At 39.7% G+C, this 215,854-nt stretch overlaps 4 protein-coding genes and 1 pseudogene across 16 annotated transcripts; 3 read left to right on the top strand and 2 right to left on the bottom strand.

The window, feature by feature from the left end:
• The first annotated feature begins 6,167 nt into the window (after nt 1–6,167).
• On the top strand, nt 6,168–55,677 carry LOC110546312 (cytochrome P450 2C70-like). 3 transcript variants are annotated; one of them, XR_009593647.1, is made up of 11 exons: nt 6,168–6,338; nt 8,974–9,136; nt 11,311–11,460; nt 15,184–15,341; nt 17,770–17,943; nt 26,192–26,333; nt 29,567–29,754; nt 37,147–37,288; nt 42,139–42,258; nt 52,514–52,600; nt 54,880–55,677. XR_009593647.1 is itself a non-coding variant. In XM_060389034.1 (9 exons), exons 1-9 carry the CDS (start codon nt 6,171–6,173, stop codon nt 42,159–42,161), a joined length of 1,308 nt encoding a protein of 435 aa, XP_060245017.1. In that variant the 5' UTR covers nt 6,168–6,170; the 3' UTR covers nt 42,162–43,253. The 3 variants fall into 3 exon arrangements, 2 of the variants coding, with proteins under 2 accessions (XP_060245017.1, XP_021488741.1); XM_060389034.1 differs by lacking the exons at nt 52,514–52,600; nt 54,880–55,677 and having other exon boundaries at nt 42,139–43,253; XM_021633066.2 differs by lacking the exons at nt 52,514–52,600; nt 54,880–55,677 and having other exon boundaries at nt 37,147–37,292; nt 42,139–43,253.
• On the bottom strand, nt 43,430–44,094 carry LOC110546319 (HMG domain-containing protein 4-like; annotated as a pseudogene).
• Nucleotides 55,678–56,031: 354 nt separating the features above from the next.
• Nucleotides 56,032–72,290, top strand: LOC132648734 (cytochrome P450 2C70-like). Its single transcript, XM_060371148.1, has 3 exons — nt 56,032–56,331; nt 58,564–58,727; nt 72,149–72,290. Exons 1-3 carry the CDS (start codon nt 56,164–56,166, stop codon nt 72,288–72,290), a joined length of 474 nt encoding a protein of 157 aa, XP_060227131.1. The 5' UTR covers nt 56,032–56,163.
• LOC110554760 (cytochrome P450 2C70-like) lies at nt 71,025–132,343 on the top strand. Of its 8 annotated transcripts, XM_060389221.1 has the most exons (10): nt 71,025–71,131; nt 72,149–73,101; nt 110,284–110,446; nt 113,639–113,788; nt 115,778–115,938; nt 119,142–119,315; nt 121,059–121,200; nt 122,985–123,172; nt 129,539–129,680; nt 131,925–132,343. In XM_060389221.1, exons 3-10 carry the CDS (start codon nt 110,326–110,328, stop codon nt 132,104–132,106), a joined length of 1,260 nt encoding a protein of 419 aa, XP_060245204.1. In that variant the 5' UTR covers nt 71,025–71,131; nt 72,149–73,101; nt 110,284–110,325; the 3' UTR covers nt 132,107–132,343. The 8 variants fall into 8 exon arrangements, 7 of the variants coding, with proteins under 7 accessions (XP_060245204.1, XP_060245225.1, XP_060245216.1 ...); XR_009593681.1 differs by lacking the exons at nt 71,025–71,131; nt 72,149–73,101; nt 131,925–132,343 and adding exons at nt 98,084–98,320; nt 129,125–129,307 and having other exon boundaries at nt 129,539–129,675; XM_060389215.1 differs by lacking the exons at nt 71,025–71,131; nt 72,149–73,101 and adding an exon at nt 98,085–98,320 and having other exon boundaries at nt 129,539–129,684; nt 131,929–132,343.
• On the bottom strand, nt 107,003–181,475 carry LOC110540723 (cytochrome P450 2C26-like). 4 transcript variants are annotated; one of them, XM_060389201.1, is made up of 9 exons: nt 181,252–181,475; nt 179,984–180,146; nt 179,659–179,808; nt 178,905–179,065; nt 177,599–177,775; nt 164,034–164,175; nt 162,691–162,878; nt 151,503–151,644; nt 107,003–107,567 (listed from the first exon to the last, which is right to left on the bottom strand). In XM_060389201.1, the coding sequence occupies exons 1-9, from the start codon at nt 181,426–181,428 to the stop codon at nt 107,515–107,517; spliced, it is 1,353 nt and encodes a 450-aa protein (XP_060245184.1). In that variant the 5' UTR covers nt 181,429–181,475; the 3' UTR covers nt 107,003–107,514. The 4 variants fall into 4 exon arrangements, with proteins under 4 accessions (XP_060245184.1, XP_021483149.1, XP_060245190.1 ...); XM_021627474.2 differs by lacking the exon at nt 107,003–107,567 and adding an exon at nt 146,565–147,023; XM_060389207.1 differs by lacking the exons at nt 107,003–107,567; nt 151,503–151,644 and adding an exon at nt 146,565–147,023.
• Nucleotides 181,476–215,854: the final 34,379 nt, after the last annotated feature.

Here is a 215,854-nt window from a genome sequence, read left to right as displayed (position 1 = left end):
AGTGGACTTGGAAAGGGGCAAAGAGGAGATGAGGGAGGGAAGGTGGGATTGGGGAGGGAATGAGGGAGTGGGATACAGCTGGGATAGAGAATTAACAAAATGTAACTAATAAGAAAAATAAATTTAAAAAAATGAGTTACAAAAAAAATTAAAATATATGTTTAATTTTTATTCAGTTTTGGTAATCAATATACTCTTTCAAATATCACGTTGTCTTAACTTTTGGGCCTATAGTTAGTTATTTAAACATTTCAGTATATTCAATATCATCATCCTTAGCAAGGCAGCCCAGACTTAAAAATGCAAGCATGATATGTACTCACTTATAAGCTGATATTAGTTGTTAATATCCAGAACATGGTGATGTGGAGGGGTAGAAGAAGTGGGGATGGGCTGTGTGGGCACCAAGTATAGACAGTGCTGGGGCAGGTTGACTCCCTGTGGTTCTGGGGCCCAGCTTGTCCTCTGTCCAGCATGGTGCCTCTCCTGAAGTTTGGGTCCAGTATATGGTGATGAGGGTGGGCTAGGCAAGCACTAAGAAAGTGGGCACAGTCCACTGATAATGAGTCTATCTGGGTGTGATTGCTGGTGTGGCAGGTGGTTTCCACCAGGGTTGTGGTTCTGGATATGGTGACAAAGAAAGTAGAGGTGGTTGGCTACAGGCTGGCAGGCACTGAGGGAGTGCTAGTGGTCTGCAAGTGTGTGTGTGTGTGTGTGTGTGTGTGTGTGTGTGTGTGTGTAGGTCTTACCTGGGGTTGATGGCGTGGCCTCTAGAGGAGCAGGGAGCTTCCATTGTGTAGATGCTTTCATCAGATTGTCAGACAGATGAGGCTCTGGGTCATTTGATCAATGATTAATGATAAAGGACTAAACCACCATCGGGTTTGTTGTTTGTTGCTGGGGGCATGCCTTCCTGACTGGGTGGAAAGGTGTCCAAAGAACTTAAAATTCCAAGGGTTGGGACAATATGTCAGCTTTGAGGTAGGACAATGTCCCAAGGGTATTCTGAGACATGGGAGCCCAAGAACCTCATAGGTCTGGGTAGGACAGTATCCCAAGTGTATCCTGAAGTGTGGCAGTCCAGTAACCACAATGGAGTGGAACAGGGTCGTCTTAAGATTGTCTAAGTAAGGGAGCCCAGGAATCACTCAGCTCTGATAGTAGGCCTCCTCCAACAGAGACATTACAGCTCGCAGGGGAAGCTCATCCCTGATGAGCTGGGGAGCTATGAATCCTGAGCTCCACTCCTCTCTCTAGCTGATATAGCTCTCAGGTGAGGGTTACTTCAACTCCTGAGGAGCTGAGTATCTTAGTAGCCTGAGCTCACTTCCTTCTCCAGCTGATGCAGGTCCCAGGGGAAGGTTACCCAACCCTGAAGAACTGAGGAACTATGGAGCTTGAGCTCTGCTTCTTCTCCAGCTGTTGCAGCTTCCAGAGGAGAAATACTCCAACCCCTGATGACCTGAGGGGCTTTGAAGGCTCAGCTCTGCTCCTTCTCTAGCTGTTGCAGCTCCCAGGGGAGGGTAACCCCAACCTCTGAGCTGAGGAGGTATGGAGCCTGAGCTCCACTGCTTCTCCAGCTAATATAGCTCCCAGGGGAGGATTAATCCAACCCCTAATAAGCTGAGCGTTTTGGAGCCTGAGCTCTGATTATTTTTTGCTTCTTTATTCTTTTCTTTGTTGCTTCTTCCAAGGAGAGAGTCACAGCAGGTTGTAAATCCTTTAAAAGAGATTTTATTGGAGGACAAATAAAAGAGAGGAATCCAGGAGTAACTGCCTCTGCTCCCAAAAGGGGATAGTAGGGAACTGGGCAGAAACAGCTTTTATATAGAATTTTTTAGGTTGTGGAGTTTTCTAGGGCAGGGTTTTCCAGAGTGTGGATTGGTGGGATTTCATTGCCAGAGCTTGGGGAGTTCAGGGGTTGGTGGGCTTTCCAGTTCAGAGATTGGTAGGTTCTCTTGCTCAGGGATGGGTCTCTTTTTTTCTTCTCAAGGATTGATGGGCTTTTCACCTCAAGTCAGCATAATCTGGGATGAATCTTATTGAAGGGCTGGAGATGGCAGTCACATAGCGCTGGGGAGAGGCGCTGGGCTGCTGGAGCTTCCTCAGGCAGAGGTCTGGCCATTTTTCTGCCTTTACAGGTTATAAAGTAGACAAAGAGTCCAAAATTTACAGAGTCCACTGTGAAGGCACTAGGCTGAAGTGGGGAAGGTTGTCATTATTATGGACAGTGGAAGTAGGCATCCTGAGGCAGAAAAGGTACCAGTTCCCCTACCGGTAGGCTGAGGCAGGAACACTCACCATGGACAGTTCCCACTGAGCAGCGGCCAAGAACCACCATTTTGTCTCCTGTTTCCACAACCCCAGGTCATGAAGAAGAAACTGACTGCCCTGAGGCGGGAAGGAGAGTCTGGCAGTGTGCCACTTTAAGTGTTAGTGATCCGCTGTCAAGGGTTAGACAAAGATCTTGAGGTGTGTGTGTGTGTGTGTGTGTGTGTGTGTGTGTTTGTGTGTGTGTGGTGTATCTACACAGCTGGGAGCAGCAGCAGTGGGTCACCACAGGATGGGGGCATTGGGACTGTTTGGGAAGCCTGCTGTAGTTTGGGGGAAGTATCTCCAACATGGTATGGCCACTGCTGTGGGCCACGACTGAGGCAATGGGCTGCCAGGACAGATCAAGGCTCCCTTGTAGCAGTGGCCAATCTGTCAAGGTGACAGTTTTTCTGCTGTGGCAGTGGGCTGCCAGGACAGATCATGTGTCTGTTGTAGCAGTGGCCAGTCTGTCACAGTCACTGGCCACCTCTCTCTGGCTCTTTCTGCTGTGGCAGTGCTGCTGGCCACTGCAGCAATGAAAGCCCTACAATGGGTGTTCTGGATTATTTAAATTCTTATTTAAAGCCCTACAACGGGTGTTCTAAGAATTAGAAGGATTTATATTTAGCATGTTAACAATGAGTGCCCAATTTAGAGATAGACTGAAATGCACAAAACCCCATCAAAGACTGATGATAACATGTCATTGCACATATACTATCCTCACGGATGGAAGTCATGGCAGATGAGGTAACACATTACAAGAGCTGAAAAGGCTGGGCATTGAAGAGATACTATGCAGCTCCAAAGTTGAGGTAAGCTTTAAGGAAGTTCCTAGCTTTGATGAACAGGACATGGTAATTGTAGTGATCAAGTGTATACAAACTTGGGGGAGATTATGTTGCATTCTTCCTTTGGGGGATTTATCCATTTCTTTTTTTTCAGTTTTTAGTTTCTGTTTTCCTGGATTACTTTTCTTTTAAACTTTTTATAAATCTTTGTGAATTTCACATTGTGCACCACAATCCCACTCATTTCCTCATCACCCCAAATTGTCCTTGCAACCTCACCCCACAATGAAAACAATAACAAAAACAAAATATTGCGGTAGAAACTGTGGTGTGTTACAGTGTCAGACACCATACACTTTTGCCCAAACAGCTTTACTTGTGAATGTTTATTGCAATGTTATTGGTTTCATTCAAGACCTCTGGGTTTTGTTATACTCTCAGTACTAGATCCTTAACCAGGACTTCCCTTAGATATCCTGTTGCAGCCGTGTGTTAGAAAGATCCTGTATCTTTGGTTCTACAAGAAATGACCCCTTCAAGTGCTCCAGCAGTTCATATATGGGGAATACATTGGGGTGGGCCAACTCAAACTCCAGGATCTTGGTAGCTGAACCGGTCAGCCCACTAGCTCTTTTGTACCTACAGAACCAGGGCCAACTCTATTGTGCTGCCCAGGCAAGACATGTGCTGCGTTCACATGGGCTGCTGATGTAGGTGAGGGACAGGGTCAGCTTTCTTGCTCTCCTGTCCTGGGTGCAACTCTCTCATGCTGCCTTGGAAGGGTATGGCCAGCTTTCTGTAGTGCCATATATAACAGGTGATGGGTGGGGCCATCTCTGAACAGCTGTTGGGGGCAGCTGAGACCAGGAACATCCATATGGCCTTTGATGATACCTTGAAACATCAACAGCTACAGAGAACCCCACTACAGCAGGACCAAGGATCCATATATGGACTGGGTGGCAGCATGAGCCTTACTGTGGCCTAACCTAAGTGTACAGCACAGGCTACTCACATCAAACTGTTCCTCACTACCCTTGCCTCTCCAGTATTGCTTTCCTTCATTGTGCAAACACAGTTCAGCTTCTCTTTCTCTTCCATCTCTCTACGACTTACTTGATGATCTTAGTCGTGCCAGGGCCTCTGGGCATATTTTGCCTCATTCACACATTTCCTGAATTTCTTTAAGGGGTTTATTTTCTCCAATTGTTAGCTTGTGTTTTTCTGAGTTTCTTTAAAGGATTTATTCATCCCCCCACCCCCAATGTTTTGTGTTTTCCTACATTTCTTTAAGAGATTTATGCATTTCATCTTTACAGACTTGTATCATCTATATTTAGTTGGTTTTTAGGTCTTTTCCTTGTGCTTTGCTGTATTGAAATATTCAGGGCCTGATATGGTAGACTGACTGGGCTCTGGGGAAGACATATTGACTTGGCTGTTATTGATTGCAATCTTTTTTTTCATAATGTTTTTATTGAATATTTGGGGAATCCCATATCATGAACCCTGAGCACCCTCACTTTACAGTCCTCCCAGGTCTGTCCCCATACACTTGGAGCCTCCAACCCTAAAACAGAAGAAGAAGGAACAGGAGATGGAGGAGGAGAAGGAGAAAGAGGATGAAAAGAAGGAGGACAAAAAGAGTTGAAGGAGGACAAGAAGAAAAAGAAGAAGAAGGAAAGAAAGAAAGAGAGAAAGAAAGATAAAGAAAGAAAGAGAAGAAGTTAAGTTTAGTTTGTGTTGCCCATATATTACTCACTGAAGCATAGTTCTGGTGGCCAGTGCATTAAAGAAAACAGAGTCCTTCTCCACATGCACCCCTCCTAGAAATCATCAATTCTGGAAAGCTACACTTCAGCATTCTTACCACATTTTAAAAGAGTTCTCTTCATTGGCTTCCTGTCTTAACTGTTATTTTTGGGGTGCTGGGGTTGGGGGTAGGGATAGTCACAGAAGCCTTCTATGTCTCTCTTTCTCAACTGTGAGTCTGCAGTCATCAATACCATGGCAAAAGTATCCTCGTTGCCCTTTACAGTCAGCAGGAACCTGGGTCATGAACATCCACATGATTGTTGTTGGCAACAGCATGGGCCAAAGACATCCACATGGTTCCTGGTGTCAGCCTGTGACCCTGATCTCAGCATGGTCTCTTGTGGCAGTACAGACCATGAATATCAACCTAACTTCTGCTGCTGCATGTGCCATGGACACCCTCCTCACCATCACCAGGAATGTGAACCCTTGCCTGAAACTGCCCGAATGTCCAGGAACTGGATGCTGGATGGCCCAGAGACCCAGGGTAGAACCAAACACAACTTGCCAAAAAAAAAAAAAAAAAATCAATGACTGGATTCCTAATGATATTCTGCTATACTCATAGATCAGTGCCTAGCCTAGTCATCATCAAAGAAGCTTCCTCTGGCTGTTGATCTGAGTAGATGCAAAGACTCAGAGACAAACATTAGGCAGAGCTCAGGAAACTCTGAGAAAGACAAGGAGAAAATACAGAGGAGCCAGAGGGGTCAGGGATACCAGGAGAACAAGGTCCCCCCCCAAAAAAAATCAAGTAAACTCAGATCATAGGGGTTCACAGGGACTGAACAGTAATTCCTGCTTTAGGGACCCTTTTCCTCCTACTTGGTTGACCCACCCAGCCTTGATAAGAGGGTTTGTGCCTAGTCTTGTTGCATCTTGTTATACCATATTTGGTCGATATCATTGGAAGGCCTGTTCTTTTCTGAAGGGAAATGGATGAACAGTGGAGCTGGAGGAAAGCTGATGGGGGAAGGGCTGGGAGGCATGGAAAGAAGGGAGGCTGTGGTCAGGATGTATTACATGAAAGATGACTGAATAAAAAGACACTCTAAAAAAAAGGGAATGTCGTGTCGAAATGTCAAACACATAAAAAAGGAATGTTAGGAAACTGGCAGTTTAGTTTAAACAGATCAAAGTGTACTAAAGATAAAGAGGTCACACTCAAAGTCCAAATACTGTGTACTTTTTGGAGCTATATTTATAGACCCTTAGAGTTTAAGCTCTTTAATGCACTTGTTCAGTGGGCAAATGGCTCTCTTCATCTTCCTTGGCATTTGCCTTTCTTGTTTGATTTTTCTTTTCCTATGGAATCAACACCATGGTAAAGGGAAGCTCCCACCTGGACCCATTCCCCTACCAATTGTTGGAAATATTTTGCAAGTGGATTTAAAAAATATCAGTAAATCTCTTAGCTTGGTAAGTGTGCTTAGATTCTTTTCAGTGGTTTTTAATGAGTAAAGTATGCAGCCTCAGTATAAATAAAATGCAGTTCTAGACTGCTTGCAGCTGTTACCAGGGCCAAGAAGACAATCCTGGTACTTGGGATCCTAACGAACTAATATAGCCACTTGTAGGTATGCACATTAATAGTACAGCAAGGAAAGGTATTTTAATATCATGGTGGTCAATTTAATATATAGAGAGATTCACAGGTTTACTTTGGTTTGACACTGTTGAGTTTTTTTTAATAATTTATTTAATTTTATTTTTTATGCACATTGGTGAGAGGGTATCAGATCTCCTGGAACTGGAGTTACAGACAGGTGTGAGCTGCCATGTGGGTGTTGGGAATTGAATCTTGGTCCTCTGGAAGAGCAGCCAGTGCTCTTAACGACTAAACCATCTCTCCAGACCCAATGTTCAGGTTTTTTACAGGTGAAAAAAGAAAGCCAAGGTTTGAGGTATTTGCACAGCACAGTCTTATCAACGTTGAGAAAGTTCTGAAGGATAGAGGACAATGCTCATTTGGTGCCAAGGAAACTGATTTTATTTTGTGCCCTGAAAGTTGTTCAACTGCTCAGGGTCAATCTCCTGGGATTCTCCATGTATGTGTTTCTGATGACCTCCTGGGTTAGGGGGAACTTTTTCATAGAATGAGTTTCCTGCAGAGCTCTGCTGTTCTTGGTGGTTTAGGATAATTATTGAAGGCTTTGAGGTGCCACTGTGGAGGCTCTAAAACAGAACCTTTAAGCTTTAAAGGACCTCAGTTAAGCTGATGGCTTCAGCCTTTAAACAGGAGGGTTAGCATCTTAGGACAAACACTTGAATGTTTACCTAGCCTACACTCAGAGTCCAACAGGAATTGAACCACACTTTAAGGTCAAGGAGAGAGGCATGAACTGAAGGAAGAGATGTTAAGATTTATCCTGTTTTTAATTACTCGGGTATCTGCAGGCCCAAGTCAAGAGTGACTATATGTGTGTGTCTGATGTGTATATGTGTGCATAAGTCTTTTTGAATGTTGGCCCACATGTACTCCAGTAAGCATGTGGCAGCCAGAGCTCAACTTTGGGTATCTGTCTTGCTTGCCACCTTATTTGAGACAGTGTCATTTGCCAGGCACTGCTGTGCATCTCGGGCTTGCTGGCTATGAGCTACTGCTTGTCTTTATTCTTACTGTGGGACCCCTAAGATTGCAATCATGCATGACTGTGCCTGATTTTATGTGAGCAGAGCAGGTGATTTACATATAGAACCATCTCCCCAGCCCAAGAATTAAAACAATTTTTGTACTGAAACCCAAGCCAGCCCCTAAATCTGTGCTAAACATAGAGATAGAAGGGGTACAGGAGGTGGTTTGCAACACTGTCAGGAGCAGAACAGTTGGTGTTTACATCCTGTCCCAGGGCCCTTTTCAGTACAGCAATTATTTCCTTATGAACCATAGTTCAGATGTGTAATTGTGTTCAGTTACCAAAAATTCATGTTTCTCAAATCTATTTTCTCGAGAATACAATGATTTAAAGACAAAGACATAGCCAAGGATTCAGTAATTCTGAGCGTATTGTCAGATCTTTTGGAAAATGAGTCAATGACTTCTCTACCATTGATTTACATGGATGTCATTCTGTGAAACCTGAAGGAATGTCCAGAAATCCATCTTTTTCTTTCTTTCTTTCTTTCTTTCTTTCTTTCTTTCTTTCTTTCTTTCTTTCTTTCTTTCTTCTTCTTCTTCTTCTTCTTTTTTTTTTTTTTCTTTGAGAGAGCCAGTCACCAGAGCACTCACTGCCCCAACAGTTCCTTCTTCCTGGGCTGGGAATTTGGAATTAACTCAAAGAAAGTTTTATAATCTTTTTGAGCTTTACTACCCATTTCTTTAACTTGCAGTGGTTCCTCACAGGTTAGTTGGCTGTGTTTGCATTGAACAGCAATGAATGGTTCTTTGGCATCAGGCACCATGCTCTGTGAATGCAGCTGGTTTTAATGGGGATTGGAACACATAAAATCTTATAGAAGGGCTGGAGAGATGGCTCAGAGGTTAAGAACAATGGCTGTTCTTCCAAAGATCCTGAGTTCAATTCCCAGCAACCACATGGTGGCTGATAGCCACCTAAAGTGAGATCTGGTGCCCTCTTCTGGTACACAAGCACACATGCAGGTAGAATGCTGCACAAATAATAAACCTAAAAAACATATAGAAGGTACAGTATGGAGAGTAGGCATAATATTCATCCTGTGTGTTCTCAGTACTGTTAAAACTCAGAGACCTTAGCATATGGAGAATGAAGGGCAGGAGATGATTATTGGTGTACAGTGGGGTGACTGGGAGAAATGCAGTGTCCTCAAGAAGAGAAACAGACTGTTTACTGTAAGAACAGGCTGGAAGAGAAATGTGATGGAAATGCAGGTTGACAGGAAAAAGATAAAAGTAAAATTTGAGCAAGGAAGAATATTAATAGCAATGTTGGTAAGAGCATAAAGATAATGGCTGTTTACATGTCCTTTCTTATTGAACTACAGGGTTTAAAGTCAATGAGTGGGTGAATATTAAAACGTTTCATTGGTACAAATAAAAATATTCCCACCCCTGTTCACCCTGCTCCTTTTTCAGCTAGCGAAAGAGTATGGCCCTGTGTTCACCGTGTACCTGGGCATGAAGCCCACTGTGGTGCTGTATGGATACGAAGCACTGAAGGAAGCTCTGCTTGACCGTGGAGATGAGTTTTCTGGCAAAATGCAATCAGCTATCCTCAGTAAAGTCAGCCAAGGGTTAGGTATGGCTCTTTGTTGAGGCACATCCAGGACTGTACAAATGGCAACAAAGCTATTACCAGCAATAAATTTGAGAAACTGCAAGTACTTATGAGTCCATGAATTATTTTGTAAAAATTCAAAACAATTTATAGATAGCATTGGCAAAGTGTTTCCCTATGTCATTTTTTTTTTGCCATCTTTGCTGTTGTCATATTTCTACCATCTTCTCCTGTTCCTGTCCCTCTTACTGATTCCCTTCTCCTCCCTAGTGGCCCCATCTCTGCTTTCACATATTATCCTCTCTTTTTAATCCCTCCTCTTAGATCTCTTCTTCCTCTCTCCTGGGCTTTACTTTTTAATTGTACACATACACACACACACACACACACACAGAGAGAGAGAGAGAGAGAGCGAGAGAGAGAGAGAGCAAGGGAAGCAGATGCACACACACATGCTCACATACATATCACACCTAAACACATGCTGTGCACATGCACACACACATACACACACATACAACCAAACACACGCACACATACACACTTCTAGGTTCTCTATAACAGAGAACAGTGTGGCATTTGCTTTTCTTTTACTGGAAATAATAATTTACACTTTCATTCATTTTCCTGTAAATGTGACTTCATTCTCTTTGTGTTTGTGTAAATTTTTATTAATGTGAATCAGTAGATTTCAGTGGCAACTGCTGTGCTAATCGTGATGTGATGTAGACATCTACAAAGTATTCCAGCATCTAAGGCTGAGGGATCATTGTGTAGCGTGGGTGGAAACATTGTAGAACCACAGGATCAGGGAGCTTGCTGTAAGAATGTGTTTCCTAAACGCATTAGAAGCTATATCTCTAATCCCCACCAACCCAGCTTCCACCACATGAGGGGGAAAAGGTTGGCACCAATAGACATGCCGAAGTAGATGAGGAAAAGCCCATTAAGCCAACACTACACAAAGAACTGCAGGCAAGTGAGAAACGTTGAGAATGGAAGAAATAGTTTTCCCTAGGAAACCAATTAGAAATGCTTTTAAAATTTAAGTGCAGGCGTTTTTCTAGTCACAATGAGATGACATCCCAGCAAACCCAGGTAAGGTAAAACTAGTCTGAGTTGAAAATGTAGTTGATAGTCAACCTACAAAACAACATGACCGTACATTTCGGAGTATGGGTGATTTTCTGCCGTGGTTGCATGGCTAATTAGGAGATCTGTGCTGCCCAAGATTAGGTGGGCATATTATAGCACATGTCAATAACCTAAGAGAAGAAGGCCATTTAATATTCATGTTATGGTTCATACTATATTGTAGCTATTTTCCACCTGTTCATAGCACAAAAAAGTTGAAACAGTGATAGCTGGAAACCAAATGTATATCAGTTAATTGGGAGCATCTATGTAGAAGATGTCCAATCTTCTGATGGAGAACTAAATGCTGGCATAAGTGACAAGGGATCTTCTGCTCCACTGTATTGTTCTCTAAGACTTCCTTGAAAAGTTTATTTTTTTTGGGGGGGGTTATCTTTGACCTTGACCATATTTAGAATTTAGAGAACTTACGTTGAACTTTCTAAATGCAAAGATCACAGAGTACATGTAAGAGTTTAAGCAAGCAGAGAGTGATTTGTAATCCACAGGGAGCTAAGTGTCATTAATATACATATCCCTTACCTGAGGAACATAATTTGTGAGATCCTTTCCAAAGCTGAAGTTTCTGCACCTACCCCCAGTCTCCACTCAATACCTTGAAGATAGTAAGCAACCATTTAACCACTCATTCGTGTTCCAGTATTCATTTTTCTCTGGAATTACCACTTGACAATATTTCTAAAATTCATAAGTAGAAAAGCTAGCACTGACCTTGCCTCGCACAGTTTATTATCTTTGTGATCATAAAGGAAACATTTTGCTGACAACCTCCTTGTCTAAAAAACTGGAGGAGACCAAAGATTTACAGAGTTACTCTGAGGTTTTGAGAAGTTAATGGAAGACATAAGCTCTTTAGTGTGTGAAATCTAGAGTCTTGGTGGTGAAATACTAGGTGGCATTAAGAGAGGTGTCAGGCAGGGTGTGGCTGACACAGCTGTGTTGTGTGTACCACAGTAGGAGTCAGAATTATTTCCTGAGATGAACAGTCTCAGCTAGAGACCATTGTAATGGAATTTTTTTTTTTTTTTTGGTCTGAACAGGCATTGCCTTTAGCAATGGGGAAACCTGGAAGCAAACACGGCGTTTCTCCTTCATGGTCTTAAGGTCTATGAGAATGGGAAAGAAAACTATTGAAGACCGAATTCAGGAAGAAGTTCTTTGTCTGGTAGAAGCATTGAGAAAAACCAATGGTGTGTATCTCTTTCTATAATTAACAGAAAGGGAAAATAAATTTTTATTACAAATATTTTTTTATAAACAGTCATGGAGTCAGAGTCTAACTGAAAGTAGACTTATGCAGTAGCTATAATGACAGCCTTTCCAAGACCCAAGCTGACTAGTTTTTGCCCAAGTACCTTTCAGTATTATTTATGGTTCTTGTTTCCTTGTGATTGTGAAAAGAGAAAAAGGTACGGAAAAAGAGAATGCTCTTTAACTTAGGTATAGAAGTACAGAAAAACCAGCCTTACATTGGTAGGCTCTGTTTAGCAACAGTACCACATCTAACTGCAGGAGGAGTGTGCAAAGGGACTAAGTATGTTTACTGGAAGGAAAATATACTTCTTGGTTGTATTAACTCTGAAAAGTAAGAAAGTTTTTTCAGGTAGCTTTTTAAGAAATGTTACAGGGTGACCAAATTATCTAATGTGTCAGGTACAATTTTTCACATGGCAAAATATGAAATGATGGAGCTGCCTCAGTACAAAGCCCAGTGCATGAATGCATGTGCACATGCATGTGTGGGGCATGGAGGAGGAGAAAGAGTGGGCAGGAGAGCAGATGGGGGGGACAAGGTCAAGGTCACAAAATATGTGGGGCTCTAGAACTTCAGTATCTAAATGTTTTTAAAGAACATCATTAGCACAATATTATCTCATTTTCTGTCATGTATTACTGTGTTTTTAAACAAAATATTCTAGATTTTTTAAAAATGAATATTTACCAATTTTCTGAGATTACATAAAATGCAATTATTTCACATGGCATTTGTATAAACAGGTTAACCTGAAGATAATTTATGAAAATGAAGTGAGTGTGTCAATGAAGTTTATCTGGTCAATTCATTACCAACTTATGCACCAGACATGTGCAGAAATGGAAAAGAACATATTGCATGCATTGTGTATGTTTTTTAGTTCATTTTCAACGTACTGTGTTGATTATCCTGATGTGTTTAATATTTGATGCCTTCCAGAATATCAGTAGCTTAGTAATACAGTATTCTGTTGACTTAGATGCAGTGTAGTTTATTCAATCACTGTACTTCTAGCTGATTAATTTATTGCAGTCTTTGACGTTAGTACATACAAGAGCAGTGTCTGAAAGTCATTGCAGATCTTTGAGATCTCTCTAAACTTATTAGAATAGTATTTTGTGGCTGACTGAGGTTCCTACTTAATATAGCACAGTAGATCTGGCTGCTAGATTCTCCTAGCATCCTTCAATACCTACCTGTTACTGGGTATAGTTAACATATCCTGTCCCCTTCCCCAAATTTTTCCAGCACAGGGGATGGAATGCCCTTCTCCTAGCTGCCCTTCTCTAAATAATCCAGCCGTTTTTTGCTTTCCTGTCCTTTGTTTGTCTGCCCTTTACTTTCCTATCTTTTCCCTCATGTACTCGTTTGGGCCAGCTGAAGGTCACGTCCATTCCTGAGTCTCCCAGATACCTCTTCTTCTGTCTATGGTATCCATTTTATCTACAATAAACCATCTTCTCCACCACACCTAGGAAGAGTCATGACTTCCCTTTTTATTTCTTTGTTTCATCCACCTGGTGCTAAAACCTGGGGTTGGCATATGTGAGTTCCCTTTCGAGGAATGAGCCTCTCTGGCCCAAGCTGTTGGTCTGATTATCCTAAATAAACTCCAAATTCTAGAGTCTACCTTCTCAGGTACTTTTCCTGTCCACGTTCTCTACCCATTCCTTGTCTATGCCATAAGTGTTTCCCCAGCTGCTAGAGCCACCATCTGGGCACACTTTTCTCATCTCTCATTTCTGGCCTGCCACACTTTTCTGGGTATCTCTACTAAAGATGTTATCTTTTTTCCCCCTGCTCTCATCTATCTCTTCTGGATAAATGTCACCCCAAGTTGCTTGCTTTCTCTACTCTTACTACAAAAGCCACCCTGTTGTCTCAGGAAGTTCCTCTTGCCCTACTTGTCTCTGACAAGTTTCCCATTCTGCTTGGGGTGCCATGGATAGAAATTCTCATCACAAGGACACTTCATCCACCTCAGCTATTTTCTCTTGCCTCTGCCAGGACTCTGCGGTTCTAGTATGCTCTCTCAGCTTCCACTTGCCGTCCTGAAGATTCTGCTCTCAGGTCCTTCAAAAGTTTCCTCTCCCCCTTGGAGCTGCCTGCTCTGTCTCTTCCTAGAGGCCTCCTAGGTCTCTCCTCCCTGGGACTGGAGGGACTTTTCCTGCAGCTTCTCTAAGCCCAAGCCTGTCTATTTACCACCCCCCACCTCAATTACTGATGTTTCTGTTTCATGCTGGATTATGTAGAAAATAGCACTTGAGAATTTGTGCCTTCGAAGTTATAAGTATGTAGGACTTAAAATATATTGTTTGAGAACTAATTGCATGAGTCCTAGTCTATATCAGTTCAAATCCCAACCATAATTCAGGATCCTTTCTTTCTTATTGTTGTTGTTACATGTATACACACATACATGCATTGCTTGTGTGTCCATGTGTCCAGAGCTCACTACCTGGGATTGGGCAGCCTCTGTGGGAGGTGATCCTTAGAGGAATGAATCTCCCTTTCTCAAAAGCCATTGAATACTTGTAGACTGAGTCAACCGAGGGACTTCTCTCCCTAGACCCACCTCTAAATCAATACGGAAATTCAAGTTCATCCAGAGATCAGAATATATGCAATTTCTTTTGTCCTGGTTGCCATGTCAACCGGTGTCATCAAACTGTTCTCATTCAGGCAACCACATTGTTGAGAGTTCATGGGTGCATTTTCCCTGTCATGTCTAGAAGATGTTTTCTAGCAGCAGGTGTACTTGTTCTCGGGCTCTTATACTCTCTCCTCTTCCTTTTTCTGTGATCTCCCTGAGCCTTAGATACACAAGGTACATTGCAGGTGTACCGGTTAGGGTCTGTCACCCTGTAGTCACCTATTGTTTGCATTTTGATCAGCTGCTGAAAAAAGAAGCTTCCTCTGTGACATGTAAGGATACACATTCGTGATACAGTTAGAGGTCAATGTTAAAGAACTGAGATTTGTATTTAGAGGACAATTAGAAATTTGTTTTTTCCATTTCTCTAATACCAGAAGGCTCTGACTTGCTATCACAGAATTCCCACAAAAAGAAGAGGTTTTATTTCCTTTCTCTTAGCAGATCTCAGCCTCTGTGCTGTGCATTCTGCTTTGTGGCAAATCCCACTTTTTGCACTCCAATGATTCCCTGGGAAACTGAGGAGCCCTCATTCTCATGGAATGGCCCAGGGCACTATAAAAGTAGATAAGCTGTGAATGTAACATGTACCATGGGATTGCTAGAATGGGAAAATCTCATTCAAAAGTTTAAACTACTTAACACACATTGGCTGTTTGGGATTTAATAAAACACATTATTAAGATTTGTATAGACAGTGAGGAACTGTCCAATACTTAGATTAAAATTGTACACATTTTAAAATATTCTTAAATGATCTATCTTCATGCTTTTTCTTCTTTATAATGAGGACTTTAGGAGCCTGGTGAAAAATAAGAGAACATTTGTAGACTACAAATGAGATGAATCACAGTACATAATTTATTTGGGGGACACCAAATAAGGTGTCTCTCAGGCCTGTGGAGGTTACAGTGATGATTCTTCCTTAGGTAGCTCACACTCTTGTTTTAATTTGAAAATGTAAGGTGAGGATTGTATATTAACTTCAAAATTCCTTTGTTCTAGGGTGTCCTTGTGACCCTAGCTTTCTTCTCTCCTGTGTTCCCTGCAATGTGATCTCTGCTGTCATTTTCCAGCATTGTTTTGACTACAATGATGTGCTATTCAAAGACTTCATGGAACGTTTTGGGAGTACTAAACTTTTAGCATCTCCTTGGACCCAGGTGAGGTCCAGTTCTATTTATATGTGAAAACACTCTTTGACCCTAGTCTATACTCCCACTGTTCAAAAGTAATTACTCAGTTATGAGCTCTGTGGGTCAGATAGCAGGTTTATTGAAGAGCTGCCATTCTGAGAAGATGTGGGTAGTTTTCAACTTCAATGATGGGCCCTCATTTGGGTGAATTTGGGAATATAAAAGGATGGTTATAGGGTGGCAAGTGCAATGAGAAGGCCATCTGCTGACTTGTGCATTCTGTTCTCTAACTGTCCCCATTTCTGGAAGAATCCTTTCTTTTTCTCTTTGATTCCCCTCCCCCACCTTGTCCCTTCTTCCTTCTCTCCATTCTTCCTAGCTTTTTTTTCTTTCTGTTAGAATATACTTGGATGAAACTTATTTCCATCTTCTTGGTGATTTTTGTATGTAGTTAACCTAACATATTTGCACCTGTTAGTTCTACATTTAAAGACCAGTATTAGTAAATATTTGGTTTTCTGACCAAAGAATTTTATAACAAAGCCAGTGGGAGATTAATATTTTAGTATGCTTTGTAACCTGCAACATTTCTTTGTATTGTTATTTTTACTATATAGCCCAGGCTAGCCTTGAACCTGTGGTCTTTCTTGTCTAGCTCCTTGAGCTGCTGACATTACAGATGTGTCTGTTTACTATTAGTACCTTATAAAAAGATTTTATTATATTTCAAATTATGTGCACCCATGTGTCTGTCTGTGAGTATTCGGACATGTGAGCGCATGTGCCCTTCAAGACCAGAAAAATGTGCTGGGTTTCCTGGAACTGGATTTACAGATCCTTGTGGGCTGCATGACATGAGTCCTGTGAATTGAGTTTGGGGTGTCTGTATCAGCAGCACATGTTCTAAACTTCTGAACCACCTCTCCAGGTTGAACATTAGTTTAGTGTTTTTTAGAGAGCAGTAAATTTCTGCGGAAAGTGATGTAGTCTGGGTTACACAGTAAGCTTGGGGCTAACCTGGGCTGCTTATCGATACCCTGTCACAAACAACATTTACAAACAAACAAGAAGAAAGCTGCAAAGAAAAAGCCCACCAAAAGTATGTGAAGACGGCTTAAATGATTTTAAGTTTCCTGTTTACAAAATTTCTAGTTTAATTGCTTATTCTTATTATTCCTAACCAACTTGTGAACTTTCAGATCCATTTAAAACTTATGAGAAAAGGATGATATGAAGTAGAATAGGAAGCAATATATAGTATCAGAGCGCTTCAAATTTATCAAAGCATTTCTTTTGGAAAGCAACAAATCCCCTTTTCTGACTTTGCCCAATATTTGGGCACAGAACTTCAGGTTACAGAATGCATGTCTTACTATGGTACAAGGGCAGAAAATGTTTCTAAGCCATGCTGTACCACCATGAACAAGACATGTTTCTATACATTCTAAGGGCAATATGTGTTCCACAAAACAAGGGCAGTGGAGAGCGAATAGTTTATCCCATTCAGTATTGGAGCAATAAATTGGATCTTAGCCATATGAGCACCTTCTCCAAAGCAGTCCTTCCTTGCTTTATGTCATCAGAAGAGTTTCATTAATATTTTACTCTCATTTATACTAAGATAGAAGTTGAATATATAATATCTTTAGTTCATAACTTTTTTCCAAATTAAAGGAAAACTACAGATTTTAAATGGCTGGCCACTGGGTATACTTTAAAAATTATGTGTACACACACACACAAACACACACTAACACGAGATTATAATCACATCCTTTTCTTTTTCCGGTTTCCATCCAGTTCCTCTCACAAAATTCAAATTCAAGGTGTCTTTTTCTTTACATGTTGTTACATATGAATGAACACTTCAGTGTATTAATAAAGCCTGTTTAGTCTGTTTAGTGTTGGTTTTATGTACATGATTTCAGGGCTAATCACTTGGTACTAGGAAACCAATCAGAGAATCTCCAGAGAAAACTTATTCTCCCTCTCTGTGTAGTCCTTACTTACCCAGGAGTGGGATCTCATGAGATTTCCCTCTTCCACTTTAGCATGTCTATTAGTGTTACCATTTTTTTTAATCTGCTGAATTATGTGCAGGGTCAACTGGGATAAAGACTGCTTCTACCCCTGTTATCACTAGTGTGTTGTCTCAGAATTTTTGAGTAGTCTTCTGCATCTCAGTGTTCTCAATAGGACAGAGGGAATGGTGGGATTAGCCCACACATTGCTTTAAAGATCTGTTGTCAGGAACTGAACATGATCTGGGGTTGCTGCACGAGCTTTGAAGGTGGCAGTTCTGATCAGTTGATCCATGCTGTGCCTGCTTCTCTGAATGCCAGGCATGCAGGAGTACAGGAAGCACATGAAGCTCACCTTCATGAAGTGCTGTACGGTCAAGTATGGCCTGGAAGGTTTGCTGACTGCACTAATGCAAGTTTGTTTTTTCCTCTAGCTGTGCAGTGCCTACCCTGTTTTATATTATCTCCCAGGAAGCCATAATGAATACTTTAAGATTTACTCTGAACAGAAAAATTTCTTTTTGATGGAAATAAAAAGGCATCAAGAATCTCTGAACCTCAGTAGCCCTCAGGACTTTATTGACCATTTCCTGATTAAAATGGAAAAGGTACAGGTAACCCTGACTTACTACTTCATGTGGGTGCTTTGACTCAGCTTTCTTTTTTGGTTTGGTGAAAGTGGGATTTTCAAACTAGTGTTCCTTCTATACATATTCATTGGTGTGGAACCAATTTCTTAGGCAAATCATACATAGAATATCTTGGGATTGTTAGACTTAGAAAATTTATGTTTACCATGTTCTAGTACTTTGAGGCAAATAAAAACACATAGCCACTTAAGATTGATGTAACATGTCATTACATGTAAATGAACCTTCAGGAATACAGGTGTGACAACTTAGGGAACACAGGCTTTTCTTTAAAAAGACTCTACAAATTCTTTGCAGTTGAGCTAGGCATTGAGGAAACACCAGTTTAGAATAACAAGAGGATACGTTAGAGGATGGTAGTCATAGTAGTCATCAAATGAGATAACGTTGAGACAGTGACATGGAATTGAATTCTGATGGTGGAAGTGAGGACTGGAGGGTTAAAAAAAAGCAGTGGGGTTTGTATGTGTGTAGTCCCCGAAACTTTAAATATTGTAAAGATTCAATGGGTGCTTGTTACAGTTATTATTACATGTGTTTCCTTCTTAATCTGGCTATCGGATAAATAATTGGGACTCTTATATTTATTTACTAATAAGCTTCATAACACAATAACTGAGTAGATATTACTCTATTCTTAACCCTCTAAGCTAATTTGGCTTCCACAGGGGAATGGTGCCTAGTGACAGAGGACTTATGGACATCCCAGATTTGGTGTTCCACTTGAAAGTCTTGTAATGGAAGGGACATGTTACAACTAGTAGGTAGGGTAGCCAGGAGAAGGAGGAGAGAGAACGCTGGTGAGCTTGAGGTCAGGTGAATGGGTGGAGTAAAGAGATAGAGGCTTCCACTTTGGCTAAAAATCCTTTCCCAGTAAGGGAAACTGGATAGGTTGGCATTACTGAAAGAATGAGTCAAGGGAACACCCCTGAAAATACAATTAAGTGGTGGAGTCGGACAAGGCTGTCCCCTACCCTGACAATAAGGGAACTACAAGGAGAGGTTGGTCCCCTATACTCCATCAGGACTGAGTAAGTGGCTCCGGTGTCCACAAGGAAGGAGATAGTCTACCCCGATACCATAATAATTACCCATGGCTCCCTGCTAGTGATGGCAGTGGTTGGGTCAAGGGAACCCGGGCACCTTCAGCTATCTGTAGCCAGGCCTAGGATATTGGCTGGAGGGTGATCTGGAAGTAATGCCCCATATAATGGGAGAAACGGTTACAGTTAACACCCCAATGTCCTTCTTGGTGGCATTTTGGACATGGCCCCAGTGCCTTACGGGGGTTAGTACAAAACCGGCCCCAGTGGCCTTCTTCACCACATTTGAAACAGGGATCCCATGGTCCTTGTGCCTTAGAAGGCAAGGGAGCCTGGGTAGTTGTGCCTTAGAAGGCAAGGGAGCCTAGGTAGTGGCTGAGGCCGGTTGGATGGCCTTGGCCAGCATTTGGTAGTTTTGCTTGCGGGCTTTCTCATCTCTCCCATGGTACACCTTAAAGGCCAGAGTTAAGACTTCTGCCTGTGGAGTCAGAGGCCCTTTCTCTAAGCATTTAGGCTTAGCCCTGATGTCGGGGTAACTCTGGGAGAAAAAATAGGTCATCAGAAGTTACCTATCCCTCTGTACTTTCAGGGTCTAGATTAGTTTGTTGTATAATGCTCTAGGAATTGAAATGGGCTTTCATTCTTGTGCTGAATGACCTCCTGGAGCTTTTCATAATTAACTGGCTTAAGGGCAGTCTTGCAGAGACCAGCCAGGAGGCAAGTCATGAACTGATCTGTGGCTAAAATGCCTTCCCAGGTATTATAATCCCAATGTGGATCCTGGTTGGGCACCAGTATCAGCCCCAACCAGGTGTGCTGCGTTTGTTTGGTGAATCTCATCTGCATGCATTCTAGCCTGTTCCCAAACTTGCCTGTATTTCTCAGGAAATTGGTTATTGGTAAGAATCATGTGTGTGTGTGTGTGTGTGTGTTTGTGTGTATCTGTGTGTGTATCATGGAAGGTAAGTCTGTAAGACTGAGTGAGATATTGAAATTATCTGATGAAAGTAGAAGTATTAGAGGTGTAAGATCCTAGTCTCTTTTCTACTTTAGAAAGTCCAGTTAATGAGAAGGGAACATGCACCCTAACTAAGCCATCCATACTGGCCACCTCCCACAAGGGAAAATTTGAGGATGGTTTATGCTGAGTAGAAGAAGAAGGGGTCTTTGCTATACAGTGAGAATGGGTTGCAGGAGGGCTAATAGCTGTTCGTGGGGTGAAAGTGGGTGCCAAAGTAGGACAACTAGAACAATTTGTTACTGAGGAAGGGGGTGAGGGTTCTGGAGAAGCCAAAAAGGAAGAGGAGGAAGCAGAGGAGGCTGAGAATGGCATGGTGGAGGTTCATCCGTGGGGCCCAAGGTAGAGAACTTTTGAGGTTGAGACTTTATATCTAGAAGAAGTTTGTGGCTGCCCCCACGGACACTTAGATACCACCTGAGAGAGTGTTGGGAGAGAGAGAGAGAGAGAGAGAGAGAGAGAGAGAGAGAGAGAGAAAGAGAGAGAACAAGGAGACATGAAGGACACCAAACCTTTGATCAAGGTGCCAATTTATTGAAGGGAGAGCCAGCTATATAAAAGCAGGAGAGAACAAGGAGCTTTCTCACTGTAACATCCATCTGTGTCAGCTGGCAGCTCTCCTGAGGATTTACTCAAGGTTGCACGGAACCTGCTATCTGGCTCCCAGGGTTGTACTGAGCTTGCTTATCTTGTTCCTAGGAATTGCACAGAGCTTGTCTATCTTGTTGCTCCCTAATGCAAAGGACAGAGTTCCCTAATGCAAAGCTTGCCAAGGTCAGTCTTTCAGAAGCTGACTGACTGCCAAAGTCAGAAGGCCAAAATTTATTTACCAGATACCACTACTCAAACTCAGCACCAAACAGCAAATACACACTCCATTTTGGCTAATCAAATCCACTCTGGCTGCCACAATTCTTCCCTTTCAAATTAAAACAAAAGGACCATGCCTGTCTTAGGTGGGGAGATTCCAAATAAACACCGAGCCAGTCAGGGGAGAATCCTGCTTATAGGGGGACTTCCTGTCTTAGGTGAGTACTTATTGATCACCTATTACCGTCATTGACTAACTGGCCCATGCACAGGAAAGGAGAGGTTAAAGCTGATGTTTGAGCTGGGCAAGCCAAACCCCTGCCTGGGACGAGGGAGTTACAGTATGCCACTGTTCAATGGCCAAAAGGACTTTGTGTGTGGTATCATTAAATCTAACCTGGTGCTGTCAAGCTAAGTAGACACATATGGCAGTTATAAAGATGAATAGTACCAAAGCAGCCAAACATACATAAATGAAAATCCAGGATGGATCAAGAAGCTTCTTTAAATGTTTCCAGACGCATGTCAGAAAGGGTCTATATCCAGTGGCTCCTCAACAATTTCCTGTAACTTAGTAAAATCATTAGCAAGTTAAGCAGATAACTGTACATACTTTGAATCCCATTGGCCCTTAATAAGAATAGAAAGCTGTTGTCTAGCTAAAGACATGTTAGTAACAGGGAAAGGGGTAAGACAGGATTTACCATAATTAGGATCACAGGAATATTTAGACATACTTTTTACTACTTTAATTTTTTTAGACAACAAATCTATTTGTTGTTGCAAAACCAAAGTGGCCTGATAAAAATGATTATCAAGAAGCAATTGAGTTTGATAAGCATTAGCTGTGGTATTAACTAATTATTTACTGCTGCTCTTTCTGAGAAAGATCAATTGCAGCCGTAACTCCTCCTGCGAGGGCTGCTAGAATAGCTGCTGTAACAGCCATAGTAATGCCAAAATCTCTTTTAAATCTAGTAACAGTCATAAGTCCAACTTTATGATAATGATCTGGGGAAACATCTGTTACCCACAAGCTAGCAGGTGTTCTAACAACTCCTGCAAAAGGGAAAGTAATATTCCAACAGGAGGAAATTTTGCAAGAGGCTATAGAACAATTAATTTTTGCAAATACCAATGGACTATTAACTAGTAAAAAGAAAAAGGTGGTTTTAAACAAACCTTAGCAGGAGAAAGAGTAAGACTGACTTTTAGAGTTGCTAATAAATGTTTGCCTGTAATAGCACTAAAACACATAGTACCATTTTCTACAATGGTTGTATTAAAAAAGTAGAGAGATCTAATATCCATGCAACTCAACTTTCCACATAAGTAATATGGTACTTCATATGTATGCCGTTAGCATCAGCCGCAGTGTGCCATCTGACTCATTATATTGGGGTTTATTCAATGCCTGCAAGGGATGATGAGGAGATAAACAATAAACCCAGGGTAAAGAAAGACCTACAGAGGTAGAATAAATACTTTCTTCAGGGCAACTAGATAACTCTACCAAAGCACGCTGATCAGTTAAATTAGAATAGCCAATGGCAACTCGAAGGTCAGTCAATATTAATTCATTTCCTAAATCTGGCTTTAGCCAATAAGTATTGGCATGTATTCTATAGTAATGTTGAATACAAGGGAGATAAAGCTTAACATAAGAACTTCCAATAAATGAACCAGCAAGTTTAAAACAAACTGAATCAGTAAAATTGTAAAACCCAGAAATATCTGTAGAAGTAGCTACAGAAGAAAAAAGCAAACCTGAGCTATCATTACTAGAATATAAGGCAGGAAACAAAGGTCCACTAACATGCACAGGGAGAACAAGAGGAGGGTTGGGCACTAAAGCCCAAAGGTTTAACTCAGTCTTCATTGGATGAACCAGTTGCAATAGGATCAGCAATATCGTCACTCAGGATTTGGTCTTGTTCTTTGATGTAATGCAGTTGTCGCACCAGTCTCTATGGCAGCCATTGAGAAGCATGCTCATCCTGTGGAAAAACACAAACATATCCTCGTTCCCAAGTCAAAACCGGGTTGGGTCCATGCCATGAATTATTTAAAGGATCCTTCCATTTAACCATGGCATAATGGCATGTCATTTCAGAGTGCCAAAAATGTTCAGCCAAAGATTTGCCATGTTTGTCCAAGGTTAAAAAATTCAATATAAAAAGTACATGGTTTAATTGAGCTCTGGATGAACGAAGAGGCCAGAAATTTGATAGGAGAATAGGAAGAACAGAGATAAGATTTAGAGCAGAGAAGAGAGAAAACTTGAACATAAGATACCACCTTTCATTTACCAGATCGCTGCTAGTAATTAAAAAGATCCTGTAAAATATTGGATCTAATGTGCCAATTTGAGCCATTATCTAAAGACTATGTAGGCCAAGTTTTATTACAGAGGCGTACAAGGTTAGAGGCCTGTAAGTCAGGCTGCATGCATAGGCTTTTAAAATTCTCCAGAAGATATCCCAGTGGGGATGCTAGAGGAACTGACAAATGGGCAGTTCCCATTGGGAGGGTAGGAGTCAGTGACCTGCTGGAGGCATCCCAAAGGAAAGGCTTAACTCAGTAGAGTATGGCCCTACCTCATCCAACAACTCATCAGCATTGGCCAGAGACCAAGGGCGCAGCTGCCTGTAGGAGACACAGTTTACCTAGTGCTAGGGTTTTCATAGGTGAGCATGAGAGGGAGAAACTGTGCACATAGAAGGGAAAAAAAATCTCACCCAAGGAAAAGAGGAAGCCCTAAAAGGAGGTCAGCAAAAAGGGTCAACCGTAGCCAGTGAAGACCGTGGTTGGGGATTCTTCTGTTTCAAAGGTTAGTAGGAAGTTGCCGAATACTCAATGGTCAATTTTCCCATACTAAGAGAGGCATTTATACTGACCAATGAGGGGAACTCACCAACCCAGCTGGTGTTGCATGCAGCAGATAGCAATCTGGTTGCTGGAAAGTGGATTGTGGGCAGATTTGGAATGAAATAGGTTCCCAGCAGCTCCAGTGGTGTGCTGGCGCCAAAAAGCAACCACCATGTGGCATGGCCACTGGAGCCACCTATGCCCAGCCAATGCACCAATGTTAGGATTGTGCAGCAAAGTTACAAGGTGGGTTCGCAAATCACGCCATGAAACTGGTTCCACATGGGAGATTTAATAAGGGAAAGGGTCACAGAGACTGTCTCTCAGCAGGGTGAGAGAGAGAGAGAGAGAGAGAGAGAGAGAGAGAGAGAGAGAGTGGAGGTGGTGCAAGTTCTCTTACGAGGAGACCCAGAGCATGCATAGATGGTTTCAGGTGGTCCATAGGTGGCTTTACAGATGCCTGATATCTGGTTTGTCAGGTCCCTTGGGACTGGCCATAGAGATGCCTTCTTATAGATCTCAACACTCATCCCCTCCCAACACACCCTACTTCCCTCTTTTCTTCTCATGCCAGGTCCCCTAAGGGGCATGGGAGAAGAGGGAGGGAGGGTGTGATCTCTCTGGGTTTTTAATCAGTGTTTTGTTCGTTTCTCTGCAGCTAAGGCCTTGCTGCTCTGCAGGGGGTCTGTCTAATAAGGAAGTTGTGGGTTCCTGGTTTAGAAACTGAAGTTTCCCTCTTTTTAAACAGAACTAAGAAACTTCTCTGTAGTTTTATTTTCTTGCAAGATTACTGTAAAGTCTGACCAATGTTGGCCAGTTGTTACAGTTATTTTTACATGTATTTGTTCTCTTCTTTTTCTTTATTATTATTAATTATTAAAATTTATTCACTTTGTATCCTGGCTGTAGTCTCCTCCTTCATCTTCCTCTAGTCCCACCCTTGTTACTGATTCCACCCCCTCCCCCCCATGTCCTTCCCCTAGTTTCCTGATTGGGAGGGTCCTCCTTCCCAACAGTGTGACCCTTGCCTATCAGGTCTCATTAGGCATATTTGGATCCTCTTTTTTTTGTTTCTTAGTAAGGCATTCTCACCAGGGGGTGGTGATCAAAGAGCAGGCAACCAAGTTCATGCCAATGACTGCCCCTGCTCTCCTTACTAGGGAACACACATGGAGACTGAGCTGCCCATTGGCTTCATTTGAGCAGGTGGTCTAGGTCCTCTCCATGTATGGTCCATGGTTGATTCATTAGTCTCTGCAGGACACCCTCGGGTAGATTTTTTGGCTCTGTTGGTCTTATTTTGGAGCTCCCTTCCCCTTCAGGTCTTCCTAACTTCTCCTTCTTCCATAAGATTCCCTGTACTCTGCCCAAAATTTGACTATGAGTCTCGGCATTGCTTTGAAACCCTCTGGGGTAGAGCCTTTCAAAAGTCCCCTGTTAAATGTTCCTGTCCTGTTCCCTGTCTTCTCCTACTTCTAGTGTCCATCCTGTTTGCCCTTCTGAATGAGGTTTCAGACTCTTCCCTAGCTTCTTTAGGACTATAGATTTTAGTATGTTTATCCTATATTATATGGCTAATATGAGTGCTTCTGGGTTACCTCACTCAGGATGATCTTTTCTAGTTCCATCCATTTACCTGTAAATTTCATGATTTCCTTGCTTTTATTGCTGAGTAGTATTCCATTGTGTAAATGTACCACAATTTCTTTATCCATTCCACGGTTGAGGAATTCAGCTATCATATAAATAATTGAGACTTTTATATTTGTTTAACAACAAGCTTCACAACACAATAACTGCGTAGATATTACTCTATTCTTAACCCTCTAAGCTAATTTGGCTTCCTTCCAGGATGCATCCCAGTGATACCTGCACTTTGTAGGTTTCCTTGGCTCCAGCACTTTCCTCCTGATGTTTTTTTTGGACCTCTGCCATTGGCTCAATTCTTTGGCTGAATCCTTCCTGGCCAGCAGGAAGTCCAGCCCTATTATCTGCCCCTCTCAGTGATTGGCTGTAAGCTGTTTTATTGACATATGAGGGAATCATTGGGGAGCCGAGTTTACATTAAGACAGGAGGTTCTCAGAACAAGGCTTGTAATCAGATATGGGGATACAGAAATCAGCATTTGAATTACATAATAACCTTATGGCTACAGTGCTAGAACCGATAGTATTTCTAAGTGCTTTGATATACATTACATTTGAAAGGGATCACAGGAGAAATGATTTCCTCAGTGGGTGAGAAGTGAAAAAAAATCGAAAATTTTACCTTCGAGTCAGTTTTAACCCTGTGAAGGAATATTGAAGGTCTCTGAACACATGCCCTCATCTTCAGCTAGAACCTTCTACTGTCTAGCTTATCTATAAAACGATTGTGTCATATTGAATTACTTTATTACCTGTAAGCAAGCCTTTAAATCAAACAAACATAGAAACAAAACTAATTCCTCTCACCTATAATTGTTAGGAAAAACACAATAAAAAGTCTGAATTTACTGTGGACAACCTGATCATCACCATAGCTGATCTTTTTGGTGCGGGAACAGAGACCACGAGTTCCACAATGAAATACGGACTTTTGCTCCTACTGAAGCACCCAGAGGTCACAGGTATGTTTTAGACAGGCAGATGAATGTCCAGGCACAAATGGGTAGATAACACTAGAACCTGCCCCATTCTTCCTTGAATAAACACTGCACTAGAAACATATGCATGATTAACACACTTACCCCCAATGGGTGAATTCAACTGAAAGTAGATCACAGTAAAGAAAAATACTGACATAGTTAAGATAGAGCAGGAAATGGAAGGGCAGTGGAAATTACTCTCCTTTCTATGATTTGGAATCCTAGATTTGGGTTAGGACAAACACATAACAGTTTTCTTAGGGTCCAAACAGAAGTAGACTCCCTCCCACATTTTTTTTTAATCTACATCTTCACAAATACTTGTTTGCTTTCCAGAAAGTATTTATTATTTATACTTTGGTTAGCATCTATTATTTATAGATAATGATGTGTTTCAGCCCAATATTTCCTTACATGCATAGTAATAATATTTTGATTATACCCCACTGCTCTCTGCCCCTCGGTCCCAGCAACCCTTTCCTTTTCCCAATTGCTCCCCTTTTTACTTTCATCTCATTTTTTTTTTCAGTAACCCAATAGCTTTAGAGAGCCTGATGTAGATGTCCCATTTTATGGCTGAGCATTCGAAAGAGTTAAAGTCACTTATTTTATCCTGTTTAGTCTCTGCAAGAGCTGCTACTACCCACCCCCTACAACAAGAATCTTCTCTGACCAAAATTTGGAGTAGATATAACCTAGGGATATAACCATAAATCTGTAGAAGGTGATTGTATGGGCATGCCATATTTATTTTGCAAATTAACAGCAATACTTCCTCTAGAGGGCCTGTACCATTCTCAACGAGTTTACAGTACCAGACTTGAATGCTCTCCTTCCAAAGGTGATTGAAATGTAATGAGATTTACTTTATGACAGAATATATGGCATGTGTCTTTTCTGGGACTGAATTTTCTCATTCAATATCATATACTGTAGTTCTATCTACTTACCTGCAATTTTATAATTTTTTTTGTCCACAGCTGAATAAAATACCACTGTGTATGTATCTGCCCATCATCTTATCCATTTATCAATTAATGGGCATCTCAGTTCCATGTTCTAGCTATTTTAATAGAGCATCCATGAACATGTATGAGCAAGTATATGTGTAGTAAGCTACAGAGGCTTTTGGAAAAGCACCCAGTAGTAGTATATTGAGTCATTAGTAATTCTATTCCTAGATTTTTGAGAAAATTTTACACTTACTTCCACAATGGCTGTATTAGTTTGCACTACCACCAACAGCAAATAATTTTTATTTCTGACCATTCCCACAGTGGCATTTGATGTTAGATTTCTTCATGATAGCCATTCTCACTGAAATGAGATGTATTCTCAAAGTAGTTTTAATTTGTATTTTCCTGATGGCTAATGATAATGAATATTTAAAAAAATGTTTACAGGTCACATATGCTTGATTTTTAAGAACTCTGTTGAGAATTATAGTCCATGTTTGATTGGATTGTTTGTTTTGTATTTAGAGTTTTGTTTTCATTGTAAATTCTAGATATCAATCTTGCATCAGGTGTGTAGTTGAAAATGATTTTCTTCTGTCTTGTTGGAGTAGGGTCAGTTGTCTCTTCACTTCACTTACCACTTCCTTTGCTCTAAAAGGCTTTTTTAATTTTATGATGATTTCATCCATTATTGACTTTATTTCATGAGTGACCCAAGTTCTATTTATTATTTGTTCCCCTTTTTTGGCCTTACACAAGCCTCTTTTCCTCCTTTATACCACGTGTTGTTTATACGTATATCTCATCTATTCCTATCACCTAAAGCTACTTTCCCTTGGTCTCCACTCTTATAGCTGTTTACATAAATATACATAATAAGTTAGGATCCACATAACCTAGCATGAGGGAGAACATGAAATTTTTACCTTCCTGAGTTTGGTTCACCTCGATCTTATATTTTTCTTATCCAATCCTTTTATGGAACAATTTTCTGTTGTAATTTCCTTCATACCTTAAAACTCTTTGATTCTATATATGTACTACAATTTTTATCATCTATTCATTTGTTGATTGACATCTCAGCTGGTTCCATTTTTTTTTTTTTTGCTGTCAATAAACAAGGGTGTATAAATGTGTCTACTATAGACTATCTGATTCTTGGTTGTATGTCCAGGAGTAATATGGTAGGGTTATGTGATAGATCACTCTTGAACTTATTGAGGAACCTCCAAACCAATTTCTATAATGGCTGTACTAATTTATACTCCCATCAACAGTGATTAAAGCTTCCCTCCCCACATCCACAGCAGCATCTGTTGTCAGGATTCTTAACAATAGCCATTTCTGTGAGATGGTATCTCAAAGTAGTGCTAATTTGCATTTTCCTGAAGACTAAGGTTGTTGAACATCTCAACAAATATTATTTAGCCAGTTTCTTCTGAAGAGAACTTTTATGTTTCATCTGTCCTCTTGCATAATGACAACATTTTTTTGTGTGTTTAATTGTTACAGCTGTTTGTAATTTCTGAATATTAGTCCTTTCTCTGAAATATAGCTGGCAAACATTATCCCATTATGGGGCTTTCCTGTTAATGCTGCTCTTGTGGTATATATAATTTTGCTATGCAGAAACTTTTAATTTGTTCCCATCTGTGGTTTCTTGGGCCAGTGCCCTACTATAAAACTCTGCTCAGAAAGTTCCTGCCTAGAGCTGCTTTCAGACATATATTTTTTGATGTTTTCTCTAGAAGCATCAGCATTTCAGGCTTTATCAATAGTATTTGATGTACTTTGAATTGACTTTTGCATAGAGTGAAAGACGTGAATATAATTTTGTTCTTCTGCAATCAGATATACAGTTTTGCCAATAGCATTTACTGAATGGGCTGTCCTTTTCCCTCTGCATGCATGTGTGTGTGTGTGTGTGTGTGTGTGTGTGTGTGTGTGGCACTACTGTCAATGTATTTGTTTTGCTACTTTTCTCACTGATTGTTATTGTATATGGGAAAGGTATTGACTGGGCATGTTAACATTCTATCCTGCCACTTTGCTGAAAGTGTTTATATCATCTAGGAGTTTTATGGGAGATCCACCATATAGAATCTTGACGTTCATGTATTAGGTTTTCTCCCCTTGTGGAAATGAAGGGATTTAGTCTTCCCAACTTTCTACTTCCTACTACAGCATGAAAATGATAAAGAATTATATAAAAGATAATTCTTTCTTTATTTATAAAAATCTTTCTTTCTTCCCTGGAAGCTAAAATTCAGGAAGAAATTGCACGTGTGATTGGCAGCCATCGGAGGCCCTGCATGCAGGACAGGAATCACATGCCCTACACAGATGCTGTGCTGCATGAGATCCAGAGATACATTGATTTTGTTCCCATTCCCGCTCCACGTACAACAACACAGGATGTACAGTTCAGAGGATACCACATTCCCAAGGTGAGATTGTGCTCCTTACCAAGGATCTTTTTGTGTCAATAATTAAGTAATGTGATCACAGATGTCTGTACCTTCTGCAAGGGTTCCAGAATCCTACCTCAGGCATCTCAGCCCCTTCACCCTGTGCTTCCTTTGCCTGTCATTTGTTGTTATAATTTCGTAATACGATTTGGTTCTCACAAACTTTTCAGTACATTGACATATCCATACCTTACCCATTAATGCAACCTGCAGTCCATGGCCTTGCTTTCCAGTGGGTTTTACGACTGTTGTCAATTAAGCACACTTCTCTATTTTCCCCTGTCTTCCTATTTTCTGTTTGACTTACTTAGGAGAAATACAATCTATTAATACCTTTCTTCCTTCTTGCTTTGGGGAAACTCATCTATGCAGCTCAGTAATTTGGGATTATACCAAACACATTGATATTGTATTCATATACATAGCAGTATATATTTGGAGACTTGGTCTTATTTTGGAATTAAAAATAACATCTTAGCCTCACTCTTCTGAGCGCTGGAGTTTATAGGCTTGTGTCACCATTTTCTACTTAGTTTTAACTAATATTTAGTATTTTGTTTATCAATAAATAAAATCAATTTATTTCAGTTAACTCACAAAGTAAAAACATTATTATAGTGGTCCTATTGGACCCATCAGTGATATAAATAATGACAGTGAGGCTTATCAATATTTTTAAAGCTTAGATCTTTTGCTGACCAGTCTCTAGCTTACTCTAACCTGCCTAATCCTGGCACTAGGTCCCTCAGTCCAGGTTTACCTCTCTGTTCTGCTCTGGTCCATCTGTTTATCCCCCGAGTCTGCTAGTGAATCTCTCATCTCTGATTACTTCTCCAGGGGTCCCACTCTCTGCCCATAAGATCCACCTTCCACTTCCTGCCCAGATGTTAGCCATCAGATATTTATTAAAACCAATCAGATACAATTTTGGTTTGCCTTATGCAGGTGAGAAGGGAACAAATATTTATAAAATATGAGACCAGTGATGGGCTGTAGAAGTACCAATACCAAGATCTGGCTAGTAATTAGCTCTTTGTGCCAGCACAGAATTAACATGAATACACGGAGACATTCCTTCACACCGTGCACCTCAATATCTCCCCCTTTTAAGTCCAATAAATGGCTTTTTCTCTAACATCAATAAAATATCTACAATGAGACAATTACTGGAACTCTCAGGAAAGAATTATATTTACAGTGTCCAGTCCATTTGTATCAGGCAAACTTGGAGAAAGTACTGTACAATCTATCCTATCTTGCTGAATTCAAAGTTCTGTGCCTAAATCACTTTCTTACCTAAAAACATTTTCAACCTAAAAACATCATTTTGAACCTTAAAACATTTTCTTTGATCCTATACAATGTAAGCCTTTATGTCTTTTAAACTTTAATATAGAAAACTGTAAGACTATAACTCTCTAGTCTTCAACTCCATCAGTGACCTGAGAAGGAGAAATATTCTCTGAGTAATCTGAAAGTGCAGAGCAAGCAGCTCTTAGAGCTACCAAAATGACAGAGATTGCTGGCTTCCTGGATAGTTACCCAAGGTTCACTTGTGGGGCTTTTATCTTCAGCTGTCAGGCACAGAAGTTCTGACAGACTAATCGGTGAAGCTGGAATTTTGAAGGACTGTCCCACCTTGTTTCTGCAAAGTGGGTCAGTTGACCTCTCAGAATCCTGCTTGTGCATGGTTTGGACAGCGTGCTCTTAGTAGCCAAGGTAAGGGATTGTTGTTTGCCCAGTGTCTAGCTTCAGCACAATTGAAGCAAACTCCTAGTGGAGTTTCTTCTAGGAGTTTCCACTAGGAGTTGAAGAACTCGGTCATCTTTGGAGGAGGAGAATGAGGGTGCTGCCCAGAGCTGATGTGTCTCTCTACCATAAAAGCCTTTTATTATCAAAACATCTTAAATGCCATATTATGAAGTTTTCTGAAGTGTTTGAGGACCATATATCTATTTAAATATATCTAAATAGACAAACATTACTTGTTTCTAGCTATTTACTTTCTTCTTAACTTTGCAGACATATAGAGGAGGCTGAATAAATCTTATTCAGTAATTAACTAAACTAGTAGCTAACAAGAATACAAGTTTGACTTTTTATAGGTGACCAATTGCTAATTTGTATTTCTAAATTATCCTAAACAGTTTGCAATAGTAGCTTTCAAGGACTACAATTTTGTATTACATTTTAAATGAGTTACATATGCACAATACCTTACAGAAGAGGTGAAATGTATATACAGTATGTTGTAGCAAATATAACCTTAAATTTCCATCAATATACAATAATCCACACCAATGTAAAAAGTTTGAGACTTCTTGTTGCCTTCTTAGTTTAATTGAAGATGTAATGAGCCACTTTTTTTTCTTTTTCAAGGAGATACAATAATCTATCCTTCTTGTCCTTATATCCCTATATCCTGCCCGTTTCTTTCATCCTTTCTTGCCACCTTCCATCAATATACAATAATCCACACCAATGTAAAAAGTTTGAGACTTCTTGTTGCCTTCTTAGTTTAATTGAAGATGTAATGAGCCACTTTTTTTTCTTTTTCAAGGAGATACAATAATCTATCCTTCTTGTCCTTATATCCCTATATCCTGCCCGTTTCTTTCATCCTTTCTTGCCACCTTCCATCAATATACAATAATCCACACCAGGTTGGAGAGAAAGAAGGGTAAAGAGGAGAAAGAGATCCCTGCATATAACTGCCTTTACATTTTTCCTCCCTGACCGTGGCCACTAACAACTTGTAACCAACCCCTTTAAACGAGGACATATATACATTGTTCCCTGCTGTCTGGGGTCATAGACATCTTTGGGGACACCAAGAAGATTGGGATATTGTCCAAGAGCTAGCTGTTTCACTTACTGTCCTATCTCTGTGTATTAGGAAAGTGTAGGGCTCAATTGAAGTCCTTCCTGAAGCAGTCTTCGAGGCTGATTTGAGGTAGCCTCTTTGAAGTTGTCCTGGATGCAATTTTTTGAGGAAGCATCAGCTGAAGCATATTGTGAGGCTGTGTCACCTGGGCTACTTGCTTTGTCTTCTTTGGTATCTTGTCCTTTTGTGCTGAACACACACAAACATTTAAAGATAACATACAATTCTGCATTAACAAATATAGAATTGTGGAGTCCACAAATCAGCTAATGATGTCTCTCTGCTTTATGCTTGAGCAGGTGAAAGGCATCTGCTAACTTTATAAGTCCATTCACAGTGCATAAATAACCTGTAATAGAGTGTTACAAACCTCCATTTATTCCATATGTAATATGGCATGAATAATAAAAATCGTAATGACTAGGTAGCCAACAAGATTTATTGGCTTCTGCAGAGATATTCATGTCTCAGCTAGTCTCCTGAGCATTTGTGTTTCTTGTTTTGTTGTTCCTCTGGGTCTCTTCTTCATGTCTGGAGCCAAGATTTTCAGGAAGTCTACCCTGGTCAAATCTGATCTTAATTAAATTTGAAGGAACCCACAGCTTTTTGGTTTCCTGTTTCTAAAAAGGCATATCCTCTTCCCCAGTGCAGTGTATTCCCCGACTTCCATGCTGATGTTATCACATCCTTATAGTATATAGGTTTATTTAATTCACCATCATCAAAACAAAACGACTGCCTACATATTGGGAAAGAATCTTCACTAACCCTTTATCTGACAAAGAACTAATATCCAGTATATACAAAGAACTAAAGAAGCTGAAAAACAGCAAACCAAGTAATCCAATTAAAAAATGGGGAACAGAGCTAAACAGAGAATTCTCGACAGAGGAATATCGAATGGCAGAGAAACACTTAAAGAAATGCTCATCCTCATTAGCCATCAGGGAAATGCAAATCAAAACGACCCTGAGATATCACCTTACACCCATCAGAATGGCCAAGATGAAAAACTCAAGTGACAACACATGCTGGAGAGGTTGTGGAGAAAGGGGAACCCTTCTCCACTGCTGGTGGGAATGTAAACTGGTACAACCACTCTGGAAAGCTATCTGGCGCTTTCTAAGACAATTAGGAATAGTGCTTCCTCCAGACCCAGCTATACCACTGCTAGGTATATACCCAAAGTTTGCTCAAGTACACAAAAGGGATACTTGCTCAACCATGTTTATAGCAGCTTTATTTGTAATAGCCAGAACCTGGAAACAACCCAGATGTCCATCAACGGAAGAATGGGTACAGAAATTGTGGTATTTCTACACAATGGACTATTACTCAGCAATCTAAAAGGAGGAAATCATGAAATTTGCAGGCAAATGGTGGGATCTAGAAAAGATCATTCTGAGTGAAATATCCCAGAAGGAGAAAGACAAACACTGTATATACTCACTTATATAGACCTATAAGATATGATAAACATAAGGAAATCTATACACCTAAAAAAGATAATCAAGAGAGCAGACATGGCGTAAGATGATCAATCCTCGTTTAGAAAGACAGATGGGATGTGCATTGAACATATGACAGGAGTCTACTGAGCACATCTGAAAGACTCTAACTAGCAGTGTTTTCAAAGCAAAGACTCATGACCAAACCTTTGGCAGAGTACAGGAAATCATAAGAAAGAAGGGGAGTTAGTCTGATGGGGAAAGGATAGGAGCTCCACAAGGACCAAATATATCTGGGCACAGGGTCTTCTCTGAGACTGACATTCAACCAAGGACCATGTATGGATATAACCTAGAACTTCTGCTCAGATGTAGCCTGTGGTAGCTCAGTAACCAATTGGTTTCCCAAAGTGAGGGGAACAAGGACTATTTCTAACAGGAACTCAATGACTGGCTCTTTGGCCTCCCCACCCCCCAAGGAAGGAGCAGTCCTGTTAGGCTGCAGAGGAGGGCTTTGCAGCCAGTCCTGAAGATAACTGATAAAATAGGATCAGATGAATGGGGAGGACGTCCCCCCTATCAGTGGACTTGGAAAGGGGCACGGTGGAGTTGAGGGAGGGAGGGAGGGACTGAGAGGGAATGAGGGATGGGGACACGGCTGGGATACAGAGTTAATAAAATGTAACTGATAAGAAAAAATAAAATAAAATAAAAAAATTTTAAGTTAGTAAAGCATTATGTAATCTATCTCTGGAAGATCCCATATACCCCTTCTGTTTTATGAGCATATCCTTTAAAGTGCAGTTAGATCTTTCCTCAATTGCTTGACCTATAGGATTGTTAGGTAACATGCTTCATGTTATAATATTTAAAGAATTGTTGCATTTTACTAGATACATATGTTAGAGCATTATAAGTTTTAATCTGTAAAGTTATCCCTAAGACAACCATCACTTCCAATAATTGTGTAATTACAGAATCAGCCTTTTCAGAACTCAAAGCAGAATCCCATTGAAATCCTAAATAGGTATCAGACATACAGTGCACATATTTTAAATTTCTAAATTCTGCAATATTACACACATCCATCTGCCAAGGTTCATTTTTTTGGGTACCTATAAGGTTACTTCTAGTAGGTAATGGAACTTGATAATATAAAGAACAAATAGGACAATTTTTTAAAAATGATTTCCTTTGTTTGTCATCAGGTTATAGAAAAATTTAAGGGCCATTGATCTACTCAAACAGGCTTGTAAGTTAGCTATTTCTATTGCCTTTAATATAGCATTGCATTTTTAGTCTCCTTATCTAAATCTGCTTTTCTCTGATCTTTCTTAAACAGGACAGAGAAAGTTGTAATCATTCACAAATGTAAGATTATTTTTTTGGTGATAATTGAATCAAAATTATATTGGATCCAAGTGTCCTCTGCCACTGTTTTCCATATTTTAACACAGAAAATATTTCTTTTTTAAACTGTATAACTCTCTCATGTCTTCAGAGACTTACTTTAGTATTTCACATTAAATATTTCTCTTTAGGGCTGTTTATGTTCAGTTTCTTTTTTTTTTTTTGTCTATTTTTTCTTTCTGGATCATCATTAGAATCCAGTCTGGTGCCCATGGTGTCACTGTATGATAATATTGCAGGATACTAATCTAGGCCAATTAGAAAACCCACAATGATTTTTCCAATTATAGTGGAAAGAGTAGCTCCAGATGAGAAAAACCCACAAGGGCTTGAAGATTTTGGATGGCAGCCCGAAGAAATGCTAGACTTAAAAGGATTTGAAGAAGTAGTAATATCTTACGACATTCATTCATTCATCTTATGTAAAACTGATAATTAATGACTGGTCCATGCAAAATCATGTAATTCCAAAAGATTGGAGAGATTTGATGTAAGACATCTTACAACCTGGCTCTTAACTGTAATGCCTAACATAGTGAAAATATGAGGCTTCAAACTTGAAACTATGAAATAGGACTAGAGGAATTAATATCATCAAGGGTCACTTGCTGAATAAAGCTCAGTATTTCTCTCTTTTTCATTAGATAATAAACAGGCTACCATAAACAAAACAAAACAAAACAAAATAAGAAGAAACCAGTAAGAATAAAAACAAACCAGAATAGAACAAAATAAATAGAAAAAAAATCCAAAGTAAAAGCACATGAAAGTTTTACAAATGAAGATGTACACAAATGTTTACATACAAAAACCCAATGAAAACACAAAATGAGAAACTGTAATATGTAAACCAAAGACTTGATGGTATAAAAAAACAAATGCCCAGAGAAGGCATTGTGAGACACCCTCTACCCCAAAAAATATCCTTTAAAAATATCATTGATTTTGTGTGTGTTTGTTTGTATGTTTGTATGTGTGTTGACCATCATTGCTAGGTGCTGGGCCTTCCATAAGTGTCTTTTTTCCTAAGTCAGATCCTGTAGGAAAGCACTAATTTTTATCTTGTGGGTGGTTTTAATTTTAATTAGTTTCAGGGTTAGGGTTGGGGCTTGTGTCAACTTTTCCTCTCAGTACTGAGAACTCTATCTGGCTTAGACCTTGTGTAAGCCATGAAGGTCTCTGAGAGTTCATATGGCATGTCAGTCCTCTTCTGTCTAGAAGGCTTTGTTTCCTTGGTGTCCTCCATCTCCACTGGCTCTTGCAGTCTTCCCACCTCCACATGTATCAAACGAAGATGAATTTTCAACTGCACTGTCTTGTGAGATAACACTGTTGAATGTGTATTGAGACTGATGCACTCCAGGGAGCAGTTTAATTCGACAAGCTGCTGGCGTCAGACCAAATTAGTGCAGGTGGCTATGACATTAATGTACAGAGACCTGGAATGAGCATTATAGGACTTAAGACCTGATAGACCTGGTATTGATGGTTTCTTTGACGTGGAAGAAAATGTTTCATTTTTGTACCTCAACCTTATCATCCACCGATCAAAGAGCTTAAATAAAAGATATCTAAATCATTTTCAGGTTCCATGACCTTCATAAATGGCTTTTGTTTTCTTTCTTTCAGGGCACAGGTGTAATGACATGTCTGACTTCTGTCCTGCATGATGACAAAGAGTTTCCCCACCAAGAGAAGTTTGATCCTGGCCACTTTCTGGATGAGAGAGGCAACTTAAAGAACAGTGACTATTTCATGGCTTTCTCAGTAGGCAAGTAAGCTTTGCTCTCAAGTGTGTTAGGGACCCTGTGAGTCGAGAAGAGCAGTGCATGAAGGTCCCAGGGGCCAGAGGCAGCACTCCTAAGCTTCTCATTCGGTCAGAGGTTGCACCCACTAATTCTGCTTTCTGACCTGGGGCTGAACTTCTCAAGACCTACCTCTGAACCACATCCTATTCTACTGAGGTTTTTCTTTCCACACAGAGGAACCAGTTCATTGTAAACCCAAGGAACACCTTACATGTAGTAACTCTGTCCCCAGATCCAAGGGTACAGTGTGTGGAAGAAACAAACAGGAAAAATGAATGGGAAGAGGTGGTAGTCTGTGAAAATGTGCCGTGCTCATTTTCTCTGGGGGAGCCAAGAAGAGAATAGCTTGCAACTCGGGTCTTTTTTTTATTTATTTGTTTTTGTTTGTTTGTTTGTTTGTTTTTGGTTTAATTTTGAGAAACATTTTTTGCTTTTATTTTACTTATTTACATTTTTAGCTTTTGAGGTTATAGGATAATTGCAATACTTTTCTCTTCCCTTTCGCCTTATATACCCTCCTATATACATCTCTTTGCTTGCTTGCAAATCCATGTCTTTTGTTTTCTTCACTGTATTCTAGTGATTTTGGAAGATACTAGGCTGAGTAGTCAGACTGTAAGACCAATTGCTTGGAGGAAGCATCAATTATGTCTTGAAAGGGTCTCAGAAAAGAAAAATTATTCAGCTCTAAAGGATGATTAAAAGGTTTAAGGAAGAGGCTGTTCCAGAAGGAACAGGAAAACATGACAGAGTATGCAAAGGTCCTTGAGACTGACACAAGCAAAAGGACTGTAATGGGCCAAGAACAGGGACTGGAACCTCTCTTGCTGAGGCAGAGTTTTTTCCACTAGAAAGTCATGTAATGTGGAGGATCAAAGCCACCAGTCGTTACCAGGGCCTGGCAGTGTTAAACTAAAAGAAACAAACAACATGGACACTGTTTGGCATAAGAAGCAATAATCAATCATCATTGTGGCAAGCAGAAACTGTTAATTTTGTATCTGAGCATCTTGAAGAAATTGGCACAGTGCACATGATATTTGAGCTGAATCTCAAGGAATGCGTACAGACAGGAGGCAGAGAGCAGTGGCATGCCATTCTACTCAGGGAAGTGACTGTAATGTGACTTTGCCACTCTTGACATTGCCACTCTGCTTTTGGGATGGAAAAACAGTGATGCCTCTAGTATGGAAAAGCAGAAAGACAAGAAAATGTTACATTCTAATAATCACTTGTACACATATTGTAGCACTTGTTTTTATACCCGCCAATTTCCTACATTAGATTTTTTTCTTTTAGCAGATTTACAGCATGTTTGAGTTGCAGAGACAGGTGTATCTCTGTGAGTTCAAGGCCACCCTGGTATCCAAAGAGAGTTCCAGGACTGTGAGGATTTTAATGTAAAGAAACTCTGTCTGAGAAAAAAAAAGGACAAATTAAAATAGCTATAAATTTGAGAGTGTGTGTGGTTGGGCACAGAAAAACTTAGAGAAGAGGGTGTGTTAAAATGACTTTATACCATTTTTTAAATTCATTTATTTTAGGCTGTGTCCACAAATTCCCCTGCCTACTCTCCTCTCAGTCTTTCTTCTCACCTCTCACTCCATCCACTTCTCTGTTTCTCAAGCCTCTGTAGATATCACCCACCCATGGCATATCAAATTTTAGTAAGACTTGGCACTTCCCCTTGTATTAAGACTAGACAAGATAACCCAGTAGGGAGAAAAGGTCCCAAAGGCAAGCAACAGAGTCAGAGCTATCTCCTGCTCCCACTATGAGGAATCCCACAGAAAGATCAAGCTGCAGAACTGTAATGTACATGTAGAGGAGCTAGGTCAGTCCCATGCAGGCTCCTAGGTTGGTGTTTCAGTCTCTGTGAGTGCTTATGAGCCTGACTGGTTGTCTCTGTGGGTTTTCTTGTGTCCTTGACCCTTCTGGCTCATGCAGTCCTTCCACCCCCTCTTCAGTGGGATTCTCCATGCCTAAAGTTTAGCTGTGGGTCTCTGTGTGTTTCCATCAATTGTTGTGTGAAGCCTCTCTGATGACAGTTCACCCACAATGTATATTCTGTTTCCCCTTTTCAGTGAGATTCATGTGTTCCCACACTGAATCCTCCTTGTTATTCAGCTTTGTTGGATCTGTGGACTGTAACATGGTTATTCTTTACTTTACGGTTAATGTCGACTTGTAATTACACAGCATGCTTGTCTTTCTGGGTTTGGGTTACCTCACTCAGGATGATCTTTTCAACTTCAATCCATTTGACAACAAATTTCATGATGTTCTTCATCTTTTTTTCAGTTGAAGGACATCTCAGCTGGTTCTATTTTCTGCCTACTATGAATAAAGCTGTTAGGAATATAGTTAAGGAAGTTTCCGTGTGGTATCATGGAATGCTCTTTGGGTATATGGCCAGGAGTGGTGTACTGGGTCTTAAGTTAGAGCGATTTCCAATATTCTGAGAAATCATTATATAGGATTCCAAAGTGCCTATTGTAAGTTTGTGCTCCCATCAGCAATGGAGGGGTGTTTCTCTTGCTTTAAATACTTGTCAGCATGAGCTTGTGTCTTTGACTTTAACTATTCTGACAGTGTTAGATAGGATCCCAGAGTCATTTTGATTTGTATTTGCCTGATGGCTAAGGATGTTGAACATTACTTTAAATGCTTCTCAGCCATTAGAGATTTCTCAGTTCTTTGTTTAGGTCTGTACCTCATTTTCAAATTATTATTTGGTTTGTTAATGTCTCGTTTCTTGAGTTCTTTTTAAAAATATTTTTTAATTTTAATTTTTATTAATTACACTTTATTCACTTTGTATCCCCCCATAAGCCCCTCCTTCCTCCCCTCCCAATCCCACCTTCCTTCTCCTTCTTCACACATGCCCCTCCCCAAGTCCACTGATAGGGAAGGTCTTCCTCTCCTTCCTTCTGATCCTAGTCTGTCAGATCTCATCAGGAGTGGCTGCATTGTCTTCTGCTCCCCTATCAGGGTGAGGTGACCAAAGAGCAGGCCAATCAGTTCATGTCAGATGTAGTCCCTGTTCCCATTACTATGGAACCCACTTGGACACTGAACTGCCATGGGCTACATCTGTGCAGTTGTTCTAGGTTATCTCCATGCCTGGTACTTGTTGGAGTATGATTCTCAGGAAAGACTCCTGTGCTCAGACTTTTTGGTTCTGTTGCTCTCCTTATGGAGCTCCTGTTCTCTCCAGATCTTACTATTTCCCACTTCTTTCATAAGCAGATTCAATACAATTCCCATCAAATCTTGAGTTCTTTATATATTTTGGATATCAGCCCTAAGTCAGATGTGGGGTTGGTGAAGATCTTTTCCCATTCTGTAGGCTGCTGTTTCTTTTTTCTTTTCTTTCTCCCACTTTCCTCTTTCTTTCTTTTCTTCCTCTCTTTCTCTCTTTCTCTCTTTCTCTCTTTCTCTCTTTCTCTCTTTCTCTCTTTCTCTCTCTTTCTCTCTTTCTCTCTCTCTCTCTCTCTCTCTTTCTTTCTTTCTTTCTTTCTTTCTTTCTTTCTTTCTTTCTTTCTTTCTTTCTTTCTTTCTTGACAGTGTCCTTTTTCTTGTAGAATCTTTCCAGTTTCATGAGTCCCCATTTGTTAGCTGTGGATCTTAGTGTCTGCACTACTTGTGTTCTGTTGAGGAAGTTGGCTCCTGTGTCAATGCGTTCAAGTTTATTCCTCACTTTCTCTTCTGTCAGATTTACTGTATCTGGTTTTATGTTGAGGCATTTGATCTACTTGGACTTGAGTTTGTGGAGGTTCATAGATAGAATCTATTTGCATTTTTCTACATGCTGTCATCCAGTTAGACCGGCACTATTTGTTGAAGTTGCTTTCTTTTTCTGTTGTGTATGTCTGTCTTCTTTATCAAAAATTAGGTGTTCTGTGCTGGGGAGATGGTTTAGTGTTTATGAGCACTGGCTGCTCTTCCAGAGGACCCAGGTTCAATTCCCAGCACTCACAGAGCAGCTCACAAATGTCTGTAACTCCAATTCTAGAGGATCTGACACTCTCACACAGACATACAAACAGGCAAACACCAACACACATGAAATGAAAATAAAACAAAAACTAATAAATAACACAGGTGTCCACAGAACACCTGGATTTTCAATTAGATTAAGTTGATCAATCTGTTGTTGTTGTTGTTGTTTTTCTTGCAAATACCATGCAGTTTTTAAAAACTTCCTGTTACTCAGTTTGAAATTAGGCATATCCCCAGAAATTCTTTTATTATACACAATTGTTTTAGCTATCCTGGGCTTTTCTTTTCCCATATGAAGGTGAGGATTGTTTTTTCAAAGTCTGTAAAATATTGTGTTGATTTTTTTTACAAATAGTAAAAAGGAGATTTTTAATATAAGTACAAAATTTTGTTTCTTTATACAACTGTAATAGGATTTGAATCAAACCACTAGGAATTAGAAAAAAAATAAAACAGTTATATAAAACGGCAAGAATTCAAAGTTTTTGTTCTAATAATACCAAATACCACAAGGTACAAATTATTATACAAACGTGTACAAATATTAAATACAGATACAAAGGGGCTAGGCTTTAGAGGAGAACAAACATGAAAAAGCTGGTTCTCATCAGGAGTTTACAACTGTCTGTAGAAATGACAATGGAGGACTGGCTGCTTCCTGTACCATACATGTTTTCCTGGTCTCTCCCTGATACCTGTTTCTGGAACTTCCACGAATTCAAATGAGTTCTGACATGTTAGCTCAAATTTAAATTTCTACTCTTCTTGGGTCAAGTTCTCACATATTCCTGTTTCTTTCTTCATTTTCCAGATGACATCTCAAAGCTACTCTGAGCTGAGAAAAGGATTTTGCTTCCAGAACACCCATGAGAAGCTCAGCCGTGGCAGCATTGTGAAGCTATGGGAGGGAATTAAATAGGATGCCAATGAGGTACATGGTCCCCAAAGGTTTACTGTGATGCTGCCCTGTTCCATCTAGGCCAGAGGAAGAAAGCATGGTCACCTCTGCTTGGTTTTGGCAGGGAAGGGAATCTTACACCAAGTTTACAAACAACCCTGGAGTGCTCAACTATCTTCTCTCTAATGGGAAATCAGGTCTGGTTCTTTGGAAATAAGGGCAGCTGGGAAGGGTGACATTCCTTTGTATTTCACTTTTCTAACACTTTTGAGGGCCATGAAGCACCTTTCTGAGTCATAGCACCTTAGCTTTTAGACAGATGTGAAGAAATGATAGATCCGTATGCTCCACGTGCTAATGCCGGTGGAGGCTTGTTGTTAAATTATATATACAGAAATTTACAGGATAAATTAAAATCCAAGGCTTTCTAAAGAGTTAAATACACGTAATTAGAATATACTCTCTGATGCACATATTGATAACCCTACCGAGAATGGAGGACTTGTTTGTGATCTGCAGAGCACAATCTGTCCACCAGGCCAACCAGAGCTGAATGAAAAACCACCCAGCAGTTAGGCAGATCTCTCATGATCTGGGGTCCCGCCAATGTTGCCAAAGAAAGATACCAACTCTCGTTTCTACAGGCCAAATCTTCTTGGCTAGCTAACGGAGGTGGCACCAACAGCTTTGGTCTCTCCAAAGTATCTTTCTACTACCAAGAATCATGTAACTTAGGCGATAGTGCCAGTGACTCTATGGTACCAATGGTTACAGTAAAATTGGAGACCCGTTTAGTAGGAATTGGAATGAGTCCCTTATTCAGTCCACCTGAGCCACCTCCCCCCAGGTCATTTCAAGCTGAAAAGTTTGTAGTCACATGGCCTCCTCCCATGATCTTTCTTATATCTCTGATTATAAGGCAGGTAAAGCAAATGGAGGTACAAACAGGCTTGGGGAGGGGATCAAATTTTTTGCTGTATATCAGGCAATAAACATGGCACCCAGAATAAACCCTACTCTCCAAATTACACTGATTTTTAAGGCAGATTTTTTTTGCACACACAAAAAACAAAATCCTAAGCCCACTTTCATGCCAAAATTTCTTTTTAGCTATACCTTTGCTATTTCAAAAAATATTAAGAGCAAAGTAGTTATCATCCTCTGTACACACTATAATTACATATGTGTATATAGATATAAAAATTTAAAACCTACATCCAGAGGTCAGTGGAAGATCTGGAACAGTCATATATACACGAACTAGTAAAGGGGTAGACAGGCTTCTTGGCATGATGTACATAATGTTGTCCAGCCTGTGACAAGACCTGTTTGGGACTGCCATACAGTTCAGGTAGTTCCATGGTCAGGTATGACAAAGGGCCAAGAGCACAGATAATGGAATCCAGGATACCAATAAGCTGCCAGACACTGCTACCATGCCCTAAGTCTCCTGTACGTGGTATCCAGTGAGACTAAGGGACTTTCTTAACAACTATAGATGAGCAGCTACTTCAATGGTCTCTGTTTCAGGGGCTTTGGCCATTGAGGCTGGCAAGAGTATTGTGGTGTGTGGAGGCTTCATTTGTGGTGACAGTATTCCCACAGAAGGAGCTCTGACTTCCATGGAACCTTCTGCATTGGGTGATTTTCTTTTCACTGTTGTTGCTTCAGCTTTGTTCTCTTTGTGCTGCAGATACTGAGCCTTTGGCTTCCAGATCAGTTTTGTCTATTTCTGGCAACTACTTCCATACTTCCGCCATTTTTTTTACTAAGTTCCCACAAATCTATACCTGGATGGTCAGCCACAATGGTTACCTGATACTCTTTACAAAACACCTGGTAGACAGACATGTTCTTATTCCTTGGCATATATGCGGCTCTGATTTGGAACGACAGTAGCTCTTTTTAGGTTTGGTAGATGTGCTGAGACACTTTCCTTAGCTGAATCTGAATCTCTATCACCCATTTTTGAGATCCTGGACATTTTTAATCTTCATATAGACTACTCTAGACTCCAGAGACAGGTGAGCCCATTCTGTAGTACAGGTTCCAGGAACACACAGTCATGGCTACAAACAACCAGATGGCTAGAGGCCAGTACAAGAATACAATCAACGAAAACCAGGACATCATGGTTTCACCAGAATCCCCCCAAATTAGTGGACATTCTAATGCATCTGAATAAAAGGAAAATGATATTAAATCCAGGTTTATGAAATTATTAGAGGTACATAAAGAGGAAATGAACAAACAAACAGAAACCATCATGGACAGACTGAAATCCACAATCAAGCAGGTAAAGGAAATGAATACAATTGTTCAAACCTGAAAATGGAATTAGAATCAATAAAGAAAACAAACCAAGGAAACCCTGGAGATAAAGAGCTTGGGGAAGAGAGCAGGAAGCCCAGAGGTAAGTATCACCAATAGAATACAAGAGATGGAGGAGAGAATCTCAGATGCTGAAGATACTATTGCAGAAATGGATAAATCTTTGAAAGAACACATAAAAATAGAAAAGTTCATGACACAAACACCCAAGAAATCAAGGACATCATGAAAAGACACAACTTAAGAATAATAGGAAGAGATGGAAAGAAAATTCCAGGCTCCAAGGTCTAGCTGGTTCTCTGAGTGTTCTGACCATCCTGTGCTTACTCAGTGATCATCAGCAAACATTGAATTCTCCCTGTGCTGACTGACTCCCATTAGCATTGTGATCCTGCTTTTATATTACTGGAGGCTGGATTTAGCCCTCACCCCCTTATCAACATTACCATGCAACAAATTCACCTAAGGTCTTCTCTTCTGCAATCAAGCATTGGTCACAGTTGAAACTAAGCCAAATGTAGTATCTCTGATATTATTTGGTTTTACTTAATATTTTTAGTCTGTTAAGCAGTGAGTTGCCAATTAGTTGACCATACTTGTGTTCTGCGTCTTGCTGCCAGGGGTCCTACCCTGGCTTCCACAGAATACTGTTGAGCTAACACAGCCCAGCCTAGGTACCTTCGGCCTTTCTTTCATTGGGGTCAGCCAGAACTGGTGACTGACATTTTTCTCTTGCTTTTGGTCAGCCTGTGACTGATGTCTCTTTCTTATGTTCTATACCTAGATTCAAAACCCTTTTAAATTCTAAAACTGCAAGAAGCAGCCAGTAAGGATAGTTGATTAAAGGACAGAGAAGAGGTTTCTTCTCTTTGGCATAGGATAGGTTGTTCTGCTACTGATAAAGAAAAGTTAAACTAAACACTTTTTTGTTCTCTGCAATGAGGTTTGTAAGAAGCTGCTTCTATTTGAGAGATATAGGTGTGTGTGTGTGTGTGTGTGTGTGACCCTTTGATCAGTTTGAGAATAGAGGGGTCTCCTTTGGAGATCCCTTTAGATAAAATATGTCTACTTATCTGAGGGTGGTGATGTCTGAGTCCTGAGTCTGTTAACTTATTTATGAATCTACATGGGAATAAGGAACAAGAGAGAGGGATACTAAGGTTGTTTCCAGTTTCTGGGTATTATAAAAAAAGCTGCTATGAACATAGTTGAGCAAATGTCCTTGCAGTGTGGTACAACATCTTTTGTGTATATGCCTAGGAGTGCATATCTGGGTCTTGAGGTAGAACCATTCCTACCACACTGCAATGGGAGTGATATTAGTGATTACATGTTTTGGTACTGAGCTAAACATTTCTATATCTCACATGCTAAGTAGATTTTAAACAGCAGTATTCTATGTTTTAAACTGATGAGATATAAGGAATTACAGCAAAACAGTTTGTAGTTTTTGACAGTAAAGTACTTCATTTAGAAATTTCTTAGTAGTCCTATTATTTTCTGGGTTCATGGGAAGTTCAAACCAACATCTATACACTCAAGGGACATACCAGGATTTGTGAAAACATGTGAAGCCACAAATCTGTCTCAAGCCTGTCTTCTAGAGAAGCATCTGGAGGGTCACAGAGCGTTTATTGCAACTATAAACTTTCTATCAACTATTTACCTTTTTAATTTCTAAAATAGCTTGAATCAAATCAGGGTTACTATGAAATCATTACAAGGAATTATGAAATCATCAATTCATCTGTATAGCAGTGCATCTTCATAAAGATCACATAGGCGGTTTGTTATATCTGAGTGGCTAAATACTCAGAAAGTGAGGGTTCACACCATGTCAGATTTTTTAATGAAACAGCAGCACAGAAAAGAAGGGGTGTCTGAGGCTGGAAGCAATTCTGGGTTACATCACAGTACAGACCTTGCAAAAATAACTGCATTACCTTCCAGAGAGCCAGCATGCCTACTGAACCTCTTTTTTTTTTTCTGAATGGTTTCTGCCAATGCATTGATATATTTGGTTCCTGACAGCTTCTGATGTCTTGCATCATGATATTCCAAGTCTACCTTTTGGTTTTATTTTCTTATGAGAATTGAAGAAGGCTTTTTCTTCAGTTATGAGAAGACTACCATGAACAAGTCATGTTCCTTTACATCTATGAGGCTTGCTTTGCATCATTGTATGAAGCAAACTTTCTTAGTTACATTTTCTGTTGCTGTGATTAAATGTGATGAAGGCAACTTATAGAAGAATGAGTTTATTTGGGCTTACAGTCTTGGCAGGTAGGAGTGGTAGCAAATGGTATGAGAGCTGGGGTAGAAAGCTGATAGCTCATATCCTTCACTACAATCAGAGAGACTGAAGTGGAAATGGTGTGGTGTCATTAAACTCTCAAAATCTCCCTCCAGTCACATTTCTTCAACAATTTCATGCCTTCTAAATCTCCCCAAACAGCAGCAGCTTCTGGGGATCTAGTGTTTAGTTCCTATGGTGGTCATTCTCATTCAGATCACCACACAAACTGCAATGCCTGATTCTGTTTTAGTGAAATTTTTCTGGAGTTTGAGGGAATAATACTTCCTGTGTTAGTAACTTTTCTAATGCTTTGATAAAACTCCATTGCCAAGGAAATTTGTAGAAGAAAACATTTAATTTCACTTAAGTTTTCAGGGGGTTAGAAATCATGATGGCAGAGCAGAGGAACAAGTAAGAGCGTGCATCTTAGTCTACAAAGCCAAAGCAGAAAGACACACTGGAGATGATGTGAGCTTTGTGAGATTGCAAAGCTCCCTATCAGTGAAAAACCTTCTCCAGCAATACAATACCTTTTAATTCTTCCCCAAACACTCTCAACCATTGGGGCTTAGGAAGTCAAACATATAAGTCTGTGGGGGTATTTGGATTCAAATCACCATACTTACCAAATAACAGGAGGATAGCTTCACCAGTTGGACATAAGTATGCACAATAATCCATTTCCAGACTTTGTGAAGGTATGATAACTCAGGAGTGTGACCTCCAGCACACTCCAGCACACAGTGAGCTCAGAGGTTGGTAACAGTTGGATGGTATGTTCTTCAGCTTTTCTCCTCAGTGTGCTGTTGTTGGTGATTAATATTTACTATTAGTGTATCATTTAGTTAAACAGTGGTTATTCCTAAACCAGCTGTATAGCCAAATCACCACACAGAGACTAGGATTTATTTAATTAACCTAGAGCAGAACGCTGGGCAATAGTTACTCCACCCTAAAACTCCAAGCCCTCATAGTTTCCTCCCATTCAGATTTCCCACATTATACTTGTTTTTTTTTTAAGGATTATAAAAGTTATATTTGTTCACGATGCTACATTTATTGCATTCCCTTAGAAAAATGGAGAACTGCATATGTACCCAATTTGCACATATAAAACTTTATACAAATGACGTGTAGCACATAAAGGCCTCTGGGTATTCCTGCTTCAGGGTATCCAGTTTACCAAGTCTATTCCATAGAAAATAAAAACTGGAATTACACTCCATCTTGCTACTAAGACTTAGAAGATATTTTAAAATATAATAAAATAAAATTTTCATTTACTCTAAAAACTCAAAAATACTATAAACTGAGAGGGTACATTCTATTAGTATTGTAACAGTATGACAAATTCACACCTCATTTTGGCTGGGTCATTCAAATTAAAAAAAAGAAAAATCACCTTATTTCTGACATTATCTTTCTAAGTTGTGGCTGCTGCAGGCCATTTGTCAAAAATATTTACCAAATACTTAAAAAAATCCCTTTTACAAAATAATACATCACCTTAAAGAACCAGAAAATACTAAATGTCTTTGGCTATACAACTAAAAAAGGCCATTCTCCCAACAGAATAGGGCACATTCACCTCAGAACCATAGAAACAGAAAGTGTTAACAAAAATATGCATAGAAATCATAGTCTTGCCTTCCCCCATTCTGTAATAAGCAAGAATGCAGTTTACACAATTTTTCCAGATGAGACTCAATAGTACTACAAAAAATTTTTCCAACAAAGGCAAAGAATGCAAAATAAAATAATTTATTAATTACACTTTATTAATTTTGTATCCCCCCATAAGCCTCTCCCTCCTCCCCTCCCGATCCCACCCTCCCTCCCGTTTCTGCATGCATGCCCCTCCCCAAGTCCACTGATAGGGGAGGTTCTCCTCTCCTTTCTGATCTTAGTCTATCAGTTCTCGTCAAAAGTGACTGCATTGTTCTCTTCTGTGGCCTGGTAGGGCTGCTCCCCCCTCAGGGGGAAGTGATCAAAGAGCAGGCCAATCAGATTATGTCAGAGGCAGTCCCTCTTCCCATTACTAGGTAACCCACCTGGACACCGACCTGCCATGGGCTACATCTGCGCAGGGTTTCCAGGTCATCTCCATGAATAGTCCTTGGTTGGAGTATGAGTCTTTGGGAAGTTCCCTGTGTTCAAATTTTCTTGTTCTGTTGCTCTCCTTGTGGAGACCCCGTCCTCTCCAGCTCCCACTATTTCCCACTTCCTACACAAAATTCCATTCACTCTGCCTGAGAGTTGGCCATCAGGCTCAGCATCTGCTTTGATAGTCTGCAGGGCAGAGGCTTTCAGAGGCCTTCTGTGGTATGTTCCTAGTTTGTTTCCTGATTTCTTCTTCTGGCTTTCAGAGGCCCTCTGTAGCAGGTTTCTAGGTTGTTTCCTATTTTCTTCTTCCTCTGATGTCCAACCTCCATGCCCCTCAGGATGGGGATCGAAAACTCTAGCCAGGGTCCTCTCTCGTGCTCGGCCTCTCTAGATGCACAGATTCCGGTGGGCCCGTCCTACGTTGCATGTCTATATGAGTAAGCATATACCGTGTGTGTCTTTTTGCTTCTGGGACAACTCACTCAGGATGATCCTTTCCAGGTCAAAAAGTGGGGAATACCCTAGAATTCATTGGTACAGGAGAAAACTTCCTGAACAGAACACAAACAGCACAGGCTCTAAGAACAACAATCAATAAATGGGACCTCATGAAACTGAAAAGCTTCTGTAAAGCAAAGGATACCATCATCAAAACAAAACGACTGCCTACAGACTGGGAAAGAATCTTCACCAACCCTATATCTGACAGAGGGCTAATATCCAGTATATATAAAGAACTAAAGAAGCTGAAAAGCAGCAAATCAGGTAATTCAATTAAAAAATGGGGAACAGAGCTAAACAGAGAACTCTGTGTAGAGGAATATTGAATGGCAGAGAAACACTTAAAGAAATGCTCAACCTTATTAGCCATTGGGGAAATGCAAATCAAAACGACCCTGAGATTACACCTTACACCCATCAGAATGGCCAAGATGAAAAACTCGAGTGACAATACATACTGGAGAGGCTGTGGAGAAAGGGGAACCCTTCTCCATTGCTGCTGGGAATGTAAACTTGTACACCACTCTGGAAAGCAATCTGGCACTTTCTCAGACAACTTCCTCAACATCCAGCCATACCACTCCTAGGTATATATCCAAAAAAGGCTCAAGTACACAAAAAGGATATTTGCTCAATCATGTTTGTAGCAGCTTTATTTGTAGTAGCCAGAAGCTGGAAACAGCCCAGATGCCCCTCAACTGAAGAATGGATGCAGAAATTGTGGTACATCTACACAATGGAATATTACCCAGCAATAAAACAAACAAACAAAAAAAAAAAACAAAAAAAAAAACAAGGAAATAATGAAATTTTCAGGTAAATGGTGGGACCTGGAAAGGATCATCCTGAGTGACCTGTCCCAGAAGCAGAAAGACACTCAGGGTATATATACTCACTCATATAGACATACAATATAGGATAAACCTACTAAAATCTGTACATCTAAAGAAACAAGAGAGAGGACTCTGACTATAATGCTCAATCCACATCGTGAAAGGCCAAGAGGAAGGACATCAGAAGAAGAAGAAAACAGGAAACAAGCTAGAAATCTGCCATGGAGTGCCTCTGAAAGGCTCTGCCCTGCAGACTATCAAAGCAGATGCTGAGACTTATGGCCAACTTGTGCAATGTGCATGGAATCTTATGTAAGAAGTGGGAAATAGTAAGATCTGGAGAGGACAGGAACTCCACAAGGAGAGCAACAGAACCAGAAATTTGAACACAGGGGTCTTCCCAGAGACTCATGTTCTAACCAAGTACCATGCATGGAGATAACCTAGAACCCCTGCACAGATATAGCCCATGGCAGTTTAGTGTCCAAATGAGTTAAATAGTAATGGGAAGAGGGACTGCCTCTGACATAACCTGATTGGCCTGCTCTTTGATCACCTCCCCCTCAGTGGGGAGCAGCTTTACCAGGCCACAGAAGATGACAATGCAATGCAGCCACTCCTGATGAGATCTGATAGATTAAGATCAGAAGAAGGAGAGGAGGACCTCCTCTATCAGTGGACTTGGGGAGGGGCATGCGTGAAGAAGGAGGTGGGAGGGTGGAATCGGGAGGGGAGGAGGGAGAGGCTTATGGGGGGGATACAAAGTGAATAAAGTGTAATTGATAATAATAATAAAAAAGAAAGCTGTTCTGCTTTGTCTTTCACCGGAGGAAGGAAACAAAACCTTTTCCCCTGTGTTTTTCACCCATGTTTGCTGTTTTCGGGTAAAAATCTTATTTTACTTTCTTCTCATTCAAAAAAATGAAGCAAAAAAAAAAAATCCAACTTCCTTTTAGCAACTTCTACTACTCTTCTAAACTAGTTATTCTCTGGGGCAACATAGACATACCCCCCTTTTTTTTTAAACAATTAACTTACAAAATTAAAATGTAAGTTTAATTTTTATTCAGTTTTGGCAATCAATATAATCTTTCAAATATCATATTTTTGTCAATAGTTAGTTATGTAAAAATTTCAGTATATTCAGTATCATCATCCTTAGCAAGGCAACCCAGACTCAGAAAGGCAAACATGATATGTACTCATTTTTTTTTTTTCAATGCAGTTTATTCAGGAACCTTGAACAATCATCGGACCCTGGGGAAAGCCAGCCCACAGCTTAAATAGCCTCTGGGTAGCCAACCCCAGCGTGCCACGTGGGCAATGCAGAGAGGTCCACATACATGGAAGCAAGCCAGATCCTCAACCTTAGCCAAATGTGGAGTTGTTTGTGAGAGAGAGCACTCACCATCGGGAAGGTGGAAGGCGGAAACCAGCTCCATCTTTAAGGCGCAGCATTACGCAGCTCTCTACAGTTCCCCCTTTTTGTTTTAGACGCATCAGGCAAGAGTAGAGGTCTGATCTGTTAATATTCATACTATGGTGATGAGGAAGGGTTGAAGAATTAGGGGTAGGCTGGGTGGGTACTGAGTATAGACAGTGCAAGAGCAGGTCGGCTACCTGTGGTTCTGGGTCCCAGCTTGTCCTCTGTCCAGCAGGGTGCCTCTCCTGAAGCTTGGGTCCAGGATTTGATGAGAATTGGGCCAGATGCAGGTTGGCTGGACAAACACTTAGATGTGTGTGTGTGTGGGGGTAATCCACTGATAATTAATCTACTTGTTCTGCACTGGGTATGATCTCAGGTGGCTCACAGGCCTTCCACCAGAGTTGTATTCCTGGACATGATCACAAGGGAGAAAGGGCAGTTGGCTATCTGTTGGTGGGCACTGAGGCTGTATTATTGCTCTCTGGCATGGGGGAAGTTTTACCTCAGCTTCTGGTTGATGGCTTGTCCTCCAGCGGAACAGGGTTTTTCTTTGTGTAGATGCCTCCCTCAGATTTCCATGTAGGTGAGGCTCTGGGGCATTTAGTTGAGTAATGATTATTGGTTAAGAATAACCCACAATGGATGTCCTTGAATATTTAAATTATTAGAGGACTGAGAATTAGAAGGATTATATTTAGCATATTAATAATGAGTGCTTAATTTAGAGATAGACCAAAACACACCCAAGACATCAAAAACTCATGATAACATGTCCTTGTACATAAAATACCCTTCTAGATGGAAGACACAGCAGATGAGGTAGCAGAGGACAGCAGTGTGGAAAGGATGGCCATTGGAGAGATACTGTGCAGTTCCAAAGTTGAGGTAAGATTTAAGGAAGTTCCTGGCTTTGATGAACAGGGAATGGTAATTGTAGTGATCAAGTGTACACAAACTCTGAGGAGATTATGTTGCCTTCTTCCTTTTTGGCATTTATTAATTTCCTTCAGTTGTTAGTTTGTTTTATCCTAGATTTTTAAAAAAATCTTTTTATTGATCTTTGTGAATTTCACATCATGCACTACAACCCCACTCATTTCCTCATCATTCCATATTGTCCTTGCAATATCCCCTTGCCCCAAGAAAACAATTATAACAGCAACAATAATTTTGCCGTGGAAGCTGTGGTGTGTCAAAATGTGTCAGACAGTATATTCTTTTACCCAAACAGGTTTACTTGCAAATGTTCATTGCAACCAGTCTTCGGTTTCATTCAAGGCCTTTGGATTCTGCTATACTATTAGTACTGGGACTATTCTTGGATATCCTGTTGTTGATCTGTGTCATGGAGATCCTGCAGCTTTGGTCCTGTAGGACTGGTCCCTTATGGTGCTCCAGGATTTCACAGGGGTAGATGTTAGGGTGGGCCAACTCAAAGCCCTGGATCTGGGCCTGGGTAGCAGCTGAGTTGCTCAGACCAGCAACTCTCCTGTGCCTCTCTTACCAGGGCCCGCTCTATTGTGCTGCCCAGGAAAGATGTGGGGTTGCCTTGCCAGATGCTGAAACCAGCAAGAGATGGGGCCAACTCTCCCATGCTGCCCTGGCAAGGGGTGGGGCCAGCTCTCTGCAATGCCACAGCAGGTGAAGGGTGGGGCCAGCTCTGAACAGCTCTCAGACATCTATATGCTCTTGGGGAGGGGACAGCTCAGGCCAGGGACATTTGCAAGGCCTGTGATGATAACATGAAACATGGACATCTACAGAGACTCCTGCTCCAGGGCCAAGAACCTAGACATCATGAGCTAGGACCTCACCATGTCCTCAGACGGCAGTGCAGGCTCTTCATATCAAACTGTTCCTCACTACCCTGGCATCTCCAGTATTGCTTCCCTTCATTTTGCACACACAATTCAGCTTCTCTTTCTCTCCAATCTCTCCACCACTTACTTGCTAATTTTAGTTGTGCCTGGACCTCTGGGTGTATTCTTCCCCAACCACACCTTTACTGAAAAATTTTAAAGGGATTTATTTATTTCACCCAATTGTTTTTTTTTTTTCTGGATTTCTTTAAGGGACTTATGCATTTTATCCTTAAAGGCTTCTATCATCTACACTGAATTGTATTTAAGGCCTTTTCCTTGTGCTTCAGCTATGTTGGAATATTCAGGGCCTGATGTGGTAGGTTAACTGGGCTCTGGGGTAGACATTTCCCTAGCTGATATTTCCATAATATCTTTATTGATTATTGGGGAATTTCAAGTCATGAACCCACACTTTACGGTCCTTCCAGGCCTGTACCCATACTCTTGAAACCTTCCACCCTAAAAAAGAAAAAAGGAGAAGAAGGAGGAGGAGAAGAAAGAGAATAAGAATAAGAAGAGGAGAAGGAAGAAGAATAATTTTAAGTTTAGTTTGTGTTACCCATACACTCACTGGAGCATGATCAAATTCCCAGTGGCCAGCCCTTAAAGAACACAGAGCCCAGAGCCAACAAATATGGGCCCATGGGTGCCTGCACAGACTGATGCAGCAACCAAGGACTATGCATGGAGAGGACCTAAAAACCTTTCTCAGAGGTGGCTCAATCTCCATGTTGGTCCCCTATTAAGGGGAGTAGGGGCTGTCTCTTTGTCATGGACTCTGTTGGTCTCTCTGTGGTCACCACCCTGGTGGGGTTCCCTTTCCAGGCCACAAGGAAAGAGGATGCAGGCAGTCCTAATGAGACTTGTTAGGATGAGGTCAGAAAGTAGGGGAGGAGGGCTACTTCTTTCTGAAGGCTAGAGGTGTGGGATTGGGGAGAAGAAGGAAGGAGCATGGGACTGGGAGTGGATGAAAGGAGGTTATAATTGAGATGCAAAATGAGTAAGTTATAAAAATAAATTTACATTAAAAAAAGAAAATAGAGTCTTTCCAACTGAACATCTGCCAGAAGCCATCAATTATGGAAAGCTATACTTCAGCATCATTGTTACATTTTTTTCTTTTTTTTCATTATTACATTTTAATTGTTCTCTTCAGAAGCTTTCTGTCTATGCTGTTACACTTAGGGGGCAGGTCTGGGAGTAGGGATTGTCACAGACTTCTTTTATGTCCCTTTTTTTCAACTGTGAGTCTGCAGTCATCAATACTATGGCAAAAGTAGCATATTTGCCCTTTACATTCAGCAGGAACCTGGATCCTGAACTTACACATGGTTGCTGGCAACAGCATGGACCACAGACATCCACATGGTTCCTGGTGTCAGCCTGTGTGACTGATCTCAGTATGGTCTCCATGGATATCAACCCGACTTTTGCTGCTGCATGAGCCATGGACACTCTCACCAGGAATGGGAGCCCTTGCCTGACACTGCTCATGGCCAGGAACTGGAAGCTGGAAGGCCCAGTGATCTAGGGTAGAACCAAGCACAAATGGCCAAAAAAATAAAAAAATAAAAAAGGCAACAAAATGATTCCTAGTGATATTCTGCTGTACTCATAGATCAATGCCCAGCCCAATCACCATCAGAGTGGCTTCCTCTGGCTGCCGATATGAATTTATCCATATACCCATAGACAAATATCAGGGAAATCTGAGGAAGACAGGGAGGAAGGATTGTGGAAGCCAGAGGTTTAAAGACACCAGAGGAACACATCCATAGTATCAAATAAGCAGGGCTCATATGGGCTCACAGAAACTGAACAATGATTCTTTTGCTTGTTCTTGGGATCCTTTCTGTCCTACTTGGTTGGCCTATCCAGCCTTGATATGAGCGTTTGTGCTCAGTCTTATCTTGTTATACAATATTTGAGTGTTAACCTTGGGAGACCTGTTCCTTTCTGAAGTGATATGGAAGAACAGTAGATCTGGAGGAGTGATAATGTCAGGGGACCATGCATGGAGATAACCTAGAACCCTTGCACAAATGTAGCTCATGTCAGTTCAGTGACCAAGTGGGTTCCCTAGTAAGGGGACAGGGGCTGACTCTGACATGAACTCAGTGGCTGGACCTTTGATCACCTCCCCCTGATGAGAGGATGGGGTGGGTGCCTTACCAGGTCACAGAGGAAGACAATGCAGACAATCCTGATGAGATCTGATAGGCTAGGGTCAGATGGATAGGGAGCAGGGCCTCCCCTATCAATGGACTAGGGGAGGAGTATGGTAGGAGAAGAGGGAGGGAGGGTGGGATTGGCAGGGGCCCAGGGAGAGGCTACAGCTGGGATACAAAGTGAATAAACTGTAATTAATAAAGAATAAATAAAATTTAAAAATAAATAAAAAGAAGGGAGAGTTGATGGCAAACACATAGAAAAACAATGTTAGGAAATCAGCAGTTTTGTTTAAGCAGACCAAAGTATACTGATATTAAAGAGGTCATACTCAAAGTCCAAACACAATGTACTTTTAGAGCTACAATTATTGACCCTTAGAGTTTAAGCTCTCTAGTGTATTTGTTTAGTGTGCCAATGGCTCTCTTCATCATCTTGGGGGTTTGTCTTTCTTGTTTGGGTTTTCTTTTCCTATGGAGTCAGCACCAACGTAAAGGGAAGCTCCCACCTGGACCCCCTCCTCTACCAATTGTTGGAAATATTGTGCACGTGGATATGAAAAATATCAGCAAATCTTTGAGTGTGGTAAGTATGACTAGCTTCTTCTCAGTGATTTTCAGTGAGCAAAACATATATCCTCAGTTCAAATAATATGTGGTCCGAGACTGCATGCAGATGTTAGCAGGGGCCAAGAAGAAAATCCTGATACTTGAGATTGCAACTGACTAATTTAGCCACTTGTAGGTGTACAAGTTAACAGTACAGCAAGGAAAGGTATTTTAATATCATGGTGGCCAGTTTGATATATATATAGAGAGAGATTCAGAGGTTTTCTTTGGGTTGACAGTGTTGAGGTTTTCTACAGGTGGAAAAACAAAAACAAGGTTTGAGGGGTTTGCACGGCACAGTCTTATCAATGTTGGAAAGATCTTGAGGAAGTTTCTAGTTCTTATGGGTAGGGGGAATGCCCATTTGGTGCTGAGGAAACTGATTTCCTTTTGTATCCTGGAAGTTGTTGAATTGCTCAGAGACAATCTCCTGGGATTCTGGATGGGGTATTTTGTTTCCCAGGAGATGACTACTCTTTTTTATGGAGTGTCTCCTTCCTAGAGCAAGCTGCCAGCAGAGTTCTGTTGTTTTTAGTAGTTGAGGATAATTATTAAAGGCCAGCAGGTGCCACTGTGGTAGTTCTGAAACAGGACTGGTGAGCTTTAAAGGACCTCAGTCAGGTTGATGGCTTCAACCTTTAAGCAAGAGGATTAGCCTTTTAGGATAATGATAACCTAGCCTAGTCCAAGATGAATTGAACCACACTCCTGGTGAAGCAGAGAGGTATGACCTGAAGGCAGAAATGTTAAGATTTAACCTGTTTTTAGTTACTCAGGCATCTGCAGGCCCAAGTCAAGAGTAAATGTGTGTGTGTATGATCCGTATATGTGTGCATATGTATGTTTAAGTATTGCTCTACACGCAAGCATGTGGCAGCCGGAGGAAAAGCTTGGGTATCTGTCCTGTTTGTCATCTTATTAGAGACAGTGTCTTTGTCAGACACTGCCGTGTAACTCAGGCTTGCAGGCTATGATTTTCTGGGGATTCTCCTGACTGTCTCACTTTTTGTTGTGGGATCCCTAGGATTGTGTGTGTGCCTGACTGTGTCAGGTTTTATGTGAGCCCAACAAGTACTTTGTATATGGAACCATCTCCTTAATCCAAGAATGAAAATGATTTTTTTTAACCCTAACCCAGCCCTAAATCTGTGCTCTACATAAATCTAGAAGGAAACGGGATACAGGAGATAATTTGTGGCAATGTCAGAAGCAGAACAGTTGGCGTTCACGTCCTGTTTTTGGTCCCTTTTCAGTACAGCAATTGTTCTTTCATTAACTCCAGTGCAGATGCAACTGTGTACGGTTACAAAAATGTCATATGTTCTTAAGTCTATATTATTGAGAGGATACAATGATTTGAAGTCAAGGACATAACCAGAATTTAGGAATTCTGAGCACTATTGTCAAATCTGGATAATGAGTCAATGACTTTTCTAACATTGATCCAGATGGCAGTCATTCTGTGAAGCATGAAGGGATGAGCAGAAATCTATGTGTTTTTTTCTGAGACTGCCAGTCACCAGACCATTTACTGCCCCCACGGTTCCTTCTTCCTGGATTGGAAGTTCAAAATTAACTCAAAGTCTGGGGCAAGTTTTAAAATCTCTCTGAGTTTTACTGTCTATTTCTTTTTTATGCAATGATTCCTCACAGGTTAGTTGGCTGTGTTTGCATTGAATAGTGATGAATGGCTCTTGGGCATCAGATCCCATGCTCTGTGCAAGTAGCGGGTTTTAAGGGTGATCGGAACACACAAAACGTTATAGAAGATACAGTCTGGAGAGCAGGCATGTCTATCCTGCTATGTCCTCAGTACTGGTAAAACCCAGAGACTTCAGCATAAAGATGACATGGAGAATGGAGGGCAGGAGCTGATTATTAGTGAACAGTGGGGTGACTGGGAGAAATGCCCTGTCCTCAGGAAGAAAAACACACTGTTTACTGTAAGAACAGGCTGGAAGAGAATTGTGATGGAAACGCAGGTTGACAGGAAAAGGTAAAAGTAAAATGTGAGCAAGTATGTATCACTGTCTCCATTGTTAGAAGAAGAATAGTAGCAGCAATGTAGGCAGTAGAATAATTCCTGTTTTCATGTCCTTTTTTTATTAAGCTACTGGATTCTAAGTCACTGATTGAATAAACATTAAAATATCTCTTAAGCAAGTGTGAAAATTTTACTCTCACTGTTCACCCCTGCTCTGTTTTTCAGCTAGCAAATGAGTATGGCCCCGTGTTCACCGTGTACCTGGGCATGAAGCCCACTGTGGTTCTGCATGGATATGAAGCACTGAAGGAAGCTCTGATTGACCGTGGAGATGAGTTTTCTGGCAGAATACAATCAATTTTACTCAATAAAAAAAAGGCAAGGGTTAGGTAAGGTTTTTTTTTTTTTTTTTCTTGGAGCACATCCAAGAGTGTACAAATGGCAGTGAAGCTATATAGGCAGGAAAACTGAGAAATTGTAAGTACTTATAAGTCCATGAATGTAAAAATCAAAACAATTTAAAGACAGCATACACAAAGTGTTTTCTTATGTCATTTTTTTGCAACCTTTGCTGCTGTCATCTTCCCACTGTCCTCTCTCATTTTTGTGCCTCATACTGATTCCCTTATTCTCCCCAGTGGCCCCATCTCTGCCTTCACCTATTATACTATGTTTTTTTTGTAGATATTTATTATTATTTTTTAATATTAGTTACAGTTTGTCAATTTTGTATTCCTACTGTATCCTGCTCCCTCATTCCTTCCCAATCCCACCCTTGCTCCCTCATATTCTCCCTGCCCCTTTCCAAGTCCACTGATAGGGGAGGACCTCTTCCCCTTTCATCTGACCCTGGTTTATCAGGTATCTTCAGGACTGGCTGCACAGTCCTCCTCTGTGGCATAGCAGGGATGCTCCTCCTTTGGGGTGGGGGTGGAGGAGAGGAGGTCAAAGAGTTCATGTCAGAAACAGTCCATGTTCCCCTTATTACGGTACCCACTTGGATACTGAGCTACCATGGGCTACTTCCAAGCAGAGGTTGTAGGTTATATCCATACTTGGTCCTGGGTTGAAGATACAGTCTCATAAAAGACCCCTGTGGCCAGATATATTTGGTCCTTGTGGAGCTCCTGTCCTCTCCACGTCATACTAACTCCCCCTTTCTTCATATGATTCCCTGCACTCTGCCAAAGGTTTGGTTATGAGTCTTAGTATCTGCTTTGATACACTGCTAGGTAGAGTCTTTCACAGGCCATCTGTGGTAGGCTCCTGTCCTGTTACTTGTTTTCTCCTACATCCACTGCCCATCCCATTTGTCTTTCTAAGTGAAGATTGATCAACTTACCCCAGGTCCTCTTTCTTGTTTATCTTATTTAGGTGTATAGATTTCAGTATGCTTATCCTATCTTATAGGTCTATATAACTGAGTATATACTGTGTGTGTCTTTCTCCTTCTGGGATACCTCACTCAGGATGATTGTTTCTAGGTCCCACCATTTGCCTGCAAATTTCATGGTTTCTTCGTTTTTAATTGCTGAGTAGTATTCCATTGTGTAAAAGTACCACAATTTCTGTATCCATTCCTCCGTTGATGGACAACTGGGTTGTTTTCAGGTTCTGGCTATTACAAATAAAGCTGCTACAAACATGGTTGAGATTTCACCTGACACCCATCAGAATGGCTAAGATAAAAAACTCAAGCAACAACACATGCTGGAGAGGTGGTGGAGAAAGGGAACCCTCTTCCATTGCTGGTGGGAATGTAAACTCATACAACCACTTTGGAAATCAATCTGGACCTTTCTCAGACAATTAGGAATAGTGCTTCCTCAAGATCCAGCTATAACACTCCTAGGCATATATCCAAAAGGTGCTCAAGTACACAACAAGGAAATTTGCTCAACCATGTTTGTAGCAGCGTTATTTGTTATACTATCTTTTAATCTCTCCTCTTAAATCTCTTATTCCTCTCTCCTGGGCTTTCTTCTTTCATTCCTTGCCACACACACACACACACACACACACACACACACACACACACACACCTCTAGGTTTTCTATAACAGAAAACACTGTGGTATTTATTTTTTTAAGAGTCTGGCTCCTTTCGCTTGAAATAATAATTCAGATTTTTATTCATTTCAGATTTCATTTTATGTTTGTGTAAATTTTGATTAATGTGCCTTAGTTGACTCAGTGGCATTTGGTGTGAACATAGATATAGCATACATTGACCAATTTGTTTTCTTTCCTTCACCTTTTCCCAACCCCTGTTCACCTCTTGCGATCAGTAACGAAATGTGCTGTAATTAAGGGATCATTACCCAATTTTCAATATTTTACACAGATTGTCCCAATGACGCATGAAGCTTTAGCTTGTGACTATGATGTACTCATTTTATACTATAGCCGGTAAGTGTAATGATAAAGATAGTAAGACAAAAGCAGAAAAAAAAGTACCAAACTATTTTAGTCTCTATATTTTGTTTCATGGTCTGAGTATGGATCTAGATGATTTTAAAAGTGTGTATAATGTGGGAACCGACATAGATATGAATATTTAATGATTTGCATCTACTATTTATCTCTAGAAATTGTAAGACATGTGTGAATACAGCAGAATAGGAGAAAAAACACAGCCATGCTGTCTCCAAAAGAGGGCCACAGGCCACTCAGTGTGTACATAGTGGCCTGATATTAGAAATAGCTTTTTCCTTTTATTTTTGAGAATATAATAATATAATTACAACATTTTCCCTTCTCTTTACTTCTTTTAATCCCTTATATATCCCTCCTTATTGCTTTTCAAATTCATGACCTTTCCCCCCCAGTGACTGTTATTATATATATATTTGTTTGTAGATATATATTCCTGAATATAAGCTGCTAATTTTGTATGATGATACTTGTACACATGTTTTCAGGGCTGACCATTTGTATTGAATAACCAATTAACATACAGAGTTGTGGAGCCCAGTCCCAGTGGAAACATCTATCAAGTATTCCTGCACCTGAGGCTGAGGCATCATTGTGAAGAGTGGGCAGAAAGATAGTAAAAACCACAGGAATGGGGGAGTTTGCTGTAGTCTCCCATTAATGTCAGGAGCTAGATCTATGATTCTCACTGACATGGTTTCCCAGATATTAGGAAAAATGGTTGGCACCAATAGACATGCTGAAGTGGATGGGGAAAAGCCCATTAAGCCTCAACACCACACAAAGAACTACAGGCATGTGAGAAATGTTGAGAATGGAAGACCTAGTTTTCCTCAGGAAACTGTCAACCAATTAGGAATGCTTCTAAAGTGTAAGTGTAGCTGTTTTTCAATTCACAACGAGATTACATCCCTTTAAACCCATCTAAGCCAAAACTAGCCTAAGTTGAAAATACAGTTATGGTAGTCTACCTACCAAACACCATGGCCTCGCATAGCACATTGCAGAGTATGGGTTGTTGTCGTCCATGGTTTCATGGCTAATTAGGAGGTCTGTCATGTTACCAAAGATTAGGAGGGCATATTAGAACGCATGTCAATAACCTAGAAAAATAGGAACATTCAATATACATATTATGGTTTACACTGATAATGTAGCTATTTTCCAATTTTTCATAGGCTAATAGCCACAAGTTGAAACTGTGATATCTTGAAACCTGTATATTAGCCATTGATTTTTGCAGCTGGTAAGAAGCTGTCAAGTCTTCTGATGGAAAACTTAATGCTACCACAAGTGACAAAGGGTCTTTTGTTCCTCTGCATTGTTCTCTAAGACTTTTTTGACAAGTTTATTTTTTATGGACTTACCTTCTGCCGTGGTCATGTTTCAAATTTAGAGAATTCATGTTGAACCTTCTGGATGCAAAGATCACACCATACATGCCAGATATTAAGCAAGAAGAGACTATATTTTAACCCATAAAGAGTAAATTGTCAATTATATACATATCCCTTATCTGAGGAACATTATTTGTGAGATCCTTTCCAAAGCTGGAGTTTCTGCACCTACCCTCAGTCTCCACTCAAGGCCTTGAACATAATAAGCAAACATTTAACCACTCAGTCATCTTCCAGTATTCATTTTTCTCTAAAATTACCACTTGACAATATTTCTAAAATTCATAAGTAGAAAAGCTAGCACCGACCTTGCCTCGACACAGTTTATTATCTTTGTGATCATAAAGGAAACATTTTGCTGACAACCTCCTTGTCTAAAAAATGTAGGAGTCCAAAGATTCACAAAGTTACTCTGAGGTTTTGAGAAGTTAATAGAAGAAACAAGCTCTGTAGTGTGTGAAATCTAGAGTTCTGGTGGTAAAATACTAGGTGGCATTAAGAGAGGTGTCAGGCAGGGTATGGCTGACACAGCTGTGTTGTCTGTACCTCAGTAGGAGTCAGAATTATTTCCTGAGATGAACAATCTCAACTAGAGTCCACGGTAATAGATTTTTTTGTCTGAACAGGCATCATCTGCAGCAGTGGGGAAACCTGGAAGCAAACATGGCGTTTCTCCCTCATGGTCTTAAGGTCTATGGGAATGGGAAAGAAAACTATTGAAGACTGAATTCAGGAAGAAGTTCTTTGTCTGGTAGAAGCATTGAGAAAAACCAATGGTGTGTATCTCTTTCTATAATTAACAGAGAGGGAAGATGAATTTTTATTACAAATATTTTTTTTATAAACACTCATGGAGTCAGAAGTCTAACTGAAAGTTACTTGGCTCTCACAACAGTACGGAATGCAGTAGCTATAATGACAGCCTTTCCAAGACCCAAGCTGACTAGTTTTTGCCCAAGTACCTGTCAGTATTATTTATGGTTCTTGTTTCCGTGTGATTGAAAAAAGAGAAAAATGTATAGAAAAAGGAAATGCTCTTTAACTTACATATATAGAAGTAGTACAGAAAAATCAGCCTTACATTGGTAGGCTCTGTTTAGCAACAGGACCGCACCTAACTGCAGGAGGAGGGTGCAAAGGTACTAAGTAGGTATACTGGAAGGAAAATATACATATTGGTTGCATTAACTTTGAAAAATAGGAAAGTTTTCAGGTAACTATTTGAGAAACATTACCGGGTGACCAAATTGTCTAATGTGTCAGGTACAGTTTTTCACATGGGAAAATATGAAATGATGGAGCTGCCTCAGTACAAAGCCCAGTGCATGAATGCATGCGCACATGCATGTGTGGGGCATGGAGGAGGAGAAAGAGTGGGCAGGAGAGCAGACAGGAGGGGACAAGGTCAAGGTCACAAAATATGTGGAGCTCTAGAACTTCGGTATCTTGAAGCTTTTTTAAGAACATCATTAGCACAATATTACTTTATTTTCTGTCTTGAATTATTATGTTTTAAGCCAACATTCTATAGTGTTTAAATGAATATTTACCAATTTTCTGGTATTACATAAAATGCAGTTTTTACAGACAGCATTTGTATAATCTGGTTGAACTAGGCAGTCTTTTCATATCTGTTGTCTCCCGGCTGAAACCCTTTTCTGGGTATCTCTACTTAAAGGTACTGTCTCCCATTTGCCTTGCTCTCTCACCTCTTTTCTGGATACTTGTCACCCAAAGCTGCCTGCTTCGTCTATACCGGTGTGCCAGGAAGCCCTCTTGCCCTACTTGTCCTTGGTCACATGAATAGTAATGCCTCCCCTATGTGATTTGGAGCACTTTTCTTTCTGATAGGTTTCCCATTCTTCCTGGGGTTGCAATGGATGGAAATTCTCATCACAAAGACATTTTATCCACTTTCACTGCTTTCTCTTGCCTCCCCAGAATCTGTGGTCCCAGTATGCTCTCTCTCAGCTCTCACATGCAGCCCTACAGATTCTGCTCTGGTCCCTCTGAAGTTTCCTCTCCCCACTTGGAGCTGCCTGTGCTGTCTCTTCCTAAAGTCCTTCTAGGTCTCTCCTTTCTGAGGGATGTAGGGGACTCCTCCTGTATCTTCTCTAAGTCCAAGCTTGTTTGGGCCAGCAAGCACTCTCTCAGCACCCTCTTAGAAATTTCTTCTAGCAGAGTTTTGTTTTTCAAGCTTCTGTCTTCCATTTTGGGACCACAAACTATTGGCCTCAATACAGATCAATGGCCAAAGATTGACAGGCTAAAAAAAATTCTGGGCTCAGAGACTGATGAATCAAACAAGGACCATACATGGAGAGGACCTAGACCCCCTGCTCAGATGCAGCCCATGATCAGATCAGTTTCCAGAGAGGTACCCTAGTAAGGGGATCAGGGTCTGTCTCTGATATGGACTCAAGCTCTTTCATCATCTCCCCCTGGCAAGGTGGCTTAACTAAGCCACTGAGAAAGAGGATCCAGATAGTCATGATGAGACTTGATAGGCTATAGTGAGATAGTAGGGGAGGAGGACCTTTCCTAGCAGTAGACTAGGGGAGGGACATGGGGGAAGATAGAGGGTTTGTGGGACTGGAAGGAGATGAGAGAGGAGGCTATAGTGGGATACAAAACAAATAAATTGTAATAAATAGTAATAAAAAATTTTTAAAGTTTGATTGGTTCCATTTTCAAATTCTCTTATATGGTGACAACTTCTGCCATTATATTAAACAAATGATCACAAAATCTCTTATTTAAAATGACATATACACTTCCTGGAACTTGTTTTATAGGCCAGGCTGGCTTTGAATACACAGAAATTTACCTTCTTCTACCTCCCAAGTGCTTGCACTAAACATGTGTGCCATCACCATCCAGCTTATCTCAGGATTTGTAACTTAACAGTGTACAGTTAAAAAGTTAATAAGATATGTAACAAAATTAGACTAAAACTTATAAAAAACACCTTATAATTAAAAATCTACATATAGATAATATTTACTACAACTTACTACATATGTGGTTCAATTCTTGTTTAAAATATACTATATATATATATATATAACTTGGATTATACTCTTGTTTAAAAATATCTAAAAATAGATATTTTAAATAATAGCCACATAGTTAAGATGGACACATGGCATAAACCAATTAGGGCAACACTCACAACACTGTTCAGTCCTACTGAGCCCTTAAAATATCACCGTATCTCTTTTCAGACTAAAGAAGCAACAAGTCTCCCAAACTACTTTGTATTAGGATGGATTTCTGTATAATAAAACGTCCCTAAAGTTATAATACTATACTCACATTAGAACCTAACTTAGAAGTGTCTGTCGAATGACTTATGTCTTTGCTATCTGCTTAATATTAGGGTTCTAGATACAGTTGATAAATAGAATTTGTAAACTCCTAAGGTCTACTCATGTTCACAGTAATATTTGCTTAGCCTCTTTGTCTTTGCTACTTGTTAAGCTTTAGCTTTTAGGATGAGCTAAGTCATAGAAAAACTGTAATATTCTATAATGGTACATGATTAAAAAAACCCCAAGATCTGGCTTTTTTTCATGTATGTGGACCTATCTGCATTGCCCACATGGCACGCTGGGGTTGTCTACCCAGAGGCTATTTAAGCTGTGGGCTGGCTTTCCCCAGGGTCCGATGATTGTTCAAGGTTCCTGAATAAACTGCATTGAAAACAAAAACAAACAACAACAAAAAAAAAAACAAAAAACAAAAAACAAAAAACCTAAAACGAAACAAAACAAAAAAGCCCAGCAAAGTTCCCAGTCTCCATGGACTGCATTTATGGTTTTTATGGTTTCAAGTTTACTATATTTATGGTTTAAAGTTTTATTTTGTTTTTTTTCCTGTTTTTTTATTTTTTATTTTTTTTATCAGTTACATTTTATTAACTCTGTATCCCAGCCGCGTCCCGATCCCTCATTCCCTCCTAGTCCCTCCCTCCCTCCCTCATCTCCACCGTGCCCCTTTCCAAGTCCACTGATAGGGGGGACCTCCTCCCCATTCATCTGATGATAAAGGATCTTCAATTAAATCTTCAATTCAAAATTAACTCAAACTTAACAGGGATAAATCTGTAATCTTAATCTTATATTAATTAGTAATTTATTTCAAGCTGTTAAGCATAATTAAGACATACACGTTAATGAGTTTCCAAGTTAAACCTAAAACAAACAAACAAACAAACAAACAAACAAGTATACCTAATACTTGAGCTCTTCTAAGATCTGTTGAATATAACATTTAAAATGTTTAGTAAGCTTCCCATGGCAGACAGATATGCAGGCTCCTACTGGGAACCCTGGGGTCTCACGGAAGACAGATGGGACAAAAGGACTCTACTTTATGCTCTTGATGCTGGCCAAGGGGCAAAGCTGTGACTTGCCTGAAGCTGTGGAGACTTTTCGGGTTGATTGCCCTACTGTGCCTAGTCAAGGTGGGGTCTGTCTCAGGGTCCTTCTCTACAGAAAAATCTCTTAGATCTGGGTTGGACAGCCTAGGATCAATGTTGCTCTCTATAGCAGCTACAACCCCAGGGAGGTCATCAGGACCACAAGAATTTGGCAGACTTCTGGGTGGTGGGTAGGTGTGGCAGCCTTTTTGGAGTTAATGGCATCTGAGCAGTGGAATTTGGCCTCTTGGCTTTGGCTATTTTCCAAAATCCAGTTTCTCATAAACTGACCTTGGTGGTCCTATAGCGGACTATGATCCTGAGAAACTCTGTGCAACCATAGTAACCAGACAGCGGGCTCTGTGTAACCTTGAGTGAGCTCTCCTATGTTGTGACCAAGAAAAGCTCCTACGTGAGAAACTGCTTGTACTTTTTTGCCTACTTAAGTGTTAACCTGACGTCCATTAAATCGACACCTGGATCAGCATGTAGACTTGGTGTCCTTCTCTGTGTCACCCTGTCTCTCTCTCTCTCTCCCAGCCCTCTCTCAGGTGGTATTCATGTGTCACTGCTGGTCGGTGACAGATGGAGCCGAAACCCTTGGAACCTGAGATGGAGGACCAGCTGAGGCAAGTTATACGGACCACAGGAGAGCACGCAAAGCAACTGACTAAGGTAAAGTCTGGTGGCCGTCAGGGGCAGGGAACTAGTAAGATGGGATCTATCAGATCCCTTAAATAGGTTTTTAAGACACAGAGAATTAGAATAAAACTCCCTAATCCCTTTACTTTGTAAAACTAAAGAGTTGCTTGGAAAAATTAAAGCAGCCAAACAGGCAGAAAAAAGTACTTCTAAGGTTATTTCAAAGGTTCATAAAGGAGCTCAAACAGATTTGTGTAATTTGAGAGCAGAAAATAATTTAGGAGCTAGATGAAATGGAGTCAAAGAAAAAAGCTGCCAAGTCTCATAATTCAGACTGGCCTCCTGTGCTTTCCCCTCTACCTCCATGGTTGCGGGTGGCACAGGATCACTGCAGGAAGATATAACTGTTCTCTGAGAGAAAATTCAGTTAAAAAGAGAATAGGTTCAATTATTAAATATTTATAATAATAATAATAGTAATGAATAATAACAATTTTAATGTAACACAAAAGGAGTATTCACTCAGAGTGGACTTCCTTTTGTGCAACAGTTGGCTTTTGAGAATGTTAATTCAGCCTGTAAAACAGCTATCAGGCCCTATCAAACTAAAGCAAACTTAAATGGTTATATTATACTTTGTGCTGATATTGGGCCGCTCTTGACTATCATACTTAAAATTATGGCTAAATCCAATAAAAAGAGTTTTATTTGTCTGTTTAAATATGTGGTCATCTTAAACGGTTAATATATATCTAGGTTATAGATAAAAAGTAATTAAATATATTTTAAAGTTATATTCAAACTGTTGTTTAGAATATATATATATGCATATATGTTTATAAGGTCTGTAAACACATGCTTAAAAGGCAACCATATGATATGATTCTGTCATCTTTGCTATATGATATGGGTTAAAAAATTATTATAAAACCTCTTAGTTAACATAAATTTTGTTTCCTTTTAGACTGAAAAGACAAGTCTCACTTTAAATTGGTGTTGGTTTTAAAAATTGGATTGTTTGCACTGGTAAATTTTGAAGTTTGGTTTTGACTTTTAAAATTATTAACATGCTTTATGATTTCACTCCTAAAGAGGATGCTTTGTTTTAATATTGCAAAAACAGGTTTTAAAAAATATTTAAATGTTTAAAAAGCAGGTACCACTTTGTTTCTTTGTTTTTTTTTGTTTTTTGTTTTTTTGTTTGTTTGTTTGTTTTTGTCTGCCGGCTGTGTGTTTTGGTTTCTGGTTTAGATTTGCTCGTGACGTCTGGGGAAGCTCAGAGAGTTTCCAATTTGGTCCAGGGAATCTGGAGGACACTCCAGTTCCCAGGGAGGGGGCCCATGAGGGGGTCCACTCCTTCTGGAATCTGTGGGACTTGTGTCCGGTAGGGGCTGGTCAAGTCCTGGTATTTGGGCATTCTGGTTACTCCAAGGTGGCAATGTTGGATTTCTATGTTCCTTATGTATGTGTATGTGTGTATGTTTATCTGTGTACGTATGTTTATCTGTAAACTTGGACTAACAATACTAATATTTTTGGACATGAGACAGTTTAAATCAGCACCTCTGAGTTTGGTCCTGGACCACTGGAGTTAAATTCTATAAAACATTTTAAAATTTATCAGGTATTTTAAAATAATAATCATTGGGCAGTCTAACAAAGAACTTGAAACAGTTTCTCAACCCTTTGGGGGAGGTCAAAAGACCTTGGTATTTATTTTATTAATTTTGCAAAGTAAAATCAAGCCATGCTGTTTGAGCTAATTAAAAAAAAACTGTAGTTATTACAATGTATCATGTCAAAAAAACTATAAAATATGTTGCTCTTCATTTTAAAAAGCTGGAGATTCTTCAATGCAAAATGTTTGCTTATGCTCTTTTAAAGAAAAAAAAAAAAAAGACTGCAGCTCCATATTAGTCCAGGATTGTACAGGGTTATATTCAGATCATTGTTAACCATTATAGGGCATATAGTTCCCTCTAACTCACCATGGAACACGCCCATATTTATAATTAAAAAAATCTAACAAATTTAAATTATTACAAGATTTTTGATGCCCCAGGTCCCGCCTCTGAGAAAAAGGTATCAGACGGGTCTGATGCTCTTTGGGTAGATGACACCTAAATGAACATCAGTAGAAAGTCCCAATTTATTTCTAATATCAGAGATCAGACCTCTACTCTTGCCTGATGCGTCTAAAACAAAAAGGGAGAACTGTAGAGAGCTGCGAAATGCCGCGCCTTAAAGATGGAGCTGGTTTCTGCCTTCCACCTTCCCGATGGTGAGTGCTCTCTGTCACAAACAACTCCACATTTGGCTAAGGCTGAGGATCTGGCTTGCTTCCATGTATGTGGACGTATCTGCATTGCCCACATGGCACGCTGGGGTTGGCTACCCAGAGGCTATATAAGCTGTGGGCTGGCTTTCCCCAGGGTCCGATGATTGTTCAAGGTTCCTGAATAAACTGCATTGAAAAAAAAATGAGACTATAATAATTATAAAACAGTGGGATTTCTCAAAACACTTACAAGATTATTTTAGATTTAAAAGACTTTTTTTTTTTTCCATTCCTTTGCATCCTGAGGATTGCCATATATTTGCTTTTAGTCTCCCTTCTATTATTTTAAGGAACCTATGAAATGTTATCATTGGAGTATGCTGCTACAGGGCATGGCAAATAGTTCTACAGATCTATTTAAGGCTTTGTCCCAAGCAGGATTAAAAATTACTCCAAAAAAGGTACAAACTAGAGATCCTTATAGTTGTTTAGATTTTAATTTATTTCCTCTGGCTATTAAACATAAAAAAGTAAAAATTTAAAAAAAATTTAAAGACTCTTAATGATTTTTAAAAATTATTGGGAGATATAAATTGGCTTAGGCCATATCTAAAATTAACCACTGGTCAACTTATGCCATTGTTTAATGTTCTTAATGGGGATTTAGCTCCTACCTCCTCCCAAAAATTGACTTCGGAGGCTCAAGATACATTATTATTAATAATAAGGGCTTTAAGAAATCAATTTGTAACACATTGGGATCCAGATAGTCCTCTCCTATTACTTGTATTTCAAACACAGTCAACTCCTACTGGATTGTTATGGCAATCTAATCCTCTGTTGTGGATCCACTTGTCAGCTTGTCCCAATAAAGTTATTTTACCTTATTATGAGGCTATTGCCCAAGTCATTGTGTTGGGATGCACTCAGGCAAGGGCTTACTTTGTAATTGAGCCTTCCAAGATTATTATATCATATAGTAAAGCTCAGACTAATTGACTTTATGCCAATTCAGATAAATGGTTACTTTCTTTGGCTACAATTAGATGATCATTACCCTTCCAATAAGATTATTCAATTTTTTACTTTATATGGGTTGTTTTTCCTATCATAGTTAAAAATAAACCTTTAAAATGCTTGTTCTATTTTTTTCTAATGGTAATGCTAAAAAAAAAAGCTGGCTATACTGTTAATAGACAAAAAGTTATTTTTCAAGTTCCAGGGTTATCTGCTCAACTTGCAAAATTGATGGCTATCCATGCAGTTTTTTTTTTTTTTTCAATGCAGTTTATTCAGGAACCTTGAACAATCCTCGGACCCCGGGGAAAGCCAGCCCACAGCTTAAATAGCCTCTGGGTAGCCAACCCAGGCGTGCCACATGTGCAATGCAGATAGGTCCACATACATGGAAGCAAGCCAGATCCTCAGCCTTAGCCGTCTGATGCTCTTTGGGTGGATGACACCTAAATGAACATCAGTACAAAGTCCCAATTTATTTCTAATATCAGAGATCAGACCTCTACTCTTGCCTGATGCGTCTAAAACAAAAAGGGGGAACTGTAGAGAGCTGCAGAATGCTATGCCTTAAAGATGGAGCTGGTTTCCGCCTTCCACCTTCATGATGGTGAGTGCTCTCTGTCACGAACAATATCCATGCAGTTTTACAACATTTTTCTGAGCCTTTTAATTTGTTTACTGATAGTGCTTATATTGCTCAAGCTATTCCTAAGCTAAAACAGCAAGCCACATTCTTTCTACCACTTGGGCTAGTCAAATGTTTGCTCAGATTCAAGGACTTGTTCAGGCTCGTCATAATCCTTTTGCTATTATTCATGTTAGAGCCCATTCTGGTCATCCTGGACCTCTTGCTTTAAGTAACCAGACTATTGATAAAGCCTTAATAACCTTAGCTCAAAAAACACCTATACAAAAAGCTCAATTGGCTCATAAGTTACATCATCTTAATCGTCACTCCTTACATTTAACCTATGGCCTTACTAAAAAACAAGCCAAAAAAAATTGTTAAAAAATTATAACAATTGTAATGTTTTCTGTCCAGTACCTCATCTTGGGGTTAACACCTGAGAGCTGACCCCAGGTCAGCTATAGCAAATAGATGTGACTCATTTTATAAAATTTAAAAAATTAAAATTTATTCATGTAACAATTAATACCTGTACAAGATTTATTTTTGCTACCTTACATTCTAGAAAAGCTGCATGCCACAATATAGATCATTGTTTGGCTGCATTCGCTGTTCTTGGCATGCCACACCAAATTAAGACTGATAATGGAACAGCTTATACCAATAAGCCCTTTCAATTTTTTTTTGTAAAAAAAATATATATTAAGCATGTAACAGGTATTCCTTATAATCCTATGGACCAAGACATGGTTAAACATGCCCATGCCACCATTAAGATATATTTACAAAAAACAAAAAAGGGGGAATTATGTCCTCCTTGTTCATGTAGAGCTCAATTAAAAATTTTTTAACTTTGGACAAACATGGTAAATCTGCAGCTAAACATTTTTGGCACCCTAAAACCTCCATGGTTAAATGGAGGGACCCCTTGAATAATACATGGACCCAACCCCATTTTAATTTGGAGACGAGGATATGTTTGTGGTTTTTTTGCAGGTTAAAGATGCTGCTTGGTGGCTGCCAGAGAGACTGGTGTAACAAGTGGATTACTTCAAGGAACAAGATCATTCTCCAAGTGACAATATTGCTGATCCTGCTGCAGCTTATTTATCCAGTAAAGGCTAAATTACACTTTTAGGCCTTAGTACCCAATCCCCCTCTTGTTCTCCCTGTACATGCTAGCACACCTTTGTTTAGCTGGTCTGGTACTATTCATCTTTGTCATTGCCAGATGTGTCCACTTAGCTCAACAGCGCCAAGCTAAATTTAATGCCATTAAAACAGCAGCATGCTGTGACTCCCTCACCCCAGGTAGGGGCTTGGCTTGCCCAGCTCAAATGTCAGCTTTAATATCTCCTTTTCTGTGTGATGGGTCGGTTAGTCAATGACGGGTTCTGGGTGATTGGATATTTATCAACCGAAGACACGGAAATCTCCCTATAAGCGGGATTCTCCCATGATGGGTAAGATATTTATCGGGAATCACCCCCACCTAAGACAGGCACGGTCCCTTTGTTTTAATCCGAAAGGGAGGAATTGTGGCAGCCTTTTTGGAGTTAATGGCAAATTTGGAGTTAATGGCATCTGAGCAGTGGAATTCGGCCTCTTGGCTTTGGCTATTTTCCAAAATCCAGTTTCTCATAAACTGACCTTGGTGGCCTTACATCGGACTGCTCTGATCCTGAGAAACTCTGTGCAATCATAGTAACCAGACAGCGGGCTCTGTGTAACCTTGAGTGAGCTCTCCTATGTTGTGACCAAGAAAAGCTCCTACGTGAGAAACTGCTTGTACTTTTTTGCCTACTTAAGTGTTAACCTGACGTCCATTAAATTGACACCTGGATCAGCATGTAGACTTGGTGTCCTTCTCTGTGTCGCCCTGTCTCTCTCTCTCTCTCTCCCAGCCCTCTCTCAGGTGGTATTCATGTGTCACTGCTGGTCGGTAACAGGTAGGTCTCTGTCATTTTAACTGATACATAGGCATTTGGCTTATCTCTTCTGCTGTGGCTCAACGTTGTCAGATTAATAACGGTATTGACCGATTAACTGTAGCTTTTGAAGCAGCAAGCTCTCTAGCTCTTCCCATAATTCTACAGCTTCTTTCTCTTCTTATGTGAAAAATCAGGCCTCAGGCTTCATATTCTTGGAAGTTACTTGGTTTCCAGCAGAGAAAGACAAAAACTTTCCCTTGCTAACCGAAGCGGAAAAGAGAGAAATTCACAAAACAAGTTTTAAAGTAACTTTTTACTATTTCTTTATTTAAAAGAACTGGTTTTGCAATGAATGCTTTCAGTAATCAACCACCTGTGTCTCCTGGTAAATGACTGAATCAAAAATTTAAAGTCTACGTAAGTTCTGAGGGTTGAAATGGGTGCTCTACGGCAAATAAATGCAGATTATCAAGGTCTAAGAATACAATTTAAGATATGTAGAGGTCTAAGAATATGAAAGCTTAAGCACACAAGTTATAAAGCCTTATCACATTTTAAAGAAATATTTGAAGCAGTCTTCTTTCAAAAATCTCCCCTCTCCTATTGTTGTACTAAAACTTCTAAATTTCAAAATTTCATCATCAATCAATGGAGTTGTAATAAGCTAGGAAAGTCCTGACTACTATTATCAGTCACAAGCTCAAGATTTTATATTTCCTTTGGTTGTCTTCTAAGAAGAGACTTAAAAATGCTTCTTGATGTGCTAAAAACATCTCTGGTCAATCTATGTATCCAGCCCTCTGGAAAGAGTGTTAATGCTTTTAACCCAGGATCAATTTTGGGTCCCCAAACTTTTACCATGACTCAAAAGCATGAGTCTACTGCCTTTTGTGAAATGTGAATTGCAGTAAAGATTACAAGAAGTGGTAATGCTAACATATCTAAAACTTTTATCTCTTTGTGAAAACTTAAAAGATTCTTATGAGCATCAGGGAATTAATTTTCTTTGATTCACCTCTGACAGGTCAAATGAACTACAGATAAGCACTCCTAAGTTTCCCCACATGTCTGTTCCTGAGTGTGGGATCTCTCCCAATTTCTCATGTTGGGATTTCCTACCCCCAACTACCAGGACCTTAGGCCTGAAAGTTTCAGATAAACCTTATGTCCCTAGTCTGTCTGTCCCAGAAGATTTCAAATCAAAGGCAGACTGCTCTAAGAAATCACCAGCCCTATGTGTTCCCTAGAAATCTACATCTTAGACCACTTGAATATAGCTATCTCAAGATGGTACAGCCTCACAAACTGTTCTAAAGCAGCCCACACTTCCCTAGCCCCAGAGGGTCCAGCAGAAGCTGGAGAAAAAGTAAAACAGCCTGTACTCCTCTCTTTTTCTTTCTGGTCTTGGCCAGGATCCCAGTTTTCTTGGATCTCCAACAAGGAAGCCCCAATGTCATCAGAAAGTGGTCATAGAAAATAGTACATTGCCCTTTATTAGCTATCATCAACAAAAAGGTTGGGGTGTTAGGAATCAAATCCTGGGGCAAATGGCTAAGTGACTAATCCTACTTGACATATCAAAATACCTGGCTACCAGGTTCTCCCAGCATCTCTCAGCTCCTGTCTGGTACAGGGTATGGCTAGCATACCCTGCTCCCCTACTACAAACTTTTCCAGCCCAGGGGCTGGGCTGCTTTCCCCCAGTTGCCCTTCCCTATATAATTGGGACATTTTGTTTACTTGCATCTTTATTTGTTATGTTTTGTTTTTGTTTACCCTTTGCTCTCTCCTTCCTCTTCCCCTCAGATGCCTGGCTCAGGGTCATGTTCACTTTAGACTCTCCCAAATGTCCCTGTCTCTGGTGTCCCCTATGCTCTCACTGTATCTACAGTAAATCTTTTCCTCCACCATAAAAAGAATAATATTTTAAAATTTGAGTAATTAAAACAATGTTTTTGGGTTAAACATATGGGAAGTGATTTTGATAGGATGATATGATATAATATAATACATAATGAAATACAATACAAATCTTGTCTGAAAGTGGTGTGAAAGAGCAGGGAGACTTATACTGGGTTATGACTTTGCTTCATCTCCTGACCCACAGTCACTCACACTTGTCATCCAATGTCTCCATTGCACTTCACACTTTTTGTGATGCCGTTTTTTCATTGTGTAACTCAAAACACTGCGAATTTCTTCACAGGTTACATAGACCTGTAATTTTTTGTCTTTGTAATTCTTAATTTTAGGTCCAGCTGTCTTTGTAATTTTTATTTCTAGATCCAGCTGCTTGCTTCTTTCTGAGACTGTAGTATGATGGCTGACACAGGGGCACTGTGCAGGTGACAGGTACTTGTGAACACAAAAATGGTTTCATTAGTCACAGAATTTGAAGTTCTATGTTGGTTAAGAGGTGGGTCTAGGATAAGGAAGCCTTTATTGACCAAGGTTAGCATGGGTTGAACTTTTTGCCTGTGCTGAAGCAAGGCGCACTGGGCCTTCTAGTCCATATGTCCAGAGGTAAGTGCAAGAGGATGAGGAAGGGATGAACCAAAGATCTGGTAATATGTGCATTAATATTGTACTATATTCCTTAAACTACCTTGTATACTTTTAAACATCTGACTATATTTACATTGTCACCCTTATGCAAGAAAAGCCCATTTGAAACTATCACCCTTATACAAGAAAAGCCCATTTGAACTATCTTAAGTATGTTTTGTTAAATGCAGTTGCATGTTTACTATGTATGTTAATCTCCCCCCCCACGCCAATTACTGATGTCCTTTTTTCATGTTGGATTATGTGGAAAATAGCACTTGAGAATTTGTGCTTTGGAAGTTGAGAAAGTATAACAGGCTTAAAACATATTGTTTGAGAACTTGATACATGAGTGCTGGCCTATATCACTCAACTCTCATCCACAATTCATGATCTCTTTTTTCTTATTGTTGTTATCGCTACATGTATGAGCACACATATATGCGCACATACATATACACCCTAGTGAATTCATTTAGCATTGCTTGTGTGTCCATGTGTCCAGAGCTCACTACCTGGGATTGGCGAACCTCTGTGGAAGGTTATCCTTGGAGGAAGAGTTCTCCCTCTCTCAGCAGCAATTGATTGCTCAACCCAGGTTCATCAACCTCAGACCTACCTCTTAATCAATATGGAAATTCAAATTCCTCTAGAGATAGGAATATGTGGAATTTCCCCTGTCCTGGTTGCCATGTCAACTGGTGTCATTAAGCTTTTCTCATTTAGGCAACCATGTTGTTGGGAGTTCATGGGTGCATTTTCCCTGTCACGTCTAGAAGATACCTTCTAGCAGCAGGTGTATTTGTTTTCTGGCTCTTACAGTCTCTCCTTTCCTTTTCTGTGATCTTCTCTGAACCTTAGCTGTACAGGATAAATTGCAGATGTACCAGTTAGGGTCAGGTAACCCGCAGTCACCTATTCTCTGCATTTTGACCAGCTGTGAATCTCTGTAATAGTCTTTGTCTGCTGAAAAAAGAAGCTCGTCTCTAGCACATAAGGATACACATTCATGATATAGTTAGAAGTTAATTTTAAAGAACTGTGATTTGCATTTAGAGGACAATTAGAAATTGATTTTTTTCACATGTCTAGTCCTGGAAGGCTCTGACTTGCTATCACAGAATTCCCACAAAAAGAAGAGGCTTTGTTTCCTTTCTCTTAGCAGATCTCAGCCTATGTGCTGTGCATTCTGCTTGTGTCAAACCCCAATTTCTGTATTCCAGTCTTCCCTAGGAAACTGAGGATCCCACATTCTCATGGAGCTGCCCAGGGCACTATAAAAGTAGATAAGCTGTGAATGTAACAGGTACCATGGGATTACTAGAATGTGAATGTCTCATTAACAGGCTTAAAATACTTAACACACATTGGCTGTTTGGGATTTAATAAAACACATTGCATACCTTTTTAGAAGAAACTAAATTGATTTAAAAATTAAGTTATTAAGGTTTGTATAGACAGTAAGGAACTGTCCACACTTAGATTTAAATTGTGCACATTTATAAATATTTTTTAATGAGCTATGCTCATGTTTTTTTTTTTTTTTTTCCTCTTCATAATGAAGACTTTAGGAACCTGGTGAAAATAAGAGAATATTTGTAGACTACAAATGAGACGAAGCACATTAGATAGTTTACTTGGGGGATACAGAATAAAGTGTCTCTCAGGCCTGTGGAGGAAAAAGTGATGAATTTTCTATAGGTAGCTCACACTCTTAACTGTATTAATTTGAACATTTAAGGTCTTTGATTATGTTGTAGCTATGGGCGGTAATCCTAAGAGTCACTGAACATCTGCCTTTATCTTCAGCTAGAACAGTCTAATGTCTATCTTATCTACAAAATTCTTGTTTCATACTGAATTATTTTGTTTCCTGTAAGCCTTCAAGCAAGCATCAAACAAACAAAACTGATTTTTTTCACCTATAATTATAAGGAAATACACATTAAAAATTAGAATTTACCATAGACAACCTGATTGTCACCATTTCCGATCATCTTGGTCCTGGAACAGAGACAACAAGTTCCACAATACAATATGGGATTTATTTATTTATTTATTTATTTATTTATTTATTTATTTGCCTGCTGAAGCACCCAGAGGTCACATGCATGATTGTAGATTGGCAAATGAATGTCCAAGTAAAAATGGGCAGATGGCACTAGAAACCGCCCTGCAATTTTCTTGAATGGACCCTGTGCTAGCAATATTTGCATGATTAATGCACTTACCTTCATTGGTTGAATTAAATTACAGTTAGACCCCAGTAAAGAGAAATTGAAATAATTAAGATCAGCAGGGAATGGAAGAACAGTAAACATGTGGAATTCTTGGTTTAGGTTGGGACAAACAGAACTTTTCTTAGGGGCAAAGAGAAATATCCCTTCTCTTATATTTTTTCTACATCTTAATAAATGCTTATTTGTTTTACAGAAAGTATTATTTGAAATTTGTTAGCATATATTAATTATAGGCAATGATTTGTTTTATTACCTTTTCTTCATGTATAATTATTTTGATTATACCTCATTGCTCTTTCTCTTCCTCCTTCCCAGTAATACCCTTCTTCTTCCCAACTTGCCCTTTTTAACTTTCATGTCATTTTTTTTCTTTTTTCAAGAAATCAATAGTCTCACAACAGCGTAATGCAGCCATGACCATTCAGGCCTTTATAGCCATTGAAGTAGGACAGTCTCCCCAAGCATGGGAGCTAAAATGTTATGCTCAGGATGCGAGGCTAAGCACTGCACTCAGGGTCAGCTGCTTTCGACCCAGAGAAGAACATGTCTGATTGCATGCGGGTTGATGCCCCAGGTCCCGCCTCTGAGAAAAAGGTATTGGATGGGTCTGATGCTCTTTGGGTGGATGACACCTAAATGAACATTGGTACAAAGTCCCAATTTATTTCTAATATCAGAGATCAGACCTCTACTCTTGCCTGATGCGTCTAAAACAAAAAGGGGGAACTGTACAGAGCTGCGTAATGCCGTGCCTTAAAGATGGAGCTGGCTTTGGGTGGATGACACCTAAATGAACATCTGTACAAAGTCCCAATTTATTTCTAATATCAGAGATCAGACCTCTACTCTTGCCTGATGCATCTAAAACAAAAAGGGGGAACTGTAGAGAGCTGTGGAATGCTATGCCTTAAAGATGGAGCTGGTTTCCGCCTTCCACCTTCCCGATGGTGAGTGCTCTCTGTCACGAACAACTCCACATTTGGCTAAGGCCGAGGATCTGGCTTGCTTCCATGTATGTGGACCTATCTGCATTGCCCCCGTGGCACGCCTGGGTTGGCTACCCAGAGGCTATTTAAGCTGTGGGCTGGCTTTCCCCGGGGTCCGAGGATTGTTCAATGTTCCTGAATAAACTGCATTGAAAAAAAAAAAAAAGATGGAGCTGGTTTCCGCCTTCCACCTTCCCGATGGTGAGTGCTGTCTGTCACAAACAACTCCATATTTGGCTAAGGCTGAGGATCTGGCTTGCTTCTGTGTATGTGGACCTATCTGCATTGCCCACGTGGCATTCTGGGGTTGGCTACCCAGAGGCTATTTAAGTTGTGGGCTGGCTTTCCCCAGGGTCAGATGATTGTTCAAGGTTCCTGAATAAACTGCATTGAAAAAAAAAGAAATCAATAGTTTTGGAGGGGCTGATATAGATGGCTGAGAATTTGTAAATTCTCTTCTTTTTAGCCTCTCTGTCTAGTATCTTCAATAACCAGAATTCACTGCAAAAAGAAGTGTCTCTGACCAAAATTTGGAGTAGCACCAGCCTACAGACATAACCATTAATCTTTAGAAGGCTATTGGATTGACACAGGATATTAATTTTGCAAAGCAAAAGCAATAGCTTCCCCTTGAGAGCCTGTGACATTCTCAACCATTTGTCCAGCTTTTCAGTACCAGACATGAATGCTCTCCTCCCACGAGTGATTGAAATCTAATCAAATTTAATTTATGACAAAATATATGGCATTTGTCTATTCTGGGCCTTCATTGTGTCATTTAATATAATACAGTCTAGTTCTGTCTACTTACCTATAATTTTATAATTTCATTTTTTGTCCTCAGCTGAACAAAATACCACTGTATATGTACAGCGTCTTACTTATCCATTTCTCAATTAATAGGCACCTGACTGATTCCATTACCTAGAATAGAGAGCAACAATGAACTCATATTTAAAAAAAAAAAATCTCTGTAGTAAGAAATGGAGACTTTTGGAAAAATACTCAGTAGTGGTATATTTGGGTCATAGTAGTTCTATTTCTATCTTTTTGAGAATTCTCTACACCAATTAGCTATTGTGAATAGTGCAGGCATGAGCATGTATGAACAAGTGTCTCTGTGGTAGGATATAGAGGCTTTGGGAAAAGTACCTGGGAATTGTATATTTGGGTCATTAGTAATCCTATCCCTAGCCTTTTGAGAAATTTCTACATTTATTTCCACAATGGCTGGATTAGTTTTCACTACCCTCAACAGTATTTGATGTTAGAGTTCTTCATGATGGTCATTTTCACTAGAAAGTGATGTATTCTCAAAGTAGTTTTTAATTTGTATTTTCCTGATGGTTAATGATGTTGAATACTTTTAAAAATGTTTACCAGCCAAATGCTTCATTTTTAAAGAACTCTCTTCAGAACTACAGCTCATGTTTTGATTGGATTATTTGTTTTATAATCAGAGTTTTGTGTTCATTGCAAATTTAGATATCAATACTGTATCAGGTATATAGTTGAAAATTATTTCCTCCTGCCCTGTTGGAGTAGAGTAAGCTGCCTCTTCACTTTACTTACCATTTTAATTTTATAGTGATATTATCCATTGCTGACTGTATTTCTTGAGTGACTCAAGTGATTTATTTATTAAGTCTTTTGTTCCCTACTTGTGGCCTTATCCAAGCCCATTTTCCTCCTTTATACTCATTTTTTTAACCTATGTTCCATTTTCCCCTATCACCTAATACCACCCTTCCTTAGTCTCCACATTTATAACTGTTTATATAGATATACATATCAGATTAGGATCCACCTATGAGGGAGAACATATTTTTTTTTCTTTTTGAGATTGGTTAGCCTCAATGTTGTTGAGACCTGCTTTAGCCTTTAATAACTATAGCCAGTTTGTCTTTGGTCTCCATCTTGATCATAAGGTGAAAATAAATTCAACTTTGGCACTGTCTGTCAAATGTTATTAACAATGTTGACTACAAATAATTCTTTTAAAAGGTCAGATTAACCTCATATCTTACTGTGGCTCTATGGTTTCATTACTTACGTTCTTTTATCTCCACACTTGGTTGCATGCTGTTTGCACTCTAAGAGCTCACATACCTTACTTGGCACCAATTAGCTTAAAGGTTATCAGATAATACTTTATCTGGTTAACTAAAATGTAACACTGCCCACCTCTTGCCTTCTGCACTTGCTGTAGGCATCACAGTTTAGCTCCTGAGTCTAATCTAATCTGATTCCCAATTGTGATCAGTCTTATGTGTGCATTCAATAAACCATCAATATCTGAATGAGATTGGTGTCTGAGTGGTGTGTGCAGCTATTCTTGGACTATAACATTTGGAGGTTTCTCTGAGATATCCCCCTGCCATCAACTACTGCCTAGTTATTGATAGTGAGCACCATCATACCAGCCAGTTTCTCCATGAGGAGGTACACTGAGAGGAAACAAAGTTAGCTTAGAGAGTTAAGAATACATTAATAACTGCTCAGTTAGTGTGTTGTGAAGCTTATTATTAAACAAATTTATAAAACAAAATTTTATAAAAGTAACCATAACATTTTGGCATACCAAGTGGGGTTGGAGTTATATAAAAAGTAAAACTACTGAGTATTTTCTTAGCTCTCTTCATTAAGAGAGCAACCACAGTTTCTGAGGAAGGAGTTCCCAGCCTCCAGCCAGTCCCCCAGCAGAACAGCACAGCTGCAGAAAAACAAAAACTGATACAAACCCCAGAAAGGCAGTTCTTTTAGCTCTTGTTAAGGAAAAAAAAAGTGACTCTTTAACACAGCAAGCTTCTGAAAGTCATTTTTTCTTAGCCAAGGCAGGAAGTTAAAGCCTTTTGAAAAGGGACTCTCACAGGTCAGAGGAGCAAACACTTGGTTGGACTCAATAACTTCCCCAAATGTGGGAGGGTCCGGATTCCTAGAGGGAGGCAGAAAAAAACAAACAAACAAAACAAAAAAACCCTCTCCTTAAAAAAAGGAGCCAGAGACCAAGAAGCCAGAAGCATCTAAGCTTCTAAGCTCTAGAAGGGAAGCTGGAGCTAAGAAAGTAAAGCCCTTAGATTATTTTCTATTTTGAGAAAGATGGAAGACACAGTGCCACAGTGCATCTGGATTCCATTTGAGTTTCTTTCTTTTAGCATGCAAATGCCTTTTTCAGTGACCAATACAGTTTTGTTTATCTTCTCTGGGATAGATCAAAATAAGACAAAGAAAAAAAAGACACTGAAAAGTTACATTCTAAATAATAGGCTATAGAAGAGAGGTTAGAGGAATCTTTGAATCAAAAGAGGGAACCTTCAGAGAAATCAAATCTGGAACTTAAAATAACACCAAAAGAGGTAGTTCCAGATGAGAAAAATCCACAAAAGGTTTAAGAAATTGCAGAATCACAGCCCAATGAGTTGCTGACTAGAAAGGATTTGGCTATAGGCCAACATGGTCAGACTGGATATTTTATGTATATTGTCAGGGGACAATTACTGGATGAAGGTCTATATGATAAAGTGAAAATACAGATTTTGTTTGATGTTGCCTTGGAACAAGGTCATACAGTGGCTTGTCAGCTCCATTTTTCAGAGTTTGGAGAACTGAAATATATATTCACCATACCATAAAATACCAATTGGCTTTTGCCTTAAATTCTGGAAAGCATGACTCTAAGATTACACATGTATTAGATATGCTGACTGTCTTATAGGTGCCTTTTCAAATTAGGGATTGATGGTGCTTCAGCATAGATATGTATTGGAATACAATAATTTTTTAGACATTATGACATGAAACCTGCTACAGATATACAATTATGAAAAGATCTAACAATAATATTAAAAAGGTGGACCTAAAACAGAAAGGGAATATACTATCTCCTCAAAATAGGGTAAATAATGATTTATTGATTTTAAAATTTTTAAATGGGACAGGTAGCCTATCTGCTAAGATGCACTGGGTTTTAGAAATCAAAAAATATTATAGTGGGACTATTGGACCCATCAGCAGTGATATAAATAATGACACAGAGGCTTATTAATATTTTAAAGCTTAGGCCTTTTGTTGGTCAGTCTCCTGACTACCCAATCAATTCTGGTGCTAGGTCCTTCCAAGTGTCCAGATTTCCCTCTCAGTTTTGCTCTGGTCTGTCTGTTCACCCACATGTCCATTGGTGGATCCCCCACCTCTGATTCTTCTTCCAGATTCCTTCTCTGCTTCAGAAGCTTTACCTTCCACTTTCTCACTAGATGTTGGACCTCAGACAAAGCCCTTAGGGAAGATTATAGGCCATATCCTTTCCTGATAAGAAAACCAGTCCAGCAAGCATCTGGGAGTTCCTAGAAATACCCCACCCTGCTAAGGAGATCTTACTTTTCAGCAGTGACCTTCAAATGTACTTGGAGTGTCCCCCACAGATAGTACTGTCTTCTTGTGATGGGACCATGCTACTACATGGAAAACGAGGCACAGTACCACTACATGTAAATCAGATATCCCTAGCCCCCTGACCCTGGCAAATCAATCACATTCATCCTCTAATCTCTCTTTTTTAAATTTTTTATTTAACTTTTATTAATTATACTTTATTCATTTTGTATTCCCCCATAAGCCCCTCCCTCCTCCCCTCCCGATCCCACCCTCCCTCACCTTTCTGCATGCATGCCCCTCCCCAAGTCCACTGATAGGGAGGTCCTCCTCTCCTTCTTTCTGATCTTAGTCTATCAGTTCTCATCAGAAGTGGCTGCATTATCATCTTCTGTGGCCTGGTAAGGCTGCTCCCCCCTCAGGGGGAGGTGATCAAAGAGCAGGCCAATCAGATTATGTCAGAGGCAGTCCCTCTTCCCATTATTATGTAACCCACTTGGACACTGAACTGCCATGAGCTAGAGCTACATCTGTGCAGGGGTTCTAGCTTATCTCCATGAATAGTCCTTGGTTGGAGTATGAGTCTCCGAACCTCTCTTTTTGCTCAAGGTTTATATTGATTTTGTAAGACCTGGGGTCTCACAGCTCAGGAGTTCAAGATCGCGCCATTCCCAGAAACTCCCCCAGACCAAGACTCGCTGCAAAAGCAAGAGGTTTATTAACTATTGCACAATGGGGTCACCCCTGCCGGTCAGCAAAGAATGGCACCCGGAGACAAAGGCCTTTAGGTTTTTAAAAGAAAAATTGTGGGAGATTTGAAGTTGCAGTCTTGGCAATTTAGGGTTGGATGAGGAAGCTATAAAGTAAGATAATTGGTTAGTCTTAGGTTGGTCAAGCTTGGCCAGTCCTGCCAAGTGTGGATGCAGCTGCAATTGAAGGTGGGGGTGATTAGCTCATCCTTTGGCTGAAGGTCAGGAGCTACTCAGAAGGAGTCTGGGTTTGTTGCTAAGAAACACTATCTCAAAAACAAGGGTCTGGTTGTTCTTTTTGCTGAGTGAAGGTCATTGCTTCCTTGCCCCCTTTTTTTTTCCTGTCCTCACAGATAGGGTCACATTTTTCTATTCTCTGGAAAGGTACTAAAAGGTTTTAGCTTAACCTGAACCTAAAACTCAAAACTATAGGCTTAGAAGACATACAGGTTACAAAGTTAGTCTAACCCTTTCAATTTCACACAAATAAAGGCAAGAGCTTTGTCACTTCAAGACTGTTTGAGACTCATTTACTGGCGGAAGGGTTGTCTCTAGACACCCAGAGTTTCTGCCAATTAGGCAGCTCTTGCCGGTGTGGCTGCCTCTCTGCTGTTTACCTGCTGTGTCAGCTTCAGGCAACCCTGAACCCTGCCCCATCACCCCTAGATCACCTGCCAGTCTTGCATTAGGCCCAGTCGATTACAGGAAATTTTTTTTCACATTTCAGCCTAGGACACTCTTGCCTCACCTTAAAGTGCTCTAGCTGATCCTGAGAGAAATGGAACCCCTATTCTCAGTCCCGAGGCTGAGTTGCAGGTTCCTGCCAAAATCCAGCCCCCCTCCACTCCTGAATGGAGAACAACAGTAAAACTTCCCCACCTAAGCACCACCTGGGCCTCACCCTAAAGCCTTCTAGCTGCTCCTGAGAGAGAGGGGAAGCCACTGTTCTTCCAGAAGCCAATTTCCATGCTTCCATCATAATCCAGGCCACCACCGAACAGAGAATGACAATATGTTATAGCTGTTTTTTTTTTTTTTTCATAAACTCATAAACATTACTCAAGATATCTTACTGTCCGGCCCTTCCATAACTTTCAGTCTTATTTTTTTTTTACTTCAATATAGATATCACTACTTAATGATATTTAGATAACTTTTGAAATATTACCTTTATATGTTCTTATACCCACATATCTTTTATGACTTTTATTTTTCATTTAAAAAAACATATTTTACCTTGTGACCACAGATTCTCCTGCCTGCTCTCCTCTTGGTACTTGTCACCACCTCTCACCACATCCTCTACTCTTTTTATTCAGCCTCCACAGATGTCATTCAGCCATAGCATATCAAGTTTCAGTAAAATCAATTACTTCCTCTTCTATTAAGACTAGACAATTTACCTGCAAATTTCATGATTTCCTTGCTTTTCATTGCTGAGTAATATTCCATTGTATAGATGTACCACAATTTCTGCATCCATTCTTCAGTTAAGAGGCATCTGGGCTGTTTCCAGATTCTGGCTATAAAGCTGCTACAAACATGGTTGAGCAAATGTCCTTATTGTGTACTCGAACATCTTTTGGATATATGCCTAGGAGTGGTATGGCTGGATCTTGAGGAAGTGCTCTTCCTAGTTGTCTGAGAAAGTGCCAGATTGCTTTCCAGAGTGGTTGTACAAGTTTACATTCCCACCAGCAGTGGAGGAGGAGTCCCCTTTCTCCACAACCTCTCCAGCATGTGTTATCACTTGAGTTTTTGAAATTTGCAGGTAAATGGTGGGAACTGGAAAGGATCATCCTGAGTGAGCTGTCCCAGAAGCAGAAAGACACATACTATATACTCACTCATATAGACAAATAATATGGGATAAACCTACTAAAATCTGTACACCTAAAGAAACTAATCAAGACGGAGGACTCTTGCTAAAATGCTCAATCCTTATCCAGAAAGGCGAAGAGGATGGACATCAGAAAAAGAAGAAAACAGAAAACAAGTTAGGAACCTGCCACAGAGGGTCTCTGAAAGCCTCTGCCCTGCACACTATCAAAGCAGATGCTGAGACTTATGGCCAACTGTTGGGCAGAGTACATGGACTCTTATAAAGAAGTGGGAAATAGTAAGATCTGGAGAGGACAGGAGCTCCACAATGAGAACAACAGAACCAAAAATTTGAACACAGGGGTCTTCCCAGAGACTCATACTCCAACCAAGTACCAGACATGGAGATAAGCTAGAACCCCTGCACAGATGTAGCCCATGGCAGTTCAGTGTCCAAGTGGGTTCCATATTAATGGGAAGAGGGACTACCTCTGACATAACCTGATTGGCCTGCTCTTTGATCACCTCCCCCTGAGGGGGGAGTAGCCTTACCAGGCCATAGGAGATGACAATGCAGCCACTTCTCATGAGAACTGATAGACTAAGATCAGAAAGAAGGAGAGGAGGACCTCCCTATCAGTGGACTTGGGGAGGGGCATGCATTAAGAAGGGGGAAGGAAGGTGGGGCTAGGAGGGGAGGAGGGAAGGGTTTATGGGCAATACGAAGTGAAAAACATTTAATAAAAAAAATTTAAAAAAATTAGACAAGACAACCTAGTAGGGAAAAAGATCCCCAAGGCAGGCAATAGAGTCAGAGATAGCTACTGCTCCCATTGTTAGGAGTCCCACAAGAAGACCAAACTACACAACTGTAGCATATGTACAGAGGGCCTAGGCCAAGGTTAGTCTCATGCAGGCTCTCTGGTTGATGATTCAGGCTATGTGAGCACTTATGAGCTGAGATTGGTTGATTTTTATGGGCTTTCTTATGGTGTCTTTGAACCCTCTGGCTCATACAATCCTTCCACTCACCTTTTTATGGGTCTTTGGGTGTTTCTATGAGTTGTTGGGTGAAACTCTTTGATGACAATTGGGCTAGATGCAAATCTATGAGTATAGACGAATACCTTTAGGAATCATTTTATTGACTTTTATTTTTGTCATTTGTGTGGTATCGTGGTATGTTCTTTAGGTATATATATGCTCAGAAGTGATATAGCTGGGACTTGAGGTTGAGTGATTTCGAATTTTTTGAGAAATCACCACTTTGGATTCCAAAGTGGTCCTTACAAGTTTATACTCCCGCCAGTAAAGAAGGTGTGTTTCCTTTGCTCCACATAATGCCAGCATGAGATTGTGTATTTGATCTTAGCTATTCTGACAGTGTAAGATGGAATCCCAGAATCATTTTGATTTGCATTTCCCTGATGGCTAAGGTTGTTGAACATTTCTTTAAATGCTTCTCAGCCATTAGAGATTTTTCTGTTGAGAATTCTCTGTTTAGGTCCGTACCTTTTTTTTTTCTAGATTATTTGGTTTGTTAGTGTCTACTTTCTTGAGTTCTTTATCTATTTTGGATATTAGCCCTCTGTTGGATGTTGTGTTGGTGTAGATCTTTTCCCATTGTGTAGGCTGCTGTTGTTGCTTTTATTTTGATAGTGTCCTTTGCCTTACAGAAGAAACTTTTCAGTTTCATGATGTCTCATTTGTTAATTGTTGATATTAGTGCCTGTACAATTGGTGTTTTGTTCAAGAAGTTGTCTCCTGTGCCAATGCACTCAAGACTATTCCCTACTTTCTCTTCTTTCAGGTTCAGTGTATTTGGTTTTATGTTGAGCTCTTTGATCCACTTGGACTTGAGTTTTTCACAGGTTAATACATATGGATTTATTTGCATTTTTCTACACGCTGACATCCAGTTAGATAAGCACTATTTGTTGAAGATGCTTTCTTTTTTCCATTTTATATTTCTGGCTTCTTTCTCAAAATTCAGGTGTCCAGGTCTGGAGAGATGGCTTAGTGTTTAAGAGCACTGGGTAATCTTCCAGAAGACCCAGGTTCAAGTTCCGGCACCCACATGGTGACTAACAACTATCTGTAGAACTCTAGAACTTGAGTTCTAAAGGATCCAAAACCCTCACACAAACATACATGCAGACAAAATACAAACATACTTGAAATGAAAATAAATAAAAAAAATATAAAAAAATCATCAGGTCCACAGGTGTGTGGATTTACTTCTGAGTAAGCCCTTGAACTTTGGTTGGATTAATTTTTCACCCTCTGATGTGCATATTTGTTACCAATAAGTTCCAAGTGGTTGCTACTGTCAATCACACCAAATGAGAATTAAAACCATTACCCAAATCTTTTGCCAAATTATGCAAGTTTTATTTTCTGCCAGATAAGATTACCTCCCTAATACAGGGTTTGACCCAATAATAGCAGCAGTGGGATTTGAATTGCTCATCCCCTCCCCCAAACCCTACAAGATTAGGGGCTTTTAAAAGGTTGAGGGATTTTCAGAGGAATTTTGGTTATGTAACAATTTGACTCTATGTTTCAAAAGTATTTGGCAGAACATCTTATGTTATCAGGGTGGAGGTCAGGGTACAGGTTGTGGAATATGTCAAATCCCAGAAAATGGACCAAGAACTGGTCAAATCCAATTTTTGTAGAAAACAAAATTCTTTTGCTTTGACCTTATAATAAGATGGCTTCTAATCTTAAAATGGAGTAAGGCTGGTCCATCACTACCCCTACTCACTTGGTCCAATCAGCATAATGTCATTTATATAATGCACCAATATGAGATTTTGTCAAAGAGGCAAACAATCAAGATTCCCTTCTAGGTAGGCTATGACATGGAGCTGGAAAGTTATCCATCAGGTAAAACTGTAAAAGCATGTTGTTGGCCTTGTCAACTAAAAGCAATTGCTTCTGATGATTCTTTTGGATGGGTACCTAGAAAATGTCTTTTGGTAGACAATGGCAGGCTCTTTGATCTTCCCACCCCCCAAGGGAGGAGCAGTCCTGCTAGGCCACAGAGGAGGACTTTGCAGCCAGTCCTGAAGATACCTGATAAAACAGGGCCAGATGAAAGGGGAGGAAGTCCTCCCCAATCCGTGGACTTGGAAAGGGGCAGGGAGAAGTTGAGGGAGGGAGGGTGGGATTGGGAGGGAATAAGGGATCATGATACAGCTGGGATACAGAGTTAATAAAATGTAACTAATTATAATAAACAATAATAAAAAAAATCTGAAGAAAAAAACAAAACAATGGGTGCATACCATATACCAGGAAATGTGTTAATCGGATAAAGTAAGCATACCACATCTGGTACAGCAGCTGCAATTGGAGTCACTACCTAATTGAATTTTTGATAGTCATCTGTCATTCTCTATGGTCAGTCTGTCTTCTGGGCTGGCAAGATAGGGAAGTTTAAGGGAAAGAGGGTAGAAACTACCACTGCCTGCATCTTTCAAGTCCTTGGTGATAGCACTATTTTCTGTATTTTTCCAGGTTTGTGATACTTATTTATTTATTTATTTATTTATTTATTTTCATGTCACTATTTTTTCTTGGCAGAGGCAATTCTAAAGGCTTCCATTTAGCCTTTCCACCCATTATAGCCCCTACTCCACCGGTCAGGAAACCAATGTGAGAATTCTGCTAACTTCTAAGTATAACTGTCCCAATTACACATTCTGGGACTTAGGATGGGTTCATGGACCCAAGGGATTCTACTGTGAGTCAGTCTTCAGTCAAAGCTGCATTAATCACCTGACCCCAATAAACCTCAACTTTAAGTGGAGGGCCAGAAAATTTCATAGGATCTCCTGGAATCAGCACAAAGTCTGAACTAGTATTTATTAGGCCCTGGAAAGTTTTATTGTTTCTTTTCCCTCAGTATACAGTTACCCTTCTAAAAGACTATATAGTTTCCTCTGTGGAAGAACCTGAGAAAGACTAACAGTAAAACATTCAGGTATTTTCCTCAAGGGAACCTGACTACAACTTCATTCAAGGGGCTTGGAGGTCTGGAAACTATCTCAAGTCTGAAATTTGACTCACAGGCCAAGATTCCCTTTTGCCATGATCCAATGTAGCCTTTCATTTGTTTGAGAATATTTCCACTTACTCGGATAAACAAATATTCCAGTAAGCTTATCTATTCCATGTTTCCATGACTAGAAATATGATTGATTAAGCAGTACCGAAAGGCCATTCTGTTTTCTATTTCTAGGCAGTGTTTTAACAAAGGTCAAGTTGCTTCATATCATGTCAATATTTAATGTTGTCAGTTGCTGTAATTTTACTTCTTCTACTGACTAAATGTTTATAGAGGTTTAAAATTAAAATTTTCTGATGACTAATAATAAGTACCTTTCACATATGAATCAGACATTTCCTTTTGATAGTAATCATTTTTAATTTTAAATTAATTAGCTTATTTATTTGCTTTACATCTTGATCATAGCCCCTTCCCTCCTCTTCTCCCAATCTCAACTTCTCTTCCTCTTTCCCCATTTCCTTTCCCATATTCCTCCCATAAGGGAAGTTCCCCCAACTACCCAGCCCAGCTCATTATGTTGCATCAGGACTGAGTACATCTTCTTCCTCTGTGGCCTGTCGAGGCAGAGCCAACAAGGGTTAGTGATCAGAAAGCAGACAACAGAGACAGATTCCACTCCCCTTATTAGGGACCCACATGAAACTAGAGCTGCCCATTTGCTCCTCCCGTGGGGGGTGGGGAGGTCAAAGAGCCTGCCATTGAGTTCATGTCAGAAATAGTCCCTGTTCCCCTTACTAGGGAAAACCAATTGGTTACTGAACTACCATGGGCTACATACGAGCAGAGGTTCTAGGTTATATCCATACTTGGTTCTTGGTTGGAGTATTGGCTCAGAAAAGACCCCTATGCCCAGGTATATTTGGTCCTTGTGGAGCTCCTATACTCTCCAGGTCACACTAACTCCCCTTTATTTCATATGATTCCCTGCACTCTGCCCAAGGTTTGGTTATGAGTCTTGGTATCTGCTTTGATATACTGCTAGGCAGAGTCTTTCAGAGGCCCTCTGTGGTAGGTTCCTGTCCTGTTACTTGTTTTCTCCTATGTCCAATGCACATCCCATTTGTCTTTCTAAGTGAGGATTGATCATCTAACCCCGGGTCCTCCTTCCTGCTTATCTTCTTTAGGTGTATAGATTTTCATTATGTTTATCATATCTTACAGGTCTATATAAGTGAGTATATACCATGTATGTCTTTCTCCTTCTGGGATAACTCACTCAGAATGATCTTTGGGTTATTTTGTTTATTGGTGCTTGATTTCTTGAGTTCATTATATATTTTGAATAGTAACCCTTTGTCTGATGAAAATCTTTTCCCAGTCTGTAGACTGTTGTTTTGTTCTATTGGCAGTGTCCTTTGCCTTACAGAAGCTTTTCGGTTGCAAGAGGTCCCATGTACTAATTGTTGATTTTAGAGCCTGAGCCGTTGGTGTTCTATTTAGAAAGTTGTTTCCTGTGCCAATCACTTTGAGGATCTTACCCACTTTCTCTTCAAATATATTTTGTGTATCTGGAGCTATATTGAGGTCTTTTGATCTACTTGGACTTGAGTTTTGTGCAGAGAAATAAATACAGATTTATTTGCATTTTTCTACGTGTAGATATCCAGTTAGATCAGCACCATTTGTTGAAAATTCTTTTTTCCATTGTATAGTTTTGGTTCTTTTGTCAAAAACCAATTGACCGTAGGTTTGTGGTTTTATTTCTGGGTCTTTGATTCAATTCCATTGATCAAGCAGTCTATTTCTATGAAAGTACGATACAGTTTTTATTACTATTGCTTTGTAGTATAGCTTGAAGTCAGGGATGGATATACCTCCAGAAGTTCTTTTACTGTATAGGATTGCTTTAGCTAGTCTGTTTTTTTTTTCTTTCATATGAAGTTTAGAATTGTTCTTTCTGTAAAGATCTGTGTTGGTAGTTTGATGGGAATTGTATTGAATCTGTTAATTACTTTTGGTAAGATGGTCATTTTTACTACATTATTCCTTCTTATCCACTAGTATGGGATATTTCCAGTTTTGGAGAGTGCCAACTCAACACTATAAACAATACTGTGCTACGGTTGCCAACAGGAGCAGATAGACTTGTCCTCTGAGCAGGGCTACCCAGAATTACCTCAAAACAAATGTCAAGACTCACATCCAAACATTGGGTGAGGTGTAGGGAGTCTTATGGAAGAGTGAGAGGAAATAGGAAAGGCCCTGGGGTGACAGGAGCTCCACAAGAAGACCAACAGTGCCAACTAACCAGGGCTGAGAGGGCCTTGCTGAGACTAAGCATCAACCAACGACCATGTAGGAACTGAACCCAAGCCCCCTACAAAGATTTAATATATGGACAGCTTAAGCTTCCTGTGGGTCCTCTAGTAAGGGAAATGGGGACTGCATCAGACATGGAGTGACTTTCCAGCTTTGTAATCATTTTTCTCTGGTGGAACTGCCTTCCCAGGCCACAGTGGAAGAAGACAGCCTCATTCTTGAATCAACTTGATGAGCTGGGCTGGATGGGAAAGGGAGCTCCTTTTTCTTAGCAAAAGGGGAGAGGGGAATGTGAGACAGGGAGAGAGGGACTGGAAGGGAGAAAAAGATGGGATTATAACAAGGATGTAAAGTGAATAAAAATAAAATAAAATAAAATCAGTAGCCCTCCTCTATAAATCTATAAAGGACTAAGAAATTGGGGGAAAACACCCTTCACAGTAGCCACATATAATATAAAATATCTTGATGTAACTATAACCAGGCAAGTGAAAGATTGTTATGACAAGAACTTCAAGTCTTTGAAGAAATTGAAGACCCTATCAGAAGATGAAAAGACCTCCTATACTCATGGATCAGAAGAATTAACTTAATAAAAATGGCCATTTTACATATAGCAATCTACAGATTCAATGCAATTTCTGTAAAAATTTCAACATAATTCTTTACAAATATTAAAAGAGTAATCTTTAACTTCATATAAAAAAAACCCAGGATAGTAAAAAAACCTCTGGAGGTATCATCAGCCCTGATTTCAAGCTGTACTACAGAACAATAGTAATAAAAACCTCATGGTATTGCATAAAAACAAACAGGTTGATCAATAGAATCAAACTGAAGACCTAGAAATGAGCCCACACATCCAAGCACACCAGACTTTTGACAAAGAAACCAAAACAATACAATGGAATAAAGAAAGCATCTTCAAAAATTGGTGGTAGTGTAACTGGTTGTCTGTATGTAGAAGAATGCAAATAGATCCATATATGTCATCCTGCACAAAGTAAAGTTCCAGTGGACTGAAGACCTCAACATAAAACTGGATTCACTAAATCTAACAGAAGATAAAGTGGAGAATAGCCTTGAATGCATTGGTACAGGAGACAACTTTCTGAACAGAATACCAGCAGCCCAGGCAGTAAGATCAGCAATTAATAAATGGGACCTCATGAAATTGAAAAGCTTCTGTAAGGCAAAGGGCACTGTCAAAAGGACAAAATGACAGCTTACAGAATGAAAAAAGATCTTCACCAATCCTATATCTGACAGAGGGATAGTATACAAAATACATAAAGAACTCAAGAAATTAGACACCAACAAATCAAATAACCCAATTAAAAATGGCATACAGAGCTAAACAGAGAATTCTCAACAGAGAAATCTCTAATAGCCAAGAAACACTTAAAGCAATGTTCAGTGTTCTTAGTCATTCATGGAAATTCAAATCAAAATGACTCTGAGATTCCATCTTACACCCCTCAGAATGGCTAAGATAAAAAATTGAAGTGACAACACATGCTGGCAAGGATGTGGATCATGGGGAACATTACTCCATTGCTGGTGGAAGTGCAAACCTGTACAACCACAGTAGAAATCAATATGGATAAAAAATATTGTGAATAGATCTATCTCAAAACCCAGTTATACTACTCCTGGGCATATACCCAAAATATGTTCCACCATACTACAAGGACACTTGTTCATCTATGTTCATAGCAGCAGCTTTATTCATAACAGGCAGGAACTGGAAACATCCTAGTTGTTCCTCAACCAATGAACAAATAATAAAAAAAAAGTGGTACATTTACCCAATGGAATTCTACTCAGCTATTAAAAACAAAAACATTGTGCAATTTGCAGGGAAATGGATGGAACTAGAAAATATCATCCTGAGTCAGGTAACTGAAACCCAGAAAAGACATGCATGGTCTATTTTCACTAATAAGTGAATATTAGTTATAAAGTACAGGATAATCATGCTACACTCCACAGATCTAAAGAAGCCAAGGATGGTCTAAGGGAGGATGTTTGAATCTCACTTAGAAGAGGAAATAAAATAGAAACCTGAAATAGATGAAGGGAGAGAGCTGGGGGAAAGGGTGGGAAAGGTGATGAGGTGTGGATCGGGGTGGGACCAGGTGGGGAGGAGGACCAGGAGAGAGAATGGAAATCAGTGTAGGAGGGGCCTCTCCTACTTCTTTTTAATTGGCCAGTTTTGTCAAATGCTTCAGCCAACAATTCTAACAAACTTTTGACACTTTTTTTTTAACTGTGAAAGTTTCCATATTAAGCATAGAATCTACACTTAGAGGAGCCATATCAATCAACTCAGCCTGATCCAGTTTTCTATTCTTTTCTCCCATCACCCCACACCCTTAAAATCCATTCTCACACATATTCACTAGACTTCTTGAATGAATTAACAAACTTATTAAACTCTTTAGTTGTGTAGCACACCTCCTTGTGGACTACACTTTCTACCTCTCATCTAGGAACCTGGTTTGGTTTAAGTTGGTTTTAGGTCTAGAAGCAAATACTGGTGGGTCCTGAGAGCTATTAGTATTGTCTTTACTGGCATTTCCTTCAGAGGTCCCTTCTGGTTTAACAAACAATGAAGGATTAATTTCCTCAGTGAAAGATGAAAAGAGCAATCTTGCAGGGGTTTGAGTTGTAAGCACATTTCTATTGGGGGTAGAGAGACTGATTCCTCAGGTGAGATAATCAGTTGAGAATCTGAGGATTCAAGTTTTCAGCTTTATTAGGGTCTTCCTACACATTCCCAACCCAAGTTAGAGAATCCCATTCTTGACAAATTAATGACCTTACTTTAACTACTGACTCATTCCAAGAGAGGAGTTAAAAATAAAGCAAAATAAGGTAAAATATATTCAGATAAAATAAAAACCAGGATAACAAGAGCCCCAAGAGAAGGAACAAAAAATCAGGGACCCCCTCATTCAGATTCTCTTGGGTCCCATAAATATACTACAACATATACACAGAGGACCTTGTGCAGACCTCTCTATGCCCTGTGCTTGCTGCTTTAGTTTCTGTGAATTCAGATGAGCTTTGCTTAATTGATTTAGAAAGACTTGTCTCCTGTTATCTTCCATCCCCTTTGGCTCTTACACTATTTTCTCCTTCTCTTCCTTGAGGTTTCCTGAGATCTAAGGAGAGAAATTTGAGATGACATTCCATTTACATCAATGTGTTCTTAGGGTTTTCTCTCTTTGAGTAATATCTGCTTGTGTATCTCTATATTCATTCTGATCTGCTGCAGGAGAAAGCTTCGTAGTGGTAGCTGAATTAGAGAATATAACAGAATATAATTTGAGATCATTTTATCACTACTTTTTTTTCAAGACCATTATTTGGTTGTACCCCAGGTCTCTGGGATATCTAGTCTCTAGTTCTCAGTCACCAAGGTAACTTAGAGTATAGGTTCCATCTTGTGGAGTGGGTATTAAGTCAAATCAATTATTGGTTAGTTACTCCCAGATGCTTTGTGCCACTATTGCACCTGTATGTTTTGCAGGCAGGAGAGCACTGTAGATCACAGTATTTAGGGCTGGGTTAGTATCTAAATTTATTTTTTTGTGGCCTGCCAAGTACCGTTCTGTACCAAAAAACTAGAATGTAGAAGGCGAAGGTCCCATATAGGCACCAGCTCAAACGCTTCATCTTCAATGAGTTGTGTGAATGTTGTCTTCAGCAATGGGGCCTTGCTGTGAGTTTGTGAAGAGCAACTCTTTCTTTTAGCAAAACTGTGGGTTGTTTGAGTATTTCCATGGGACCTCTTTATCCATTAAAACAGTTGAATGCAATAAAGGCCAGGTATTAGTAACTTCATTTGGTGACAAGAGATGGTCAGTTGGGATTCTGTCTACCCTATTATGTGGAGACTTCATTAAAATTGTCTTCATATAGTATAGGAGGATTCAACTCTACTGTTTTCATGCCCCTCAGTTCTGTTTCTCACCACATTACTTCCCTTAACCTTATCTCCCCTCCCCCACCCCACAACATGATCCTCCTATTCAGTCTCTACTCCATGGCCCAGTCCTTGGGTTCCTATGAGAAGAGGAGGCCATGATTGGTACTTCATTTACATACTGTCAATATCTGTGCTCAGACCAGATGAAACCATTGTTCTTCCATGGTTCATAAAGCTAATAATTGAATTAATTGGTATAAGTCAGCAATTTATGTTCATGTCATATGTTCATATGTCAGTAGGGTAATCTGAATTTTTTTTTTTAGCAAATGCTAGAGATTCCTTATGAGGATCAGGGAATCCTAGAATCATGTATTTCAGCTCTTTTTTTTTTTGTTTGTTTGTTTAGGCTGTTTAACAGAACGTAGGCCCATCTCCTCCTAGGAATCACGAGAATATTTTTTTCATATATCTATAATTTTATTTCCTTTGGGAATTGTAACAAAAAACATTAGAGAAGGTAGGTGAAGGAGAGGAAAGCTGAAGTTCTAATGACTGAGGAAACAGGGTTAGAGCAGGATAGCACATACAGAGAAAAGCTAAATTCTGTAGACTACCTTTAGTTTTCACATAATCGCTAAGATTTTTATACTGTTCTCTCCTTCAATATATCACTTTAATTCTGATTCTAACTAAAAACTCATTCAGTTTTTGTGGGTTAGTGACTTTATAATTTTTTTCTGTTATATTTTTTAAAATTCCAGTTAAAGTAGGCTGGCCATTTATTATCATTTGTTTTATTATATAGGACTTCTAGGCTTGCATGCAATGTCGGTAGCCATGCAGAGAGAATTATAAAAAGCAAGTTAAGCTTTTTGGAGACAGTCTTCTAGTCAGCATGGCTATGTTGGATTTTCCCCGAGATTGGCACAGTCCCTCAGGCCTTTGTCTCAAGATTGCTTCTTGCCATTATACTTTCCCATGCTTGTCTCATATGTTTGACATAATGCAACTGAGCATGAAAAAATCCTCACTGTCTCTGCTATTGTGTATTTTCTTTATTGTGCAGTGAAAGGCTTTGTGAACCTCTGGAGATCAAGTACATAAATCTCACTAGAAAGAAGGACAGGTCTGAGACAGACATATGGTTTAAGATAAACAATTCACCCTGGGTTCAGTCCAAAGACTGTTCCATGAGTCCTAGTATGCACCACAAAGATAATTATTAGTGCTTTAAGTTGTTAATGAACCCAGAAATAATGAGCACCCAAGGAATGCCTAATTAAATACAAATTTTGATGACAAAAATATGCACATCACAAGTTTCCCCTCTTTTCACCACGCCTTTGTACTGGTTCCTCTTATGTTGAGCATGTTTCTGATCAGATGCTTAAGAAATTCTTAAGCTAAAAAGATCAAGATTGAACAAGAAGCCCTGGGAAGGAATGCAGAAACAGATATTATGGGAGTGTCAGGGAACAAAGGGTAATGAGCAAGTCAAACACTATAAACATATGAAACCAAGACAAACCAAACACTCACTTGTATATCCTCCATTTTTGAATTTTGGTTAATTCCAGATTTAGTCAAGTTGACAACCAAGAATAGTCATAACCCTCCCTCCCCCCATTGAGGGAGGAACATTCTTGCTAGGCCATAGAGAAGGACATGTCAGCCAGTTTTGAAGATACCTGATAAGTTAGGGTCAGATGGAAGGGGAGGAGGACCTCTCCTAGCAGTGGACTTGGAAAGGGGCAGGGAGGAGATGAGGGAGGGAGGGTGAGATTAGGAGGGAATGAGAGAGGGGGCTACTGCTGGAATACAAAGTAAATAACCTGTGATTAATATAAAAATAAAAATTAATAAAAATATAGCTATTCATGTTTCACTCTGAAGAATAAATGGTTATGTTGAAATGACAAACACATAGAAAAGTAATATTAGGAAACAGTCACTTTTGTTTATTCAGAGCAAAGTGTACTGAAGATAAAGGAGTCTCACTCAAAAGTACAAATACTGTGTATTTCTTTAGAGCTGCACTTGTAGACTCCTGGAGTGTAGGCTTTGCAGTGCATTTGTTTAGTGCACCAATGGCGCTCTTCATCTTCCTGGGGATTTGCCTTTTTTGTTTGATTTTTCTTTTTCTGTGGAATCAGCACCACGTCAAAAAGAAGCTTCCACCTGGACCCACTCCTTTACCAATTGTTGGAAATATTTTGCAAGTGGATATTAAAAATATCATCAAGTCTCTGAACCTAGTAAGTGTGATTAGCTTTCTTTTCTGTGGTTTTCAGTGTGTGAATGATACATCTTCAGGATTATGTAGTTTGTGACCCCTGGGGAAAGACCATAGATTCACTCCAATTATAAGTAAAAGACTTATTCTATCAGATCACATAGACTAAGATCAGAAGGAGGGAGAAGAGGACCTCCCCTATCAGTGGACTTGGGGAGAGGCATGTGTGAAGAAGGGGAAGGGAGGGTGGGACCGGGAGGGGAGGAGGGAGGGGCTTGTTGGGAGATACAAAGAGAATAAAGTGTAATTAATAATAAAAAAATAAAATATATATAAATTGAATTTAAAAAAATAAGTAAAAGACTTACTGATCAGTGGCTAGTAGGATGACAACCTTAAAGCTGAATCCTGGGTATGTCATAAAGTAGGCCTATGGGAAAGAGTTTATTAACAGCAAAACCCCCAAAAGACCTTCACTACCTATGCAAGCAAGCAAAAACTGGTCTGCTCTGCCCAGGTGTGAAGGGTTAAGAAGACTCAAAACAGCGTTTAAGTATCTGCATAAGAAAGTTACAGAAGTGAAAAAGCAGTTAATAATTTCATAACAAGTAGATGGTCATAACTGCACACTTTTGGGGCGGTCACTCAGTTAAAGTTACTGGCAATTTGTCTTTGAGGGACTGGAGGCAGACAAAGCTAGTGGGTACCAAGAAGCATACCTAGCATAAAATGAAGTTTCTTTAGCCATTAAATTCCACAGTGGTTCTAGATCATACGAATCATATCACTGATTCACATTTATGTAGGGCTAAAGGTTAACATTTTAATTGTGTTGACTTTTTTATATATGTGCATAGCCAGTTTGTGACATTAAAACCTATAGTAACATTCAGAAGTAACACAAGGAGGGGATTTTAGTCCATTACATTCTCCATTGGCTCTAGGAGAATGAGTTGGGGAATTTAATTTTAGAGCTCCTTGTATCTACAGTGTTTGACACTGACATTTACAAATAATGAATAAAGCAGTAGGACAGAGAAAACAAACATTTTTTTAACTTTTATTAATTACACTTTATTCATTTTGTATCCCCCCATAAGCCCCTCCCTCTTCCCCTCCCAGTCCCACTCTCCGTCCCCCCTTTCTGCATGCATGCCCCTCCCCAAGTCCACTGATAGGGGAGGTCCTCCTCTCCTTCTTTCTGATCTTAGTCTATCAGTTCTCATCAGAAGTGGCTGCATTGTCAGGGTTCTAGGTTATTTCCATGAAGAGTCCTTAGTTGGAGTATGAGTCTCTGGGAAGTTCCCTGTGTTCAAATTTTCTTGTTCTGTTGCTCTCCTTGTGGAGTTCTTGTCCTCTCCAGCTCTTACTATTTCCCACTTCTTACATAAAGCTGCTACAAACATGGTTGAGCAAATGTCCTTTTTGTGTACTTGAGCCTCTTTTGGATATATGCCCAGGAGTGGTATGGCTGGATCTTGGGGAAGCACTATTCCTAGTTGTCTGAGAAAGCGCCAGATTGATTTCCAGAGTGGTTGTACAAGGTTACATTCCCACCAGCAGGGCAGAAGGGTTCCCCTTTCTCCACAACCTCTCCACCATGTGTTGTCACTTGAGTTTTTTATCTTGGCCATTCTCATGGGTGTAAGGTGAATTCTCAGGGTTGTTTTGATTTGCATTTCCCTAATGGCTAATGAGGTTGAGCATTTCCTTATGTGCTTCTCTGCCATTCAATATTCCTCTCCAGAGAATTTTTTAAGTTCCCCATTTTTTAATTGGATTACTTGGTTTGCTGCTTTTCAGCTTCTTTAGTTTTTTATTTATACTGGATATGAGTCCTCTATCAGATAAAGGGTTGGTGAAGATTCTTTCCCAAAATCTGTAGGTAGTCGCTTTGTTTTGATGACGGTGTCCTTTGCTTTGCAGAAGCTTTTCAGTTTCATGAGGTCCCATTTATTGATTGTTGCTCTTAGAGCCTGTGCTATTGGTGTTCTGTTCAGGAAGTATTCTCCTGTACCAATGAGTTCTAGGGTATTCCCCATTTTTTTTTTCTAGCCGATTTAATGTGTCTGGTTTTATGTTGAGGTCTTTGATCCACTTGGACTTCAGTTTTGTGCAGGGTGATAAGTATGGATCTATTTTCATTTTTCTACATGTACACATCCAGTTGGACCAGCACCATTTGTTGAAGATGCTATCTTTTTTCCATTGTATGGTTTTGGTGTCTTTGTCAAAGATCAGGTGTCCATAAGTGTGTGGGTTGATTTCTGGGTCCTCTGTTCAGTTCCATTGATCTACCATTCTGTTTCTATACCAGTACCATGCAGTTTTTTATTACTGTTGCTCTATAGTACAGCTTAAGATCAGGGATGGAGATACCTCCAGAAGATCTTTTATTGTAGAGGATTGTTTTAGCAATTCTGGGTTTCTTGTTGTTCCATATGAAGTTGAGAATTTTTCTTTCCAGGTCTGCAAAGAATTGTGTTGGCAATTTGATGGGAATTGCATTAAATCTGTAGATTGCTTTTGGTAAGATGGCCATTTTTACTATGTTAATCCTGCCAAGCCATGAGCATGGAAGATCTTTCCATCTTCTGATATCTTCTTCTAATTCTTTCTTCAGAGACTTGAAATTTTTTTCATACAAGTCTTTGACTTCCTTGGTTAGGGTTACTCCGAGGTACCTTATGTCATTTGTGGCTATTGTGAAGGCTGTTGTTTCCCTAATTTCTTTCTCAGCCCTTTTGTCTTTTGTATACAGGAGGGCTACTGATTTTTTTTTAGCTAATTTTGTATCCAGCCACTTTGCTGAAGGTGTTTATCAGCTGTAGGAGTTCCCTGGTAGAGTTTTTGGGGTCACTCACGTATACTATCATATCATTTGCAAATAGTGATAATTTGACTTCTTCCTTTCCAATTTGTATCCCCTTGATCTCCTTCAACTGTCTTATTGCTCTAGCAAGGACATCCAGAACTATGTTGAAGAGATATGGAGAGAGTGGGCAGCCTTGTCTTGTCTCTGTTTTCAGTGGGATTGCTTTAAGTTTCTCTCTGTTCAATTTGATGTTTGCTATAGGTTTGCTGTATATCGCCTTTACTATGTTTAGATATGTGCCTGTATCCCTGATCTCTCCAATAGTTTAAACATGAATTGATGTTGGATTTTGTCAAATGCTTTTTCAGCATCTAGGGAGATTATCATGTGGTTTTTTCTTTCAGTTTGTTAATATGGTGGATCACATTGATGGATTTCTGTATAATGAATCACCCCTGCATACCTGGGATGAAGCCTATTTGGTCATGGTGGATGATATCTTTGATGTGTTCTTGTATTCGGTTTGGGAGTATTTTGTTGAGTATTTTTGCATCAATGTTCATAAGGGAGATTGGCCTGAAGTTCTCTTTTTCTGTTGGGTCTTTGTGAGGTTTAAGTACCTAGGTGACTGTGGCTTCATAGAATGAGTTTGGTAATGTTCCTTCTGTTTCTATTTTGTGGAATAGTTTGAAGAGAATTGGTGTTAGTTCTTCTTTGAAGGTCTGGTAGAATTGTGCGCTGAAAGCGTCAGGTCCTGGGCTTTTTTTGGATGGGAGACTTTCGATGAATGCTTCTATTTCCTTGGGGGATATAGGACTATTTAGTTGATTTACCTGGTCCTGATTTAGCTATGGTAAGTGGAATCGATCAAGAAAATTGCCCATTTCATTTAAATTTTCAAATTTTGTTGCGTATAGACTTTTGAAGTAAGTCCTAATTATGTTTTGAATTTCCTCAGTGTCTGTAGTTGTGTCCCCCTTTTCATTTCTGATTTTGTTGATTTGGATGGTGTCTCTCTGCCTTTTAGTTAGCTTGGCTAAGGGTTTGTCTATCTTGTTGATTTTCTCAAAGAACCAGCTCTTGGTTTCATTGATTCTTTGAATTGTTTTGTTTGTTTCTAATTGATTGAATTCAGCCCTGATTTTGATTATTTCCAGCCGTCTACTCCTTTTTGATGTTTCTGCTTCTTCTTTTTCTAGGGTTTTTAAGTGAGCCATTAAGTTGCTTGAATGACCTGTCTCAAATTTCTTGTTGAAGGCACTTAGTGCTATGAACTTTCCTCTTAGCACTGCCTTCTTTGTGTCCCACAAGTTTGGGTATGTTTTGTCTTCATTATCACTGAGTTCTAGGAAGATTTTAATTTCTTTCTTTGTTTCTTCCCTGACCCAGCTGTCTTTTAGCAGCAAGTTGTTCAGTTTCCATGTATGTGTAGGCTTTTTGCTATTTCTGTTGTTATTGAGGTCCAGCTTTATTCCATGGTGATCAGACAGGTTACAAGGGATTATTTCAATCTTCTTGTATCTGTTGAGGCTTGCTTTGTGAGCAACTATGTGGTCTATTTTGGAGAAGGTTCCATGAGGTGCTGAGAAGAAGGTAAATTCTTTTGTGTTTGGGTGTAAGGTTCTGTAAATGTCTGTTAGGTCCATTTGATTCATGACCTCTGTTAGAGATATTGTTTCTTTGTTTAATTTCTGTTTAGTTGATCTGTCCTTTGTTGAGAGTGGGGTGTTGAATTCTCCCACTATTAGTGTGTGGGGATCTATGTGTGGTTTAAGTTTTATCAATGTTTCTTTCATAAATGTGGGTGCCTTTGTATTTGGGGCATAGATGTTCAGGATTGTGATGTCTTCTTGGTGGAATTTTCCCTTGATGAGTATGAAGTGTCCTTCCCCATCTCTTTTGATTAATTTTGGTTGAAAGTCTATTTTATCAGATATTAGAATGGCTACTCCTGCTTTCTTCTTGCATCCATTTGCTCGGAAAGCCATCTTCCATCCCTTTACCCTCAGGTAATGTCTATCTTTGTGACTTAGGTGTGTTTCTTGTATAAAACAGATTGCTGGGTTTTGTTTATGCATCCATTCTGTTACTCTGTGTCTTTTTATTGGAGAATTAAGTCCATTGATATTGATAGAGATTAATGACCAGTGGCTGTTAAATCCTTTGAATTTGATGTTGGCTGTGGTCATATGGTTGTGTGCTTGGTTGCTTTTTGTTTTACTGTAGTGGGGTTATTTATTTCCTGTGTTTTCTTGGATGTAGCTAGTTTTCTTGGATTGTATTTTCCCTTCTAGTGTCTTCTGTAATGCTGGATTTGTTTGTAGGTATTGTTGAAATTTGTTTTTGTCATTGAATATCTTGTTTTCTCCATCTATGAGGACTGAGAGTTTTGCTGGGTATAGTAGCCTGGGCTGACATCTGTGTTCTCTTAGGGTCTGCATGATATCCGTCCAGGCCCTTCTGGCTTTCATAGTCTCTGTTGAAATGTCAGGTGTGATTCTAATGGGTTTGCCATTATATGTTACTTGGCCTTTTCCTCTTGCAGCTTTTAGTATTTTTTCTTTGTTCTGTATACTTACAGTTTTGATTATTATGTGGCAGGAGGATTTTCTTTTCTGGTCTAATTTATTGGGTGTTCTATAGGCCTCTTGTATTCTTATTGTCCTCTCCTTTAAGTTGGGGAAATTTTCTTCAATGATTTTGTTGAAGATATTTTCTGGGCCTTGGTGCAGGGAATCTTCTTTTTCCTCTATTCCTATTATTCTTAGGTTTTGTCTTTTTATGTTGTCTTGAATTTCTTGGATGGTCTGTGTCAGGAATTTTTTAGATTTAACATTTTCTTTGACAGATACATCGATTTCTTCCATTGTATCTTCCACACCTGAGATTCTTTCTTCCATTTCTAGTAGCCTATTCGTTATGGTAACCTTTGTAGTTCCTGCTTTCTTCCTTAAGTTCTTTCTCTCCACCATTTCTTCCATTTGTGTGTTGTTTATTTTTTTTTTAATTTTTCCAATTCTATATCAGGTCTTGAGCTATTTTGTTAGTTTCCTTCACCTGTCTGACTGTATTTTCATGTTTTTCTGTCAATTCCTTCAGCTGTTTGTTTGAACAATCCACTGTTTCTTTTATTTCATTCAGTGATTTAAGCATTTCCTCTCTAAAGGCCACAGACTGTTTGGCTGCAGATTCCTCTATTTCTTTTCGTATTTTATTTGTTTCCTCTGTTATCTTCTTCATGAGCATAGATGTTAGGTCATCTCCTTGAATTTCAATTATGCTGGGGTGTCTAGGGCTATTTGCCCCTGGATAACTGGGTTCTGGAGATGCCATATTGCTCTGGCTTTTGTTGGTAGATCTTTTATGCTGTCCTCTACCCATTGGGCTATCTTAGTTGTTCGAACTTAGTTTCTGGTTGTTCCTGGACTCTTGTAGTGGAGAGAATCCCTTTGGCAGGAAGATGTTTTTTCCCGAAGGAAGCCGTCTCAGCTTTTTGGGTATAGTCACTGGATGGCCGGTTTTTTTCAGGAGTTGCTACAGCTCACCTCAGGCATAGAGACCTGGGTGGTAACTATGGTCCTGATTAGTCAAGAGGGCTCTCCTCTCACGGGAGAAGTACTGGAGACAGCTGCCCTCCTTCTGGGTTTCTTGCTGTAAATTTAGTGATCAGCTGCTGTAACCTGTGTGTCCCGTGGTTTGGTCGGTTTTGTTAGGGATAAGTGGTTGCCCCAGTATCTGGGGCTTGATCTCAGGATTCCCGGTCTTTTGTAGGTCTGAGGTTGGGGCTCTGTGTCCCAGAACCCAAGAGGTAATCTGTGGCGGGTGAGTACTGCTCTCCTGGTAACAGCAGGGTATCTGGCCAGTCTGTGGGACCTTTTCTGGGGATATACTGGGTTGCCTAAGTCTGTCCCCTTTGCTTCGTTCCTTGTTCCTTGTGAGGGTTTCTCCAGACAGTGACTCTAAGACTCTGGTGTCTTGGGGCACACAGTTCTGTCTGTAAGGAGTAGTTGGTACAAAGCAGGCCTCTGGGCTGGTGAAGCATGCGCCCACCTGCTAGTCTGCGGGGGCTGGGTTCCCAATATCTCTGTGCTCCCTGCTTGGGCCTGGATCTGTGATGGCTGGGCGTACTTGCCTGTTTGCGATCTGCAGTCTGCTTCTCAGACACAGTGCTCTCCTGGAGCCACCATCTTGGCTCTCTCCAGATATTTTATATTATTTGATTTATTTCTCAGCCCATTTATCATTTGTATAAAGGAGAACTACTGACTTTTTGAGTTAATTTGTATTTAGCCACTTTGCCAAATGTATTTATCAGCTGCAGGAGTTTCCCAGTAAAATTTTTGGGGACAGTTATGTATAATATCTTGCCATGTGCAAATAGTGATACTTTGACTTCTTCCTTTCCAATTTGTATCCCGTCGGTTTTCTTTAATTGTCTCATTGCTCTAGATAAATCTTTAAGTACTATATTGAATAGATATGGAGAGAATATTCAGCCTTCTCTTGTTCCTGATTTTAGTGGAATTGCTTTACTTTTTCTCTACATTAAATTTGATGGTGACTATTGCTTACTGTATGTTGTCTTTATTATGTCTATGTATGTAGCTTGTATCCCTGACCTCAGAAAGACCTTTATCCTGAAGTTAGCTCATTTTAATGAGGTGGCTGGTACCAGCAGCAGTAGAAACTTGGAGTTTTGAAGCCAAGGTGGCAATGATACTGCATTTACAACCTGTTGATCAAACTGACCACGTAATGGCAGAGGGTGAGGCAAAATGCCCACAACTGATCTTCTGATCACTAGAATGCTGGTTCTGGGGTTGAGCCAAGCAATGGAGCTCAGGCCTCCAAGAAGTCTAAGCTGACTCAGGTGAATCAAGCAACTGCCTTGCTGCTGGATGAGCTCCAGCAGACTCACAAACTGAAGTAGTTCTGCTATGGCTGTGTGGCCAGTAGTCAAGCTTGGAGGCCCACCAGACAAATTCTTCAGAGAAGAGGGGAGTCCTAATTTCCCAGAATAAACAAGCCTTAGATGATCTTTGATTAAACAGATGGCGTGTTTTAGTTTGTGAACAGGGAAATTATAAACCTTGGGCAGTGGTGAGGGGCTTTGAGGATGAATGCATCTGATTGGCTGGACTGGTACTAGATGCCCTATTTACACGGGGAAGGATAACAGGTGACAACATACATGACTGACCACCTGTGACCACTTGGAGGTTGTGTCGTGTGCTCCTGATACAGGCACTGGAAACAGGGAGGGAGCTTCATTCCACATCTTTGGTTCTCAGGATAATATTTTAAGTCTCAAATTTGAGATTTCCGGGATTTGAACATGTTCCATCTGTGTGCCATGCCATTTCCTCTGGAGACATGGTCCACAAGCCCAACAACTACTTCTTTTTGCTTTATACAGGAGAGGTGTCATTGCAGTCATTGTCTCCTATACTGGGAATGGCTTGGTACCGAACCAAGAACCTGACTAGCAGTGACCTTAACCTTATTGCTCATCTGCTGATTTCAAAATTGAATGAGGCAGAGTGCAAGCATCAAACTAAAACACAGCATTATCAGATAGCTAATAAAGGTCAGGGGTCAGGAACACAAGGGTTTACTGAACCAACTTAACTGCTTAGTGGGTTGACATCTCAAGGGCAGGTTTATACAATTTATTTATTTATTATTATCATTATTATTATTATTATTATTTACATTTTATTAACTCTGTATCTCAGCTGTATCCTGCTCCCTCATTCCCTCCCAATCCCACCCTCCCTCCCTTTTCTCCTCCCTGCCCCTTTCCAAGTCCATTAATTGGGGAGGACCTCCTCCCCTTTCATCTGGCCCTGTTTTATCAGGTATCTTCAGGACTGGCTGCAAAGTCCTCCTCTGTGGCCTAGCAGGACTGCTCCTCCCTTGGGGGGTGGGGAGTTCAAAGAGCCTGCCATTGAGTTCATGTCAGAAATAGTACCTGTTCCCCTTACTAGGGAAACCCACTTGGTTACTGAGTTACCACGGGCTACATCCAAGCAGAGGTTCTAGGTTATATCCATACATGGTCCTTGGTGGAGTATCAGGCTCAGAAAAGACCCCTGTGCAGAGTTTCTTGAGGGTATTAACAATGATTTCAAATAACATTTAATACATTTACATAGACAAAGCATTTCTTCAATACTATCCAAGTCCCCCCATGTGTGGTAGTCATTAGGTCTAGTTTTCCTGTTTTGGATCAGGACCTAGCAAAAGAGTTCATATATTGCTGGAGGAATTGAAGGCTTGTCAGCAGTGGATATCATGGCCTGATCAAGCTCCTCTTGGAAGTCTTCAGCCAGGTGTGTGTGGACAATAGCTGCTATTGTGGTCCAAGCAGATCCAAGGGAGATGGCAGGTGTGGAGAGGAATCATTCCTCTCTGCTTGGAGTGTAGTAGTTTCCTCTTCCACATAGAGATAGACCTGTGAAATAATCAAAAAGGGTCAAAGTTCTCTGGCAGCACGGGGTATCTATGCAGAAGGATATTTTTACACCATAGCAAGAAACCAGAGAGAACAAAGGAGGCTTAGAAAAAAAAAATCTTAGTATAAGCCAGCTACAAAGTACAGAGAGCAGCAGAAACCCTCTAGGGTTACATGTTCAGGGTACCTTCATTGCCCCAGCCTGGTAGCATTGGGAGTAGCAGCAGCCAGAGCTCCATGGTCACAGACAGGAGCCATGTTGGAGATAGAGCAAACAGGGCATAGGTATTGCCAGATGCACAGTTAGGACTTAAACAGCAGGCTGCAGCAAGTCAATGAGAGAGACACATACAGATACTCACTACACACACACACACACACACACACACAAACACAAATACACGCACATACACACACAGAGAACAGAAAAAGAGAGGGAGGGGCAGAGAGATATGGAAGAGGATGGAAAAGGAGATGGAGGGGGGTCTACAGAGAGAGATAGCATGAAGGCATCCAAGAACAGTCTGCCACATGGAAATCTTGAAAATGTTGTAGTGTACAGCTCAGGGGTGATTTGGCTGTATTTAGTCTGACTGTCATCTATGTAAAATACTTGAAAACATAAGTCCAACAGACAAAAGATAACAACATGAAAATACAATAAAACAACACAATAGGAGAAGACCAAATGAACTCAAACATGTGGTAGGCAACTTCCTTCATGTATCCAAGTCAGAAGAATAGGAGGGCATCTCTCTGCCCTGGAGACTGTGTCTATGATTTTGTCTAATCTCTCATTTTTCTCTCCAAATGTCTGGACTCCAAGAGTCACTTATCTGTCATAGCTTCAGAAGCATGTTGGTTGGCAATTCTTACTTCTGTTTTGCATATTTGAGGCAGTGGCAGTGTGGGATCCCTGGGACTTACCAAGCCCACCTTGGAGTTGCTCCCTCTGGGATCTATCCCCTATTAGTGACATTTAATTTGTGGCAGCCTTGTAGTCTGAACTCCCTGGACATCCAAGTCCACTGAGTCCTATCCCAAACCATGGGCATGAGTCTAGGGTCTCCTAAGTATCTTGCTGGGTCTTCAAATATTATGGAATTCTTGACCCCTGAAAAAAAGGCTATCAACTCAATCAACTTATAATTAAAAGATTTATTGATTGGCCACTATTAGGGCAATAGCCTTAAAGCTGAGTCTCAGGAATATTGTGAAGAAAGGTATGAGGAAGAGTTTGTTTGTTTATTTGTTTGTTTTTAAGATGAACCCACAATGAGACTTTTAATATGTATGCAAGGAAGCAAAAACTGGTCTGTTCTAACAAGTTAAGAGGTTGAGGTTACTCAAAACAGTCTTTGGGTATCAGAGTAAGCAGGTTACAAAACTCTAAAAATAAGTTAGTCCTATCATAAGAAATGGGTGGCTATGGCTGCATATTTCTGGGTGGTGGTAGCTGACTCATGGTTACTGGAAACTTGATTCAGGGGCTGGAGTGAGACACAAATGGCTAGTGGATACCAAGATGGATGGCTAGCATGCAGTGGACTTTCTTTAGATGTTACACTTATTACTAAATAATATGTGGTCTTAGATTATATGCAGATGTTACCAGGGGAGAAGAAGAAAAACCTAGCACTTGGAGTCCCAACTGACTAGTTTCAGTCACTTGTCTTAAAAGAAGTGTTTGAATAGAAGTTAAAAGTACAGGAAGGAAAAGTATTTTAACATCATTGTGGCCACTTGATAAAGAAAGATCCAGAGACTTTCTTTGGGTTGACACCTGTATAAAGCCACTCAGAAATATAATAATAAATAATAAATAAAGAGGATGGACATCAGAAGAAGGAGAAAACAGTAAACAAGTTAGAAGCCTGCCACAGAGGGCCTCTGAAAGGCTCTGCCCTGCACACTATCAAAGCAGATGTTGAGACTTATGGCCAGCTGTTGGCAGAGTGCATGGAACTTTTTGAAAGAAGTGGGAAATAGTAAGATCTGGAGAAATGATTTTTGGCACTTATGAGAATTGTCTCTATTCATGTCTTGTTCTCAGTCCCTTTTCAGTACAGCAATTGTTCTCTGATGAATTGCAGTGAAGATAGAATTGTGTTCAGTTACTAAAATATCTATTGCCTTATAAGTTTTCAAGTCTACATTTTACTAGATAATATATTAATTTGAACTTAAGGACATAACTAAGAATTCAGAAATTCTGAGAGTTATTATACCATTTTCTGGACAATGAGTCAATGACTTCTCTTCATTGATTCACACGGCAGCCATTTCCCAAAGGCTGAAGGGATGGCTAGAAATCTATCTTTTCCCTGACACAGCCTCAACCCAAAGATGATATGGAGAATGAATGGCAGGAGATGATTGTTAGTGTACAGTGAGGTGACTGGAAGAAATGTCCTGTATTCATGAAGCTAATTACATTGTTTAAACAATGTAGTAGACTGGAAGAGAAATCTGATGCAAATATGGGTTTATCAGGAAAATGTGAAAGTGAAATTTGAATACATATGTATCACATTCTATGTTGTTGTGTAGAAGAAGAATAACAGCAATGTTGTCAAGGTCATAATTATAATGACTGTTTAAATGTCATTACTTATTATACTGATGGGTTTAAAGTCAAAGAGTGGGTGAATATTAAAATATCTTTTTGGTATTAATGAAAATATTCCCCTCACTGTTCACCTGGCTCCATTTTCAGCTAGCGAAAGAGTATGGCCCTGTGTTCACCGTGTACCTGGGCATGAAGCCCACTGTGGTGCTGTATGGATACGAAGCACTGAAGGAAGCTCTGATTGACCGTGGAGATGAGTTTTCTGGCAAAATGCAATCATCATTACTCAGTAAAGACAGTCAAGAGTTAGGTATGATCCTTTGTGGGGCACATGCAGGATTAAACAAGAGATAACAAAGCTAAATAGGGAAGAAAACTAAGAAAGTAGTACTTATGAGTCCATGAATAATTTTGTAAAACATTTGTAAAAATTGAAAATAATTTAATGACCACATACAAAACACAATTTTAATTCATGTTAGTGCAACCTTAAGTCAAAATTTTAATATCCCCTACCTCTCTTTCCTGTCCTGTTCATCTTACCACTTCCCCTACCCTTCCAATAGCCCCATCTCTTCTTTCATATATTATCCTTTCTTTTTAATCTCTCCTTTTTGATATCTTCTTCCTCTTTCATGGTCTTTCTTCTTTTATTCCCTGTAGATATAAACACATGTGCACACACACAACACACCACACACACACACACACACACACACACACACACACACACTGTGAGGTTCTCCATAACAGAGAGAAATGTGGCATTTGTCTTTAAGGTTCTGGATTCTTTTACTTGTAATAATAATTTACTGTTTCTTTCATTTGCCTGTAAAAATGATTCGTTTTTTAAATGTTTGGATAATTTTTTATCAAAATGTATTAGATTTTAATGGCATTTTGTGTTGTTTTTGATTACACAGACACAGTGTCCACCGCCCACTGAATAATCAGGCTCCTTTTCCTTACTTTTTAACATTTTCTCATTATCTCTAGTGGTCACTAAGAGAGTGTATTGCTTATAAGGGATCTTTAACCCATTTTTCTGAATGGGTTAATTTTCCAACATTACATCACAGTGTCCTCATCAAACATTAAGTTTGAACTTTTGACTAAGGAATACTCATATTTTATCCAGTAAATATATCAAGAAAGATACTGAGACAAAAGAATAGAAAAGCAAAGTGACAAAATATCTGAGTCACTAAGTATTAGGCTTCATGGACTGTGGTATGGCTGTAGATGACATTAAAAGTGTGCACAGTGTGGAAACCAGCAGGATAGGAGTATTTCATGGCCTGAGGTATGATGGATCAATATCAGTGGTTTTCAACCTTTGGTGGTCGAATATCAGATATCCTGCTTATCAAATATTTACATTACAATTCAGAACAGTAGCAAAATTGCAGTTATGAAGTAGCAATGAAATAATTTTATGGTTGGGGGCCACTGCTACATGAGGAACAGTACTAAAGGGTTTCAGCATTAGGAAGGTTGAGAACCATTTGTCTATTATTTTAAGAGTGCATAGAGTATGGGAACCAGTGTAGAAATGAATATTTACAGACTTTTATTCATTCTTTTATTTTTAAAAGAAATATTTTAGTATAGTGGAAACTGGATAAAACACAGCAATACTTGTCTAAGAAAAAGCCATAGGAATACTTGGTGTTTATGTAGTGCATTGATATTGGAAACATTTTTATTTCTTTAAATTGTTTTATTTTTTATTTAAATTGTTTTTGAGATTACAATAATATAATTATATTTCTCCTTTCCCTTTCCTCCTTCCAAACCCTCTCATGTACCCCTTTGATTTTTTAAATTTATGACATCTTTTTCATTAATTGTTATTGTATGCATATATGTATATGCATGTTTGTTCTTAAATATAACATGTTCAGTATGTATAATGCTACTTGTATGTATGGGATGACTATGTGGTATTGGATAACCAATTAGTGCAAGGTTGTGGAGCCCAGTCCTAAGGGATACATCTACAACAGACTCTTGCACTTACAGCTTAGGCAACATTGAGGAACAGGTGTGGCAGAAAGACTGTAACAGACAGAAGACTGGGCATTTGCTGTGAGAGTGTGTCTCTTAATACGGTCAGAAGCTATACCCATGAAGTCTCATCAATTGAATTCCCAAATGTGAGGTGAACAAGAATGACACCTATATACATGCCAAAATGGATGGAGAAAATCCTATGAGGCCTCAACCCTGTTACACATAGAACTACAGTCAACTGAGGAATTCTGGGAGTGAGAGAAATAGTTTCTCCCTGAGGAAATTATTGCCCCTAATTGGAAATGCTTTTAAAAATTAAGTGTAGATGTCTCTCAAGTCATGATTAGATCACATCCTTGCAAACCCATCAAAGCAAAAACTAGTCTAAGGTGAAAATGTAATTACCATAGTTAATCTACCAAACACTATCACCTCACATGGGGTTTTAGAATATGGGTTACTGTCTTCCATGGTTGCATGCATGACTGGGAGATTTAACTTACTGTTCAATATTAGGAGGGTATATTATAATATGTCAATAACCTAAGAAAAGAGAAATATTCAATGTTCATATTATGGTTTACACTGATCATTTAACTGTTTTTCAGTAATTCATAGGAAAGAAGTCATAAGCTGAACACTCATATAAAAAACCAATTGTATGTTAATCATTGCTTTTTCAAACTGATGTAAAACTGTTCTGTTGTCTGATGGAGCAATGTATGATGGTAAATCTAATAATGGACCTTTTGTTCCTCTGTATTTTTCTCTAAGACTCCTCCTTGACAAGCTTTTTTTTTTTTATGGGCTTATCTTTTACCTTGGTCATCTTTAAAGTTTTTTTTTTTTTAATGTATTGTGTGATCCTTGCATTTAGAAAGCAAGGAGTAAATGAATGTTAAAATGCAAAGTGTAACACCTCAATACCTCAATTACTATACACCTTTTCTGAGGAATATGGTGATGCGAAGTTCCTTCTAAAGCAGAATTCTCTGCATCCATATCCAGTCTCCACTCCATGCTAGGCAATCACGTCACCACCCAATCATATTTCAGTATTCACTTCTCTGAAGAATTGCCTCTTGAGTTTTCTAAAATTTATACACAATCAGAAAATCTAGCACTGATTTGGTCTCACCACAATTTTTAGTTTGTGTGATCGTAAAGGAAGTATTTTGCTTTCATGGTCTTCAACATTGCTGTCGGCAAATGGAGGAGACCAAAGATACACTGAATTACTCTGAGGTTTTGAGAAGTTAAAGGAAACAAGCTCATCAGTATGTGAAATCTGGTGTCAGATTTACATTTTGGTTGCATTAAATACTAGGTTGCATTAAGGTTGCATTAAATACTAGGTTGCATTCAGAGAGGTGTCAGATAAGGCGTGGTTGATACAACCATGTTTTTTATGCCTGCGTAGGACTGAGTATTATTTCCTGAGCTGAATACTGTCAACTAGAATTCATGAATTACTTTTTTGCTTTAACAGGAATCATTTTCAGCAATGGAGAAACATGGAAGCAAACACGGCGTTTCTCCCTCATGGTCTTAAGGTCTATGGGAATGGGAAAGAAGTCTATTGAACATCGAATTCAGGAGGAAGCACTTTGTCTGGTGGAAGAATTGAGAAAAACCAATGGTGTATATTTATTTCTATATTTAACAGATAGGGAAGATGAATTTTTATTACAAATAGGTTTTTTAAATAAAAAGTCATGACTTCAGAAGTATAACTAGAAGTTACTTGGCTCTTATGACAACAGTAAGAAATGAAGTAACTATAATGTCAGCCTTATCAAGACCCAAGCTGACTAACTTTTGCCCAGTTAACTTTCAGTATTCTCTATGGTTCTTGTGTTCATGTGATTATGGAAGGAGATATAACTATAGAAAACAAGAAACGCTTTTAAAATTAGATATGGAAGTAGTATAGAAAACCAACCTGATATTGGTAGGCTTTATCTAGCAACAGGACTACACCTAACGGCAGGAGGAGGTTAGAAAAATGACTAGTTATGCCTAAAGGAAGGAAGATATGCAGTTTGGTTGCTTTAGTTTTGAAAAATAAGAAAATTGTCCAGTAACTTCTTGAGAAATATTACAAGGTGACAAAATTATCTAATGTGTCAGGTAAATTGTTCACATAAAAGTACAGGAAATTATGGACCTCCCTCAGTATAAATCTCCATGCATGGGTGTGTGTGCCCTGCAGGTATGGTACACAGCAGAGGAGAAAGAGTGGGCATGAGCACAGGAAGAGCATGGTGAGGGTCACAAAATACGTGATGTTCTAGAACACCAATATTTAAATGTTTTTAAGAACATAATTAGCATAATTTTATTTTATTTTCTATGTTGAATCATTGTGTTTTAAACCAATATCATATGAAGTTTGAAAACATTATTTTTAACAGTTTCTTTGTATTTTATAAAACGTAATTATTACAGATAATATTTGCATAATCTTGTTGATCTGAGGATAAATTAGTCGGAATGAAGTGTGTAAATTGGCATTAAATGTGTGATATATAGTACCAACATATGTATCAGTTATTTGCAGAAACAGAAAAGAGCATGCTACATGCATTATGTGTGTGACTGTTGGGAGTATATTTTTAAATGTAAAGTGTTGATATTGTCATGTGTTTAACTTCTGATGGATTCTAGAATGTTAAGGTGTGAGTAATAGTATTCTATTGATTTAGGTGCAGTGTAGTGCATTCAATCTCTCTACTTCTGCCTGGTAGACTTATCTCAGACTTTGAAGTTAGTAACATAAAAGCATACAGTGTCTGAAAGTCATTGCAGACCTTTGAGATCTCTGTCAACTTTGTAGAATAATATTTTGAAGTTTGAATAGGTAAAACAATGTGTTCAGGTTTATACATATATGGGAAGTGATTTTTGCATATATAATATAATAAATATAATATAATAATGTAATGTAATGAAAAACAATACAAACCTTGTCTGAAAATGTTGTGAAAGGCCAGGGATATTTACACTTGATCATGACTTTCCCTTGTTTCCTGACCCATGTTTATTCACAATTATCTTCATCCAACCTCTCCATTGAACCTCTTAGTGAGGTTCACTCTTTCTTTATTGCATAACTCAAAACACTGAAAGTTCCTTTTTAGGTGAGTAGGCCTGTTGTCCTTGTAACTTTCATCTTTAGATCAAGCTGTCTTTTTTCTTCTGAGGTTGTGGTATGATGGTTGACAGTGCCAGAGGCAGTGTGCAGATGCCACACATGTGACAGCAAATGGATACTTTTATTAGTACATAATGATATTTTCTGGAAAGCAAGGTAATGCCCCTTTTGGCCTGAAAATGGTGTGAAAGATCAAGGAAGGGCTAGCGCTTTAAAGAGTTCAAATTGATTAAGAGAGGTAAGCGTAGGACTTAAGGAGCCTGTTTAAAAAAAAAAAGAACATCTGTAGACTACAGATTAGATGGAGCACACAGGATAGTTTATTTGGAAGACACAGAATACAGTGTCTTCCAGGACTGTGGAGATTATAGTGATGATTCCTCTTTAGGAAGCACACACTCCCAACTCTTTAAATTTGAAAATTTAAGATCTGTATAAGAATTGTATATCAACTTCTAACTTCCTTTGTTCTAGAGTCTCCCTGTGACCCTAACTTTCTGTTAGCCTGTGTTCCCTGCAATGTGATCTCTGCTGTCATTTTCCAGCATCGCTTTGACTACAATGATGATACATTCCTAGGCTTCGTGAAGAATTTTCAAAGAATTATTGAAATTTTAACATCTCCTTGGGTCCAGGTGGGTTGGGTTCTATTTATATGTGAAATGTTGTATAACTCCTGTCTGTGTCCTCACTTGACAAATGCAAATTTGGTTACGAGATTTGTGGTCCTGAAATCAGATTTCTCAAAGGGCTGGCAATCTGAGGGGACGTGGGTGGTTATCAACTTCAAGAAAGTATGGACTTGTCAACTATTTAACAGGTGTGGAGGCGGTAAGGAGCTATGAGCTGGCCTGTATATTCTGTCCTATACCTGCCCTCTTTATTGGAGAATCTTTTCTTTTCCTGTTGATTTCCCCCTTCCTTTCTTCACTTCCTTCCTCACTTATTTCAGTTTTGTTTTTGTTAGAATATACTTGAGAAAATCTAATTTCCATCTGCTAGGTAATTTAGCCAAACACATTCCCCAATTAGTTCTACATTTAAATACTTTAGCAGTTCTTTGCTCACATGCTCTCATGCAGTTAGTAGGGATTAATAATATGATGGCAGGCTGTATAACCTGAAAATTTTTGTTTGTGTTGTCATTTTCTGTCAGTTTTACTATACATCCCAGGTTAGTCTTGAAGTCATGATATTTGTGATTCAGCCTCCTGAGTTGCTGAAATTGTGTTGGTATGTGTAAGATTAAAGTTTTCTTTATGATTTAAATTTTTTTAAATTATGTGTCAGTTGTGTCTGTTTGTATGTGCATATCTGTTTCCTGCTCTCATTCAAATTCAAGAATTCTTTTTTTATTGTATGTATATGTATGTTTAAATACATATATAATTAATTATTACACAGAAATTATTATATAAAATATTAAATATATGTAAATATAAATGTATGCACATTATACATGTGTGTGTATATATTTAAATATGTATACACACAGATGCATATATATCCATTTTAAAAACATGAATATTTGGCAGGCATTTACATCATTGTCCTGGAAGTCATATATTTGGAACACTACATTGGAATACTTTCCAAGAAGAAATGAAAGAAGGGCCTTTGGTTGGGCCAGGCATTGGTCAGGCATTCCCTCAGTCTCTGTTCTATCTTTATCCCTACACATGTTGTACACAGGGTAAATTTTCAGTCAAAGTTTTTGTGGGTTGTTTGGTGTTCCTCCGTTTACTAGAGAGTAGTCAGAGGATGTCCTCTTCCATCTGTATGGTCTCTGCTACTAGGAGTCTCTGCTTAAGTTCCCCCCTCTCCCATATTCTCCCAGGAACCTACCCTGACTTAGGTCTTCCACTTGCCACAGAGATGTCCCTACCCTATCAAAAAATGGCAACCCCTGACACTATGAAGCACTTTGCTAAGCTTGCAGACAGGAGCCTGTCAGAGTTGTCCTCTGAGAGGTTCTACCTAGCAGAGCCTCAAACAGATGCTGAGACTCACAGTCAAACATTGGTTGATGCGCACAACGAATCTTAGGGAATATTGGGAAGAAAGAGAAAAGGACCAGGAAGTGACAAGAAAGTCACAAGAAAAACAACAGAGCCAACCAATCAGGGCCCAGAGGGGTTCGCTGAGACTGAAGCCTCAACCAAGGACCATGCATGAACTGGACCTAGGCCCCCTACAATGATGAAGCAGATGGGCAGCTTCAAGTGGGTATTCTAGTAAGGGAAGTGGGGACTGCATCAGACAGGGACTCACTTGCTAGCTTTTAGATTTGTTTCTCTGGGGGCAACTGCATTGACAGGGCACAGGGGTAGAAGATACATTCAGTCCTGATGCAACTTGATGAGCTGTGGTAGATAGGAAAGGGAGCTCCCCTTTTCTAAGGAAAAGGGGAGGAGAAGGGAAACGGAGAAGGGAAGGGACTGGAAGTGGAGAAGAAAAGGGGCTACATAGATATAAAATGAATAAAATAAATAAATGAGAAAAAAGAAAAAAATAAATACAACAAAAGGGTGAAAAAATAAAATAAAAGAATCTACACACATCCTGATGTATACTTTCAAAATTAAATAATCTCCACTTTACCTATTATGCCTAACACAGTATAAATGTTATACAGATAACTGCAAATTGCCTACATAATTTGAAATGTAAACACAATACGATATAAATGCTATGCAAAATAAGTACAATTTCCTAATTGTTTTGGCAATGACAAGCAATTAGTCTGTACATATTCAGCACAGTTTCTTATTTTGAAAGATTTTAAAATTAAATTAAATTTTCCAAATAAATTTTAAAAAAAGAAATGAAAGAACAGTGTGATCATTTGTGTGTTAGCACCGTGTGCCTGGGAAATGTATTATCATAGCTATGTCCTGCAGATAACAAGGCCTTCTGCAAACAGTCCTCGCTCTTGGCTGGTTTCACCATTTTAGCTGCTTGAGATGGGGAAAGACTATTTAATCCTGAAGGAACAGATGGTAATGAACTTCAGATGCTGTACTGAGCTTTTGATGCACTGTTCCTTAATTGCAGCAAGTGCTGAATGCTTGATGACTTAACTATTAATTTAAATTAAATATAATTACATATTTTTTTTTTTGCATTTTATCCCATCAAGCCTATGTCCTCTCTCTCCAAATTGTCTCAGGCCCCATCCCATTTACTCTTTTACAAGTTCATGACCTCTTTAAAAATTGTTAGATACACACACACACACACACACACACACACACACACACAAATATATATAAATGCAACCTTCGGAGTATGTTTAGTGTTGCTTGTGTGTATAGGACTTCAGAACTGACCACTTTGTTTTCTGCAACATATTAGGAGACATTCTCAGAGAAGACTTTTGTGTCTGTCAGCAGTCCTTAGTAGGGGTTGGGCCCAATATTTCCCCTTCTGCCTTAGCATGCCTATTGGTGTTGCCATTTTTAGGTGACTGGTAAACTATGTGCAGGGTCAACTGGGGTAAAGACTGCTTCTACCCCTGCTATCACTAGTTTGTTGTCTCAGAATTTTTGACTAGTAATTCTGCATCTCAGTGTTCTCAGCAGGACAGAGGGGATGGTGGGATTAGCCCACACACCCCTTTGGAGATCGGTTGTCAGGAACTGAACATGATCTGGGGTTGCTGCACAAGCTGTGAAGGTGGCAGTTCTGATCAGCTGATCCATGCTGTGCCTGCTTCTCCGAATGCCAGGCATGCCGGAGCACAGGAGGCACGTGGAGCTCACCTTCATGAAGGGCTGTACGGCAAGTATGGCCTGGAAGGTTTGCTGATTGCACTAATGCAAGTTTGTTTATCTCCCAGCTGTGCAGTGCCTACCCTGTTTTATGCCATCTCCCAGGAAGCCATAATGAATACTTTAAGATTCTGACTGAAATTAAAGCGTTCATATTGAAGGAAATAAAAATGCATCAAGAATCTCTGAACCTCAGTAGCCCTCAGGACTTTATTGACCATTTCCTGATTAAAATGGAAAAGGTACAGGTGACCCTGACTTGCTACTTTACATTTGTGGGTTTCTGACTCAGCTTTCTTTTTCTTGGTGAAGGTGGATGTTCAAACTAGTGTTCCTTCTTCTGGCCATATTCATTGTCTGTAGAACAGACTTCTTGGGCAAATAATATAGAATAGTTAGGGATCGGTAAGATTATCAGTTTATTTAGACTTAGAAAGTTTATGTTTACCATGTTTTATGTTAGTTTTTTACTTTGAAGCAAATGAAAACACATACATGCCCATTCAAGAGTGATGAGAAAATGTCATTATATGCAAATAAATCTTCAAGAACAGCAGGTGTAATGACCAAGGGAACACAGGACTTTTCTTTAAAGAGGCTCTATGAAGTTTTTGCAGTAGAGCTTAGCTTTGTGAAAGCTCCAGTTTAGAGTAACAGGAAGGTAAGCTAAAGGATGATAGTTGTAAAGTGAGATTACTTTGAGAAGTTCACTGCTGGTGGTGGGGGGCAGGACTTCATCAGCTGAGAGTCAGGGCTCCAAAGGAGTTGTAGAGGTGATAAGGAGTTCTGGAGATTGATTCAGTCACAATAGTTGAGTAACAATAGTCGGGAATTGCGAAGCCTAGCAATCAGTGACAATTAGAAAATGCAAACGAAGCAGACTTTATTATTATTATTTACCCTATAACTCCAACTTAAAGACTCTAAAGAATGTCTTCTCCAAAGTAAACACATGGCAGTTTGCTTTTAGGCTGGCTGTTTGTAGTTTGAGAGCACTCCAGAAAAAGAAAACATCTGAACTAGTCTTAGCACATACTAATACCTAACTTCTTTTAATATATGTTTCATCATCTATGCTATAAAGTAGAAAAAGTTTATTTTAGTCAATCTATCTTATTTACTGAATGTTTTTCCTTCAGGAGTGTACCTTATTTGACCCCCTAATTTTAAACTACAGTTTCAGAGAATTCTATGCATAGAATAGAAAGAGACCTTGAATATGTAACCTGTTCTCCTGGCCAGTCAGACTTTGTCAATTGTCTCTGTTTACCTTGTACCAATTATACAGTTTGAGTTAGCTCATGGGCAGAGTTACCCCAAGAAGATTCCTTGAGTAAGGGCCTCATCTAGCTCTGTGTTTATCTCTGCTTAATGATCTCCAGAGCAAACACTTCCAAATAATGGCCAGAAAAAGTTAATTTTAGAAAAGAATATTTCTTTTTCCTGAAAAGTCAGACATACTTTTCTCAGGAAAAGACAGAAAATGACTCATAATGCAGTCCCCAAGAATGTGACACTCAGAGACCAAACCCCAAAGTTAGCGATATAGTGATAGCGATTGCAACAAACACTCAGCTTTGATGGAAATGTGTCAAGCAGCTGTGCTGGCTTTATGATTTGTATGTGTTTAGTCCAGAGACTTGAAATGTAATCAAGAGCCAGCAGGTGCCAGAACTGATAGCATTTGTTAAATACTTAGATATGCATTACCTCCATAAAAGAACACCGAGGAATTTATGTTCTCCAATGGGTTAGAAGTGAAAAACAAGAAAAAAAAAAAAAACTTGGAACTTTGTAACTTCTATTATGCTTTAACTGCATGAAGGAATCCTAAGGGTTCCAAACATCTACTTTTATCTTCAGGTAGAACACTTTCTAATGTCTAACTTACCTACAAAATGTTTGGGTCATATTGAATGATTTTGTTACCTGTAAACATTTAAAAGGAACAAAGAAAGCTAATTCCTCTCACCTACAATTGTTAGGAAAAACACAATAGGAAGTCTGAATTTACCATGGACAACCTGATCGTCACCGTTTCTGATCTGTTTCATGCGGGAACAGAGACCACGAGCTCCACAATGAAATATGGCCTTTTCCTTTTACTGAAGCACCCAGAGGTCACAGGTATGACCACAGATGGGCCCGCAAAATATCCAGGTAGAAATGGGCAGATACCACTAGAAACTACCTCACTCTTTCTTGAAGGGGCCGTACTGGCAGCCTTTGCATGATTAGCACACTTACCTCCACCTAGAAGAACCCAATTAAAACTAGATCACAGTAGAGAAAGGAAATATTTAAGCCACAGCAGGGAATGGAATGGCAGTGGCCATTACTCACCCTGCTATGGTGCAGAATCCTTGATTTGGGTTGTGACAAATGCGTAACAGTTTTGTTAGGGTCCGAGTAGAACTGGCCTTCCTCTCACATTTTGTTTTCTACAACTTGCTAAATACTTTATTTCTTTTCCAGAAGCCATGCATCATCTAAACTTTTGTTAGCATACATTAATTATAGACAATTGTGTGTTTCATTACAACACTTTCATACATATATATTAATTAGTTTGAGTATACCCCATAACTTTTTCTTTCTTCCTTTCCCTCCCCATAATTTCCTTTCTCTTACCAACTGGTCCCTTTTATACTTTTATGTCTGTTTTTCTCTTTCAATAAAACAATAGTTTAATTGGGTTTATTTTCCTGATCACTGGTGATAGGTTATTTACTGGATTATCAGCAATTCATCAGTGTCTTTATTACTCAATAGAATCTCTCTCTACATTATGAGAACTATTAACTCCTTACAGATCCTCAGAAAAGTTTTGGGCTTCATGAATTCCACCCCTCACAATGAGGAAAGGTTGAAAGGACCAGCCTTGTACAGATGTTTTGTGACTAATCATAGCTGCTAATCGTTCAAGAGAGTAATGGCTATGTGTTACTTTCCTTCTGTGCTCTCCTCTGAGATGCTTTCTGAACCTTGAAGGGCTAATATAGATTTCCCATTTATAGCTGAACATTCAAACATCACCTATTTTCTTTGAGTAGCCTCTTAAATAACCACCACCCACTATAAAAAGAAGCTTTTCCACTAAATTTGGAGGAGCACCAACCTATAGATATAATAATAAAAAATTCTTTAGAAGGCAATTGGATGTGTGCCAAATTCATTTAGCCAAACAAAAGCAATAGTTTTCCCTCATAAGCCTGTAATATTGTTAAAATAGGTATTTTACCAGCTTTGCAGTACCAGAAATAAATGTTGTCCTAAGAAGAGTGACTTAAATCTAATCATTTTAGGTTATAAGTGAACATATGGCATTTGTCTTTCTGGACCTTTATTTTCTCACTCAGTATAAGATTTCCTAGTTCCATCAACTTACCTTCAAATTTTAAAATTTCATTTTACCCACAGCCAAATAAAATACCAATGTGTATATGTACAATATTTTAATTCTCCATTTATCAATTAATGTACATCTATTAGGCATGGAATATTAGGCTTATTCTATTTCCTAGATATTGTGAATAGAGCAACAGTGAACCAGAATGAGCAAATATCTCTATAGTAAGATATAAAGTCTTTTGGGGCAGTACCTAAGAGTGGTGTATTTGGGTCATTACTAATCCTATTTCTAGCTTTTTGAGAAATATTCACTCTAATTTTCAGAATTGCTGGACCAGTTTGTCCTCCCACAAACTGCAATTAATGGTTGGTCTTTGACCATACTCTCAGTAGCATTTGATGTTGTGTTTCTTTGTGTTAGCCATTCTCACTCAAGTGAGATAGAATCTTCAAGGAGTTTTAATTTGTATTTCCATGATGATCAACGATGTTGAATAGTTTAAAACATATTTATCAGTCACTTATGCTTTTCATAAAAACTATGATTTCTGATCTTGAAGCTAAAATTCAGGAAGAAATTGCACGTGTGATTGGCAGCCACCGGAGCCCCTGCATGCAGGACAGGAACCAAATGCCCTACACAGATGCTGTGTTGCATGAGATCCAGAGATACATTGATCTTATTCCTATTCCTTTGCCTCGTAAAACAACACAGGATGTGGAGTTTAGAGGATACCACATTCCCAAGGTGAGACGTGTTTCATCTATTTCCTCACTAGGGATCTTTTCCTGTCAACAATCAAATAATGTCATTGCAGGTGCCCTGACCTTGCGTAAGGGTTCTAGAATCATCACACAAACTTCTTACTCCTCACTTTATGATCCTTTGTCTGTCATTTGTTGATACTCTTTTAAATGTCACATGCTACCTCAAGATCCAGCTATACCACTCCTAGGCATATAGCCAAAAGATGCTCAAGTATACAACAAGGACATTTGCTCAACCTTGTTCATAGCAGCTTTATGTGTAACAGCCAGAAGCTGGAAACAACCCAGATGTCCCTCAATCGAGGAATGGATACAAAAATTGTGGTGCATTTACACAATGGAATACTACTTAGCAACTAAAAACAAGAAAATCATGAAATTTGCTGGCAAATGGATGGATATAGAAAAGATCATCCTGAGTGAGGTATCCCAGAAGCAAAAAGACACATATAGTATATACTCACTTATAAGTGGATATTAGACTTATAATATAGGATAAACATATTAAAATCTGTACACCTAAAGATGCTAAGCAAGAAGGAGGACCCTGGGTAAGATGCTCAATCTTCATTCAGAAAGGCAAACAAGACAGACATAGGAAGAAGCAGAAAACAAGAAACAGGACAGGAGCCTACCACAGAGGACCTCTGAAAGACTCTACCTAGTAGGGTATCAAAACATATGCTGAGACTCAGAGCCAAACTTTGGGTAGAGTACAGGGAAGGGGGAGATAGAAAGACCTGGAGGGGACAGGAGCTCCACAAGGAGAGCAACAGAACCAAAAAATCTGGGCACAGGGGTCTTTTGTGAGACTGATACTCCAAACAAGGACCATGCATGCATATAACCTAGAATCCCTGCACAGATGTAGCCCATGGCAGCTCAGTGTCCAAGAGGGTTCCCCAGTAATAGGAACAGGGACTGTCTCTTACATGAATTCATGGGCTGGTTTTTTTGATCACCTTCACCTGAGGGGGAAGCAGCTTTACCAGTCCACAGATGAAGACAATGAAGCCAGTCCTGATGAGACCTGATAGGCTAGGGTCAGATGGAAGGGGAGGAGGACCTTCCCTATCATTGGACTGGGGGAGAGGCATAGGTGAAGGAGAGGAAGGTTGGGGAGGGGTTTACAGCTGGAATACAAAATGAATAAACGGTAACTAATAAAACTAAAATAAAAATAAAAAATCTTTTCAGTACATTGATCTGTCCATACCCTTTTTATCTGTTACTGCAATTTGCTGTCCACATGATTACTTTTAGTAGGTTTTACTGCTCTGGTCAATTATCCATACTTCTGTGTTTCCATTTCTCTCTATACTTACATTTCCCTCCATAGTTTCTATTTCACTTACATAGAAGAAGTCCAATATAATGTTGTCCTCTTTCTTGCTTTGGAGGAACTCATCTATGCAGCTCAGTAAACTGATATGATATCAAACACTTTGGTATCATTTACATACACATATTTAATACATACATATATATACGTAATTTAATTTGAAACTTGATTTTATTCTGAACTAGCCCCCTGAGCACTGGAGTTTATAGGCTTCTGCCACCTTTTCCTACTTAGTTTTACTAACACTTAGTTCATTGTTTATAGTAAATAAAATCAGTTTATTCTACTTGACTCACAGGTTTAAACATCACATAGCTAGTTTAAGGATTCCACTCAAACATCAGTACAGTTCTCACACTTGTTTGGCAAGCATGTTCTCCAGTGAGCATCTCCCTGGCCCCTGCACTATTAATATTATTAAATATCAATTAATATTAATAGAATTCTAAGTTTTCTGAAGGCAAAGTCAGAACTTCTCTTTGCCTGAAGATGTCTTTGCATTATGTAGGTGGTCACAGGAAATGTTTTGAGTATTTTATAACATATGTTAACATTTGGTCTAAACATGCCTAATTCATGAATGTGGAGAGCCGAGACTCAGATGCCACTAGGTGGCGCTGACATCTCGCCCTCAAAACTATAAACCTCCAGGGTGCATGCGTAGATGCATATACACGCTAAAGATTGCGTGAACACGCTAAGAATTGCGTAGGCACGCCGGTAAGAGTGAGCAGCCAATCAGGGTATTGACACGTCACAAAGCCGCTAAGCATAATGGTCCTAGTCATCTGGCGGGGTAAAAGTAAGCAGCCAGTCAGGGTATTCACACGTCACTCAGGTGCGACCCCGGCTTATATAAACAGCGCCACATCGGGGGTCTCTCTCTCTCCCCTCTTCATCGTGTGACTAATAAAGTTTTTGCTGCGGAAGGATTCCTGTGGTCGCGTGCGTTTCTGCCGGCGTAACGTTCACGCGGCGGCTCCCAACACATGAAATCTCCAGATATGTTATCAATATCACCAGGCAAGTTTTGGGACCTTTAACTCTGGCCTTTCTGTTTCTAGGATGTATTCCTTTCCTTTTTGGCTTCTGTGTGGACTTTACACAGGAAGGTTGATACTGGTTCTTTAAGTAGGAGACTAGAGCTATATAGCCAAGATGTAGTCATTCAGTCCTTTCCCCTAGAAGCTCTTCTCTGGACAAAACCATGAGAATTGAAACCACATTTTGTACTATTTTCATTTTTCTTTTGTGCCTTTTTTATTATTGTTTATTATTATTAGTTAAATTTTATTAACTCTGTATCCCAGCTGTATCCCACCCCCTTATTCCCTCCCAACCCCACCCTCTCTCCCTCAGCTTCTCCCTGCGCCTTTCCAAGTCCACGGATTGGGGAGGACCTCCTCCCCTTTCGTCTTCATTTTTCAAGCACCTTTCAGGTTCCACAATATCTGTCGTTTTGCCCAAGTTCTACTCTGTGTGTGTGTGTTTCGAATGGAGATCATCATGTGGAATATCTCAGCTGGTTCCCTAGTTATAGATCTCTAAGTTCACAATGTCTTATGTTTGATCTTTTTCTTATTTAACATTTATTCACATTTTATTCCAGTAATAGCACCTTCCCTCATCTCCTCCCAGCCCCACCCTCCCTCTCTCTTCCTCTCCTATTCCTCTCAAGTCCACTGATAAGGGAAGTCTTCCCCCCTACTGTCTAACCCTAGCCTATCAGGTTCCATCGGGACTGCCAGGTTCCTCTTCCACTGTGGGCTGGCTAGGTCACCCCACCAGGGAGAAGTGATCAAGGAGCAGGCAACCAAGAGTTTATGTCAGAGACTGTCTTATCTCCCCCTATTAGGGACCCATACTGAAACTGAGCTTTCTTTGGACAACATCTGGCAAGGGGGTCTAGGTCCTCTCTTTGAATGGTCTTTGGTTGATGCATCAGTCTTAGCAGTCCCCCCTGGGCCCAGCTTTTTTTTTTCTTTGTTGGTCTACTTGTGTGGCTCTGTCCCCTCTGCATGCTTTTATATCCCCCTTCTTCCACAAGACTCCCTGTCCTCTGTCCAAAGTCTGGATGGCTGATCTTCTAATACTTCTAATTTCATCTAGTAAAATCTTAATCTGCTCTTCTGAGTTATGGAATTTAAGTCTTTACAGTTTTTATTTACTAATATTCTATACTTTGTAGTACTTGTTTATATTAATTACAAATCCCTTTATTTAGAAATGCAGTGCCTCCTTTACATTTGGTTACAACTGTTACAAATACAACTGTTACATTTGTATTTGGCTGTATTTTGAAGTTTTAAATGATCACTCTAAATCTAGACAATAATACAGGTCATTCATATTAACTGATAGTTTCCCATTCATTAAGACTTACATGCGTCTAAAACAAAAAGGGGGAACTGTAGAGAGCTGCGGAATGCTATGCCTTAAAGATGGAGCTGGTTTCCGCCTTCCACCTTCCTGATGGTGAGTGTTCTCTGTCACGAACAATTCCACATTTGGCTAAGGCTGAGGATCTGGCTTGCTTCCATGTATGTGGACCTATCTGCATTGCCCCCGTGGCACGCCTGGGTTGGCTACCCAGAGGCTATTTAAGCTGTGGGCTGGCTTTCCCCAGGGTCCGAGGATTGTTCAAGGTTCCTGAATAAACTGCATTGAAAAAAAAAAAGACTTACAGTTCTTTCTTTCTTGTACCTACTATATTTTTTAAACCTTGTTAAGCATTTGAATGCTGTTTTGAGTTTTTTATACTATCTTCCTGTAAAGGTGTTGCTTGTTATTTTCAAAGGAACTTAAAAGAACTGACAGATGATTTTCATTGTGTTAGTCTAAGCAGTATTCATGCCATTGTGGTTTAGCCTTTTTCATGGATATTATCTCAGGTAGAGTTCCTTTGTCAACTTTTTTCTGGAAGAATCTGGGGTATCATATAATATCTAATGTTCTAATCATGACCTTTTCCCCCTGGACATACAGGGACTTCAGCTTCTCCTTTCTAGGTGTATTACTCAATAGTAGTGTATGTATCTCAGCTCTCACCCTCCTGATTGTAGTTCTGTTATCATGTCATGGGATTGCCTCCCCTCATGTAAGCTGTCAATCCCCTAGCCAGAGCCTTACAGAAGATATTCTAGTATGCTTTCTGAGCTCTTAGTTACTTCTAAGTCCTCTTTTCTCTCTCTACCCTCTTTACCATAGGTATTATTATGTTAGGGACACTCTAGCTACAGCTCTAATCCTCCCAGAAATCAGGGTATATGCCCAGATAGAGAGTTGGTAAGCAAAGGCTGCTGTGCCTTGCAACACCTTTCCTTTGCATCATCAGGCAAAATGCCCTGATGGGCAGCCCATGCGACCTTACATTGTGTTCTTATTTCTTATTGAATGCTTCCAAATCACACATTCCTTTTACCCAAAGCCATGTATCATGTCAGAACACCCACTCTCTTTCTAAACTGATATAGGAAGGATGTCAGATCTGAAGGCATTTTACCTCCATGGTCCAATCATGGCTGGCTATGGTTATGATGCCATAACTGTCATAATGGTTTTAGTATGTGGATGTGCTTACATGTAACCTCTAACACTAAAGATAAAAACATTTCATATATTGTTATTTTATATTTGCTGTGGTAGGATACACATATGATAATTTTTGTGTGATTAAAATAAACCACTGAAATGTTGGCCTCTGTATGGTTACAGAGCTCAAGGCTAAGACATAGGCTAAGACTCCATTAATTTTGTAAAGTAAACTCTAATTAATTATATTAGCTTATAATTCTACTTCTCCAAATAATCTAATAATCTTGAAATTAGAAGTGTTTGCCTCTATCTACTAGAATCTTACAATTCTCCTAAAAGAACACAGCTTTTAAGAGGGGAGGTTGTTTCCGCTGTTTACCTGATTCGTAGATTGAAGGTTTTGGAAGAAAATAACAACATGGTTTTATAAAATGACTAGTACTTTGTTCTAAAGTCAATGAGATGTATTTTCTTTTTTTATTGAAATAAAAATGTTTTTAAATATTTTCATAGAGTATGTTCTGATCATGATTTCTTTTCCCCCAATTCCTCTCAGACCCTCTCTACCTCCCTAATCACCCAACTCTACACACTTTCTTTTTCTCTTTCATTAGGAAATAGGTAACTAAAGAAACAACAAACAAAAACACTAACAACAAAACAAACAAACAAGAATAGAACCAAAAAATGAAAAAAAGGGAGATAAAGAAAAAGTACATGAAAGACATACAGATACAGAGGCACACACAGAAATCTCAGAAACCATAATAGATAAACAAAAGACACGTAAATTGAAAAAAAATGCCTGACAGTGCATTATGTGAGTAAATTCTCCAAAACATAGCATTCAGTCAGTTTTGTGTTGGGTGTCTACTGCTGGGCAATGTTGCCTGCTATAAAGTGTGCTTGTTTGTGTCCCCAGAGAAACTGTTGGAGAAAACATGTTTTTTCTAGGTGAGTGGTTATTAATTTGGGATAGCTGCTGGGTTAAGATGGGGGCAATGTATCCATATATCTTCTCAGAGCTGGGACTCCATCTGCCTTATGTCTTTGAAGGTTCTGTGTATGCTGCCACCGTATTGGTGAGTTCATATAGCTTACCAGCCCTGTTGCATCTAGAAGGCCTTGATTCCTTGGTGTCCTCCAGCTCCACTGGCTTTTATAATCTTTCTACCTCCTCTTCCACCAACTTGAGATGAATTTTCAATGGCATTGCCCTGGGAGATGATACTGCTGAAGGTATATCAAGACTGCTTCACTCTACAGTAGTTCTTTAATTCGGCAAGCTACTGGCATCAAACCACAAACTAGTGACAGTGACTGTGAGGTCAATGAGCAAAAACATGGAACGCAAATTATAGTATTTAAGACCTGTTAGGTCTAGGATTGATGTGGTCTTTCACATAGAACATATGGCTTTTCATTTCTATGACTTCCTTCAAAACCCAATTTTGGTATTCTTTCTTTCAGGACACAAGTGTAATGATATGTCTGACTTCTGTTCTGAATGATGACAAAGAGTTTCCCAATCCAGAAAAGTTTGACCCTGGCCACTTTCTGGATGAGAGAGGCAATTTCAAGAAGAGTGACTACTTTATGGCTTTCTCAGCAGGCAAGTAAGCTTTGTATTCATATGTGTTAAGGCCTAGGTGACATGAAGAGAAATGTACATGAAGAATCCTGTGGGTGGTATTAATAGCTATATTCATGAGGCCAGAGGCATGAATCTCAATTTGAATCTGTTTCTCATTGATCTAGAGGCTCCACCACTGATTCTGCTGAGCTTCTCAAGAGCTCCTTCTGGGAGCTCTGATTCTACTGAGGCTTTTCTCTCTAACCAGAGGAGTCAGGTCACTGTAAATCCAAAGAACATTTTACATGTACTGTCTGAGTCATTGTTCTGTTATGTGAAGAGACACCATGACCATGACAAATTTTATAAAAGAAAGCATTTAACTGGGACTGGCTTACTATTTCAGAAGTTTTAGTCCATTAATTTCATGGTAGGAAGCATGGCAGCATGCAGACAGTCATGGTGATGGAGAGGTACCTGGGAGTTCTACATCTGAACTGATAATGAGCATAAAGAGATATTGGTATTGGCTTGAACATTTGAAATCCTAAAGCCCATCCCAAGTGGCATACTTTCTCCAAAAATGTCTTACAACTCCAACAAGGCCACACCTTCTAATCCTTGTCAAGTAATGCCATGCCCTAATTAATAAGCCTATGAAAGCTATTCTTTTTCAAACAATTACATTCTACTTCTTGGCTCCCATAGGCTTGTGTCTATTTCATAATGCAAAAATACATTCAGAACAACTTTAAAAGTCCCAATAGTCTATAATGATCTCAATATTGTTTGAAGGTCCAAACTTCAGTCTTTTTGGAGACTCAAGTGTAATCCCCTGTAAAGTCAAAATCAAAAGAGATCACACACTTCCAACATACAGTGGCACAGGATACCCATTACCGTCCCAAATGAGAGGAAAGAGAGCATAGTAAGGAAGTATTGGACCAAAGCAAGACCAAAAATAAGCTTGTTAAACTCCAAATTCTGTATCTCCATGTCTAGTCTCAAAGTGCTCTTCAGATCTCCAACTCTTTACAACTTTGTTGCCCAAAGCATACTTTTCTCTCTTGAGATGGTTCCACAATGTTAACAGCTTTTCTTGGTAGGTATCCCATGATTCTGGACCTCCTACATGTTGGGGTATCTAGTGAAATCTAGGAGTCACGTTTATAGCTTCACACAGTGGCCTTTCAGGGCTTCTATGCAGTACTCCCAGACACATACCTGGCCTCAGCCCCCTTCCTTTGCTGCAGAAAGATTCCACCACCTGTTTCTTACATGCCTGAATCTAATACCACATAGCTGAAGTTGGCAATATGAGTTACCATTTTTATTGAACATATAATCATTATCACTGCTTAAGTTTGGTTATCCTGTAATTAGCTCTGTAGACCAAGCTGGTCTTGAAATCAGAAATCTGACTCCTGAGTACTGGATTAAAAACATGAGCCTCCATGCCCAGATGTAACATATTCTTCAATACATTTATTTTTTTTAGTTTGAAGCTTAGTAGGGTGAGATCTTGCCCTGTGAAATTTGGGAAGTGTGTGTAGAAAATAAGTGTAATCAGAATTTATCATACCTATGTATGAAATTGTCAATTAAATTAGTAATAAGATATAGGAATACTCTGAGACTAAAACGTATAAATATGAATGACACTAAATGCACTCAGTAGGTTCTTCCTCGGTATACATGCTACACATATTTGTATATATTTGACAAGAATAATCAACCAGGCATGGTAGTATATGCCGTTATTTGAACCACTCCAGAAGCAGAAGCAGGTGGATCTCTGTGAGATCAAGGCCAGCATGTTCTATATAGCAAGTTCCAGGACAGCTAAGACTGTTACATAAAGAAACTCTGTTTTGGAAAAAAATTAAAAGAATAATTTTTAAATTATTCTTTTAAAAAATAATTTTTAAATTATTCTTTTAAAAAATAATTTTTAAATTATTCTTTTAAAAAATTAAAAGAATAAAGTAGTCATGAATTTGAGAATGCATGGTGTGTGATACAGAAGGTCTAGGAGTCAGGAAAGGAAGGGATAATAATGATGTAACATTACTCATTTGTGAAATAAAAGAATATTAAAATTTAAAAAAGAAAAGAAATTTGTACTGAGAAATGGAAGGAAAGGAAGAAATCAATACAGTGCAAAAATACAGTCAGTTGCTGGGTAATTAAGTTAGGTTAATTAGTCATTGGTTAACATATATCCAAAGTGTGTCAACACAGAATCAGAATTAAATGACTTATCAGTTGCCATGTCTTTTTCAGGAAGAAGAGCTTGTATCGGAGAAGGTCTGGCCCGCATGGAGATGTTTTTAATCCTGACCAACATCTTGCAGCATTTTACTTTAAAACCTCTGGTCAATCCAGAGGACATTGACACCACCCCAGTTCAAACTGGTCTCCTGTCTCTGCCTCCATCCTATGAGCTCTCTTTCATTCCAGTCTGAAGCTGGGCAGTCTTTCACCTGGATGCCTGAGTCCCTGTTTCCACTTGGGAGCAAACAGGACTTTCCTGTCCTATGCACCTGCATCCTGCAGTCCTTCTTAATGGCAAGCATGCTACCTCTGAACTGTCCTAAATTTTTCTCAGTTTTTTTTATGAATCAGTTCCTATTTTCACATATGAAAAAAAATCTCACTATTTTAGCATTAAATTTTTGCTGTGTGCATAAGCCAATGAAAAATGTTTTAAATCCTTGTGTTGGGAAGCTCAATATCTGATCTAATTTTAGATTTGAAATGAGTGCTAACTTGAGATGAGGAGCTGAGAAGCTGACTGTAAAATGTCATTCTGAAGTGTTAAGACAGAAAGGATGCTTGTCAGGTTCTCAGATCTAGAATAAAAGATAAAATCAAAACTGGAGTGCCTCTGTAAAAAGACAAAGTAAAGAACTGACTTCAGTAAGTCTACAGAGCTCACCATGAACTGCTACAGCTAAAGATTAAGACTATACTTGAGTTTTTTCCTAAGACCAGAGTCTTTATTTAAACAACTGTTCTTGTGTTACATTGCTCCACTCCTGCATACTTTCTGATATCTAGGCACATAGTCATGGCCTAGATACACAAGAGTTGAGACAGGATGCTTATAGTGAGTATCACAATGCAGTATCCAGATTGAAACCAGAGAGTTGGGGGTGGGGAAATCAGCATTTGAATTAACAAGGGTAAGGCATATACATTTTAAAAGAACATTATACCAACAAAAGTCGGTGAACTTTTTTTTTTTTTACTTCGCATAACCTGAATAAATGGTTCAAATCCTTTTCCTGGTTCTTTAACCTTGTTCCAGGCATTTAAGGCTGCCATGTGGCATAATGCCAAGGTTTCTTTGTTATATTTGACATGCATCTCTACCTCAGCACATTGACTATCACCAAGAAGCTGATCTTTTTTTTTTTTTTTTTCAATGCAGTTTATTCAGGAACATTGAGCAATCCTCGGATCCCGGGGAAAGCCAGCCCACAGCTTAAATAGCCTCTGGGTAGCCAACCCAGGTGTGCCACGGGGGCAATGCAGATAGGTCCACATACATGGAAGCAAGCCAGATCCTCGGCCTTAGCCAAATGTGGAGTTGTTCGTGACAGAGAGCACTCACCATCGGGAAGGTGGAAGGCGGAAACCAGCTCCATCTTTAAGGCATAGCATTCCGCAGCTCTCTACAGTTCCCCCTTTTTGTTTGGACATTCTCCCCAAGCATGGTTGGATACCATAAAAAGCTAAAATGATACGCTCAGGATGCGAGGCTAAGCACTGCACTCAGGGTCAGCCGCTTTGGACCCAGAGAAGAGCATGTCTGATTGCATGTGGGTTGATGCCCCAGGTCCCGCCTCTGAGAAAAAGGTATCGGACGGGTCTGATGCTCTTTGGGTGGATGACACCTAAATGAACATCTGTACAAAGTCCCAATTTATTTCTAATATCAGAGATCAGACCTCTACTCTTGCCTGATGCGCCTAAAACAAGAAGCTGATCTTTAGAAATATTGATACCTCTGACTCTATCTGTGCTATCTCCCTAGCTTTTTCTCTCCACCATGAAAGCCACTGCGACTGTAGTCCAGGTTCTAAGATTGCTCTTGTCATATCTCTCCAGTGCTGGAGGATGACTATTTTTGTTGTCCAAGAAGCTGGGATTTGTTTTATAAACAATGAATGCATTCCAAAATTAGTGATGCTTTTCTTTAAATTTTCTCAAATCCAGCATATCCACAGAATGTCATTCATATTCTTTAAAACTTGTTGATGGTCATCAAGTTCTGGCCTTTGTGGTATGCTAACTGGAAAAGCTAAAGTTTCTTTTCTAACAACCTTTGGTTGGCTTCTTTTATTTTTATCTTCTGTCTCTATCTGAATATCTTCTTTATTCTTATTTATTAATATTTTAGACTCTTCTTTTAAAGCTTGTGTCTAATTTTCATACCTCTCGTGCTTATATCTCTGCCATCCTAATACTTTATTTATTCTGATTCATAAATTTTTGTAATTTCTCCTCTAAAGCCTGTATCCATGTCTCATTTCTCTCTATCTGCTGTTTATTCTGATCTATAAATTTTTGTACCATCTGCTCTAAGCCTTGCTTCCAATATATTAGGATATTCTTTTATCTGATTATTAGTTTTTGTAATTTCTTTGTTAAGCCTTTTCTCCATGTTTCATTTTTCCCCTCTGCTATTTCTCTAAAGCTTTCTTGTTTGAGAAGGTAGAAAAAGTTAATAAAAGTACCAAGACTAGGATTACCAGAATAGTAATAATCATAATTGGTAATGTGCCTTTAGGTTAGATGATTCTTTTTCCTCTCTTTTTCCTATCATTGAACCATTTAAAGGAATATTATATAAGTTCCAAAAGCTTTCTGCTTCTCTGTGTACAAAGGTTTTGTGTTTCTCATCTTTAAACGCCTTATTTCTTTAAAATTATCAATTTCAAAGTATTTATATCTATCTATGAATTTTATATATTCAGTTATTTTCCCCTCTTTAACCTTAAAATATAATTTTAAACCTGTTTTACCTGTTGAAAAGTTTTGGTGTGCTTCAGATTTCTTACTTATATCTCTCTGCCTCTCTGCTGGTCAGGTCAGGACACTGCAGTGGTTGGTCCTGTCCTGTATTTCAGCTTTGTTGTTTTGGCAGCCACTGTCCTAGACTTTTGTGTGCAACCTCCCTTCTCTCTGGGAAAACTTGTGAGGATGGGGCCGCTTGCGCGCTCTCTTCCATCCTTTTGTGTAGAGTTTTGCTCGTAGCAGCTAAGCCTCAGATGCAGGAGGCTGCCTGGGCAGGTTAGTTCAGGAAGTGCTGATTTTAGTTGGTTGTTCCATTCTGCAAGCCTCTTGCTAAGGCAGATTTCTCTCTGTGGGAGCTGTAGCTAGGGGAGCCAAATAGCTGACCTCTTGTGATCTTCCGCTAAAAAGCCAAGTCTAGGCCCTAGTTCTTGCCCCAGTGTGGGCTTAATTTCTCAGTTCTTTCCTTCTGGCAGTATGAGATTGGTAAGCAACCTCAAGAGTCACCAAGTCCTGGCTGCTAATCTTTGTGGAAACTGCATCTGGCCTTGATTATTCCTGCATCTCTGTCAGCCCTAGAAGTGGCCAGTGCAATTGCTAGGGAGAGCCTGATGACTACTCTGCTCCCTACCCGTGATAGCCCAGTCTGACATTCAAGGTCTGTGCCTGGGTGCCATGCCACTGAAAGGCAGCTAATGCTCCTGTGGTCTTGTGGGCTGCGGTGGTGTTGTTGGGAATCTCAGTGACTTTGCACTTACTTCCCAGCCACTTTCTGGCCCCCTCCCCAAAGGAGCAGTTTTAAAGGCAATGTCTGTGTAGTCCTTTTTTTTTTTTTTTTTTTTTTTCTTAAAAGAGACAGTGAGCTTTTTACCTAGGACTTTTTTTTTTAATATAATCTGGATTCTGTTTAAAATTCTCACTCCACCCAAGGGTGCCATAATATTGAATAAAGTCTAGAGTGTTTTTCTGTGACCCAGCTAGCTATCCCTGATAATTGAGACCGAGATATGTTGGTTTATTTAAACAGCCTTAAGGACAATAACTGGGGAGGCATGATTTAAACTAATTTTCTAAGCTAGTTTGGCAACCTCCCATCTTCATCCCCTGTTGTAGGAGTTATTGATATTTACTATTGTTTTATCTTCTTGTAACGCTGCTGTTAATCCTCAGCAGCTGTATAACCAACCAAATCACCACACAGAGACTGGGTTTTTAGTTAACCTAGAAAACAATGCTGGGCAATATTTACTCCCTCCTAAACCTCCAAGCCCTCAGTTTCCTAACATTTTGATTTCCCACATTATACTTGCTTTTTGTGAAATCTTAGGTCTGGTTCATGCTCCAAGTCCTCCAAGCTCTCTCCTCCAGCTCTGCTCTCCTCGTGCTCTCCTCCTCGAGCTCCTCCTCCTTCTCGCCCCTTCCTGTTCTCTAGCTCCTCCCCTCTTTCCTGTCCTCTGGCTCCTCCCATTGCACAACATTGTATCTAGTTGCTTTATTTGTGTCCTGTTTACACAAGAGTTGAGACAGGATGCTTATAGTGAGTATCACAATGCAATATCCAGATTAAAACCAGAGAGTTGGGGGTGGGGAAATCAGCATTTGAATTAACAAGGGTAAGGCATATACATTTTAAAAGAACATTATACCAACAATCCCCCAAGTTACTTGTCAATATGTCATCCTGTCTGGGCTAGATCTGCTTCATCAGGGCACGTCCTCATCCTTTCCATCTTTTCTCCCCTCCCCTCTCTCTCTCCTCTCCTCCTCTCCTCTCCTCTCCTCTCCTCTCCTCTCCTCTCCTCTCCTCTCCCTCCTCTCTCTCCTCTCCTCTCCTCTCCTCTCCTCTCCCTCTCCTCTCCCTCTCCTCTCCTCTCCTCTCCTCTCCTCTCCTCTCCTCTCCCCTTCCTCTCCTCTCCTCTCCTCTCCTCTCCTCTCCCTCTCCTCTCCTCTCTCTCCTCTCCTCTCCTCTCCTCTCCTCTCCTCTCGATCCTCTCCTCTCCCCTCCCTCTCCTCTCCTCTCTCACTCCTCTCTCCTCTCTCCTCTCCTCTCTCCTCTCTCCTCTCTCCTCTCCTCCTCTCCTCTTCTCCTCCTCTCTCTCCTCTCTCCTCTCCTCTCTCCTCTCCTCTCTCCTCTCCTCTCTCCTCTCCTCTCTCCTCTCCTCTCTCCTCTCCTCTCTCCTCTCCTCTCTCCTCTCCTCCCCTCTCCGCTCTCCTCTCCTCTCTCCTCTCCTCTCTCCTCCTCCTCCTCTCCTCTTCCTCTCCTCTCTCCTCTCCTCTCTCCTCTCCTCTCTCCTCTCCTCTCTCCTCTCCTCTCTCCTCTCCTCTCTCCTCTCCTCTCTCCTCTCCTCTCTCCTCTCCTCTCTCCTCTCCTCTCTCCTCTCCTCTCTCCTCTCCTCTCTCCTCTCCTCTCTCCTCTCCTCTCTCCTCTCCTCTCTCCCTCTCCTCTCTCCACTCCTCTCCTCTCTCCTCTCCTCTCTCCTCTCCTCTCTCCTCTCCTCTCTCCTCTCCTCTCTCCTCTCCTCTCTCCTCTCCTCTCTCCTCTCCTCTCTCCTCTCCTCTCTCCTCTCCTCTCTCCTCCTCTCCTCTCTCCTCTCCTCTCTCCTCTCCTCTCTCCTCCTCTCCTCTCTCCTCTCCTCTCTCCTCTCCTCTCTCCTCCTCTCACTCTCTCCTCTCCTCTCTCCTCTCCTCTCTCCTCCTCTCTCCTCCTCTCTCTCTCCTCTCTCCTCTCCTCTCTCCTCCTCTCCTCTCTCCTCTCCTCTCTCCCTCCCTCTCCTCTCTCCTCTCCTCTCCTCTCCTCCTCCTCTCCTCTCTCCTCTCCTCTCTCCTCTCCTCTCTCCTCCTCTCCTCTCTCCTCCTCTCCTCTCTCCTCTCCTCTCTCCTCTCCTCTCTCCTCTCCTTCTCTCCTCCTCTCCTCTCTCCTCTCCTCTCTCCTCTCCTCTCTCCTCTCCTCTCTCCTCTCCTCTCTCCTCTCCTCTCTCCTCTCCTCTCTCCTCCTCTCCTCTCCTCTCTCCTCCTCTCCTCTCTCACTCTCCTCCTCCTCCTCTCCTCTCTCCTCTCCTCTCTCCTCTCCTCTCTCCTCTCCTCTCTCCTCTCCTCTCTCCTCTCCTCTCTCCTCCTCTCTCTCTCCTCTCTCCTCTCTCCTCTCCTCTCTCCTCTCCTCTCTCCTCCCTCTCCTCTCTCCTCTCCTCTCTCCTCTCCTCTCTCCTCTCCTCTCTCCTCTCCTCTCTCCTCTCCTCTCTCCTCCTCTCCTCTCTCCTCTCCTCTCTCCTCTCCTCTCTCCTCTCCTCTCCTCCTCTCCTCTCTCCTCCTCTCCTCTCTCCTCCTCTCCTCTCATCCTCCTCTCTCCTCTCTCCTCTCCTCTCTCCTCTCCTCTCTCCTCTCCTCTCTCCTCTCCTCTCTCCTCTCCTCTCTCCTCTCCCCTCCCCCTCTCCCCCTCCCCTCTCCCCTCCTCTCCTCTCCCCTCTCCCCTCCTCTCCCCTCCCCTCCCCTCCCCTCCCCTCCCCTCCCCTCCCTCCCCTCCCCTCCTCTCCTCTCCTCCTCCTCGATTCTCCTCTCCTCGATTCTTCTCTCCTCGATCTCCTCTCCTCTCTTCACTTTTTCTCTCCTCTTCCTCCCCTCTCCTCCCCCATTCCCTCCCCTCCACATACCCCTCCCCTCCCCTCCCCTCCTGTTCTCCCCTCCTGTTCTTTTCTCTTCTTTTCTCTCTACTCCACTCCTCCCTTCCTCTCCTTCCCTTCCTCTCCTCCTCTCCTCTTTTCCTCTTCTCCTCTTCTTTTCTACCTGAAATCCCCCAGCCAAGAAACAGAAGTTCTATTTACCTCTGTTCTGCCCCCAGTAATTGGCTGTCAGCAACTTTATTAACCAGTCAGAGATAATTTTAGGAAGCAAAATTTACACATCATTTGGAGTAAGCGAGAATGTACACATCTGGACTGCAACCAGATCTTGGGGGCCATTATTTAGCATTAGAATACACAGCAGCATGAGACCAACCCCCTCAACAGGAATTGGGCCCTCTGGAACTGAATTATTGCTACCATTTTGATGTTAAGAACCAAATTTGGGTCCTCTTTGCAAGGGCAGCAAGTCATGAGCAATCCCTTTAAAAATTGTAATATTTCTTATGTTTACCTAGTTTTGTCTATGTCTTTCTCCTTTCTAAGAAGATATTTAAAGGCTAGAAATATGACTCAGTGGCTTAGAGTACTTGTCTTGTAAGGGAACTCACATGGTAGCTCACAATTGTAATTTCAGTCCCAGGGGAATCCAATGTCCTCCTGTCTCTTCCACTGGCACACATATGTTACAAAATAAATCTATTAAAATAAAATAAAGTAAAATAAACTGAAGACATTTTATTTTACAATGTTTGATACTTTTTAGAATTTTAAACGTGAGTATTGCATTTACATCATGTTTATTACTCCTCCCATGAACCCTCCCTGTCACCCTTTCTGTTCCCTCTCATATTCATGACCTCATCTTAAGGGGTGAAGAATGGCAGACACATAGGAAAGGCAATACCTACTTTTTCAAACTGCAGTCATATGTAATTTCAGATTTTAATGAATTAGCACTCATAAGCATAAGGCACAGTGTATGGTCCAGTTTCATAGAAAGTCTTTAATTTCTTTATTTTCTTTTTAACCCAATGGTCATTATGTAGAGAGTGGTTCAGTTTCCATGAGTTTGTAGGCATTCTGTTGTTTCTGTTGTTGAAGTCTAGCTTTATCTATGGTGTCTGATAGAATACAAGGTGTTATTTCAACTTCCTTGTATTTGTTAAGGCTTGCTTTGTGTCCGAGTACATGGTCAGTTTTGGAGAAGGTTCCATGAGGTGCTACAAAGAAAGTATACTGTTTGAGTTTGGATGGAATGTTCTGTAAGAATTTGTTAGGTACAATTGACTCATAAAGTTGATTTGTTTCATTATTTCATTTGCTTAGTTTCTGTCTTGATTATCTGTCTATTGGTGAGAGAGGTGTGTTGAAATCTCCTACTATTAATGTGTGGGGTTGGATGTGTGATTTAAGCTTTAGTAATTTTTTTTTTTTAATGAATGTGGGTGTCCTTGTACTTGGGGTAGAGATGTTCAGAAATGAGAGATCATCTTGGTTGATTTTTCCTTTGGTGAGTATGAAGTGCCCTTCCCCATCTCTTCATTAATTTTGGTTGAAAGTCTATTTTATTAGATATTAGAATATTAGAATAGCTACTCCAGCTTGTTTCTTGTGTTCGTTTGCTTAGAAAACTTTTTTCCAGCCCTTTATTCACAGGTAATGTCTATCATTCTTGTTGAGGTGTGTTTCTTGTAGGCAACAGAACAATGGGTCCAGTTTATATATACATTCCGTTAGCCTGTGTCTTTTTATTGGGAAGTTGAGTCCATTGTTATTGAGAGATATTAATGACCAGTGATTGCTGATTTGTTGATTCCTGTTAATTCTATGTTGGTGGTGAGTGCCTGTGCAAGAGAGTGAGAGTGAAAGAGAGCTTTTTTTTTATTTTGCTGTTGTGGGATTATTTATTTCCTGTGTTTTCCTGGGTGTGATTTACCTCCTGGGGTTGTAGTTTTTTTCTGTAATATCTCCTTTAGGGCTGGTTTTATGGCCATGTATTGATTAAATTTGTTTTTGTTGAGAAATATCTTCATTTTACCATCTATGGTGATTAAAAGTTTTGCTGGGTATCATAGTAGGGGCTGACATCTGTAGTCTCTTAGTGACTACAAGATATCTACCCAAGTCCTTCCTGCTTGTAGAGTTTCTGGTGAGCATTCAGGTGTAATTCTGACAGGTTTGCCTTTATATGTGACTTGGCCTTTTTCCCTTGCAGCTTTCAACGTTCTTTCTGTGTTCTGTACAGTTAATGTTTTGATTATTATGTAACAAGAGAATTTTCAATCTATTTGGTGTTCTGTATGCTTCTTGTATGTTTATAGGCCTCTCTTTCTTTAGGTTGGGAAAGTTTTCTTTTATTATTTTGTTGAAAATATTGTCTGGACCTTGGAGCTTGGAGTCTTCTCCTTCTTCTATTCCTATTATTCTTAGGTTTGGTCTTTTCATATTGTCCCAGATTTCTTGCATGTTTAGTGTCAGGCGATTTTTGAGATTTCACCTTACACCCATCAGAATGGCCAAGATGAAAAACTCAAGTGACAACACATGCTGGAGAGGCTGTGGAGAAAGGGGAACCCTCCTCCACTGCTGATGGGAACGTAAACTTGTATAACCACTCTGGAATTCAATCTGGAGCTTTCTCAGACAACTAGGAATAGCGCTTCCTCAAGATCCAGCCATACCACTCCTAGGCAAATATCCAAAAGAGGTTCAAGTACACAATAAGGACATTTGCTCAACCATGTTTGTAGCAGCTTTATTTGTAATAAACAGCCCAGATGCCCCTCAACTGAAGAGCGGATGCAGAAATTGTGGTACATCTACACAATGGAGTATTACTCTGCAATGAAAAATAAGGAAATCATGAAATTTGCAGGTAAATGGTGGGACCTAGAAAGGATCATCCTAAGTGAGCTGTCCCAGAAGCAGAAAGACACACACAGTATATACTCACTCATATAGACATATAACATAGGATAAACCTGCTAAAATCTGTGCATCTAAAGAAACTAATCAAGAGAGAGGACCCTGACTAAAATGCTCAATCCCCATCCTGAAAGGCAAAGAGGATGGACATCAGAAGAAGAAGAAAATAGGAAACAACCTAGGAACCTGCACAGAGGGCCTCTGAAAGACACTGCCCTGCAGACTATCAAAGCAGATACTGAGACTTATGGCCAACTTTTGGGCAGAGTGCATGGAATCTTATGTAAGAAGTGGGAAATAATTAGATCTGGAGAGGACAGGAACCCCACAAGGAGAGCAACAGAACCAGAAAATTTGAATACAGGGATCTTCCCAAAGACTCATACTCCAACCAAGTACCAGGCATGGAGAAAACCTAGAACCCCTGCACAGATGCAGCCCATGGCAGTTTAGTGTCCAAGTGGGTTACATAGTAATGGGAAGAGGAACTGCCTCCGACAAAATCTGATTGGCCTGCTCTTTGATCACCTCCCCCTGAGGGGGGAGCAGCTTTACCAGGCCACAGAAAATGACAGTGTATCCACTTCTGATGTGATCTGATAGACTAAGATCAGAAGGAAAGAGAGGAGGACCTCCCTTATCAGTGGACTTGGGGAGGGGCATGTGTGAAGAAGGAGGAGGGAGGAGCTTATGGGGGGATACAAAGTGAATAAAGTGTAATTAAGAAAATAAAATAAAAACGAAAACTAAAAAAAAGATTTAACACTTTTTTTGACTGATGTAACAATTTCTTCAATCATATCTTCTACACGCAAGATTCTGTTCTCCATTTCTTATATTCTATTGGTAATGCTTTTGTCTATCGTTCTTGTTCTATAGTTTTTGTCTATAGTTCTTGTCTCTAGTTTTCCATCTCCAGTATTGCCTCAGATTGTGTTTCTTTAAAGCTTCTAATTACATTTTTAGGTCTTGTACAGTTTTATTAATTTCCTTCTTTGGTTGTACTTTCCTGTATACAATCCTCAACAAAGATCAGAGTTTGGATGTAACTAAATTTTATAAAAGATGAAAAATGGTCAAATTCTGTTATAAATCAGCCAGAAAGCAGCATTGTGTCAGTATTGAAAACCATGAAGGAATAATAATGTGAATTATGTTCTTAAAAAAATAATCTCAGTACAGTGGTAGGATACACAGCAAATATTACTGGAAAGAAACAATGGACATGCTTTCTTTTGCAGTAGCCTCACAAAATACAAAGGACAGACTGTAGGTGACTATCCACAACTAATACACAACTGTGACACCTAAGGTGCATGGAGGAGGGAGTGGGTAGAAATATTGTATGAGTCAGAGGACCATAATACCCACTGTAAGATAGTGACTTCTACATAGGGAAGGCAAGCTTTACCTGAGCTAGCTCAACAATATGGTTGCCTAAACAAGGCCTTCACAACCACAATACAAGCTGACCTACCAAAGGGGGTGGGGAAATCTAACAAGACCCATGTCTGGATGAAGAGTTATAAGCAATTAATTGTTGCAGGCTATTTGATCCCATTGTGACCCCTGAGGTTGTAAACTATAATAACCTGTTTCTAGTTGTGGAGTGGCTAAGTCCTAGTACACACCTTTAATCCAAGAACTTTCTGTTTATTGTAAACAGGTAGTTATAGTGTGGCTCAGCCAGCTCTAGTGCACAACTTTAATCCAAGAGCTTTCTGTACACAGGATTTAATAAAGTTAACCCTAGGTTAAGAGGCAGAGCAAGAAACCTGCTGACATGGACTAAGTAGTAGGAGGGACTTAGAATTGAAGGATTTTTAAGACAGCACCACCAACCTTGGATCTAAACTGTTGTTTAATCTCTTTTCGAAAATTTGAAGCATATCTGGGTGGGGTCTTGCCCTGAGGTCATTGCTCCCTTTATTCCATTTAACATCTGAATTTTCTTTAATCTCTTCATCTCTTTGAACCCAGCTCTATTCTTCCTGCTGTCCATTGCATTAAAGCTGTTCATAAGCATGGCCATGAATAACCACAGAACATAAGCTGTTTTGAAATCTTCTCTGCAAAAAGTAATTAATTCAAAAGTCTTCAATTTGGCCTCAGGCAGAGATTTTTTTGTTTGTTTGTTTTTGTCTTCTATTTTTTGTTTTTGTTTTGGGGTAAAGGCAAATAGCAGATATAATTTTTCACCAAAATATCACAAGAACAGTCTCTAGGAAACATACTAAAATTCTTCTTTTATGAAGCCTCTTGATCCAGGCCTCCACAATTCAAAATGTCATCAGCAACACTCTTCTATGTTCTTATTACTATGGCTCATTAAGCACCTCTTAAAGCATTCTACTGTTTACCTAATGCAAAATCTCAAAGCCTAAATTTTTCCAAACAGAAAGATGATCAGGCCTATCACAACAATGCCCCACTCCTGGTACCGCCTTCTGTCTTAATTAGTGTTTCATTGCTGTGAAGAGACACCATGACCACAGCTACAGTTATAAAGAAAGGCATGTCATTGAGGTTGGTTCAAAAGTTGGTGACAGTTAAAAAAAAAAAAAGTGCCTCTGACTACTACAACCCTACAGAACAGACCATGCTCTCAAGTGCTTAATTCATGTAACTGCACACTCCTGATGATTTAAACAAACATGGAATGGGTCACCATAGAGTGCTAAAATTGTAGCACTATATAAATGGGGATTTAAAGTGAAACCCAGTAGTGATAAAACTCAGGAAGAACAAGCCAGTCAAAGCCACACATTACATCTTTCCAAGAATATCATCTACTATTAAAAAAAAAATCTAATAGTTAAGAAGCACTGAAGAAAATGTGTAGAGCAAGGAAGTTTGCACACTGTGTGTGTGTGTGTGTGTGTGTGTGTGTGTGTTAACAAGTATTGCCACAATGGAAAACAGCCTGGAAATGAAAGGGTTAGACTAACTTTGTAACCTATATGTCTTTTAAAGCCTATAGTTTTGAGTTTTAGGTCCAGGTTAAGCTAAAGCCTCTTAGTACCTTTCCAGAGAATGAAGGAATGTGACCCTATCTGTGAGGACAGATATAAAAAAGGGGCAAGCAAGCAATGACCTTCACTCAGCAAAAGAAGGATCAGACCCTTGTCCTTGAGATAGCGTTTCTTAGCAACAAACCTAGACTTCTGAGTAGCTTTTGACCTCCAGCCAAAAGTCTGTAGCCCCTAATCTTCAAGGATGAGCTAACCACCCCCACCTTAAATTGCAGCTGCATCCACACTTGGCAGGACTGGCCAAGCTTGAGCACCTAAGACTAACCAATTATCTTACTTTATAACTTCCTCATCCAATCCTAAGTTGCCAAAACTGCAACTTCAAATTTCCCGCAATTTTTCTTTGAAAAACCTAAAGGCCTTTGTCTCCCAGTGCCACTCTTTGCTGACCGGCAGGGGTGACCCCGTTTTACAATGGTTAATAAACCTCTTGCTTTTGCAACGAGTCTTGGTCTGGGGGAGTTTCTGGGAAGGGCGTGATTGAACTCCTGAGCTGTGAGACCCCAGGTCTTACAGAAATACCTTAAAATCAAAACAAGTACAAGATTGTGGTCAGCAATCTCAGTGCCGTTACATACCCAGAGACAATAGTATTGGTGTATGGCAGAGACTCTGCAGGCCTGTGGTTACTGGGCCACTCTTTTAGTATAGTCCTGCAATCCACGAGGCTTAAGTGTACATCTACTAATGAATGAAGAAAATATGGTGAGTGCATATGAGAGAGTGTTATACTATTATTCACATTAAATCTCACACATACATGGATGAAAGTGGAAATAGTCATGTTAAGTGAAATAAATGAGGCCTAGAATTCCATAAGTGGTAATGTCTGTGATATATCTCTCTCTCTCTTTTTACATATTGAACACTTATGGGTGGTTACTAGAGGCATGGGGAGGGGCTGAATCATAGATAACAATTTAAAGGCAGATATGAATAAGAGGTTGTTAATGGGTTTGATGTTAATAATGTTCTATATATTTCCAAAAACAAGAAGATTTTTCTGTTTCACAATAAAATTATTGAAAGTGTGAGGAGACAGATAGGTTAAATCTGATTTTTAATTTTTATATATTGGTTTGAAGTAAAATTGAATATATAACAATCAAACCCATGTTTTTAATATCTGGAGGCATACCTTTTTAGGCATGCCTTTAAACTAAAAACCAGCTAATTGTACAAAATATAGCTATGTAGGGTTCAATTTTTAACAACAGCCACATTTTATACCACAATCGTCTGTGTATCATTCACATAGCTTGTGTGAGTTTATGCCTGCGCACTGAGGTGTGGGCAACCGTATGTGTGCATTACATACCAACGTAGCAGCTAAGTGCTAACCAGCAAAGCGGTTCCTTTGAGATTGACACAGAAAGGGCACACAAGTGATGCCATGTCTCATTTGGTAACTTTCAATGCAGTGGGAAGGGAATGGAGCAGCTAGAAATAGAGAAAAAATTAGAGAGGTGATGGTTTCTGGGACCATTATTCTTGCTGAGCGAGAAGAGAGGCACACAAAGGATATGGTTAGCAACAGAATGCCCAGTTCTAAGCTGGAACCAGCGGTTGAGGTTGGGGGAGTACTTTTAGAATGTTTATGTTTCGCTCCTGGTGAAATCAAAGCAAGCCATGACTGCCACCCTCCATGTGTGTTCTTCCCTGTGACCTGCCCGCATACTGTTTCCCTACAGGGTATATCTGCTCCTAGTCATTTATTTTTTTTAATAAAAATATTTCCAAGTACTCTAGCTGATGGACAAATTGAGTTTTTATAACTTTCTCCTGTTTACATTCTCATTTGTGTCAGAGGGTGGTAGGGTGTCAGGTATGTGAGCATGCTCAGGGTCATGTGTAAGAGTAGAGCACACTCATGTCTACATTCATGCATAGGGAAGCCAGAGGTTAACATCAGGTGCTGTTCCTCAAGAGTTGTCTGTCTTTTAAAAATTATTATTGTTTTGGGAATTGGGTGTTTCATTGGAAGTGTAACTTGCCAGTTAAGCCCAGACTAGATGAGCAATGAGCCTAGGAAATCCTCGTGTCTCTGCCTTCCCATGCCTGGTGTAATATCACACTCCAAATGCTTTGTCTTTTAGATGTGTGCTGAGCTGGGTCTTCAGGCTTATGTGGCAAACAGATTTCTGACGCCATCTTCCCTGGCACTCTCCTCTTACATTCTCTGTACTTCTCATTGTGTGGGCCAGCATGATGTGCTGGAACTCCTTTTTCTTTCATTTCTTATCCGAAGTAGAAGAAATGTCTGTGAAGATGTATACCAAAACAACAAAAAACTTATTTTAAGAAAATGCAGAAGAAAAATCACTGAATTTGCAGACAAGAGTAATTTCTGTTTTATAATGAAACGATATTTAGCTTGGGATCAGGTACATATCATCACAGGGTATGGTAACAGTGTTTCAGAGAATAGAAAACAACAGAGATATTTGTGCAGAAACTGAAAATTGGAAAATGTGTGTTCACAGAACCTTAGGGAATCAAGGAGGAGTGGGGGAGAGGCAGAGCATGTTTTCTAGGTAGAAACAGGTGAATGAGGCCTCAGGGTGACCTCAGCAGATATCCCAGCAGGAGCCAGACATCTGATCTTCAGATAGGAATGAAGCAGAGCTGAAAAACAGGAGGCACTGAGGCCAAACCATTGAGCACTGGGGTTGTATCGATGTCCTTTGGGTTAACCAGAGGTTTCAGCTTGAAGTTCTGTAAAATGGTGGTTAGAAACAAAAACAGCTCCATGCGTGCCAGGCCTTCTCCTGCACAAATCCTTTTTCCTGTGGGGGGAAAAAATGTCAAAGGGGTAACTAAGCCTTGTTCACAATTGTGAGCCTGAGAACACAGTACTCTTTGCTAATATTGGAAACTAAGCATAGCTGTTGGGTTATCTAATAGATGGTTAGATAAATAGATGGGTGAGAGGATACACATTCAGGCAATTGACAAAAGTGGGTCACATTTAATTCCCAAATGACGTATGATTTTATGGAAATAGTAAGAGCTACCGAAAATTGTAGGAAGTTCTAGGAATATGCTCACAAAATCTTACTCTGATAAGGAGCTATTGGCAGCTTGTGTCTGCTGGGAGAGAGAGCCTGTTTAGTCATAGATGTGGCACCTGGTGGTTACCCAAACTCCAGCAGATGGCACTAAACCCATATACATAGTAGTAGCACATAGAATACTCAGTGGGTACCTAAAGTCAGGAGAGAGAATGGTGCTGTGGCTTAGCGTGAGTGTACTAGATTAAAACATTTTGGATGTAATTAAGAAACATTAATGATAGAAACATTTTTTATTAATTATATTTTATTCCCTTTGTATCCCCCATAAGACCCTTGCTCTTCCCCTCCTGGTCCCACCCTCCCTCCCCCTTCTTCACACATGCCCCTCCCCAAGTCCACAGATAGGGGAGGTCCTCCTCTCCTTCCTTCTGATCTTAGTCCATCAAATCATATCAGGAGTGGCTGCATTGTCATCTCCTGTGGCCTGGTAAGATGGCTCCCCCCTCAAGGGGAGGTGATCAAAGAGTAGGCCAATCAGATTATGTCAGAGGCAGTCCCTCTTCCCATTACTATGTAACCCATTTAGACACTGAACTGCCATGGGCTGCATCTGTGCAAGGGTTCTAGGTTATCTTCATGAATAGTCCTTGGTTGGAGTATGAGTCTCTGGGAAGACCCCTGTGTTCAAATTTTCTGATTCTGTTGCTCTCCTTGTGGGGTTCCCTTCCTCTCCAGCTCTTGCTATTTCCCACATCTTAAATAAGATTCCATGCACTCTGCCCAACAGTTGGCCATAAGTCTCAGCATCTGCTTTGATAGTCTGCAGGGCAGAGCCTTTCAGAGGTCCTCTGTGCAGGTTCCTAGGTTGTTTCCTGTTTCCTTCTTCTGATGTCCATCCTCTTTGCCTTTCAGGATGGGGATTGAGCATTTTAGTCAGGGTCCTCTCTCTTGATTAGTTTCTTTAGATGTACAGATTTTAGTAGGTTTATCCTATGTTATATGTCTATATGAGTGAGTATATACCATGTGTGTCTTTCTGCTTCTGGGACAGCTCACTCAGGATGATCCTGTCCAGGTCCCACCATTTACCTGCAAATTTCATGATTTCCTTATTTTTCATTGCAGAGTAATACTCCATTGTGTAGATGTACCACAATTTCTGCATTCATTCTTCAGTTGAGGGGCATCTGGGCTGTTTCCAGCTTCCGACTATTACAAATAAAGCTGCTGCAAACATGGTTGAGCAAATGTCCTTTTTGTGTACTTGCACCTTTTTTGGATATATGACTAGGAGTGGTATGGCTGGATCTTGAGGAAGCGCTATTCCTAGTTGTCTGAGAAAGCGCAAGATTGCTTTCCAGAGTGGTTGAACAAGTTGACATTCCCACCAGCAGTGGAGGAGAGTTCCCCTTTCTCCACAGCCTCTCCAGCATGTGTTGTCACTTGAGTTTTTCATCTTGGCCATTCTGATAGATGTAAAGTGAAATCTCAGGGTTGTTTTGATTTGCATTTCCCTAATGGCTGGCTAATGAGGTTGAACATTTCTTTAAGTGCTTCTCTGCCATTCGATATTCCTCTACAGAGAGTTCTCTGTTTAGCTCTGTTCCCCATTTTTTCATTACTTGGTTTGCTGCTTTTCAGCTTCTTTAGTTCTTTATATGTACTGGATATTAACCCTCTGTCAGATAAAGGGTTGGTGAAGATTCTTTCCCAATCTGTAGGCAGTCGTTTTGTTTTGATGACAGTGTCCTTTGATTTACAGAAGCTTTTCATTTTCATGAGGCCCCATTCATTTATTGATTGTTGCTCTTAGAGCCTGTGCTGTTGGTGTTCTGTTCAGGAAGTTGTCTCCTGTGCCAATGAGTTCTAGGGTATTTCCCACTTTTTTTTCTAACTGATTTAATGTGTCTGGTTTTATGTTGAGTTCTTTGATCCACTTGGACTTCAGTTTTGTGCAGGGTGATAAGTATGGATCTATTTGTATTTTTCTACATGTAGACATCCAGTTAAACCAGCACCATTTGTTGAAAATGCTATCTTTTTTCCATTGTATGGTTTTGGCATTTTTGTCAAAAATCAAGTGTCCATAAGTGTGTGGGTTTATTTCTGGGTCTTCTATTTGGTTCCATTGAAACCAGTCTGTTTCTATGCCAGTACCATGCAGTTTTTATAACTGTTGCTCTATGGTACAGCTTAAGATCATAGATGGAGATACCTCCAGATCTTTTATTGTAGAGGATTGTTTTAGCAATTCTGGGTTTCTTGTTATTCCACAGAACGAAGTTGAGAATTTTTTTTCCAGGTCTGTAAAGAATTGTGTTGATAATTTGATGGGAATTGCATTGAATCCGTAGATTGCTTTTGGTAAGATGGCCATTTTTACTATGTTAATCCTGCCAAGCCATGAGCATGCGAGATTTTTCCATCTTCTGATATCTTCTTCTAATTCTTTCTTCAGAGACTTGAAATTTTTTTTGTACAAGTCTTTGACTTGCTTGGTTAGGGTTACTCCAAGGTACTTTATGTCATTTGTGGCTATTGAGAAGGGTGTTGTTTCCCTAATTTCTTTCTCAGCCCTTTTGTCTTTTATATACAGGAGTGCTACTGATCTTTTTGAGTTAATTTTGTATCCGGCCACTTTGCTGAAGGTGTTTATCAGCTGTACGAGTTCCCTGGTAGAATTTTTAGGGTTACTTAGGAATACTATCATATCATCTGCAAATAGTGATAATTTGACTTCTTCCTTTCCAATCTGTATCCCCTTGATCTCCTTCAACTGTCTTATTGCTCTAGCAAGGACTTCCAGAACTATGTTGAAGAGAGATGGAGAGTGGGCAGCCTTGTCTTGTCCCTGATTTCAGTGGGATTGCTATAAGTTTCTCTCTGTTCATTTTGATGTTGGCTATAGGCTTGCTATATATTGCCTTTACTATGTTTAGATATGTGCCTTGTATCCCTGATCTCTCCAATACTTTAAACATGAATTGATGTTGGATTTTGTCAAATGCTTTTTTCAGCATCTAGGGAGATTGTCATGTGTTTTTTTTTTTTTTCAATTTGTTAATATGGTGGATCACATTGATGGGTTTCTGTATATTGAACCACCCCTGCATACCAAGGATGAAGCCTACTTGGTCATAGTGGATAATATCTTTGATGTGTTCTTGTATTCGGGATAGAAACATTTTTTAATGCCCTGTATTTTCTTGTTCCTCTTCTCTATCACTGATGTCTTTTGAGGCAGCCACAAACTCATTAATTTAGAATGTTATTCCATTTTATACTTAATCAAGAGAGAGGTGAGAATAAGAATGTAGTAATTCTCCCTAAGAGCCCTCTTGGCTAGTGATGTATGATTCTCTCTCACTGTGCTACGATTTCACCATGTTTGCTTACATTTTCTGATAGAGCTTGATGCTTGAAGCTTTTCTGTGTCTTTACAAACATGTGTGAGCTTAAGTGAGCCAGGAGGTGAGAAAGCAGCAACAGGAATTAAGAAGCCAATTTACAGTAATCACCATTTTCATGGTGAGTGAGAAAAAGCTAAATGTTTACTTTCCAAGAAGAAATAGTAACAACTTCTTTGGCATCTCTGTGGTGTATCTAAAGGAAGAATGCAAATGGCATACATTCTAGTTTTTTTAAACTTGTCATAAGTGATTGTACCAACTAAATTCACCCTTCTTCATGTTGACAGAGAAGATATCTCAACAAGGACAGTGTGTGGGCACTGGGAATCATGCTCCTGATTATACAAAAATTGCAAGTCTATCAGCCTTATGGAAGTTTCCATGTAACTCCCTTAGGCCATTCCATGTAACTGCCCTTAGGCCATTGTGTGCTGGCTAATCTTATGTCAAATTGACCCAAGCTGGTGTCATTTGGGAGCAGGAACCTTGCCCAAAAAATGCCTGACTAGATTAACCTGAAGGCAAGCCTGTGGGAGCAATTTTGCTTGATGATTGCTGTGGGAGGACCCAGCTCACTGTGGATAGTTCCAGCTCAAGGCTGGTGGTCCTGGGTATCATTAGAAAGAAAGCTGAGGAAGCTGGTAAGCAGCACTCTTCCATGGCCTCTGCATCAATTCCAGACTTCAGGTTCCTGTCTTCAGTTCCTGCTTAGACTTTCCTGTGTTGGAATACATGTTGTAAGACAAAATAAAACCTTTCTTTCAAAATTGCTTTTGGTCATGGTATTCTTTCACAATAGCTGAAACCATAATTCACACACATGTAAATGAGTTTGTGTTACCTGTTGAGAAAGGCATGAAGTAGTTACTTTTCTTAAAGTTTCCTTCCTCATCTAGAAAGTGGCCAGGGTCAAAGGTCTCTGGGTTGGGGAATTCCTTGTTGTCATGCAGCACCGACGACAATGATGTTATTACCGTTGTTCCCTGCAACAAGACGCCCAAGTTACAAAGAAATGAGGGAGCTAAAACATGTAAGTAAAATAACGTAGCTCACCTCCTGCTCCACAGAAAGGGCAAAGTACAAAGAGGAACAAGAGCATCTCCATACAGGGAGCAGGAGCAGGAGGAATCTGAGATCAGTCACAGCGATGTGATAAGGTGCCTTCAGTGACCGTTAAAGTGAGCACTTGGGTGTTTGGCATTAATGCTGCCGATTCTGTTCTCCTTAGCCTCAGGTTTGACAATGTGTGTCTCACCACCTGTTGCTCTAGATCATCATGTGGTCTTCACAAGTCACATAGATTATGGTTCCAAATGGAACAGTGTGTTTTGTTTGGGTGGTAATGAAAAAGATTACAGATGGAAAGTATGCAAGATTTACAAATACAAATACCATTTGTTTTTTTCTCTTTTGCACAAGTCATATATCCATATATAATCACGTGATAAAGAAAGGAGTTTATTCTTTTATTGGAATCTATATATCTATATAATCACACACACATGTGAGACACACATATGGGATGGAAAAGAAATAATGAAAGGGGATAGATAGGAAGGAGGTTAGACAGAAAGTAAGATAAATTGGCAGACTCCATGCAGGAGGAACTGCAGAGGGCAAGTGAGCCTCCTGGAGAAAGACCATCATTTTGCACAGCTGTAATCGATGTAGTTTGGAGAGGCAGAACCCTGAGGCTTCATTTCTGGGTTGCTTCTTGCTGCTGCTGTGCCTTCTCAAGTTTGTCATTGCTATATTTTTTATATTAATATCATGGTGTGGTTGGACATTGGACTCATGTCAATAGTCTGGTGTGATTGTTTCTTAGGAGACAGCCCACTCTGTTGGGCAATTTTCCTACAGATCATTATAAATATGACTTTCATAAAATAATACAGTTTAGATGAAGTAATAATTTTACAGAATTCCTGATTTGTTTTAAATATGTTAGGAAGTTAGTGTAGTTGACAAGAAGTTTAAGGAGACTGTTTAAATTGTTTTCTCTCTCTCTCTATATATATATATATAATAAAGTTGGAATTAAGAGTAGAATGTGCCTCCTCCCTGTAGAACAGTAAGGGCTGCACAGGTTAGAAAAGGAGTTAAGTGAGCTTTCGTGCATTACAATCATGTAATTGTACTCAAAAGAGAAAAATAAGCTTGGAAAAAGGTAATGGTCAATCCTCATTATTAATTGTTAATTAATGGTTAATTCTAGATTGGGTCTGAGTTCCTGGATTTTGTGATCTAGGTACGTGGTCACAGGTTTTGGTGTACACCATGAAAAGATGAACAAAAAAGCAAATAATTCTATATAACCATAAAAATAGAAATAGTTGATTAACCAGTTTTGTTGAATAAGACTTCAAAATTAAAACGTAAGAGAAATGATGTTTCTTGGTAAACACAAATTGCCATCAGCTAAGCATAGGAAAAAACTTGCTACTATAGATTTGGCTTGCTTAATCTTTGTAAATCAATGATAAAAGAATTATTGCTTTGGGGTGAAAGTGAACTAATAGAGAGAAAGCTACAAGGAAAATGTTTAATTATACATGAGTTTCAAAATAGGACTACATAATCAGTAATCTTGTAATTTCTTTTTGTGTGATGATTTTAATGTTTTTGTCAAGAACAGATTCTGTGGTGATTGTTTTTAGAGAATATGTACCTTGTGGCTCTGAGGTAATCTTTTTTTTTTTTTAAATAGAATTTTTTCTTAGGTGGTATAAAAAGGCTAAGAGAAGAAGAAAACAAGAAACAACCTAGGAACCTGCCACAGAGGGCCTCTGAAAGCCTCTGCCCTGCAGACTATCAAAGCAGATGCTGAGACTTATGGCCAACTGTTGGGCAGAATGCATGGAATCTTATATAAGAAGTGGGAAATAGTAAGATCTGGAGAGAACAGGAACCCCACATGGAGTGCAACAGAACCAGAAAATTTGAACACAGGGGTCTTTCCAGAGACTCATACTCCAACCAAGTACCAGGCATGGAGATAACCTAGAACCCCTGCACAGATGTAGTCCATGGCAGTTCAGTGTCCAAGTGGGTTACATAGTAATGGGAAGAGGGACTGCCTCCAACATAATCTAATTGGCCTGCTCTTTGATCATCTCCCCCTGAGTGAGAAGCAGCCTTACCAGGCTACAGAAGATGACAATGCAGCCACTCCTGATGTGATCTGATAGACTAAGAACAGAAGGAAGGAGAGGAGGACCTCCCTTATCAGTGGACTTGGGGATGGGCATGTGTGAAGAAAGGGGAGGGAGGGTGGGACCTGTAGGGGAGGAGGGAGGGGCTTCTGGGGGCATACAAAGTGAACAAAGTGTAATTAATAAAATAAAATAAAATTTAAAATAGGCTAAGAGAAAAAATAAGGTTGTTGAAGCTTGCTTAATGTTGTGTTTGTCTTTCTGTGTGTTTTTGTCTTTCTGACTGTCTCTCTCTCTGTCTCTCACTCTGTGTGTATCTGTCTCTCTCTGTGTATGCATGTGTATATATGTGCTTGTGTTTCTCCCGCTTTACACCAGCACTGGCCTCAGAGAATTAAGGTTTACTCCCTCAGAGAAAAGTCTATTGAGTGATTAATCACTGACTCCACTCATACTCCTCCTACTTTTCCTGAAGGTGGCCTTTGGCAATTAAGTTAAATAAAATAAAACAATATATATTAAAAAGAGTAGTTGAGAAGGGATGGTTATGTTCTAAGTCCAACAAAGTTAAATAAGAAAAAGGTTCTTTCATAAGATTCCTTTTACTTTGCCCAAAGTTTGGTTATGAGTCTCAGCATCTGCTTTGATATACTCCTGGGTAAAGTCTTTCAGAGGCTCTCTGTGGTAGGCTCTTGTCCTGTTTCCCTCTTTTCTCCTTCTCCCAATGTCCATTCTGTTTGTCTTTCTGAGTGTCCTCCTTCTTGCTTAGCTTTCTTAGGTGTACAGATTTTAGAATGTTTATCCTATATTATATGTCTAATATGCACTTATAAGTGAGTATATTCCGTATGTGCCTTTCTGCTTCTGGGATACCTCACTCAGGATGATCTTTTCTAGATCCTACCATTTACCTGCAAATTTCATGTGGACAGGTGTAGCTCATGGCAGCTCAGTATCGAAGTGGGTTCCCTGGTAAGGGAAACAGGGATTGTTTTTGACATGAATTCATGGCTGGCTCTTTGATCACCTCCCTCTGAGGGGGGAGCAGCCTTGCCAGGCCACAGAGGAGGACAATGCAGCCACTCCTGATGAGACCTGATAGACTAGGATGGAAGGAGAGGATGACCTCCCCTATCAGTGGACTTGGGGAAGGGCATGGGTGGAGAAGAGGGAGGGAGGGTAGGATTAGGAAGGGAAGAAGGAGGGAGCTATAGATGGGCTATAAAGTGAATAAACTGTAATTAATAAAAGTAATAAAAATTTAATAAAAATAAGGGAAAAGCTTCCGAAAATGCATGGAAGTGGTTGGAGATGATGCTGCAAAATTGTCTTCATGTAGTAAAAACTGACCTCACTTCATTCCCAAATTTCTAATAGATGGGAATGCCCAACAAGCTGTAATCCTCTTCCTCCCTCCCTCCCTTCCTCCTTTTCTCTCTCTTTCTCTTTCTCTCTCTCACTCTCAGCATTGCAACTGAACTAAACATGTTTAAAATTCAAAAACTGAAAGAATATTTTTGATTTGTGGATAGTAAGTAAAAATATTTCAACCTCCATAAGCATTGACTACAGCCATCCTCACTTGTTTGCACAGCAACTGTGACTGCTCTCTCCTGCAATAATAGAGTTCAAAGGAGCAGAAGCATTTTCATGTCCTAAAAAGTCTGATATATTGTAAATCAAGGAAACTACAGGAAAAACTTATTTGTTTTCATATTAGCCCACTATCTCTGCTGAGATCATTGGCTTCGCTCCAGTAGAACAAGTTGCTTATTAGTATTAGCATAGACCAGCTTAACAGTGATACTTATTTCTATACCAGTAGTTCTATTAAGGGAATTGGATTACTATTTCACTAAACCCAAAAGAGCACAATATCATGAGCAGCTAGCAAAGGGGTAAAGGGGTTTGAGTTCAGCAGATGCAATATCCTAAATAAGACAGTAAACCTAATGAGGGAATCAGAGAGGTCTTTCCTGTCTCATTATTTAGCCTATTTAGCTTTTAGTTAGGTATTATGGCATAAACAAGATTCATTACAATATACATGGAACTTATTACTGAAAGAGAAACATTTTATCTCAGGTTTGTGTTTTGTCCAGAATACAGTAGACTGAGCTTTACATCAAATTTTATCATAGGGTAAGACCCATTAACACTTTGTAAAATTAATTCAACTTTGGCCCCAGTCAACAGAATGATATTAGTACCTGCAACCTTATTATTGATATTAATGTCTCCCCACAAAATAGAACCTTTACATACATTATTTTAACGTAATAATTATGTATTGCCTCACAACAATAAAAAGCATTTAAGTTAATAACTAAATTATCAGGCTAAAGACATTTGCGTTTGAAAGTACCAGACAGATTCTAATCAAAGGCTTATCAATCTAGGCTTAGGAGACTCTCAGATAATAAATTTAAAGTTTTTATCTATATTTATTATTTTATTTATATTATATTAACTTTTCCTGGCATATCCAATTTTATATCAGGGCCAGACTGCAACATTACTGACTGCCCAGGAGAGAGCATGAGTTGTCATCATATGAAATTCTGCATTTTTTCATGTCTGGTACTCAATAAGAAAGGATTGTGCATCTCATATATTCCACCAAGCAGACATGGAAAGAAAGAAAATGAAAATAGTTCCAGTAACATAATGGAACACCGCTTTGCTTTCGTAAATGTAGTCAACTTTGTTTCAGTATTAAAATCTTCACTTACCAAGTTTGAGGAAGAACAATAATGAACCCAAATCTTTTAAAGTATAGTAGATTGCTCACATTGTGTGTCAGAACAAATTCAAATGAATTGATGTGTTTACAGTAGCTAAACTTAGCGATAAAAGATCAGCCAAAATTTTTTTGTAACCATGGGTGCAGAGATAAGACTTGGAAAGAATGTGCACACTTTCAAGACTAATGAAAATATATGTCAAAATGAAAGATTGCAGCCTATTTTCTTTTTCATTTTAAATTTATTAATTTTTTTATTAATTGCATTAATTAATTACATTTGTATTCCAACTGTAGCCCTCTCTCTTGTCCCCTCCCAAACTCGCCCATGCTGGTCCCCAGTTCACTGATAGAGGAGGTCCTCCTCTCCTTCCATCAGATACTAGTTCTCATCAGGAGTAGCTGCATTATCTTCCTCTGTGGCCTGGTAAGGCTGCACCACCTACCCCTGCAGGAGGAGGTGATCAAAGAGCAGGCCACTAAGTTCATGTCAGAGACAGTTCCTGTTCCCATTACTAGGGAACCCACTTGGACATTGAGCTGCCATGGGCTACATCTTTGCAGGCATTCTAGGTATTTCCATGAATGGTCTTTGGTTGAAGGATCAGTCTCAGAAAATATCCCTGTGCCCAGATTGTTTTTTAAATTTTTGTTTTTATTTATTCATATTTTTGCTCTCCTTATAGAGCTCCTGTCCATTCCAGTCTTTCTATCACCCCCTTCTTTCATTAGATTCCAGGCACTCTGCCCAGAATTTGGCTATGAGTCTCAGCAGCTACTTTGATACCCCATCAGGAAGAGTCTTTCAGAGTCCCTCTGCAGTAGGCTCCTGTCTTGTTCCCTGTTTTCTCCCTCTTATGATGTGCATCCCATTTGCCTTTCTGAATGAGGATTCATCATCTTACCCAGGGTCCTCCTAATTGATTAGCTTCTTTAGGGATACAGATTTTACTATGATTACCCCGTATTATATGTCTAATATCCACTTATCATTGAGTATATACCATGTGTGTCTTTCTGCTTCTGGGTTATCTCAGTGAGGACGACCTTTTCTAGTTCCCATCACTTGCATGCAAATTTCATAATTTCCTTGTTTTTAATTGCTGAGTAGTATTCCATTGTGTAAATGTATCACAATTTCTGTATCCATTCCTCAGTTGAGGGACATTGTTTACAGCTTTTGGCAATTACAAATAAAGCTGCTATGAACATGGTTGAGCAAATGTCCTTATTGTACTTGAGAAGTTTTGGATATATGCCCAGGAGTTGTATAGCTGGATCTTGAGGAAGCGCTATTCCTAGTTGTCTGAGAAAGCACCAGATTGATTTCCAAAGTGGTTGTACCAGTTTACATTCCAACCGGCAATGGTGGAGTGTTCCCCTTTCTCCACAACCTCTCCAGTAAGTTATTCATCTTAGCCATTCTGATGGGTGTAAGGTGAAATCTCAGGATAGTTTTGATTTGCATTTCCCTGATGACTAAGGAAGTTGAACATTTCTTTAAGTGTTTCTCTGCCATTCGATAGATATTCCTCTCCTGAGAATTCTCTGTTTAGCTCTGCATTCCATTTTTAAATTGGATTACTTGATTTGTTGCTGTTTAACTTCTTGAGTTCTTTATATAGTCCGGATATTAGCCCTCTGTCAGATATAGGGTTTGTGAAGATTCCTTCCCGATCTGTAGGCTGTCATTTTGTTCTGATGACAGTGTCCTTTGCTTTACAGAAGATTTTCAGTTTCGTGAGGTCCTGTTTATTGATTGTTGCTCTTGGAGCCTGTGCTGTTGGTGTTCTGTTCAGGAAGTTGTCTCCTGTGCCAATGAGTTCAAGGGTATTCCCCACTTTTGCTCCTAACAGGTTTAGTGTGTCTGGTTTTATTTTGAGGTCTTTGATCCACTTGGACTTTAGTTTTGTGCAGGGTGATAAGTATGGGTATATTTGCATTTTTCTTTTTTCTAATTCTTTATTAATTAGGCTTTATTCATTTTGTGCCCCCCCTGTGGTTTCCTCCCACCTCCCATCCCAATTCCTCCCTTCCTCCACCCTCTGCGTGCATGCTGCTCCCCAAGTCTACTGATAAGGGAGGTCTTCTTTTCCTTCCTTCTGATCCTAGTCAATTAAGTCTCATCAGGAATGGCTGCATTGTATTCTTCTGTGGCCTGGTAATGTTTCTTCTCCCTCAGGCAGAGGTAATTAAAGAGCAGGCCAATCAGTTCATGTCAGAGACAGTCCCTGTTCCTATTACTATGGAACCCACTTGGATACTGAACTGCCATGGGCTACATGTGTTCAGGGGTCTTAGGTTATCTCCATGCATGGCTCTTGGTTGGAGAATCAGTCTCAGAAAAGACCCCTGTGCTCAGATTGCTTGGTTCTGTTGCTCTCTTTGTGAAGTTCCTGTCCTCTCCAGATCTTACTGTTTCCCACTTCTTTCATAAGATTCCCTGCACTCTGCCCAAAGGTTGCCCATAAGTCTCAGCATCTGCATTGATAGTCTGCAGGGCAGAGCCTTTCAGAGAACCTCTGGGTCAGGCTTCTGAATTGTTCCCTCTTTTCTCCTTCTTTTGATGTTCATCCTCTTTGCCTTTCTGGATAGCAACTGAGCATTTTAGCAAGAGTCCTCCCTCTTGAATAGTTTTTTAGGTGTACAGATTTTAGTAGGTTTATCCTGTATTATACGTCTACATGAGTGAGTATATACTGTGTGTGTCTTTCTGCTTCTGGGATAGCTCACTCAGGATACTCTTTTCCAGATCCCACCATTTACCTGCAAATTTCATGATTTCCTTGGTTTTGATTGCTGAGTAATATTCCATTGTGTAGATATACCACAATTTCTGTATCCATTCCTCCACTGAGGGGCATCTGGACTGTTTCCAGCTTCTGGCTATTACAAATAAGGCTGCTACAAACATGGTTGAGCAGATGTCCTTATTGTGTACTTGAGCCTCTTTTGGGTATATGCCTAGGAGTGGTATAGCTGGATCTTGAGGAAGCCCTATTCCTAGTTGTCTGAGGAAGTGCCAGATTGCTTTCCAGAGTGGTTGTACAAGTTTACATTCCCACCAGCAGTGGAGGAGGGTTCCCCTTTATCCACAACCTCTCCAGCATGTGTTGTCACTTGAGCTTTTCATCTTGGCCATTTTGATGGGTGTAAGGTGAAATCTTAGGGTTGTTTTGATTCGCATTTTCCTGATGACTAAGGAAGTTGAACATTTCTTTCAGTGTTTCTCTGCCATTCGATATTCCTCTCTTGAGAATTCTCTGTTTAGCTTTGCACTCCATTTTTAAATTGGATTACTTGATTTGTTGCTGTTTAACTTCTTGAGATCTTTATATAGCCTGGATGGATATTAATCTTCTGTCAGATTATAGGGTTGTTGAAGATCCTTTCCTAATCTGTAGGCAGTCGTTTTGTTCTGACGATAGTGTCCTTTGCTTTACAGAAGCTTTTCATTTTCATGAGGTCCCATTTATTGATTGTTGCTCTTAGAGCCTGTGCTGTTGGTGTTCTGTTCAGGAAGTTGTCTCCTGTGCCAATGAGTTCAAAGCACTTCCCCACTTTTGCTCCTAACAGGTTTAATGTGTCTAATTTTTTTTCTGTATTCTTTTTTTAAGTTTAATTTTATTTTATTAATTACATTTTATTCACTTTGTATCCCCCCATAAGCCCTTCCATCCTCCCCTACAGGTCCCACCCTCCCTCCCCTTTCTTCACCCATGCCCCTCCCCAAGTCCACTGATAGGGGAGGTCCTCCTCTCCTTCCTTCTGTTCTTAGTCTATCAGATCACATCAGGAGTGGCTGCATTGTCATCTTCTGTGGCCTGGTAAGGCTGCTCCCCACTCAGGGGGAGAGGACTATCAAAATGTGAAAATGCGTCCGGTTTTATATTGAGGTCTTTGATCCACTATGGGTTTGGCCTTTTTGTCAAAGATCAGGTGTCTATAAGTGTGTGAGTTTATTTCTGGGTCTTCTATTCAATTCCATTGATCTACCAGCTGGTTTCTATGTCAGTACCATGCAGTTTTTACTACTGTTGCCCAATAGTACAGCTTGAGACCAGGGATGGAGATATCCAGGGATGAAGATCTTTTATTGTAGAGGATTGTTTTAACAATTCTGGGGTTCTTTTTATTCCATATGAAGTTGAGAATTTTTCTTTCAAGGTTTTTAAAGAACTGTGTTGGTAATTTGGTGGAAATTGCATTAAATCTGTAGATTCTGTTGGTAAGATGGCCATTTTTACTATGTTAATCCTGCCATGAGCATGGGAGATCTTTCCATCTTCTGATATCATCTTCTATTTCTTTCTTCAGAGATTGGAAGTTCTTTTTTAAACATGTCTTTCACTTGCTTGGTTAGAGTCAGACCAAGGCACTTTATGTTATTAGTGGCTATTGTGAAGAGTGTTTTTTCCCCAATTTCTTTCTCAGCCCTTTTGTCTTTTGTATGCAGAAGGACTACTGTCTTTTTTGAATTAATTTTGTATCCAGCTACTTTGCTAATGGTGTTTATTAGCTGTTTGAGTTCCCTGATAGAATTTTTGGGGTCATTCATATATACTATCATATCATCTGCAAATAGTGATACTTTGACTTCTTTCTTTCCTATTTGTATCCCCTGATGTCCTTTAATTGTCTTATTGTTTTAGCTAGGACTTCAAGATCTATGTTGAAGAGATATGGAGAGAGTGGGAAGGCTTGCCTTGTCCCTGATATCAGTGGGATTGATTTAAGTTTCTCTCCATTTAGTTTGATGTTGGCTATATGCTTGTTGTATATTGCCCTTACATTGTTTAGGTAAGTGCCTTGTATTCCTGATCTCTCCAAGATTTTAAACATATAAGGATGTTGGATTTTGTAAAATGCTTTTTCAGCATTAGGGAGATTATCATGTGGTTTTCGTTTTTTTCAATTTCTTAATATGGTGGATTACATTGATGGATTTCTGTATATTGAACCACCCCTGCATACCTGGGATGAAGCCTACTTGGTCATAGTGGATCATATCTTTAATGTGTTCTTGTATTTGGTTTGCAAGTATTTTGTTGAGTATTTTTGCATCAATGTTCATAAGGCAGATTGGCCTGAAATTCTCTTTCTTTGCAGCCTATTTTTTTCTTAAATTGATAGCAACATAAAATATTCTTTAAAATATCACCTTGATTTCAAGCTTGAACCTTCACAGTATACCCCTTGTTGAACCGAAATAAAATTAGTTTGCTTTTTAGATTAGTTGAATCCTTTCTTCCAATTATTTTTTATCTATTAATATTTATGTGAACATCAGCTCTTTCTTGGGAGGGTTTCATGAATGAGTGTCTTATGTTATCAATTTGAGTTTCTGCCCTGCTTTCTAATCTCTGATTGAATTAATATTCTTCCAGGCCCGATTAGGCTTATCATCATTGGATTTTGTTGAGTAAAGACATTAAAAACCAGCTCTGTTCACGGCTGGCTATAATTTATAAACTGGCACAATAGTAACATAAGCAGAAATAAGGACAAGAATATGAAAACATACACAGAAATATTAACTTGGAAAATACCTTGAAATTCCACATACATCTAGAAAAATTATTAAAAATGACGAGTAAAATTTGCAAGGGTAATTAAAGTAAGAAAAACAAAATGATCAAATAAATTTTTCTACTAACCATATAAAAAGAAATGTAAAGGTGTTTGAAAAATTATAACAACAGAGCATTAATTGTCCCATAAATATCTAAGGAAATATTTTCAAGCTGCATCACTGAGAAAAATATTACACAAAAAAACAACAGCAAATATAAGTGAATGACATAAGTTTATGGAAGACTTGAAGAAATCAGGATATAAGCTCCTTCCAATTATCTGGTAGTTTTCCAACAATGCTAAAAATTCCAGAAGAATCTTTGGGGACACTGACAAAAAGTTGGAAAACAAACATGGAAACGTAAACACCCAAGCTTTACTGAAACATTTGGGAGGCAGAGCAAATGGGGAAGTGTCACTACTATGTCCCTGCCTGCTCTAGAGCTGCCTTCCCAATCATGCAGCAGCACAGGCCACTGTAGCACAGTGACTCTGAGCACTGGAACTTCACTGTGAACCTGGGAGCATGGAGAGCATAGGGTTGCAATAAACAAGCTTACCTTAGGGATGAGGTAGTTCCTAAACTTCACATCACAGGTCACTTTATGGGGCAAGCTGTTGGGGATGAGATCAATGAATCTCTGGACCTCGTGAATCATGGCATCTGTATAGGGCATGTGGCTCCTGTCCTGCATGCAGGGCCTGCGGTGTCTACCCATCACACGGTCAATCTCTTCCTGGACTTTATCTGGTTAGTTGCAGAGAGAAGAATGGGAAGAAGAGAAGTGACATGTTTGTCACAACAATGTAGGCCTAGCCAGGGCATAATGAAGGTGACCCAAAATGACAATTATTAATAGAAAATTTAAAGAGATCACTGGTCAGTACACACACACACACACACACACACACACACACACACACACACTGTGATTGTATTCCTACCACTCTCCTACTAAATAGTTACTAGTATATACAAGTGCATGCCCGTGTGTGTGTGTGTGTGTGTGTTCATTTATATGTGTATTTGCATACATTTACTCAGGCATTGGATGCGGGGTGACAGTCTCAGATGTTGGTCTTCTGGAGTCATTTCCCCTTGTTTTGTCCCAGGGTCTGGGAGCCTAAAGTGAGTTGATTGGGCCAGACCCTCTGTCCACTGCACATTTCAGTTCTATTGTTTTCTTCTCTTTAGTGCTGAGATTAGAAGCATGTGCCACAACATCAGGCATTGTTGCATGTGTTCTGGGAACTGTGGCATGTTTGTTACATTAATACAAGGTCACCCAGGGCATGACGATTGTGCCTCAGAAGCATTATAAATATAAATTTCAAAAAAATATATGTAAGTTTCCTGACTAGGAGTAAATTTAGAACTGCTATGACATAGACTTATAACATTATCTTATAAAATAGGTATTACTCATTAGCATATATTTATTATTTAGAGCCATGATAGCAAGTAATTAAATGTTTTAAACAATAAGCTTAAATATAGTTATCAGTTACTGTAGTTAATGATGAAAGACATCTGAAATCATATGTTTGTCAGAGTTCAGTATTTATTTTTAAATTATATGTGTGTGCATGCGCAGTTTGAAATGTTACTCCAGCTGTCTTCTCATTATTCAACTGTCCAGGTTGAAGTAACAAATATTTGTATGCTACATAATTCTCAGTTTTGGGAATAAAACAAGATGCAACCACAGTCCAGTGTATGCTGATGGTGCAATCGCCTACCAGGGAATCCAGACACTGGGCCAGTTTTGATGGATTTTTATACAGCCATGCTCTTTCTATTTTTCTCAGTCATCCAGTAGAACAGAACATTAAATACAGAGATGCTGAATAGCAACATTCATCTTATAGGGATGCTGTGTTTCATCACCTGTATCCTACGTACCTTTGACATGGGGGTGCTTCAGTAGCAGGAGGAGAGCATATCTCAGCGTTGATGTTGTTGTCTCTGTCCCAGCAACAAACAAATTACCCACTGTTGTTGTCAGGTGTTCAAGTGTATAGTTCGACAATTGATTGCAGTTTTCCTAAGAATGTTTGATACAAAATAGATAGATAGATAGAGAAAAATAGATAGATAAATACTGTGGTATGGATGGTCTAAATTTTATTTATTATATTTATATTTTTTGTTTTATTCCCAATATTATCTGCTCATGTGTCTCTGTGTGTGTGAGCACATAGAAAACATAAAGAAAAGCTGATTTTATCTATTGATTGTTTATTTTCTCATATTAAAACATGTGAGGATCCTTAGCCATCAGAGAGATGCAAATCAAAACGATCCTGAGATTTCACCTTACACCCATCAAAATGGCTAAAATCAAAGACTCAAATGACAACACATGCTGGAGAGGTTGTGGAGAAAGGGAAACCCTCCACCATTGCTGGGGGGGAATGTAAACTGGTACAACCATTTTGGAAATCAATCTGGCACTTTCTAAGACAATTAGGAATAGTGCTTCTTCAAGACCCAGCTGTACCACTCCTAGGCATATATCCAAAAGTTGCTCAAGTACACAACAAGGACATTTGCTCAACCATGTTTGTAGCAGCTTTATTTGTAATAACCAGAACCTGAAAACAACCCAGATGTTTATCAATGGAAGAATGGATACAGAAATTGTGGTGTTTTTACACAATGGAATACTACTCAGCAATCAAAAATGAGGAAATCATGAAAATTGCAGGCAAATGGTAGGATCTAGAAAAGATCATTCTGAGTGAGGTATCCAAGAAGGAGAAAGACACACATGGTATATATTCACTTATATAGACCTATAAGATATGATAAACATAATGAAATCTATACACCTAAAGAAGATAAACAAGAAAGAAGACCGGGGTAAGATGACCAATCCTTACTTAGAAAGACAAATGGGATGGGCATTGGACAGAGGAGAAAAGAAGTAACAGGACAGGAGCCTACCACAGAGGGCCTCTGAAAGACTCTACCTAGCAGTGTATCGAAGCACATACTAAGAATCATAAATAAACCTTGGGCAGAGTGCAGGGAGTCATATGAAAGAAGGGGGGGTTAGTAAGACCTGAAGAGGATAGAAGCTCCACAAGGACCAGAATTCTACCAAATCTTCAAAGAAGAGCTAACTCCAATTCTCTTCAAACTATTCCACAAAATAGAAACAGAAGGAACCTTACCAAATTCATTCTATGAAGCCACAGTCACCTTGGTACCTAAACCTCACAAAGACTCAACAAAGAAAGAGAATTTCAGGTCAATCTTTCTTATGAACATTGATGCAAAAATACTCAACAAAATACTTGCAAACCAAATACAAGAACACATCAAAGATATCATCCACTATGAGCAAGTAGGCTTCATCCCAGGTATGCAGGGGTGGTTCAATATATGGAAATCCATCAATGTGATCCACCATATTAACAAATTGAAAAACAAAAACAAAAACAAAAACCACAAGATAATCTCCCTAGATGCTGGAAAACCATTTGACAAAATCCAACATCCACTTATATTTAAAGTATTGGAAAGATCAGGGATATAAGGCACATATCTGAACATAGTAAAGGCAATATACAGCAAGCCTATAGCCAACATCAAACTGAATGCAGAGAAACTTAAAGCAATCCCACTGAAATCAGGGACAAGACAAGGCTGCCCACTCTCTCCATATCTCTTCAACATAGTTCTGGAAGTCCTTGCTAGAGCAATAAGACAGTTGAAGGAGATCAAGGGGATACAATTTGGAAAGGAAGAAGTCAAATTATCACTATTTGCAGATGATATGATAGTATACGTGAGTGACCCCAAAAACTCTACCAGGAAACTCCTACAGCTGATCAACATCTTCAGCAAAGTGGCCGAATACAAAATTAACTCAAAAAATCAGTAGCCCTCCTGTATACAAAAGAGCTGAGAAAGAAATTAGGGAAACAACACACTTCACAATAGCCACAAATGACATAAAGTGCCCTAACCAAGCAAGTCAAAGACTTGTATGAAAAAAATTTCAAGTCTCTGAAGAAAGAATTAGAAGAAGATATCAGAAGAGGGAAAGATATCCCATGCTCATGGCTTGGCAAGATTAACATAGTAAAAATGGCCATCTTACCAAAAGCAATCTACAGATTCAATGCAATTCCCATCAAATTACCAACACAATTCTTTACAGACCTGGAAAGAAAAATTCTCAACTTCATTCTGTGGAATAACAAGAAACCCAGAATTGCTAAAATAATCCTCTACAATAAAAGATCTTCAGGAGGCATCTCCATCCCTGATCTTAAGCTGTACCATAGAGCAACAGTTATAAAAACTGCATGGTACTGGCATAGAAACAGAATGGTGGATCAATGGAACCGAACAGAAGACCCAGAAATAAACCCACACACTTTTGGACATCTGATCTTTGACAAAGATGCCAAAACCATACAATGGAAAAAAGGTAGCATCTTCAACAAATGGCGCTGGTCCAACTGGATGTCTACATGTAGAAAAATGCAAATAGATCCATACTTATCACCCTGCACAAAATCAAAGCCCAAGTGGATCAAAGACCTCACCATAAAACCAGACACATTAAATTGGTTAGAAGAAAAAGTGGGAAATAACCTTGAACTCATTGGCACAGGAGACAACTTCCTGAACAGAACACCAACAGCACAGGCTCTAAGAGCAACAATCAATAAATGGGACCTCATGAAGCTGAAAAGCTTCTGTAAAGCAAAGGACACCATCATCAAAACAAAATGACTGCCGACAGATTGGGAAAGAATCTTCCCCAACCCTTTATCTAACAGAGGGCTAATATCCAGTACATATAAAGAACTAAAGAAGCTGAAAAGCAGCAAAACAAGTAATCCAATTAAAAAAATAGGGAACAGAGCTAAACAGAGAATTCCATGTAGAGGATACCAAATGGCAGAGAAACAGTTAAAGAAATGCTTGTGTGCCTGATTCACCACCTCAGATAGAACTGTGAGCCCCAGGGCACCAGAGACTCAGTTTCACCGTTGGGTGCAAAGCCACAGGGAGGGAAACGTCTGGTCTGATCTCAGAGCACTCAGCTGATACCACCACCCTGAAAAGGTCTCTCGAAAATTACCCAGTTTAGGCAGACTCCCAGGATTCCAACGGCCAGAAAGGTGGAGCCACGGGCGGGCGTCTGTGCCTGTGGGTTCTACTTGCCGCCACCCCAGACAGAACGACGGTCCCCAAAGCAAAGACTAGGTGTCCCTGGCAGGAGGAAACCTCCAGCAGGGGGGATCATTGGGTCTAACTCTCAGGACACCCAGCACCAAAAGACTTTTTGGATTCACGCAGACTCTAGGCTCTAGCTTTCTAATGCAGGCAGGAGCGCTGTGCTCAGCCACCATTATTGAGTACGCCTAGGGCACTGGGGCACACAGCTGCATCCTCAGACCTACAAAAGCCAGAGAGCCATTACAGTAGCCCTCAGATACTGTGCCAAGGATCAACCAGTTACCCCTAGCTAGACTGACAAAACTGTGGGAATCCCTGGTCCTTCAAGAGGGCTGCACCCACAGTTTCTGGACCAGAGCAGTGCCTGCAGCCGACATCCCAGACAGGGACACACAGCTTCTGGTCCAGATTGAGGCACCGAGCCTCCAGACCAGAGCAGCACCCCCAGGTGCCAACTCAACCTAGGTGCACATTCTCCAGGCCCAGAGCGAAGCACTCAGCCTCTGGCCCAGAGACATGCTGGGTGCTCCTCTCACTTTCCCAGACAAAACTGTGTGCCCCAGGATAACAGACTGAGTTTCCCTGTTGGGAGAAAACCCCACAGCGAGGGAATCAGCAGGTTTTTCAAGAGGACTGTACCTGGAAAACTGTAACAACAGCAGCAGCTCACTAAATTTGTAACGAGAAACACAGCAGTGGGGCAGCTGTCTTGAAAACTTCTATGGGTAAGAGGAGAGCCCCCCCTGCCTAACAAAGACCACAGCTACTACTCAGGGCTATACACCTGAGGTGAGTAGTGGCAATCCCTGAGAAACACTGGCCATACAGTGACCATAACCAAAAAGCAGAGGAGGACTGCTTCAGGAAAAATTATTTTCCGGCCAAGGGGATTCTCCCTACCTCAGTACTCCAGGAAGCACAGAAACTAACGGCCAACACCTAAAACAGCCCAATGGGTAGAGGTCAGCATAAAAGCTCAACCAACAAAAGACAGAGCAATATGACATCTCCAGAACCCAGCCATCAAGGGGCAAAAAGCCCTGGACAATGCAGCATGTGTAGAAAATCAAGAAGATGACCTTACATCTATGCTGATGAAGAGGATAATAGAGGAAACAAATAAAATACGTAAAGAATTAGAGGAAGATAAAACCAAACAGATTATGGCTATCCGTAAAGAAATGGAGATAGTTAAAGACAAGCAGATTATGGTCATCCGTGAAGAAATACGGGAAGATGCAGCCAAGCAGTTTGTGGCCTTCTGAAAAGAAATAATTAAATCACTGAAAGAAGTAAAAGAAACAGAGTTGAAGGAACTAAAGGAAAAAGAGGAAAATACAATCAGACAGGTGAAGGAAGTAAACAAAACAAATCAAGACCTGAAGATAGAACTGGAAAAATTATAGAAAACACAAATGGAGGAAATAATGGAGAGGAAGAATTTAGGGAAGAAAACAGGAACTACAGAGGTAAGCATAACCAACAGACTACAAGAGATGGAAGAAAGAATTTCAGGTGTAGAAGATACAATGGAAGAAGTCGATGTATCTGTCAAAGAATATGTTAAATCCAAAAAATTCCTGACACAGACCGTCCAAGAAATCCAAGACAATATGAAAAGACAAAACCTAAGAATAATAGGTATAGAGGAAAAAGAAGACTCCCTTTTCCAAGGCCCAGAAAATATTTTCAACAAAATCATTGAAGAAAATTTCCCCAAGTTAAAGGAGAAGCCAATAAGAATACATGAGGCCTACAGAACAGCCAACAAATTTGACCAGAAAAGGAAATCCTCCTGCCACATAATAATCAGTAAATAAAAACAGTAAGTATACAGAACAAAGAAAAAATACTAAAAGCTGCAAGGGAAAAAGGCCAAGTAACACATAATGGCAAACCCATTAGAATCACACCTGACTTTTCAACAGAGACTATGAAAGCCAGAAGGGCCTGGATGGATATCATGCAGACCCTAAGAGAACACAGAGGTCAGCCCAGGCTACTATACCCAGCAAAACTCTCAGTCCTCATAGACAGAGAAAACAAGATATTCAATGACAAAAACAAATTTTGACAATACCTACATACAAATCCAGCATTATAGAAGACACTCGAAGGGAAAATACAACCCAAGAAAATTAGCTTTTGTCACGAAAACACAGGAAATAACTAACCTTACTACAGTAAAACAAAAAGCAACAAAGCACACAACCTTATGACCACAGCCAACATCAAAATCAAAGGATCTAACAGCCACTGGTCATTAATCTCTCTCAACATCAAAGGACTCAACTCTCCAGTAAAAAGACACAGATTAACATAATGGATACGTAAAAAAACCCACAAATCTGTTGCATACAAGAAACACACCTAAGGCACAAAGATAGACATTACCTGATGGTAAAAGGTTGGAAGAAGACTTTCCAAGCAAATGTACCCAAGAAACAAGCAGGAGTAGCCATTCCAATATCTGATAAAATAGACTTTCAACCAAAATTAATAAAAAGAGATGGGGAAGGACACTTCATACTCATCAAGGGAAAATTCCACCAGGAAGACATCACAATCCTGAACATCTATGCCCCAAATACAAGAGCACCCACATTTGTAAAAGAAACATTGATAAAATTTAAACCACATATAGATCCCCACACATTGATAGTGGGAGACTTCAACACCCTACTCTCAACAAAGGACAGGTCAACAAAACAGAAATTAAACAAAGAAACAATATCTCTGAGAGAGGTCATGAATCAAATGGACCTCAAAGACATTTACAGAACCTTACACCCAAACACAAAAGAATTTACCTTTTTCTCAGCACCTCATGGAACTTTTCTCAGCACCTCATGGAACTCCAAAATAGACCATATAGTTGGTCACAAAGCAAGCCTCAACAGATACAAGAAGACTGAAATAATCCCTTGTATCTTGTCTGATCACCATGGAATAAAGTTGGACTTCAACAACAACATAAATATCAAAAAGCCTACACACACATAGAAACTGAACAACTAGTTACTAAATGACAGCTGGGTCAAGGAAGAAATAAAGAAAGAAATTAAAGTCTTCCTAGAACTCAATGAAAATGAAGACACAACATACCCAAACTTTTGGGACACAATGAAAGCATTGCTAAGAGGAAAGTTCATAGCAATAAGTGCCTTCAAGAAGAAATTCGAAACAGCTCATTCAAGCAACTTAATGGCCCACTTAAAAACCCTAGAAAAAGAAGAAGCAGACACACCAAAAAGTAGTAGATGGCTGGAAATAATCAAACTCAGGGGTGAAATCAATCAATTAGAAACAAATAAAACAATTCAAAGAATCAATGAAACCAAGAGCTGGTTCTTTGAGAAAATCAACAAGATTGACAAACCCTTAGCCAAGCTAACTAAAAGGCAGAGAGACACCACCCAAATCAACAAAATCAGAAATGAAAAGGGGGACATAACTACAGACACTGAGGAAATCCAAACAATCATTAGGACTTACTTCAAAAGTCTATATGCCACAAAATTTGGAAATCTAAATGAAATCGACAATTTTCTCGATCAATTTGACTTACCAAAGCTGAATCAGGAACAGGTAAATCAATTAAATAGTCCTATATCCCCCAAAGAAATAGAAGCGGTCATCAAAAGAAAAAAAAAAAAAAAAAAGCCCAGGATCAGATGGCTTCAGCGCAGAATTCTACCAGACCTTCAAAGAAGAGCTAACTCCAATTCTTTTCAAACTATTATACAAAATAGAAACAGAAGGAACCTTACTAAACTCATTCTATGAAGCCACAGTCACCTTGGTACCTAAACCTCACAAAGACTCAACAAAGAAAGAGAATTTCAGGCTAATCTCCCTTATGAACATTGATGCAAAAATACTTAACAAAATACTTGCAAACCGAATACAAGAACACATCAAAGATATGATCCACTATGACCAAGTAGGCTTCATCCCAGGTATGCAGGGGTGGTTCAATATACGGAAATCCATTAATGTGTTCCACCATATTAACAAACTGAAAGAAAAAAAAACCACATGATAATCTCCCTAGATGCTGAAAAAGCATTTGACAAAATCCAACATCCATTCATGTTTAAAGTATTGGAGAGATCAGGGATACAAGGCACATATCTAAACATAGTAAAGGCGATATACAGCAAGCCTATAGCCAACATCAAACTGAACAGAGAGAAACTTAAAGCAATCCCACTGAAATCAGGGACAAGACAAGGCTGCCCACTCTACCCATATCTCTTCAACATAGTTCTGGAAGTCCTTGCTAGAGCAATAAGACAGTTGAAGGAGATCAAGGGGATACAAATTGGAAAGGAAGAAGTAAAATTATCACTATTTGCAGATGATATGATAGTATACATGAGTGACCCCAAAAACTCTACCAGGGAACTCCTACAGCTGATAAACACCTTCAGCAAAGTGGCCGGATACAAAATTAACTCAAATAAATCAGTAGCCCTCCTGTATACAAAAGACAAAAGGGCTGAGAAAGAAATTAGGGAAACAACACCCTTCAAAATAGCCACAAATGACATAAAGTACCTTGGTGTAACCCTAACCAAGCAAGTCAAAGACTTGTATGAAAAAAATTTCAAGTCTCTGAAGAAAGAATTAAAAGATATGAGAAGATAGAAAGATCTCGCATGCTCATGGCATGGCAGGATTAACATAGTAAAAATGGCCATCTTACCAAAAGCAATCTACAGATTTAATGCAATTCCCATCAAATTGCCAACACAATTCTTTACAGACCTGGAAAGAAAAATTCTCAACTTCATATGGAATAACAAGAAACCCAGAATTGCTAAAACAATCCTCTACAATAAAAGATCTTCTGGAGGTATCTCCATCCATGATCTCAAGCTGTACTATAGAGCAACAGTTATAAAAACTGCATGGTGCTGGCATAGAAACAGAATGGTGGATCAATGGAACCGAACAGAAGACCCAGAAATAAACCCATACACTTATGGACACCTGATTTTTGACAAAGATGCCAAAACCATACAATGGAAAAAAGGTACCATCTTCAACAAATGGTGCTGGTCCAACTGAATGTCTACATGTAGAAAAATGCAAATAGATCCATACTTATCACCCTGCACAAAACTGAAGTCCAAGTGGATCAAAGACCTCAACATAAAACCAGACACATTAAATCGGCTAGAAAAATAGTGGGGAGTACCCTAGAACTCATTGGTACAGGAGAAAACTTCCTGAACAGAACACCAACAGCACAGGCTCTAAGATCAACAATCAATAAATGGGACCACATGAAAATGAAAAGCTTCTGTAAAGGAAAGGACACAGTCATCAAAACAAAGCAACTACCTACAGATTGAGAAAGAATCATCACCAACCCTTTATCTGATAGAGGACTCATATCCAGAATATATAAAGAACTAAAGAAGCTGAAAAGTAGCAAACCAAGTAATCCACTTAAAAATGGGAAACAGACCCAGAGAAGAGCATGTCTGATTGCATGCGGGTTGATGCCCCAGGTCCCGCCTCTGAGAAAAAGATATCGGACGGTCTGATGCTCTTTGGGTGGATGACACCTAAATGAACATCTGTACAAAGTCCCAATTTATTTCTAATATCAGAGATCAGACCTCTACTCTTGCCTGATGCGTCTAAAACAAAAAGGGGGAACTGTAGAGAGCTGCGGAATGCTATGCCTTAAAGATGGAGCTGGTTTCTGCCTTCCACCTTCCCGATGGTGAGTGCTCTCTGTCACGAACAACTCCACATTTGGCTAAGGCCGAGGATCTGGCTTGCTTCCATGTATGTGGACCTATCTGCATTGCCCCCGTGGCACGCCTGGGTTGGCTACCCAGAGGCTATTTAAGCTGTGGGCTGGCTTTCCCCGGGGTCCGAGGATTGTTCAATGTTCCTGAATAAACTGCATTGAAAAAAAAAAAAAAAGAAAAAAAAAATGGGGAACAGAGCTAAACAGAGAATTCTCTGTAGAGGAATATCGAATGGTAGAGAAGCACTTAATGAAATGCTCAACCTCATTAACCATTAGGGAAATGCAAATCCAAACACCCCTGAGATTTCACCTTACACCCACCAGAATGGCCAAGATGAAAAACTCAAGTGACAACACATGCTGGAGAGGCTGTGGAAAAAGGGGAACCCTCCTCAGCAATGAAAAATAAGGAAATCATGAAATTTGCAGGTAAATGGTGGGACCTGGACAGGATCATCCTGAGTGAGCTCTACCAGAAATAGAAAGACACACATGGTATATACTCACTCATATAAACATACAACACTTATGTTGTATGTTTAAACCCACTAAAATCTGTACATCTAAGCACACTAAGCAAAAGAGAGGACCTTAACTAAAATGTTCAATCCCCATCCTGAAAGGCAAAGAGGATGGACATCAGAAGAAGAATATAACAGGAAACAACCTAGGAACCTGCTACAGAGGGCCTCTGAAAGCCTCTGCCATGCAGACTGTGAAAGCAGATACTGAGCCTGATGGCCAAATGATGGGCAGAGTGAATGGAATTTTATATAAGAAGTGGGAAATAGTAAGAGCTGGAGAGGACAGGAACTCCACAAGGAGAGCAACAGAACAAGAAAATTTGAACACAGGGAACTTCCCAGAGACTCATACTCCAACTAAGGACTCTTCGTGGAGATAACCTAGAACCCTGACAATGCAGCCATTTCTGATGAGAACTGATAGACTAAGATCAGAAAGAAGGAGAGGAGGACCTCCCCTATTAGTGGACTTGGGGAGGGGCATGCATGTAGAAAGGGGGGAAGGGTAGGACCTGTAGGGGAGGAGGAAGGGGCTTATGGGGGGGATACAAAATGAATAAAGTGTAATTAATAAAAGTTAAATAAAAAAATAAATGCTCAACATCATTAGCTGTTAGGGAAATGCAAATCAAAACAACCCTGAGATTTCACCTTACACCCATGAGAATGGCCAAGATGAAAAACTCAAGTGACAACACATGCTGGAGAGGCTGTGGAAAAAGGGGACTCTCCTCCACAGCTGGTGGGAATGTAAACTTGTACAACCACTCTGGAAAGCAATCTGGTGCTTTCTCAGATAACTAGGAATAGTGCCTCCTCAAGATCTAGCCATACCACTCCTAGGCGTATATCCAAAAGAGGTTCAATTACACAATAAGGACATTTGCTCAACCATGTTTGTAGCAGCTTTATTTGTAAAAGTCGGAAGCTGGAAACAGCCCAGATGCCCCTCAACTGAAGAATGGATGCAGAAATTGTGGTACATCTACACAATGGAGTATTACTCTGCAATGAAAAATAAGGAAATCATGAAATTTGCAGGTAAATGGTGGGACCTGGACAGGATCATCCTAAGTGAGCTGTCCCAGAAGCAGAAAGACACACATGGTATATACTCACTCATATAGACATATAACATAGGATAAACCTACTAAAATCTGTACATCTAAAGAAACTAATCAAGAGAGAGGACCTTGACTAAAATGCTCAATCCCCATCCTGAAAGGCAAAGAGGATGGCCATCAGAAGAAGAAGAAAGCAGGAAATAAGCCAGGAACCTGCCACAGAGGGCCCCCGAAAGACTGCCCTGCAGACTACAAAGCAGATGCTGAGACTTATCGCCAACTCTTGGGCAGTGTACATGGAATCTTATGTAATAAGTGGGAAATAGTAAGATCTGGAGATTACAGAAACTCCACAAGGAGAGCAACAGAACCAAAAAATTTGAACACAGGGGTCTTCCCAGAGACTCATGCTCCAACCAAGTACCAGGCATGGAGATAACCTAGAACCCTTGCACAGATGTAGCCCATTGCAGTTTAGTGTCCAAGTGGGTTACATTGTAATGGGAAGAGGGACTGCCTCTTACATGAACTGACTGGCTTGCTCTTTGATCACCTCCCCCTGAGAGGGAGCAACCTTACCAGGCTACAGAAGATGACAATGCAGCCACTCCTGAGGAGATCTGATTGACTAAGATCAGAAGGAAGGAGAGGAGGACCTCCTCCATTAGTGGACTTGGGGAGGGGAATGTGTGAAGAAAGGGAAGAGAGGGTGTGGTGGGGAGGGGAGGAGGGAGAGACTTACGGGGGGATACAAAGTGCATAAAGTGTAATTAATAATAAAAAAAGAAACACATGTTCAGATGTTTCTAGATGAACAACTCAGAAAAGTTGGAGGTAGACATAACATGAAGACACATCAATGATGAATAACTTCATTGTGGCTGTCATCCTTGTAAATGAAGTTTGATAGAGCTGAAGGAGAAAGTATGGAAACAAGCTGCACTTAGAGGAACATCCAAAAATTTACACAAGATCAAGAAGACAGAAAGCAAAGCAAATCTTGGTATACTAAGAGCAGGTTTAGATGTCAGCTTACTCTGTCAGAGAGACACAGCAAAGTCTAGAAAGACAGAAATCACTGTAATTACTAACAATGTGGAGTTTGGAGAATGGTTGTTAATAGCTGTGGTATGTTTTGCTGAGTTATGCCACTTCTCAAAACTAGATAGCTGATTAGGCACAATGTCTGTAAATGTACTTCATACCACTACAGTGAGTCCAAAATGTAGTGACTATCATTAGATGTTGATTTTATCTCTGTTTTGAAAATGGCACAACCCCCTAAAATCATTGAGAAAATTAAGTGCAATTTTCACATGAATCCCCACTGGCTTCTTTTTAAAAACTGCTGTTGTATCTTAATTCAAATGGAAAATAAAGGATCCCCTACGTGGTGAAATCTTTTAGAGGACATCTGTGATAGACTCCCATCCTGTTCCCTCTCTTCTGCCTCTTCCAGTGTCTGTCCTATTTTCCCTTCTGAATGAGAATTAAACATCTTCCCTAGAGTCCTCCTTGTTGTTTAGCTTCTTTAGGTCTGTAGATTTTAGTATGTTTATCCTATATTATATAACTAGTATCCACTTATAAGTGAGTATATACCATGTATATCTTTCTGCTTCTGGGTTACCTCACTCAGGGTGATCTTTTCTAGTTCCATCCATTTGCCTGCAAATTTCATGGTTTCCGCGTTTTTAATAGCTGAGTAGTATTCCATTGTGTAAATGTACCACAATTTCTGTATCCATTCTTCAGCTGAGGGACGTCTAGGTTGTTTCCAGATTCTGACTATTATGAATAAAGCTGCTATTAACATAGCTGTGCAAAGGTCCTTGCTATATGGCTGAGCATCTTTCGTATATATGCCCAGGAGTGGTATAGTTGGGTCTTGAGATAGCACTATTCCCAGTTTTCTGAGAAAGTGCCAGACTGATTTCCAAAGTGGTTGTACAAGTTTACATTTCCACCAGCAATGGAGGAGGGTCCCCTTTCTCCACACCCTCACCAGTATGTGCTGTTGCTTGAGATTTTGATCTTAGCCATTTTGATGGCTGTGAGATGGAATCTCGGAGTTGTTTTGATTTGCATTTCCCTGATGACTAAGGATGTTGAGCATTTCTTTAAGTGTTTCTCCACTATTTGATATTCCTCTATTGAGAATTCTCTGTTTAGCTCTGCCTCCCCAAGTGCTGGATTACAGGCATAGGCCACCATGTATGGCTGTAATAGTTTTTAAAATGAGAGTGCCACAGAAATTGTAGGGAATCCATGTTTTTCCTTAACTAAAGAATGTCAACAATTAATACTGACAACATACCCAAATAATACCCATCTCTAAACCCACTAGGGAAAATTCATTGGAAATTACACTCAGATCTTTACTCTTTCACCTTCCCACTCTTCCCATGGTACACCTCTTCCAACATCATTTAGTTCTTTTGAATCCCCTGTAGAATCTATCAGTACAAATATGCTAAGATCAATTTTTATATCTGTATTTTAATGTTTATCTAAATTAAATATATATTAATCTGTATTAAAATCTATGCAAGTGACCCACAACTGGGTGACCATGATGCCCGTGTTCATGTTCAGACAAGACAGTTTATAAAGTATGGATAAATTGGAATTTGGCTCACCTTACCTGCCTTTTGTGTTGCCCTATGCTTACTAGATTGCTTTAACTTTTCTTTTTTGTGTGTAATTTAAAGACCAGGGTTCCAATGTGCTCTAATTAAAAATAATGCTCAACTCTTTACAGGCATACTCAAACAAAACTATAAATATTAAATTGTTTTCAAGTGATATTTGTATAATTTTAAACATCACTGGTAAACTAGTAAGTATTCAGTGAACTATAAAAATACTCAATCAATTCAGTAATTGCATAAATGTATACTAACTCTTTACCTGCCTTCGTTTAATTAGGAAAAAATCAATAAAGTCCCGAGGATTTGCAACATCCAATGACTCTTCATGTTCTTTTATTTTCTCCAATAGGTAACTTTTAATATAAGTATGATTTTTTAAAAATGTGTTATAACTTTCTGGACAAAAATTAAGCAGAATGGGGAACATATTGCAAACCTACAAGAAAATGCAAGAATTTAGTAAATAAATACACTGTAATGAAGTAATTAAGATATATTTATATCATATAACTGGTTTATATCATATGACTGATTTGCAGTGATAGGTCAAGATACGTATGAAATTAATCTTAAGTAGATGGTTTATTTGCATATATTGTAACACTATCCTAATAGAAAGATTTGAGGGAGAAATTTCTACCCAAATAATCAAAGATCATATTAATATTTCCACACTCAATATCTTTTTAGTGTAAAGTATGTACGTGTCAGTTCTTTGATAGCTCAATAAACTGTCCTACAAGTTTGAAATATAAATTACTTACATTCATACTTTTCATATGACAGTAGAAATTAAGATGGTTGAGTGACCTGATTTATAAAAGAAATTTATTGCCTGAAGATTTTATTCCTATCAAGCAGCTTTCTACACTAAAAGAGTACATGCCTTAAATAAATTACATGCAAAACTGGCATTTCATGAACATTGTACTTGCCTTATGTAGTGTGCACAAAAGGCTAGTACAGCCTAAGAAAATCCTGGGAGGATGTTTATGATCCACACGGAACAAAATCATTCACCTTGTCACTTCTTCCTGTTATCCTATAACCTAGGATTCTAGCTGATGAACCAAACCACTGGAAACAGCTGAGTATTTCCTGGCAGCTTTCATTGCCGTATATACTCTTTCTTCCTGAAGAGAATAGTCTTTCTATACTAAGATATTCCTTCCTGGTAGTATGATGAGGATGTGTGTAATTGTTGAAAAGAGGCCAATAAATTTGCTCGTAGAAGGATATTTTGAGTGACTGGCCAGCTTTCTAGAAGTGAATAAGTACTTTATCAAAAGAGCCCTGTGGATGTTAGAGGTGAAATCAACTGATAAGAATCTAGCTGGCTAAAGCCATCTTGACATTTTCCCTTCTGTTTATTGTTGTTGTTTGTTTTGTTTCGTTTTTTTTTTTAATGGCAAAGGGTTTACAGTTCACTTCCAAATATTTTTTCCATAATACATTAGTCAGAACTGTGATGTCTGGTCACCTCACTGTTTAGTCCCTATTAAATTTGACCTCTGAGAAACAAAGACCCTAAGTGTATTTTCAGAAAGAACAGATTGTGACTTCACCTGCATCCAGGGGGAGCTCAAAATCTTGGTGTTCTCATTCAGTTTTTCCAGCAAGTTAAGAAAATCCCGATCTTTATAATCAAAACGATTCTGGAAAACAATGGAGCAGATGATATTGCTGGAAGCACAATACAGGATGAAGGTGGGATCACAAGGTAAGCCTGAAAAAAATTGGAAAAAATTATAAAATGCCATTACGTGGAAGCCACTTTTTCTTGGTAACATGGTAATATAATTGAGAAGTTTTAAGGTATATTTGTGCTAAGGGAAATACATGGATTAGTAATGTTTTGGAACCTGAACATGAGACCTATAATCTCATTAGGAAAAAAAAATGCTTTGAGTAGAAAGGAACAAACTGACTCATACATCCATACCTAGATCAAGAAGTAAACAGCTCAGTGTCCAAGTGGGTTCTCTAGTAATGGGAACAGAGGCTCTCTGACATGAAATGAGTGGCCTGCTCTTTGATCACCTCCCTCTGAGGAGTGCAAAGTTATCAGGCCACAGAGGAAAAACACAGCCATTCCTGATGAGACCTGAGAGACTAGACTCAGATGGAAGGGGAGGAGGACCTCCCCTATCAGTGGACTGGGGGAAGAGCATGGGTGGAGAAGAGGAAGGGAGTGTGAGATTGGGAAGGACCGAGGGAGAAGGCTACAGTTGGGATACAAAGTAAATAAACTGTAATTAATAAAAAAAAATAATTAAAAAAATAAAAGAAGTAGACGTCAGATTCTAAACCTGCACTTACCTTTGGTTTTTCTCAGTTCCTCCACAAGGCACTGTGCTTCCTCTTGAACGCGGTCCTCAATGCTCCTTTTCCCCATGCCCAAATTCCTCAGGGTTATGAGTGAGAAACGCCTTATATCTTTCCATATATTTCCATTGCTAAAAATAATGCCTAAAACAATGGGAAGAGACAATAGCGAGTACATCCCAGAGACAGAAGAAGGAGATGGCTGGTGGCAGCCACAAAGTCCCCAAATGTATTTAGGGAGCAAGCACAGTCTCTGCTTTCCATGCTCCAGCTGACAATGGATACTGTCCAGCACACACATAAGCACACGTACACTTACCCAGGCCGTTAAAAATTTTATCGAAAACTGGAATCCTTCCTCTTCCAGAAAACTCCTCCCCACGATCAATCAGGGCTTCCTTCACTGCCTCATAGCCATGCAACACCACAGTGGGTTTCATGCCCAGATACAGTGTGAACACAGGGCCATAGACTTTTGATAACTGAAAGAGAAAGAAAATATGCATATTAGAAAAAGATCACCTCATTCTCTATAGTTTCAAATGCTTTTAGACAGCTAATATTATTGTGTTATGATATTTTTACCCAGAAAAACTAGTTTGAGGTGTATGTACCTTGATTTTTGAGGATTATCACATGTGGAGGACCTATAGTGTGACAGGAAATCACACAAGTGGTTAACACACTGATGACAATAAGATATCACATTAGGCAGGTCTCTTGGTCTTATTTCACAAGGGAACTGAAGGAAGAGAGTCCCACATTCATTTCCAGGACCCTATTGCAGACAAGTAAAGAATCCAAATTGGCACTATCCTTATTAACTATCAGATGCTTGAGTATGCCATGCATGCACATTTCATATGAAATGGACATCAATAAGCATATGACTGCTCCTATGGAAACTGCAGAGCCCTGTGATGAGAATAGAAATCTAAAATATTTGGTCGTCACAAATGAATGCATCCATTTTTTGTCAAGTGTTACAAAATTACAGAGAGCAGGCATCATAGAAGCTGCACCACAGAAAGCAGCATTTGTGGAGAACACATCACCATGAAGCATTCTAGGAACAAGGGACAGGTTTGCAAGTAATAAAAGTAGATTGGGAAGCCCCCGTACATGATGCTCTGACACATTGTTTGTTGCTGTAATTTCCTGTGTGAGCCCATGCCCATAGGTTTTACTTCATTCATGAACCCATTAGTTCTTGAGAGTTGAGCTTCAAAGAATAAGGCATGCCTAAAAATTCTGAATCATTGATTCTGCATTTTTTTTACCCTCAGCCAAAATAATAGGAAATGATTGTAAAATACAGACTTGAAGAAGAATAACTAAATTTCTGTGATTATATTATAAAATGAGGTGACCTAGATGTTCTTCAGCCTGAAACTTTGCTTCTTACTACTTTCCTCACCAGGACTAGAGGGATAATGCAGAAAAGGCAGAAAACATTAGTTTTGTTTTGTTTTTTTTTAAATTCATGAGCATGTTTTACAATATTGTCCTCAGTAATAGGATTTCATTACAAGCAGCAGGACTTGTATCTCCTTAACAAACTACTAGAAAAGCATAAAGCATACTTACATTGGTTAAGGATTGTTGAATATCCTTCACATCTATCTGGAGGAAATTGCCAATAATTGGGAGAGGAGTGGGACCTGGAGGGAGCTTCCCTCTCCCAGAGCTCTGTTTCCAGAGTGAGAGGAGAAGCAGACAGGACAGACTGAGCACCAGGAGCACCAAGACCATGACTGGATCCATGGAGACTCTCCTTACTGACCCAGCTGTGATCAGGCAGCACAGAGCTTTAATAATGCTGCCGCAGATCCAACATGTTGCACTTTGGGGCATTATTGGCTAATCAGCTAGACTCTGTTTAGGCTCTCTTCCAATTAAACTTTGTTCCATTGATAAGGCAAACACTTATCACCTTTTTTTCTTTTTTAAGATTTAGCCATTTGGGGGGTTGTTTTATTTGTCAAGGAATTTGTATGCTTCATCTGGTTTTGGGTATTTTACTCCCAGACTTACTTATTCACTATTTTTCTTTTTGTGATCTTCATATACAGAGGATCCTCTTTCTCCTGAGTATTTTCACTTGGGTATTGTGAACTCCTGGGACAGCTCTAAACTACTTTCAGCTTTGGTTGTACTTGGTCATTTAATTTTTTGATTGCTTTGTTTGTTTACTTTACATACCCAACAGGGCTTCCCCTTACTCATCACTGCTAAGCCCCTCTCTCTCCAACCCACTCCCATTATATACCTCCCTTTCTGTTCTGCGATTGGGAGGCCTCCCGTGGTTATCAACCAGTCTTGTCATGTCATGTTTGAGTAGGACTAGGCACATCTTTTCCTGTTGAAGCTAGATAAGGGAACCCCATTAGGGAAAAGCGATCCAAAAGTAGGCAACAAAGCCAGAGACAGCCCATGCCCCTGCTGTTAAGTGTCCTATGTAAAGAACAAACTTTACTTCTATTATATATGTCTAGAGGGCCTAGTACCTATGCAAGCATGCTATTTGGTTGGTGGTTGAGTCTCTGTGGGCTCAGGTTAATTGATTCTATAGTTTTTCTTGTGATGTCCCTGACCTCCCTGGTGCCTTCAATCCATTCTCCCTTTCTTCCACATTTCCTGAGCTCTGCCTAGTGTTTGGCTGTGGCTGTCTGCATTTCTTTCTATCAGCTGGTGGATGAAGCCTCTCAGAGGACAGTTGTAGTAGGCTCTTGTCTGTAAGGATAGCAGAATATCATTAATAGTGTCAGGGGTGGGCTCACCTTACACATGAGTCAGTCATGCTCTTCCCTCACCTTTTGCTCCATTACTATCCCTGTACAAAATGTAGGCAGGGCAAATTATGGACAGGAGGTTTTGTGGGTAGTTTGGTGGCCTCATCCCTCTGTTGAGGGTCTTTTCTGGCTACAGGTGATGGCTGTTTCAGGTTCCATATCCTCTCTTGCTAGTATTCTTGGCAATTAACCACCCTCATAGATTTCTGGGAGTTTCCCTTATCCTGGTTTTCTAGCTCATCACAGAGATGCTCCCATGCTACATTGATTCCAGTTCTCTCTCACAATTTTCTTTCCCTCTGTCCTCCCCATGCTGAATCCCTACTGCTCCTCCCTCCACTCCCTTTACCATGCTGTTCCCTCCAACCATCCCTACTCAGGACTATTTTATTCCCCCCTGTCAGTGAGATTACAGAATCCTACTTGGGTTTTCCCTGTTACTTAACTACTTTGGGTCTCTAGATTTCAGATGAATACCCTGTACTTTATGGCTAATATCCACTTTAAGTGAGTATTATCATGAGTGTCTTTCTGGGTCTGGGTTACCTCACTCAGGATGATCTTTTCTAGTTACATTCATTTACCTGCAAATATCATGATTTCCTTGTTTTTAGTAGCTGAGTAATATTCCATTTTGTAAATATACCACAATTTCTTTATCCATTCTCCTGCTGTAGAACATCTAGGTTGTTTCTGACTATTACAAATACATCTTCTATGAACATAATTGAGCAAGTGTACTTGTGGCATAATAGAACATCTTTCGGTTATATGTGCAGAAAGTATAGCTGGGTCTTAAGGAAGAACTATTCTTGGTCTTCTGAGAAAATGCCAAATTGATTTCCAAAGTGGTTGTATAAGTTTGCACTCCCACCATCAATGGAGGAGTGTTCTCATTTCTCCATATCCTCTCCAGCATGAGCTGTCACTTGAGTTTTCTTCATTATTATTCTGACTGATGTAAGATGTAATCTCAGATTTCTTTTGCTTTGCATTTCCCTGATAGCTAAGGACACTAAATATTTCTTTAAGTGCTTCTCCACTATTAGACATTCTTCTGTTGAGAACTGTCTGTTTAGCTCTGCACCGCACTTTTAATTGTGTTGTTAGTTTTGTTGGTGTCTAATTTATTGAGTTCTTTATATATTTTGGATATCAGCCTTCCGTCAAATGCAGTGTCGGTGAAGATCTTTTCGCAATCTATAGGTTGCCATTTTGTCCTATTGACAGTGTCCTTTACCTTACTAAAGCATTGCAGTTTTATGTGGTCCGATTTATTAATTGTTGATTTTGGTGCTTGAATTGTTGGTATTCTGTTCAGGAAGTTGTCTCTTGTGCTTATGTGTTGAAGGCTATTCCCCACTTTCCTTTTTACCAGATTTAGTGTATCTAGTTTTATGTTGAGGACTTTGGTCCTCTTGGACTTGAATTTTTGCAGAGTGATAAATATGGATCTATTTGCATTCTTCTACATTCAGACATTCAGTTAGACCAGCACCATATGTTGAAGATGCCTTCATTTTTCCATTGTATAGTTTTGCATTCTTTGTAAAAAATCAAGTGTCCATAGGTGTGTGGGTTTATTTCTATGTCTTTGGTTTGATTCTGTTGATCAACTTGTCTGTTTTTATGCCAATACCATGTAGTTTTTATTACTATTGATCTGTGGTACAGCTTTAAAGAAGGTATGGTGATACCTCCAGAAGTTCTTTTATTAGACAGGATTGTTTTAGATATCCTGGCTTTTTTGCTTTTCCATATGAAGTTGAGTATTGCTCTTTCAAGATCTGTAAAGAACTGTGTTGGAATTTTGATGAGAATTGCATTGAATATGCACATTGCTGTTGGTAAGATGGCCATTTTTACTATTTTAATCCTACCAATCCATGAGCGTGGGAGACATTTCCATCTTCTGATACTTTCCAATTTCTATAAGTACTTGAAGTTCTGTCATATAGGCCTTTCACTTGCTTGGTTAGAGTTACAACAGTATACTTTATGTTTTAAGCAGCTATTGTGAAGGGTGTTATTTTTATAATTTCTTCCTTAGCCCATTTATCATTTCTATGGAGGAGGCCTACTGGATTTTTGAAGTTTATTTTTTATCCAGTTACTTTGCTAAAGGTATTTTTCAGCTTTAGGAGTTCTCTGGTAAAACTGTCATGGTCAGTTATGTATACTATCATATCATCTGCAAATAGGGATACTTTGACATCTTTCTTTCCAATTTTTATCCCCTTGATCTTCACTAGCTGTCTTATTGTTCTAAGTAAAACTTTAAGTACTGTATTGAATAGACATGGAGACAGAGAGCAGCCTTGGGTTGTGCCTAATTTTAGTGGAATTCTTTGTTTCCACTTACTTTGATGTTGACTGTCAGCTTGCTATGTATTACCTTTATTGTCTTTAGGTATGTGCCTTGCAGTCCTGATCTGCTCAATACTTTTAACATGAACAGGTGCTAGATCTTTGTGAAAGGCTTTTTCAGAATCTAATGAAATGATCATGTGGATTTTTTTGTTTTTGTTTTTGTTTTTTTAGTTTGTTTATATGGTGGATTACATTGATGGATTTTCATATGTTGAACTATCCCTCTGTCTCTGGGATGAAGCCTACTTGATCATGGTGGATGATGTTTTTTGATGGATTTAGTTTCTGAGTATTTTATTGAATATTTTGGCATCATTGTTCATAAGGGAAACTGGTGTGAAATTCTCTTTCTTTTTTGAGTCTTTGTGTGGTTTATGTATCAGGTTGACTGTGGCTTCATAGAATGACTTGGCAATGATCCTTCTGTTTCTCTTTGAAGGAGTATTGGTATTAGCTCTTCTTTGAATGTCTGGTAGAATTCTGCACAAAAAACTTTTGGCCCTGAATCTTTTTTGGTTGGGAGTCTTTTAACAACCTCTTCTACTTCCTTAGAAAACATATGTGTGAGGGGCAAGATGGCGGCGCCGGGAGGACTCTCATTCTGAGCAGCAGCACAGCAGGATCAGCACAGTGACCAGCAATCAGAACACACAGTCATTGTGTTTCCCAGGTGAGAGGATACCCCACGGTGGGGGATTCAATCAGCTTTTAACTCACCCGGCTAAACAGCGGAAGAGATCCCGGTTCCGCCAGATGCTTGGCTGCCGGCCGCCAGCCCCAGCCCCAGCCCAGAGCCACAAGCCAGTGTCTCTGGTCACGGTCCCAGACTGAACCCTGGGCACCACACTATCAGAGACTGGAATTTTCAGTCGAGAGATAACCCCAGGGTACAGGAAACGATTGGGACCGGCCTTAGGTCACCCAGACATCCCCTGGAAAAGACTCGGGCGGGTTCCACGGGCACCCCAGGAGCCAGCCCGGAGCCAGAGCCGGGGACCCAGGTTTCGGCACAGAGCCCTGCCTGCCTGCGCGCCTGATTTGCCACTGGAGATAGAAACGGCGGGTCTGATCTCAGAGCACTCAGCTCACCCCCAACCTGAAAAGGTCCCCGGAAAATTACCCAGCTCAGGGAGTACTCAGGCTCCCAAAAGCTGCAAAGGCAGACACAGGCAGTTTCTGCGCACCAGACAGCTGGCAGAGACTGAGCCGCCATCACACAGCTGTGCTCCAGGCACAGGCAGTTTCTGCGGCCAGCCAGCTGGCGGACACTGAGTAGTGTGCACCAGGGCAAAAAAAAAAAAAAAAAAAACACACTGGGAGTCCGTGTCTCCAGAGAATCCATGGGGAAGGAAGGAAACTACTGACCTAAATCACCCAATCCTTCCCTAGAAAAAGTCTAGCAGTCTAGTGGGGCCGAGGCGCCAGCACTCAGCTGTGCTCCAGACACAGGCACAAACAGTTGAGGCGCGCCTGATGTCCAACTGGGTCACAGCAGCTGATCATTAAATTTACAAAAAGAAACCCAGAAACAGGGCAGCTGCCCTCAGGACTTCCCTGGGTGAGAGGAGAACCCTCTCGACTAACAAAGACCACAGTTACCACTCAGGTCTATATCCCTGAGGTGAGCAACTCCTGAAAAAACACCAGCCATCCAGGGACTATACCCAAAAAGCTGAGAAGACATCCTTCAGGAAAAACCAGCTTTCTGCAAAGGGGATTCTCTCCACCACAGGATCCCCAGGAACCACCAGAAAATAACCCCAAACACCTAAGATAACACAATGGGTAGAGGCCAGCGTAAAAGCTCAAGCAACAAAAGACAGAGCAATATGGCATCTCCAGAACCCAGTTACCCAGGGGCAAGTAGCCCTGGACACCCCACCATAACTGAAATCCAAGAAGATGACCTAACAAGTATGCTCATGAAGATGATAACAGAGGAAACAAATAAGATTTGTAAAGACATAGAGGAAGATAAACTCAAACAGAATATTGCCATCCGTAAAGAAATAGAGGAAGCTGCAGCCAAACAGTTTATGGCCTTTAGAAAGGAAATGCTTAAAACACTGAATGAAATGATAGAAACAGAGTTGAAGGAACTAAAAGAAAAACAGGAAAGTACAATCAGACAGGTGAAGGAAGTAAACAAAACAACTCAAGACCTGAAGATAGAATTAGAAAAATTAAAGAAAACACAAATGGGAGAAATAATGGAAAGGAAGAATCTAGGGAAGAAAACAGGAACTACAGAGATAAGCATAACCAACAGACTACAAGAGATGGAAGAAAGAATCTCAGGTATAGAAGATACAATGGAAGAAATCGATGTATCTGTCAAAGAAAATGTTAAATCCGAAAAATTCCTGACACAGACCGTCCAAGAAATGCAAGACAATATGAAAAGACAAAACCTAAGAATAATAGGTATAGAGGAAAAAGAAGACTCCCTTCTCCAAGGCCCAGAAAATATTTTCAACAAAATCATTGAAAAAAATTTCCCCAAGCTAAAGGAGAGGCCAATTAGAATACATGAGGCCTACAGAACACCCAACAAATTTGACCAGAAAAGAAAATCCTCCCGCCACATAATAATCAAAACAGTAAGTATACAGAACAAAGAAAAAATACTAAAAGCTGCAAGGGAAAAAGGCCAGTAACATATAATGGCAAACCCAGTAGAATCACACCTGACTTTTCAACAGAGACTATGAAAGCCAGAAGGGCCTGGACGGATATCATGCAGACCCTAAGAGAACACAGATGTCAGCCCAGGCTACTATACCCAGCAAAACTCTCAGTCCTCATAGATGGAGAAACCAAGATATTCAATGACAAAAACAAATTTCAACAATACCTACACACAAATCCAGTGTTACAGAAGACACTAGAAGGGAAAATACAACCCAAGAAAGCTAGCTACATTCAAGAAAACACAGGAAATAAATAACCCCACTACAGTAAAACAAAAAGCAACCAAGCACACAACCATATGACCACAGCCAACATCAAATTCAAAGGATCTAACAGCCACTGGTCATTACTCTCTCTCAATATCAATGGACTTAATTCTCCAATAAAAAGACACAGACTAACAGAATGGATGCGTAAACAAAACCCAGCAATCTGTTGTATACAAGAAACACACCTAAGTCACAAAGGTAGACATTACCTGAGGGTAAAGGGATGGAAGATGGTTTTTCAAGCAAATGGACGCAAGAAGCAAGCAGGAGTAGCCATTCTAATATCTGATAAAATAGTCTTTCAACCAAAATTAATCAAAAGAGATGGGGAAGGACACTTCATACTCATCAAGGGAAAATTCCAAGAAGACAACACAATCCTGAACATCTATGCCCCAAATACAAGGGCACCCACATTTGTGAAAGAAACATTGATAAAACTTAAACCACATATAGATCCCCAGCCACTAATAGTGGGAGACTTCAACACCCCACTCTCAACAAAGGACAGGTCAACAAAACAGAAATTAAACAAAGAAACAATATCTGTAACAGAGGTCATGAATCAAATGGACCTTACAGACATTTACAGAACCTTACACCCAAACACAAAAGAATTTACCTTCTTCTCAGCACCTCATGGAACCTTCTCCAAAATAGACCACATAGTTGGTCACAAAGCAAGCCTCAACAACTACAGGAAGATTAAAATAATCCCTTGTATCCTGTCTGATCACCATTGAATAAAGCTGGACCTCAGTAACAACAGAAATAGCAAAAAGCCTACACATACATGGAAACTGAACAACTTGCTACTAAAAGACAGCTGGGTCAGGGAAGAAATAAAGAAAGAAATTAAAATCTTCCTAGAACTCAATGAAAATGAAGACACAACATACCCAAACTTGTGGGACACAATGAAAGCATTGCTAAGAGGAAAGTTCATAGCAATAAGTGCCTTCAAGAAGAAATTCGAGAGAGCTCATTCAAGCACCCTAATGGCTCACTTAAAAACCCTAGAAAAAGAAGAAGCAGACACACCAAGAAGGAGTAGACGGCTGGAAATAATCAAACTCAGGGCTGAAATCAATCAATTGGAAACAAATAAAACAATTCAAAGAATCAATGAAACCAAGAGCTGGTTCTTTGAGAAAATCAACAAGATCGACAAACCCTTAGCCAGGCTAACTAAAAGGCAGAGAGACACCACCCAAATCAACAAAATCAGAAATGAAAAGGGGGATATAACTACAGACACTGAGGAAATCCAAACAATCATTAGGACTTACTTCAAAAGTCTATATGCCACAAAATTTGAAAATCTAAATGAAATGGACAATTTTCTTGATCAATTTGACTTACCAAAGATGAATCAGGACCAGGTAAATCAACTAAATAGTCTTATATCCCCCAAAGAAATAGAAGCAGTCATCCAAAGTCTGCCATCCAAAAAAAGCCCAGGACCTGATGGTTTCAGCGCAGAATTCTACCAGACATTCAAAAAAGAGCTACCTCCAATTCTCTTCAAACTATTCCACAAAATAGAAACAGAAGGAACACTACCAAACTCATTCTATGAAGCCACAGTCACCTTGGTACCTAAACCTCACAAAGACTCAACAAAGAAAGAGAATTTCCGGCCAATCTCCCTTATGAACACTGATGCAAAAATACTTAATAAAATACTTGCAAACCGAATCCAAGAACACATCAAAGATATTATCCACTATGACCAAGTAGGCTTCATCCCAGGTATGCAGGGGTGGTTCAATATACGGAAATCCATCAATGTGATCCACCATATTAAGAAACTGAAAGAAAAAAACCACATGATAATCTCCCTAGATGCTGAAAAAGCCTTTGACAAAATCCAACATCCATTCATGTTCAAAGTATTGGAGAGATCAGGGATACAAGGCACATATCTAAACATAGTAAAGGCGATATACAGCAAGCCTATAGCCAACATCAAACTGAACAGAGAGAAACTTAAAGCAATCCCACTGAAATCAGGGACAAGACAAGGCTGCCCACTCTCTCCATATCTCTTCAACATAGTTCTGGAAGTCCTTGCTAGAGCAATAAGACAGTTGAAGGAGATCAAGGGGATACAAATTGGAAAGGAAGAAGTCAAATTATCACTATTTGCAGATGATATGATAGTATACGTGAGTGATCCCAAAAACTCTACCAGGGAACTCCTACAGCTGATAAACACCTTCAGCAAAGTGGCCGGATACAAAATTAACTCAAAAAAAATCAGTAGCCCTCCTGTATACAGAAGACAAAAGGGCTGAGAAAAAAATTAGGGAAACAACACCCTTCACAATAGCCACAAATGACATAAGGTACCTCAGAGTAACCCTAACCAAGGAAGTCAAAGACTTGTATGAAAAAAATTTCAAATCTCTGAAGAAAGAATTAGAAGAAGATATGAGAAGATGGAAAGATCTCCCATGCTCATGGCTTGGCAAGATTAACATAGTAAAAATGGCCATCTTACCAAAAGCAATCTACAGATTCAATGCAATTCCCATCAAATTACCAACACAATTCTTTACAGACCTGGAAAGAAAAATTCTCAACTTCATCTGGAATAACAAGAAACCCAGAATTGCTAAAACAATCCTCTACAATAAAAGATCTTCTGGAGGTATCTCCATCCCTGATCTTAAGTTGTAGTATAGAGCAACAATTTTAAAAACTGCATGGTACTGGCATAGAAACAGAATGGTGGATCAAGGGAACCGAACAGAGGACCCAGAAATAAACCCACACACTTATGGACACCTGATCTTTGACAAAGATGCGAAAACCATACAATGGAAAAAAGATAGCATCTTCAACAAATGGTGCTGGTCTAACTGGATGTCTACATGTAGAAAAATGAAAATAGATCCATACTCGTCACCCTGCACAAAACTGAAGTCCAAGTGGATCAAAGACCTCAACATAAAACCAGACACATTAAATCGGCTTGAAAGAAAAGTGGGAAATACCCTAGAACTCATTGGTACAGGGGAAAACTTCCTGAACAGAACACCAACAGCACAGGCTCTAAGAGCAACAGTCAATAAATGGGACCTCATGAAACTGAAAAGCTTCTGCAAAGCAAAGGACACCGTCATCAAAACAAAGCGACCACCTACAGATTGGGAAAGAATCTTCACCAACCCTTTATCTGACAGAGGACTCATATCCAGTATATATAAAGAACTAAAGAAGCTGAAAAGCAGCAAACCAAGTAATCCACTTAAAAAATGGGGAACAGAGCTAAACAGAGAATTCTCTGTAAAGGAATACCAAATGGCAGAGAAGCACTTAAAGAAATGCTCAACCTCACTAGCCATTAGGGAAATGCAAATCAAAACAACCCTGAGATTTCACCTTACACCCATGAGAATGGCCAAGATCAAAAACTCAAGTGACAACACATGCTGGAGAGGTTGTGGAGAAAGGGGAACCCTTCTCCACTGCTGGTGGGAATGTAAACTTGTACAACCAGTCTGGAAATCAATCTGGCGCTTTCTCAGACAACTAGGAATAGCGCTTCCTCAAGATCCAGCCATACCACTACTGGGCATATATCCAAAAGAGACTCAAGTACACAAAAAGGACATTTGCTCAACCATGTTTGTAGCAGCTTTATTTGTAATAGCCAGAAGCTGGAAACAACCCAGATGCCCCTCAACTGAAGAATGGATGCAGAAATTGTGGTACATCTACACAATGGAATATTACTCAGCAATGAAAAATAAGGAAATCATGAAATTTGCTGGTAAATGGTGGGATCTGGAAAGGATCATCCTGAGTGAGTTGTCCCAGAAGCAAAAAGACACACATGGTATATACTCACTCATATAGACATACAACATAGGACAAACCCACTAAAACCTGTGCATCTAAAGAAACTAAGCGAGAGAGAGGACCCTAACTAAAATGTCCAATCCCCATCCGGAAAGGCAGAGGATGGACATCAGAAGAAGAACAGATAACAATCTAGGAACCTACCACAGAAGGCCTCTGAAAGCCTCTGCCCTTCAGACTATCAAAGCAGATGCTGAGCCTGATGGGCAACTATTGGGCAGAGTGAATGGAATTTTAGGTAAGAACTGGGAAACAGTAAGAGCTGGAGAGGACAGGGTCTCCACAAGGAGAGCAACAGAACAAGAAAATTTGATCACAGGGAACTTCCCAGAGACTCATACTCCAACCAAGGACTATTCACGGAGATAACCCAGAACCCCTGCACAGATGTAGCCCAGGGCAGTTCAGAGTCCAATTGGGTTACATAGTAATGTGAAGAGGGACTGCCTCTGACATAATCTGATTGGCCTGCTCTTGGATCACCTCCCTCTGGGGGGGAGCAGCCTTACCAGGCCATAGTAGAGGACAATGCAGCCACTTTTGATGTGAACTGACAGACTAAGATCAGAAAGGAGAGGAGAACCTCCCCTATTAGTGGACTTGGGGAGTGGCATGCAAGCAGAGGGAGGAGGGAGTGTGGGATTGGGAGGGGAGGACGGAGGGGCTTATGGGGGGATGCAGAATGAATAAAGTGTAATTGATGAAAAATTAAAAAAAAAGAATAAAGTGTAATGACAAACATGAAAAAAAAAAAGAAAACATATGTCTATGTAAGTTGTTTACCTGATTTTGATATAACTTTGCTAAGTGGTATCTATCAAGAAAATAATTGATTTCGTTTAGATTTTAGTATAAGTTTCCGGAATAAAGCATAATGATTCTTTGGATTTTCTCAGTGTCTTTTTATTTTGTTGATATGGATAGTCTCTCACTTGTTTGCTCTCTTTCTCTCACTCTCTCACTCTCTCTCTCTCTCTCTCTCTGCTTTTTAGTTAGTTTGTCATAGGGTTTGTCTATCTTCTTGCTTTTCCCAAAGAACCACCTCTTGGTTGTGTTGATTCTTTATATTGTCCCCCCCTTTTTTTATTCATTGATTTCAGCCCTGTGTTTGATTATTTTCTGCCATTTACTCCTTTTGGATGTGTTTGCTTCTAGATTGAGAGCTTTCAGGTGTGCCATTAAATTCCTCATAAGATCTGTCCAATTTCTTTTTGAAGGCCCTTAGTGTTATAAACTTTCCTTTTAGCCCCGCTTTCATTGTGTCCCATAAGTTTGGGTATGGTGTGCCTTCAATTTCATTGAATTCTAGAAAGTCATTAATTTTTTTCTTTATTTCTTCCCTTGCTCAATAGTCACTGTGTAGAGAGTAGTTCAGTTTTCATGATTTTGCAGGTTTTCTGTTGTTTTTGTTGTTGCTGAAGTCCAGTTTTAATGTATTGTGATCTACTAAGAATCAAGGAGTTAATTTCAATTTTCTTGTATTTGTTGAGGTTTGCTTTGTGACTGACTATATGGTCCATTTTTTACAAGGTTACATGAGGTACTGAGAAGAAGATACATTTTTTTGTGTTTGGATAAAATGTTCTATAGATAAATGCTGGGTCTACTTGATTTATAACATCTGTCAGTTGCGTTAATTCTCTGTTAGTTTCAGTCTAGATGACCTGCCCATTGGTGATAGTGGGGTGTTGAAGTCTCTCACTATTAAAGTGTGGGGTTTGACATGTGATTTATGCTTTAGCAATGTTTCTTTTATGAATGTGATTACCCTCACATTTGGGGCATATATATTCAGAACTGAGATGTCATCTTGGTAGAGTTTTCCTTTGATGAGTATGAAATGTCCTTCCCTGTCTCTTTGGTTTAATTTTGGTTGAAAGTCTATTTTATTAGATATTAGAATCATACTCCAGCTTGGGTAGCTTCCTGGGTCTGTTTGCTTGTACATTTTTTCAAGCCCTTTATTCTGAGTTAATGTCTATCTTTGTTCCTGAGGTATGTTTCTTGTTTGCAGCAGAATATTGAATCCCATTTTTGCATCTATTCTGTTAACCTGTTGTTTTCATTTTGTTTTGTTTTTTAAATTTGGGGAATTGAGTACATTAATGTTGAGAAATATTAATAACCAATGACTGTTAATTCCTGTTATTTTGATAGTGGTTGTGGAAGTGTGTGTTTGTGTGTTTCCTTTCTTTATTTTTGCTGGTGCAAAATTATTTATCTCCTGTAGGGTTTTTTTTGGGGGGGTGTAATTAACTTCCTTGGGTTGGAGTTTATTTTCTAGTACAGAATTTTCTATAGAGTTGGATTTATGCATAAACATTTTTGAAATTTGGTTTTGCCTTGGAATTTCTTATTTTCTTCATGAAAGTTTTGCTGGGTATAGTAGTCTGGGTTGGCATGTGTTGTCCCTTAGGGTATGCAAAACATATGTCCAGACCCTTACAGCTTTTAGTGTCTCTGTTGAGAAGTTGGGTGTAATTGTGATAGGCCTAACTTTGTATGTTACTTAGCCTTTTTCTCTTATAACTTTTATTATTCTTTCTTTGCTCTGTACATTTAGTGCTTTGATTATTATGTTGCAGGAGGATTTTCTTTTCTGGTCCAGTCTAATTGGTATTCTATAAGCTTCTTGTATGTTTATAAGCATTAAGCATTTCTTTCTTTCTTTGTTTCTTTCTTTGTTTCTTTCTTTGTTTCTTTGTTTCTTTCTTTGTTTCTTTGTTTCTTTCTTTGTTTCTTTGTTTCTTTCTTTGTTTCTTTCTTTGTTTCTTTCTTTGTTTCTTTGTTTCTTTCTTTCTTTCTTTCTTTCTTTCTTTCTTTCTTTCTTTCTTTCTTTCTTTCTTTCTTTCTTTCTTTTTTGGTTTTTTGAGACAGTATTTCTCTGTGTAGCCTTGGCTGCCCTGGACTCATTTTGTATACATCACTGGCCTTAAACTCACAGTGATCCTCCTGCCTCTGCCTCTGCTTCTGCCTCCCTGAGTGTTAGGATTACAGCCACACTGTGCCTGGCATGGCATCTCTAGGTTAGGATTTTTTTTTTAATGATTTTGTTGAAAATATCTTCTGGGCCTTGTAGCTGAGATTCTTCACTTCTTCTATTCCAATTATGCTCAGGTTAGGTTTTTTTCATAGCATCCCAGATTGCCTGTAAGTTTTGTGTCAGGAATTTTTTAGAGTTAACATTTTCTTTGACTCATGTATTGATTTCTTCACTCTATTTTAGTCGTGTCTTCTTAGCTAGAGATTCTTCTGTCTCATGTATTCTGTTGGTGATGCTTGCTTCTGTTGTTTCTGTTCTCTTCCCTAGGTCTTCTATCTCCATGATTTTCTCCATTTGTGCTTTCTTTATTGCTTCTACTTTCATTTTCAGGTCTTGAACAGTTTTATTAATTTCACTCACCTGTTCAATTATATTTATCTGTATTTCTTTAAAGGATTTCTTTATTTTAGATCTCTTTAAATCATCTTTAGAATATTAGATTTAAAGTCATTTTCTTGTGCAACAACTGTGTTAAGATACTGGAGGCTTTTTGTAGTAGAATAGCTGGGCTCTGGAGGTCCCATATTGCTCTGGCTTTTCTTGATTGTGTTCTTAGGCTAGCTTTAACCATATGCTTGTCCCTAGAAGTTCCTATGCAGCAAGCCTCCGTAAAGCAGTCATGGGCTAGATAATGACACTTAAGGGACACTGTACAGCTCACGGCAGCTGGGCATGCCCAAGCAGACCCAGTGAGCTTGGGACTGAGTGGGAGTTGTCTAACCTGAATTTTTCTGGTGAAGGCAGGCAGAGCCATATTTCTAGCCTTCTTTATGGGGTATCCATAAGAAATTTTGCCTTAACTGTATTGGGTGGAAGTTGACCAAATATTACTGACAAATGTGAGCAGTAAAAGAGATATTTATAATGTTAATCTATCTCAAAAATGCTTTAATCTTTCAAAAATATTTTATTCTTTGAAATTAAAATATAATTGTCATTTTCCTTTTTCTTTCCTTATCCTTAAACTTCTTTAGCCTTTTATATTTATAATTCCTTGATTTCTTTCTAAACCATGACCCCTTTTTTCATGATTTTATATATTTATATGTATACACACATCCATATTCCTAAAGATACAAATACTTGAGTAAACTTCTAAATAAATTGAAATTCCTCAAAGGTCTCTATTTTTGGATTAGTGTTCATGTAAAATTGTATGTTTTATGGATATTTTATGTGTATATGATAATTAAAAAATAAAGTCTTACTGTGCAGTTCAAGATGGCCTCAAGCTTAATGCTCTTCTTCTACTTTCTCATATGGCTGGATATAGATAAAATATTTGTATGTTTGGCTGTGTATTTAAAGTAATTCTGACAAAATAAGCATCTTGACATACATTCTCCATAATGAATCCTTAGAACATTATTATTTATGCTTGGAGAAACATAACTAAGGCAAAAGGTGCTTTATATTAATCACACTTTTTAAAATAAGAAAATATATTGATTTTACTATATGGATTTACTATATATGGATTTTACTATTGTAGAACCCGGTTGTGGAAGATTCAGATTACTGAATTTTTCTATTGGCAACAATGTAACAGAAGGATATACAGTGTCTAGCAGCACATAGCTGGAAGAACTTAGAATTTAATGTGATTATTTTGTGATTACAGGTACTTGTTTTGACTTTACCAGAACTGCCCAAATTATTAAGATTCTCAATGTCCCATCATTTCAGAAGTAAGATTGGTCCAGCTTAACTGAGCAGAAGACAGTAAATGAAAGCTTTTGAAGAAGTGTATCTTCTAGGCTTTAAAATATCCCCAAAGACATTGCTGTTGTTCCCATTTAAGAATCAGAAACAATTCATACAGTGTAATGAAAATTTATAAAACAGCATTTGCTGTGATCATAGAGCATGAATGCTATGGGTGTTAAAATATTACTATACAAAGACCAACGTGGGCAAAACTGAATGACTAGAAATGGTTATCAAAGGAACTTGATTACCAGAAGAATGACATTTATTATTTGGTGGTAATGCCATTTTCTTTTTTTTAATTTAATTTAATTTTATTAATTACACTTTATTCACTCTGTATCCCCCCCATAAGCCACTCCCTCTTCACCTCCCTGTCCCACCCTACCTCCCCCTTCTTCATGCATGCCCCTCCCCAAATCCACTAATAAAGGAGGTCCTCCTCTCCTTCCTTCTGATCTTAGTCCATCAGATCACAACAGGAGTGGCTGCATTGTCATCTTCTGTGGCCTGGTAAGGCTGCTCCCCCCTCAGGGGGAGGTGATCAAAGAGCAGGCCAATCAGATTATGTCAGAGGTAGTCTCTCTTCCCATTACTATGGAACCCACTTGGACACTGAACTGCCATAGGCTACATCTGTGCAGGGGTTCTAGGTTATCTCCATGCCTGGTATTTGGTTGGAGTATGAGTCTCCTGGAAGACCCCTGTGTTCAAATTTTCTGGTTCTGTTGCTCTCCTTGTGGGGTTCCTGTCCTCTCCAGATGTTACTATTTACCACTTATTACATAAGATTCCATGCACTCTGCCCAACAGTTGGCCATAAGTCTCAGCGCCTGCTTTCATACTCTGCAGGGCAGGGCCTTTCAGATGCCCTCTGTGGCAGATTAATAGGTTGGTTTCAGTTTCTTCTTCTTATGATGTCCATCCTCTTTGCCTTTCAGGATGGGGATTGAGCATTTTAGTCAGGGTCTTCTCTCTTAATTAGTTTCTTTAGATATACAGATTTTACTAGGTTTATCTTATGTTATACGTCTATATGAGTGAGTATATACCTTGTGTGTCTTTTGCTTCTGGGATAGCTCACTCAGGATGATCCTTTCTAGGTCCCACCATTTACCTGCAAATTTCATGATTTCCTTATTTTTCATTGCTGAGTAATATTCCATTGTGTAGATGTACCACAATTTCTGCATCCATTCTTCAGTAGAGGGGCATCTGGGCTGTTTCCAGCTTCTGGCTATTACAAATAAAGCTGCTACAAACATGGTTGAGCAAATGTCCTTATTGTGTACTTGAGCCTCTTTTGGATGTATGCCTAGGAAGTGGTATGGCTGGATCTTGAGGAAGCACTATTCCTAGTTGTCTGAGAAAGCGCCAGATTGATTTCCAGGGTGGTTGTACAAGTTTACATTTCCACCAGCAGTGGAGGAGGGTAACCCTTTCTCCACAACCTCTCCAGCATGTGTTGTCACCTGCGTTTTTCATCTTGGCCATTCTGCTGGATGTAAGGTGAAATTTCAGGGTTGTTTTGATTTGCATTTCCCTAATAGCTAATGAGGTTGAGCATTTCTTTAAGTGTTTCTCTGCATTCAATATTCCTCGGCATAGAGTTGTCTGTTTAGCTCTGTTCCCCATTTTTTAATTAGATTACTTGGTTTGCTGCTTTTCAGCTTCTTTAGTTCTTTATATATACTGGATATTAGCCCTCTGTCAGATAAAGGGTTGGTGAAGATTCTTTCCCAATCTGTAGGCAGTCATTTTGTTTTGATGTTGGTATCCTTTGCTTTATAGAAGCTTTTCTGTTTCATGAGGTCCCATTTATTGATTGTTGCTCTTAGAGCCTGTGCTATTGGTGTTCTGTTTGGGAAGTTGTCTCCTGTACCAATGGGGTTTTCCTCACTTTTTCTTCTAACCAATTTAATGTCTGGTTTTATGTTGAGGTCTTTGATCCACTTGGACTTCAGTTTTGTGCACAATGATAAGTATGGGTCTATTTTCATTTTTCTACATGTAGACATCCAGTCAGACCAGCACCATTCGTTGAAGATACTGTTTTTTTTTTTCCATTGTATGGTTTTCACATCTTTGTCAAAGATCAGGTGTCCATAAGTGTGTGGGTTTATTTCTGGGTCTTCTGTTCAGTTCCATTGATCCACCATTCTGTTTCTATGCCAGCACCATGCAGTTTTTTATAACTGTTGCTCTATAGTACAGCTTAATATCAGGGATGAGGATACCCCCTGAATATCTTTTATTGTAGAGGATTGTTTTAGCAATTCTGGGTTTCTTGTTATTCCATATGAAGTTGAGAATTTTTCTTTCCAGGTCTGTAAAGAATTGTGTTGGTAATTTGTTGGGAATTGCATTGAATCTGTAGATTGCTTTTGGTAAGATGGCCATTTTTACTATGTTAATCTTGCCAAGCCATGAGCATGGGAGATCTCTCCCTCTTCTGATATCTTCTTCTAATTCTTTCTTCAGAGACTTGAAATTTTTTTCATACAAGTCTTTGACTTGCTTGGTTAGGGTTACTCCGAGGTACCTTATGTCATTTGTGGCTATTGTGAAGGGTGTTGTTTCCCTATTTTCTTTCTCAGCCCTTTTGTCTTTTGTATACAGGAGGACTACTGATTTTATTGAGTTAATTTTGTATCCGGCCACTTTGCTGAAGGTGTTTATCAGCTGTAGGAGTTCTCTGGTACAGTTTTTGGGGTCACTCATGCATACTACCATATCATCTGCAAATAGTGATAATTTGACTTCTTCCTTTCCAATTTGTATCCCCTTGATCTCCTTCAACTGTCTTATTGCTCTAGCAAGGACTTCCAGAACTATGTTGAAGAGATATGGAGAGAGTGGGCAACCTTGTCTTGTCCCTGATTTCAGTGGGATTGCTTTAAGTTTCTCTCCAGTTTGATGTTGGCTATAGGCTTGCTGTATATCTCCTTTACTATGTTTATATATGTGCCTTGTGTCCCTGATCTCTCCAATACTTTAAACATGAATGGATGTTGGATTTTGTCAAATGTTTTTTCAGCATCTAGGGAGATTGTCATGTGGTTTTTTTTTTCAATTTGTCAATATGGTGGATCACATTGATGGATTTCCGTATATTGAACCACCCCTGCATACCCGGGATGAAGCCTACTTGGTCATGGTGGATGATACCTTTGATGTGTTCTTGTATTCGGTTTGCAAGTATTTTGTTGAGTATTTTTGCAACAATGTTCATAAGGGAGATTGGTCTGAAATTCTCTTTCTTTGTTGGGTCTTTGTGAGGTTTAGGTACCAAGGTGACTGTGCCTTCAGAGAATGAGTTTGGTAATGTTCCTTCTGTTTCTATTTTGTGGAATAGTTTGAAGAGAATTGGAGGTAGCTCTTTTTTGAATGTCTGGTAGAATTCTGCGCTGAAACCATCAGGTCCTGGGCTTTTTTTGGATGGCAGACTTTGGATGACTGCTTCTATTTCCTTGGGGGATATAAGACTATTTAGTTGATTTACCTGGTCCTGATTCAGCTTTGGTAAGTCAAATTGATCAAGAAAATTGTCGATTTCATTTAGATTTCCAAATTTTGTGGCATATAGACTTTTGAAGTAAGTCCTAATGATTGTTTGGATTTCCTCAGTGTCTGTAGTTATGTCCCCCTTTTCATTTCTGATTTTGTTGATTTGGGTGGTGTCTCTCTGCCTTTTAGTTAGCTTGGCTAAGGGTTTGTCAATCTTGTTGATTTTCTCAAAGAACCAGCTCTTGGTTTCATTGATTCTTTCAATTGTTTTGTTTCTAATTGATTGATTTCACCCCTGAGTTTGATTATTTCCAACAATCTACTACTTTTTGGTGTGTCTGCTTCTTCTTTTTCTAGGGTTTTTAAGTGAGCCATTAGGGTGCTTGAATGAGCTGTCTCGAATTTCTTCTTGAAGGCACTTAGTGCTATGAGCTTTCCTCTTAGCAATGCTTTCATTGTGTCCCAAAAGTTTGGGTATGTTGTGTCTTCATTTTCATTGAGTTCTAGGAAGACTTTAATTTCTTTCTTTATTTCTTCCCTGACCCAGCTGTCATTTAGTAGCATGTTGTTCAGTTTCTATGTGTGTAGGCTTTTTGCTATTTCTCTTGTTGTTGATGTCCAGCTTTATTCCATGGTGATCAGACAGAACACAGGACATTATTTCAATCTTCTTGTATCTGTTGAGGCTCACTTTGTGACCAACTATATGGTTTATTTTTGAGAAGGTTCCATGAGGTGTTGAGAAGAAGGTAAATCCTTTTGTGTATGGGTTTAAAGTTCTGTAACTGTCCGTTAGGTCCATTTGATTCATGACTTCTGTTAGAGATATTGTTTCTTTTTTCAATTTCTGTTTTGGTGACGTGTCCTTTGTTGAGAGTGGGGTGTTGAAGTCTCCCACTATTAATGTGTGGGGATCTATGTGTGGTTTAAGTTTTATCAATGTTTCTTTTACAAATGTGGTTGCCCTTGTATTTGTGGCATAGATGTTCAGGATTGTGATGTCTTCCTGGTGGAATTTTCCCTTGATGAGTATGAAGTGTCCCTCCCCATCTCTTTTGATTAATTTTAGTTGAAAGTCTATTTTATCAGATATTAAAATGGTTACTCCAGCTTGCTTCTTAGGTCCATTTGCTTGGAAAGATGTCTTCCAACCCTTTACCCTCAGGTAATGTCTATCTTTGTGCCTTAGGTGTGTTTCTTGTATACAACAGATTGCTGGGTATTGTTTATGCATCCATTCTGTTAGTCCCTGTCTTTTTATTGGAGAGTTGAGTCCATTGATGTTGAGAGAGATTAATGACCAGTGGCTGTTAGATCCTTTGAATTTGATGTTGGCTGTGGTCATACGGTTGTGTGCTTGGTTGCTTTTTGTTTTACTGTAGTAAGGTTAATTATTTCCTGTGTTTTCTTGAAAGTAGCTAGTTTTCTTGGGTTGTATTTTCCCTTCTAGTGTCTTCTATAATGCTGGATTTTTGTGTAGGTATTGTTGAAATTTGTTTTTGTCATTGAATATCTTGTTTTCTCCATCTATGAGGACTGGGAGTTTTGCGGGATATTGTAGCCTGGGTTGACATCTGTGTTCTCTTAGGGTCTGCGTGATATCTGTCCAGGCCCCTCTGGCTTTCATAGTCTCTGTTGAATAGTCTTGTGTGATTCTAATGGGTTTGCCATTATGTGTTACTTGGCCTTTTTCCCTTGCAGCTTTTAGTATTATTTTTCTTTGTTCTTTATACTTACTGTTTTGATTATTATGTGACAGGAGGATTTTCTTTTCTGGTCTAATTTATTGGGTGTTCTGTAGGTCTCTTTTATTCTTATTGGTCTCTCCTTTAAGTTGGGAAATTTTCTTCAATGATTTTGTTGAAAATATTTTCTGGGCCTTGGAGGAGGGAGTCTTCTTTTTCCTCTATTCCTATTATTCTTAAGTTTTGTCTTTTTATGTTGTCTTTAGTTTCTTGCACGGTCTGTCAGGAATTTTTTATTATTTTTTTTTAGAAGATATATCTATTTCTTCCGTTGTATCTTCCACACCTGAGATTCTTTTTTCCATGTCTTGTAGTCTATTGGTTATGCTTACCTCTGTGGTTCCTGTTTTCTTCCCTATGTTCTTTCTCTCCCCAATTACCTCCATTTGTGTTTTCTTTAATTTTTCCAATTCTATCTTAAGATCTTGAGCAGTTTTTCGATTTCCTTCACCTGTCTGGCTGTATTTTACTGTTTTTCCTTCAATTCTTTCAGCTGTTTGTTTGAAATATTTTCTGTTTCTTTCATTTCTTTCAGTGATTTAAGCATTTTCTCTCTAAAGGCCACAAAATATTTGACTGCAACTTCCTCTATTTCTTTATGGATGGCCATAATGTGTTTTAGCTTATCTTCCTCTAGTTCTTTACAAAATTTATTTGTTTCCTCTGTTATCCTTTTCAAGTGCATAGATGTTAGGTCATCTTCTTGAATTTCAGTTATGCTGGGGTTTCCTGGCTACTTGTCCCTGGATAACTGGGTTCTGGAGATGCCATATTGCTCTGTCTTTTGTTGGTTGAGCTTTCCTCTATCCATTGGGCTATCTTAGGCATCAGGAGTTAGTTTCTGGTGGTTCCTGGGATCCTGTGGTGGAGAGAATCCACTTGGCAGGAAGATGGATTTTTCTGAAGAAAGCCTTCTCAGCTTTTTGGGTATAGTCAATCGATGCCCGGTGTTTTTCAGGAGTCTCCACTGCTCACCTCAGGCATAGAGACCTGAGTGGTAACTTTGGTACTTTTTAGTCAAGAGGGCTCTCCTCTCACCAGGAGAAGTCCTGTAACAGCTGCCCTGCTTCTGGGTTTCTTGCTGTAAATTTAGTGATCTGCTGCTGTAACCTGTGTGTTCTGTGTTTTGTTCAGTTTTGTTGGTAATGCCATTTTCAATCAATGGATCCCTCTGTAAGATGTCATCATGTTCTAATTCCACTAAGCAGTTTCTCATAAACTTCTTCAATATGGGAAACTGTCTTCTTGATATTTTCTTACAACACATTTATTAGTATTACTAAAGTGAGTCTATCAATTTTCACTTGTTAAACTTTTTTACATTTGTTCAAGTTTCTTTTCTGGGAAAAAATATTCCCATTTGCACATGAGAAAGTGGGCTTTTTAGATTTATAACTTTAACAAAGCCAGTGAGTGAATATGGTACATATGACTCGAGCCTGCACCTCTTGAGCCTCACCTCTTTCCCTGCACAGAAACATTCCATTCCCTTGTACACACCACATTTACTGACTTTGCCCTATGACTCAATATCTACCTTAATCAGAGTCAAATAAAGTAAACAAGGATCTGGTCAACAATGTTGTCACAGTTTTTATTGAATGGTGTTCAGAAAAGTTTGCTTTTGTAACTCATAGAACTTAAATGATGCAGACTCTAGGTTATTTCTACTATTCATAACATAGTAAGCAGTAAGTTTAACTTACTCACATTACTCTATATTCCCAGAAATTCATATATTTTATTTTGTGTGGACAGCTGCTGGGTTGGCAAGTTTCTTTTTTATTGAGTATTCAGCAAAAAACATGTTTTCTCCCTGGTCCTTACCCTGAAACAATGGTAAGTAGGGTGTTTTACCAAGTTCCTTTAGCTTGTTTGTGTGACCTTAGGCCATATCTGCTATACAGAGAAATGGTCTGAGAAAACAAGTTTGACTGATACATGAATGCCTTCTTATATTGATGTGCCTGTTTTGCTTTGCCTATAAAAAGGAGCTGTTGAATAAACTTGAGGCTTTAGTATTCACTGACAGTCCTTTCAAGCTGATCCCTTGTGTCTTGCTTTATTTCTTTCAGTCCTCACTCCCCACTCAGGTACGGTTTGACATTGCAGGCAGGTGGTACCAGAACAGGGATCTGAGATACAGGAATGAGGTTGCAGTGAAAGACACTGGGGTGTTAGTGAGCTGGGACCATAAACTAAAGAGAAATGAGTACAGTGAGTGAAATTCAAAAGTAAAAATGGGACAAGGCAGTACCCATGTGTTGTTTTTTTGTTTGTTTGTTTGTTTTATTTTGTTTTGTTTTGTTTTTGTATGGATTTTAATTAGAGACAGTCTGGATCCGTAGCACAAGACAGAGAAAGTGAAAGTTTCAGGGTTAGAGAGAAAAAGGAAAGATAAGCAGGAGGCTTCAGGACAAAATGAAACTGAATCATGGGCTCATCCTGAAGGGTTATCTGTCTCTCCTGATGACAATAATTCCTTGTTAGGAGAAGACTTTGGGGACGACTTAGAAATTGATGAGGTTGCAGTGTTGGAGGAAGAAGCAGCTAAGTATTGAGAGATATCCTCCTATTCAGGTTATGAATGTTAAAAAACTTGAGCCTTTGCAAAAATTAAAGAAAATAAAAAGAAAGAAGTTGGAATGGGACTTGGAGGAAATAAACAGAAAAAAGATGGAAAATTAACTATTAGGGAAAATAAGGCTCAATGCCCCACTCCAACTCCCTCATTGATTGCAGGCTTAGACACTCCTCCTGGGATGGCTACAGTTGCTAGAGCTCAAAAGACAAGGGCGTCTTTTTCTTTGTCAACTGGGCAAGCAACTGTATCCCCTTTAAAAGTTTCTTTAGAACAAGCTAGACAGGAAGAAGAAGATACAACTGGGTTTATGGTTTTCCAGTTACAAAGCAACGTGATAGACTGGGTAATATGGTAAGAGTGCATGCTAACATACATTTTTTTAAATTAATTAATTATTTTTTATTATTAGTTACATTTTATTAACTCTGTATCCCAGCTGTAACCACTCCCTCATTCCCTCCCAATCCCACCCTCCATCCCTCATCTCCTCCCTGTCCCTTTCCAAGTCCACTAATTGGGGAGGACCTCCTCCCCTTTCATCTGACCCTGTTTTATCAGGTCTCTTCAGGAATGGCTGCAAAGTTCTCCTATGTGGCCTAGCAGGACTGCTCCTCCCTTGGGGGGTGGGGAGGTCAAAGAGCCTACCATTGAGTTCCTGTCAGAAATAGTCCCTGTTCCCCTTACTATGGGAAACCAGTTGGTTACTGAGCTACCATGGGCTACATCTGAGCAGAGGTTCTAGGTTATATCCATACATGGTCCTTGGTGGAGTGTCAGTCTCAGAAAAGACACCTGTGCCCAGATATGTTTGGTCCTTGTGGAGCTCCTATCCTATCCACATCATACTAACTCCCCCTTTTTTCATATGATTCCCTACACTGCCAAAGGTTTGGTTTTGAGTCTTAGTATCTGCTTTGATACACTGCTAGGTAGAGTCTTTGAGGCCCTCTGTGGTAGGCTCCTGTCCTGTAACTTGTTTTCTTCTACATCCAATGCACATCCCATTTGTCTTTCTAAATGAGGATTGATCATCTTACCCCGGATCCTCTTTCCTGTTTATCTTCTTTAGGTGTATAGATTTCATTATGTTTATCATATCTTATAGGTCTATATAAGTGAGTATATACGATGTGTGTCTTTCTCCTCCTGGGATACCTCACTCAGAATGATCTTTTCTAGATCCCACCATTTGCCTGCAAATTTCATGATTTCCTCGTTTTTGGTTGCTGAGTAGTATTCCATTGTGTAAAAATATCACAATTTCTATATCCATTCCTCTGTTGATGGACATCTGGGGTGTTTCCAGGTTCTGGCTATTACAAATAAAGCTGCTACAAACATGGTTGAGCAAATGTCCTTGTTGTGTACTTGAGAAAATTTTAGGTATATGCTTAAGAGTGGTATAGCTGGGTCTTGAGGAAGCACTATTCCTAATTGTCTGAGAAAGCGCCAGAATGATTTCCAAAGTGGTTGTACCAGTTTACATTTCCACCAGCAGTGGAGGAGGGTTCCCCCTTCTCCACAACCTCTCTAGCAGGTGTTGGTATTTCAGTTTTTGGTTTTAGCCATTTTGATGGGTGTAAGGTGAAATCTCAGGGTCATTTTGATTTGCATCTCCCTGATAGCTAAGGATGTGGAGCATCTTTTTAAGTGTTTCTCTGCCATTCTATATTCCTCTACAGAGAATTCTGTTTAGCTCCTTACACCATTTTTTAATTGGATTACTTGATTTATTGCTTTTTAACTTCTTTAGTTCGTTATATATTCTGGATATTAGCCCTCTGTCAGATACAGGGTTGGTGAAGATCCTTTCCCAGTCTGTAGGCAATCGTTTTGTTCTGATGACAGTGTCTTTTGCTTTACAGAAGCTTTTCAGTTTCATGAGGTCCTATTTATTGATTGTTGCTCTTAGAGCCTGTGCTGTTGGTGTTCTGTTCGGGAAGTTGTATCCTGTGCCAATGAGTTCAAGGCTCTTCCCCACTTTTTCTTCTAACCAATTTAGAGTATCTGGTTTTATGTTCAGGTCTTTGATCCAGTTGGACTTTAGTTTTGTGCAGGGTGGTAAGTATGGATCTATTTTCATTTTTCTGCATGTAGACATCCAGTTGGACCAGTACCATTTGTTGAAGATGCTGTCTTTTGCCACTGAATGCTTTTGGCTTCTTTGTCAAAAATCAAGTATTCATAGGTGTGTGTGTTTAATTCTGGGTCTTCTATTCAGTTCCATTGATCCTCTTTTTTATTTCTATGCCAATATCATGCAGTTTTTATTACTATTGCTCTGTAGTACAGCTTGAGATCAGGAATGGGGAGATACCTCCAGATGATCTGTTGTTGTACAGGATTCTTTTGGAAATTCTGGGTTTTTGTTTTTCCATTTGAAGTTGAGAATCTTTCTTTCAAGGTCTGTAAAGAATTGAGTTGGTATTTTGATGGGAATTGTGATGAATCTGTAGATTGCTTTTGGCAGGATGGCCATTTTCACAATGTTAATCCTACCAATCCATGAGCATTGAAGATCTTTCCATCTTCTGATATCTTCTTCAATTTCTTTTTTCAGAGACTTAAAGTTTTTTCAAACAGGTGTTTCACTTCCTTGGTTAGAGTCACCTCCAGGTACTTTATATTATTAGTGGCTATTGTGAAGGGTGTTGTTTCCATGATTTCTTTCTCAGCCCTTTTGTCTTTGGTATAAAGGAGAGCTTCTGATATTTTTGACTTGATTTTGTATCCAGCCACTTTGCTGAAGGTGTTTATCAGCTGAAGGAGTTCTCTAGCTGAATTTTTGGGGTCGCTCATGTATACTATCATGTTATCTTTGAATAGTGACACTTTGACCTCTTCCTTTCTCATTTGTATCCCCTTGTTCTCCTTTAGTTGTCTTTTTGCTTTAGCTAGGACTTAAAGTACTATGTTGAAGAGATATGGAGACAGTGGGCAGCCTTGCTTTGTCCCTGATTTCAGTGGGATTGATTTGAGTTTTTCTCCATTGAGTTTGATGTTGGCTACAGGCTTGCTGTATAATGCCTTTACTATGTTTAGATATGTGCCTTGTATCCCTGATCCCTCCAAGACTTTAAACATGAATGTGTGTTGGATTTTGTCAAATGGTTTTTCTGCATCTACGGAGATGATCATGTGGTTTTTCTCCTTCAGTCTGTTTATGTGGTGTATTACATTGATGGATTTCCATATGTTGAACTACCCTTGCATGCCTGGGATGAAGCCTACTTGGTCATAGTGAATGATATCTTTGATGTGTTCTTGTATTCGGTTTGCAAATATTTTGTTGAGTATTTTTGCATCATTGTTCATAAGAGAGATAGCTCTGAAGTTCTCTTTTTTTTGTTGGGTGTTTGTGTGGTTTAGGTATCAAGGTGACAGTGGCTTCATAGAATGAGTTTGGTAATATTCCTTCTTTTTCTATTTTGTGGAATTGTTTGAAAGATATTGGTGTTAGCTCTTCTTTGAAGGTCTGGTAGAATACTGCCCTGAATCCATCTGGCCCAGGGCTTTTTTTGGAAGGGAGACTGTTTCCATTTCCTTGGGGGATATAGGACTATTCATTCTTTCTACCTGATGTTGATTTACTTTTGGTAGATGGACTTTATTTAGAAAATTGTCCATTTCTTTTAGATTTTCGAATTTTGTGGCATATAGTTTTTTTTGTTTTTTTTTTTTTTGTTTTTTTGTTTTTTGGTTTTTGTAGTACGACCTAATCATTGTTTGGATTTCCTTGGTGTCTGTAGTTATGTCTCCATTTTCATTTCTGATTTTTCTGATTTGGATAGTTTCTTTCTCCCTTTAGTTAGTTTGGCTAAGGGTTTGTCTATCTTGTTGATTTTCTCAAAGAACCAGTTCTTGGTTTCATTGATTCATTGAATAGTTTTATTTGTTTCTAATTGATTGATTTCAGTCCTGAGTTTGATTATTTCTAGCCGTCTGCTCCTCTTGGGAGTATTTGTTTCTTTTTTTTTTTCCCTAGGGCTTTCAGTTGGTCCATGAATTTGCTTGTATGAGATGTCACAAATTTCTTCTTTGAGGCACTTAGTTCTATGAATTTTCCTCTGAGCACTGCTTTCATTGTATCCCATAAATTAGGGTATGTTGTGTTTTCATTTTCATTGAGTTCTAGGAAGTCTTTAATTTCTTTCTTTATTTCTTCCTTAACCCAACTGTCATTGAGCAGCAAGTTGTTTAGTTTCCATGTGCTTGTAGGCTTTTTTCTAATTCCATTGTTGTTAAGGTGCAGCTTTAGTCCATGGTGGTCAGATAGAATACAGGGGATTATTTCAATCTTCTTGTATCTGTTGAAGCTTGCTTTGTGACCAACTATATGGTCTATTTTGGAGAAGGTTCCATGAGGTGCTGAAAAGGAGGTATACTCTTTTGCTTTTGGGTGGAAAGTTCTGTAGACATCTATTAGGTCCATTTGATTTAGGACCTCTGTAGGTGCCTTTTTTTCCTTATTAGACTTCTGTCTAGATGATCTGTCCTTTGGTGAATGTACAGTGTTGAAGTCTCCCACTATTAATGTGTTGGGATCAATGTGTGATTTGAGTTTTAATAATGTTTCATTTATGAATGTAGGTGCTTTTGTATTTGGGGCATAGATGTTCAGAATTGTGATGTCCTCTTGGTGGTTTTTTCCTTTGATGAGAATGTAGTGCCCCTCCTTATCTTTTTTAATTAATTTTGGTTGAAAGTCTATTTTATTAGATATTAGGTTAGCTACCCCAGCTTGTTTTCTGGGTCCGTTTGCTTGAAAGACAATTTTCCAGCCCTTTACTCTGAGGTAGTCTTTATCTTTGTTGTGTAGGTGTGTTTCTTGGATGCAGCAGAATGTTGGATCCTGTTTCTGCACCCATTCTGTTAGTATGTGTCTTTTTATTGGAGAGTTGAGTCCATTGATATTGATAGATAATAGTGACCAATGAACATTAGTTCCTTTTATATTGGAATCGGTGGTCTTACTGTGTTCCTTTGCTTGTTTTCTTTTAATTTTTGTTGGGATATTATCTGTATGCTATGTTTTCTTGGGTGAAGTTGTTTTCATTGGATTGGAGTTTTCCTTCTAGTATCTTCTTTAGGGCTGGTTTGCTGTGTAGATATTGTATAAATTTAGTTTTGTCATGAAATATTTTGTTTTCTCCATCTATGCTGATTGAAAGCTTTGCAGGGTATAGTACTCTGGGTTGGCATCTGTGGTCTCTTAGAGTCTGCATGACACATGACCAGGCCCTTCTGGCTTTCATAGCTTCTGATGAGAAGTCTGGTGTGATTCTGATAGGTCTACCTTCATATGTTACTTGGCCTTTTTCCCTTGCTGCTTTTGATATCTTTTCTTTGTTCTGTAGATTTAGTGTTTTGACTATGATGTGACATGATGTGTTTCTTTTCTGGTCTAGTCTATTTGGTTCTGTAGGCCTCTTGTATATTTATGGACATCTCTTTCTTTAAGTTGGGAAAATTTTCTCTATGAATATCTTAAAAATGTTTTCTGGACCTTGGATCCTGGAGTCTTCTTTTTCATCAATTCCTATTATTCTTACATTTCCTCTTTTCATGGCATCCTTGATTTATTGGATATTTTGTGTTTGGAACTCTTCTGATTTTACTTTCTCTTTGAGAGAATTATTAATTTCTGTGAGTGTATCTTCAGCTCCAGAGATTCTCTCTTCCATCTCTTGTATTCTGTTGGTGGTGCTTACCTTTGTGGTTCCTGATCTTTTCTCTAAATTCTCCAGCTCCAGAGTTTTCTCAGTTTGTGTTTTCTTTATTGATTCTAATTCTGTTTTCATGCCTTGCACCATTTCCTTCATCTGTTTGAATGTGGATTCCTGTCTCTCTACAATGGTCTCTGTTTTTATGTTCATTTTTTTTCTCTATATGCCAGTAATTGTATCTCTACTTGTGCCTCTATTTGTTTGGCTATATTTGCCCATTTTTCTTTAAGAATTTTATTCATTTCCTCTTGTTTGTCTCCAATTGACTGGCCAAATCTTTGATAGATTTGTTCCTTTCTCTCTCTCTCTCTCTCTCTCTCTCTCTCTCTCTCTATATATATATATATATATATATATATATATATATGTATATATATATACATATATATTAATTACAGTTTATTCACATTGTATCCCCCATAATCCCCTCCCTCCTCCCCTCTCAGCCCCACCCTCCCTCCCCCTTTTTCTCGCTTGTCCCTCCCAAGTCCACTCATAGAGGAGGTCCTCCTCTCCTTCCTTCTGATCTTAGTCTATCAGATCCCATCAGGAATGGCTGCATTGTCATCTTCTGTGGCCTGGTAGGGCTGCTCTCCCCTCAGGGGGAGGTGATCAAAGAGTAGGCCAATCAGATTATGTCAGAGGCAGTCCCTCTTCCCATTACTATGGAACCCACCTGGATACTACGCTGTCATGGACTACATCTGTGCATGGGTTCTAGGTTACCTCCATGCATGTTCATTGGTTGGAATATGAGTCCCTGGGGAGACCCCTGTGGACCCTGATTAAAACGCTCAATCCCCATCCTGAAAGGCAAAGAGGATAGACATCAGAAGAAGAAGAAAACAGGAAACAACCTAGGAACCTGCCACAGAGGGCCTCTGAACGGCTCTGCTCTACAGACTATCAAAGCAGACATTGAGACTTAAGGCCAACTGATGGGCAAAGTGCATGGAATCCTAAGTAAGAAGTGGGAAATAGTAAGATCTGGGGGGGACAGGAACCCCACAAGGAGAGCAACAGAACCAGAAAATTTGTTCATTTCTCTTTAACTGTCTGAATTTGCATGGCTATTGCTCTGAGAGAATTGTTTGCTTCCTCTTTATGAGCCTCAAGTAATTGGGTAAGCAAAACTTTAAAGTCATTTTCCTGTGCTTCTGATGAACTGGAGTATCCATCAATTTGGGGGGTTGCTGGTGAAGTCATGATGTCCTGATTTATGTTGGATGTGTTCTTTCGCCTACCCCTGGCCATTGGCTTATCTAAAACATTCCCTATTTGTTTCTGGATTCTGCAGTTCAGACTGGTACTGTTTCTCTCTGGCATCTGGAGAATTCTTCAGGAAGCTGGGAGAGGTCCTGTGGCCTTAGTGTTGGTGCACTATCTGTACCTGTGGGAGGAAAGTACGTGGGTGCAAAAGGGCAAATGTAGGTGTGTGTGTGTGTGTGTGTGTGTGTACATGTGGAAGTATGCATGGAAGTATGTCTCGAGAGATAGAGTGATAGAGAATGTTGAATTCTTGAGTGTGTGGGAGGGGCTCTGCCTTGTAGGCTTCTAGGTGGTTATTTGTGCATGAACTGAATATCTGGCAGGCACTGGTGATGGTCGTGGTGCAATTTCCAGCATTAACTACCTTAACTCCTCAGTTGGACCCACAGAGCAGGGGCTTCAATATCCCAAGTGATGTTCTTTTTCCCACAATGGGTATATGAGTGAGAGGGGTCCGATGCCTGCCTTCTATTTTAGAAGGACCCTGGATCTCCGGCTCTGTGGACACTCAAGGGTACACTCACTCTCAAGGAGGTCACATTGGCAGGGATCGGGGTATCCAGGCTCTCTTCTCTCTGCTGTCTGGTTTGGCCCTGCTTGGTCTTATGCAGGAGGACTGAAGTGCTCCTGCTCTGCCAGCTCAGTGCTGATGCAGCTGCCAGGTTAGGAAGCCCAGCTGCAGCTGGAGACTGGGATGCCAGTCCAGATGCCTTCTAGGAAGTCCTGGGGGCCCTCCACTCTGCTCTCCAGGCCTGGGAGGCCCAGCGCCTGGTGTGCCTAGCCTGTATGGTGGGTTTGCTGGGGTTTGGTGGGTATATAGCATATTATCTGTCACTGAGGGTTTGGGCAGGCTGTATAGTCAGTGGCTGAGAGACCCTGAGGAGCCAGTATGGTGCTAGTAGAGCTGGGACCCTGGGAGGATGGTGCCACGGGTTTGGGACTCCAAGAACAGTACAGCTGGCAGTTGCTGCTAAGGGGTAGGTGCTCCGCCTCAGCTGCTGGCTGCAGAGCCCAGGCAGCGAGCTCAGATCTGAGAATCTTGGTGAGTCAGCTGTGCCAAGAAGGAGGGAGTTCCGAGAAAGGGGGAATGCCGGGAGATCAAAGGATCATTTCTCTCCTTCTCCAAACAAGTCCATGGGTGAGCGGAGACCAATGTTCTCACCTAATGTGATGTTCCCTGCCATTTAGAAAGCTTCACTGTCGTTTCCCTGCGTTCAGAAGTCCTTCGACTCACCAACTCAGGCATTCAGCTCTTCCACTGCTCAGAAACTGTATGTGCTAGTCGCCATCTTGGCTCCACCCCTCCCTGCTACTATACCTTTTAAACAATGAAAAGAATTGAAAACTGCTTGTGCTCAAATGCATGTGCTCACCTTTTACTTAAGAGTAAAGAGTCCTTATCTACTGAGACCCTCTGCCCAGGAGACTGGAAACAATTAGCAAAGGCATGTTTAGCAGGAGGAGATCATTTATTATGGAAATCAGAATTTTCTGAGCTGTGTCAAGCTACAGGTGGACTCATTGGAGTTCAAGGAATTCCTATAACTTATGACATATTTGTTGGGTAAGGAATCTACAGGAACACAGGACAGCAATTGGATTTTAATGTGGCCATTTATGCTCAAGTAAATGCTGCTTCCCAAAAAGCCTGGAATAAATTTTGGCAAACAGGTAGACAGGTGGAGGATTTGTCCCATCAGGGATCTGATAAATTATTTCAAGATTTCAAGAAACACGATGGTAAAGGAGGTGGAGGGAGGAACAGGAATGATTCAGCATGGGAAGACAAAGGGAGAAAGAACTCTGAGAGAGAAATGGAATCAATGTGGGAGGGGAGCATCTCAGAGATGAGCTAGAAAACTAGGATAAGGAAAACTCCAAGGAATCTATGGGGGCTCATTGTTAAGACTCCTAGCAACAGCAGATATGGAACATAAAACAGCCATCATTTGTAACCAGGAAAGACCTCCAATAGAGCAATGGAGACAACCAATAAAACCTCCAACCCATAATTTTCCCTTCCTACAAGATGTACAGGGATAATGATGGAGCAGAAAGTGAGGGAAGAGCCAACCAATGACTGATTCAACTTGAAACCCATGTATGAGAGTGAGCCCACCCCCTGATACTCTTAATGATATTCTGATACACTTATAGACAGGATCCTCACATAACTGTCCTCTGAGAAACTTTACCTACCAGCTGATGGAAAGAGATACAGAGACGCACAGCAAAATACTAGGTGGAGCTTTGGAAATGTTGTGGAAGGGAGGAAAATGGATTGAAAGAGCAAGAGAGGTCAGTACTTGTTTGTCTTATCATTGGAACAAAGTCTAATTGGAAGAGAGATGAAACAGTGTCTAGCAGATTAATCAAAGATGCCCCAAAGTGCAACATGATGGATCTGTGGCAGTTATCAAAGCTCTGTGCTGCCTGATCACAGCTGGGTCAGTTAGGAGAGTCTCCGTGGATCCAGATGTGGTCTTGCTGCTCAGTCTGTCCTGTCTGCTTCTCCTCTCACTCTGGAAACAGAGCTCTGGGAGAGGGAAGCTCCCTCCAGGCCCCACTCCTCTCCCAATTATTGGCAATTTCCTCCAGATAAATGTGAAGGATATTCAACAATCCTTAATCAATGTAATTATACTTTATGCTTTTCTAGTAGTTTGTTAAGGAGATACAAGTCCTGCTGCTTGCAATGAAATCCTATTACTGGAGACAATGTTGTAAAAAATTAAAAAAAAATTATAACGTTTTCTGCCTTTTCTGCATTATCCCTCTAGTCCTGGTGAGGAAAGTAGTAAGGAGCAAGGTTTCAGGCTGAAGAACATCTAGGTTATTGTATTTTTATAATATAATCACAGAATTTTAAAGTTATGCTTCTTCAAATCATTTTATAATCATTTTCCATTATTTTGGCTGAAGGTAAGGATTGAGGAATATTCTAGTCAATGATTCAGAATTTTAGGCTGCCTTGTTCTTTGAATCTCAACTGTGAAGAACTAACTAGTTCCTGGAATGAAGTAAAACCTATGGGCATGGGCTCACACAGGAAATTTTTTTTTCAATGCAGTTTATTCAGGAACCTGGAACAATCATCTGACCCTGGGTAAAGCCAGCCCACTTTAAATAGCCTCTGGGTAGCCAACCTCAGCATGCCACGTGGGCAATGCAGATAGGTCCACATACATGGAAGCAAGCCAGATCCTCAGCCTTAGCCAAATGTGGAGTTGTTTGTGACAGAGAGCACTCACCATCAGGAAGGTGGAAGGCGGAAACCAGCTCCATCTTTCAGGCACGGCATTATGCAGCTCTCTACAGTTCCCCCTTTTTGTTTTGGACGCATCAGGCAAGAGTAGAGGTCTGATCTCTGATATTAGAAATAAATTGGGACTTTGTACAGATGTTCATTAGGTGTCATCCACCCAAAGAGCATCAGACCCGTCTGATACCTTTTTCTCAGAGGTGGGACCTGGGGCATCAACCCGCATGCAATCAGACATGCTCTTCTCTGGGTCCAAAGCAGCTGACCCTGAGTGCAGTGCTTAGCCTCGCATCCTGAGTGTAACATTTTGGCATTTTATGGTAGCCAACCATGCTTGGGGAGACTGTCCTGCTTCAATGGCTGTAAAGGCCTGAATGGTCATGGCTGCATTACGCTGTTGTGAGACTCTAATCTTGCATATATACCACAGGCAAATCAAGGTGACCAACACCAGAAGGCCTGCAGAGTCCAATTGGGTTACATAGTAATGTGAAGAGGGGCTGCCTCTGACATGAACTGACTGGCCTGCTCTTTAGTCACCTCCTCCTGAGGGGGAGCAGCCTTACCAGGCCATAGTAGAGGACAATGCAGCCACTTTTGATGTGAACTGATGGACTAAGATCAGAAAGGAGAGGAGAACCTCCCTATCAGTGGACTTGGGGAGTGGCATGCATGCAGAGGGAGGAGGGAGGGTGGGATTGGGAGGGGAGGCAGGGGCTTATGGGGGGATGCAGAATGAATAAAGTGTAATTGATGAAAAATTTTAAAAAAGGGAAAAAAATAATTTAAGAACCTTAAATGACTTTCAAAAGTGGAGGAAAACATGGAGTTAGTCAATTTACATGGAGCACGTCTCGCCCCTGGGGGCAATGGTCTCCTGAACCTACTCAGACCTTGGACACCACCACTGCTAGTTCTAGAACTGATGCAGGATGTTCCAACGAGGGGGTTAAGGCTTCTCATAATATTTCCTATAAGCCCACACCTGTTTGTTTATATCCCCCATTTTTATTCATTATTAGCCAGATAGAGCCAAGTAATTGTGGTAATGATACTTGCTTTTTTGCCCAATGCTGGAATGCTAGTAAATTTACTAGCTGGTTACTCGCATGCCTCGCTGGGTGCCTGTGCCCATTGATGCCCTCACACTATGACTCTCTTCAGACAGAAAAGGGATCTTGGAATTACAGCTGCCATTGTTACTGCCATCTCATTGGCGGCTGTTGGAGCTACCACCGTGGCATTAGCCATGAGTCATACTGGGCAGACTGCTTAGACCCTGAATAACCTTTTAGCCAATGTAGCTCATGCCTTAGATGTACAAAAAGGAATTAATGCTCAACTAAAAGGAGGTTTGA

This window comes from Meriones unguiculatus, chromosome 1 (assembly GCF_030254825.1).
Source record: "Meriones unguiculatus strain TT.TT164.6M chromosome 1, Bangor_MerUng_6.1, whole genome shotgun sequence".
NCBI classification, from domain to species: Eukaryota; Metazoa; Chordata; class Mammalia; order Rodentia; family Muridae; genus Meriones; species Meriones unguiculatus.
Note: the sequence above shows the minus strand (reverse complement) of the source record. Positions and strands in the feature narration are given on the sequence as shown.

Excerpts from the sequence above, each read along its gene's own strand:
- LOC110546312 (XM_060389034.1), top strand. The coding sequence starts at position 6,171 with ATGGCTCTCTTCATCTTCCTTGGCATTTGCCTTTCTTGTTTGATTTTT. Across the intron at positions 6,339-8,973 it reads TCAGTAAATCTCTTAGCTTG|CTAGCGAAAGAGTATGGCCC; the intron begins GTAAGTGTGCTT and ends CTCCTTTTTCAG. Across the intron at positions 15,342-17,769 it reads TAGCATCTCCTTGGACCCAG|CTGTGCAGTGCCTACCCTGT; the intron begins GTGAGGTCCAGT and ends TTTTTCCTCTAG.
- LOC132648734 (XM_060371148.1), top strand. The coding sequence starts at position 56,164 with ATGGCTCTCTTCATCATCTTGGGGGTTTGTCTTTCTTGTTTGGGTTTT. Across the intron at positions 56,332-58,563 it reads TCAGCAAATCTTTGAGTGTG|CTAGCAAATGAGTATGGCCC; the intron begins GTAAGTATGACT and ends TCTGTTTTTCAG. Across the intron at positions 58,728-72,148 it reads AAAAAAAAGGCAAGGGTTAG|GTTAAAGATGCTGCTTGGTG; the intron begins GTAAGGTTTTTT and ends GTTTTTTTGCAG.
- LOC110540723 (XM_021627474.2), bottom strand. The coding sequence starts at position 181,428 with ATGGATCCAGTCATGGTCTTGGTGCTCCTGGTGCTCAGTCTGTCCTGT. Across the intron at positions 180,147-181,251 it reads TTCAACAATCCTTAACCAAT|TTATCAAAAGTCTATGGCCC; the intron begins GTAAGTATGCTT and ends TTTCTCTTTCAG. Across the intron at positions 177,776-178,904 it reads TGAGCTCCCCCTGGATGCAG|GTTTGCAATATGTTCCCCAT; the intron begins GTGAAGTCACAA and ends ATTTTCTTGTAG.
- LOC110554760 (XM_060389215.1), top strand. The coding sequence starts at position 98,153 with ATGGCGCTCTTCATCTTCCTGGGGATTTGCCTTTTTTGTTTGATTTTT. Across the intron at positions 98,321-110,283 it reads TCATCAAGTCTCTGAACCTA|CTAGCGAAAGAGTATGGCCC; the intron begins GTAAGTGTGATT and ends CTCCATTTTCAG. Across the intron at positions 110,447-113,638 it reads TAAAGACAGTCAAGAGTTAG|GAATCATTTTCAGCAATGGA; the intron begins GTATGATCCTTT and ends TTGCTTTAACAG.